The sequence below is a fragment of the Oncorhynchus tshawytscha genome, linkage group LG04, assembly GCF_018296145.1.
Source record: "Oncorhynchus tshawytscha isolate Ot180627B linkage group LG04, Otsh_v2.0, whole genome shotgun sequence".
Classification (NCBI taxonomy): Eukaryota; Metazoa; Chordata; class Actinopteri; order Salmoniformes; family Salmonidae; genus Oncorhynchus; species Oncorhynchus tshawytscha.
The window spans coordinates 8,788,255-9,061,144 of NC_056432.1; the positions used below are offsets into that span (position 1 = coordinate 8,788,255).

General features: G+C 43.2%; 7 protein-coding genes across 11 annotated transcripts; 6 read left to right on the forward strand and 1 right to left on the reverse strand.

Moving 5' to 3' along the window:
- Positions 1-3,924: 3,924 nt before the first annotated feature.
- On the forward strand, positions 3,925-26,820 carry lifra (LIF receptor subunit alpha a). The gene is made up of 18 exons (XM_024415165.2): positions 3,925-4,118; positions 9,279-9,432; positions 9,626-9,762; positions 9,995-10,148; positions 12,589-12,864; positions 13,037-13,166; positions 13,722-13,852; positions 13,997-14,142; positions 14,778-14,931; positions 15,529-15,593; positions 15,809-16,025; positions 16,324-16,509; positions 16,674-16,775; positions 20,190-20,339; positions 21,550-21,687; positions 21,979-22,072; positions 22,568-22,634; positions 22,760-26,820. Exons 2-18 carry the CDS (start codon positions 9,369-9,371, stop codon positions 23,408-23,410), a joined length of 2,862 nt encoding a protein of 953 aa, XP_024270933.1. The 5' UTR covers positions 3,925-4,118; positions 9,279-9,368; the 3' UTR covers positions 23,411-26,820.
- Positions 26,821-27,345: 525 nt separating this feature from the next.
- spef2 (sperm flagellar 2) lies at positions 27,346-75,176 on the forward strand. 2 transcript variants are annotated; one of them, XM_042320276.1, is made up of 38 exons: positions 27,346-27,587; positions 28,163-28,265; positions 28,354-28,606; positions 29,169-29,339; positions 32,397-32,537; positions 35,750-35,832; positions 36,058-36,265; positions 36,654-36,842; positions 39,367-39,554; positions 40,832-41,000; positions 41,744-41,963; positions 42,746-42,828; positions 43,037-43,127; positions 43,863-43,912; positions 46,767-46,870; positions 46,999-47,249; positions 55,792-55,909; positions 56,589-56,743; positions 56,898-57,071; positions 57,237-57,311; positions 57,542-57,684; positions 58,524-58,651; positions 62,561-62,699; positions 62,903-63,040; positions 65,290-65,453; positions 65,970-66,038; positions 66,284-66,413; positions 66,513-66,675; positions 67,104-67,229; positions 67,853-67,991; positions 68,145-68,374; positions 70,104-70,210; positions 71,437-71,619; positions 72,028-72,120; positions 72,424-72,594; positions 73,617-73,811; positions 74,462-74,584; positions 74,910-75,176. In XM_042320276.1, the coding sequence occupies exons 1-38, from the start codon at positions 27,530-27,532 to the stop codon at positions 74,967-74,969; spliced, it is 5,385 nt and encodes a 1,794-aa protein (XP_042176210.1). In that variant the 5' UTR covers positions 27,346-27,529; the 3' UTR covers positions 74,970-75,176. The 2 variants fall into 2 exon arrangements, with proteins under 2 accessions (XP_042176210.1, XP_042176211.1); XM_042320277.1 differs by lacking the exon at positions 57,237-57,311.
- Positions 75,177-80,982: 5,806 nt separating this feature from the next.
- Positions 80,983-94,498, reverse strand: lmbrd2a (LMBR1 domain containing 2a). Of its 3 annotated transcripts, XM_042320279.1 has the most exons (18): positions 94,300-94,495; positions 93,776-94,025; positions 93,418-93,518; positions 91,356-91,454; positions 91,076-91,243; positions 90,719-90,929; positions 89,978-90,052; positions 89,729-89,842; positions 89,392-89,575; positions 88,647-88,828; positions 88,212-88,345; positions 87,859-87,964; positions 84,471-84,568; positions 84,114-84,220; positions 83,817-83,863; positions 83,455-83,554; positions 83,128-83,224; positions 80,983-82,778 (listed from the first exon to the last, which is right to left on the reverse strand). In XM_042320279.1, exons 2-18 carry the CDS (start codon positions 93,947-93,949, stop codon positions 82,715-82,717), a joined length of 2,061 nt encoding a protein of 686 aa, XP_042176213.1. In that variant the 5' UTR covers positions 93,950-94,025; positions 94,300-94,495; the 3' UTR covers positions 80,983-82,714. The 3 variants fall into 3 exon arrangements, 2 of the variants coding, with proteins under 2 accessions (XP_042176213.1, XP_042176214.1); XR_006083188.1 differs by lacking the exon at positions 83,817-83,863 and having other exon boundaries at positions 94,300-94,498; XM_042320280.1 differs by lacking the exons at positions 93,418-93,518; positions 94,300-94,495 and having other exon boundaries at positions 93,776-94,019.
- An 11,040-nt stretch (positions 94,499-105,538) lies between these two features.
- slc1a3a (solute carrier family 1 member 3a) lies at positions 105,539-139,201 on the forward strand. The gene is made up of 10 exons (XM_024415174.2): positions 105,539-105,732; positions 107,160-107,455; positions 108,627-108,764; positions 121,925-122,129; positions 122,677-122,719; positions 127,334-127,608; positions 128,387-128,620; positions 128,718-128,912; positions 136,297-136,431; positions 138,409-139,201. Exons 2-10 carry the CDS (start codon positions 107,275-107,277, stop codon positions 138,614-138,616), a joined length of 1,614 nt encoding a protein of 537 aa, XP_024270942.1. The 5' UTR covers positions 105,539-105,732; positions 107,160-107,274; the 3' UTR covers positions 138,617-139,201.
- Positions 139,202-158,779: 19,578 nt separating this feature from the next.
- Positions 158,780-206,883, forward strand: LOC112246661 (nipped-B-like protein A). The gene is made up of 48 exons (XM_042320281.1): positions 158,780-159,115; positions 161,259-161,323; positions 161,463-161,614; positions 161,761-161,926; positions 162,048-162,148; positions 163,094-163,208; positions 163,439-163,593; positions 163,807-163,934; positions 164,119-164,209; positions 164,393-164,851; positions 165,222-166,205; positions 166,405-166,575; positions 166,887-167,069; positions 171,086-171,157; positions 171,256-171,345; positions 171,467-171,567; positions 171,671-171,757; positions 171,918-172,146; positions 172,406-172,557; positions 178,705-178,785; positions 179,145-179,245; positions 179,841-179,973; positions 181,864-181,946; positions 182,088-182,223; positions 186,085-186,228; positions 186,396-186,482; positions 186,626-186,852; positions 189,090-189,192; positions 191,610-191,708; positions 191,918-192,064; positions 192,358-192,492; positions 193,238-193,336; positions 193,464-193,517; positions 193,636-193,744; positions 194,173-194,303; positions 195,619-195,759; positions 196,030-196,123; positions 196,328-196,482; positions 196,671-196,761; positions 197,239-197,412; positions 197,790-197,980; positions 199,346-199,453; positions 199,728-199,928; positions 201,864-202,010; positions 203,196-203,572; positions 203,906-204,080; positions 204,303-204,488; positions 205,964-206,883. The coding sequence occupies exons 3-48, from the start codon at positions 161,551-161,553 to the stop codon at positions 206,315-206,317; spliced, it is 7,611 nt and encodes a 2,536-aa protein (XP_042176215.1). The 5' UTR covers positions 158,780-159,115; positions 161,259-161,323; positions 161,463-161,550; the 3' UTR covers positions 206,318-206,883.
- Positions 206,884-207,012: 129 nt separating this feature from the next.
- On the forward strand, positions 207,013-229,681 carry LOC112246653 (NDC80 kinetochore complex component). The gene is made up of 17 exons (XM_024415132.2): positions 207,013-207,152; positions 219,644-219,739; positions 219,826-219,906; positions 220,144-220,270; positions 220,497-220,669; positions 221,882-221,984; positions 222,402-222,491; positions 222,574-222,667; positions 222,785-222,885; positions 224,348-224,492; positions 224,740-224,945; positions 225,073-225,225; positions 225,316-225,405; positions 225,500-225,592; positions 227,096-227,226; positions 227,743-227,845; positions 228,024-229,681. Exons 1-17 carry the CDS (start codon positions 207,145-207,147, stop codon positions 228,150-228,152), a joined length of 1,923 nt encoding a protein of 640 aa, XP_024270900.1. The 5' UTR covers positions 207,013-207,144; the 3' UTR covers positions 228,153-229,681.
- A 9,696-nt stretch (positions 229,682-239,377) lies between these two features.
- LOC121846341 (kinetochore protein NDC80 homolog) lies at positions 239,378-259,246 on the forward strand. Of its 2 annotated transcripts, none has more exons than XM_042320283.1 (17): positions 239,378-239,518; positions 246,988-247,083; positions 247,170-247,249; positions 249,902-250,019; positions 250,191-250,363; positions 251,568-251,670; positions 252,089-252,178; positions 252,261-252,354; positions 252,472-252,572; positions 254,035-254,179; positions 254,428-254,633; positions 254,761-254,913; positions 255,004-255,093; positions 255,188-255,280; positions 257,641-257,771; positions 258,288-258,390; positions 258,569-259,246. In XM_042320283.1, exons 4-17 carry the CDS (start codon positions 249,918-249,920, stop codon positions 258,695-258,697), a joined length of 1,713 nt encoding a protein of 570 aa, XP_042176217.1. In that variant the 5' UTR covers positions 239,378-239,518; positions 246,988-247,083; positions 247,170-247,249; positions 249,902-249,917; the 3' UTR covers positions 258,698-259,246. The 2 variants fall into 2 exon arrangements, with proteins under 2 accessions (XP_042176217.1, XP_042176218.1); XM_042320284.1 differs by having other exon boundaries at positions 239,482-239,518; positions 247,170-247,253.
- Positions 259,247-272,890: the final 13,644 nt, after the last annotated feature.

The window sequence follows — 272,890 nt, forward strand, 5'->3', positions numbered from 1 at the left end:
CACCATAAATAGATTCTAGTGCTAGATCAATAGGGTCTGTAGAATATTATGTTCTTTACTTAAGCTCCAACCATTTCTCAATGTGCTCTACCGTATGTTCATATGGGATACAGTATGCCTACAATTCATTCATGGAATATATGCTGTCACTGCAGGTTCAGAATGGGTGGAAGCTTAATTGTCAATTTCATTGTTGTCCTGATATCACAACAGGTAGTTTTATCTTTTTGTAAACATTATAAGCACATTGTGAAGACTCTATCCATGGATTTGGAAGTCAGAGGTGCTCCTGAGAAGAATGTATCAGATCTCCTAAGCCTGTGTTAACCTCAGACCTTATTTTCAGGGTGTTTATCCCAAAAACCCTTTTCATTCCCCATGAATTTTTCACATAGGAATGGCTGAACGAACCAGAGGTAACTCATTTCCAGGTTTTAGGTCTACAAACTGGCGAGCTCTATTCTTTCTAGGTCTTGCTTATTCTTGCTGGCATAATGGAGGTCAGATTGGCACTATCGCTGCAATGCCAGCAAAATAATTAGGGACTTCTGAGTCACCGATTTTTGGAATCCTTCAGAATAAGAGTCCTGTCCCATGTTTTTTTTGTGTACCTGGGTCTATGACCTAGATCAGGGGGTATTCAACTCTTACCCTACGAGGTCCGGAGCATGCTGATTCTCTGTTCTAACCGGTAATTTATTGCACTCACCTGGTGTCCCAGGTCTAAATTAGAGGGGAACAATGAAAAAATGCAGTGGAACTGTCTTCGAGATCCAGAGTTGAGTTTGAGGGACCTAAATATTTGTTCAAAACTGGATACTGTGGACTCTAATGAGTAGACTGAACCTTGGATTTATAGACCCACAATCAATATATTTTCCTGTAGTGCAATATTTGTACCACATTTATATTTGTATTTATTTATTAGAGATCCCCATTAGCTGCTGCCAAGGCAACAGGGAAAATCATAGCTGGCTCACAGAATGGTAGAAATGATAGAATACATTGTAAGCTTTTTTGTTTACTGTTAAAATAGCATTGTATCTGTTAAAATAAAATGTTAGGGTTGGTAACAGGCTGGTTGGTTGGCTATTTGAGCCAGTAAAGGGGGCTTTACTATTCTTTGGTAGCGGAATGACTTTTGCTTCCCTCCAGGCCTGAGGACACACACTTTCTAGTAGGCTTAATTTGAAAATATGGCAAATAGGAGTGTCAATATCATCTGATATTATCCTCAGTAACTTTCCGTCCAAGTTGTCAGACCCCGGTGGCTTGTCATTGTTGATATACAACAATACTTTTTTCACCTCTTCCATACCCACTTTACAGAATTCAAAATTACAATGCTTGTCTTTCATAATTTGGTCAGATTTACTTGGATGTGTAGTGTCAGCATTATTTGCTGGCATGTCATGCCTAAGTTTGCTAATCTTGCCAATGAAAAAAATCATTAAAGTATTTGGCAACATCAGTCGGTTTTGTGATGAATGAGCCATCTGATTCAATGAAAGATGGAGCAGAGTTTGCCTTTTTTCACAATTTAATTTAAGGCGCTCCAAACTTTTTACTGTCATTCTTTATGTTATTTATCTTTGTTTCATAGTGTACTGTAGTTTCTTCTTCATTTTATTCCGTTTAGTCACATGATTTCTCAACTGACTTGCCTAGTTTAAATAAAGGTAACATTTTTTGTTTTTTGTTCTTAAATTTTAAAAAATGTTAGCTTATCAAGCTAGGTAAAATCTTATTGGTTGAAGAAAGCTAGGTAAAATCTTATTGGTTGAAGAATTGTTCCGCCCAAAAATAACATTTAACTGGGCAAGTCAGTTAAGAACTAATTCTTATTTACCACGATGGCCAACCCTGGCCAAACCCAGATGACGCCAATTGTGCTCCGCCCTATGCAACTCCCGATCACGACTGGATGTGATGCAGTCTGGATTTGAACCAAGGACTGCAGTGCCTTAGACCACTGCGCCACTCGGGAGCCAAACAAATGAAAAAAACGTTGTATTTCCGACATCACAACAAGGAAATAGAAAGCTCTGACAAGCAAGTGAAGCGTTTAGTTTTTGTACACGGGAAGCGTAATTCGGATATGTTGCCCAATTATAGTCAAAAGACCAATCAGTAGCAAACAAACAGAATTGTGCGGCGTTCAAATGCTAGTCGGAACTATGAAACTCTGACATTTCGACTTGCTATCTCGTTTTATAAAGATGATCCCGAGTTTACCACTTGGAAAGTATCAGAATCAACCAATATGAAGCTCTATGCAGATAATTTATGTTAATATTTACTCGGAGGTTCCGATAGCAAGTAAACATGGCATTGGACTGCCTGTGTAAACGAAGCGGAAGGTCTGAAGAATGCAAAAAATAACTTGCACTGTATTCATTTAACGAAAATTATCTCTGTAATTTGGTATGATAAAGCAGTGAAAACCCTATTCGCGCGGGACTAGTATTACAAGAGAACGTTGGTTATGTAATTATTACCATAGAATTCCCATTATTCCAGTCGGCGATTATTTAAAAAAAAATGTTTTAACTGCCTCCTGCAATAAGTAATTTTAAAAAAATGGACAGTTATGACTGAAGCCTGGACGTTTTTTTAAATCTAGGCGTGAAGATATTTCAACATGTCTACGTGATAACAGGAAACACTGATAACTCCAGTTTGGCTCCCAAGTTTCTAAACCATACCGAAGCATCCTCGGTATAGTGTCGCCATAATATCTGTATTGAGGAAGTGTAATTATAATAATTTGGATAGTTTCGCGATCCGCAGTAGAAGACGTCCTAAATGGCCCCAACTTGCAGATGTGAGCTAAAAAGCGCACTTGCATTTGAGATGCATTTTTAGGCTATGAATGAGAAAGTGCACTTGTCATTTCCAAACGTTTAGCTCAGTTGTAATACTGATTTGCAATGTATTAACAGCAAGGGTTGCATTACATAGGCGCAATGTTTTTACAACTGACGCATTTGGCGATGTCCAATTCATTGGCACACCTATAAGCAAAAGCATTCACTGAAAGTTGATACATAGGCTTTTCATATATTGGCTATGCGCAGCACTTCGTTTTAAGCATCAAATGATCGAATCAGTTACTGTTTTCTTGCTGAAACCGCGAGAAACACTTGAGAGAAATGTAAAGCTCAGACATTTCTCTCAAAACACATGGATGTCGATTTGCACGGGACTAGTATTATCAGAGGACCTCGGTGGAGTTAGTCAATAAACTGTTGTTATTTCCGGCTGAAATCATTTCTCTCCTGCTATGTAAAAAATGACCGATATTACAGATAAGGGCGAAATTTAAATTACAGATGTGGTGATTTGTGCTCGTGCACATAATTACATAACCAATATCCCCCAGTAATAACCAATCCCGTGCGACTCGTGCTTTCCTTGACCTGCATGGCACAGCAGGGGTTCTTGAGAGGGAGCTGTGTTTCTTTATACACTACCTTACATAAATCTCTCTGAATTCTTTCAAACATATAAACATATATTTGTACTTCTTTGCAAATATATTTATTGGCCACTGTGAAATACTACGGCAAAGGAAAATGATCTAACGTCAGCACTGTGGATGGTCAATAAAACTATTCAATATAGGCGAGACCGGAAATGCTCTCCAGTTGTGGCCAATTTGACGTTTTCAGGCCCAGTTCCATTTCAGTCTCTAGCCTCTTATTCTTCAATCCCTTTGATGCACTGAACTTGACAGCTCTTAATATATCAAATTAATTCGATGGCCAATCAAGATAATGTACGTACCCATCACCATATTGATCTTACGTTTCCCAAAAAAAAAACCTCAGATTTACAAACCAGCTAAGGAACAAACGAGTAGAGAAGGGAGGCTCGTCACCGAAATGGAATCGGACGTGTATCGTACGCCTTTTCCAGTAAATCCGACATTCTGGAATTCTGAAGTCTCTGTATTCACGGAGAAGCTTGACAAGACAGCTAGCTTGTTGAAACTCACATTTCAACTCTCTCGTTTACATTTGTTTTTTATATCTAATATCCACCGGTTGTTGATCATTTAAAAAGGTGAATTGTTATAGAAATAAACCAACTACTACGTGATCCCAGGTCGGTGTAAGGTAATGTCGGATATTTTTTTAATTATTATTGGGTTGACGCGCTCTCCATAACATGAAACAACGTCATGTCTGCGTGTAACGGAGTTAGCTAGAAAGCTAAATATAGCTTGCTGGCAAGTAGCCTAGTAGAATTGAGTTAAACTATAAACTAGTTAGCTAACGTTATAGTGAGGTTGTTTATTATTATGGTGTTGGTCTAGATACATTTTGTACATAATCATTGGTTTGTAGGTAGCATCAAGGCCTAACGTTAGCTACTGATCTAAAATCAGCCAAATTATAAACCGTTAACGTTAGCTAAAGTAAAGGCCATGGCATGTTTTAGAATAAAACGTGTTATTATAATCATAACTAACCTTACTGGCTATCATGAGTTTGCTAACCATTTACTTCTATTAATTTATGGTTCGCTATTTGAATATGAACATAGCTAACGTTAGTTTAGTAAAACAGGTATCAAAAACAGATTTAGCTCATTTTAATAGGCAGGTAACGTTAGATGGCTAGGTAGCTCCCCCCACCCTACAATTGCATTAATATCCTTAATACCTCATATTCAACCATTATTTACATTTTTAAAAAATCTCTAGAAATTACATTTATTTTAACTAAATTACGAAATACAATGTTAACAGTACCCACTGGTGTTTTGGATTGCTAAATGGAATGGCCCGTTACTACCTCTCTACATGAACACATGCTAGCTACCTCAAAGTGTGTTGATTTACAATAGGTATTTATCACTGAATTGTGTCAACTAACAAGCTAGTGCATGTAGGCTAGATGAAAATACTATTAAGTGGATCTAGAATGGGAGGAACGGATCACTTTACTCATAAACAATATTTTGGTATCTTGTTCAATGGTCAATTTTGAATTTTAGCACTGTTTTCAAGATGGAGTACTTTTAGTACAGAGTTTAAACTGTGATCATTAGGCTTTCCTCTAGCATCCCAGCTCTGACTCAACATGACTTAAAATGCATAAAAAGGATGCGGTGTGAATTGTTTGACTTATGTGTATTTAAAAATGCAATGACCATGTTAATTTTTTCTCACTCGGCTGATTATTTACACAAGTGGAAGAATAGTTCCGTGTTCAAGTGAGGTGCTGCTGCAAGCTTTTGAAATTATACCCCTTTTCGTTTAGGAAATGTGCTAGCCTTCATATTCTGTCTGATCGTGAGTTGTATTTTCCCCAGAAAGAGAACAGGAAGGAAGGAAGGGAGGAAGGAAGGAAACAAATTAGTTGGTCATGTTCCTAAGACTGCCAAGGACTTGATCTGCTCCTTCCATTAAAACAGAAGCATACTGTTTCACATCCTTGGTTCCACAGAAATGCATTACGGAACATGGTTCTTATCGAAAGCAATCAGTTGTGGGATGCAGGCTGTTGTGGTGTTTGTGGTCTCTAGGCATTTGATGCTGTAAGAGGAGTAGACATAGCAGCCAATATTGGTTCCTCTACTCTGCATTTGTACTTCCTTCTCTTTATGGGACTTTGTGCTTGTGTGTTTTATCACTTCGGTCTTCAGCATGTCATTTTCCACAGAATTCTGAGGTTGTTTGGATGTGAAGAGTCACTTTATTATACACCTGTAGACTAGAGAGACCTTGTTCATTTCTGGGGGATGTGTGGACCAAACCATGCAATGCATGGTTTTTATATTTTACCTTTATTTAACTATGCAAGTCATTTAAGAACAGATTCTTATTCTCAATGCCCTGCCTTGTTCAGGGGCATAACAACAGATTTTTACCTTGTCAGCTCGGGGATTTGAATTTGCAACCTTCCGGTTACTAGTCCAACACTCTAACCACTAGGCTACCTACTGCCCCATGTCTTTTTCATTGTTCAGAAGGGAGATCTGCTTTAGGGCTGGGCTCTATTTAACCTCACCTGTACAGTCTTATATTTTCTAATAATAGCAAACCCAGTTAACTGCCTACAATGTTCCTTTAATGGGTTTGGAAGAGATGGACACTCCTTTAAGTTACGGTTGTGTTATCATTGTAATGCAGGATGATAAGCCTGCTCAAGCTTGTCCCAGAGAACTGGACCAACTGGAGTGGAGTCATGACAACATCACAACACAATGTTGATTTAACCCCAAATCTCTGTCTCGAGCACCTAGATGCGTCGCACCTAAGGGCATTTTATAGCCCGCTCCCAGAACTGTTTCTGCTATCATGTCAACTCCTTGTATGTTTGGTATGACAGTGAATTGACATGATAGGACCAACAGATCTGGGACCAGGATACAGTTAACAGCTGTCTGATCTTAATTTGAGCCAGTTTGCTACAACATGAAAATATTCCTGGATCAACAGGAAATTTGAATTAATATGTGGATTATAATTAATGACCATTTGTTTGGGGGGGGTTGATAAATTTGATTTATTTGGGGTCATTCCACCTCATAGTACAAGAGCGATGATTCTGACACCATCTGATTGTTCTGAATTTGTTTCTCTTCTTAGAAACAGATAAGATTTAGTATTCCTGCAGCATTATTTGTGGATTCATATAATATTCAATAAAAAAAAGTGGAGCCTCCCAGGTGGTCTAAGGCACTGCATTGCATCTGTGACACCAGAGACTCGGGGTTCGAGCCCAGGCTCTGTCGCAGCCGGCCGTGACCGCAAGGCCCATGGGGTGGCGCACAATTGGACCACTGTCGTCCGGGTTAGGGAGGGCCTTGCAGAGATATCCTTGTCTCATTGTGCACTAGCAACTCATGTGGCGGGCTGTGCGCAGTGCACACCGTTTCCTCCGACACATTGGTGCAGCTGGCTTCCGGGTTGGATGCGCGCTGTTGTGTTTTGGAGGACGCATGGTTCGCCTCTCCCGAGTCCGTACGTGAGTTGCAGCGATAAGACAGTAACAATTGGATACCATGAATTTGGGGTAAAAATAAATAAAGTACCGATTTGGACCAAACCTTTTTATAACAACGAGTTAGACATGAGGAATCCAAAAAACTGGTAAAAAGCCACCCACGGACACAGCACACCAATTAGTCATTGAAACTGTTGGGTTTACAAGGCTTTCAGAAAGTATTCACACCCCTTTACTCAGGGTGTAACACATTTTGTTGTGTTACACCCTTGTGTTACACCCTGAATTGAATATGTATTAAATTGACCTGGCCTAAACAAAATACCCCATAATATGGAATTATGTTTTTAGAAATCTCTGGCCTTGAGTCAATAAGTATTCATCCCTTTGTTACAACAAGGCTAAATAAGTTCAGGAGTAAAAATGTGTTTAACAAGTCACATAATAAGTTGCATGGACTCTCTGTGTCAAATAATAGTCTTTAACGTGATTTTTTTTGAATGACTACCTCATCTCAGTACCCCACACATACATACATGCATACATACATGCATACATGCATACATGCATGCATACAGACAGACAGACAGACAGACAGACAGACAGACAGACAGACAGACAGACAGACAGACAGACAGACAGACAGACAGACAGACAGACAGACAGACAATTGTAAGGCCCCTCAGTCGAGCAATGAATTTCAAACACAGATTCAACCATAAAGATCAGGGAAGGGCACCTATTGGTAGATGGGTATATATTTTTTTATAAAGCAGACATTGGTTATTCCTTTGAGCATGGTGAAGTTATTAATTACACTTTGGATGGTGTATCAATACACCCAGTCACTACAAAGATACAGGCGTCCTTCCAAACTCTGTTGCCGGAGAGGAAAGAAACAGCTCAGGGATTTCACCATGAGGCCAATGGTGACTTTAAAACAGTTTAATGGCTCTGATAGGAGAACTGAGGATGGATCAACAACATTGTAGTTACTACACAATACTAACCTAATTGAGAGTGAAAAGAAGGAAACCTGTATAGAATAAAAAATATCCCAAAACATGCATCCTGTTTGCAAGGTTTTTTTCTCTGTTTATTTAGAACCGAACAATAGTATGAAGAAACGATACTACATGCCAGACATAGAGACCTGATACTAATTACTCATTGGCTTTTGACCATTTCTTTGTTTTCCCCATGTCTTACTCATTGTAAGAAAAAATCTTAGCCCAAATCAGATATTAGGTACTCTATCTATTGAATATTATATGAATTCTATAAATTAAAATGGCCAATTTGGGTGCAATCTATTAACACAAGTGATTGCTTTCTCAGAGATTCAAAGATTTGAATGCTAATCTTTTCTGTTTCTAACTACAGAAACGATTTCAGAACAATATGAGATTGCTGATGTGACATGGAACAATCCTTAGGGCAAATCAAGTCTTGACATTTTAAAGTTGAAATTGCAAATTTTATAAGCCTTTTTAAAGTTGTTTTAAACCTCGAATACACTATAAGTTTGCATTTCTTGTTGTGCAGGAACATTCTCAGCAACACAAGTCTGATCATGTTAAGATCCCACATATGTATCACTGCAGTAAACACATCTGGCTATGTTCATGTGTAATGGAATAATGAAGAATCTGATCTTCATAGGCCTATCACTGTCTACTAAAAGCTCACTTAAACTTATTCACATGCATGTATTTACAGTCTGATGTTTCTCAAAACAAATCTAGCAATTTAATGACATTTTAAGCAGAAGCAAGTCAAGTCATCCAAAATATTGTTCACACCTCTTTACTTCTTCCACATTTTGTTAGGTTAATCATAACAAGCTTGTATCTTGTTAATTATTAGGCTATAGTAAGAGCTTACGAGTTCCCTCTGCTCTCTTAGTAAAGGGATGTGTACTAAGGCATTGTGCCAGAGCTAGGCTACTGCATGCAAATCTACTGTAGGGGAAATGGGAACAATTTGTCCGTGACATTTTTTTTACTAGTGCAGCTGCTAGTTGTATATTTATGCTGGTCACAGCATTTTTTTGTAGACTTTAAAGAAAACATTACATTCTCTTGTACGTAATAGTCTAATATTTGTTGCTACTTTTTCTCGAAAATTGAAGTGGCTCTGCTGAATTCAAGTCAGATCAACCACGCTGACTTGTGCCACGTCATTACAGGGTGTCTGTAACTGGCATTGTAATTTTGGTGTCTCAGGTAAATCACATGATAAATTACGTGATGCAGAGACTAGGGCTCTTTTTATTCATATTTTAATTTGATTCTAATATTATCTTATTGTGTGTGTCGACAGGGAAGTGCTGTTGTCTCCCGTTGCCATGTCTCAACTGCTGTTGCAGTAAACCACAGACTGCATCACTTGGAAGGATCTAACTTAACCACCATGCCAAGTTTGTTCTTCTGCATTCTGCTCCTGGGCCTGGGGGTCACAGAGAGCCAGGCCAGTGGTAAGTCTATCCAGTGAGATGGGATTAGTGTTTATAACATATTATATAAGACTTTAGAAAGGTTACATGCACATAACAAGTCATAAAGCGCCATAACGTTTTATTATCAGATAATATTGATGCTCAGGACTTGATAGAGTCACAAACTGAAGCGTTCTGTATTTTGGTTTTCAAACTGTTGATGTGTCTGCAGGACTCGCACCTCCACAGCAAGTGAGGCTGGATGCAGACAAGGAAACACAAACGCTATCGGTCACATGGGAGGACGGCCACGCCTCTACCTTTGACGTGGAGATTCTACGCACTGAACTCATGGAGATGGTGCTGAATGTGAGTGAAGTATTATGTTTGATCAAGACTGTGTTTTAATTTTTTAAAGTATATTGTAACAGATCCTTACGCTTTCTTAGCGTCGGTAGACTACATGTTCACTTCTAGTGTCTTGCTCTTCAGTCGTGTCTCTTGACTGGAGCACGTGCTTTTGTCATGGGTGTGATCTGAACCCTGGTCTCCCGCTCAGGAAAGCCAACGTCTTAACAATTCGACTTATTTGTTTTGGTAGGAAACAGTGGGTGTAACAGAAGACCAGAGCACAGGGAAGCACCAATGGAACTGGACCTCTCCAGTACCTCTGGAGTGTACCTCTCTGTCGGTCAAAGTACGCTCCAGAGACGGCCAAGATGTCAGCGAATGGAGTTCTCAACAGATACTTCCAGGTTGGTCTCTCCCTGCACGGGGGGGTTTGAACAACTCCCTATATGTTGTTCCTCCTAGAGGAGGGTAAGATTCACGCAATATCAGACGGGAATGAGCACATATCCGGAATCCTCCAACCAGAATTTCTGGAAAACCTGGGGATTTTTGGGGAAAGTTCCTGGAATTTTGCATAAAACAGGAATATCATATTTTCACCAATAGCATTATGTACTCGGGAAAACAATAGGTGTGGTGAGCCGTACATGTCCTTTTTATGGACAGATTTGTTTTGATGCCTTTTTAGATGCCAGTAATGTCTGGTGGTTTAGGAGGATTTGATGACGATGGGTGTGGTATGGTGTCGTGGTTTTTGCAGATCTACTCAAACTAATTGCCCCTCTGGAATAAATAAAGTGTTTTTACAGTGGGGCAGGCCTCTGCTGCCATAATCAGGGTTTCTTCTGCATAGAAAAGTATTGGGCGGGTCTCCTAAGTGTTTTTTTGTGGCCGCCTATGTCCAAACAGTAAAAAAAAAACATTCAGTGTAAACTTAAAGTAATAATACCGTGTGTGTGTGTATGTATCCGATGTGAAATGGCTAGCTAGTTAGCGGGGTTCACGCTAATAGCGTTTCAATCGGTGACGTCACTCGCTCTTAGACCTTGAAGTAGTTGTTCCCACCCCGCGGCTTTTGTGGAGCGATGGGTAACGATTCTTCGTGGGTGTCAGTTGTTGATGTGTGCAGAGGGTCCCTGGTTTGATCCCAGGTCGGGGCGAGGAGAGGGGTGGAAGCTATACTGTTACATATGTGTATATATTTATATATTTATATATATATGTATGTATGTGTGTGTGTGTGTGTGTGTGTACAGTTGAAGACGGAAGTTTAGAATAATTTATTTCAGCTTTTATTTCTTTCATTACATTCCCAGTGGATCAGAAGTTTACATACATTCAATTAGTATTTGGTAGCATTGCCTTTAAATTGTTTAATTGCTTAAACAATTGCTTCCCACAATTGCTTCCCACAATAAGTTGGGTGAATTTTGGCCCAGCTGGTGTAACTGAGTCGGGTTTGTAGGCCTCCTTGCTCGCACAGTTCTTCCCACAAATTTTCTATGGGATTGAGGTCAGTGCTTTCTGATGGCCACTCCAATACCTTAACTTTATTGTCCTTAAGCCATTTTGCCACAACTTTGGAAGTATGCTTGGGGGCATTGTCCATTTGGAAGACCCATTTGTGACCAAGCTTTAACTTCCTGACTGATGTCTTGAGATGTTGCTTCAATATATCCACATAATTTTCCCGCCTCATGATGCCATCTATTTTGTGAAGTGCACTAGTCCCTCCTGCAGCAAAGCACCTCCACAACATGATGCTGCCACCCCTGTGCTTCACGGTTGGGATGGTGTTCTTTGGCTCGCAAGCCACCCCCTTTTCCTTCAAACATAACAATGGTCATTATGGCCAAACAGTTCTATTTTTGTTTCATCAGACAAGAGGACATTTCTCCAAAAAGTACGATCTTTGTCCCCATGTGCAGTTGCAAACCGTAGTCTGGCCTTTTGTATGGCAGTTTTGGAGCAGTGGCTTCTTCCTTGCTGAGCGGCCCTTCAGGTTATGTCGATATAGGACTTGTTTTACTGTGGCTATAGATACTTTTGTACCTGTTTCCTCCAGCATCTTCACAACGTCCTTTGCTGCTGTTCTGGGATTGATTTGCACTTTTCACACCAAAGTACGTTCATCTCTAGGAAACAGAACGCGTCTCCTTGCTGAGCGGTATGATGGCTGTGTGGTCCCATGGTGTTTATCCTGATGAACGTGGTACCTTCAGGCGTTTGGAAATTGCTCCCAAGGATGAACCAGACTTGTGGAGGTCTACAATTTTTGGGGCTGATTTCTTTTGATGTCAAGCAAAGACGCACTGAGTTTGACGGTAGACCTTGAAATAGATCCACAGGTGAACCTCTAAATGACTCAAATGATGTCGATTAGCCTATCAGAAGCTTCTAAAGCCATGACGTCATTTTCTGGAATTTTCCAAGCTGTTTAAAGGCACAGTCAACTTATTGTATGTAAACTTCTGACGCACTGGAATTGTGATACAGTGAATTATAAGTTAAATAATCTGTCTGTAAACAATTGTTGAAATGACTTGTCATGCACCAAGTAGATGTCCTAACCGATTTGCCAAAACTATAGTTTGTTCGTTTTCATGACTCCAACCTAAGTATATATATATATATATATATATATATATATATATATAACTAACTGTGTGTATAAAAACTAACTAAAAAGATAAAAGCTCGATTTTGTTATGTTCAAGTCGTGTATTGCAGGAAATTTGCATTAAAACAGCTAAATAAGAGGACCTCTTCAATGTTCAGTCAGTGACCGTACCATTGGTGATGTCCACCATTCCATTTGGATCTCCATTTTGTTTCTTCTCCCAGGGTTGGATCTCCCGGACAACACAGACTCACAAATGTACCCAGAGGGGAAAACGGTTCCTGTGGGCAGCAACATGACGTTCTGCTGCATCGTGGAAGAGGGTCAACAGTTTGGAAGCCTGTGGTACAAAGACACACTCGTGAAAGAGAACATGCTGAGTAGGCGGACCTACGCTACCACGATGACCAATCAGGGCCCGTCCAACCCCTCCGGGACCAATGTGGTCTGCAGCAACGAGAAGAAAATGATTATCGCCGGCGCTGTTGTCTTTGTGGGGTGTAAGTCCACTTTGTAGTGTTGCTTCTACTCTCTCATACTGTCATGTTCAATGTAGAATTGTGAATCAATCGCGGCTAATTTGCATTGTATGTCTTATCTATTGTATGTGAATACCTATTGGCTAAACATGTTGAGATTTTCCATGACCATATCTCCCCCCACCATCTCTAGACCCCCCTCTGCCCAGTGACTTGGTGTGTGAAACCCATGACCTGATCTCTGTGGACTGTCAGTGGTCAAAGGGCCGAGATACCTACCTGTTTGGAATGACCCGTCAGACGTACTACACCCTGAATGGAAGGTACAGTCTTGCAAACATTCACCTTTCATCCTCTATGTTTGCTGAAGGTGCAATAGGCAGAAATCACTCTGCCATTTCCTGGTTGCTAAAATTTGAATAATTCGCATAATTTCAGTTTATGTGAGAAAATAAGTACTCTGGAGTGTAGAGAATCATTGTACCATCCAAACCACTGTGAAATATATATTTTCAATAACCAAAATATTTTATTTTCAGCTGTTTGAAACTGGTGTACAAAACTGAAAGTAAAAGACGCAAAAATGAAACTTAAGCATGGGAAGCATAGAAATAGTGCACATAGATCTACCGCCTCTTAGACTTGTTTCCAATGTGAATGACAAATCTATAACTCGCATTTCTATGTGAATTTGGTTCGATCGCACAAACAAGTTACATATTGCAGCTTTAGATATGTCTGTGTTGCAAATGGCCTCTAGTCAAAAGTAGTGCACTCTATAGGAAATAGGATGTCATTCAGGACTCATCCCTATTGCATAACATAAGCTTCCAATAATGTCTACGTTCATCACTTTTCATTGCCATTGCAATGTTCAGGAACTGCCCCAAAGCCAGGAACAGCAACATGCGTTGTGGTTTGGAGCAGTGGGATGGGAACTGGACCCTAGTCGCACGCAACCTGCTGGGCGAGTTCAGGCTTACAGACGCAGCCGAGCTGGGTCACAGAGGTCAGTGCTGCTGTTCGATACAGTCTCATTATTACTAAATATGATTCATATTAGATGACTGTATGTAAACCTCAATACAACAAGTCCACAGCATCAGCAGAGCGAGGTCTTTACACACTCTTTTGAATGTAATGTTGTTGCCAGTCCGCCCAGTGGCCCCTGTGAATTTGACCACCCCAGAGGTCTATAGCTGGAATGCCAGTGTGGGTTGGCTGTGGAAGGATAAGGGTTTCGAGAGGCTGTCCCTTATCTGCCAGGTGCAACGGACCAGCCACTTGAACAGCAGCACGGTGAGTGGACTTTAAAGGGGATTATTTATCCAATATACATGTTTGGGTTACATTAAAGGACAAGTTTGTTTATTTTTCTGCGATTTCACTTGGTTTTGAGTAACTTACCCTACCAGCTAAGTGAAATCGCTAAACGGGTGTCTGTCTGGGCACGTTTATAACCTGCCATTTACATCAAATGGAGATTTGATTGAAAAAAGGCAAACGGGTCCTTTTAATCTTACCTTGAGTTGTCTCTGTAAACCAGTAGTGACAGCATCCACAATAATCTGTTGTTTACCTTTTGCTACAGGCAGTAGCTAGCATGATTTAGCATCATCCTCTAAAATGGATGTAATCCAATATCCCTGATGTTTCCAAACGTGTGTGTGATACATTTTTTGGAATGTTATTTAAATTATAAGAGAGTACAGAGAGTAAGGAAGTAAAGAGTTAGACATTTAAGGGGGAGATTGGAACATCTCAAAATATTCGACCACTACCACCTTTATTCAATTCTATTTCAACGAGGCAGTAACCATGAAAACATGTAGGAAAGGATCATGTGACTAGGTGTATGACATCAAAATAATTTATTGTATGCTTATGGCTTTGTGCTGTTTCATTTTTTGATTAAAAAAAAAAAACGAATCTAGCAAACCTACACTGGTTACGGACTGAACACAGTGGTACTGAAGGACCTGCAGCCCGACGAAAAGTACAGCGTTAAGGTTCGCTGTGGATCCCAGAAGAACTTCTGGAAATGGGGAGAGTGGAGTTTGCCGCTGAGTTTCCAAACCAAAATGGACCGTAAGCACACACCCCTGTCATTGGAGAATTTTTGTGAACATTATTTAATTTAAATATAAATAGTGGTATTGAGATTAAATGCTATACAGAGGTATACACCGACAGAGATTATATATATAAATCATACAAAACATCTAAAATAAATGCAAAAACAATCACAGTAACATTTAACTCTGAAATGAGACTTGACATTCCATTGACCTTTGACCTAGTCATGACTCCTTGATATGTTTTGTTACATGGCGTTGCTGTTTCCACACATACTGCTTTCATTAGACAATGAGGAAAACACTGAAATACAGAACTAAACACTTTTTAATTTATTTTTTAAGATGGAATTCTGCAGTAGGGGAAACGGCGCCACTACTGTTGTTACTGTTTTAGTTTAGTTGAGGAAGCAGCGCTGGGGAGCATGGTGCATCATGGTAAAACATGTTGCAGTACATAGGCTGTTGTTCTGTCACGCGTGTCAGTGGGGGAAAACAGTGTTCATTGTTTGCAGTAACATCTTTGTTATAATGTCACCAACGGCCGTGGCAGTTTCACCATTAAAGGATTCCCAGCTTTTAAGCTCTGTTTTTTTTTCTCCTGTGCCAGGCCCTGTTGCTCCTGACATATGGCTGTGGATGGACAGCGACAACCTAGGCCGTGTTTTGTGGAAAGTGAGTACTACCTAGCTGCTTATCATAATATTCTGGGTTTCTGTGTGTGTGAGTGGTCATGTGAGAAAGTAGCTACAATACTAGTCCTGGATTTAAAAGCACTTTCAATAGAAATACCCCATTAAGCATATTTTTTTGTCTAGCACGAGCCTTAATCTGTGTCTGCAAAACCGTTCCTAAATGTACTCCTCACCGGCTATCCATTTCTCCTCAAGCCTCTAACAAAGAGCGAGAGCCACGGCCAGATTAGTGGTTATGAGGTGATCCTGTGGAGCCCCGAGGAGAACAGCCAACAGACTCTCACCCTTCCCAGGAGTGTGTATAGTCTCCCCATCAACGTGACTGACCGCGGGAGTAAGGTCACGGTCACCGCTCGGAATCCTGCAGGAGTCTCCCTCCCAGCGAACATTGTCATCCCCAGATACTTGCCAGGTAAGAATGGGGGAAAACGGGTCGTCATCCCCAGACACTTGCCCGGTAAGAATGGGGGAAAACGGGTTGTCATCCCCAGACACTTGCCAGGTAAGAATGGGAGGGAAAGGGGGGCCGAATTCAGCGTCTCAGAATAGGACTCCGGATCTACGATCAGTTTTGAAATCAACGACAGGGCACTCCTTCTTTATGAATACTTGCCTTTGCACTCTCTCCTTTACACATGTAACTTTAAAAGTGATGCATGTTGGGAAAACTAGGTCTCTTGGAATGAGACTGAACTCCGACTATCTTTTAGACGCAGAGGACACCGCCATCTCCAAGGTCGCATTCAATGGCAGTGGGTTTCCCCTGTCCTGGGTGGCCCATGCTAACGCTAGCTGTGGCTACGTGGTGGACTGGTACAACACTAGCTGCACACAGGACTGCAATGTGGAGTGGATCAAGGTGGCAGCGGACAACACCAACACCATGGTTCAATCCGGTGAGTCTGGGAAGATAACTTTTTTATTTATTTTTTTTTTTTTTTTTTTTTCAAGTTTTTTTTTTACATAATCGATTTAGTGTGTGACTGGCCCGTCTGCATTTGCCAGAAAGCCAGTCTATCAAAGAGTGTGTCTCAATAAATGCTTTTGTTCTCCTTCGCAGGGAACTTTTTAGCAGGAGTGAGATACAAGTTTTCTTTGTATGCCTGTTCATCGGAGTCCACGGTGTTGCTAGAGAGGTGGCATGGGTACATGCAGGAACTGGGTAGGTTGGCTGGCAATTGAATGACTGCAATTGAATGACTGCAATTGAGCATATTGTAGTTGTCTTTTCTGGGATATTTTACTCCAAAAAAAAACACATTTGAGTATTTTGTTCGTTAATACACTACGCTTGTCTTAAATTATATTAAATTGCTTAGATCATAGGAATCACTGTGCTGCCATATTTATATACCTATCCAAGGCCTTAGATACTGTCGACCATCGCCCTACTCATTCAATGGTTGTCTGAAATGGGCCTCGACCAGTCGTCTTGCAAGTGGTTTGGGAACTATCTGTCAGACAGGAGACCATGTGTGCGTTGATGGTGTCAAGTTACCTCGATATTACTAAAGGTGTCCCGCATGGATCGATTTTGGGACCTGACCTCTTTACTATTTATATAAATAATATTGGACTATTTGCAAAGACCTGTAACATTCCTCAGTATGCAGATGACACTTGTGTACTCTATTGTCCCTACGGCTGACTAGGCTATGTTGGAGCTGCACTCGGATTTTGTCCCTTGATTTAAAATTGTTACTTAATGCGGGAAAAACGAAATGTTATGTTTTCCCATTGCAATATTTTAGATGGCTTACACATTTATGCATTGGATGGTTCTTTCATCGAGCATGTTCCAGCCTATAAATATTTGGGCTTTTGGAATGACAATACTTGACGTTTTAAAAAAACATACAGATGAGCTAGTTAAGAAGCTGAGATTTAAAGTGGACTTCTTTTTATAGAAATAGATCGTGCCTCTCCATAAACAGCAGGAAGCAGATTGTACAGTCAACTTTCCTGCCAGTTCTTGACTATATGGTGACACTATTTAATGGAATGCAGAAGCCACTACTCTTAAACCTCTGGATGCCATCTGCCATAGTGCCCTCCTCTTTATCACAGGAGACCGTTTTAATGTGTCAGTGCTTCCTGTATCAAAAGATTGACTGGTCGTCATTAATGTCCGTAGAGCATTCCATTACTCCATTTTTGTTTATAAAGCTCTACTACTTGAAGTTTCCAACCTACCTCACTTCACTGTTAAAATATAAAAACATGATATTTATTATTATTGATTTATTTTTTACCTTTATTTAACTAGGCAAGTCAGTTAGGAACAAATTCATATTTTCAATGACAGCCTAGGAACAGTGGGTTAACTGCCTGTTCAGGGGCAGAACGACAGATTTGTACCTGGTCAGCTTGGGGGTGAACTTGCAACCTTCCGGTTACTAGTCCAACGCTCTAACCACTAGGCTACCCTGCCGCCCCGATATACCAAACACAGGGATGGTTAACTCAAGGTTCCACTAGTAAGTACCGATCTACAGTGGCAAGAAAAAGTATGTGAACCTTTTGAAATTACCTGGATTACTGCATAAATTTGACCTGATCTTCATCTAAGTCACAACAATAGACAGACACAGTGTGCTTAAACTAATAAATTATTGTATTTTTCTATATTGAATACATCATTTAAACATTCACAGTGTAGGTTGGAAAAGTATGTGAACCCCAGGGCTAATGACTTCTCCAAAAGCTAATTGGAGTCAGGTGTCAACTAACCTGGAGTCAAATCAATGAGACGAGATTGGAGATGTTGGTTAGAGCTGCCTTCCCCATAAACGCTCACAAAATTGGAGTTTGTTATTCACGAGAAGCATTGCCTGAAGTGATCCATGCCTCGAACAAAAGAGATCTCAGAATGCCTAAGATTAAGAATTGTTAACTCTAAAAGTCAGTCCACGGTATGACAAATTGTCTATAAATAGAGACATTTCAGCCCTGTTGCTACTCTCCCTAGGAGTGGCCGTCCTGCAAAGATGACTGCAAGAGCACAGCGCAGAATGTTCAATGAGGTTAAGAAGAATCCTACAGTGTCAGCAAAAGATTTACAGAAATCTCTGGAACATGCTAACATCTCTGTTGACGAGTCTACGATATTTAATACACTAAACAAGAATGGTGTTCATGGGAGGACACTACGGAAGAAGCCACTGCTGTCCAAAAATAACTTTGCTGCACTTCTGAAGTTTGCAAAAGAGCACCTGGATGTTCCACAGCTCTACTGGCAAAATATTCTGCGGACAGATGAAACTAATGTGGAGTTGTTTGGAAGGAACACACAACACTATATGTGGAGATGTTTTTTTTTACAGCACACCAACATCAACCTCATCCCAACTGTAACGTATGGTGGAGGGAGCATCATGGTTGGGACTGCCTTAGGGCCTGGACAGTATGCGAAGTTTATCAAGACATTTTGCAGGAGAATGTAAGGCTCTGTCCGCCAATAGAAGCTTTGAATTGAACAGAAGTTGGGTGATGAAATAGGATAATGACCCAAAACACAGAAGTAAATCAACAACAGAATGGCTTGAACAGAAGAAAATATGCCTTCTGGAGTGGCCCAGTCAGAGTCCTGACCTTCTGGAGTGGCCCAGTCAGTCCTGACCTCAACCCCATTGAGATGCTGTGGTATGACCTCAAGAGAGCGGTTCACACCAGACATTCCAAGAATATTGTGGCACTGAAATAGTTTTGTAAAGAGGAATGGTCCAAAATTCCTCCTGACCGTTGTGCAGGTCTGATCCGCAACTACAGAAAACATTTGGTTGAGGTTATTGCTGCCAAAGGACGGTCAACCTGTTATTAAATCCAAGGGTTCACATACTTTTCCCACCCTGCACTGTGAATGTTTACACGGTGTGTTCAATAAAGACATGAACAATTATATTTGTTATTCGTTTAAGCAGACTGTTTGTCTATTGTTGTGACTTAGATTAAGATCCTAAAATGTTATGATAAATTTATGCAGAAATCCAGGTAATTATAAAGGGTTCATATACTATTTCTTCCCACTGTTGGTAAATCCTCCTTCAGTTTTAGTGCCCCTCATATTTGGAAAACTGGTCTCTCTGGGGCAGTTTAGGACTTCAATGTTGAGTGGATTTAAAGAGAATTGCAACTGTTTGGATTGAATATAATTAAATGTATTTGTGGTGTTTTGAAGTTGTAGTATTGATTCTGTTTGTCATTTTTATGGATCATTTAGAATTGGTTGTAATTGTTGTCCTCAGGGTAGCATTGTAAATGACTCCCTGGTCTCCAATGGGTTCCCCTGAATAAATAAAGTAAAAACAACATATGGTCTCAACAGTTGAAGATAAATCAAAGTATGCTGATGAAGCGTTTTGCGTCATATGATGCATTTTCTATTACCAGACTTTTCATTCTGTGTACTAAAAGTGCTCCATCTACAGTAGCAAACCTGACAGCTGACATGTACAATTCTATGGGACCGTATCAACAGTGGACTAATGAACAAAATACTAAAATGTGTTTTTAGTGCACTATCCCTTTTTAAATATCTCCTTGTCACATCTGACCCTCCCTCTCCCCTCCTTTGCAGTCCCGTCTCGGACCGTCCCCAGGCTGTCACCCAACCAGGAGGGCGCTGACGTCCAGCTGACCTGGGATCAGATTCCACTGGAGCATCAGAGAGGCTTCATCCTGGGATATACCGTCTACCTGACCAACGCATCCCACCTCACACTACTGGGTAACCCTTCACCCCTAACCCTACTGGGTAACCCTTCAGACTTTACCCTACTGGGTAATTCTTCAGACTTTACCCTACTGGGTAATTCTTCAGACTTTACCCTACTGGGTAATTCTTCAGACTTTACCCTACTGGGTAATTCTTCAGACTTTACCCTACTGGGTAATTCTTCAGACTTTACCCTACTGGGTAACCCTTCAGACTTTACCCTACTGGGTAATTCTTCAGACTTTACCCTACTGGGTAATTCTTCAGACTTTACCCTACTGGGTAATTCTTCAGACTTTACCCTACTGGGTAACCCTTCAGACTTTACCCTACTGGGTAACCCTTCAGACTTTACCCTACTGGGTAACCCTTCAGACTTTACCCTACTGGGTAATTCTTCGAAATAGCCCCTGGGCCTGGATTTATAAACATCTTAGAGTAGGAGTGCTGATCTAGGATCAGACCCCGTCCCCGTCTGTTATTCATTACGATATAAATCAAATAAATATAAAATGCTAAACTGACCTTAGATCAGCTCTCCTACTGTAGGACACTTTAGGAATTTTTGTCATTCAGTTAATCATTGACGGATTCACTGGTCTGCGCTAGCTAGAAAAACTCTGCCTCACACTGTGTATTATAGAGCTGGGCCATACGGACAAAATCGATATGGGGGGGGCTAGAGCTGGGCGATAAATGTAACTATTTTACTATTTTGCTCGATAACAACAAAACAATAAAAGGTTTTAATTGAGTTAGGCCTACTTTACATTAGCATCAGGGCTCTCAACGAGAAAAAAAAATCAGTGCCAAGCAAGACAACTGAGATGGTAGCCTATGATGATAAATTAAAAAGCTATTTCATCTAACATATCCAGGAAATGCATGCATACATACATAATCTATGCATACATATACTGTACATACATCAGTGGAGGCTGTTGAGGGGAGGACGGCTAATAATGGCTGGAATGGCGCAAATGGAATGGCATCAAACCATGTGTTTGATTTATTTGATACTATTCCGCTCTAGTCATTAACACGAGCCAATCCTCCCCAATTAAGGTGCCACCAACCTCCTGTGACATACATACATCCATCCATCAATCTATCCATCCATCAACAAGGACATATCAGTTGGCTGTGTTTAAGCCTCTCAACCTGAGGAACTCACCAGTGGTAACCATGGACAACATCTGTTTCCTCTCTCTCTGATTGACAGCCAACATCACAGATCCACAGCTCACCAACCACACAGTCAGGAACCTGGTCCTAGGTTCCTACAAGTTCACTGTCAAGGCCTACACTGCAGCAGGGGAGGACGGAGGCGCCACAGTGTCCATCTCACTGGAGCCCTACAGTATGTTCTGTCGACATTCTCTCACAGTTCTCACAGCTTTTTCTATGTCTCACTGTTCTACAGTATGTTCTCTCACATTTGTTTGTTGTACTCTTGGATTCGAATTGATCAGTGCTGGAAGTAATGTGTTAGTATTTGACTGCTAGTATGTGTAGCTGTCATTGTGTGAGTTTCATGGCAGTGGTTTTAGTCTGCTCCGATTGAACCAGGATGCAAAGATATGTAAGAAATCGTTTTATTTCTCCAACACAGCACCATGGCATCTCTAATATTTCCCTTTCTTTCCTGTAGCCTATTGGCTGATCATGGAGATCCTGGTTGCTCTGGGCACCATGACCTGTCTCCTCATCGTCATCACCATCGCTTGCTACAGGAAGAGGAAATGGTAGGCTCGTGTTTCTCACTGCTTTGGCAGAGTCAAAATGAATGAGTTGAAGTTGCCCATAGAGACACTGATTTTGGGTCACTTTTGCATTTGTTGGCCATTAATGGTTGTAAAGCCATCGGATTGGGGGAGGGGAAGCTGATCCCATATCTGAACCTAGAGGAAACTTCACCCCGGAGCCAGTAAACTAAATCACCAACACCAGATTGTCTATTATAATTAAGCAATAAGGCCTGAGGAGGTGTGGTATATGGTCAATATACCACGGCTAAGGGCTGTTCTTATGCACAGCGCAAAGCAGAGTGCCTGGATACCTCGCTTAGCTGTGGTATATTGGCCATATCACAAACCCCCGAGCAGTAAAAATAAATGTTTTGTCATACCCATGGTATACGGTCTGATATATCACGGCTTTCAGCCAATCAGCATTCAGGGCTCGATCCACCCAGTTTATAAACAGAGTATAATGTTCTGTTTTTTGTTCTTCTTGAAAAGGGTGAAGAAGGCCTTCTACCCTGAGATTCCAGAACCCAAGCTACCAGGAGATTGGGGGATAACACAGGTAAGCTCTCTGTTCTTATCCTATCAGTGGCCTAATCCCTTCTAGTCACTGGGTTCTCTTTCTCCATCTTCACCATCTTGTGGAAAACGATGCCAGGCACAGGACTAATATGTGTTTGTTTCCAGGGGACGTTGGACGTGAAGCCCTCTCCCCACAGCATGGTGCACATCGTGGAGGACTCTGTGTGGGACTCCAGCAAGGAGGCTCTAGTGACCGTTCCCGAGGAGGACGAGGAGGGTACCGGCGACGAGGCGGCCGACACCGACGAGCCCGCCTCGCTTCGCTACTACAACCAGGTGGTGGAGGAAGGCTCCTCCTCCCAGCGTCGTCCTCATGCTTCCGACTCCTCAGCCTCCTCCACCGGCTCCATGGACTCAGGACACACCGACGTTACCTACACCGGCATCCAGACCTCGGCCTGCTCCCTGGCCCCCATGGCCCACTTCCAGCCTCAGCCTGATGCATCCCAATGCGTTGGCGGTGGAGGTTACCGGCCCCAAATGCAGTCTGCATCATGCCCAGAGGAGCCCCAAACTGGCCCTGAGGAGCACCTTCAGCCCCCTGTGGGTTCTTTTGGAGGGTACCAGCCCCAGTGCTCCTGGAAACAGGACTCTCCCGAGGCTGATGGCGACGGCTTGGACCAAACCTGTCTGGGCAGCCCTACCTCGGTCACCTCCTCCCAGTTCCTGCTCCCTTATGACACCTCAGAGGAGGGCAAGGAGTACCCGTCATCAGCAAGCACCTGGTTCCATAATCTCCTGACAGGCAAACCCTGAGGCAGCCCAATGTCATGACGACGAGTCATGAGCTTCACATCCAATTCGCCACTGCCTTCTCTCACCTTCCCAACCGGCATTTGTTGACATTTCAATGTTATGTTTCGAAGCTCATGTTGGTGTGAATTTACAAATGGACACTCTTAAGAGAACACTAATTACACTAATCCTAGTTTTGCTGGACTGCATTTGTGGAGATTGAGCAGTTTGTGCTACTGAAAGAGTTGAAGGCATTCTAGTTCAAAGAAAGTTGACAGCATTTTCTTAAACATATGCCCTGAAAATCACCATGACGTCTGCTACACACACTAGCAGTTAGATTCTAACATTATTAATGAAAAAGTCTCTATTACTTATTGTTGTCCTCTGGAACTTTCTGGAAATAGCAAATATTCACTGAAATAAGCTAGTAGTATATGGAAAAATGTACTATCATGTTATATTTTGTTGTGTATTTTTGTGTTTTCGTTCCAAGCCAGGGGCATCAGAAGGTGCCCTTGCTAAATGTGGAAGATAAATTAGTCCCCATTATTTTAAGTATGCATTTGAAAAACACCACTTTTCACTTGCACATTCTAAGATATAACACCATTTTTTTCTGTGTTTTGCATGGTTGTATTGTTAGATATATTCCTGATCTGTTGGGCCTCCACTATTGAACTGTTGATTGTTCTACAGCCCTTTACCAAATCACGTCTTGACAGTTTAAACAAACATAAGTGTTGCCTTGAAAATGTTGTGCTTCCAATCATTTTGGCCTGTTTCGAACAAACCTTTTTTGCCTTGTAGATGGATATGGGGTATCAAAACAACTGAACACATTATGCAGATTTGCATCATGGGATCTGGAGTTTACCCTCCAATGCAGTGGGATATGGATATAGAGGTAATCCTCCATAATAGTGCAATGCAAGCTTGTGGTCAATTTCAATGTAGTCAATTCAGGAAGTAAACTCAAATTGAAATTAAACATTTCCTCAATGCTTTTTCAACAAAAAGGAATTGGACTTTTCTGTTTACTTCCAGAATTGAAGCGGAATTGACCCCAAGCCTAGCGCAGTTTAAAAATAGATTATTGGCCAACGGTTTTACTTTGAAATAGTAATTAACACTATTTTTGGCATTATTCAGACATACTACATACATATGCCTATGGAATTGTTACTGTGAAGTGAAGACACATGCACTACGTAAATACAGGCTTGGGAGGTATTGTTGGTGTTTGAGAACAGCTGTTCTAAGTTAGCCTGGATCGCTAGTTGAAGTGGTTGCAGTGAATTTGCTGTGAGTGCCTGTTGATGTGTTTCAGGGAGATCCAGATGAACGTGTGTATTATAAACTGGGTGGTTCGAGCACTGAATGCTGATTGGCTGAAAGCCGTGGCATATCAGGTTATGACAAAATATGACTTTTCACTGCTCTAATTACGTTGGTAACCAGTTTATAATAGCAATAAGGCAAGTTCGGAGGTTTGTGGTATATGGCCAATATACCACGGCTAAGGGCTGTGTCCAGGCACTCCGCGTTGCGTTGTGCAAGAACAGCCCTTAGCCGGGGTACATGAGCTATATAATACACCCCCTGGGGCCTTATTGCTTATAGCATAGTATTTCCTGGGTTGTTGTCAGAGAATACAGGACAATCTGGGAGCTGGTGTCAAACTTTACAGCGAACATTGATATCTTGTCATAGCCTGGTCCCAGATCTGTTTATGCACTTGTCAGCTCCATTGACAAGGAGCTTGGCATAATGTCGCTCTTCCATTTTCTGAGCACCTCCAGCAACAAAGCTTTGAGTACTACTGTGACATAGGTAGAAGGTTAATAGATTAACCATAATAAATGGTTTTAATAGACACGCTCCTCTGAAGTTGTCTTCAGGGTATTAGAGACTATCCTAATGCTATGCGTTAACATTTTGTTGATTTTTGTTTAACTCTGCACTTTTCCTCTTGCTCGGAAGTTAGTTATTTTTCTTTTTATATATCGTTAATTGTGTATTTCCTATCTTCTGTCTCACCACGACTCTGTTCTGGAGTTCTGGAAGTATATGTTTTTTTGGGGGGGTGGGGGGGGTCGTCAACAGACAATGTATCCATCTTGTTAAGTCTGTTACGTTGCAAGCCATATCACTCACTCTGATGCAAGATATGTATTTGTCCAAACAGTCCTTGTAATGGCATTACTGACAGCTTTAGCTTGCTTGGGTTGTGTTGTAGGGATTTATAGTGATAGGAATCGTGCTGTCTGCTAATGGCTCATGGCTTCTTGTTTTGCCTGTAAGTTTGTGCATGTTGTATAAGCTATTAACCATTTTAGAGTGGAATGTCCTTCAACATCAAAATAATGAAGATATATATATATATATACTATATACTACTTAATATGTAAACACTAATAATGGCATTGTGCTTGACTCATGTCTTTCAGAAAATGATGCAGCTCTTATTCTTAACACTGAAAATGCTTGGTTTGGTTATGCCCAAAATGGTACCCAATTCACTATATAGTGCACTGCTCTACATAGGGAATAGAGCCACACAGTGGAAGTTTCATTATACCTATAAAACCTAGCGGTCAAACAGGGAAATGGTTCCAATCGTTTTTCCACCATTCATTTTTCCCTTAGTGGATTTTTAGAAACAATTAAAACAAGGGCTGTGTTTAACGTAGGCTTACCATGGTGTGACGTTTTAATAACCATGCAAATCTCTGTCGGACAAGATGACCCATCAATATATTCGGCACTATTTACTCTCAGGTTTCGAAAATACTAATTAGCATCAATGTAGACATCATACAAAACTACAAATCCCTGCAAGCTCCTGCATGTCATCTCTATATAAAACTTGCGCAAGACAGTTCACAGAATTTACCATTTAAAGAAATGTATCCAATTTATTCATTACTACATTTAGATAACATTAGATTAATCCAGAGATTCTTACCTTTGCCTCGATTCGGCAGTCCCGTCCAGATCATCACGGCATTTGTAGTTAGCCACATTAGCATCTAATTAGCATTTCATTTTGAGTGGGTGAATATATTGATAAAAGTCACCTTGTCCTAAAGAGATTAACACAGTTACCAAAACGTCACACAAGGCTAAGCCTACATGAAACACAGCCCTTATTTTAAGTGTTTCTAAAAATCTACCATGGGGAAGAAATGAATGGTGTAAAAATGTTAGGAACCATTTCCCTGTTTTTTGACGGCTAGGTATGATGACTCAATGTGGTACTCTATAGGGTCCCATTTTGGGAAGCAGCCTTGGTTTATTGAAGAGAAACACTGAACATTTCTTCAGGAAGATTATCAACTGAACAAAATTAGAACACTACTTGTAAACACTGCTAAGTGCTAACACTGCAATGTAACCTGTTTTTAAGGCAATAAAGAATTTAAAACCTCTCTTACTGTCAACTATTTTACAAGAAACTCAGACATATATTAAGAAATTATTCGCCTACCTCCTCATGCCTTTTGCACACATTGTATATAGACTCCCCCTTTGTTTTCTACTGTGTTATTGACTTGTTAATTGTTTATTCCATGTGTAACTCTGTGTTGTCTGCTCACACTGCTATGCTTTATCTTGGCCAGGTCGCAGTTGCAAATGAGAACTTGTTCTCAACTAGCCTACCTGGTTAAATAAAGGTGAAATAAAAATATATAAATTGTATTTCATAAAGGTACAATTGGGTGAAATACTGAGGTATGTATCAAAAGTCACCGTTTCTACCTGTGAATTTATCAATTTTATTGGCTTCCTTTTGCAAATGTTTGCCTGTATGTTACATGCATGGCTACATATTGCTATTAGTGCAATCAATCACTACAGGGCAGCTTTAAACAGGCAAAAAAAAAAAAAAAATTGTGAACAAAACAATGATTACTCAAGGAGCTGCTGATTTCAGTGCCAAGCACAACCCACCAGAGAGGCAGGCCCTGCTTGCTTTCCCCAAACCACACTTTTAGTTGGTATATATCACTAAGGCAACGGCACACCTTGTGGTTGTTGTCAATTTCCCCCCCCTTAGCTAGCCAGAACCATTTAAGAGCTATCATGTAGTTTAATACTAATAATATTTAGTTTTACAACAATAACGAAAAGGTCAAAATGTCGGATATATTATGCAGGTGGCTTAACGTAGAGCTCCGGCTATCAAAAACTGTTGGTAAGTGTGAACAGCTAACGTTAGCTACTGTAGCTAGGTAATGTATTAACTGTAAACTAACAACTTATCAAGCCAGCCTGTAGACAATTATATTTTGATAACGATGAGTCCAACTTGTGGTTTTTATTGTGCGTTTTGTGTATTGTGTTGTGTCGTATTTATAGTTAGCAAACATTTTAAAAAGAATTAAAGCCATAACGTTAGTCTGCAATATTTCCTGCTGTTCAATAGTGATACATTAAAAGGGCAATCTGGGATAAACGTACTTTTAAATGAATTTTATATATATATATAAATATATATAGTCATTGATTCTTGAAGAATATAACGTTAAGAAATGCATCGTGAGCATAGTTCAACAGTCTTACCCCATCAAAAGAACAAATATAAGCTTATTTTACTCTTTTGTTTTAACGCAGGGTATTGACATTGCAATATGTGACTTTAATAAGCTAGTTTGTTTGTTAGCTTTTTTTCCTTCTCATCTCAAAATCAAGTGTAGCTATAGGAGTTCCAGTTGTTGGTAGCCTACTGCCTAGGGTGGCCCTAAATGTTACACTCTTGTCTTTTTGCAGACCCCAGGTCCATCTCTAAGGATTTTGCAAATGGCTATCTTATTGGAGAGGTCCTGCATAAATATCAACTGCAGGGGGATTTTGACCTGTTCTTAAAGAGCAAGTAAGTTCATCAGTTGATATTTCTTTAATCAACAATGTTCCAATATCTTATTATTTTGCCTAGGTTACAAAACAATTGTCTCTCCTAGCACTGCAAACTCAAAGCTGAATAACTTCACACTCATGGAACCCACATTGCAACTGCTCGGAGTTTCCTTGGACCTGAGCATGGCCCAAGCTGTGATGCGGGAGCAGCACGGTGCAGCCACACGGCTGCTTTATCAGCTCTTCATACTGCTGCAGAAGAAGAGAAAAGCCGGCCTGACAGGCACAGCTATGGAGGCTATGCAGCCAGCTGCCACAGCTTTTCTCCACCGTGTTGAGAATGACATCTACTCTGAGGTAAGTGGAATAAGGCTCCCTCACGTCTGCTTCATTCGTTTGTTGTCGCCTGGGTGGTTTAGCGTTGTAAGTTTATTTTTTATTAAACCTTTATTTTGACAGGTTTATATGAAGTTATACAGAGACTAGGGTCTCTTTTTCAGATTAGTCCTGCATCAATACATGAAACATACATACAAAATTACAAAACATTAAGAAAAACAGACACATTTATCAACATAGAGGTCTCTAATTGTTTTTCTGAACTGTCCAAGGATGAACAGAACATCTCATTTCAGAGATCTCTGTGAGTTGTTCCACATAAAGGGTGCAAAAAAATGTGATTTGATATGAAAACTAAGAGCAGCTTTATCCAATTCTGTGGAGACCGAAGGGGCCACCAGCGTTATCCAAACCTGTGACCAGGTTTGCCTACAGTACACGTTTGCCAGTGTCGACATGGCTTTGAATCTGACCCACTGCCTTTGTGACAGATACTGTCTATATTTTCCACAATCTCTCCTTTGACCAATAAGAATACGTTTTTTAATTTTTAAAATTTTATCTGTCTTTATTATCCCAGCGCCTGAGGACAGTCGTCAAGAGAGAGGCTGATCTGAAACTCCAAAAAATCGCTCTGAAGTACGAAATCAAAGGTCGAGAGATATATGACAAGTCTGTCATGGCCCACTTTGTGGAGGAGCAGAGACGGCAGAAAGTGCAGGAAGAGATGAGACTCCAGGACATTGAAAAGGTATCAGAAAGAATCCGTGTTCACACTACATTTAGTCCTGGGCTACCAGCCTCCTAACCCTAACCCTGGGCTAACAGCCTCCTAATCCTGGGCTAACAGCCTCCTAATCCTGGGCTAACAGCCTCCTAACCCTGGGCTAACAGCCTCCTAATCCTGACAGCCTCCTATCCCTAATCCTAACAGCCTCCTAACCCTAATCCTAACAGCCTCCTAACCCTAATCCTAACAGCCTCCTAACCCTAATCCTAACAGCCTCCTTAGCCCTGGGCTAACAGCCTCCTAACCTTAATCCTAACAGCCTCCTAACCCTAATCCTAACAGCCTCCTAACCCTAATCCTAACAGCCTCCTAACCTTAATCCTAACAGCCTCCTAACCCTGGGCTAACAGCCTCCTAACCCTAATCCTAACAGCCTCCTAACCCTGGGCTAACAGCCTCCTAACCTTAATCCTAACAGCCTCCTAACCCTGGGCTAACAGCCTCCTAACCCTGGGCTAACAGCCTCCTAACCCTAATCCTAACAGCCTCCTAACCCTGGGCTAACAGCCTCCTAACCCTGGGCTAACAGCCTCCTAACCTTAATCCTAACAGTCTCCTAACCCTGGGCTAACAGCCTCCTAACCAGTGATGTGTATAAACCCAGGATGACGGGGCGCTGTATTATAGCGCAGTCATCTTGGTACTCCTCCGTTTTTAAAAAAGATTTGGGAATCTATAGAAATGCATTTATTAATGTTTACATTTGTTTTTGACACTTGTATTCTATTACAGACACCTTAATGCATACTTTTACATTATATTATGTGAGCTAAACATAAAAATGAAAATATATATATATTTTTTAAATCCTTAAAGTATTTTTTTTTTAGAGCCTATTAATGTTACTACCCCACTAACAACAAAATACTCAAATATAACATATACAGTGCCTTGCAAAAGTATTCACCCCCCTTGGCATTTTTCCTATTTTGTTGCATTACAACCTGTAATTTAAATATATTTTTATTTGGATTTCATGTAATGGACATACACAAAATAGTCCAAATTAGTGAAGTGAAATGAAAAAAATTACTTAAAGTAACTTAAAAAATAAATAAATGGAAAAGTGGTGTGTGCATATGTATTCCCCCCTTTGCTATGAAGCCCCTAAATAAGATCTGGTGGAAACAATAACCTTCATAAGTTACATAATTAGTTCACCTGTGTTCAATCTAAGTGTCACATGACCTGTCACATGATCTCAGTAAATATACACCTGTTCTGAAAGGCCCCAGAGTCTGCAACACCACTAAGCGAGGGGCACTACGAAGACTAAGGAGCTCTCCAAACAGGTCAGGGACAAAGTTGTGGAGAAGTACAGATCAGGGTTGGGTTATAAAAAAATAACCAAAACTTTGAACATCCCACGGAGCACCATTAAATCCATTATTAAAAAATAGAAAGAATATGGCACCACAACAAACCTGCCAAGAGATGGCCGCCCACCAAAACTCACGGCCAGGCAAGGAGGGAGTTAATCTGAGAGGCAACAAAGAGACCAAAGATAACTCTGAAGGAGCTGCAAATCTCCACAGCGGAGATTGGAGTATCTGTCCATAGGACCATTTTAATCCGAACACTCCACAGAGCTGGGCTTTACGAAAGAGTGGCCAGAAAAAAAGCTATTGCTTAAAGAAAAAAATAAGCAAACACGCTTGGTGTTCGCCAAAAGGCATGTGGGAGACTCCCCAAACATATGGAAGAAGGTACTCTGGTCAGATGAGACTAAAATTGAGCTTTTTGGCCATCAAGGAAAACACTATGTCTGGCGCAAACGCAACACCTCTCATCAACCCGAGAACACCATCCCTACAGTGAAGCATGGTGGTGGCAGCACCATGCTGTGGGGATGTTTCACATCGGCAGGGACTGGGAAACTGGTCAGAATTGAAGGAATGGTGGATGGCGCTAAATACAGGGAAATTCTTGAGGGAAACCTGCTTCAGTCTGCCAGAGATTTAAGGCTGGGACGGAGGTTCACCTTCCAGCAGGCCAATGACCCTAAGCATACTGCTAAAGCAACACTTGAATGGTTTAAGGGGAAACATTTAAATGTATTGGAATGGCCTAGTCAAAGCCCAGACCTCAATCCAATTGAGAATCTGTGGTATGACTTAAAGATTGCTGTACACCAGCGGAACCCATCCAACTTGAAGGAGCTGGAGCAGTTTAGCCTTGAAGAATGGGCAAAAAATCCCAGTGGCTAGATATGCCAAACTTATAGAGACAAACCCCAAGAGACTTGCAGCTGTAATTGCTGCAACAGGTGGCTCTACAAAGTATTGACTTTGGAGGGGTGAATAGTTATGCACGCTCAAGTTTTCTTTTTTTTGTCTTATTTCTTGTTTGTTTCACAATAAAAAATATTTTGCATCTTCAAAGTGGTAGGCATGTTGTGTAAATCAAATGATACAACAAACCCCCCAAAAAACCTATTTTAATTCCAGGTTGTAAGGCGTTCGCAAGCCACTGTATAATAATACATATAATAATACTGAAACACTGTAGAATTACATTAATTTCTATGGAGGACTGCTCCTACTGGGGATTTCCAATATGGCCGACCGATGGCTTCAAAGCCTCTGAATGGACAATACATAGCATAAGCAATCCAGGGTTTATATACATTATTGCTCCTAACCCTAACAGCCTCCTTAGCCCTGGACTAAGAGAGATTGTAGCCCAGAGCTAAGCTAATGTTCACATTTGCACAGTGGGACAGCACAAAACTTAGGCCAGGGCTACCTGGCCCTGCTCCGGAGCAGGATTAGAGGCAACCTTTTTGGGCTAGCCAATCACAGACTTCCATTGTTGCATTGCGGGGCTTGTTGTGGACAATGAAAAGACTGAAGGAAAAGCTGCTCCTGTCCAATGTCTAACAGTGCTTACTGCATACTGAACTGCTCTGGTCACATACATATAGTGAAGTGAATGAATTATGTGAGACGTTTAGCTACTCAATGTGGATGCCTAGCTAGTATGCATATGAACTACATTGACATAATATTGTCGTTGCAGCACCGACACGCACGCAGAAAGCAGCATGAGATGATGACTCGAATTCAGACCGCCGTCATCCAAATTCCCAAACCCCCGCCCAACCGGACATTGAAGGCCCTGGAAAAACAACAACAGAACCGGAAGAAGCAGGAGGCTCAGGTGAAAGAAGAATGTCTATATTGTAAAGTGTCAGGCTATGTAAAAAGGGGTTGGAGTGTAAGGCAATGAGAGGATACAAGACAGTAGGTGGGACAGATAATATAATGTATTATACACGCCAGGGTGAGGTTTCCCCTAACTACAGATCTCGGATCAGCTTCCCCTCCCCAAACCATTAGTGGGGAAAATGCTAAACTGACCCAAGATTAGCGTCTAGGGGTAACTTCACCCTACCTCCACTATGTTTGGGCTTCAGTGGGGTAGCTTCAGCCCGTTCAGTAGACCGCACTAGGGCCAGGTGACGGGCCAGATCTGCGGAGCCGCGGGAACCCCATGTAATACTCTCCAAAGCCTTGTTGTTTCTGTCATTGTTTTAAGCAACAGTTGAGCTAGCTATCAAGAGACAACGGCCAAAAAAATAGAGAAAGTCGAGAATTGAAAATTACGGATTTAAAAATCAGCAATGTATCAACACAAAAGTCGAGCCCAAAAGAGGAAGGCCAAAAATGAGAAAGCAAAGGAGGTATCAACATTTGTTAAATTAGATTCCTTTTTCGATGCAGTTCAAGTGCAGCCATTGCTAGCACAAGCAATGTAGCGGGACCAGAAGAGGATGTAGGTTTATCATCGCCAGCAGCAGCTTTTAGCGGGTCAAGTGAGCCAAGGCCAGGCTGTTCCATCGTGCCAGAAGAAGCAACAGAGGAGGATGCATGCTGTCAAGTATCGGCGGATACGACCCAGACAATCCAGGCTGGACAAGCTATCCCCTGGGGAGGAAGAGGAACGGGGCGAGGCTAGAATCGTGGCGTCTTGTGTTATTATCTCAAGCTAGATTGCGCGTATTGTGAGCCTTGCTGCTATTTGTTCGGAGATCGGAGTTCCCTATTCTTATCTGATGTGTGAGTGAATGGGGTGAGAGATTGGCGCCATCTAACATCCAAAACAGCATGTTATGAGACATCCCAGAATCACATGGGTGACTGTTTGGTATATGAGCAATGGAAGCGCAATGGCACTATTGACGCAGAAATGAAAAGAGGCGTGCGTAACGCAGCACATTTCTGGCGACAGGTGTTGGAGCGCATAGTTAATGTTACTCTCATCATGTAATTTGGCGTTCAGAGGGCACCGTGAAAAGTTGGGGCAGGCCAACAGTGGGATTTTTCTCAGTATAATTGAACATTTTACGACCCAGTTCTTAAATAACTTTTGGGACTTCCCGCAGGATCCGTTAACTATCTCAGTCCTGAAATCCAAAATGAGCTGATTTATATTTTAGCCGAGCGAGTGAAGTGTGACATTCAGGGAGAGATGCAGGAAGCCCCATTTAATATATATATATATATGATTATGGACACCACACCGGATGTATCCACAGTAGACCAGTTAAGCCAAGTTAATTGCTATGTGAGAGTTATAAGCGATGCAAATAATGTCGCCACAGATCTGACCGACAGTCGTTTTGGGGATTTCTGGAGACTGCTGACACATCAGCAGCTGAGCTTCAACACAAAATCCTGGGCAGCATAGAGGATAATGGGCTGGATTTTTCAAAATGTCGTGGGCAGGGGTATGATGGAGCTGCTAACATGTGCGGGGTCTATTCGGGTGTGCAGGCCAGAATATCCGGAAAAAGAGCCGCTTGCTGTTTATATGCATTGCGCAGCGCACCATCTTAACCGGGCTCTCAACGACACTGTCAAAAATGTGCCAGAGATTAAACAGTTTTACAATACTGTTGAACTGTTATACACCTTCTTCGGGCATAGCATAAAGAGATGGTCAATGTCGAGTGGTATATTTTAATTTTGCATCAGAAAAAGAAAATGTAACTCTGAAACGACTGTGTCCCATTCGCTGGTCATCTAGATAGGAGTCCCTTGTCACCCTGAGATACAGATATGTGGACATAATGAAGGCCCTCACCAAGATTGTGCTTTTAAGTGATAAGGACGACGACGTGGATGATGCAGCAGCACGGAAAAATATAATATTATTATAATTTTTTAAAATCGTTCTGCAGACTTAGGTTTTAGAAAATGGGAACGTCGTCTCCAAAATGCTCCGTATCCCAACAGGATTTTGAGAAGGCCAAAGTCACTGCCGACAAAATGGGGAGGCACAGAACGCATTTGAAGACACTCGGAGAAGGAAGGCGAGGTGTCATTTTGACGAGCTATGCGAGGACGAGCGACTGTCTGATGGGGAGAGTAGTTTTAGAGTTAACATCTTTAATGCAAACCTTGACATCGTTATTCACCAGCTGTCAAACAGATTTAAAAGTCTGCGGGCAACATCGAGTCTGTTTGACTCCATCCATCCCACTACCCTGGCCAACGCAGATGATGATGCGCTCTGCGAGACCGCTAACCGGCTGACTGAACATTACAGCAAAGATATATCAGCTAGCTTTCCTGGCCAATTACTCTCTTTCAGGGCCTGTTTTAAGAAGGAAATAGCAAAGCACACTACAATGGGAGACCTGGCCAAGATGCTCATTGTGGATTACAATTCAGTCACTGCTACATTTGGGGAAGTAGTTACATACATGCTGATTTTTATGACGGCCTATAACTGTAGCCAGTGCCGAGCGTTGGAAATAATTTGCAAATAAATTCATTAAAAATCCTACAATGTGATTTTCTGGATTTTTTTCTCATTTTGTCTGTAATAGTTGAAGTGTACCTATGATGAAAATTACAGGCCTCTCTCATCTTTTTAAGTGGGAGAACTTGCACAATTGGTGGCTGACTAAATACTTTTTTTGCCCCACTGTATTTATGTTTTATAATATAGGCTATTGTCTATTATTTGAAGATAAAATATGGTGTTTTTTTGACCACTTTATGCTTTCCATGGTGCTGATGGACTTATACGGGTTAATTTCTGACCGCCATCCATGGTGCTGAATGTATTGGCTATATTGCTTCTCTGGTAACAGCTTCAAATTCGCCCTTAGATTAGGTTCTGCTCTGCTGTTACAATGCTTAGTCATATTAACACACAGTCTTACCAACAAAATTATTAAAATTGTAAGGGAAATATGGGTGGTGATAGGGGCCTGTCATTTTTTTGGGGCACTCGGGCCCATCATGATTAAGCTAGGCAACTGGTTTTGCTTCACATCATACCACTCCGCTGTGGATCATTTCCATAGAACGTCACAGGCCCTTTTTGACATGACCAATCTCTCCATTGTGGTTTCCTTACAGAAGGTTCACATGGAAATCGCCCAGTTTGAGAAGAACAGGAAGAAGTTGTCACCTGCTGGCGGCTTTGGCACCTCTTCTTTGAGGTACGTGTTGGAAAAATCCCAACCACAAATCTTCCCAAATATTTCCCCTAAAAAATGAGTATCAACTGTTTCAGAGTAGGGGTGCTGATCTAGGATCAGGCTCCTCCTTTCCATTTGCTTGTATTCATTATGATCTAAAAGGCAAAGCTGATCCTAGATCATCACTCCTACTCTAAGAAGCTTGATATATGCGGCCCTTGGACTTACCATCCATCCTCTCCACAGTGCCCAGCACATGTCCGCTTTCCACAGTGAGGCCCCCAGAAGCCATGGCTCCCAGTTGCAGAGGCCTGAGGAGCTGGCTCAGGCCAACAGCGAGTATATCCAGAAAATCCGCCAGAGGCTGGAGGAGGATGCAACAGCTCGTCAGCAGAGGGAGAAACGCCGCCGTCACGTCCTAGTGGAACAATTGAAAGCCCACGAGGCCCAAGAGGTGAGCAGCAACCCACAGACAGTGTATGACCTCTCATACTACATGACTATGATGTTATTAATGATGATCCATGTTCAGCACTAGTAACCAGTCACATAGTCATTTGTGAACAGGTGTAAAAACCTACACATGGCAATTCAGCTAAGACTTCGGTAGCTACTTCCACGATTATAAACAAATAAAAATGTCAATTTAGACCTGTTCAATCCTCCCGTTTTGTGTCGTTGTGTCGCTCCGTGGTGATGTTTACCCTAGGTACAGATCTAGGATCAGTTTCCCCTCCCCCCAATCCTAACCTTAACCACTAGTGGGGAAATTAAAAACAGACCCAAGATCAGCGTCTAGAGCCAACTTCACCCTACACAAATGGTGTCATTTTGTGGTGCAGGAGGCCCTTCGAGAGGAGCAGCTGGTGGAGCGTCTGACCCGTCAGTCCCAGCTGGAGAGACGCCTGGCCGTCCAGCTCATGCAGCTCCGCCAGCAGAAGGATGTTCTCCGACAGAACCGAGTGTTCCGCGAGAGACAGTACCAAGAGCAACGGCTGAGGGATTTCCAAGAGGCCTTGGAGAGGGAGGCGGTGAGATCCATGTAGTCCATCGCTCCATAGGATGGACCATAGATAGACTATAGACCATAGATATATGGACCATAGATAGACTATAGATGGACCATGGGTGGACCATAGATAGACTATAGACCATAGATAGACTATAGATGGACCATGGGTGGACCATAGATAGACTATAGACCATAGATATATAGACCATAGATAGACTATATACCATAGATATATAGACCATAGATATATAGACCATAGATAGACTATAGACCATAGATAGACTATAGATGGACCATGGGTGGACCATAGATAGACTATAGACCATAGATATATAGACCATAGATAGACTATAGATGGACCATGGGTGGACCATAGATAGACTATAGACCAGTGTTTCCCACACTTTGTCCTTGGGACCCCAAGGGGTGCAAGTTTCTTTTTTGCCCTAACATTACACATGATTAGTTGATTATTTGAATCAGCCGTGTATTGCTAGGACAGAAACTAAACCGTGCACGCCTTGGAGTCCAGAGGATAGACCATAGATAGACCATAGATAGACCATAGATAGACCATAGGTAGACCATGGATAGACCATAGATAGACTGTAGACCATAGATAGGCCATAGACCATAGATAAACCATAGATGGACCATAGATTGGCCATAGACCATATATCATAGACCATAGACAAACCATAGATAGGCCAAAGATGAATGGACCATAGACCATAGATAGACCATAGATAGACCATAGATAGACCATAGATAAACCATAGATAGACCATAGATAGGCCAGAGACCACAGATAGATCATAGACCATAGACAAACCATAGATAGACTATGAATGGACCATAGACCACAGATAGATCATAGACCACAGATAAACCACAGATAGACCATAGATCATAGACCATAGATAGGCCATAGACCACAGATGGAGCATAGTCCATACATGGACCGTAGACCATAGATGGACCATAGACCATAGATGGACCCTAGACCATAGATGGACCGTAGACCATAGATGGACCCTAGACCATAGATGGACCGTAGACCATAGATGGACCGTAGACCATAGATGGACCATAGACCATAGATGGACCGTAGACCATAGATGGACCATGGACAATAGATGGACCGTAAATACACCATAGATAGACCGTAGACGGACCATAGACCATAGATGGACTGTAAATACACCATAGATAGACCATAGACGGACCATAGACCATAGATGGACTGTAAATACACCATAGATGGACCATAGATGGACCGTAGACCATAGATGGACCGTAGACCATAGATGGATCATAGACCATAGATGGACCGTAGACCATAGATGGACCGTAGACCATAGATAGACCATAGACGGACCATAGACCATAGATGGACTGTAAATACACCATAGATAGACCATAGACGGACCATAGACCATAGATGGACTGTAAATACACCATAGATGGACCATAGATGGACCGTAGACCATAGATGGACCGTAGACCATAGATGGACCGTAGACCATAGATGGATCATAGACCATAGATGGACCGTAGACCATAGATGGACCGTAGACCATAGATGGACCGTAGACCATAGATGGACCATGGACCATAGACCATAGATGGACCATAAACCATAGATGGACCGTTAATACACCATAGATGGATCACAGACCATAGATGGATCACAGACCATAGATGGATCATAGACCATAGATGGATCATAGACCATAGATGGATCATAGACCATAGATGGACCGTAGACCATAGATGGACCATAGACCATAGATGGACCATAGACCATAGTGTGACCGTAAATAGACCATAGATGGATCATAGACCATAGATAAACCATAGATAGGCCATAGATAGACCATAGATAAACCATAGGCCATAGATAGACCATAGATAAACCATAGACCATAGATGGACCATAGACCATAGACCATAGATGGACTATAGACCACAGATGGACCATAGACAGACAAATAGACCATAGACGGTCTGCTTGAACAATGCCCTGCTTTAGTCAATCATCAGCAGCCAACATGTCAGAAGAAGTTGTGTGCAGGATTTCCCCTTCAGTGAGACCCTGCCCTCGGCAAGTACAGGAAGTATTGCACCTGCACATTGTACATATATACCTAGAATCAGCATGGAAAGTAATGCCTCATCTAGTTTAGCTACGTAGTTGTTCAAAATTGTAATGATGTTATTATTAACAAACAAAAGGTTTGCATTAGTTTCATGTACAGCCATGCTTCAAAAGAAATACAGTGTAAAGCCAAGTATAGTTTTGGGTGCCTTCAGGAGAATATGACTTTATTTTCGATTTCTTAGTGTAACTAACAATATGTTTTTGGAGTGGCTGGATTCTGGTCACCAGGGGGGGATTGAACTAAGGTCCTTACTATCCGATAACGGTAGGGGTTAAGGTTAGGGTTTAGGTTAGGACGTCCCAAGGATCCCGAAATAGCACTAACTATTAAACTAAAAGCTGATGTGAGGTTTGACCTTTGACCTGCCACTGGTGTAACCAGGCTCTAGCACGCCAGGCCAGTTTGGATCACGCCGAGGACACTCGGAAGGAGATTGAGGTACATGACAGGATAGCGACGGAGCGCGCCCAGGCTCGCTACAGGAAGCACTCTGACAGCTGCAGAGAAATACTGGAGCAGATAGTGGACCTGGCCACGAAAGCTGGAGAGTACCGCCTCCTCACTGGAAAGTAGGTGCCACCCTTTGAGAGTGTTATTCATTTCTACAAATTCAACGTTTTTTTTTTTTTTTGGTTTTTATGTCATTGACATTTCGAGCTATTGAAATGTTTGAATATTGTCCCATGTACATTATGTAATTTACTGATGTCCCAAACTAGCCCCGTACGGATAACCAAAGTCAAACGAAATTGACCATGGTCAGTGTGATGGGCGTTACAATCTGGTCACGTGCAACTGTGCTCCGAATTGATTATGGCTTGAGTGCTGCCAGATGTGGGCATGTGGGCAGGATTGAAATAAACCCAATCCAAGGAAAACTGTTACGTACTCTTCAATACGTGACATACCCTTTTGTCTTAATAATCTCGCAGATCTCGGTTCTGGACGAGACTGACTTAATGATCCAAAATTATCCTATTTACTCTTTGTAGACAATTTTGACTGTATAATAAATGTTTCTGACTCCCATCGATGCCACATGGGCTGTTTTCAACCAGATTCAGTCACTCTTTAGAGTTTCATGACGTTCTGTTCAAATGTTTGATAGAATCTGAAAGACAAGGGTGTTTGTCATTTGTTTGAATTATAAAATAATGAAAGTGAAAAGGCTGCTATATCCATTTAATATACTAAAAGCACTCACAATATCATAAGCCAGCTATAGATTTTGAGGAGCTAAGACAATCTAAGAGTGTTAACCCCCGTAGAAATGAACAATGTGTCAGAATGTGAGTATTTCACCACTCACTGGGCACACACTGGTTGAATCAACGTTGTTTCCACGTCATTTCAATGAAATGACGTGGAACCAACATGGAATAGACGTATATGCCAAGTGGGAAGTTGTGTTTACTCATACCGTTATAGCTTTGCTTGTGCAAAATCGTTAGGTTCGCACAAGGCACGACATGACGGAATCATGTATTTTTTTTGCTTCTCAAATGACTTGACCAACAAAATCAAATAAAGAAAACAACCTAAAATTCTGTCTCATTCTTCTCGTGAAAGTTTTAGTGTAACTTGTTCACTTGTAGTGGTTCGAACAACAACAATTAGAATGTACTTGGAGGGAAGAGAATTAGAAATGATATGTAAAGGCAAAGCAGTAGACAAGGGTGGGAGAGCAACCTTTCTGTTTTGGGACCCTTTTAAAAAAAAATGTATCTTCAAGACCTTAATCGTTAATTCAGTAGAGTGATACTCCAGCAGGACCGACACAGTATTCTGACGGCCTCATTCTAGATGCAACACAGCTGTGAGTGTACTTTGCTACTCTGTCCTGCAGTCTTATCCCTGGGAAGTTGATGCGGGAATGGAAGGAGCTCATGTTTTGCGGGAAGCCCCTGTATGACAGTGGCAGTCTGGAGGAGCTACCTGCCGACCCCACCCCAGAGCAGTTCATTGAGGTTGAGAAACAGGAGATCCTTAACAACCAGGACTATGATGAGTATATGGTGAGTCCATTAGTGTGAGGTCATGCCCAAGAAATTCTGTTTGGAATTGTCCAAGACATTCTGTTAGGAATTGTCCAAGACATTTTGTTAGGAATTGTCCAAGACATTCTGTTAGGAATTGTCCAAGACATTCTGTTAGGAATTGTCCAAGACATTCTGTTAGGAATTGTCCAAGACATTCTGTTAGGAATTGTCCAAGACATTCTGTTAGGAATTGTCCAAGACATTCTGTTAGGAATTGTCCAAGACATTCTGTTAGGAATTGTCCAAGACATTCTGTTAGGAATTGTCCAAGACATTCTGTTAGGAATTGTCCAAGACATTCTGTTAGGAATTGTCCAAGACATTCTGTTAGGAATTGTCCAAGACATTTTGTTAGGAATTGTCCAAGACATTTTGTTAGGAATTGTCCAAGACATTTTGTTAGGAATTGTCCAAGACATTCTGTTAGGAATTGTCCAAGACATTCTGTTAGGAATTGTCCAAGAAATTCTGTTCAGTGTGTAACTGGAATTCAGTGGTTCTCAAATTGTCTTGAAATGGTGTCGCAAGTCAAGAATAGGACTTCACTGATATGTTGAATTTCACAATGGTGCAGGTTTATAGCCTGGTCCCAGATCTGTTTGTGTTTTCATGATAATTCCTTGTATTCCTGGTACCCAGGCTAGCAGGTTCAGCGTTATTGTGTTGGCAGTAATCCCAGTGTCTTTAGGTGTGTTCTATGTGTTGATTCTATGTGTTAGAGCATGACTGGTGAGTGGACCTGGCCAGAGGAGGGGGAGACCAAGCCCCCCCCATCCAACAACAATATCCTGGGACATGTGGTGCTCCGCCTGCAGACTATTGTGAACCCCCCCAAACCAGACACCCTTCCTCCCTTCTTTCCTCGGTTCACACTGAAAGCCTGTGTGCTAGGGAAGCTTTTTTCCGGGAAGACCACATGCTTAACCAGGATTGCCAAAGGTATCCCTCCAACCATATGATGCAGTATCACTCAGTATCGTGCAGTATTGTGCATTACCATGCTACTTCATTTCTTGCAAAAGATTAGGTAACAGATTAGGTGTTGTCGTGTGTCTTGCCTCGTGAGAGTCGCCTATGTTCTTTGGCTAAAACAACCATAGAATAACATACAGGTAACTGCCAAAATCAAGCAAACACTAAATGAGGGATACAAACTGTATTGAAAGCTGGAGCTTCCACACAGGTTTCTGAGTTAATTAAGCAGATAACTTCCCATCATGCTAAAATACTGACCAGGTGAATCCAGGTGAAAGCTATGATCACTTATTGATGTCACTTGTTAAATCCACTTCAATCTGAATAGATGAAGAAGGGGAGACAGGTTCAAGAAGGAATTTTAAGCCTTGAGACAATTGAGAAATGGATTGTGTATGTGTGCCATTCAGAGGGTGAATGGGCTAGACAAAATATTTAAGTGCCTTTGAACAGGATATGGTAGTAGGTGCCAGGCGCACCGGTTTGTGTGAGGAACTGCAACGTTGCTGGGTTTTTCCACACTCAACAGTTTCACGCTTTCGACACCTTGTAGAGTCCATGCCCCGACAGACTGAGGCTGTTCCGAGGGCAAAAGGGGGGCTGTGCAACTCTATATTAGGAATTTGTTCTTATTAATGTTTTGTACAGTCAGTGTAGGTATACAGTATATATGAATAATATATATATATATATGAAAATAGGATCTCTCTGCAAACCACCATCTATTCTCTCATCTTCTAACCCAGTCCATCACATCCACATCCTGTCAGCTAATGTTCTGATCCAGGAGGCCCTGGCTGCACATCAGCTTGGAAAGCTTGGACGTGAGGTCAGAAAACCGTTTTTTTTTTTTTTATGTAAAAAAAATTATAATAATCTAAATCGTGTCTGAAAGGTTTTGAAGTGAAGTGAATTGGAATAACACCTATATAAAACGGTCATAAGAATGGATGAATGACAGCTGTATGCAGTTTTATATTCCATTTTTTAAATCTGTATTTAATTAAAAAACATGAACCTTTTTAATACTGTATAAGAGCCCAGAGAGCTGTGAAACATTGGCCACTAAAGACATCGACCAGGTGGAGATGGATACTCAGATGGAGGAGGAGTCGTCACAGGGTTCAGGTGAAGTTGCCCCTAGACGCTGATCTTGTGTCGGTTTTTAATTTTCCCCACTAATGGTTAAGGTGACGATTGGGCGAGGGCAAGCTGATTCTAGATCTGTACGTAGGGGAAACATCACGCCAGAGCGCAATATTAGGAGAATCAGCAGCACATGCTTAAGCCAATGAGAAATGTAACTTGTGATTTCCAGGTGGCGCAGTTGTCTAGGGCACTGCATCGCAGTGCCACCAGAGACTCAGTGTTCGCGCCCAGGCTCTGTCGCAGCCGGCCGCGACTGGGAGGTCCGTGGAGCGACGCACAATTGGCCTAGCGTCGTCCGGGTTAGGGAGGGTTTGGCCAGTAGGAATATCCTTGTCTCATCGCGCACCAGCGACTCCTGTGACGGGCCGGGCACAGTGCACGCTGACCAGGTCGCTAGGTGTACGGTGTTTCCTCCGACACATTGGTGCGGCTGGCTTCCGGGTTGGATGCGCGCTGTAAGAAGCAGTGCGGCTTGGTTGGGTTGTGTTTCGGAGGAGGCATGACTTTCGACCTTCGTCTCTCCCGAGCCCGTACGGGAGTTGTAGCGATGAGACAAGATAGCAACTAACAATTGGATCCCACGAAATTGGGGAGAAAAAGGGGGTAAAATAAAAAAATAAAGAAACTTGTGATTTCCAGGTGTTTTCTTACTTCATCCTGAATTACCTGTCTGTAAACAATCGTTTTGTCTGATTTGGTCTTATTGTTTGGTAGGCCCACTCGCTCAGGAGCCTCAGCAGCAAGGAGCCAAGAAAAAACCCAAGGCAAGTACAGAACGTATTTTAACATGACCATGTATCTCTTATACCTACACACTGACATACAGTGTATTCAGGAAGTATTCAGACCCCTTGACTTTTTCCACATTTTGTTATGTTACAGCCTTATTCTAAAATGGATAAACAAATCATCATCGCCATCAAGCTACATGCAATAACCCATAATGACAAAGTAAAAACAGTTTTATTTGAAAATGTTTTAAATAAAAAAATGAAATATAACATTTACATAAATATTCAGACCTTTTACGCAGTACTTTGTTGAAGCACCTTTGGCAGCGATTACAGACTCAAGTTTTCTTGGGTATGATGCTATAAGCTTGGCACACCTGTATTTGGGGAGTTTCTCCCATTCTTCTCTGCAGATCCTCTCAAGCTCTGTCAGGTTGGATGGGGAGAGTTGCTGCACAGCTATTTTCAGGTCTCTCCAGAGATGTTCGATCGGGTTCAAGTCCGGGCTCTGGCTGGGCCATTCAAGGACATTCAGAAACTTATCCCGAAGCCACTCCTGCGTTGTGTTGGCTCTTTGCTTAGGGTCGTTGTCCTGTTGGAAGGTGAACCTTCGCCCCAGTCTGAGGTCCTGAGCGCTCTGGAGCAGGTTTATCATCAAGGATCTGTCTGTACTTTGCTCCGTTCATCTTTCCCTCGATCCTGACTAGTCTCCCAGTCCCAGCCACTGCAAAACATCCCCACAGCATGATGCTGCCACCAAAATGCTTCACTGTAGGGATGGTGCCAGGTTTCCTCCAGTGACACTTGGCATTCAAGCCAAAGAGTTCAATCTTGGTTTCATCAGACCAGATCATTTTGCTCTGACATGCACTGTCAACTGTGGGATATTATAAAGACCGGTGTGTGCCTTTCCAAATCATGTCCAATCAATTGAATTTACCACAGGTGGACTCCAATCAAGTTGTAGAAACATCTCAAGGATCATCAATGGAAACAGGATGCAGCTGAGCTCAATTTCAAGTCCCATAATAAAGACTCTGAATACTTATGTAAATAAGGTATTTCTGTTTTTTATTTGTAATAACTTTGCAAACATTTCTAAACCTGTTTTTCTTTGTCATTATGGGTTATTGTGTGTAGATTGATTTTTTTTTTTTAAATTAAACATTTTTTTTAATCCATTTTAGAATACGGCTGTAAGGTAACAAAATGTGAAAAAAGTCAAGCGGTCTGAATACTTTTCACTGTAGGTGCATAGGTGTTCTATTTTAGCAGTACGGCCCGAGGAGGTTTGGTATATGGCCAATATACCACGGCTAAGGGCTGTTCTTAGGCACGATGCAACATAATCAGAACAGTAAAAATAAATGTTTTGTCAACCAGTTTATATTTATACCTAATACTGTATATACAGTACCAGTCAAAAGTTTGGACATACCTACTCATTCCAGGATTTTTCTTGTTTTTTTTACTGTTTTCTACGTAATAGAATAATAGTGAAGACATCAAACTCACAGTGCCATCCGTTTTGTCACCAAGCCCCATATACTACCCACCATTGCGACCTGTACGCTCTCGATGGGTGGCCCTCGCTTCATATTCGTTGCCAAACCCACTGGCTCCAGATCATCTTTAAGTCTTTGCTAGGTAAAGCCCTGCCTTATCTCAGCTCACTGGTCACCATAACAACACCCACCCGTAGCTACCACTCCAGCAGGTATATTTCACTGGTCATCCCCAAAGGCAATTCCTCCTTTGACTGCCTTTCCTTACAGCTCTCTGCTGCCAATGACTGGAATGAACTTCAAAAATCACTGAAGCTGGAGACTTATCTCCCTCACTAACTTTAAGCACCAGCTGTCAGAGCAGCTCACAGATCACTGCACCTGTACATAGCCCATCTGTAAATAGCCCATCCATCTATCTCATCCCCATACTGTTATTTATTTAATTTGCACCCCAGTATCTCTACCTGCACACTCCTCTTCTATCACTCCAGTGTTTAATTGCTATGTTGTAGTTATTTCACCACTGTGGCCTATTTATTGCCTTACCTCTCTTATCCTACCTCATTTGTACACACTGTATATAGACTTTTTCTATTGTATTATTGACTGCATGTTTGTTTAATCCGTTGGTGTACCTCTGTGTTGTTGTTTGTGTCGCACTGCTTTGCTTTATCTTGGCCAGGTCGCAGTTATGAAATGAGAACTTGTTCTCAACTAGCCTACCTGGTTAAATAAAGATGAAATAAAAATATATAAATAAAAAAACTATGAAATAACACATGTGGATTCATGTAGTAATCAAAAAAGTGTTAAACAAATCAAAATATATTTTATATTTCAGATTCTTCAAAGTAGCCACCCTTTGCCTTGATGACAGCTTTGCACACTCTTAAATATATTTTGATTTGTTTAACATTTTTTGGGTTACTACATGATTCCGTATGTGTTATTTAATTTTGATGTCTTCACTATTATTCTACAATGTAGAAAATAGTTTTAAAAAATAAAGAAAAATCCTTGAATGAGTAGGTGTGTCCAAACTTTTGACTGGTACTGGGGCGGCAGGGTAGCCTAGTGGTTAGAGCGTTGGACTAGTAACCGAAAGGTAACTGAAAGTAACTGAAATCCCTGAGCTGACAAGGTACAAATCTGTCGTTCTGCCCCTGAACAGGCAGTTAACCCACTGTTCCTAGACCAGTTAACCCACTGTTCCTAGACCAGTTAACCCACTGTTCCTAGACCAGTTAACCCACTGTTCCTAGACCAGTTAACCCACTGTTCCTAGACCAGTTAACCCACTGTTCCTAGGCCGTCATTGAAAATAAGAATTTGTAAGAATGAGAACTTGTATTCGGAATAACAAAGAACATCCTTCCCAGCTCTCTGTGAGGGCCCAGCATGGAGCAGCAGTGGAAAAGTTTCTCAGAAAAGGGAGATCCGTCCCAGACGAGCTCCTTGTGGACATTGCAGTCGAAGCTATCAGGTTTAAACACAAACAAAATCCTATTCTGTTCTTTAGAAGCAATAAATCGAATTGAATGCTACGTTTAAAGGAATAGCCCTTTCGTGTTGAATGTGTATTGACTGTAATCTCTTTACTCTTTACCCCAGGGCAATCCCAGCAGACTCCGGCTGGATTCTGGACGGCTTCCCGGTCGATCTGACCCAGGCCAAGCTTCTGGAGAAGGCCCTGGGGGGCTCGGACACTGGGAAGGAGAGGAAGAGAAGGAACAAGCGGTCCAACCTGTCTGTGGATAGCAACGCGCCTAAGGAGCCCCCTCCTCCCTCTCCTGTGCTGGACCTAGCTCTGCTGCTTGACGTGTCTGATGACCACGTTTTGGACAGGGCGGCCAAGCAGGCCTGTGAGTTTCATAGCCCCGGTCCCAGATCTGTTTGTGTTGTCTTACCAACTCCTATGGTCATTGTCACGCAGCGTTACCTCGACCATAGGGGTCAGCATGACAACACAAACAGTAGTAGGTATCCAGGCTGTATGTTTCAAGTTTTCACGTCTATTCACCACAACAGTACAGGATACAACAGGTGTATAAACAGTACAGGATACAACAGGTGTATAACAGTACAGGATACAACTGGAGTATAACAGTACAGGATACAACAGGATACAACAGGTGTATAACAGTACAGGATACAACAGGTGTATAACAGGTGTATAACAGTACAGGATACAACAGGATACAACAGGTGTATAACAGTACAGGATACAACAGGTGTATAACAGGTGTATAACAGTACAGGATAACAACAGGATACAACAGGTGTATAACAGTACAGGATACAACAGGTGTATAACAGTACAGGATACAACAGGTGTATAACAGTACAGGATACAACAGGTGTATAACAGTACAGGATACAACAGGTGTATAACAGTACAGGATACAACAGGTGTATAACAGTACAGGATACAACAGGTGTATAACAGTACAGGATACAACAGGTGTATAACAGTACAGGATACAACAGGTGTATAACAGTACAGGATACAACAGGTGTATAACAGTACAGGATACAACAGGTGTATAACAGTACAGGATACAACAGGTGTATAACAGTACAGGATACAACAGGTGTATAACAGTACAGGATACAACAGGTGTATAACAGTACAGGATACAACAGGTGTATAACAGTACAGGATACAACAGGTGTATAACAGTACAGGATACAACAGGTGTATAACAGTACAGGATACAACAGGTGTATAACAGGTGTATAACAGTACAGGATACAACAGGTGTATAACAGTACAGGATACAACAGGTGTATAACAGGTGTCTAACAGTACAGGATACAACAGGTGTATAACAGTACAGGATACAACAGGTGTATAACAGTACAGGATACAACAGGTGTATAACAGTACAGGATACAACAGGTGTATAACAGTACAGGATACAACAGGTGTAGAACAGGTGTATAACAGTACAGGATACAACAGGTGTAGAACAGTACAGGATACAACAGGTGTAGAACAGGTGTATAACAGTACAGGATACAACAGGTGTATAACAGTACAGGATACAACAGGTGTATAACAGTACAGGATACAACAGGTGTATAACAGGTGTATAACAGTACAGGATACAACAGGTGTATAACAGTACAGGATACAACAGGTGTATAACAGTACAGGATACAACAGGATACAACAGGTGTATAACAGTACAGGATACAACAGGTGTATAACAGTACAGGATACAACAGGTGTATAACAGTACAGGATACAACAGGATACAACAGGTGTATAACAGTACAGGATACAACAGGTGTATAACAGTACAGGATACAACAGGTGTATAACAGTACAGGATACAACAGGTGTCTAACAGTACAGGATACAACAGGTGTATAACAGTACAGGATACAACAGGTGTCTAACAGTACAGGATACAACAGGTGTATAACAGTACAGGATACAACAGGTGTATAACAGTACAGGATACAACAGGTGTATAACAGTACAGTTAAATGTTTACCTTGGGATCTCTTTCCCAACAATACAGTGATAATAATACAATAATAATAATACAGATAATAATAATATAGATAATAGTAATATAGATAGTAATAATATAGATAATAGTAATAATATAGATAATAGTAATAATATAGATAATAGTAATAATATAGATAATAGTAATATAGATAGTAATAATATAGATAATAGTAATATAGATAGTAATAATATAGATAATAGTAATATAGATAGTAATAATATAGATAATAGTAATATAGATAGTAATAATATAGATAATAGTAATATAGATAGTAATAATATAGATAATAGTAATATAGATAGTAATAATATAGATAATAGTAATAATATAGATAATAGTAATAATATAGACAATAATATATTTTTTATAAAGTCAGAACACACTGAACAAAAATCTAAACGCATGTGTTTGTCCCATGTTTCATGAGCTGAAAAAAAAAGTCACAGCCATTTTCCATACGCACAAAAAGCTTATTAAAATGTTGTATACAAATTTGTTTACATCCTTGTCATTTTTCCTTTTCTAAGCTAATGAATCCACCTGACAGGTGTGGCATATCAAGCAGCTGATTAAACAGCAGGATCATTACACAGGTGCACCTTGTGCTGGGGATAATAAAGGCCAATCTAAAATGTTCAGCCCAGGACCTCCACATATGACTTCTTCATCTGCAGGATCGTCTGAGACCAGCCACCCGGACAGCTGATGAAATTGTGGGTTTGCACAACCAAAACATTTCTGCAATAGCGGTCAGAAACCGTCTCAGGGAAGCTCATTTGCGTGCTCATCGTCCTCACCAGCGTCTTGACCTGAATGCAGTTGGGCGTCGTAACCGACTTCAGCGGTTTCATCTGTACCGGGCAGATTGCAGACAGCGTGTATGGTGTCTTGTGGGCGAGCGGTTTGCTGATGTCAGTGTTGTGAACAGAGTGCCCCATGGTGGCGATGGGGTTATGGTATGAGCAGGCATAAACTAAGAACAATGAACACAATTGCATTTTATCGATGGAAATTTGAATGCACAGAGATTCCATGACGAGATCCTGAGGCCCATTGTCATGCCATTCATCCACCGCCATCACCTCATGTTTCAGCATGATAATGAATGGCCCCATGTCGCAAGGATCTGTACACAATTCCTGGAAGCAGAAAATGGCCCAGTTCTTCCATGGTCTGCATACTCACCAGACATGTCACCCATTGAGCATGTTTGGGATGCTCTGAATCGACATGTATGACAGCGTGTTCCAGTTCGTGCCAATATCCAGCAACTTCGCACAGCCAAGAGGGGTTTGACAACATTCCACAGGCCACAATCAACAGCTTGATCAACTCTATGCGAAGATGTGTCACACGCATGAAGAAAATGGTGGTCACACCAGATACTGACTGGTTTTCTGATACACGCCCCTACCTTTTTTTAAGGTATCTGTGACCAACAGATGCATATCTGTATTCCCAGTCATGTGAAACCCATAGATTAGGGCCTCATTTATTTATTTCAATTGATTGATTTGCTTATATGAACTGTAACTCAGTAAAATCTTTGAAATTGTTGCATGTTGCGTTTATATTTTTGTTCAGTGTCCATCTAAACATGAGTAATAGTGACCAGTAGCAGGATAAGTAGATAGATACTAATGGTAATAAATACATGTAAACAGGAGCAATCGAAACTAGTAGCAGGATAAATAGATTAATGGTAATGGCAATCAATAATCAATGGACAGCAGTTTAAAGGAGTAACACATTGAATCAATAATCATTTTAGCAGCAGCGTAGGTTGTGTCTGAGTGGGTAGAGACCTGGGGATGGACATAGGGTCAGTATGGGAGAGGTCTGTGGGAGAGGGAGAGCACTAGTTGTTAGCCATTTAACATTCTTATGTTCAGGGCATTGAAGCTGTTGAGGAGTCTGTTTTGCTGTTTGGGAGTCTGTTGGTCTGAGCCTTGATGCACCGGTACCGCCTGCTGGACGTGAGCATGGAGAACAGTCCATGTCTTGGGTGGCTGTAGTCCTTGGCCTTTTTTCAGTCCTTTCTCAGACACCGCCTGGCATGTATTCAGACCACCTTTGGCTTTTTACACATTTTGTTGCTTTACAGCTTTGTTCTAAAATTGATTAAAAAGAATCCCTTATAAATCTACACACAATACCCCATAATGACATCACAATACCCCATAATGACATCACAATACCATATAATGACTCACAATACCCAATCATGACAAAGCGAACAAACAGGTTATTAGGAAAAAAATAGCACAAAAAAACAGATATCTTTACACAAGTATTCAGACCCTTTGCTATGAGACTCGATATTGAACTCAGGTGAAACCTGTTTCCATTGATCATCCTTGAGCTGTTTCTACAACTTGATTGGAGTCCACCTCTGGTAAACTCAATTGATTGGACATAAATTGGAAAGGCACACACCTGTCTATTTAAGGTCCCACAGTTGACAGTGTATGTCAAAGCAAAAACCAAGCCATGAGGTCAAAGGAATTGCCCGTAGCGCTCCGGGACACAATTGGGTTTGAGGCACAGATCTGGGGAAGGGTACCAAAATGTTTCTGCAGCATTGAAGGTCCCCAAGAACACAGTGGCGTCCATCATTCTTAAATGGAAGAAGTTTGGAACCACCATAACTCTTCCTAGAGCTGGCCGTCCGACCAAACTGAGTAATCAGGGGAGAAGGCCCTTCGTCAGGGAGTTGACCAAGAACCCAATGGTCACTCAGACAGAGCTCCAGAGTTCCTCTGGAGATAGGAGAACCTTAGAAGGACAACCACATCTGCAGCACTTAGGCCTTTATGGTAGAGTGGCCAAACGGAAGCCACTCCTCAGTAAAAGGCACATAACAGCCCGCTTGTAGTTTTCCAAAAGGCACCTGAAGGACTCTCAGACCATGAGAAACAAGATTATCTGGTCTGATGAAACCAAGATTGAACTCTTTGGCCTGAATGCCAAGCATCATGTCTGGAGGAAACCTGGCACCATCCCTACAGTGAAACATGGTGGTGGAAGCATCATGCTGTGGGGATGTTTTTCAGAGGCGGGGACTGGGATGCTAGTTAGGATTGAGGGTAAGATGAACGGAGCAAAGTACAGAGAGATCCTTGATGAACACCTGCTCCAGAGCGCACAGGACATCAGACTGGGGCGAAGGTTCACTTTCCAACAGGACAATGACCCTAAGCAGAATGACAAAACTCCCCAAATATACAGTGCCTTGCGAAAGTATTCGGCCCCCTTGAACTTTGCGACCTTTTGCCACATTTCAGGCTTCAAACATAAAGATATAAAACTGTATGTTTTTGTGAAGAATCAACAACAAGTGGGACACAATCATGAAGTGGAACGACATTTATTGGATATTTCAAACTTTTTTAACAAATCAAAAACTGAAAAATTGGGCGTGCAAAATTATTCAGCCCCTTCACTTTCAGTGCAGAAAACTCTCTCCAGAAGTTCAGTGAGGATCTCTGAATGATCCAATGTTGACCTAAATGACTAATGATGATAAATACAATCCACCTGTGTGTAATCAAGTCTCCCTATAAATGCACCTGCACTGTGATAGTCTCAGAGGTCCGTTAAAAGCGCAGAGAGCATCATGAAGAACAAAGAACACACCAGGCAGGTCCGAGATACTGTTGTGAAGAAGTTTAAAGCCGGATTTGGATACAAAAAGATTTCCCAAGCTTTAAACATCCCAAGGAGCACTGTGCAAGCGATAGTATTGAAATGGAAGGAGTATCAGACCACTGCAAATCTACCAAGACCTGGCCGTCCCTCTAAACTTTCAGCTCATACAAGGAGAAGACTGATCAGAGATGCAACCAAGAGGCCCATGATCACTCTGGATGAACTGCAGAGATCTACAGCTGAGGTGGGAGACTCTGTCCATAGGGCAACAATCAGTCGTATATTGCACAAATCTGGCCTTTATGGAAGAGTGGCAAGAAGAAAGACATTTCTTAAAGATATCCATAAAAAGTGTCGTTTAAAGTTTGCCACAAGCCACCTGGGAGACACACCAAACATGTGGAAGATGGTGCTCTGGTCAGATGAAACCAAAACTGAACTTTTTGGCAACAATGCAAAACGTTATGTTTGGCGTAAAAGCAACACAGCACATCACCCTGAACACACCATCCCCACTGTCAAACACGGTGGTGGCAGCATCATGGTTTGGGCCTGCTTTTCTTCAGCAGGGACAGGGAAGATGGTTAAAATTGATGGGAAGATGGATGGAGCCAAATACAGGACCATTCTGGAAGAGAACCTGATGGAGTCTGCAAAAGACCTGAGACTGGGATGGAGATTTGTCTTCCAACAAGACAATGATCCAAAACATAAAGCAAAATCTACAATGGAATGGTTCAAAAATAAACATATCCAGGTGTTAGAATGGCCAAGTCAAAGTCCAGACCTGAATCCAATCGAGAATCTGTGGAAAGAACTGACAACTGCTGTTCACAAATGCTCTCCATCCAACCTCACTGAGCTCGAGCTGTTTTGCAAGGAGGAATGGGAAAAAATGTCAGTCTCTCGATGTGCAAAACTGATAGAGACATACCAAGCGACTTACAGCTGTAATCGCAGCAAAAGGTGGCGCTACAAAGTATTAACTTAAGGGGGCTGAATGATTTTGCACGCCCAATTGTTCAGTTTTTGATTTGTTAAAAAAGTTTGAAATATCCAATAAATGTCGTTCCACTTCATGATTGTGTCCCACTTGTTGTTGATTCTTCACAAAAAAATACAGTTTTATATCTTTATGTTTGAAGCCTGAAATGTGGCAAAAGGTCGCAAAGTTCAAGGGGGCCGAATACTTTCGCAAGGCACTGTAGGTGTGCCAATCTTGTAGCGTCACAGCCGAGAAGACTTGTGGCTATAATCGCGGCTAAAGGTGCTTCAACAAAGTATCAAATCAAATCAAATCAAATTTTATTTGTCACATACACATGGTTAGCAGATGTTAATGCGAGTGTAGCGAAATGCTTGTGCTTCTAGTTCCGACAATGCAGTAATAACGAGCAAGTAATCTAACTAACAATTCCAAACAAACTACTGTCTTATACACAGTGTAAGGGGATAAAGAATATGTACATAAGGATATATGAATGAGTGATGGTACAGAGCAGCATAGGCAAGATACAGTAGATGATATCGAGTACAGTATATACATATGAGATAAGTATGTAAACCAAGTGGCATAGTTAAAGTGGCTAGTGATACATGTATTACATAAGGATGCAGTCGATGATATAGAGTACAGTATCAACGTATGCATATGAGATGAACAATGTAGGGTAAGTAACATTATATAAGGTAGCATTGTTTAAAGTGGCTAGTGATATATTTACATCATTTCCCATCAATTCCCATGATTAAAGTGGCTGGAGTAGAGTCAGTGTCATTGACAGTGTGTTGGCAGTAGCCACTCAATGTTAGTGGTGGCTGTTTAACAGTCTGATGGCCTTGAGATAGAAGCTGTTTTTCAGTCTCTCGGTCCCAGCTTTGATGCACCTGTACTGACCTCGCCTTCTGGATGACAGCGGGGTGAACAGGCAGTGGCTCGGGTGGTTGATGTCCTTGATGATCTTTATGGCCTTCCTGTAGCATCGGGTGGTGTAGGTGTCCTGGAGGGCAGGTAGTTTGCAGGTAGTTTAATCGTTGCTATGGGAACGACATCTTCAACGCACGTTCTAATGAACTCGCACACCGTATCAGCGTATTCGTCAATGTTGTTGTCTGACGCAATACGAAACATCTCCCAGTCCACGTGATGGAAGCAGTCTTGGAGTGTGGAGTCAGCTTGGTCGGACCAGCGTTGGACAGACCTCAGCGTGGGAGCTTCTTGTTTTAGTTTCTGTCTGTAGGCAGGGATCAACAAAATGGAGTCGTGGTCAGCTTTTCCGAAAGGGGGCGGGGCAGGGCCTTATATGCGTCGCGGAAGTTAGAGTAACAATGATCCAGGGCCTTTCCACCCCTGGTTGCGCAATCGATATGCTGATCAAATTTAGGGAGTCTTGTTTTCAGATTAGCCTTGTTAAAATCCCCAGCTACAATGAATGCAGCCTCCGGATAAATCGTTTCCAGTTTGCAGAGAGTTAAATAAAGTTTGTTCAGAGCCATCAATGTGTCTGCTTGGGGGGATATATACGGCTGTGATTATAATCGAAGAGAATTCTCTTGGTAGATAATGCGGTCTACATTTGATTGTGAGGAATTCTAAATCAGGTGAACAGAAGGATTTGAGTTCCTGTATGTTTCTTTCATCACACCATGTCACGTTGGCCATAAGGCATACGCCCCCACCCCTCTTCTTACCAGAAAGATGTTTGTTTCTGTCGGCGCGATGCGTGGAGAAACCCGCTGGCTGCACCTTTACTGAGTAAAGGGTCTTGAATAAATTTGTACCAATGTCTAAACCTGTTTTTGCTTCGTCATTATGGGGTATTGTGTGTCGATTGATGAGGGGAATAAACTGTTTAGAACAATGCTGTAACGTAACAAAATGTGGAAAAAGTCAAGGGTGTAGTGTACCTTCCGAATACACTGTATGTCCTGGATGGCAGGGAGCTCGCCCCAAGTGATGCGCTGGGTGGGCGATTCCAGTCCTCGGGGCTTGATTGGTGTCACAGTTTTGTCCCAGCCCCAGATAACACCCCTGACTCCCAATATTCACCTAATCATGGTGTTCAGTTTAGAATGACATTTGATTAATCAGCTGTGTTTGCTGGGGATGGAGAAAACGTGTGACACCAATCAGGCCCCCGAGGACTGGAGTTGCCCACCCCTGCTCTCGACATTCTCCACATGTCATATGAGTTGCATGTGTGTAATGAATGACACAGACGGACTGTGTTTGTAGATGAGGAGGAGAGCTCTGACCTGGTCGGGGCTGGTGAGGAGAGCTGTGCCCCTGCTAGAGAGCACAATGTTGTCATCGCCAGGGACAAGAGCCTGGAGAAGAGACAGATCCAGCACAGGTACAGTTAGTACGATGACCACAAGACGCAGGTCTGGGTTCAAATAGTGTTTGTTTTCCTTCCAATAATTTGAGCCTTTGATCGAGACTGCCTTAGGTGACAAAGTGGGTGGGCATTACACTGTTGGGACTACTCCATTGGTGACATTGTGCCAGTCAAGATCAATCGAGTAGAACTAAATGGTTTGAAAGAAAAATAAATACTATTTGAACCCAGGTCTGATTATTGAGTACATCATCTCTAACATTGTTGTAAGTGATTTTCAGGGCTCTGAGTGTCTTTGAACTTTTAAACTAGCCCACTAACACACCATTGTGGGCGGCAGGGTAGCCTAGTGGTTAGAGCGTTGGACTAACCGGAAGGTAACAAGTTCAAACCCCCGAGCTGACAAAGGTACAAATCTGTCGTTCTGCCCCTGAACAGGCAGTTAACCCACTGTTCCTAGGCCGTCATTGAGAATTTGTTCTTAACTGACTTGCCTGGTTAAATAAAGATAAAATAAATAAATTGTTCTTCACACATTGAGTGTATTCACTAGGAACCAAACATAAGCAAAACAGGCCAAAACAGGGAGGGGACCCACCTTAATTTGTCCAATAACAAAAACAGTTTTTTCCATTGCAAAACATTTAGCTATGGTGTGCGCTAATGAATACAGCCTTTGTTATTATCACTGCAGGATCACAGCCTTCCAGGATACCTGGCCCAAGCTGGAGAAGTGGTTCTCTGGTAAACAGAGCATTCTGATGAGATTGAATGCTGAGATGTCGGAGGACATGCTCTTTAGAAAAGTGGAATCTATCCTGTACCAGGCCATGATGCAGTCGGAAAAAGGTACAGGGCACTAAGGGAATGGTTGATTTTAAGATAAGATATTAATTCCCCAAAATGGGAGATTTGACTTAATGCTACTTTGACTCTAAAATTGCCCAGTGAGATGCCTACTGTTCCTAAAGTTGTTCTATGTGTAATTATTTTGACCCACCAGGTGAGGGAGTTGTTTTGGACAGTGGGAAGGCACCAGCGGTCTCAACTGCTCTCGTCCAGGTAACTCCGGTTGCGGTCCCAGCTCCCACTGAGTCCACCTCCACCCTCACCCAGGAGGGCCTGACTCCACCTGTGAAATGCTCCAGCTCCAAGTCCAACTCTCGCTCCCCCAAAGGTTGGCTAACAACCACGCAGTGTATCAAATGGCACCCTATTCCCTACATACTGCACTACTTTTGACCATAGTTGTTCACTATATAAGGCATAGGGTACCATTTGGGACAGATAGTTTCAAAGACAAGAGAACCATGTGGTCAAACAGTTCTGTTCCATTCTGTAGGTTCACAGAGCAACATTGAGAAGAACACATCCGAAGGGAAAGATGTCCATCTTAAGCTGTCCAAGTCAGGATCAGGTCCATTACTGATATCAGCCTAGCTATTAGTAACATTCTACAACAAACAACAGTTGCTCTCACACTGTTTTTAAACCACATTAAAAAAAGAGGTATGGTGGCCTAGGGTCTTTGGAAAGACACTCAATTTCCTTTCTATATCCGATCCAATAAACAATGAATATGAGAGGAGTGGGACTGCCCCGTTCCTTTAAAAAAATAAAATATCCCTTTTTCCCCATTGCTTCCAGGAGGAGCCGTGGGGCATTCTAGAACGTTGTCCATAGCCTCCTCCTTTGAGAATTCCCATGGTGTGACCACCAGCCCTACAGAGCCCCTAGCTCCCACCCCTGGTACTACACACTGGGTGTATGTGGACGAGCCCCTTCCCAAGGTACAGTAGGAGTAGGGTGTTGTTTCCCATAGATGCTAATCTTGGATCAGTTTTGCATTTCCCCCACTAGTGGTTAAGGTTAGGATGGGGAAAAACAGAAGCTGATCCTAGATCTGTACCTAGGGGGAACTTTACCCTGTACTGGTGGAAGACAAGAGAACCATTATAGGTTTGCATGGGCTTTTTCTCTTCCCATGAGCTCTCAGTCAGAATGCATAGTCTCATTAGCTCTCAGTTAGAAATCATAGTCTCATTAGCTCTGTCAGAATGCATAGTCTCATTAGCTCTGTCAGAATGCATAGTCACATTAGCTCTCTGTCAGAATGCATAGTCTCATGAGCTCTCAGTCAGAATGCATAATCTCATTAGCTCTCAGTCAGAATGCATAGTCTCATTAGCTCTCAGTCAGAATGCATAATCTCATTAGCTCTCAGTCAGAATGCATGGATGTGTTCAGCATAAAGGTTCAGGCAAATTACGAATCAATTAACAAAGAGAACCAGGCATTGGTCCTTCTGCCCTCATTCTTGAAATCAAGGAGGTCGAGAACGATAAAGGTTGAGTTGAGTCATTTGCGATAGCCATGGATGGCCACGAGGGACCTCCCAAACTTCTATTTACACTCATTGGCCTGGTCTCTGTCTATGTTTGAGCCTGCATTTCCCCATTCAACTTTCTTTTGTGGAGTAGGGTGAAGTTGCCCCTAGACGCTGATCTTGAGTCAGTTTTGCATTTCTCCCACTAATGGTTAAGGTTAGGATTGGGGAAAAGAAAGCTGATCTTAGATCTGTAACTATGGGAAACTTCACCCCAGAGCATCTTTTGTCTCTCTTCCCCAGGAGATACCAGAGTACCTGGTTCCATACTGGGAGAATGTGTGTAACTCCTATGTGACTAACGTCAAGGCTGTGATGCAGAACCTCCGCACAGAACGCATCTTGATCATTCACCATCTGTTTAACATCAGGTAAGGATAAAGGATCGGTGTCCCGCTAGCGGGACAACTTCCGGTGAAACTGGAGGGTGCGCAATTCAAATAAATTAGCATAAATATTATGGATTTTAAACATTTAGGTACATATAAGTGTCTTGTCAGCTGAAAGCTTAAATTCCTAATTGCGCTGTCCGATTTACAGTAGCAATTACAGTGCAAACATGCCATGCGATTGTTTGAGGACGGCGCCCCACATCAAAATATTTTTCCACTCGTACAGGTTTCATACATTCACATATAATGATTAAATATTCACTTTTTGAAAGTCTTCCTCTGATTTGTCATCCAAATGGTCCCAGCTATAACCTGTAGTGTCGTTTTGTTAGATAAAATCCTTCTTTATATCCAAAAAAGTCTGTTTAATTTGGGCCATCGAGGAAGGAGGAATCCGAAAATCTACCCCTAAACTTTGTTTCAACAAGTCAGAAAACATTTCTATTTACTCACCCTAGATTCCAAGAACACAGGATGAGATGTTACTATCCTTTGTGCAAGCACTTCCAAGAGTTAATGAACAGTGAGCCTGGTGAAATTTGGGGAGCGCATCGTCAGTAGTGTACCTTTGGTTCCTAGGGTGTTTCGGCCTTTCACACTATACACCCTCCCCAAAGGCGGCCAGCGACAGGGTGATCAATCCTACGCTTGCGTCCCATTCCCAATTAGTCATGGGAGTTGCCTTGTTGTTGATAGCCAACATCCCATGGGACTATGCTTGGCAGGGGCGTCATCCTCCCTGAGTCAAGCATTGTTGACCGCATACCTCCTGGCCCTCTCACTTCGGGGCCCAGCTGGGGTCTTTCCTCTTCATCCAGAGCCACTGACTGCTGCCTTCTGCCGCCTCCGATACAGCTTTGATTGCCGAACGCTGGCTCTGGCCCTTAATTCCCAGGTCTCTAAGCAGTCTGGTTGTAGATGTTGCCACAAAACCTCTGCAGCCCACCTCCACTGGTCGGACTTCTGTGTTCCAGCCATGATGCCGTGCTTCGGCAGCTAGATCGGCATAGCGCAGATTTTTTCGCTCATAAGCCTCATCTACTGAGTCCTCCCAGGGTACTGTGAGCTCAATGATGAAGACCTTCTTGAGCGAACGGGACCAGAGCACCATGTCAGGTCTTAGGGTGGTGGTTGCGATCTCCGGAGGAAACACAAGTTGCCGGCCAATGTCAGCTAGCATTTTCCAGTCGCGGGCCAAGCGCAGCTGGTCTCGCTCTAATGGTGTAGAGCCGCTCTTCGGTGGTTTAAAATGTAATCAAACTATAATATTTTTTTCGGAAAGAAGTATGTTCAATAGGAAACTGATTTTAGCAGGTGCATAATGTCTTCATGGCGCGCGCAAACACGAATTTCCAAGACTGTCCTACTAAAACTGTTATTTCTTATTTGTTTTTTGAAGTTTTCAAGCCTGGAAGTTTGAACATAGACTGCTGACACCCTGTGGAAGCCATAGGAATTGCATCCAGGGAGCTAATTTTCAATATGACCTATCTCTTGCATTTCTAAGAGGATGGTCTCTCTCAACAACAACAAAAATATGGTTAGTTTTTCTTTGGATTTTCTCCTACCATATCTATTGTGTTATATTCTCCTACATTATTTTAACATTTCTACAAACTTAAAAGTGTTTTATTTTCAATGGTACCAATTATATGCATATCCTGGCTTCAGGGCCTGAGCAACAGGCAGTTTACTTTGGGCAGGTCATTCAGGCAGGAATTGGAGAAAAAAATGGGCCTAGCGCTAAGAAGTTTTAACAATGGCGCCGGAGAAGAAGACTGACGTTTTACATAACCGATTGTGTTTTTTGTTTGTTTATTTGCTTTTTTATTTTGTACATTATGTTGCCGCTACCGTCTCTTATGACCGAAAATAACTTCTGGACATCAGGACTGAGATTACTCACCACGGACTGGCAGAATACCATTTTTTCCTTTAAAACCTCTTTGGGCTAGGTGGGGCGCTACTGACCCACCTCGACAACATCCGGTGAAATCTGAGGACAACGCCCCTCATACACCAGCATTAAAAACATTTTCCAAACCAGTAGAGGCGTCACAAAAATCAGAAATAGCGATAAAATAAATCACTTACCTTTGAAGATCTTCCTCTGTTTGCAATCGCAAGGGTCGTAGCTACACAACAAATGGTCATTTTGTTCGATAAAGTCCTTTATATACCAAAAAAGTCAGTTTAGTTGGTGCGTTTGATTCAGTAATCCACCCGTTCCACGGGCAGACAAAGGAATCCGAAAGTTACCAATAAACTGTCCAAACAAGTCAAACAACGTTTCTAATCAATCCCCAGGTACCCTAATATGTAAATAAATGATACAATTTAAGACAGAATGTAGTATGTTCAATACCGGAGATAAATAACGAGGTGCGCACCCTCATCCACGCGCACCACAAGACTACAGTCAAAATGAGAGCCACCTTGAAAAACTACAACTACTAATTAATTTTTCAGAAAACAAGCCTGAAAAATTAAATTTGACATCGTTTAGTGCACAATGGACGTAAGAGAAAAGGGAATACCTAGTCAGTTGTACAACTGAAATGGATCTTCCGAATTTAACCCAACTCTGACAAACCCATATTATTTCTCCTGGTCCCAGATCTGTAAACTCCTATATCACAAACAGATCTGGGACCAGGCTACGGTATTGTTACCTCCTTTCTTAGAACAGTGATGTCTGTTAAATGCACTTAAAATTTATTTCACTTCACATGCCATTTCACAACATTTAATCTGTGCTGATCTCTAACCAAATTGTATTGGTCACATACACGTGCTTAACAGATGTTATTGGTCACATACACGTGCTTAACAGATGTTATTGCGGGTGTAGCAAAATGCTTATGTTTCTAGCACCAACAGTGCAGTAACATCTAACAACTTCACAACTATACACACAAATCTAAAGCAAAGGAATGGAATTAAGAATATAGAAATATTTGGACAATCAATGTCAGAGCGGCATAGACTAAGATACAGTAGGATAGAATACAGTATATACATATGAGATGAGTAATGCATAGACTAAGATACAGTAGGAATACAATAGAATACAGTATATACATATGAGATGAGTAATGCATAGACTAAGATACAGTGGAATACAATAGAATACAGTATATACATATGAGATGAGTAATGCATAGACTAAGATACAGTAGAATACAATAGAATACAGTATATACATATGAGATGAGTAATGCAAAAAATATGTAAACATTATTAAAGTGGCCAGGGATTTCAAGTCATGTCTGTTGTTTTTTGATCTGATCTCGCATCAGTGAGGATGACTTGGATCTATACTCCTGCTGTAAAAAGATCAAGGGTGTGGGGTTTCCATGTCACCAAGTTCAATAACAAAACCAGTAGCACAAATAGAACACAAAGGGGAAGTTTATTAGGGATTTTGGTACACGGAGAATTCACCAATCACCTCACAATCCACAAGCTGTTCCCTTTGTCCATTCTGTTTTCCAAGGGTTATCCTCACACTCGGGTCCTCAGCCAATCCAGCACATAAGGGGGGCAATCCAACATTCCAGGTCACAACAGGCAATCACACAGATTTTTTTTGTTGCTCTTGTTTCTCTCACCCTTCATACCTCTCTTGTCTCTCACGTCCAATGCCTCTTTGTGAAGGCTGCTTCCTCCTTTATCCCCAAGCACTCCCTGGCTTAACGATTTACAGTCTTGCCTCGTTGGAGCAGGAAGTCCATATAAGGCTTTGGGGTGGAGCCAGCGACCTGCAAGATATCTCTCCTCGATGACCACTCCCCTCACCTCTTCCTGCCGTCTGCCACACTGCATTTGGGATATGTACAGTGTGAACAGAGAGAAGTAACTCTGACTCTTATCTTGTGACGCTTGCAGAGAGGAGTTTAAGCAGTACCTCCGACGGCCCGACCTGAAGCAAGAGTTTGTGTCCCAGTGGCAGCAGAACTATAACAGCATCCCCAAGGACATGAGAGATGACGAGGAGACCAAGGCAGAGCTGCACCAGCGTCTGGATGTAGGCTACAGTAACACAAGCGCCATCAAATCCGTGTCTGTTATGACATTTGCTCATGTCTGTTGTTTTTCCCATTGCCTGTCAATACTGATAGTCTGTCTGTCGCTATGTTGGTCTATCCGTCCGTCCGTCCTTCTGTCTCGTCGGTCTGTCCTTCTGTCTGTGTTTGTCTATCTGTCTCGTCTGGTGTCGTGACACTGCAGGACCTGCGCGAGCGTCTGTGGGACATCTGTGATAAGCGTAAGGAAGAAGCGGGGCAGGAGCGGGCGGCGATCATGTGCGACGGCTGGCTGGAAGACCACACGGCGGTGCTCATCAACCATTTCTCCACACTAATACAGGTGATGCTCCTCCCATCCTGTCCATGAACATGTTATCTCAGCATCACCCAGAACCAAATATCACATGTGCTTGCCAGCTGACAATAAAAAGCAAGTTGAAATGAGTTGAAATACTATGGCTGACCCTTTAAAACAACATGTATCACTAGTGTATGTGACAATAAAACTTCTTTTTTTTTAAATATATATATATATATATATAAATATATACAGTACCAGTCAAAAGTTTGGAGACACCTACTCATTCCAGGATTTTTCTTTATTTTTACTATTTTCTACATTGTAGAATAATAGTGAAGACATCAAAACTATGAAATAACATATGGAATCATGTAGTAACCAAAAAGGTTTAAAACAAATCAAAATATATGTTATATTTGAGATTCTTCAAAGTAGCCACCCTTTGCCTTGATGACAGCATTGCACACTCTTGGCATTCTCTCAACCAGCTTCATAAGGTAGTCACCTGGAATGCATTTCAATTAACAGGTGTGCCTTGTTAAAAGTTAATTTGAGGAATTAATTTTTTTCTTAATGCGTTAGAGACAATCAGTTTTGTTGTGACATGGTAGTGGAGGTAAACAGAAGACAGCCCTATTTGGTAAAAGACCAAGTCCATATTATGGCAAGAACAGCTAAAATAAGCAAAGAGAAGCGACAGTCCATCATTACTTTAAGACATGAAGGTCAATCAATGTTTTAAAATTTCAGGAACTTTTAAAGTTTCTTCAAGTCTAGTCACAATCCCATCAAGCGCGATGATGAAACTGTCTCTCATGAGGACCGCCACAGGAAAGGAAGACCCAGAGTTACCTCTGCTGCAGAGGATAAGTTCATTAGAGTTAACTGCACCTCCGCTTGCAGCCCAAATGCTTCACAGATTTCAAGTACAGACACATCTCAACATTAACTGTTCCAAGGAGACTGCGTGAATCTGGCCTTCAGGGTCGAATTGCTGCAAAGAAACCACTACTAAAGGACACAAATAAGAAGAAGAGACTTGCTTTGGCCAAGAAACATGATCAATGGACATTAGACCGGTGGAAATCTGTCCTTTGGTCTGATGACTCCAAATTTGAGGTTTTTGGTTCCAACCACCATGTGTTTATCGACATAACTTGAAAGGCTGCTCAGCAAGAAAGAAGCCACTGCTCCAAAACCGCCATAAAAAGCCAGACTATGGTTTGCAACTGCACATGGGGACAAAGATCATACTTTTTGGAGAAATGTCCTCTGGTCTGATGAAACAAAAATAGAACTGTTTGGCCATAATGACCATCGTTATGCTTGGAGGAAAAAGGGGGAGGCTTACAAGCCAAAGAACACCATCCCAACCGTGAAGCACGGGGGTGGCAGCATCATGTTGTGGGGGTGCTTTGCAGCAGGAGGGACTGGTGCATTTCACAAACTAGATGGCATCATGAGGGAGGAAAATGATGTGGATATATTGAAGCAACGTCTCAAGACATTAGTCAGGAAGCTAAAGCTTGGTCGTAAATGGGTCTTCCAAATGGACAATGACTCCAAGCATACTTCCAAAGTGTTAACAAAATGACTTAAGACAACAAAGTCAAGGTATTGGAGTGGCCATCACAAAGCCCTGACCTTAATCCCATAGAAAATTTGTGGCCAGAACTTAAAAAGCTTGTGTGAGCAAGGATGCCTACAAACCTGACTCAGTTACACCAGCTCTGTCAGGAGGAATGGGCCAAAATTCACCCAACTTATTGTGGGAAGCTTGTGGAAGGCTACCCAAAACGTTTGACCCAAGTTAAACAATTTAAAGGCAATGCTACCAAATACTAATTGAGTGTATGTAAACTTCTGACCCACTGGGAATGTGATGAAAGAAATAAAAGCTGAAATAAATAATTCTCTCTTCTATTATTCTGACATTTCACATTCTTAAAATAAAGTGGTGATCCTAACTGACCTAAGACAGGGACTTTTTACGAGGTTTAAATGTCAGGAATTGTGAAAAAAACTGAGTTTAAATGTATTTGGCTCAGGTGTATGTAAACTTCCGACTTCAACTGTGTATATATTTTTTTTTTTAAATCCAGGACTAGGCTTAATATGTGTCTGGGAAACCGTCCCTAATTGTTTAATCTGTCATGAGCGACTGTGCAATTGCTTACGTGTATTAGTGAAAACGGGAATGTTTCAGGTTTGGATTTTATCTCCATTTCGAGGTTGGTTAGCTCCTTGGCTGAAACGTACACTGATGTACTAATGTTGTCCTCCTCCAGGTGGAAGTGGACCGATTCCAGGACTCTCTACGTCTCCTGCGGGATTACTACACAGGCATGTACAAACAGGTGCTGTCTGAGGCGGCGCCAGAATTCACCTGTATTCCACTGCTAGACATCGTGGCGCTGGAGGAGCCAGGAAACCAGACTGACAAATCCAAGAGGCAAGCAGAAGGCTGCTGCTCAGGGGAAGGGATTCGTCCAGATTCATCCAAAATACCTAGGGTGTATTCACTAGAAACTATTTTGAACCAAATGGAAGCAAACAGGGAGGGACCAATCTACATTTGTCCAATAATATAACTCCTGTTTTGGTTGCAAAACAGTTTTTTTCCATTGAAAAATGTTTTGCTACGGTGTGCCCTAATGAATACACACCTGCTTTTCTGACAGTTATTCTCCATTGATGTATAATAGAAACTGACCTAGCTAGCTGCTCTCCCCTAGCCCAAATCCAGATTTTCTGTCAGTTATTATCCATTTATGCCGAGCATAATGAAGTGGCGTTTTGCGCAGCCAATCACAGCACGGACCCATTTGATCTGGTATGCCAATGCCAGTCAGGGAGAGTCACAGCTATTTCAATAGTTAATACCTTTGCTTATTTAGGGGAATTTACAGTATAAGGTTTTCATCAATTGTTACTGTCGTCTCATCATCAAACACTCCTGTCCCTCCAGTTCTGAAAGAGTCACCAAGAGTGCTGGTAAAAGAGACTGTGAAGGAGACGAGAAGAAGAAAACCAAAGTGTAAGAGAAAGCACTGCCCAATTTACCTCTCACCTTGGTCAAATATGGACACGTCAAAGGGATATTTCCTACAAAAACATTATTGTAGAATTTTGTTTCACATAAGTCCACTGTTAATGCAATCCCATTTTTTGTTTTGCATGTCAGCAGTCAGGTTTTCAAGATAAGGCACTTTCAGCACAGAGCAAGAACTACCATTGATGATGCGTTTTGCATCGTGTAATTTTGTTCGTCTGTTATTGCAGTGTTCCACTGATTCCCCGCAGACCTCCCTCTACCGAAGTGGCCTCTATGAAACAGAAAGGCTTCCAGGACCCCGACGAGAAGCTGCTGCATGACATCTATCAGACTGCTCTGACAGCCATCAACAACATGGTGAAGAAGTGTGTGTGCAGTGTGTGTGTGTGTGTGTGTGTGTGTGCAGTGTGTGTGAGCGTATGTATGTGTTTCTCATGGGTAGTTGTGTGTGTCCAGGTGTCAGTGGAGGCGGCTCAACGCGAGGCAGAGGAGAATGAGGAGGCTCAGCAGCAGATGGATAGAGAACGGCTACAGAGAATGTCCCAAGCCTCCGCCTCCGCTGCAGCCGCCGCAGCCAACTCTGGCAAGGACAAGAAGAAAGCTGGCACCAAGAAGAAAGGTTGGACTTATTCGACCCCAGTGGTTTTCAAATCCGAGCCTGGAGGTCCGGAGTACTGCTGGTTTTCTGTTCTACCTGAAAATAATTGTACCCAACTGGTGTCCCAGGTCTAAATCAGTCCTTTATTAGAGGAGAACAATGATAATCACTAGCTTCAAGGTCCAGATTTGGATTTGCCCCGTACTCTCTCTCACTCCACAATCGTCTCCTCTCACCGTTCATAAGAAGTGTCCCTCTTTAAATTGAGTACATGATCTACTGTCACAAGCTACTATGATCAGCATTGTTTGTTTGATGGGACTGGGATCCCTGCACATCAGTATGTGTCAAGCATATTTATTTTTGTGTCAACAGTTTTGAGGATTTTCTCTTGAAAATGACGCCAGGCCTTATTTTGATGTGTAATTTTGGGTGACTTTCTTTTTTAGGCCCCCCCTCCCCTGCTCAGGAGCCCAGCCCACCCCCTGCCCCAGAGGAAGATTCAGAGGAGGTCTGCAAGAGGGCCATACGGAACAAAATCAGACAGGAGTATGCTGCAGCTCTCGACCATGAAGGTACCAAACTACAGCATTGGCTGTAGAGCCCAAATACCACCCTATTCCCTATATAGTGCACTACTGTTGACCAGAGTCCTGTGGGTCCTTATCACATTAGTGCCCTATATAGGTAATAGGGTGCCTTTTGGGATGCAGCCTTCACCAGCGGAGACACTCATGCATACCCCGCAAGACATGCCATCAGAGGTCTTTTCACAGTCCCCAAGTCCAGAGCAGACTATGGGAAATGTACAGTACTACATAGAGCCATGACTACATGAATCTCCGCATCAGGTAACTGATGCAAGCAGTAGAATCAGATTTTTTTTTTTAACAGGTAAAAATACACCTTATGGACCAGCGGGGACTGTGAAGTAACACAAACATAGGCACAGACACATGAATACACACACATGATAACATATGCGCTATACACACACACGTACACATGGATTTTGTGTTGTAGATACGTGGTAGTGAAGTATGGGCCTGAGGGCACACACTTAGTGTGTTGTGAATTCTGTAATGAATGTATTGTAATGTTTTTAAAATTGTATAACTGAAGAGTAGCTGGCAGCAGCTAATGGGGATCCATAACAAATATAAAGGCTTTTACGTGCCCCTCCACCCCACCCTCCCAGACAGTGCAGTGAAGGTGCGTGTGGAGCTGGTCAAGGCCTGTGCTCTGTGCATGGTGAGGGTCCTGCACAGACAGGCAGAGCAGGCCTTCAGGACCATGGAGGAGTGGCTGGGAGCCCGATTCCTGTCTGAGATGAACAGGTATACTCCGGCGATGAAGTTCCCCCTAGGTACAGGTCCAGGATCAGCTTCCCCTCCCCAATCCTAACCTTAACCATTAGTGGGGATAAAATGCTAAACTGACCCAAGATCAGCATCTAGGGTCAACTTCACCCTACTTCTCTGTCCCCCCAGCATTGACCAGCTGGCTGAGGTGGTGCGTCACCACATCGAGTCGGCTGCCAAGCTCCAGAGTGAGCTGATGCTGGTATGCACAGACTTCTTCCTGAACGGGGACGTGCGGGTTGTTGTCAGTCCCCCTAACCCTCCCCGCCCCGCCCCTTTGGAGCTTCCCACAGACAGCACTCTCACCATCCTTCAGTTGGAGGCCTTCTACCGCCAGCTACGCAAGGTGGCGCCCACAGGTCTGCAACATTAATATATGTACACAGTATTACCCAAGTATATGTACTAATCTATGTCATTATCAGTGGTGGAACAAGTACTCAATTGTCATACTTGCATAAAAGTAAAGTTACCTTAATAGAAAATGCTTACTTGAGTAAAAGTAAAGTTACCTTAATAGAAAATGCTTACTTGGGTAAAAGTAAAGTTACCTTAATAGAAAATGCTTACTTGAGTAAAAGTAAAGTTACCTTAATAGAAAATGACTCAAGTAAAAGTCACCCAGTAAAATGCTTACATGAGTAAAAATCTAAAAGTATTTGGTTTTAAAAATACTTAAGCATTAAAAGTAAATGGAATTGCTCAAATGTACTTAAGTATCAAAAGTAAAAGTATAAATAATTAAAAATTCCTTATATTAAGCAAACCAGTAGGGATGAACAGGGATGTTTTCTTGATAAGTGTGTGAATTGGACAATTTTACTGTCAAAATGTTACGAGTACTTTTGGGTGTCAGGGAAAATGTATGGAGCAAAATAAAAGTAAATGTTGCCAAAAATATAAATAGTAAAGTACAGATACCAACAAAAAATACTTAAGTAGTACTGTAAAGTATTTTCACTAAAGTACTTTACGCCACTGGTAATTATATATTTATAGTAACATTAAATAGTACCCGCAAAACACCAGTCTCAACGTCAACAGTGAAGAGGCGAATCTGGGATGCTGTCCTTCTAGTTCAGAGTTCCTCTGTCCAGTGTCTGTGTTCTTTTGTCCATCTTAATATTTTATTTTTATTGGCCAGTCTGAGATATGGCTTTTTCTTTGCTACTCTGCCTAGAAGGCCAGCATCCCAGAGTCGCCTCTTCACTGTTGACGTTGAGACTGGTGTTTTGCGGGTACAATTTAATGAAGCTGCCAGTTGAGGACTTGTGAGGCGTAAATACTCATGTACTTGTACTCTTGCTCAGTTGTGCACCGGGGCCTCCCACTCCTCTTTCTATGCTGGTTCTGGTTAGAAGCAGTTTGCGCTGTTCTGTGAAGGGAGTAGTACACAGAATTGTACGAGATCTTAAGTTTCCTGAAAATTTTTGCATGGAATAAGCCTTCATTTCTCAGAAGAAAGTCTTTGTTTCTGGCCATTTTGAGCCTGTAATCAAACCCACAAATGCTGATGTTCCAGATACTCAACTAGTCTAAAGAAGGACAGTTTTATTGCTTCTTTAATCAAGACAACAGTTGTCAGCTGTGCTAACATAATTGCAAAAGGGTTTTCTAATGAACAATTAGTCTTTTAAAATGATAAACTTGGATTAGCTAACACAACGTGCCATTGGAACACAGGAGTGATGGTTGCTGATAATGGGCCTCTGTACGCCTATGTAGATATTCCATAAAAAATCTGCCGTTTCCAGCAACAATAGTAATTTACAACATTAACAATGTCTACACTGTATTTCTGATACATTTTATGTTATTTTAATGGACAAAAAAATTGCTTTTCTTTAAAAAACAAGGACATTGGATTCCCCTGATTTATGTGAATCTCAATTGTATTTCTTTGATTCCTCATGTCCTTTTTTCTCGCTTCCTTCTCAAAACGCATTGGAGGAGGAGATCCGAGGTTCCTCTCCTCTGACCTCCTCCAATGCATTTTGATAAGGAGGTGAGGAGAAAGGATGCGAGGAATCAAGGATTTATCAACTGATACGCTTGAGATTCACCCATCGACTCTGTGTCTCCCGTCAGGTGTGCAGTGCAGTACTGACTTCTGGGAGATCCTGCAGGAGATCACCTCTCTGAACATGGGGACCAACGCACTGCCAGACCCCTGGATGCACATCTCAGAGTCTCAGGTACACTCACTAGCTGGCTGTCTGGTTGGCTGACTGACTGACTGACTCACTGGCTGGCTGGCTGACTGACTGGCTGGCTGGCTGACTGACTGACTGACTCACTGGCTGACTCACTGACTGACTGGCCGACTCACAGACTGACTGACTGGCCGACTCACTGACTGACTCACTCACTGACCCGCTGACTCACTCACTGCACTCACTGACCCGCTGACTGACTGACCCACTGACTGACTGGCTTGACTCACTGACTGACTCACTGGCTGGCTGACTGACCCAGTGGCTGGCTGGCTGACACCGCTGACTGACTCACTCACTGGCTGACTCACTGGCTGACTCACTGGCTGACTGACTGACCAACTCACTGACTGACTCGCTGGTTGACTGACCCACTGGCTCACTGACCCGCTGGCTGACTGACCCCCTGGCTGACTGACCCATTGGCTGACTAACTCACTGACTGACTGGCTTGACTTACTGACTGACTCGCTGGTTGACTGACCCACTGGCTCACTGACCCGCTGGCTGACTGACTGACTCACTGACCCACTGTCTGTCTGACTGACTGACTGACCCACTGACTGACCCATTGGCTGACTGGCTGACTGACCCATTGGCTGACTGACTAACTGACTGGCTGACTAACTCACTGACTGGCTGACTGACTCACTCACTGACTGACTCACTGACTGATTCACTGACTGGCTGACTAACTGACTGGCTGACTGACTCACTGACTAACTGACCTGCTGACTGACTGACCCATGGGCTGACTTACTGACTGACCCATGGGCTGGCTGGCTGGCTGACTGGCTGGCTGGCTGACTGACTGGCTGACTGACCCATTGGCTGGCTGACTGACTGACTGACTGGCTGGCTGACTGGCTGGCTGACTGACCCATTGGCTTGACTGATTGACTGACCCATTGGCTGGCTGACTGACTGACTGACTGGCTGGCTGACTGGCTGGCTGACTGACCCATTGGCTTGACTGATTGACTGACCCATTGGCTGGCTGACTGACTGGCTGGCTGACTGGCTGGCTGACTGACCCATTGGCTTGACTGATTGACTGACCCATTGGCTGGCTGACTGACTGACTGACTGGCTGGCTGACTCACAACATGGCTACTAGGGTGTCATCACGGCCACAAACAGTCATGTTCTCATGAACAGACATGGAGTGTGTGTGTGTTTGTGTTTGTGTGAAATGTGTGTGTGTGTAGCTGGTGGAGCTGGTGTCAATGCTAACCCAGAACACAGAGATGCTGGACTGGCGTCAGTTCCTGCTGAGTGCCGCCCTCCCCTGGCCCACCCCTACTCTGCCTCAGCTGCTGCAAGTGTTGGCCCGCTTCAAGATGGAGGACACTGGGGCCACAGGGTCTTTGACTGAGGAGCAGTACTTAAAGGTACCTTCCTGCGCTATGGGGTGAAGTTTCCCCCTAGGTACAGATCTAGGTTTAGCTTCCCCATCCCCAATCCTAACCTTAACCATCAGTGGGGGAAATGCTAAACTGACCCATGAACAGCATCAAGGGGAAACTTCACCATATACCACCTACCTACAGTACACTACCAGCTCTTCAACAAACTCTACTATCACCATCACGTTTCCCATTAAACACAGTGATATTAGCACTTTTTAAACATATGGCAGTCAAATCTTTATGTCTTGGTTAGCATCAAATGATGGCTGCCAAAATTCATGAATTACATCATCATTACAGGTGGTAGGTGAAGACGTGACATTGCCGCTCATACTGTGATACCTGGTTGACATGTATGGAATGAATCATATTTTCTTGCTTCATTATTAGGTTGAGTTGTGGTTCCCCAGTGAGCGGGCACTGCCCATTCCCGAAGACCTGTCTGAGCCACTTCCTTACGATCGCTTGGCTAATCTACGGAAGGTACACATAGCAACAACACCCAGACCTGGATTCAAATACTATTCGAAATCTTTTAAATACTTTTAGTGCTGAGTTAAGCCTGCCTGGAGTGTCAGATGGGCGGGGTTTGCAGTTTTGCGACTACTCTATTGGTTCCATTGTGCCAGGCAAGCTCAATCAAGCCCAAATAAGGTATTTGAAATTATTTTAAATAGTATTTGAACCCAGGTCTCACAACAACCAACTGCTTGAATTTATAAATGGAATAATACAAATCATCACACAATGTTGCATTGATAACTCATCTGCAAATATTTCTTGCAGTTTTTCTTCCTGCTTTTCGCCGACCCCGATTGCTCGCCAGCTCGTGTCGACTACGTGACCATGCTGCTGTACTTCGCCGCCCACCCTGACCCTACGCAGGGCTTTGTCCGAGCTCTCAGTGTCGTCATGGGACAGCCGCTTCGACATCAGTCTAGCAGTAGACTTCTCAAGGTTGGCTTCGTCACTCTGCATCCAAGGCTGCATGTGAAGCAGCATCCTATTCCCTTACATAGTGTCCCGACTCTAGTCAAAAGGAGTGTACTATATAGTGTCCCGACTCTAGTCAAAAGGACTGTACTATATAGTGTCCCGACTCTAGTCAAAAGGAGTGTACTATATAGTGTCCCGACTCTAGTCAAAAGGACTGTACTATATAGTGTCCCGACTCTAGTCAAAAGGAGTGTACTATATAGTGTGTCTAGTCAAAAGGACTCTAGTCAACAGGAGTGTAGTATATAGTGTCCCGACTCTAGTCAAAAGGAGTGTGTACTATATAGTGTCCCGACTCTAGTCAAAAGCAGTGTACTATATAGTGTCCCGACTCTAGTCAACAGGAGTCAAAAGGACTGTACTATATAGTGTCCTGACTCTAGTCAAAAGGACTGTACTATATAGTGTCCCGACTCTAGTCAAAAGGAGTGTACTATATAGTGTCCTGACTCTAGTCAAAAGGACTGTACTATAGCCTAGTACTATATAGTGTCCCGACTCTAGTCAACAGGAGTGTAGTATATAGTGTCCCGACTCTAGTCAAAAGGAGTGTACTATATAGTGTCCCGACTCTAGCCAAAAGGAGTGTACTATATAGTGTCCCGACTCTAGTCAAAAGGAGTGTACTGTATAGGGGAATATGGTACCGTTTTGTCCTTAACTACACCTCATAGTCCCTATTAGATGTATCATGTGCATATGTTTCAAGTCCAGTTTCATCAACATACTGTGGTATGTTGATAACTAAGTAGCAGTAGTAGTAGTAATAGCAGAAGCACTAATAGTCGTAGTAGCAGTAATAGTATCAGTAGTAGCAATAGCAGTAGTAGTAGCAGCAGTAGTAGTTGTTGTATTAGTGTCAGTAGTTGCAGTAGTAGTTGTAGTAGTAGTACCATTAGTAGTAGTAGCTTGGCCTTGGTGGGATAGCTCAGAGCATCTGCTAATTTCTATCCATTGTTTGATGACTAACTGTGAATTTGTAGTCGGTGCCTTACATGGAGGAGGGGCTGAGTGAGTCGACCGAGCTAGAGGAGGAGGTGGAGCCTCAGGGGGGGCCAAGAGGGGAGGAGGGGGTGTCCATCCCTGCCCTCCTCCGAGCTATCTGTCACGGGGGAGCCTGGGGGGCATGCCAGAACCGCTTTCATCCCAACTGGAAGACTCCTGATGAATATAAAGAGGTACAGGACAGGAGTTTCACTCCCTTCTGTAAGATATATATATAAATATAAATATAACCTGGTCCCAGATCTGTTTGTGTTGTCATGACAACTCCCTGTCATGACAAGGAGTTAGCAAAAACAGATCTGGGACCAGGCTAAGAGACATATGAAACACTACTTCCCACTTAATCATATTGCTTATGTTGCTGTTTTTTGCCAAATGGTATTGCCACTCTTACCCACTCCTACCTAACACTTCACAGTGATTGGCAGCATTTTGAAAATGCATTTGCACAAAAAAAACGTATTTTTATTGACTGGGATGAACTGAACTACCTGGCTGATTGATGAACGATTTCAACAATCAATCCATCAATCAAATGTATTAATAAAGCCCTTTTTTACATCAGCCGATGTCACAAAGTGCTGTACAGAAACCCAGCCTAAAACCCCAAACAGCAAGCAATGCAGATGGAGAAGCACGGTGGCTAGGAACAACTCCCTAGAAAGGCCAGAACCTAGGAAGAAACCTAGAGAGGAACCGGGCTCTGAGGGGTGGCCAGTCCTCTTCTGGCTATGCCGGGACATCAATCTGTCTTTTGAACGAAAATGTGTACATGTTTGTTTTGGAGCTGCTTTTTAAGTCTAGGATTGTTCTTTACCCACAGGACTTTGTGAAGGTCTACAGGGAACTGGGGTACAAGGTTGAGGACAAGATTCCATTCTCCATCCTATCCCAGCATCCGGTCATACAAGATCTGATCGAGGGCTCCGCTCAATACCAACTCATTGTTAGTATGGACCAATAGAAAACTTCACACTCAAAAGATAAACACACTGTATAGTATTCACAACACAATACCTAGGTTCAAATAGCATTGGCTTTCTTTCACATACTTTGAATGTTTGTTTGAGTCTGCCGAATGGGTGAGATCTGTGTGCTTTTGGGACTGTTTCATTGGTCCCCAAGATTGATCAAGCACAGCTCAAATATTTGAAAGAAAACGACTACTATTTGAATCCCAGTCCAAGCCCATAAAGAAAGACAGTCCCTCTTCACGTTCCTATTGAACAGTGATCAAGCTAACCTCTCTATGCTCTCCCTCTCATTCCCAGGATATTCACCGAGCTCTGCAGGTCCAACAGAGCGAAGGGGAGCCTTTGATGGTGTCTTAAGATAAACATACCTAATATATCACACAGTTAACTCTCACAAGCCAACCTGAGATTCCCATCCACTTAGAATTGCAGTTGATTTCAAATTAATTCTGCAAATTATACAGTGCATTATAAAGTAAAAGAATTAGAATTAATTATTTCAAAATGTTAACCTTCAGTTTATGAATGACATGCCTCTTTCTTGAAGTAAAGTGTTTCATTAAAATCACAAAAATGAAGACTTTGTTGTTCTTCTTATGCAGATAATGATTGTGGCTTTAACATATCCTCAACAAACATTGTCCCCAATATCAAATCAAATGTCACATACACATGGTTAGCAGATGTTAATGCGAGTGTAGCGACATGTTTGTGCTTCTTGTTCCGACCATGCAGTAATATCTAACAAGTAATCTAACAATTTCACAACAACTACCTTATACACACAAGTGTAAAGGAATGAATAAGAATATCTTGTGGCAGACCAGGGGGTTGGGTCAAGACGTTTACACAGATCAGACACGGACAGAGCTAGCTTAGCAGATTAGCAGGTTAGCTCGGTTTCAAGGGTGTTTATTTAACAATACATCAAAAGGAAAGGATAGGTCTCCCCCATGACACCCTCTCTATGATACCGTCTTCTGGGCTCCGGGTCTTGCTGTATCCTGTCGGGCACACAAACTCCCTTGTCTTCGCTCGGGCACCGTCTCCAACTACACGGAAGTCACCTTACTTCCCCCTGTTTGCTGCCCTTCTGGCAGCGTTATGGGGCTTGAACAGCTGGTGGAGCAATCAGCCCTTGATTAATCACCAACTCTCCAATCAGCCCCAATTAGTCCTGGGCGGCGAGCCCGTCGAGACCTGGCACGTCCAGCAGATGGAGCCATTGCCTCGTGATGTATACTCCTTCTCTCACCAGGCCTCGACGAGTCTCCCCCTGGTGGCTGACCTGCTGTAGACCACAATGTACATAGAAATATATGGATGAGCAATGGCCGAACGGCATAGGCAAGATGCAGTAGATGGCATAGAGTACAGTATATACATATGAGATGATTAATGTAGGGTATGTAAACATTATATAAAGTGGCATTGTTTAAAGTGACTAGTGATACATTTATTACATCCAATAATTATTAAAGTGGCTAGAGATTTGAGTCAGTATGTTGGCAGCAGCCACTCAATGTTAGTGATGGCTGTTTAACAGTCTGCTGGCCTTGAGATAGAAGCTGTTTTTCAGTCTCTCGGTCCCAGCTTTGATGCACCTGTACTGACCTCGCCTTCTGGATGATAGCGGGGTGAACAGGCAGTGGCTCGGGTGGTTGTTGTCCTTGATGATCTTTTTGGCCTTCCTGTGACATCAGGTGGTGTAGGTCTCCTGGAGGGCAGGTAGTTTGCCCCCGGTGATGCGTTGTGCAGACCTCACTACCCTCTGAGCCTTACGGTTGTGGGTGGAGCAGTTGCCGTACCAGGTGGTGATACAGCCCGACAGGATGCTCTCGATTGTGCATCTGTAAAAGTTTGTCAGTGTTTTTGGTGACAAGCCAAATTTCTTCAGCCCCTGTTGCGCTTTCTTCACCACGCTGTCTGTGTGGGTGGATCATTTCAAATTGTCCGTGATGTTTACGCCGAGGAACTTAAAACTTACTACCCTCTCCACTACTGTCCCGTCGATGTGGATAGGGGGTGCTCCCTCTGCTGTTTCCTGAAGTTCATGATCATCTCCTTTGTTTTGTTGACATTGAGTGTGAGTTTATTTTCCTGACACCACACTCCGAGGGCCCTCACTTCCTCCCTGTAGGCCGTCTCGTCGTTATTGGTAATCAAGCCTGCCACTGTAGTGTCATCTGCAATCTTGATGATTGAGTTGGGAGGCGTGCATGGCCATGCAGTCATGGGTGAACAGGGAGTACAGGAGAGGGCTGAGAACGCACCCTTGTGGGGCCCCAGTGTTGAGGATCAGCGGGGTGGAGATGTTGTTTCCTACCCTCACCACCTGGGGACGGGCCGTCAGAAAGTCCAGGACCCAGTTGCACAGGGCCGGGTTGAGACCCAGGGCCTGAAGCTTAATGATGAGCTTGGTGGGTACTATGGTGTTGAATGCTGAGCTGTAATCGATGAACAGCATTCTTACATAGGTATTCCTCTTGTCCAGATGGGTTAGGGCAGTGTGCAGTGTGATTGCTTCGTCTTTGGACCTATTTTGGCGGTAAGCAAATTGAAGTGGGTCTAGGGTGTCAGGTAGGGTGGAGGTGATATGATCCTTGACTAGTCTCTCAAAGCACTTCATGATGACGGAAGTGAGTGCTACGGGGCGATAGTCATTTAGTTCAGTTACCTTAGCTTTCTTGGGAACAGGAACAATGCTGGCCCTCTTGAAGCATGTGAGAACAGCTGACTGGGATAGGGATTGATTGAATATGTCCGTAAACACACCAGCCAGCTGGTCTACACATGCTCTGATAGATGGTTAATAGATGTTCAATTCATTGTCAACAAACTATTCAACTGTCAACCATTAGATTTAAATATATGGCTCTGCCTAAACCTAACCCTAGCAGCCTAAGTTAACCCTAAACCTAACCCTAGCATCCTAACTTAACCCTAAACCTAACCCTAGCAGCCTAAGTTAACCCTAGCAGCCTAAGTTAACCCTAACCCTAGCATCCTAAGTTAACCCTAGCATCCTAAGTTAACCCTAAACCTAGCAGCCTAAGTTAACCCTAACAGCCTAAGTTAACCCTAAACCTAACCCTAACAGCCTAAGTTAACCCTAACCCTAGCATCCTAAGTTAACCCTAACAGCCTAAGTTAACCCTAGTATCCTAAGTTAACCCTAAACCTAACCATAACAGCCTAAGTTAACCCTAGTATCCTAAGTTAACCCTAAACCTAACCCTAACAGCCTAAGTTAACCCTAGTATCCTAAGTTAACCCTAGTATCCTAAGTTAACCCTAGTATCCTAAGTTAACCCTAGCAGCCTAAGTTAACCCTAGTATCCTAAGTTAACCCCCTAACAGCCTAGTAGCCTAGCAGTTAACCCTAGTATCCTAAGTTAACCCTAGTATCCTAAGTTAACCCTAGTATCCTAAGTTAACCCTAGTATCCTAAGTTAACCCTAACAGCCTAAGTTAACCCTAGTATCCTAAGTTAACCCTAACAGCCTAAGTTAACCCTAGTATCCTAAGTTAACCCTAGTATCCTAAGTTAACCCTAGTATCCTAAGTTAACCCTAGTATCCTAAGTTAACCCTAGCAGCCTAAGTTAACCCTAGTATCCTAAGTTAACCCTAGTATCCTAAGTTAACCCTAGTATCCTAAGTTAACCCTAGTATCCTAAGTTAACCCTAGTATCCTAAGTTAACCCTAGTATCCTAAGTTAACCCTAGTATCCTAAGTTAACCCTAGTATCCTAAGTTAACCCTAGCAGCCTAAGTTAACCCTAGTATCCTAAGTTAACCCTAGTATCCTAAGTTAACCCTAGCAGCCTAAGTTAACCCTAGCAGCCTAAGTTAACCCTAGCAGCCTAAGTTAACCCTAGCAGCCTAAGTTAACCCTAGCAGCCTAAGTTAACCCTAACAGCCTAAGTTAACCCTAGTATCCTAAGTTAACCCTAGTATCCTAAGTTAACCCTAGTATCCTAAGTTAACCCTAGTATCCTAAGTTAACCCTAGTATCCTAAGTTAACCCTAGTATCCTAAGTGAACCCTAGTATCCTAAGTTAACCCTAAACCTAGTAGCCTAAGTTAACCCTAGTATCCTAAGTTAACCCTAATCCTAAGTTAACCCTAGCAGCCTAAGTTAACCCTAGCAGCCTAAGTTAACCCTAGTATCCTAAGTTAACTAACCCTAGTCCTAAGTTAACCCTAAAGTTAACCCTAGCAGCCTAAGTTAACCCTAGTATCCTAAGTTAACCCTAGTATCCTAAGTTAACCCTAGTATCCTAAGTTAACCCTAGTATCCTAAGTTAACCCTAACAGCCTAAGTTAACCCTAACAGCCTAAGTTAACCCTAGTATCCTAAGTTAACCCTAGTATCCTAAGTTAACCCTAGTATCCCCTAACCCAGCCTAAGTTAACCCTAACAGCCTAAGTTAACCCTAACAGCCTAAGTTAACCCTAACAGCCTAAGTTAACCCTAGTATCCTAAGTTAACCCTAAGTATCCTAAGTTAACCCTAGTATCCTAAGTTAACCCTAGTATCCTAAGTTAACCCTAGTATCCTAAGTTAACCCTAACAGCCTAAGTTAACCCTAGTATCCTAAGTTAACCCTAGTATCCTAAGATAACCCTAGTATCCTAAGTTAACCCTAGTATCCTAAGTTAACCCTAACTAGCCTAAGTTAACCCTAGTATCCTAAGTTAACCCCCTAAGTTAACCCTATCCTAAGTTAACCCTAGTATCCTAAGTTAACCCTAGTATCCTAAGTTAACCCTAGTATCCTAAGTTAACCCTAGTATCCTAAGTTAACCCTAAACCTAACCCTAGTATCCTAAGTTAACCCTAGTATCCTAAGTTAACCCTAGTATCCTAAGTTAACCCTAAACCTAACCCTAGTATCCTAAGTTAACCCTAGTATCCTAAGTTAACCCTAGTATCCTAAGTTAACCCTAGCAGCCTAAGTTAACCCTAGTATCCTAAGTTAACCCTAGTATCCTAAGTTAACCCTAGTATCCTAAGTTAACCCTAGTATCCTAAGTTAACCCTAGTATCCTAAGTTAACCCTAGTATCCTCAGTTAACCCTAGTATCCTAAGTTAACCCTAGCAGCCTCAGTTAACCCTAGTATCCTCAGTTAACCTCAGTTAACCCTAGTATCCTCAGTTAACCCTAGTATCCTCAGTTAACCCTAGTATCCTCAGTTAACCCTAGTATCCTCAGTTAACCCTAGTATCCTCAGTTAACCCTAGTATCCTCAGTTAACCCTAGTATCCTCAGTTAACCCTAGTATCCTCAGTTAACCCTAAACCTAACTGTAACTTTAGCAAGTTCTTGCACATCAACAGAGTTGCAGCAGTTTAAGCATTTTCAAATCATCTATTGGGGACTGTCCAAATCAAGCGTGGCCCGATCGGCCAACCATGGAACTTATTTGAACCTGGATGTGGGATGGAGTGATATAGGGAGGGGAAGAGGGTGGGAGGGAAGAACGCAGTAGGGGAGGAATAGGTGGCGAGGACCATTAGTCATGTTTCCTGCCTTCCCAACATAACTCTATGGTTGTGTCCCAAATGGCACCCTATTCCCTATATAGTGCACTACCTTAGACCTCACTTTCTCCTCATCCCTCCAACCCCCAAGAGACAAAAGCAACACTCCCCATCCTTTAGATCAGCATGGTCACTGCCCCTCCCCATCCTCTAGTACCTCCCCATCCTTGAGATCAGTGTGGTCACTGCCCCTCCCCATTCTCTAGCCCCTCCCCATCTTTTAGATAAGTGTGGTCACTGCCCGGCCTCAGTCCCCGTAAGAACCAGAGTGGGACTTGGCCCCTCCCAACCTACTTTGAAGAATCTCAAATATGAAATATATTTTGTTTAACACTCTTTTGGTTACTACATGATTCCATATGTGTTGTTTTGATGTCTTCTAGTATTGTACAATGCAGAAAATAGTCAAAAATAAATAAAAACCCTTGAATGAGTAGGTGTCGCCAAACTTTTGACTGGTCCTGTAGATTAGGGGAAATAATAAGCGATTAGAGAGGGCTGTCAGGCAGATGAAGGTGCTGGCGAGTCTTCTCTCCTCAGACAGGCCCGTCTCGCACGAGAACATGGCGAAGAAGGGAACAGACTGTACAGAGAGAGTGGCCGGTCAGGATCGGCTGAAGCCATTGAAGTTTGTTATGAATTTCAATAGAGAATACAGAATGGGCTTCTCTGGGTCAGTTCCCGTGAAACATGGGTAATCCCTGCCTCAGGGCTACATTTAACCCCTACAGAGAAGAACACTGGAGCCAAAGGACATCCACTGTTGGGGTAGGTTCCTTGTCAATCATTTTGCTTATTGGTGAAATCAGCAATATCTTTAAGTAAATAAATCAAAAACCTTTATTAATGCAATTGCAGACAAGTTGACAACGGGAACATGGCACGCATGTTTCCGAGTAAGTTCTGCACCCCACCTAAGGGCACAGCTGATTTTATACATGTGATCACTCCCTAGTGGTGTCATCCCCTACGTCAACGTATGTGTGTATCAATAAGCTGAGGTTACCGTATAAGGCAACCTAGTACAGTAGCTTCTCTGAATTTATTAGCATTGTCTACTGTCACTCAAGATCAACATGTCAAAACCAGACAGTGGTTACTTCTCTTTATCTAGTTTTAGTCTGACTCAGACCCAGTCTGCAAGCACACTCTCACAACAGCCAGGGCTTAACCACAAAGACTAATATAGATAGTATACGCTGCACAAGCTTAGAGTTTTTAGACACATAACAAAACATGAATCTTCACGTCCCCTTAATAATGAGGAGGGTCTTTGGGATCCACCCCCTACACCACAGTATGGGATCCACCAGTCCACACATATAGGCTGTGTGCCAAATGGCTCCCTATACAGTGCACTACTTATGACCTGAGCCCCTTGGAATGCAGTCATAGAACCATAGTAGCCTCCACACATACTGCACGGCCCACAAGACCTGCAGTCTCCCAGTAGCAGGTATGAGGTCAAATCATCCCTTCATCACCATAAACCATCACTAATAATATAGATCAACGTTAATTTACAAATACATACCTTTAATTGAATTGAAATTTGACTAAATAGTTTCAAAAAAAAAAATTTTTTTGGGGGGGGTGATTTATTGAAACTGGATCTGAGATATAATGGGGGATTTTACATAATCAAACCTTTACTCACACAGTTCTTACTGGTTAACATGGTTCACACCATCCTCACCCTTAAGTTCCAAGCATCAAACACCACTGAGCTCAGTTATTATTCATAAAAAACGACAGTGCAGTCAGTACTTGTTGATTAAAAAATGACAGTACATCTATAAAAGGACATTGATATTTAAATCTACAGCATTTATGGAAATAAAACCATTTAAAATGGAGCAAAACTAGGGTCTATTATGACTTCAGAAAAATCAAGGCACAGGAAAATCTCCTAGAAAGAAGACATGTATTATCATTGTACCCTAAAAACTCATACATACCCTGGCAAAGAAGAGGCATTGTGAGATGGGTGGCAGCGTAGCCTAATGGTTAGAGCGTTGGACTAGTAACTGAAAGGTTGCAAGATCAAATCCCCAAGCTGACAAGGTAAAAATCTGTTGTTCTGCCCTTGAACAAGGCAGTTAACCCACTGTTCTTAGGCCGTCATTGAAAATAAGAATTTGTTCTTTACTAACTTGCCTAGTTAAATAAAGGTAAAATAAAATGACTGAGTAGTAATTACAGAATGAATGGGTTCTAAAAACAAACGGGGAGAAAAGGTAAGCACTTGGTCAGGGGCCCTAATGCATCCCTTGTTCCTAAGGTTAAAAGTCACAGTTGTTCCTGAGATCAGACAATGTTTTGTTCTTGGGGCACTACTGGAACCACAGTTGGAGTGCTGATCTCAGATCAGGACCCCCTGGGTCCATGTTATCTTATTCATTATGATCCCAATGTGCATTAAATAAATATCTATCTCCAGACAAACAGGCTAAAGGACAAAAGAGAAGAAGAAAATATCCATGGAACTCTAGCAGCCGTGTGGGCAATGAGGAAAGGTCAGTTCAGTCCCACAGCCTCTGAGCAGGGGTTCCTCTCAGACATTGTTGAAAATGTGTGTCCGAGAGGACGCCAGGGAGAGGTAACGTCCTCCTGCGTACCTAGAGAGGGACAGACCAAGGAAATTAATATCAGATCAATCATTCCCCTTTCTCTTCTACTGCCATTATAATAAAACAATGTTTTCCCACCATGCACTAGCCTGGGCGCCAGTCTGTCATCCACTGTCCACGAGGTACTATGACTAGGGCCTAGTACCTCTGGGTCGGAGAATGACTAGGGCCTAGTACCTCTGGGTCGGAGAATGACTAGGGCCTAGTACCTCTGGGTCGGAGAATGACTAGGGCCTAGTACCTCTGGGTCGGAGAATGACTAGGGCCTAGTACCTCTGGGTCGGAGAATGACTAGGGCCTAGTACCTCTGGGTCGGAGAATGACTAGGGCCTAGTACCTCTGGGTTGGAGAATCACTAGGATCTAGGCTTGTGGTGTCCACGTCCTGAAGTAGCCCAGTGTGATCCCCGCTCTCTCTCCTGGTCAACTGGGCAGCTGAAGAGAACACACATTTAAGTTTGAGTCCCAAATGGCAACATATTCCCAATGTAGTGCACTACTTTTGACCAGGGCCTATAGAGAAAGTAGTGCACTACATAGGGAACAGTGTTCATTTGGGATGCAAAATAACATTTGATTGACGGCTATAATGCATTAGACATTATGCCATAAGCATTCAATATTTTAAGTCTGTTGAAAATGATCATCATAAACGTCATACTCACTGTCACTGTTGTCTGAGGGAGAGTCGTTGTCCTTTAACTCGGAATAACCATTTCTGCTCCTCCTCACATTTCGCTGTTCTCCATAGCGCTCTCTCCATCCCTGAAAAATAGTTACTTTACATGGTGTAGGGTTAAGTTGACCCTAGACGCCCGTTCTTGAGTCAGTTTTTGCATCCAGGATTAGGGAAGCTGATCCTAGATCTGTACCTAAGGGAAACTTCATGCCGGAGCATTTTACATAGACAGTGAACCCAATGAGCTGGCGAGTGGTTCATAGTTTGGGAATGCAGTGGTGTGAACACTGATATGGGGTCTTCTCCAGTGTCCAGAGAAGACTCCAAATAAGAAAGGACCGTGCTCACTCGTTTCCGACTCTCCGCATCCTCGCTTCTCTGTCGGCTTCTTCTTTCTGCAACAACAACAACAACAAGCAGAGATAGTGGCAACATTGTCCCAGACTTGGTCTTATCCACACTGGACTCCAAAAGGAGAGCTTCTCAAATGGCATCCAGGCTGAGTGTACAACTGTTGCTCTGGGGTGAAGTTTCCCTTATAGTGACAGATCTAGGATCAGCTGCCCCTCCCACAATATTAACCTCAACCAATGCAAAACTGATCCAAGATCGGAGTCTAGAGGCAACTTCACCCTACAATAGTACCTCTTCTGATAAGCTCTTTGCCCTCTTCCACCAGCTCAGAGGTCAAGTCATCGCTCTGACTAATATACTGTGGGAACCCCAGGAGGTTGAGACATCGGGTACCCAGGCTGAAAATACACAGGGAGGGGAGGAAGAAAAACACACGACCATGTGTTAGGTAAAGGAGACAATCTGGGGTTCCATTTCCAGACTTTTAAATGAATATAGCCATTGATTGTTAAAGCATATAACTTCCAAACTGATCCTAGATCACCACTATGAGACAAATGTCAATACAGACCCTGTTGTCTTATGATGGGAATCCCCTGGAGAGGATGTCAAATGCAGATGCAGATGTCAAATGCAGACAAGACATACCTGCAGTAGGTGGCGATGCAGAGGAGGACTATGAGCATGGGGTAATAGATGTAGAAACCATCTGCTATGAAGGAGAGGAGACGCATAGAGCCCATGATCTGGTAGACAAGAAAAAAAAAAAGGAGTTGAGAAAATGGTGGCTTCGATACCTAGAACGTCTAGCTGATTAAATAAATCCCAGTAGGGTGATGTTCATTGTTCAGTAACATGCCAAGTGGGTTCCTCACAACTTGACTAGTTTTCCTTTACAAAGAGAGAGCCCCGAGGCTACGTCCCAAATGGCACTGTATTCCCTATATAGGAAATAGGGCTCTGGTCTAGAGTAGTGCACTATAGACTACCACAGTATGAGTCATAATACTCATAAAACCTAACGGTCAAATTCAATCAATTTTCCCACAACCAATATTTTAAGTGTTTCTAAAATGCACTACGGGAAAAATGAATGGTGGAAAAACGATTGTAACCATTTCCCTGTTTGACCGCTAGGTTTAATGGGTATTGTGAAACCTCCACTGTGGGGTGTATACTGCCCTACAAAAGGCAATACACATTTTGTTGCATTAACAGCCTGAATTTAAAATGGATTCAATTGAAATGTCGTGCCACTGGCCTACACACAATACCACATAATGTCAAAGTGGAATGATGTTTACAAACTAATAAAAAATGAAAAGCTGAAATGTCTTGAGTCAATAAGTATTCAACCCCTTTGTTATGACATGCCTAAATAAGTTCAGGACAAAGAAATGCTTAACAAATCACAATAAGTTGCATGGGCTTACTCTGAGGGCAATAATAGTGTTTAACATGCATTTTTAATGACTACTTCATCTCTGGACCCCACACATACAGACAATTGTAAGGTCCCTCAGTCGAGCAGTGAATTTCAAACAAAGATTAAACAAAAAAGACCAGGGACGTTTTCCAAAGTATCGCAAAGAAGGGCACCTATTAGTAGATGGGTAAAAAAAAAGCAGATATTGAATATCCCTTTGAGCATGGTGAAGTTATTAATTACACCCAGCCACTACACACCCAGCCACTACAAATATACAGGCATCATTCTTAACTCAGTTGCCAAAGAGGAAGGAAACCGCTCATGGATTTCGCCATGAGGCCAATGGTGAATTTAAAACAGTTACAGAGTTTAATAGCTGTGATAGGAGAACAGAGGATAGATCAATAACATTGTAGTTACTCCACAATACTAACCTAAATTACAGAGTGAAAAGAAGGAAGCCTGTACAGAATTAAACATATGCATCCTGTTTGCAATAAGGCACTAGAGTAAAACTGCAACAACAAAAAACAGCAAAGAAATTAACTTTATGTGCTGAATACAAAGTGTTATGTTTGGGGAAAATCCAACACAACACATTACCGAGTACCACTTCTTTTTTCTTTCTTTTTTTAAACAATTTTTCTCCCTAATTTCGTGGTATCAAATTGGTAGTTGCAGTCTTGTCTCATCGCTGCAAATCCCGTACAGACTCGGGAGAGGCGAAGGTCGAAAGACGTGCGTCCTCCGAAACACAACCCAACTGCTTCTTGACACAATGCCCACTTAACCCGGAAACCAGCTGCATCAATGTGTCGGAGGAAACACCATACACCTGGCGACCATGTCAGTGTGCACTGCGCCCGGCCCGCCACAGGAGTCACTAGTGCATGATGGGACGAGGACATCCCTGCCGGCCAAGCTCTCTCCTAACCCGGACGACGCTGGCCAATTGTGTGCCGCCCCATGGGTCTCGGTCGAGGCCGGCTGCGACAGAGCCTGGAGTCAAACACAGAATCTCTAGTGGCACAGGTAGCACTGTGATGCAGTGCCTTAGACCACTGCACCACTCGGGAGGTCTGTTCATATGTTCAAGCATGGTGTTGGCTGCATCCCGTTATGGGTATGCTTATCATCTTCAAGGACTAAGGAGAAAATCAGGTTCATTCTGCTTTCCAACAGACACTGAGTGACAAATTCACCTTTCAGAAGGGCAATAACCTAAAAGCACAAGGCCAAATATATACTGGAGTTGCTGAAGATGTGGATGTAAATTAAGGCAGCCCCCAGCTCCTCTCTGATTCAGAGGGGTTGGGTTAAGGCAGCCTCCCGCTCCTCTCTGATTCAGAGTGGTTGGGTTAAGGCAGCCCCCCTGCTCCTCTCTGATTCAGAGGGGTTGGGTTAAGGCAGCCCCCTGCTCCTCTCTGATTCAGAGTGGTTGGGTTAAGGCAGCCCCCCTGCTCCTCTCTGATTCAGAGGGGTTGGGTTAAGGCAGCCCCCTGCTCCTCTCTGATTCAGAGGGGTTGGGTTAAGGCAGCCTCCTGCTCCTCTCTGATTCAGAGTGGTTGGGTTAAGGCAGCCTCCTGCTCCTCTCTGATTCAGAGTGGTTGGGTTAAGGCAGCCTCCTGCTCCTCTCTGATTCAGAGGGGTTGGGTTAAGGCAGCCCCCTGCTCCTCTCTGATTCAGAGGGGTTGGGTTAAGTCAGCCTCCTGCTCCTCTCTGATTCAGAGGGGTTGGGTTAAGGCAGCCCCCTGCTCCTCTCTGATTCAGAGGGGTTGGGTTAAGGCAGCCCCTGCTCCTCTCTGATTCAGAGGGGTTGGGTTAAGGCAGCCCCCTGCTCCTCTCTGATTCAGAGGGGTTGGGTTAAGGCAGCCCCCCGCTCCTCTCTGATTCAGAGGGGTTGGGTTAAGGCAGCCTCCTGCTCCTCTCTGATTCAGAGTGGTTGGGTTAAGGCAGCCCCCCGCTCCTCTCTGATTCAGAGGGGTTGGGTTAAATGTGGAAGACACATTTCAGTTGAAGGCATTCCGTTGTACAACTGACTAGGTATCCCCCCTTCCCTTACCAAGACGATTTAGAATGTTCCTGAGTGGCCTAGTTAGTTTGACTTAAATCGTCTTGAAAATTTTTGGCAAGACTTGAAATGTCTGTCTAGCAATGATCAACAACCAACTTGGCAGAGCTTGAATAATTTAAAAAATAATCATGTGCAAATATTGTACAATCCAGGTGTGGAAAGCTCTTAGAGACTTACCCAGAAAGACTCACATCTGTAATCACTGCCAAAGGTAATTCTAACATGTATTGACTCAGGGGTGTGAATATGTATATAAATTATATATCTATCTGTCTTTCATTTGCAAAAAAAACATTTTTTTTTATCATTTGAGGGGTCATAGGTCAAATCAGTGGTGATAGTTTATATGCATAAAAATGACTTCATATTAATATGATACATCAGTTAATCTACCTACACCCTATTTGGCTGGTTAGCAAAAAATATATATATATTTTAATTTTGACTGTTGCCGTAGTTACTGCCTTTTGTGTTTGTAGGGCAGTGTATGTTGAACAGGGTGCCATTTGGGATGCACACCGGGTGTGACTCACTGTGGTGTATGCTGTCTCTATTCTCTGCTGGTGAGAAATGGAGGCGTCCATGTGGATGAGACCCAGGAAGTTGAGACACAGCGGAGGAGTCAGTCGACAGAACAACCTGCGTTTTAAAGGTATACACACAGTACTCAAAGTGATAGTCAGACAAACATGTAGACTGAAATGTTGTAGAGTTCTAAAGCTCTAGAACCAAGCTCAAATAGTGACATCTACGGTGTCCATATTAGGACAGCCGCAGTCTCAGCTTCTTTCAGTCTCAGCAAGACTTCTTTTCGAGGCGGTCCTAAAATGGACACCATAGACACACCTTCACAAAACACGGTATATTGTAGCGGTGAGAGACGTACATTCCGCTGAACAGTAGGCTGTAGGCATCTGTCTGATGATGAGGTACCAGGTAGTAGTAGTTGAAGACTCGGATGCGGAACACGGTGGAGTAGACACAAACGCACAGGAACAAAATAGTGAGGAAGCACGCCATCTGGTGGTGGACAGAACATCACAACGATCATTTGGCTCGTTGGTACTCAACGGAAAAACCTTTCTCCATATTTCCTGTTATACTTCTACATTTTCATGTATGTAATTTATCCACACTGTGTTTGCAACTATGCTATCCTAAACATCTAGTAGTAGTAATAGTATTAGTTACTTTATTGTTGCAGGTAAGACATTTTTCAGATCAACATGACAATAAACTAGCCAGGTCCCAAATCAGCTTGTGTTCTGCAGACTTGCACCCAGGCTAACAATACACACAGAATCCCCAAAATAATATCTACCTCTATGTACAAGTAGTTGTAGTCACTCTCTGCTAACTGGATGAAGATGGCGAAGAGAGAGAGGACAGGATGTGTGCTGAAGAATGTGCATTCAGACCACACCACAGCCACAGAGAGTAGAGACAGCAGTAGTGCCAGCAGCCGGTAGCACCACTGTCGCAGCACACACTCCCAGTACCACTCTGTAGAAAAACATCACACCAAATGTTGCTAAATAGATCCATTCAATTGTTGGACGCATTAAGATTACTGGGTGTGAGGAGTTTTGCTTCTTTTTAAATAAGTGTACTTTTTGCTCCATGCACCAGGTAAATTAAAGTGTGTGAGTTTACTCTTTTGAAAAGTTCCCATTTCAGTCAGATATTGGCATGAGTATTGGGGCAGGGAGGGACACGCATGAGGATAGATAATAATACATTCATACATACACACACAATTGATGAATATCAAGAGCCAGTCTGTTGAAGATACCGAATAAAGTCATTCTCTGTGTACATTTGATAAGTGGATTTTCTAAAGGGCCTGATACAGCTTCCACAACACAGTCCTTTTCACGACAGCCAGAGTTCAACGTGTTCACAGGTAAGCTGACCGTGGCTAGACAGTAGGCATACAGTAAATTGTATCCCAAATAGCATCCCATTCCTTATAGGCCCTGGTCAAAAGCAGTGCACTACATAGGGAATAGGCTGCCGTTTGGAACACAGCCTATTGAAGGATTCCATTGTCCCCTACTTGAACTCACCTATGGTAGGAGTGTACAGGTATTTGCCGAGCCAGCCGGGTGGCTGGGAGGAGAGGAAACTATGGACAAACTGATGGGAGGTACTGGTCTCATTCTTACACACGTCCTCTAAATGGAAGGCCTCCTCCAGAAGGATCGCCCACTGGACCTGGGTTTGACTGTGTCTCTGGCCAGCACAGATCACCTGGCCAACACACAATACCAGGATCACCCTACTCCTAGACACTATGTACATCATGGGTTACTTTCACAACAACGTGAGTCGAATTCAATCACCGTCTGACCATGTAAAGGAACATTTCAGAACGTTTCATTAGGGGGTTCAAACCATAATTACTTGCTTATGAAGCTTCACTAGGCTCCTTTTGGAAGGATACGTCCTCTGTGTGCTTTCATCCTCACTGTCCTCCGTGTTCAGTCTCACCATTTTCTCCTGGATTTCCATGGGACACTAAAATGGATGTGCTTATTTTAGATTTTGGACTTAGTCGTTCATATTAACAGTTAACATGATTCATTATCATCATTGTAGACTGTACCACTGATTTACACACGGACGTATTCAACTTTGTGCTGACATTCTTACCTTTCTCAAAATAATGTCAATGCTGATCCTTAGGGGGTGACCGTACCCAATTGATTCGTTGACATTTGCCACCTCCTGTCAAAGAGAAATTCATTCAATGGCCTAAAACAATGCATTGATTTGTCCTACTTCTACTCAGCGATATGACCGTCTCTATAAAGAGTAGTGTAAACACCAGAGATTGCAAAGCGAGAGACTGATCTGTTATGAACTGCCTCACCGATAACGGTGGGGGTCAGTCATCTATGAACTCTTGGCCATGTTCTGTTATGATCTCCACCAGGCACAGCCAGAAGAGGACTGGCCACCCCACATAGCCTGGTTCCTCTCTAGGTTTCTTCCTAGGTTTTGGCCTTTCTAGGGAGTTTTTCCTAGCCACCGTGCTTCTACACCTGCATTGCTTGCGTTTTGGGGTTTTAGGCTGGGTTTCTGTACAGCACTTTGAGATATCAGCTGATGTACGAAGGGCTATATAAATAAATTTGATATGATTTGATGGTCACCCCATTCTATAAATTTAACCAGGGCCCACAGGGAGCCACAATATCTACCATCTGCACGGGAGTGCGCTCCTCTCTCGTACAACGTGAGAACAAATGATGCCAAGATTAGCCCCTTGCGTCGTACTGTCTTTGTTTGTGTTGGAGGTCTGCCCCGCTATACTTACGGACACGTCGCTGAGTGGACCTTTGAAAACCATCATACTTTACGACTTCCTTTAGTTCTTCTCATCCATCTCACCTCCATGGCGTCATCCATGTTTTCCTCGGCGTCTGACTTTTCCTTCGCCAGCTTGGCCGCCTTGAAGTAGGTCTTGGCCAACAGGTAACCGTGGCGAGAGGAGTTCCAGTACAAGCACGGGATCTCCACCAGGCCATAACCTAGCAACAGCACCAAGAGGAAAAGCCCCCAGGTGTTTGCTGCTGCGATGCTAATGGTTTGCAGACCCTGCCTGGAAGAGAAGACAGAGACGCTTACATGCTGATCTAGGGTCAGATTTGCATTTTCCCTACGAATGGCTAATGTTTAGATTGGGTTGGATTGATTCAGGAGGGGGGACGGGACAGAGATGCAGAAGGGGTGATGGGGTTTGCTCACCAGGTTAGCTGCCACTGGGGATGGACAGCCAAGTAGATAAGCAAGGAGCAAAAGATGACCAGGTAGGTGCCATAGTAGATGGCGTTCTCGATAAGGGCCGTCTTAATCTTACCGGGGATAGAAAAGCCCCCAGAGCTTGCATAGGACTGCATGAAGGGGAGCAACAGCCTGAGTAGACAAATAAAAAACAACAAAAACAACATTAGCCAAAAATAGAGTGGAAAAATCCACTGGTAAATGGTTGCTATTGCAGTCAGGGTGGGTGGACAGTAGAGCTCACCAGGTCAGACACTGAGAGGTCCAGTAGACCACGCGCCAGAACACTGGCAGAATTCCATCAGGAATATAGCTCCATGGCTTGTGACATACTTTAGGTGTGCTGTAATTAAAAGAGACAGCAGCACAGGTCATCCTCCTAAGAGACAACACTATGTACACATTGTAAAGGAAACCACATGAATACAGGACAACCGTTGCATAAATACAAGTCATAAAGCTGTCAGCAGACAGTCCAGTGGGGACTCACAGTTGAAGTGGGAAGTTTACATACACCTTAGCCAAATACATTTAAATAACGTTTCACACAATTCCTGACATTTAATCCGAGTAACAATTCCCTGTCCTAGGTCAGTTAGGATCACCACTTTATTTTAAGAATGTGAAATGTCAGAATAATAGTAGAGATAATTATTTATTTCAGCTTTTATTTCTTTCATCACATTCCCAGTGGGTCAGAAGTTTACATACACTCAATTAGTAGTTGGTAGCAATGGCTTTAAATTGTTTAACGTGGGTCAAACTTTTCAGGTAGCCTTCCACAAGCTTCCCACAATAAGTTGGGTGAAATTTGGCCCATTCCTCCTGACAGAGCTGGTGTAACTGAGTCAGGTTTGTAGGCCTCCTTGCTCACACAAGCTTTTTCAGTTCTACCCATAAATGTTCTATAGGGTTGAGGTCAGGGCTTTGTGATGGCCACTCCAATACCTTGACTTTATTGTCCTTAAGTCATTTTGTTAACACTTTGGAAGTATGCTTGGAGTCATTGTCCATTTGGAAGACCCATTTGTGACCAAGCTTTAACTTCCTGACTGATGTCTTGAGATGTTGCTTCAAAATATCCACATAATTATCCTCCCTCGTGATGCCATCTATTTTGTGAAGTGCATCAGTCCCTCCTGCAGCAAAGCACCCCCACAACATAATGCTGCCACCCCCGTGCTTCACAGTTGGGATGGTGTTCTTCGGCTTGCAAGCCACCCCCTTTTTCCTCCAAACATAACGATGGTCATTATGGCCAAACAGTTCTATTTTTGTTTCATCAGACCAGAGGACATTTCTCCAAAGAGTACGATCTTTGTCCCCATGTACAGTTGCAAACCGTAGTCTGGCTTTTTATGGCGGTTTTGGAGCAGTGGCTTCTTCCTTGCTGAGCGGCCTTTCAGGTTATGTCGATATAGGACTTGTTTTACTGTGGCTATAGATACTTTTGTACCTGTTTCCTCCAGCATCTTCACAAGGTCCTTTGCTGTTGTTCTGGGATTGATTTGCACTTTTCGTACCAAAGTACGTTCATCTCTCGGAGACAGAGCGTGTCTCCTTCCTGAGCGTTATGACGGCTGCGTGGTCCCATGGTGTTTATACTTGCGTACTATTGTTTGTACAGATGAACGTGGTACCTCAGGCGTTTGGAAATTGCTCCCAGCGATGAACCAGACTTGTGGAGGTCTACAATTGTTTTTCTGTGGTCTTGGCTGATTTCTTTTGATTTTCCCATGATGTCAAGCAAAGAGGCACTGAGTTTGAAGGTAGGCCTTGAAATACATCCACAGGTACACCTCCAATTGACTCAAATGATGTCAATTAGCCATTCAGAAGCTTCTAAAGCCATGACATAATTTTCTGGAATATTCCAAGCTGTTTAAAGGCACAGTCAACTTAGTGTATGTAAACTTCTGACCCACTGGAATTGTGATACAGTGAATTATAAGTGAAATAATCTGTCTGTAAACAATTGTTGGAAAAATGACTTGTGTCATGCAAAGTAGATGTCCTAACCAACTTGTAAAAACTATAGTTTGTTAACAAGACATTTGTGGAGTGGTTGAAAAACGAGTTTTAATGACTCCAACCTAAGTGTATGTAAACTTCCGAATTCAACTATATCTCTGGTCCAGGTACATAGTTAGGGAGTTCCTCTACTAGAGCCCTCTTATGCTACATTGAAGCCAGTCACTACAGAAATTGGTCATGAATTTAGTCAATGGCGTTCAGTGCATAACGTAACAGGGTGTTTAGTTGAGGAAATGCGGTACCGTCCTGAACCAGATGTGTTGGTACTGTACCTTGTAGGGAAGACAGAGGAGTTGGATGTCTGATTAGAGGGGTCTGAACTGGTCAGAGCCCTGGGTTTCTCCTTGTCAATCTTACACTGGTTATATATGGTCTGAAATAAGAATGTGTGAGTACGCAAACACACGCGCACGCACACACACGCACAATTTAATGTCCTACTATTTTACATGACAGAGTAACAGTTATTCATCACTTTAACACCCCTACTGTACAGCTTCCTACATGAGCAGATTTCAATACACTCTGGGGTGAAGTTTCCTCTCAGTACAGATGTAGGATCAGCTTCCCTTAACCAATAGTGGGGGAAATACTAAACTGACTCACGATCGGCGGGTAGGAACAACATACCGTGCTGACATCCAGGGGAAGGATGAAGACGATGAGGAAGCAGAGATACCAGGACAGGAGGGTCCCGAACAGCACCAGTGGGTGCTGCTTGCGGAAGTGTCCATAGCGATGCAGGAGAAATAGTGGCAGGAAGAAGACCAGCACAATCTCGATACCCAGGGCTCCACCGCTCATCCTGTTGCTGCTATACCCACATACTGTGCCATCACCTTCACACACTGTCTGTCTGTCTGTGTGAACCCTGCACAGACTGTGGGGGCGGGTACATAGGTAGCAATACAAACACATTGACAATGCTACGGAACAAATCCAAAGGGCTGTGTAGGCTAAATGCAAATATGACTCATCTGTTTTACCCGTTATATAACGTTGTCCTAATAGGTTGAAAACGTAATGTTGTAATCTAGCCTATAAGGACTAGTAGCCAATAAATTAACGTTAGCGATATTTTTTGGTTGATTTAATGAATTACGGTTAACAGTATTGTTAATATCAAGCCACAAATAAAAGTATATTAAGTTTACCTCGATCCTGGAACCCCAGCTGAAATTCTTCGAGCCGGTCTCTTCTCTCACGTATAATAACCTGACAATAACATTGTGTTCCCGAAAAGTGGAATCCGCGTACACAACCTTTGAAACAGTTAAGCAACAGTACGCGTGTCTGGACCAACTTGGCATGTCGGGAAATGTAGGCTATGTGCGTACACCCTCTAGCTCACAGAGGTGTCAAACTCATTCCACCGAGGGCTGAGTGTCTGCGGGTTTTTTTGTTTTTTCCTTTCAATTAAGACCTAGACAACCAGTTGAGGGGTGTTCTTTACTAATTAGTGACCATAATTCGTCGATCCAGTGCAAGGGAGGAGCAAAAACTCGCAGACACTCGGCCCTCAGTGAAATGTGTTTGACACGTGTGTGCTAGCATCATATTATGTTTTTGAATGGGACATTCATTTTTTGAATGGGTATGCCTCATCTACATTTCAAACAAAAACACAGTGGACACTCCGCCATTGTTTTGGAAAAACAGCTTGAGGGATGGGCTGGAGAAATGTACTGTACCTTCTCTCAAATGAATGGACAGAGCCAAGGATGCATGTAGGCTTACTGACCAATCCTGAGATCAACATGTTATAGTTTTAACCATCTTTTGAGGCTGTATACAATTTGTTCTTTACAAACAATGTAGTAAAACAAGCTTATGTTTTGGGATCTGATGGTCTACTCAGTTGAACTAAACACATGAGACATTTATATGTTTTAGCCTATTCCCCAAGAATTGATGGATATACAGTATATTAATAATATCAAAGTCCACTAATGTATTATTATTATTATTAATAAAACCAATCGGAGATTGCCCCTTAAACTCCAAGGGGTCAAAAAAACGAGGTGTTTTTTTATCTTTCTGAAATTGTAGGACTTTGTCAAGCTGCTAGTTACCGACATAAAAACAAAAGAATTTAAGATGATTTCTGTGTTAATATGGAGGAATGAAAAATAATCTATGTTTTGTACACTAGTGGTGTGCTGTTAAACTGAAAATGTGGACTCAAAGTTTGTGATAAAATCACAAAATCTGGGACAGCGGTAGATGTATGTACCCTGAAAATATATAGATATGGAGCCACCCCAGATTTGGCCCCTGGGGGTGTGGCAGCCACTATATATTGTAAATTCCAGTCAATGTCTCTATACCAAGTTGAGAGTCTCATCTTTCAGATACATTTGGAACTAAGTTGAAAGCTCAAGTCTGATGTTACTGGTGGCCAAATCGCCTGTAAGGCATATCAGTGGTTATTTTAGATCGTACTGGTACATAAAATAAGCTCAATCGCAAATTGCTGAGCCTCTGAGTATCACAGAAACACAACACTTTAAATGAATAACAGCAACATGCCTATGACAAGTTGCTCTGGATTGATCGAAATAACTGTTAAAAACATGCAAAAACGTATATTTTTAAACATTGAATTTGGCCAAATATATGCTCATTGTCTCACAAAAGGTTATAAAAAGTAAATGTGTTAATGTTTGACAGGAAGCGTAATTTTGCCATCATTTCCAATTTGGGGTAAAAAAAAAAAAGACACCTTTAGTGCTTTTATAGAGAGGACTGTCTTCATGAATTTCAATGGACAATCTGAAACCACAACAAAGCAGTGAGACTGACACTTTTTAGGGGATAAACAATTGAGGCTAATATTGTAGTCCAATTCAACTATGTAGGCTATCTAATATTGTAGGCTAATTAAATTATGTAGACTATCTAATATTGTAGGCTAATTAAACTATGTAGGCGATCTAATATTGTAGGCTAATTAAACTATGTAGGCTATCTAATATTGTAGGCTAATTAAACTATGTAGGCTATCTAATATTGTACGCTAATTAAACTATGTAGGCTATCTAATATTGTACGCTAATTAAACTATGTAGGCTATCTAATATTGTAGGCTAATTCAACTATGTAGGCTATCTAATATTGTAGGCTAATTAAAATATGTAGGCTGTCTAATATTCTGTAGGCTAATTAAACTATGTAGGCTATCTAATGTTCTGTAGGCTAATTAAACTATGTAGGCTATCTAATATTGTAGGCTAATTAAACTATGTAGGCTATCTAAAATTGTAGGCTAATTGAACTATGTAGGCTATCTAATATTGTAGGCTAATTAAACTATGTAGGCTATCTAATGTTCTGTAGGCTAATTAAACTATGTAGGCTGTCTAATATTCTGTAGGCTAATTAAACTATGTAGGCTGTCTAATATTCTGTAGGCTATTTAAATTATGTTGACTAATATTCTGTAGGCTAATTAAACTATGTAGAATAATATTATGTAGGCTAATTAAACTATGTAGGCTATCTAATATTCTGTAGGCTATTTAAATTATGTTGACTAATATTCTGTAGGCTAATTCAATTATGTAGACTAATATTCTGAAGGCTAATTAAACTATGTAGGCTATCTAATATTCTGTAGGCTATTTAAATTATGTTGACTAATATTCTGTAGGCTAATTCAATTATGTAGACTAATATTCTGTAGGCTAATTCAATTATGTAGGCTAACTAATATTCTGTAGGCTAATTAAACTATGTAGGCTATCTAATATTCTGTAGGCTAATTAAACTATGTAGGCTATCTAATATTCTGTAGGCTAATTAAACTATGTAGGCTATCTAATATTCTGTAGGCTAATTAAACTATGTAGGCTATCTAATATTCTGTAGGCTAATTAAACTATGTAGGCTATCTAATATTCTGTAGGCTAATTAAACTATGTAGGCTATCTAATATTCTGTAGGCTAATTAAACTATGTAGGCTATCTAATATTCTGTAGGCTAATTAAACTATGTAGGCTATCTAATATTCTGTAGGCTAATTCAATTATGTAGGCTATCTAATATTCTGTAGGCTAATTAAACTATGTAGGCTATCTAATATTCTGTAGGCTAATTAAACTATGTAGGCTATCTAATATTCTGTAGGCTAATTAAACTATGTAGGCTATCTAATATTCTGTAGGCTAATTAAACTATGTAGGCTATCTAATATTCTGTAGGCTAATTAAACTATGTAGGCTATCTAATATTCTGTAGGCTAATTCAATTATGTTTTTTTTTGTTTTTTTCACCTTTATTTAACCAGGTAGGCCAGTTGAGAACACCTTTATTTAACCAGGTAGGCCAGTTGAGAACACCTTTATTTAACCAGGTAGGCCAGTTGAGAACACCTTTATTTAACCAGGTAGGCCAGTTGAGAACACCTTTATTTAACCAGGTAGGCCAGTTGAGAACACCTTTATTTAACCAGGTAGGCCAGTTGAGAACACCTTTATTTAACCAGGTAGGCTAGTTGAGAACAAGTTCTCATTTACAACTGCGACCTGGCCAAGATAAAGCATAGCAGTGTGAACAAAAACAACAGCACAGAGTTACACATAAACAAACGTACAGTCAATAACAATAGAACAATCTATATACAGTGGGTCTAAGGCTGGGATAAATTGATACATAGGCCATAGTAGGGAAGTAATTACAATTTAGCAAATTAACACCAGAGTGATAGATGTGCAGATGATGATGTGCATGTAGAAATACTGGTGTGCAAAAGAGCAAAAAAGTCAATAAAAACAATATGGGCATGAGGTAGGTAGTTGGATGGGCTATGTACAGCTGCAGCGATCAGTAAGCTGCTCAGATAGCTGTAGGCTATCTAATATTCTGTAGGCTATTTAAATGATGTAGGCTATTTAAATGATGTAGGCTACATAATATGCCATCAATGTAAATAACAATTTGTTCTTAACTGACTTGCCTAGTTAAATAAAGGTTACATTAAATAAATACAATATTATGCCCACACGAACTAATGGGGCATGGAGCTGGAAAAATGGAACCACTCTCAAATTCGGATATGGACCTATGGATGCAAGGCCTGACCATTCAGATCAAAATGATGTGTTTAACAAACAATGGAGAAATATATATATATATATATATATATACACTGATTATATTTTGGGTTCTGAGGCATGGGGTAAGACAGCCTTTAAAAGTTATATTCTTCAACGATCAATGGCTATAGACCAAATCTGAAGGCCTAACTGTAAAGTAGGCATCCTAAAACCATGTAAACAGGTTTCTACAGGATGTGTCCATTTATCCCAGCCTCAGACACTTGCATTGGGATACAGACCTACTGAGAGTTATGTAAGCTGAGACTACATCTCTACATGAGACACTCATTGTGACAGTGCAAGGGGTTTACACTGTCTATGGGGGTCAGGCACAGGAAATGACTCAAAGGTAAAGACACAGGTGTGCTGTGTAAACAAATGGGTTTTTATTAAGAAAAACACTCATTTAATCCTGGCTCTTCCAGAGCTCTACAGGGTCACAAAAATACATCTCCAAGAAAATGATCAGGTGGTTGAGGAACTCATTTCTATGTAGTCACCTACATTGAGATACTATTTGAGTCTCTATTCCACCTGAGACAGCCTTGTTTCTTTGATCCGATTTCAATTTCAATCTGTTCATTCCTTCCTGTTTCTCATCACCTTCCCATTTGATGTTAAATTCAGGTGGAATGTCATTTTGTATACATTTAATCAAGGAACTTGGAAGATTATATGAACGCTTACACGACTGGTTGTTTTAAGGTCTTCTGGGACCTTTTCAAGTATACACCTGTGTATACAGGCGCAGGCCTGCTCTCATGACACATAACATTCAAGTCAGCAATGTGAAAACATCCAAACATAGGCATCCTCAGAGCCCAGAGGCCCTAGAAAGTTAAAACACACCATTCTGTCCTCCAGGAGGAAGTCTAGTTGTCCAATGAGGTCCAAGCTGAGATGTTCCAGCAGACACAGACAGACGCTCCAGTCATCCACGCTCTCTGGACCTCCGAGTAAATTCAACCATAATGATCCAAAAATGTCCAGAGATTGTGGCCAATCTTCAAGTAGGTCATCCATTGCTTGTGTCCTGTTTGTTCATGTGGTCCATACTGCCAATGATGGTGTGTGGCAAAGTGCTCTCTCTCTCTCTCTCTCTCTCTCTCTCTCTCTCTCTCTCTCGCTCTCTGTCTCTCTCTGTTTCTCTCTCTCTCTCTGTCTGTCTCTCTCTGTCTCTCTCTCTCTCTCTCTCTCTCTCTGTCTGTTTCTCTCTCTCTCTGTCTCTCTCTCTGTCTCTCTCTCTCTCTATCTCTCTGTCTCTATTGCTCTCTCTCTCTGTATCTCTCTATCTCTCTCTCAGGAGCTTAGTGAAGCCATCTGTCTATATCCTGAATTTAACCCCCTTCCCCAGTAACACACACACAGGGCAAAGGAGCCTGTCAGACTACAAGGGATTAGTCCTTATATAGAAGAACCTCATTGGCCAGACTGGCACTGCCAGTAAGCATCTCTCACTTGTCTCCTAATCAATTTGTGAGGTGTAAACATCCTTTGATGACGGTGGAGAACCATCTTTTTACATGTCACATCTTTTTACATGTCTTCGCTTACAATCATATCACGAATAACATACTTCAGTGAACACACGTAACTCCAAATGGTCCTAAGTAAACAAGTGTTTTCCATACTTATCTGTGCTTCACAGGACAGAGGCCTCAACTCAATCTGACCCTGAACTGGCTCAAGCTGCTGAACACTGTCTGTACCCGAAGTAGTAAATGTTTCACTGTTCTCATTGTTCAACTGAAAGCTGTATCAGTTTCGTATCAACCAACATTTATAATGGCACATGTAAATAGCATTCAGATTTGCTATAGAATCTCAAGACTAATTTGCTCTCTGCCTTTAAGCTATTTGCCTTTTAGACCCCAGGGTTCAGATTAGTATTATACCATGCTATTCTGATTACCATATTTAGTACTATGCCCTTGCATGTAAGATTGAACCTCCTCTCGCAATTCGTTATTAGATGTATTATTTCTACCACCTCCATGGCCTCGAGTCTTCTCTCTCTCCAGCCAAGTCAACGTATCATTACTTGAGGGTCTAGCACTTCCTATTCAATCACATATTCATGTAGGGAAGTTGATGCAAACATTTTCCATGAGTGGTCAAAGACCTTGGAAAAAGTAGGGAAATGTTCGCAAATGCATTTTTGTTTTAAATTTCCTAAGGATAACCACCAGGTGGCACTGATGTCAACATTGTGACGCTGATCTCTGTGGAGGATTGTTTACAAACCGATCTGTCACATAAACCCCGCAATGTCTTATTAACTCAAACGTCGTTACACGTAAAGGTTTCACTTACAAAGGAGAATCCCAGTAGCTTCGAGGTAAAGTCATCCGTGGGACTGGCTACAGACCTTCCTGCAATAAGTGTTTCATTGTTAGTAGAATAAGACACGTGTGAGTTTCGGCAGCTATATGAACGACATTAAAAACATATGTAATGGGGAGTAGATCACACTCTTGTCTCTGGGTTCACAACCAGGCTGACGTGGATACTTTAATTACATTATCTTCACCACGATATACTATTAACTACTAACTATGTATTACTTTCTACAGAGAAATGTGAAACTGTTATGATAGGTATATTTCTTTCTTCACAAATTACATTTCACAAATACTACAGTAATGCAGTTTACATGACATGTCTAACTGAGTCGCAGTTCACTTGAACACGTTCAATGACTATAATTAAAACAATATAATCAGATAAGAACAATTCTAAGCTGTTATTCTCCAATAAAGGATATCTACTATCATCCTCTTTCTATTGTATTTCAATCACAAGGCCATGCCCACATCTTTTAGAATGTTAAAGGGATAGTCCACTCAAATTACAAAACTACATTTTGGTTTCTTTGCCCTGTAAGCCATCTATGGACAAGGTGTGATTGGTTTTGTTGACCTGTTCACTGTGTCATTTTGTAATTTGGGTGAACTGTCCCTTTAAACAGGCTGGGCTAGGAAAGCAGTAGGAATTCTCACAGAGCAACCTATTCTCTGATTTAGGGTTTGTTTTTATCCAGAATGTCATGCCTTGATATTTTATGATATTGATGGCTTCTCATGTCAATTGTTTTTATCAAACAATACAAGTTTAATATGGGGGATAAAAGATCAGCAGTATTTTCCTCCTTTCTAAAGAAAGGTAACTTTAAACAGGGAACTAAACAAAGGCTGGTACTGGGTTTCTGATAACTCCCCTTGGCACCATAAGAATTACACCATGGGCTTGTGAAAGAGGAACTCTTCAGCCCTTGTTGCCAATGAAACTGAAAATGGACTCCTCTTGAGCAGATTACGAAATACACTGGATATTTCTGGTGATGTACAGGAAGATGTGAGTGTGTTTCTCAGACAGACAAGTAACCAGCCGTGGGCAGATGAAGTAGGGTCCATTCAGATATGAGAACAACCCACTTGCCTTGTCCTGGACTCTTCTAAACAACAGACTACAGCTACGTTGAGACCTTTGTTTGAAGTTTGATCCATGGGAAACCTTGGGCACAAAGATGCTGTGGGACAAAGCGGGCACAGTGCTGCTGGTCCCTAGAGTGGCACCGTAGAGCACGGATCCCATAACCTGCCCCCGATTCAGCACCCCCTGGGAGGGGCCACTCCCCAGCCCACCTATGGTAGCTTCAGCCGAGGATATCTCCACAAAGAGGTATACGTTTACACACTGAAATCGAGGGCAGTGTACAAGCTAGTTTGGGACGCTTTGTGACGGTGTCCATTACAGCCTATTTCTTGGGGCATTATGTGGTCAGTGACATAAAGTGGGTTTGAGTTGTAGTGAACATGCAACCATGGAGGGAATGCTAACTCCCAGGTAGCCAAGTAAATAAGCACACCTATTTCACACCCTCAAACAAGTTCCCTCCCTCAAACAAGCTGGAAGTGTTAGAAAATGAAATGAGGTGTGGAAATGATTTACAGAACTGAAATACTAATGTGAAACAAGAACAAGCTTGAACTTTGATTTCATCTTGAGAGAGCCATGCCTTAAGGAAATGTTAAATATTATTTCGTCTACTTCACTCTGCTTGCTCACCCAGGCCTAGAATGAATCACTTTCCACCCTTGACATCTTAGTAATTGAACCGTTTTCATCTAAAAGAATGAGTGAATTTTTGTAAAAGTGTTTTCACTAAATATCATTTTTCATGCAAAAGATGTTGATTTGTCAGTCAATCACAGGGATAACACCCTTCAAATTCACATGACGTGCGATGACAATGGCCATTATACGCCCCTACTGTCACCCCATGACCAAATGGGACAGAAATACCAGAATTTGTTGTGTTCTGCATTTCAGACAGAATCTATTCACCAGACTCCACAGCATTACAGCATGAAGAGTCTTCCTCCAGGCAGAACCTCACTGACGCTTAAGATAATGTACTTAGGCATCTCAATGACAAAACGTTTGTGTTTACGACTTATTCTTTTACATTTGTAAAAAGCCACTGGGATGAGAAACATTTACAGTAAGGCTGACAAATGAACATCAAAGGAAACACCCTACTGTACATCAAGTAACACGATACTGAGCATCAAGGAAACATCATACTGAACATCAAGTAACACGATACTGAACATTAAGAAAACATCATACTGAACATCAAGGAAACATCACACTGAACATCAAGGAAACATCATACTGAACATCAAGTAACACGATACTGAACATTAAGAAAACATCATACTGTACATCAAGTAACACGATACTGTACATCAAGGAAACATCATAGAATATTAAGTAACACGATACTGAACATCAAGGAAACATCATACTGAACATCAAGGAAACATCATACTGAACATTAAGGAAACACCATAGAATATTAAGTAACACGATACTGAACATTAAGAAAACATCATACTGAACATCAAGAAACATCATACTGAACATCAAGGAAACATCATACTGAACATCAAGGAAACATCATACTGAACATCAAGGAAACACCATACTGAACATCAAGTAACACGATACTGAACATCAAGGAAACATCATACTGAACATCAAGGAAACATCATACTGAACATCAAGGAAACATCATACTGAACATCAAGGAAACATCATACTGAACATCAAGGAAACATCATACTGAACATCAAGGAAACATCATACTGAACATCAAGGAAACTTGGACATTTTCAGCTTCCAGGGAATGTGTGCAGATCCTTGCGACATGGGGCTGTGCATTATCATGTTGAAACATGAGGATGGCGGCGAATGAATGGGACAACAACGGACCTCAGGATCTGATCACGGTATCTCTGTGCATTTAAATTGCCATCGATAAAATGCAATTGTGTTTGTTGTCGGTAGCTTATGCCTGCCCATACCATAACCCCACTGCCACCATGGGGCACTCTGTTCACAACGTTGACATCAGCAAAGTGTTCACCCACAAGAGGCCATACACCTGATCTGCAGTTGTGAGGCCAGTTGCCAAATTCTCTAAAATCATGTTGGAAGTGGCTTATGGTAGAAAAATGAACATTCAATTCTCTGGCAACAGCTCTGGTGGACAATCCTGCAGTCTGCATGCCAATTGCACGGTCCCTCAATACTTCAGACATGTGTGGCATTTTGTTGTGTGACAAAATTACACATTTTAGAGTGGCCTTTTATTGTCCCCAGCACAAGGTGCACCTGTGTAATGATCATGTCATGCCTGGGTTCAGTCACAGCCTGGGTTCGAACCCGGGTCTGTAGTGGTAGATCGCTGCGCCACTCGGGAGGCAGGAACAGCAGTGTTCTAATCATTAGAATGCCTATGTCATAACTTCCATATCTGTATGTTAATTGGTTTGATGGTTCCTTCCTTTCACCCACAACTTGATCACTCATCAACTGAATCAATAACCTGATCCCAGATCAGTCTGAGTTTGCTATACAGATATGGGATCAGACTACTGAATCGACTCCGTATCGATTGCTTACATATAAATGTGGTGAAAATCTTACATGTGACATACAACTGATTCATATTCTATTATCCATCAGTAGTCCTGTATTTATTTTTCTCTCATAAACTTTGCCCTCGTTTTCCTGTAATGCAGAAAGCTTTCCATAGCCGTGCTCTTCCCTGAGAGGCCCCTGAGTGTGGTCCCTAGTACAGCCAGTGTAGTTTAATAAGCCAGGCGCTGGCCAGTCCAGTATACTATAGGTGATGAGAATCATCCAGACGTTCTCAAGCCCCAGGGAGAGACCGCAGCACAGTGGGGATTCTCACCGAAATTTGGCACTCAGGAGCTGTTTGTCCACTGACAAATGATCTTGTGCTCAGATGTACTGTATTGTTCCTGACAGCTTGACTGAGGGCTTCTTTGTACTGGTTCTCCACTGAGACGACGAGGGTCCGGGGACATCAGGAGAAATGTTAAATAGAACAGATTAGCTGTTCAACGCTGCCAATGTTGTTATGTCACTGCCTTGACTTACTGTGTATTTGTTCCGTAGGCATGTGTACGTTTGGAGATGCAGTATCCAGTAGTCTAGAAAGAGCATATGTATTGTATTGTATTGTACCGTCACAGCCAATTATTTTCCCTCTTACCAATGTTTTTTTATTTTTTATTCATTTGCAAGGTTGTAAGTCATATGGGGACGGCAAGTAGCCTAGTGGTTTGAGCTTTGGCCCTCAAGTCCGTCGCAATGATTATTTTACTATCTGACTGTATATTTTAGGCCTGTGTTTCTTTCAGTGTAAAGTTGCATAAAACCACAGCAACACAGTCAATATTTGCTTGGACTCTTACACTTGATTCTGAGTTTTCTAGCATACGGTCAAACTGGATATCAAATATCAACACAACTACACATGACTGAGGGAGTCATCTTCTTGGAATTTGGGAGGAAGATGTGTAGCGACAATGTGTAGCGCCACTCGGGAGGCAGGAACAGCAGCATTCTAATCATTACAATGCCTATGTCATAACTGTCATATGTCATAACGGTTTGATGGTTCCTTCTGGAATTTGGGAGGAAGCGACAAAAGGAAGCTCCGTCCATATTTTAGATGGCTATAGCACAGCTGTTGGTCTCGTGTCTGATTCTGCTTTTTCATGTCTAATCAAGCTGAACAGACGAAGCTTGAAAAGCATGTGAAAGAAGAAAATTAAGAAGGCCTCTTTTTCCCTGCTGTGGCAAAACCTCATTATTCCCTCAAGCCCCTCTGTCTGAAAGGGAGGTGTTCCTTGGAGAAGATTAAAATCTCCTCCCTCTTCAGTGAGCCTCCAGCGTGTGAGAGAGTTTTCTGCACCTCCTCCCTCCATTTGCTCACTGGCCCTTTCATTCCCTCTCTCCCTCATTCCCTCTCTCCCTCCTCTCCCGCACTGGTTGTACCAGATCCGACTTAAAGAGCTACACTTCTCTGTTGTTTATTGACTGAGATTTACCCCAAATAACCCTGCAAAGGCCAAGAAATGACTCCCTAAAGGAAGGTATCCCAAAGTTTAAAGGTACAGTAGCAACTCTCTTCACACTTTTTAAAATGTGTTTATCTGACTGAACCACTGGCTGTGTGCTACTGTTTACTCATACCTCACTATTGGTTAGTCACTATGTGGCAGTTCACTATTGGTTGCTTTCTATTGGTTACTCACTATCTGGCAGTTCACTATTGGTTGCTTTCTATTGATTACTCACTATCTGGCAGCTCAGACTGAACAAAAACATTCTGTGATTCCACATGTGGCATTACTAAGGCAGTGGAGTTTTGCTTCCTTCAGTTCTATGTTGTTTCATTGTAGCCCTGAGCAATGTAGCCAACCTGGACTCAGGGGTAGACGTAACATAGTAAAAGTAAATCAAGAAAACTCCAATTTGCATGATATGTTACGTTTACTATGGTATGTCTTAATTTTTGAATGTCCATCATCCATTTCTTATATCATGTTGCGAATCACAATTTGTACAATATATTACGAATTTGTAAAACGTATGAAATGCCACGAATTTCAAATAGTTGTGACTAATGTTAGCTGGGTAGCTAACGTTAGCTAGGCTAGGGCTAAGGTTAGGGTTCGAAACATGCAACCTTTGCATTGCTAGACGTTCGTTACATGTAACCGTCTGTCTTATGTAACCATACCAAAGATAACATATTATGCTAATTTCAGCATCTCGGATTTAAATTTACTCTGTTACGTCTAGTCTATGAGACCAGGCTGGCTCCTACACTACAACAGCTACTGCATAAAGAACTTGTCTGTATTCCTTATATTTTCAGTTCAGATATATTCATCTTTATTTTATATATTTTGTATACGTACATACAGTATATATCACAGATGTTCACCTAAACCTGAAATCTAAAAGTCAATTATTGGCAATCAGATCGATGGCAATAGATAGATGACTTTCTTTAGGTTATATGACTTACTTTCTGTGAAAATATTATCCAATCCATGTCATTTGATGTTTTTTTGGGAAAGTTCCCCTTTTCTTTCTGTTCATTCCCACTTGCCCCTTGAGAGTTTAACTTGTGATTATCATTGGAACGTGTAGGTCTACACACTGTACAGTTTGGGGGTTTTAGTTGTCTGATACTTAATAGGGATTTTTCAATGGATCATTATGGTACATTTCCACTGGTGGGCTTTGCACCAGGTTTTGGTCCAGAGATTGTGGTTGGTAAGTGTGATGATTTGAGGTGGCAGTAACTGAAAGTTGCTGGTTTGATTACCCGAACTGACAAGATGAAAAATCTGTGGATGTGCCTTGAGCAAAGCACTTAACCCTAATTTGCTCCAGGGGTGGCTGAACCAGTAAAACAATGCATTTCACTGCACCTATCTGGCGTATGTGACAATAAAACATGAATTAAACAAATACATATTATAGCCCTCTTCTTCTCTTACATTTTCCACCCTCCTTCCCTCCCCAGATTGTCTCATCTCAGCTCTAAGACCAGTGTGGGGAGCCGGACACAGCATCAGGATCTATAGGTCCTCACAGGTGTTGGGAATATAGTGGTACCAGCAACAGCACTACCAGCAACTATGACCAAGAGCAATGGGGAGAACCCGCAGGCCCGAAGCCGAGTCAGACAGATCCGCGATGGCCTCCAGTCCCGTTCCCTGAAGGCTGTGCAGAGGGTGGAGAGTGTCACTAAGGATGACATCAAGGGTTTCTTCCGCAGAAACGCCTTTGTGATCTTCACTGTCGCTGCGGTCATCATCGGCAAGTGTTGTGTCTTTAAGCCTTTTAGTTTGAGAAATGAGAAATGGCCAGGATGAACAGAGTTGGTATTAATTTCTTCATATTCCTCATCTCTTTCTCTTTCTCTCTCTTTCTCTTTCTCTCTCTCTCTCTTACACATGCACTCACAAATACACACACACACACACACACACACACACACACACAAACACATTATTAGATTTCGTTTAACAAAATTTGAAAATGCATTGTGTTGAAGGTTGGTATCCACTTAGAATCAATGTTTTCATATTCTCCTTCTCACATCATACAAAATGGGAGAATTTGGTCACGATTGATAATCTGCTGTGACATCAAGGCATCTGATAGCAGTGTAACTTCCCACCATGCCTTCATGCTCCCAGGGAAGAATAATGGCGAGTCAGATGAAGTGAGTGGAGGAACCCTTCACTAACCTCTAACCTCTAACCTCTACCCATTAACCCCTTAGCCTATCCCAGCAGGATCATAGCCGGGAAAAGCTCTGTGATAGAATTCCACACACAGCCCCCCAGAGAAAGGGTCAATTGAAGTGCCTGCTCCTCCTTTCCTGAACCTTAACCCTGCCACCTGGAGTCATGTTGAAATTCAGGATCACACTAATAGAGTGGTCCAAATCACACCCTATACCTTATATTGTGCACTACGACCGTAGGCTCTGGTCAAAAGTAGTGCACTATATAGGCGAAATAGGGTGTCATTTGGGACATATCCTCAACTTGTGTTAGGAGTTTTCGTACAAACGGAAGCCTTTTTTCAATCACATATACACTGAGTGGACAAAACATGTTCTCTCCATGATATAGACTGACCAGGTGAATCCAAGTGAAAGCTATGATCCCTTATTGATGTTAAATCCACTTTAATCAGTGTAAATGAAGAGGAGGAGACAGGTTAAAGAAGAATTTTTAAGCCTTGAAACATTTGAGACATGGATTGTGTATGTGTGCCATCCAGAGGGTGAATGGGCTAGACAAAACATATAAGTGCCTTTGAACAGGGTATGGTAGTAGGTGTTCCTAATGTTTTGTCCACTCAGTGTAGATCTCTTTAACGAGATATACATCTGTGGGATTATTGTGGATGGATAATTGCATGCATCTGTTCCAGTCAGACTATTATATAGATGAGGGTTGTTTATTTTATTTGACAGGTATAGGGCTGGGATTTGCACTGCGGCCGTACAAGATGACCTACCGCGAGGTGAAGTATTTCTCATTTCCTGGAGAGCTGCTGATGAGGATGCTGCAGATGCTGGTGCTTCCCTTGCTGGTGTCCAGTCTCATCACAGGTTAGATGAGGAACCGCCTGTTCCACCACACCACACTGGAGTTGGGTGAAGTTGCCCCTAGATGCTGATCTTGGGTCAGTTTAGGGGAAGAGGAAGCTGATCCTAGATCTGTACTTCATCCAGGAGCCCACTGCTCATACCATGGCTTTAACTCTAATCAAATCAAATCAAATCAAATCAAATCAAATTTTATTTGTCACATACACATGGTTAGCAGATGTTAATGCGAGTGTAGCGAAATGCTTGTGCTTCTAGTTCCGACAATGCAGTAATAACGAGCAAGTAATCTAACTAACAATTCCAAAAAAAACTACTGTCATACACAGTGTAAGGGGATAAAGAATATGTACATAAGGATATATGAATGAGTGATGGTACAGAGCAGCATAGGCAAGATACAGTAGATGATATCGAGTACAGTATATACATATGAGATAAGTATGTAAACCAAGTGGCATAGTTAAAGTGGCTAGTGATACATGTATTACATAAGGATGCAGTCGATGATATAGAGTACAGTATCAACGTATGCATATGAGATGAACAATGTAGGGTAAGTAACATTATATAAGGTAGCATTGTTTAAAGTGGCTAGTGATATATTTACATCATTTCCCATCAATTCCCATGATTAAAGTGGCTGGAGTAGAGTCAGTGTCATTGACAGTGTGTTGGCAGTAGCCACTCAATGTTAGTGGTGGCTGTTTAACAGTCTGATGGCCTTGAGATAGAAGCTGTTTTTCAGTCTCTCGGTCCCAGCTTTGATGCACCTGTACTGACCTCGCCTTCTGGATGGCAGCGGGGTGAACAGGCAGTGGCTCGGGTGATTGATGTCCTTGATGATCTTTATGGCCTTCCTGTAGCATCGGGTGGTGTAGGTGTCCTTGAGGGCAGGTAGTTTGCCCCCGGTGATGCGTTGTGCAGACCTCACTACCCTCTGGAGAGCCTTCCGGTTGAGGGCGGTGCAGTTGCCATACCAGGCGGTGATACAGCCCGCCAGGATGCTCTCGATTGTGCATCTGTAGAAGTTTGTGAGTGCTTTTGGTGACAAGCCGAATTTCTTCAGCCTCCTGAGGTTGAAGAGGCGCTGCTGCGCCTTCCTCACGATGCTGTCTGTGTGAGTGGACCAATTCAGTTTGTCTGTGATGTGTATGCCGAGGAACTTAAAACTTGCTACCCTCTCCACTACTGTTCCATCGATGTGGATGGGGGGGTGTTCCCTCTGCTGTTTCCTGAAGTCCACAATCATCTCCTTAGTTTTGTTGACGTTGAGTGTGAGGTTATTTTCCTGACACCACACTCCGAGGGCCCTCACCTCCTCCCTGTAGGCCGTCTCGTCGTTGTTGGTAATCAAGCCTACCACTGTTGTGTCGTCCGCAAATTTGATGATTGAGTTGGAGGCGTGCATGGCCACGCAGTCGTGGGTGAACAGGGAGTACAGGAGAGGGCTCAGAACGCACCCTTGTGGGGCCCCAGTGTTGAGGATCAGCGGGGAGGAGATGTTGTTGCCTACCCTCACCACCTGGGGGCGGCCCGTCAGGAAGTCAAGTATCCAGTTGCACAGGGCGGGGTCGAGACCCAGGGTCTCGAGCTTGATGACGAGCTTGGAGGGTACTATGGTGTTGAATGCCGAGCTGTAGTCGATGAATAGCATTCTCACATAGGTATTCCTCTTGTCCAGATGGGTTAGGGCAGTGTGCAGTGTGGTTGAGATTGCATCGTCTGTGGACCTATTTGGGCGGTAAGCAAATTGGAGTGGGTCAAGGGTGTCAGGTAGGGTGGAGGTGATATGGTCCTACCAACATCGTCTATACTGTTGCAATATTACTGCTGAGAAAACATGAATGGTTTAGCTGGACAAGCAGCTATAATAAATGAACTGCTACTACTGCCCTAAAAACACAGATGAAAAGTTTCCTCATCAATCTACACATAATACATTCATTATGACATCACAAAACCCCATCATGACAAAGCAAAAACATTCTATAAATTGTGTTAATTTATTCAAAATTAAAAACAGACCTTTTACTCGGGACTTTGTTGAAGCACCTTTGGCAGTGATTATAACCTAGAGTTTTCTTGGGCATGGCGTTACAAGCTTAGCACACCTGTATTTGGGGAGTTTCTCCCATTCTTCTCTGCAGATCTCCTCAAGATCTGTCAGGTTGTACAGGGAGCGTTGCTGCACAGCTATTTTCAGGTCTCTCCTGAGATGTTCGTTCTGGTTCAAGTCCGGATCTGTCTGGGCAACTCAAGGACATTCAGAGACTAGTTCTGAAGCCACTCCTTTGTTGTCTTGGCTATGTGCTTAGAGTCATTGTCCTGGTAGAAGATTAACCTTCGCCCCAGTCTCAGGTCCTGAATGCTCCGGAGCAGGTTTTCATCAAGGATCTCCCTGTACTTTGCTCAGTTAATCTTTCCCTCAGTCCTGACTAGTCTCCCAGTCCCTGCTTCACCGTAGCGATGGTGCCAGGTTTCCTGCAGACGTGATGTTTGGCATTCAGGCCAAGGAGTTCAATCTTGGTTTCATCGGACAAGATAATCTTGTTTCTTATGGTCTAAGCATCCTTTAGGTGCCTTTTGGTAAACTCCAAGCAGGCTGTCATGTTCCTTTTACTGAGGAGCGGCTTCCGCCTGACCACTCTACCATAAAGGCCTGATTTGGTGGAATGCTGCATAGATGGTTGCCCTTCTAAGGTTCTCCCATCTCCACAGAGGAACTCTGGTGCTCTGTCTGAGTGACCATTGAGTTCTTGGGCACCTCTCTGACCAAGGCCCTTCTCCCCGATTGCTCAGTTTGGCCGGGCGGCCAGCTCTAGGAAGAGTCTTGGTGGTTCCAAACTTCTTCCATTTAAGAATGATGGAGGCCACTGTGTTCGTGGGGACCTTCAATGCTGAAGAAATGTTTTGGTACCCTTCCCCAGATCTGTGCCTCGGCACAATCCTGTCTCTGAGCTTTACGGACAATTCCTTCAACCTCATGGCTTGGTCTTTGCTCTGACATTCACTGTCAACTGTGGGACCGTATATAGACAGGTGAGTGCATTTCCAAATAATGTTCAATCAATTGAATTTACCACAGGTGGACTCCAATCAAGTTGTAGAAACACCTCAAGGATGATCAATGGGAACGGGGTGCACCTGAGCACAATTTCAAGTCTCATAGCAAAGGGTCTGAATGCTCCATTTTAGAATAAGGCTGTAATGTAACTAAAGGTGGAAAAAGGGAAGGGGTCTGAATACTTTCTGAATGCACTGTAGCCTTTAGATGAGACCACTTTTCCAACTCTTAACTAATACAATGTTACACTGAACAAAAATATATATGCATCATGTAAATTGTTGGTCCCATGTTTCAGGAGCTGAAATCCAAAAATCGCAGAAATATTCCATAGGCACAAAAAGCTTATTTCTCTAATTTTGTGCACAACTTGTTTACATCCCTGTTAGTGAACATTTCTCCTTTGTCAAGATAATCCATCCACCTGACAGATGTGGCATATCAAGAAGCTGATTAAACAGCATGATCATTACACAGGTGCACCTTGTGCTGGGGTCAATTAAGGGCCACTCTAAAATGTGCAGTTTTGTCAATGCCACATACTGTATGTGTCAAGATATGAGGGAGTGTGCAATTGGCATGCTGACAGCAGGAATGTCCACCAGAGCTGATGCCAGAGAATTGAATGTTCATTTCTCTACCATAAGCTGCCTACAATGTCGTTATAGAGAATTTGGCAGCATGTCCAACCGGCCTCACGCCAGCCGTGGGCCTCCACATCCGGCTTCTTCACCTGCGGAATCGTCATTGGGTGGGTGCTGAGGAGTATTTCTGTCTGTAGTAAAGCCCTTTTGTCCAGAAAAACATATTCTGATTGGCTAGTTCTGGCTCCCCAGTGGGTAAGCCTATTCCTCCAAGGACCACTCTTGGCTGCACCCCTGCCCAGTCATGTGAAATCTATAGATTAGGATTTTCCTCATATGAACTTTATCTCAGTAAAATCTTTGAAATTGTTGTTTTTATATTTGTGTTCAGTATATATTGATAGATATTGCTATGTGATTTAGGTGAACACTTTGTTGGTTGATTCTTGACTTTACCATGTACCTCTGAGGTCACGTCCTAATGGCACCCTATTCCCTATATAGTGAACTTCTTTTCTTCAGGCCAAGTACACTATTTAGGGGAATAAGGTGGTATTTAGGACCTAACCTGAGAGCAAACACTATTCCATGTTTACCAGTGCATGTTTTTTTGGGGTCGAGATGTGCTTCTAAATTACCTTAGGTCATGTTCCAAAGACAGATATTTGTATTTCTTTGTCCCAATTCTTAGCCAATGTACAAAGTCAAACCAAAACATCAGTGATTCCGGACGGGCTCGTACCTGGTCGTGTCTGCTTGTTTGTATTTGACAGGAAGTGGGCGTTATGCATGTGGCTTCTAAGTGGTTGCTCACAGTGAGTGAGACAGAGGGCTGGCCCAGTTCCCTTGAAGTCTTCTTGGCCTATAATAACACGCTTTGTACCGTGCAGCTCTTCATTAACATATCCTCTGAGCTAATGTCACATGATACATGATAGTAAACAAAGCTCTGTGTTTTCAGACCAAAGCTCTTCAAGAAATCCCTGTAGTACAGTGGTGTAAAGTACTTAAAAACCTTTTAAGGATCAGACTGTTTTTTTCAATTTTCGCCTAAAATGACATACCCAAGTCTAACTGCCTGTAGCTCAGGCCCTGAAGCAAGGATATGCATATTCTTGGTACCATTTGAAAGGAAATGCTTTGAAGGTTGTGGAAATGTGAAAGGAATGTAGGAGAATCATACAATCATACAAAGATAATACAAAGAAAAAACAACCGTTCTTTTGTAATTTTTTGTACCATCATCTTTGAAATGCAAGAGAAAGGCCATCATGTATTACTCCAGCCCAGGTGCAATTTAGATTTTGGCCACTAGACGGCAGCAGTGTATGTGAAGTTTTAGACTGATCCAATGAACCATTGTATTTCTGTTAAACATTTTTAATTAAGTCTACCCAAATGTGCCTAATTGGTTTATTGATACATTTTCAAGTTCATAACTGTGCACTCTTCTCAAACAATATCATGGTACTATTTCACTGTAATAGCTACTGTAAATTGGACAGTGCAGTTAGATTAACAAGAATTTAAGCTTTCTGCCCATATCAGATATGTCTATGTCCTGGGAAATGTTCTTGTTACTTACAACGTCATGCTAATCACATTAGCCTACGTTAGCTCAACCGTCCTGGGGTAGTGTCACCGATGCCGTAGAGGTTAAGTAAAAAATACTATAAAGTACCACTTTTACTTCACTACATTCCTGAAGAGAATAATGTAATTTCTACTCCATACATTTCCCCGGACACCCAAAAGTACTCATTATATTTAGAAAATTGCCTAATTCACGCACTTATCAAGAGAATATCCCTGGTCATCCCTACTGCCCCTGATCTGGTGGACTAACAAAACACATGCTTCATTTGAAAATGTACTTACTATGAAGGTGATATGTGGCTGTCCCACCTAGCTATCTTAAAATGCATTATCTGTCAGTCACTCTGGATAAGAGCATCTGCTAAATGAATAAAATGTCAAATAGAATAATAGTGTGAAGTTGTGAAAATGATGATAATTCCCTTTTAGTGTAAGAGCTGTTTGAAAAGACTGGTGGGATGGACTTTTGGCCTTCCTGGTGACATCACCAAGCAGTCAATTAGTTTATAGACCAATAAGAAAGAGAGTTTCAAACCACTCAGCCAATAACAACTAGTTTTCAGTTTTCCCCTCCCCAATCAGACCACGCCTAGTCAGTCCTTGCTAAAAGCTATTTTTGTTTATTTTTTAACATTTGAAGTGAAAGCAATCACGCTAAGGTACTTAATTGTTACCCAGAAATGATTGGATATTGAGATAATAACAGCTGCATTGGATCTTTAATCAATGCATTTGTAGGTACATCTGCACAGTATGTTTGTTAGCTAGCCAGCCAGACTGTAATTTAATAGGATCTGTGTTCAGACTGAGCTCTGGGAAGTTGTGGTATCGAGCATAAACCTTCAGATCTGTTTTGGGGGAGTAAAGATAGGTGATTGAGTGTTGAGTTACAGATGAACAGATGGAATGGAGAGAGAGTAATGAAGGGGAAGAGTGAACTGAACAGGGGTTGTTGTGAGACTAGGTGGTGCTGCTCCTGTGTGGTCGCCGGTCTCTTCACCCAACAGGAGCTTCCGACTCGGGTCGAGTAGGGTCAAGGGTCGAGTAGGGTCAAGGGTCACGGTGGCCATGCAGAGACAGCCTGGAGAGACAAAGCAGCCTTTCTCTCACCTCATGAAAAGAGACTCTTCCAGTAAGATATGTTGCGCCTATGTTTCCCAAAAAAAGCATTTCACACTTTAAAAACGTGAGGGGGAGGTTTTTTTCCCCATTTTTACTGGTTGCAATTTAATCTATAATTCAGAATTTGACAATGGAGGAAAAATCCATTGAAAGTGAAAGGAAATGTTTGGGTCTCTTTGATACTGTGAACTTTGTGTAGACTAAAGTAAACCCCCCAAAAACAGTGAAGAAGAGAATAACTTTATTAAGGAGCATATTGGGCAATTATTTTCTGGAAATATATCATCTTATCAGTATTTCATCATCTAGCATACTGTGTTAAACAGCTGTAGGAAACATTACGTTGGTCATTGGCTCATAAAACCGCCGCAGGGTTTGATTTACACTATGAAATGGGAAACTCTTGTTGCCTGACAACATTGGAGTCTATGGTTAGAGAATGACATCGATGTTAACACTGGGTGGCTGCCACCTTGAGACTTGAAATAAACACTTTGATTCAGACTACGACATATATAGAATATAGGGAAACTTTTTGGGATCCCATCAAATGCAAACATGGACGTGATAAAATGGATGGATATTGGTTGAGCTTGGCTAATATGACTTCTGATGGTACAAAATATGTTACGTACAACTTCGGAATTGCAAAATTGTAAGAAGAGTGAAATATTTAAATATATTGTGCCATACAACAGTTAAAGGGGTTGACACTTTTATACTGAACAAAAACATAAACGCAACAAGTGTTGATCCCATTTTTCACGAGCTGAAATATTCTCAGAAATGTTCCATATGCACAAAAAGCTCATTTCTCTCATATTTTGTGGACAATTTTTTTATTTTTTTCATCTTTGTTAGTGAGCAGTTCTCCTAATATAATCCATCCACCTGACAGGTGTGGTTTATAAAGAAGCTGATTAAACAGCTTCTCCACCTTGTGCTGGGGGACAATAAGGCCACTCTAAAAATGTGCAGTTTTGTCACACAACACAATGCCAGAAATGTGTCAAGTTTTGAGAGAGTGTGCAATTGGCATGCGGACTGCAGGAATGTCCACCAGAGTTGTTGCCAGAGAATGTAATGTTAATTTTCCTACAATAAGCCGCCTCCAATGTTGTTTTAGAGAATTTGGCAGTATGTCCAACTGGCCTCACAACCGCAGACCACATGTAACCATGCCAGCCCAGGACCTCCACATCCGGCTTCTTCACCTGCGGGATCGTCTGAGACCAACTACCCAGACAGCTGATGAAACTGTGGGATTGCACAACCAAAACATTTCTGCACAAACTGTCAGAAACCGTCTCAGGGAAGCTCATCTGCGTGCTCGTCGTCCTCACCAGGGTCTTGACCTGACTGCAGTTTGGCGTCGTAACCGACTTCAGTGGGCAAATGCTCACCTTCGATGGCCACTGGCATGCTGGAGTTGTGTGCTCTTCACGGTTGAATCCTGGTTTCAACTGTCCCGGACAGATAGCAGACAGCATGTATGGTGTCGGGTGGAGAGCGGTTTGCTGATGTCAATGTTGTGAACAGAGTGCCTCATGATGGCAGTGCGGTTATGTTATGAGCAGGCATGAGCTACGGACAATGAACACAATTGCTTTTTATCAATGGAAATTTGAATGCACAGAGATACTGTGACGAGATCCTGAGGCCCATTGTCATGCCATTCATCCACCGCCATCACCTCATGTTTCAGCATGATAATGAATGGCCCCATGTCGCAATGGTCTGTACACAATTCCTGGAAGCTGAAAATGGCCCAGTTCTTCCATGGTCTGTATACTCACCAGACATGTCACCCTTTGAGCATGTTTGGAAAGATCTCGATCGACATGTACAACAGCGTTTTCCATTTCCTGTCAATATCCATGTTGTTTAGTGTATACCCCAATATGTGTAGTTTACCCCAATATGTTACTGATAAATTGTACCATAATATCTAGATAATTTCTGACATTGCCTGTCCAAATTATGTTGGCTGTTAGATGGGAGAGGGAGAGAGACGGAGGTAGAGAGAGAGAGAGACGGAGGTAGAGAGAGAGAGAGATGGAGGTAGAGAGAGAGAGAAAGGGTCTGGGGTCCACTCACCAACCAAGAATTCACAAACACCAAACTGAGACTGCATGCAGAATTCTGCAAAAAATATCCTCAGTGTACAACGTAAAACACCAAATAATGCATGCAGAGCGGAATTAGACCGATACCCGCTAATTATCAAAATCCAGAACAGAGCCATTAAATTATACAATCACCTAAAAGGAAGCGATTCCCAAACCTTCCATAACAAAGCCATCACCTACAGAAAGATGAACCTGGAGAAGAGTCCCCTTAGCAAGCTGGTCCTGGGGCTCTGTTCACAAACCCAAACAGACCCCACAGTGCCCCAGGACAGCAACACAATTAGACACAACCAAATTATGAGAAAACTAAAAGATAATTACTTGACACATGGAAAGAATTAACAAAAAAACTGAGCAAACTAGAATGCTATTTGGCCCCAAACAGTGGCAGAATACCTGACTACTGTGACTGACCCAAACTTAAGGAAAGCTTTGACTATGTACAGACTCAGTGAACATTGCTATTGAGAAAGTAGGCAGACCTGGCACTCAAGAGAAGACAGGCTATGTGCACACTGCCCACAAAACGGGGTGGAAACTGAGCTGCACTTCCTAACCTCCTGCCAAATGTATGACCATATTAGAGACATATTTTCCTCAGATTACACAGATCCACGAAGAATTCAAAAACAAATCCAATTTTGACAAACTCCAATATCTATTGGGTGAAATACCACAGTGTGCCATCACAGCTACAAGATTTGTGACCTTTTGCCACCAGAAAAGAGCAACCAGGGAAGAACAAACACCTTTGTAAATTCAACCCATATTTATGTTTATTTATTTTCCCTTTTGTACTTTAACCATTTGCACATCAACAGATGTGACTCAACAGCCTTGGTTTCTCAAATGATTGCCTCACCTGGTTCACCAACTACTTCTGCGACAGAGTTCAGTGTGTCAAATCTGAGGGCCTGTTGTCCGGGCCTCTGGCAGTCTCTATGGGGGTGCCACAGGGTTCAATTCTTGGGCCGACTCTCTTCTCTGTATATATCAATGATGTCGCTCTTGCTGCTGGTGAGTCTCTGATCCACCTCTACACAGACGACACCATTCTGTATACTTCTGGCCCTTCTTTGGACACTGTGTTAACAACCCTCCAGACAAGCTTCAATGTCATACAACTCTCCTTCCGTGGCTTCCAACTGCTCTTAAATACAAGTAAAACTAAATGCATGCTCTTCAACCGATCGCTGCCTGCACCTGCCTGCCAGTCCAGCATCACTACTCTGGACGGTTCTGACTTAGAATATGTGGACAACTACAAATACCTAGGTGTCTGGTTAGACTGTAAACTCTCCTTCCAGACTCACATAAAACATCTCCAATCCAAAGTCAAATCTAGAATTAGCTTCCTATTTCGCAACAAAGCATCCTTCACTCATGCTGCCAAACATACCCTCGTAAAACTGACCATCCTACCGATCCTTGACTTCAGCGATGTCATTTACAAAATAGCCTCCAACACCCTACTCAACAAATAGGATGCAGTCTATCACAGTGCCATCCGTTTTGTCACCAAAGCCCCATATACTACCCACCACTGCGACCTGTACGCTCTCGTTGGCTGGCCCTTGCTTCATACTCGTCGCCAAACCCACTGGCTCCAGGTCATCCTCAGGTCTCTGCTAGGTAAAGCCCTGCCTTATCTCTGCTTGCTGGTCACCATAGCACCCACCTGTAGCACGCACTCCAGCAGGTATATCTCTCTGGTCACCCCCAAAGCCAATTCCTCCTTTGGCCGCCTCTCCTTCCAGTTCTCTGCTGCCAATGACTGGAACGAACTACAAAAATCTCTGAAACTGGAAACACTTATCTCCCTCACTAGCTTTAAACACCAGCTGTCAGAGCAGCTCACAGATCAATGCACCCGTACATAGCCCATCTATAAATAGCCCAAACAACTACCTCTTCCCCTACTGTATTTAGTTATTTATTTTGCTCATTTACATCCCAGTATTTCTACTTTGCACACTCACCTACTGTCAAATCAACCATTCCAGTGTTTTAGTTGCTATATTGTATTTACTTCGCCACCATGGCCTATGTATTGCCTTTACCTCCCTTATCTCACCTCATTTGCTCACATTGTATATAGACTTATTTTTCTACTGTATTATTGACTGTATGTTTGTTTTACTCCATGTACTCCATTTACTCCAACAACTCTGTGTTGTTATATGTGTCGAACTGCTTTGCTTTATCTTGGCCAGGTCGCAGTTGTAAATGAGAACTTGTTCTCGACTAGCCTACCTGGTCAAATAAAGGTGTTCAACTAGCCCACCTGGTTAAATAAAGGTGTTCTCGACTAGCCTACCTGGTCAAATAAAGGTGAAATAATAATAATACATCTTTACGACACTGTATATAGACATAATATGACATTTGAAATGTCTTTCTTCTTTTGGAACTTCTGTGAGTGTAATGTTTACTGTACATTTTTATTGTTTATTTCACTTTTGTTTATTATCTACCTCACTTGCTTTGGCAATGTTAACATATGTTTCCCATGCCAATAAAGCCCTTAAATTTAAATTTAAATTGAATTGAGAGAGGGAGAGAGAGAGAGGGGCCTCTGTCATTTTCTCCCTCTTTGCGTCAGCTGCTCTAATTACTGCTATGTGTGGTCTGCTTGTGACAAGGGCCCTCATGGCTCTCCCTCCTTGTCCTCTTACTACACATAAAACACTGCATTTCCTTCCGCTGCTTTCTAGAAGAGAAAAAGAAAACATATTGTGGCCAGGCATTTCATGACCCCTCATAAGAGGGAAGTGCAGAGGTTTAAAGGGTGGGTGGGTGGGTGAATTGGGAGACAGGGGGTGGGGCCGTGGAGGTTATACAAGGGGTGTGTGGTGGGGCCTCTGCTCACATCAACCCACTCGTTACTTCTAGCCCATGGCTAAATCAGGCTAATACGTTTTTTTTTTTACACTAACTCGGTGTATTCAGAAAGTATTCAGACCCTTTGACTTTTTCCACATTTTGTTACGTTAACAGCCGTATTCTAAAATGTATGAAATAGTTTTATTTCCCCCATCAATCTACATACAATACCACATAATGACAAAGGAAAAGACAGGTTTTTGAAAAATGTTTATAAATGTATTCAAAATAAAAACTTTGTCATTGATGGGGTATTGATGAGGGGGGAAAAACAATTGATCGATGTTATAATAAGGCTGTAATGTAACTATATGTGGAAAAAGTCAAGGGGTCTGAAATACTTTCTGAATGCACTGTGCCTCTGTTTTGCTCATCTGGATGTATGTATAATCTCTCATTTTAAAGTTAACACCACACTGTTGATGCACAGTTGGCAATGTAGACCTAAAACAGTGTCTTGATTGGCACGATCAGTTGTCTTCAAGATGTTTTTGCCATAAAAAAAATTGTCCTAAAAATCACTGTTCATAAAAGGTCTAAGTCAATATAGAACATCAGACAGACTATCTGCATTTGCATCAGTTCAATAAATGAAGGAACCCTGCAGGGAACTTCTACTTCTGACAGGCTTCAAATAAATAGTTCACTTTTGTCTGTTGTGCTAATGCCAGAGATCTGGGTTTGTGTCCCAAAAGGCACCCTATTCCCCATATAGTGCACTACTTTTAAGTGAATAGAGTACCATTTAGGATAGAACCTATACAGAGTTAATGGCCTCATGCTCATTGTCCGGGACCTAAAGGAACTGAATAGGTATTGTGCTGGATGGCTGTGAATTTTAGTTGGCATAGCTCTAACATCACAATGTCTCCTCTACTCTCCTCTCCTCTAGAACTCTTTGAATAACCCTTCTGGTTTCATTTATAACCCTTTTGAGTTCCATGTAGAACCCTTTACACAGAGGGTTCTACATGGAACCCAAAAGCGTTCTACCTGGAACCACAAAGTATTCTACCTGCAACCAAAAAGGTTCTTCCTATGGGGACAGTTGAAGAACCCTGTTGGAACCCTTTTCCTAAGGGTGTACAGCACTTTGGTTTAATGAACATTCTCTGAATGAGAAAGTAATTATTTCACTCTAAAGGATGAAAATGCGGTGGCTGCATTTCTTGTTGCCAAAGAGATGGGGGAGAATCAATGTAGCTGTGCAAGCTGGACTAAGTCAACAAGTTTTCCCAGGGTTGTCCGAAAGGGAAAGGGGGGGGAGTAAAGAAAGAGATTGCAGGCAATAAGATTAGTGTGTAAAGGGGAGAGCAGAGGAGAGAGACTGGGGGCCATGTAGGGGTCACACAGTGCACCTCTGAAAAGAACACATACATCACATCTCATTCACACAAAAGGCTGAACTGGGGGGAATACCCCATAAGAACAGCTGACACTGAAAATATGTCGCTAACTTACGTCATTGCTATTGAAGCAAGCTTATTGTCCCAGTATGTTATCCTCCCCAGAATAACAATTTTAAAAAATGTCTCACTTTAACATCCTTTACATCCCGTCAAAGAGATTCAAACTCAGGTACAGCGACTCAGCTGAAGCAGTCCAGCCTGGAAGTCACAGCTAGTTTCAATTCCTGTGTCCTAAATAGCACCCTAATCATTATAGAGGGAATGGGGAGCCATTTGGGACACATACTTGGTGAGCATGGCAGGTCTGGGATTGTCATCAAGTGTTTTCTCTATTTTCAGACTGACTCACCAGGCTGTCTTTTTGTCCCACCAGGCATTGCAGCATTGGACAGCCGTGCCTCTGGGAAGATGGGTATGCGGGCAGTGGTGTACTACATGACCACCACAGTCATCGCAGTCTTCATCGGCATCGTCATGGTGCTCATCATCCACCCTGGGAAGGGCTCCAAGGACGAATTCAAAAATCAGCAGAAGATCGAGCAGGTCAGCCCTGCTGACGCTTTCCTGGACCTCATCAGGTAGGCCATAATTATTGTTGTGTATTCAGGGTGGTGCCCTGACCGGGACTCAAACCCAGGTCCAGCGATTGTCAACCCAACACCTTAACCGTTACGCCAAGAGATCCGAAACTTGTGATGAGGTCACTTGGTGTTGAGTTAGAGTTGCAACTGTAATTTATACTGCTTCCTGTTGCTGTTCTGTTGTAGTTTCCTGTTGCTGTTCTGTTGTAGTTTCCTGTTGTCGTTCTGTTGTTGCTTCCTTATGCTGTTCTGTTGTTGTTTCCTGTTGCTATTCTGCTGTTGTTTCCTGTTGAAGTTCTGTTGTTGCTTCCTGTTGCTGTTCAGTCGTTGCTTCCTGTTGCTGTTCTGTTGTTGATATTCTGTTGTTGCTTCCTGTTGCTGTTGCTGTTCTGTTGTTGTTTTCTAATTTTCTCTTACATTCACATGAATGATCAGTTTGAATGATCAGTTTGAATGATCAGTTTGTCACTGTAAAGGAAAATAAAAAGCAAGTAAAATACCTTTTTCAGTAGTGAGATTTGATTGGTTTGTTTCTCTCTTCTAGAAATATGTTCCCTCCAAACATTGTGCAAGCTTGCACACAGCAGGTAAGTCCTTTTCTGTTTCAAAATGTAAACCTGGACCGTACATCGATCTCACTGACATATTTGTACAAAGGGAACAATGTGAAACCCGGATCAGTGCCGTTTCCAGATGGTATTAACGAAGCCTAGTAATATAACCCACAGGGAAATATCAAAGTCCACTGCTTATCGTGAATACACCAAACATTAGGAACACCTTCCTCAAAACAGACTGAATTCGTCGGGGCATGGACTCCACAAGGTGTCGAAAGCATTCCCCAGGGATGCTGGTCCATGTTGACTCCAATGCTTCCCACTGTTTTGTCAACTTGGCTGGATGTCCTTTGGGTGGTGGGCCATTGTTGATATACTGGTGAGTGTCAAAAACCCAGCAGTGTTGCAGTTCTTGACACAAACCGGTGCACCTGGCACATACCCGTTTCAAAGGCACTTAAATAATTGTGTCTTGCCCATTCACCCCCTGAATGGCACACATACACAATCCATGTCTCACGGCTTAGAAATCCTTCTTTAACCCATCTCCTCTCCTTCATCTACACTGTTTTGTAACGGGGTTCTTCCTGGGAAGGAGAGACGGACCAAAATGCAGCGTGGTTGAGGTTCATGTTTTTTAATAAGACAACTAAACATGAACATAATACAAAACAATAAACGTGGAAAAACTGAAACAGTCCTATCTGGTGCAACAAACACAAAGACAGGAAACAACCACCCACAAAACCCAACACAAAACAGGCTACCTAAATATGGTTCCCAATCAGAGACAATGACTAACACCTGTCTCTGATTGAGAACCATATCAGGCCAAACATAGAAATAGACAAACTAGACATATAACATAGAATGCCCACTCAGATCACACCCTGACCAAACAAAACATAGAAACATACAAAGCAAACTATGGTCAGGGTGTGACATGTTTGAAGTGGATTTAACAAGTGACATCAGGAAGGGATCATAGCCTTCACCTGGTCAGTCTGTCATGGAAATAGCAGGTGTTCCTAATGTTTTCTACTCTCAGTGTACATGACATATTATACAATAATATATACCATTTAGCAGATGTTTTTATCCATAGAGACTTAGAGTCATGTGTGCATACATTTATCATATCGGTGGTCCCAGGAATCAAACCCACTATCCTGGCATTACAGGTGCCATGCCCCAACCCACTGAGCTACAGAGGACCAGGTTTTTTATGTAATAAAGTGTGTTGGTTTTTTTCATTGTTAATTTGTTCATAGAAATCTACCTACCCGTATACAGTGGATTTGGAAAGTATTCAGACCCCTTGACTTTCCACATTTTGTTACGTTACAGCAAAAATAATAATCCTAATCCAGCTACACACAATACCCCATATTGACAAAGCAAAAACGTGTTTTTAGACATTTTTGCTAATTTATTAAAAAATAAAAACTGAAATACCTTATTTACATCAGTACTCAGACCCTTTGCTATTAGACTCGAAATTGAGCTCAGGTGCATCCTGTTTCCATTGATCATCCTTGAGCTGTTTCTTCAACTTGATTCGATTCCAGCTGTGGTAAATTCAATTGATTGGACATGATTTGGAAAGGCACACACCTGTCTATATAAGGTCCCACTGTTGACAGTGCATGTCAGAGCAAAAACCAAGTTGTGAGGTCGAAGGAATTGTCCGTAGAGCTCTGAGACAGGATTGTGACGAGGCACAGATCTGGGGAAGGTAACCAACATTTTTTAGCAGCATTGAAGGTCCCCAAGAACACAGTGGCCTTCATCATTCTTAAATGGAAGAAGTTTGGAACCACCAAGATTCTTCCTAGACCTGGCCACCCGGCCAAACAGAGCAATCGAGTAGAAGGGTCTTGGTCAGGGAGGTGACCGAGAATCCGATGGTCACTCTGACAGAGCTCTGGAGTTCCTCTGTGGAGATGGGAGAACCTTCTATGCAGTACTCCAGCAATCAGCCCTTTATGGTAGAATGTCTAGATGGAAGCCACTCCTCAGTAAAAGGCACATGACAGCCCGCTTGGAGTTTGCCAAAAGGCACCTAAAGGACTCTCAGACTTTGAGAAACAAGATTCTCTGGTCTGATGAAACTAAGGCTGAACTCTTTGGTTTGAATGCCAAGCATCAAGTCTGGAGAAAACGAGTCACCATCCCTACGGTGAAGCATGGTGGTGGCAGCATCATGCTGTGGGGATGTTTTTCAGTGGCAGGGACTGGGAGACTAGTCAGGATCGAGGGAAAGATGAACTGAGCAAAGTACAGAGAGATCCTTGATGAAAACCTGCTCCAGAGCGCTCAGGACCTCAGACTGGGGCAAAGGTTAATCTTCCAACAGGACAATGACTATAAGCACACAACCACAAGACAATGCAGGAGTGGCTTCGGGACATGTCTCTGAATGTCCTTGAGTGGCCCAGTCAGAGCCCGGACTTGAACCCGATCGAACATCTCTGAAGAGACCTGAAATTATATGTGCAACGACGCTCCCCATCTAACTTGACAGAGCTTGAGGAGATCTGAAGAGAAGAATGGTAGAAACTCTCCAAATACAGTTGTGCCAAATGTCATGACATGCTCTTGGGGGAAGGATCATAGGCACCCCCCTCTCTCTCTCCACAGTTTTATGATGGTCATAAATACCTGCAGGAAAACTCTCTCTCCCACTCTCAGCAATGGAAGTGAAATCCCTTTGTTACCATAGGGAGAGACGTTGCAGTTCAGTAAACAGTATTTCTGTATTCCAAACATTTTGAATGGTCCATGGGTATTTAAAGAACAATCCTGTCGAATTCGGTAATAATTTGTGATGTAACTAAAGTCGGTAGAACAACATACACTGTATCTCTGACTATATATTTACCCGTTATCAGACTCACATCCAAATGTGGAGGAACGTATATTATTAAATGTGAAACTATTTGTGAGAAGATGTAATGGGGTGGCAGGGTAGCCTTGTAGTTAAGAGCATTGGACTAGTAACCCGAAGGTTGCAAGTTCAAATCCCTGAGCTGACAAGGTACAAATCTGTCGTTCTGCCCCTGAACAGGCAGTTAACCCACTGTTCCTAGGCCGTCATTGAATAAAATAATTTGTTCTTAACTGACTTGCCTGGTTAAATAAAGGTTAAAAAAAATGAGAGAATTGTTTTTCATTTGAAGTCTTAACCAAGTCAGTGGCCACGCCCACAAATTACATCGGCGTCCCAGAGTGAATAAAACCCACTTCCAACAAAATGTACATTAGGCCAACGAGACCAACAGCTTGAGCTGAGAGGCACGTAATGGCTAGAACTCTGGAACTTTTAACAGAGAAGAAGAACATCTCTACAAAACCGAAGACTACACATTCACAGTCTGCAGCTGTATATGTAAAAGAGTCTAGGAAACTCGACCGAAGACGAGAGGAGAACATTTCCCTATCAAACGACCATTGGTACGACTCACATATCCATTGCAACAGACAGACGCTACAACTACAAAGGATCTGGGGGACAAACCAGAGACTATCTGTCAACTGACTCTCCAGCAGACGGACTGGCGATTTCAACAGAGACAACAAAGGCATACAATCGTAAATGTGTAAATTGCAATTATTTTCGAATGAGCGTCCATTCATGTGCAAGGTATTAGCATTTCCATGAGCATAGTTATCAGCTGTGTGTACGATAGTGGAGTCGTTTTGTCTTTTCTCCCGCTCTTTCTCACCTGCCCCTCCCTTTTCATTTGGTGTAACAAGCCGTCATATTGGTTTAGTCCACTAGGGACTTTTCATTGTATCATGTATAATGTATAACCTATCCTGTGTGTATTTATGTACTTCTGTGTGATTATTTAGTTAGTTAGTAAATAAATAATTAAGCAATTGGTATATCACTGATTCATCATTTATACTAGGGTTCGTGCTGATATCCAAGAGTTTGCGACCTTCAGAATATGACTGATGATGTGATAATACATTAATAAGTGAATGTAATCGATAAGATATGAAAATATCTGAGAGAGTTAAATTCTGGAAATAGTAACTCTTTCAACAACATTTTCCCAAGGTGTTAGTTTAATCATGTAATAATTACACATAGACAATTGATTATTTTTATTTTTTTACCTTACTATAGGTAAGTCACTTAAGAACCATTTCTTATTTTCAATGACGGCCTAGGAACAGTGGGTTAACTGCCTGTTCAGGGGCAGAACGGCAGATTTTGTACCTTGTCAGCTCGGGGATTTGAACTTGCAACCTTTCGGTTACTAGTCCAATGCTCTAACCACTAGGCTACCCTGCCGCCCCAATCATTTAAGTCTTCACATTAATGATAGTCCAAGACACACTTGTAGCATCATACCCAAAAAGACTCAAGGCTGTAAATCGCTGCCAAAGGTGCTTCAACAAAGTACTGAGAAAAAAGTCTGAATGTGATATTTCAGGGTTTAAAAACATGTTTTTGCTTTGTCATTATGTGGTATTGTGTGTAATTTGATAAGGGGGAAAAAACTAGTTCATCCATTTTAGAATAAGTTTGTAACGTAACAAAATGTGGAAAAGTCAAGGGGTCTGAATACTTTCCGAATACACTGTATATACACTGAACAAAAATCAATAAAGCTTTGCACCTTTGCCCTACAGTTTAAAACGCAGTACGGAAAGAGAGTGGTCCATGTGAAGATGACGGTGAACGATACCCTCTTCGTCTTGAACGGGACCCAGGGGCAGCATATCATGCGGGAGGAGGTGATCCCCATCCCGGGGCAGGTGAACGGGGTCAATGCCCTGGGTCTGGTCGTGTTCTCCATATGCTTCGGTCTCATCATTGGCAGCATGAAGGAGCAGGGAAAGCCCCTCAAGGACTTCTTTGTCTGTCTCAACGAGGCTATCATGAGACTGGTGGCCATTATCATGTGGTGCGTGGTGTAGTGTTAGGCATGGTTTGAATTCGGTTTAGGGCGAAGTTGCCCCTAGACATTGATCTTGGTTCAGTTTTAGGATTGTGGGACTGGAAGCTGATCCTAAATCTGTACCTAGAGGAAACCTCACCCCGGAGAGTTCAAATTACAAGGTAGCTGGGAATTACAAGGTGTCTGGGAATTACAAGGTGGCTGGGAATTACAGGCTGGTTGGGAATTACAGTCTGGTTTGGAATTACAGGATGGCTGGGAATTACAGGCTGGTTGGGAATTACAGGCTGGTTGGGAATTACAGGCTGGTTAGGAATTACATGGTGGCTGGGAATTACAGGCTGGTTGGGAATTACATGGTGGCTGGGAATTACAGGCTGGTTGGGAATTACAGGCTGGTTGGGAATTACAGGCTGGTTGGGAATTACATGGTGGCTGGGAATTACAGGCTGGTTAGGAATTACAAGGTGGTTGGGAATTACAGGCTGGTTGGGAATTACAGGCTGGTTGGGAATTACAGGCTGGTTGGGAGTTACAGACTGGTTAGGAATTACAGGGTGGCTGGGAATTTAAATCTCAATGTATCGGCCTCTCACCCTTTTAATTAACATCTATATCTATCCAATAAAGAGAAAATACTTCAAAAAATAAGAAAAGTAGAACTTGGTATTGTGTACTATGTGATGGTGGAAATGTGTTGATCTTGACGGTACCACAATAACGTGATGTAGCACTCGCTTGGTATTGTGAGCCTAAATTTGACGTGGGATTTGTTTTGCATCAGGTATGCACCCGTTGGTATCCTGTTTCTCATCGCTGGGAAGATAGTGGAGATGGATGACATCACAGAAACGGGCGGCCAGTTGGGCATGTACACTATAACAGTCATCATTGGCCTGTCTATCCATGCCTTCCTGGTACTGCCCACACTCTACTTTGTGATCACACGGAAGAATCCCTTTGTCTTCATCTGTGGACTCCTGCAGGCTCTCATCACCGCGTTGGGGACCTCATCTAGGTGAGTTGTCATGGTGATAGACAGTAGATCTGACTTTTACTGACTCCTAATGTCTCGTCTGTCTCTCTCTCTCTCCTTTCCTCCTGTTCACCATCAGCTCAGCCACGTTGCCCATCACCTTTAAGTGTCTGGAGGAGAACAATGGGATAGATAAGAGAGTGACACGCTTCGTGCTGCCAGTGGGCGCCACCATCAACATGGACGGCACCGCCTTGTACGAAGCTATCGCGGCTCTCTTCATAGCCCAGGTCAACAACATGGACATGAACTTTGGACAGATCCTCACTATAAGGTATGCCCATCCAGTCCATTAACCAAGCTCTTTGGGATGAATCATGACTTACTCTTTGTCTCCCACTAACATCAATGCAAATTCATGGAAGTTAAAATATATTTTTCTGGGATTTAGTAAGCTTCTGGGAAAAGGAGGAGCTGCAGAGGTTGGTTTCCTTGAAACTGAATGAGTCAAGGGGTTGTTAAGGATCGGTGTCCCTTCCATGGGTCGGTTGAGCTAACGTAGGCTAATGCGATTAGCATGAGGTTGTAAATATGTCACGTAGAGTAGGCCAGATGGCTAAACTGGCTAACCTAACCTCTATAAAAATAAAAAGATGGCGGAACCGCAAAAGTTCTTCTGTGCAAAGGTGTTTATTTACAAGTGATTCCGGAACAGAAAACAACAGTACTGCCATCAACGTCTACCTTATGGGACAGCTTAACAACAATGCTGCCCCATCCACAGCTCAATCCAAAAAAATCCCCCTTAGAGACTGGAGAGAGGCTCCTTTTGTAGGGCTAGCCCCTCCCCTCAGAACAATTAACCCTAATTAATTAATCAATTAACAATACAAACCTACATTTTCCATGAACTAAACATACTAAAGGATATACATTGCAACACGGTTTTAAACAATATCACAACATAACATTTACAACATTACATCATCACTGACAATATCTTTCAATATGCCCATATGCATTAATGAGCCATTTGGGACAGGCACTATAAAGCCAACCCAATTCCCTTAGCTCGGGTCCTTTTCCAGCATACCCAGAAGCTACAGAGATGGAGAGAGAGGAACAGAACAAACAAACAATGCGCTCATCCACAACATTGATAAGTATAATAATTATTGTATCTCTCAAATATGAACATTGACAAGTGTGAAATGCATGCACCAAGACAGAAGTTAAATTGTGTGTCGACCCACATTATTAACTTATGGTATAATGGCGCAGGGAGGAGTGATGAATATGTGTGTGCGTTAAAGAACCAAATGCTGCCCGCGGCCAGTGACGGACTTCTACGTCACATTACCTTCCTCCTCTCCTGAAGCGACCATGTTCGGGAGCCTTGATAGGTAGTCCGCAGTAACGTTCTCTTTTCCTGCCTTGTGACGGACACAGAACCTGAAGGGCTGGAGCTCCAGATACCACCTGGTCACACGAGAATTCCGGTCCTTCATGGTCTGGATCCAGGTCAGTGCTCTGTGGTCCGTGTGCAGGTCAAATTCCCTCCCAAGAAGGTAGTAACGGAGGCTATCTAGGGCCCACTTTATAGCCAGGCACTCCTTTTCGATTGTAGAATACCTGGTTTCCCTGGGCAACAGCTTCCGACTCAGGTACAGCACAGGAAGCTCTTCTCTTGGCTCCCCTTGGGCCAGTACAGCTCCAATTCCTACAGCCGAAGCGTCCACCTGCACGAGAAATCTCTTCTTAAAATCAGGGGTCTGGAGAACAGGGAATGAGCACAGTCGTTTTTTCAGTGTCATGAAGGCTTCCTCACACTCCTCAGTCCACTTCACAGGGTTGCTGGCCCCCTTCGAAGTGAGGTTGGTCAGAGGGACAGCGATGGTCGAAAACTGTGGAATGAATCTCCGGTACCACCCTGCCAGACCTAGGAAGGACTTCACCTGTGTCTTGGTTCTGGGTTGAGGGCTATTCCTGATGGACTCCACTTTCTCCACCTGAGGCCAAACTTCACCCTTACCCAGCTGGTAACCCAGGTACTTTGTCTCCTGTTTCGCCCACTCACACTTCAGGAGGTTAAGCGTGAGGCCTGCTTCATGGATCTTCCCCAGGACGCTGCTAAGATGCTGTATGTGCTCCTCCCAGGAGTGGCTGTAGATCACCACGTCGTCCAAGTAAGCAGCACAGTAATCGTCACAGTCCTGGAGGACCTTGTCCATCAGCCTCTGGAAAGTCGCAGGGGCCCCATGAAGGCCAAACGGCATGACCTTGAACTGGAACAGGCCCATTGGCGTCCGGAATGCAGTGTAGGCCTTGGATTGTTCATCCAGGGGCACATGCCAGTACCCTTTGCAGAGATCCAATGTGGTGATGTAATGAGCTCTACCTATTCTCTCCAGTAAGTCGTCAATGCGGGGCATGGGATAGGCATCAAACTGGGAGATGGCATTCACCTTACGGAAGTCCATGCAGACGCGCAAAGAGCCATCCTTCTTTGGGACAATGACAATAGGGCTGCTCCATTCACTTGAAGATGGCTCGACAACATCCATCTCTATCATGGTGTGGACCTCTTTCTTGAGGGCTACCACCAGCCTCTCAGGCACACGGTAAGGATGCTGGCGGACAGGGTTCTGGCCAGGTTTCAAACGAATGACGTGTTCCAGGACTTTGGTTCTTCCTGGTCTCTGACTGAAGAGGGCCGGATACTTGCCAAACAGCTGCTTCAGCTCATCTTGCTTGTCTTCTTCCAGGTGAGCCAGTATGACTTCTGCTTGTTCTTTCCATGCCTCTGTGACTCCATCCGACTCATCCTCTTCTACTCTGCAGACCAGAAAGGACTTTCCTTTGGAGAGTTCCTCTTTCTCCTCCCAGGCCTTGAGAAGGTTCACATGGTAGGTTTGCTTCTTCTTACCCTTGTCCGGGTGCAGCACCTCGTAGGTCACTGGGCCCATCTTCCTCCCGATTAGGTACGGTCCTTGCCATTGCGCAAGGAGCTTGCTGGTAGACGAGGGAAGGAGGAGCAGGACTTTCTGTCCTGGCTCAAACTCTCTGTGGCAAGCGTGCTGGTCATAGCCTCTCTTCTGGGCCTTCTGGGCTTGCTGAAGGTTTGCTCTAGCTTCCTCTCGGTACCGTTCCAACCTGTCTCGCATCTGGAGGACATACTGGACAATCCCCTGTCCTGAGGTAGCTACTGGGGAACCTTCCCAGCACTTCTTCAGCAGGTCCAGTGGTCCTTGCACTGGCCATCCATAGAGGAGTTTGAATGGCGAGAAACCTGTCGATGCCTGAGGCACCTCCCTGTAAGCAAAAAGCAGAAAGGGTAACCACTTATCCCAGTCTTTACCAGTGTCAGCCACAAACTTCCTCAGCATGTTCTTGAGCGTTTGATTGAATCGCTCTACGAGCCCATCCGTTTGGGGATGGTAGGGAGTAGTCCTCAAGCCTTTAATGCCCAGCTGTCGGTGGAGTTGAACCTTCAGTCGCGAGGTGAAGTTTGTCCCTTGGTCCGTCAGGATTTCATCTGGGATTCCTACACAAGAGAAGAGCTGAACAAGAGCACTGATTATCTTTGGAGTGGTTATGGAACGGAGTGGGAAGGCTTCTGGGAACCGGGTGGCATAGTCACAGATCACCAATATATACTTGTAACCTGCACTACTCTTCTCCAAAGGTCCAACAATGTCCATTGCAATTCTCTTGAATGGGGTAGAGATAACTGGCAGTGAACATAGAGGAGCCCGTTCAGACCTACGGACAGCACTGGTTTTCTGGCACGTGGGGCGTGATTTGCAGTATTTTTGTGCATCAGTATACATGGAGGGCCAAAAGAAACGGGAGCCTAGCCTAAGATAGGTCTTATGTTGCCCTAGATGGCCTGCCCATGGAACTGTATGTGCAAGGTTGAGAACAAGTGGTCTACAGGTAGATGGCACCACCAACTTCCTGCTATCTGCCTCTGACCCAAGGTAGAGTATGTGGTTGTCGACTGTGTAAATCCCCCACATAAAGATTGACTGTCCCCAGCTAAGGCCTTGTCAAACAAACATTTCAAGGTTGCGTCAGACTTCTGCAGTGTAGCAAAATTTTGTGGAACATCCCATTGCACCTCTAACCCAGACACATCAGCAACAGGTACAGGGGTTCCCACATACTTCTCAAGACGCCGCTGGCGGCGTGACTTTCTGGGCCCTTTGGTTCCCCCCTCGCACAGACTATCACACAAGTCAGGCAGAGGTTGTAAACCAGCTTTGGCCTGGGCACGAGTGACAACTGAACATGCCATCTGAACATCAGACTGGCAAACTGACTGCTCATATAGCTGACCCCCACACTTCCCAACAGATCAGAGAGTACAGGCACATCCCTCCCCAAAATCATCTCAAAAGGTAGCTTCTCCATTACCCCAACTTTGAGGAGGTATTTCTGACCCTGAATCTCAACTGTGAGCTCAGCTGTGGGCTGCTGTGACCCCTGGTCACCATGGACACATTGGATCAGTGTCTGATGACCATAATCAATGTCATTAACAGGTACATTACCTTTTCTGATCAATGACAGGGAACTGCCGGTGTCAATCATTGCAGTAAGACTTTTACCATTCACTTTTACAGGTACCAAGCATGACCCTTCCCGAGTCTGTCTATTCTGAACACCATCCCCCTCTCTGGGTACATAACAGTAACCGGACACATTGAAGCGGACACATTGAAGCTTTGTGCCCCCGCTGCCGGCAGTAAAAACAGGTCAGACCCCTCCCATCAGAGCGAACTGCATGATCCCTTACCTCCCTCCCAGACACATAACCCCCAGAGTTACCTCCACCATCTCTGGCGTTTCTGATGTCCCTTGTGTCTCTGAGACTCCTTGGAGCGGGTGCTGCAGGTTGTGGTGGGCCCCCTTTACGTGCATTAAGATACTGCAGTGCAAGCTTGGCCGCCATAAGCCCGTCCTTGGGCTCGTGCTCTCGGACCCAGGTTCGAATGTCGTGTGGTAGAACTTGTAGAAGTTGCTCGAGGATGATGACCTCCCCGATTTCGTCCTGTGTCTTCTCCCCCGGTCGAACCCATCGTCGGTAGAGACCCTTGAGGCGGTGGTACGTCTCTGTCGGCGACTCACCTGATGGCGTTGATGCAGCTCTGAAGCGTTGATGGTAGGTTTCCGGTGAGATGTCAAACTTCACCAGCAGCACTTCCTTCAAGCCCCCGTAGACATTGGCCAGCCCCTCATCCATTGCTGTGTAAGCCTCTAAGGCCTTGCCCGTGAGCAATGGGACAAGCCTGCAGGCCCACTCTACCTCAGGCCACTGCCACGTCTTAGCCATGCGCTCAAACCTCAGCAGGTAGTTTTCAATGTCCTCCCCCTGCTGGTATGAGGGCATCTTTGGCTCCTTCCTCAGGAATGCTGGAAGATGGACGTTAACACTGCTGGACTGGTCTCCTGGTGCTGGCCTCATTACTGCTTGGGGTGCCTGCTGTGGAGTTGAAGTCCCTGCTGCATCGAGCCTTTGTCGTCCTGGTGTTGGAAGACCCAATCTTGGGCTCTCACTGACGAGTTCCGCCTGGTGGGGAGCTGTGAGGATAGATTGGCGTAGGCCACGTAACTCCTGCTTGAGGTCTTCGTCCCTCCTCTCAAGGCAGGTGAAAAGTTGCTGAAAAAGGGTTACCATGGTTGGGTGTGGTTCTGGTCCCCCAACTGCTCCTTCAGTCAGCAGCTCACCCAGTTCTGGTTGTCTTTGGCCCCGCGGTCGGGCTCCTAGTTTCTCATACTTGACCTCTTCTTCACCAGACGATTCCATGGTATTCCACCCCAGTTCAACTTCAGGTACCTTTTCTGACAGTTGATGCTGTTGCTGAGAACGCAATCCTGTACGCATTCCTTTACCTCTCTTGTTGGAATTCACTGATTTGCGGTACGCCATCCCACCACTGCCACCATATGTCACGTAGAGTAGGCCAGATGGCTAAACTGGATAACCTAACCTCTATAAAAATAAAAAGATGGCGGAACCGCAAAAGTTCTTCTGTGCAAAGGTGTTTATTTACAAGTGATTCCGGAACAGAAAACAACAGTACTGCCATCAACGTCTACCTTATGGGACAGCTTAACAACAATGCTGCCCCATCCACAGCTCAATCCAAAAAAATCCCCCTTAGAGACTGGAGAGAGGCTCCTTTTGTAGGGCTAGCCCCTCCCCTCAGAACAATTAACCCTAATTAATTAATCAATTAACAATACAAACCTACATTTTCCATGAACTAAACATACTAAAGGATATACATTGCAACACGGTTTTAAACAATATCACAACATAACATTTACAACATTACATCATCACTGACAATATCTTTCAATATGCCCATATGCATTAATGAGCCATTTGGGACAGGCACTATAAAGCCAACCCAATTCCCTTAGCTCGGGTCCTTTTCCAGCATACCCAGAAGCTACAGAGATGGAGAGAGGAACAGAACAAACAAACAATGCGCTCATCCACAACATTGATAAGTATAATAATTATTGTATCTCTCAAATATGAACATTGACAAGTGTGAAATGCATGCACCAAGACAGAAGTTAAATTGTGTGTCGACCCACATTATTAACTTATGGTATAATGGCGCAGGGAGGAGTGATGAATATGTGTGTGCGTTAAAGAACCAAATGCTGCCCAAAATAACAAGAACATTTCCGAGGACATAGACATATCTGATATGGGCAGAAAGATAAAATTCTTGTTAATCTAACTGCACTGTCCAATTTACAGTAGCTATTACAATGAAAGAATGCCATGCTATTGTTTGAGGAGAGTGCACAATTTTGAACATTGAAAAGTTATTAATAAACAAATTAGGCACATTTGGGCAATCTTGACACAACATTTTGAACAGAAATGCAATGGTTCCTTTGATCAGTCTAAAACGTTGCGCATACACTACTGCCATCTAGTGGCCAAAATCTAAATTGCACCTGGGCTGGAATAATACATTATGGCCTTTCTCTTGCATTTCAAAGATTATGCTACAAAAAAAATACAAAATAACGTTGTTTTTTTTCTATGTATTATCTTTTACCAGATCTATTGTGTTATATTCTACTACATTTATTTCACATTTCCATAAACAACAAAGTGTTTCCTTTCAAATGGTACCAAGAATATGCATATCCTTGCTTCAGGGCCTGAGCTCCATGCAGTTAGATTTGGGTATTTCATTTAAATTCCAAATTGAAGGAAAAAAAAGGCTAATCCTTTTAAGCGAAAAGTGTCTTACAGAAGTGATGTGTCCACAGAACTAGAATGGCATAACAGGTGGGACTGGCAGCTAGTGTGTTCATCTAATCCAATGTTTCCCAAACTCTGTCCTCAGGACCCCAAACAGTACATGTTAAAGTCGTTTTTTTAACTAGGTGAGTCAGTTAATAACAAATTCTTATTTTCAATGACTGCCGGTTCAGTGGCAGAACGACTGATTTTTTTTACCTTGTCAGCTCGGGATTTGATCTTGCAACCTTTTGGGTTACTAGTCCAACACTCTAACACTCTAACCACTAGGCTACCTGCCACCCCACTAGATTAGTCTATTATTTGAATCAGCTGTGTAGTGCTAGGGCAAAAAACAACATGCACCCTTTGAGGACTGAGTTTGGCAAACCCTGATCTAATCTAATCTATTTCTTTGGTTGTGTCTCTCTGTCCTGTGGAATAGCATCACGGCCACCGCAGCAAGTATCGGTGCAGCTGGGATACCACAGGCGGGACTGGTCACCATGGTGATTGTGCTGACCTCTGTTGGACTGCCCACTGATGACATCACCCTCATCATTGCAGTGGATTGGTTCCTGTGAGTACAGTCTATTTTCTGTAACAATTATTTACAGTTTGACTGATATGATCATCTTCTAAAGAAGTTTGGATATTTTCTGTGTGGACAGTGTCAGACATAGGGATGAAATTTTAGGATTTGGGGTCCTGACTAGCTGGACTAATAGACTGCAGTTTCTACCAGCCCATGTGTTGTTCCACTAGCCAAGGGTCCAAAATCTATGCCATGACATATTTAAGAAGACAGATTTCTGGCTATATTTTGGTATATGTTATACTAGCCTGGTCTGAAAACTAGCCAGTGACTAACGGGTTAGCTTAATTTCCATCTCTGGACAGAAACCAAAGCCTTAGGGAAGACTCAGTCAGTATAGGTAGTGAGAGACTCCCTTCACATTCCATTCTCCCCAATCCATCTGTTTCTGATTCTATTGACATGTGATTCCTCTAAAGATCTCATGCATGGGATCGAGTGGCTGAGCGTTTCCACTTTTCTTTTCTGAGGTTATTTAAACATAACCATTGTGTTCAACGATAATCATAATATTGTTGTATTATATATTTTGTATTGTAGATATGTAGTGGTGTAATAATTTTACATGATGTAGTGTTTTATATTTTGTTTTATATGTAATGTAAGTGCTTTAATATATTTCGACCCCAGGAAGTGTAGCTGCTGCCTTGGCAGGAACTAATGGACATCCCTAATAAACCACAGGTAGAATAGCTGCTGCCTTGGCAGGAACTAATGGACATCCCTAATAAACCACAGGTAGAATAGCTGCTGCCTTGGCAGGACGTAATGGGCATCCCTAATAAACCCCAGGTAGAATAGCTGCTGCATTGGCAGGAACTAATGGACATCCCTAATAAACCACAGGTAGGATAGCTGCTGCCTTGGCAGGAACTAATGGACATCCCTAATAAACCACAGGTAGAATAGCTGCTTCCTTGGCAGGACGTAATGGGCATCCCTAATAAACCCCAGGTAGAATAGCTGCTGCCTTGGCAGGAACTAATGGACATCCCTAATAAACCCCAGGTAGAATAGCTGCTGCCTTGGCAGGAACTAATGGACATCCTTAATAAACCACAGGTAGAATAGCTGCTGCCTTGGCAGGAACTAATGGACATCCCTAATAAACCCCAGGTATAATAGCTGCTGCCTTGGCAGGAACTAATGGACATCCCTAATAAACCCCAGGTAGAATAGCTGCTGCCTTGGCAGGACGTAATGGGCATCCCTAATAAACCCCAGGTAGAATAGCTGCTGCCTTGGCAGGAACTAATGGACATCCCTAATAAACCCCAGGTAGAATAGCTGCTGCCTTGGCAGGAACTAATGGACATCCCTAATAAACCACAGGTAGAATAGCTGCTGCCTTGGCAGGAACTAATGGACATCCCTAATAAACCCCAGGTAGAATAGCTGCTGCCTTGGCAGGACGTAATGGGCATCCCTAATAAACCCCAGGTAGAATAGCTGCTGCCTTGGCAGGAACTAATGAACATCCCTAATAAACCACAGGTAGAATAGCTGCTGCCTTGACAGGAACTAATGGACATCCCTAATAAACCCCAGGTAGAATAGCTGCTGCCTTGGCAGGACGTAATGGGCATCCCTAATAAACCCCAGGTAGAATAGCTGCTGCCTTGGCAGGACGTAATGGGCATCCCTAATAAATCCTATTAAATACAAATTATGTCCACAAGTATGTGAAATGATACACCTGGTTTTAGTTTGCCAAACCTCCAATGGAAAATGAACTGTTTTTTTCTCTCTCTAAGAAATAGGCTGGGTAGTGCATGCATGCCTTTGCCAAATTTCACACCAAAGTGTTGCCTCTGTGCAAACCTTGCCTTTTCTTTGGGGAGAAAAATATTTTAGAAAATGAGTCCCTCGTGGGAAAGCTGAAAGAGTAATATTCTGAGTGATGCATTCCCCTTCTGTACGGTATATTATCTCTAACAACTGGACTCCCTCCATTTTATACAGAGACAGGTTGCGTACCACCACTAACGTGCTGGGAGACTCGATTGGCACAGGTATTGTTGAGTATCTGTCTCGTCATGAGTTACAATCCAAGGATGCGGAGATGGGGAACTCTGTGGTGGAGGAGAAAGACAAGAAATCATACCAGCTCATCGCCCACGAGAACGAGCATGAAAACGAGAAGCCTCCAGTCAGTGAGACCAAGATGTAGCACCAACAGTTTGACCACTGTGGTGTTTTTAATCCCATGGTAAAGGAAAGCAACCCATATCAATCCTCAAAACACAACAAAAAAAATGATAGTGTTTGTTTAGACCAAGAAGCTGAACCAAGAGTATGTACAGGATGTATTTGATTTGATCAAGAGTTCTGCAGCCGTTCGTGCTGATTAGATTTCATTGAATAATAATAATCTGGAAAGATTCTGTATGGAGGAATGGTCGAAGATCCCAATGTGTTCTCCAATCTTATAACACATTTTAGAAAAAGGCTCAGTGTCATTATTTTCGCAAGGGGAGGTAATTTTTTATGTATATATATATATCACTCGTTAAACAATATCAATTTCTCTGAGCAATTGTATTAGTACAAAATAATATAATTTAAAAAATAAATGGAGCATACAACATAGCTCAGTATTTTAATTATTTTAAACAGTATTTTTGCTCATCTTTAACAGTGGTGGATAAAGTACTCACTTGTCATACTTGAGTAAAAGTAAAGATACCTTCGTAGAAAATGACTCAAGTAAAAGTGAAAGTCACCCAGTAAAATAATACTTCAGTAAAAGTCTACAAGTATTTGGTTTATAATATACTTAAGTATCGAAAGTAAAAGGAATTGCTCAAATATAGTTAAGTATCAAAAGTAAAAGTATAGCTCGAATCCCCGAGCTGACAAGGTACAAATCTGTCGTTCTGCCCCTGAACAGGCAGTTAACCCACTGTTCCTAGGCCGTCATTGAAAATAAGAATTTGTTCTTAACTGACTTGCCTAGTTAAATAAAGGTAAAAACATTTCACATTCCTTACATTAAGAAATCCAAACGGCACAATTTAAACCATTTTTTAAAATTGACGGATAGCCAGGGGCACACTCAGACGTAATTTACAAACGAAGCGCTTGTGTTTAGTGAGTCCGCCAGATCAGAGGCTTTAGGGATCACCAGGGATATTCTCTTGATAAGTGTGTGAATTGGACCATTTTCCTGTCAAAATGTAACGAGTACTTTTGGGTGTCAGGGAAATGTATGGAGTAAAAAGTACATTATTTTCTTTAGCAATGTAGTGAAGTAAAAGGAGGCAAAAATATAAATAGTAATGTACAGATTCCCCCCAAAAACGACTTAAATAGTACTTTAAAGTATTTTTACTTAAGTACTTTACACCACTGATCTTTATGGGTGTCAACCATTTCGGACCCTACTGTAAATCAATGGTTTTAAGTGCCTAGTATGAATTACATACATAAAATGTTGAACTTCTGAATTAGATACCCAGCAAACAATAATGAGTCCTTAGGACATCCCCAGGATGTCACAAAATGGTCGCCTAAAGTTGTCAGGACGTTGTGTCATGGTCCCTCCTGGAGGTTTTTGTCTAGTTTCCTGTTCGTCCCCTAAAGGTCACAAAGAAATGTTTCATTAGTTTCATTACACATCATCCCCTGATCAGCATATCCTAAATCCAGAGGTTGTGAGTTAGAAATGAAGTTGGGGTCATATTGAAAAGTCAGTACGAAGTGATCATGTCAAATGTAATCATTGATTATAGATTTTTACACTATTTTAGATGAACAGCCTACCACTTACCTGAAAACCGCTATATCATTATATTACTTATAACGGTTTAGGACACATGGGATCATCACGTGACAAAAACTTCCAGGGGACCATGACACAACATCCCAAGAATGTTCAGGGGACCTTCAGGCTACCATGACACAACGTCCTAAAAACGTCCTCAGGACAAACTAGGAACTATAAAAAGGTCCCCCAGAGAATGTTCCCTTGGGACCATCCCAAACCCTTAAGGAACCTAACTAGGAACAGAGCTGATTGTCCTCAGGACATCCCCTGTTTTCTGGGTAGGGAATAACTAAGAGTCCCTGCCACTCTTCTATAAGATGCCTTTACCCTTTGATGGTGTTTAAAGTTCAACAGTTTGACATAGATGATTTATTTTTGATAAATCAGATGTGAAATTATGTGGTCTTTCATTCTTGCTTTTGTTATTTTTTTTTTTACAGCTGACAAACCAGAATAGGTTGCCAAACCCTTTGCATCAGAGCTTTTTAGATTGAGGTTTTTCTTTGTAAAACTGCCAAAATATTAGTTTCAACTTGAGGTGGGAGTTGAACAGTATGACATTTTCACATAATCATAATCGTACCAAAAATATAAACAATTTCTGTATGTTACAATTTTGGTCATGCCTTTTTGTGTAAAGACATTACAGGGATCCCTATTACAGTTGAACAAGTTTCATGATTTGATACTGAAACCCTTGATGTCTAAGGGCTCTATTTTAACAAACGTAATGCAATGAGCCCAATAGCTGGCGGTGACATGAAAGGGCTGGGTTAAGATGAATGATCCAGTTGTGGTGTGTCGAGACTTGGCCCCTCACTGGCCAATCAGAACATGCTCCATGGTTGCTTCAAGTTGTGCATTTACCGTCTTTTATGTATTGTGTTGTCGTCAACTCGAATTCGAATGTTAGTCCCATTATAACCTAGTTCCTTAAATAGCCTGCCCCCATATTAGCTAAATATGTTGAACATGTTTGCAGTCCACATTGATATAGTTGCATTTCTTCAATATGGAAATACATTGTTAACATAGGCTGTAGCGTCCTCACTAAAATAGGGGCTAGGCGTACTGTTTATTTCATGCTGGACATGGACATGCAAAACGTAGTCAATAAGTAATATTACATTCCCTAGGCTATTGATATAGCCAAAGAAGACAGTATATCATTCTAATCAAATTCTAATACGAATGGAACCATAACTTGTTTTAAATAGGCTATGTTTAAATACAGTTACAGGCACCGCAATTGCTGCGTTGGGCGTATAATACAGACAAGGCAATTTAGAGTATGGAGGGTTTTACGCGCATCCAAACGGGACAAAGATCCATTATGAAGAGAAAAGGGTCATGTCCGCTCACCGTTATACTGCTCGCAAACGTAATGTTCTGTAAACATTATGGAACCATCTCACAGATCATATTTGCACTTCTCCAGAAATAGCAGATTAAATTGCATTGCATTTGAGCCTTAAACCAGCCTCACTATAAACACATGGAAGGGGAATCTCAATAATACGTTAATCAAGTTCATCAAACGTTAAACAACACGTTAAACAACGTTAAACGTTAAACAACACGTTTTTCAAACAACAATATTTCTAAATATGATCGGGTCAGAAGCATGATATCATAAATCGCTTCTTTCGTTCCATGGTACTGTGTGCACACGCAGGCCTAAATGTCTTCACGCATAACATTTGCACATCTACAGTAAACGAAATACTAGATTCCTGTCAATTGTATCGTTCCCTATGTGCCAGGTAGATTCTCAAAAAATCGTCCATTAACATAGCATTATAGGAGGACTGAATCATTTGGAGGAGCGCATCTTCGGTAATAGGAGAAGGGATGGATAGCCTACTTGAACAAGCGAAATTCAGGTAGACCATTTCAAGCACCTTTTTAATCATAAGCTACTTGGATAATGTCCAGGATAAAAAACAGCACCAATGTGATCCTGCTAAACCAGCCTTGATTAAAGGGAGGATAGGTTGTGCTTGGTTTTCTAGCAAATTAAACGAAATTGGGTGGGAACCAATCGTTTTTTTATGTTTATAAATATGAGATTCACCAGCACAAAAGGCACAGCTTTCCTTCTATGGGCACTGTGCGTCATGGCAGGATAGGCTGCACTTGCTCTCTCAACATCCATTCCATTATCAACTCTGTTACATGTTAAGACCTGCTTTTTGTGGGTCTTAAAACATCCATTTACAACTGTTAAAATTGTCACTTGCGCTCGTTTTTAAGGACACACATCAAATATTGCCCCCCACCACCACCACCTCAGCGCCATCGAGCTGATGTTAAACAGCTAAATTGCCAAACCTGGCATGAGGCCTGGAAAATGCCAGTGCGCCAGTTTTTACACGAGGAAATTGCAAACTAACGTGCCTTTGACACTCGCGCCTCCTTAGAGCCAGCTGTAAATAGAGCACTAAAGGTAATTGGTACTTTTCTGCTTTTAAACTTTTCAGTCTATTATTCTAATCGAGAGCCTATTAAATTGTACTTCCCAGTTCTATGGTTATACTGTCGTAATGATTGGGCAGAAGAAAATCTAGAATGTAGAATTGAGTGTGGTTGTTATGTGACATACCCAAAAGGTGCAACAAATACAACTTGAATTAACATGAAAATTGAATTAACTAATAGAACATGTAATCACGCTCTAAAACTCATATAGTGAGAATTTTATATTTCTTCTCAATGTCTTTGATATAAATTGTTTTGTATAGAAAAAAAGGTTTTGATATATGTATATATAGAATTTGAAGAGTATGACTTTAGGTGTATGATAGCTGTGAAGTTTCTCTAAAGACATTCATTTGAGAACTAGAAGAACCCCCTAGCTATTAAGAACCACCCTAGCTATTAAGAACCTCCTTAGCTATTAAGAACCCCCCTAGCTATTAAGAACCTCCTTAGCTATTAAGAACCCCCTAGCTATTAAGAACCCCCTAGCTATTAAGAACCCCCTAGCTATTAAGAACCTCCTTAGCTATTAAGAACCCCCTAGCTATTAAGAACCTCCTTAGCTATTAAGAACCTCCTTAGCTATTAAGAACCCCCTAGCTATTAAGAACCTCCTTAGCTATTAAGAAACCCCCTAGCTAATAAATACCCCCCCTAGCTATGAAGAATTTCCCTAGCTATTAAGAGCCTCCCTAACTATTAAGAACCTCTCTAGCTATTAAACAACTCCCGAGTGTGTCCCAAATGGCACCCCAGTCCCTATATACGTAGTAACCTATTTATATTACACTATTTTTGGCCAGAGCCCAATGGGCCCTGGTCAAAAGTAGTGCACTACATAGGGAATAGTGTGTCATTTAGGAACCATTCCCAAATCCCAGATCTATCTACACCGGCTAATAAGTGGAAGCTATGTGAAACAAACTTTTGAAAAGATTGAACGAGTTCCATTTGTTTACAATTGATTTTGGTGTCATGTTTGATATGTTTGTTTGTTAGCGCCTCAAATAATTAACGACAAACATAAACCCCCCCCCCAAAAAAACTGACAGGAAATGTAGATTTTTATTTGTATAGTTTTTAATAAAACATGGACCTTAAAAGACCTGTGTCATTTTGTGTGTCCTCGTGTTATCACCTGTCCTTTTCTCTACTTTTACCTTCTTTTTTTTTTAAACAACCATGTGATCTGATATTCTTGAAATTGATGATTACGCACGTTGGCATAGAAATACAGGTTTTAAATGTAGCGAGAGGAGTGTATATACAGTACTGTGCAAAAGATTTAGGCAGGTGTGAAGAAAGGCTGTAAAGTAAGAATGCTTTCAAAAATAGACATGTTAATAGATTATATTTATCAATTAACTAAATGCAAAGTGAGTGAATAGAAGAAAAATCTCAATCATATCCATATTTGGTGTGACCAGCCTTTGCCTCCAAAACATGTCTATTTTTGAAAGCATTCTTACTTTACAGCCTTTTTTTCACAACTTCCATAAAACTTTTGCACAGTACTGTATATATACAGTGCCTTGCGAAAGTATTCGGCCCCCTTGAACTTTGCAACCTTTTGCCACATTTCAAGCTTCAAACATAAAGATATAAAACTGTATTTTTTTGTGAAGAATCAACAACAAGTGGGACACAATCATGAAGTGGAACAACATTTATTGGATATTTCAAACCTTTTTAACAAATCAAAAACTGAAAAATTGGGCGTGCAAAATTATTCAGCCCCCTTAAGTTAATACTTTGTAGCGCCACCTTTTGCTGCGATTACAGCTGTAAGTCGCTTGGTATGTCTCTATCAGTTTTGCACATCGAGAGACTGACATTTTTTACCATTCCTCCTTGCAAAACAGCTCGAGCTCAGTGAGGTTGGATGGAGAGCATTTGTGAACAGCAGTTTTCAGTTCTTTCCACAGATTCTCGATTGGATTCAGGTCTGGACTTTGACTTGGCCATTCTAACACCTGGATATGTTTATTTTTGAACCATTCCATTGTAGATTTTGCTTTATGTTTTGGATCATTGTCTTGTTGGAAGACAAATCTCCGTCCCAGTCTCAGGTCTTTTGCAGACTCCATCAGGTTTTCTTCCAGAATGGTCCTGTATTTGGCTCCATCCATCTTCCCATCAATTTTAACCATCTTCCCTGTCCCTGCTGAAGAAAAGCAGGCCCAAACCATGATGCTGCCACCACCATGTTTGACAGTGGGAATGGTGTGTTCAGGGTGATGAGCTGTGTTGCTTTTACGCCAAACATAACGTTTTGCATTGTTGCCAAAAAGTTCAATTTTGGTTTCATCTGACCAGAGCACCTTCTTCCACATGTTTGGTGTGTCTCCCAGGTGGCTTGTGGCAAACTTTAAACAACACTTTTTATGGATATCTTTAAGAAATGGCTTTCTTCTTGCCACTCTTCCATAAAGGCCAGATTTGTGCAATATACGACTGATTGTTGTCCTATGGACAGAGTCTCCCACCTCAGCTGTAGATCTCTGCAGTTCATCCAGATTGATCATGGGCCTCTTGGCCGCATCTCTGATCAGTCTTCTCCTTGTATGAGTTGAAAGTTTAGAGGGACGGCCAGGTCTTGGTAGATTTGCAGTGGTCTGATGCTCCTTCCATTTCAATATTATCGCTTGCACAGTGCTCCTTGGGATGTTTAAAGCTTGGGAAATCTTTTTGTATCCAAATCCGGCTTTAAACTTCTTCACAACAGTATCTCGGACCTGCCTGGTGTGTTCCTTGTTCTTCATGATGCTCTCTGCGCTTTTAACGGACCTCTGAGACTATCACAGTGCAGGTGCATTTATACGGAGACTTGATTACACACAGGTGGATTGTATTTATCATCATTAGTCATTTAGCTCAACATTGGATCATTCAGAGATCCTCACTGAACTTCTGGAGAGAGTTTGCTGCACTGAAAGTAAAGGGGTTGAATAATTTTGCACGCCCAATTTTTCAGTTTTTGATTTGTTAAAAGAGTTTGAAATATCCAATAAATGTCGTTCCACTTCATGATTGTGTCCCACTTGTTGTTGATTCTTCACAAAAAAATACAGTTTTATATATTTATGTTTGAAGCCTGAAATGTGGCAAAAGGTTGGAAAGTTCAAGAGGGCCGAATACTTTCGCAAGGCACTGTATATATATATATATATATATATATAAAAAAGTGTATATTTTTTATATATATATATATATATATAAAAACGTGTATATTTTTTGTTTTTGTTCAATCTGAGCTTGGCAGGGCCTGGCTCGCCAGTGGGTGGGCCTGTGTCCACCCAGGCCCACCCATGCCTACGCCCCTGGATGCTACCATGATTATGGATAGTCTTGAAGGAATCATGAATAATGATGAGTGAGAATATTAGACCCACAAATATCATCATACCCTGCCAAATACTAACCTCCCCTGTTATTGTAATGGTTAGAGGTTAGCCTGTCTTGGGGTATGATATTTGTGTGTCTGTAACTTTCTCACTCATCATTATTCACGATTGTACAACAAGTGCTGTAATGTCTAAATGGTTCACCCGATATGGATGAAAATACCCTCAACTTAAAGCTGACAGTCTGTACTTTAACCACATAGTCATTGTATCATTTCAAATCCAAAGTGTGGAGTAGAGAGCCAAAACAACAGCAAAATGTGTCACACTCCCAATACTCTTGGAGCTCACTGTATATGTTTGTGTAGTGTGAGGCAGCTTGATGTACAAGTACTCCCCCTGGACAGCACTATGTAAGATGCAGCAGGTTAAAATTCACAATTTTGAAGAAAAAAATGGACATTCACCCTCTATGGGCACAGGGTAAAATACTCATCACCAATCACAAAGTGTAATTCATGCAGCTACAGAATGAAATTGATATGAACATAAGCCTGTAACAGAGTGTGGTTTCTAATATCAGAGTGTAGATTCCCACTCAACACGTATCCCAAATGTACAATATATGACATATGGTCATGTGAAGGGGAGAAACTGGAGGTGCCACATCACAATGTGGTTCTGTTGGAGTGTGTAAGTAAGGCCCAAATTAATCAGGAACTGATTAGACCGTTGCTTTGACACATGTGAATAAATTGGGGTTTTGCTGACATCTTGAGGACATGTTTATAACTGCTTCTTCACTTGATTTTCAAACGCTCCTCAGTAAACCTCAATATTCTAAAGCGATTCAGTGTATTTGATTCAGCCTAAAAAACAGCAGCTTGTTGTCAGTGTGAACTCCCATACAAAAAAATGATTTCAAATATATATTTGGGTGCATTTTAAGGATACATGCAATATTTAAAATTGGCCTAACATATTTTTCTAAAATATATTTAAAGGTCAAATGCAGCCGTTTTAATTATTTTTATTTTTTTTCATATCAAATTATTTCTGGGTAACAATTAAGTACCTTACTGTGATTGTTTTCAATTAGCAAAGAGCAATTTCTCAAGCTATAACTTTGCTGGGACTGTCTGGGAGTGGTCTGAGTAAGGAGGGGAAAACTCAAAACTAGGTATTATTGGCAGAGAGGTTTGGAACTATTTATTTTTGGTCTATTAACTAATTTGGTCTATTTGGTGATGTCACCAGGCAGGTCAAAGCTCCATCCCACCCAAAAAGGCTGACATTTCAGGCAGACTTTTCAAACAGCTTTGGCAACACCCACCCGTAGCACGCGCTCCAGCAGGTGTATCTCACTGATCAACCCTAAAGCCAACACCTCATTTGGCCGCCTTTCCTTCCAGTTCTCTGCTGCCTGTGACTGGAACGAATTGCAAAAATCGCTGAAGTTGGAGACTTTTATCTCCCTCACCAACTTTAAACATCTGCTATCTGAGCAGCTAACCGTCGGTAAATAGCCCACCCAATTTACCTACCTCATCCCCATACTGTTTATATTTATTTACTTTTCTGCTCTTTTCACACTAGTATCTCTACCTGCACATGACCATCTGATCATTTATCACTCCAGTGTTAGTCTGCTAAATTGTAATTATTCGGCTACCTCCTCGTGCCTTTTGCACACAATGTATATAGACTCTTTTTTTCTTTTTTTCTACTGTGTTATTGACTTGTTTATTGTTTACTCCATGTGTAACTCTGTGTTGTTGTCTGTTGACACTGCTATGCTTTATCTTGGCCAGGTCGCAGTTGTAAATGAGAACTTGTTCTCAACTAGCCTCCCTGGTTAAATAAAGGTGAAATAAAAAATAAAAATGAGACAGATCTCTACTGCCGCTGCCCACTGGGCCTGTCAGGCAGAACTCTACAGCCGCTGCCCACTGGGCCTATCAGGCAGAACTCTACAGCCGCTGCCCACTGGGCCTATCAGGCAGAACTCTACAGCCGCTGCCCACTGGGCCTGTCAGGCAGAACTCTACAGCCGCTGCCCACAGCCGAACTCTACAGCCGCTGCCCACTGGGCCTGTCAGGCAGAACTCTACAGCCGCTGCCCACTGGGCCCACTGGGCCTGTCACTGGGCCTGTCAGGCAGAACTCTACAGCCGCTGCCCACTGGGCCTGTCAGGCAGAACTCTACAGCCGCTGCCCACTGGGCCTGTCAGGCAGAACTCTACAGCCGCTGCCCACTGGGCCAGCTGCCCACTGGGCCTGTCAGGCAGAACTCTACAGCCGCTGCCCACTGGGCCTGTCAGGCAGAACTCTACAGCCGCTGCCCACTGGGCCTGTCAGGCAGAACTCTACAGCCGCTGCCCACTGGGCCTGTCAGGCAGAACTCTACAGCCGCTGTCCACTGGGCCTGTCAGCCTATCACAGAACTCTACAGCCGCTGCCCACTGGGCCTGTCAGGCAGAACTCTACAGCCGCTGCCCACTGGGCCTGTCAGGCAGAACTCTACAGCCGCTGCCCACTGGGCCTGTCAGGCAGAACTCTACAGCCGCTGCCCACTGGGCCTGTCAGGCAGAACTCTACAGCCGCTGCCCACTGGGCCTGTCAGGCAGAACTCTACAGCCGCTGCCCACTGGGCCTGTCAGGCAGAACTCTACTGCCGCTGCCCACTGGGCCTGTCAGGCAGAACTCTACAGCCGCTGCCCACTGGGCTGCAGGCCACTGGGCCTGTCAGACAGAACTCTACAGCCGCTGCCCACTGGGCCTATCAGGCAGAACTCTACAGCCGCTGCCCACTGGGCCTATCAGGCAGAGCCGCTGCCCACTGGGCCTGTCAGGCAGAACTCTACAGCCGCTGCCCACTGGGCCTGTCAGGCAGAACTCTACAGCCGCTGCCCACTGGGCCTGCCCACTCAGGCAGAACTCTACAGCCGCTGCCCACTGGGCCTGTCAGGCAGAACTCTGCCCACTGGGCCTGTCAGGCAGCCGCTGCCCACTGGGCCTGTCAGGCAGAACTGCCCACTGGGCCTACAGCCGCTGCCCACTGGGCCTGTCAGCAGAACTCTACAGCCGCTGCCCACTGGGCCTATCAGGCAGAAGCCGCTGCCCACTGGGCCTCACAGCCGCTGCCCACTGGGCCTGTCAGGCAGAACTCTACAGCCGCTGCCCACTGGGCCTGTCAGACAGAACTCTACAGCCGCTGCCCACTGGGCCTGTCAGGCAGAACTCTACAGCCGCTGCCCACTGGGCCTATCAGGCAGAACTCTACAGCCGCTGCCCACTGGGCCTGTCAGACAGAAATTCTGATATTCCACTGGGTTTTTCATTTTCCACATCTGTCAATTCTAGTAACTAGCTTACCTGGTTAAATAAAGGTGAAATAAAAATAATAACAATTAAACACGAAAAGGGCATTATCATAATTTTCACAATTTCACAGTATTATACCAACCTCATAGTGTGGAAGTATATATTTTCACATCACATTTTTGACATATATATTTCATATATACATGTCCCTCCTTCCAGGATGCTACTCCTTCCTCCTTGAATATGCGTCTTCCTCCTCCTCCCAGTGGGAGTCTCGATAGAGGTGTTAAGAACCCAGCATGTAGGGGGAATGAAGAAAAAACAAGAAAAAACATTCTAAAAGGCACACAGCACATGCCAGTGGTTTCATGAGCTAGGTTTCCATCCAATTGGTGACAGACGTTAACGTGAATATTCACAAATCTCATTAAAAACAGGCTGCACACTTTCCCACCAGAGATGTGTTTCCATCAAACTGTCTTTTTGCCGATATAAGGCTGTGCATGATGACATGCACATAAAAATCACTTTTGGGGACCGAGTGGCGCAGCGGTCTAAGGCACTGCATCGCAAGCCAAGAGGCATCACTACAGACCCGGGTTCGATCCAGAGCTGTATCACAACCAGCTGTGATCGGGAGTCCCATAGGGCGGCACATAATTGGCCCAGCGTGGTTAAGGTTTGGCCGTCATTGTGAATAAGAATTTGTTCTTAACTGACTTGCCTAGTTAAATAAAGGTTAAATAAAATAAACAAATAGAAAATGTACCTGTTAAAAAAATATGTGAAATGGGTTTCCATCATATTTTCAGCTGATGGTGTTGTCGCACAAAAAAGGAAGTGTTTTAAGCTGTAGCGAATGTTCCCACTTTGGTATGACACGTACCTTAGCTATCAGCTAACAGATACAGTGCAGGTATAGCCTACAGCACGTGTCAATCTCATTCCACGGAGGGCCGGTTGTCTGTTTTCTCTCCTCCCTTGTACTTGATTGATGAATTAAGGTCACTAATTAGTAAGGAATTCCCCTCACCTGGTTGTTTAGGTCTTAATTGAAAGGAAAAACCTAAATCCAGCAGGATTGTAGGCAGATTGATGTATTATCTGGGACATAGGGGTATATTAAGTCCACACCAGAGTGGATTCAGAAAATGAAGAACCAGCCTTGATGCATTCGTTAAAGTTAGTACTGAGAGGACCAAAGCTTTGCCAATGAAGGAAGTGATGTCAATAGTATAGGATGCAAGCGAGTGCATTCAGGATGTGCGGTGGTGCATTTAAAACTATACCGGTTGAGGCTTCACACGTAGATACTGGGTAAATGCCACTATCCCTTAGAAGAGTTAAGCCAGCCCTGGCATACTGGATTGAAGGGTAGTATGGTAGACCATCATATACTGACAGTACTGGAAGGGTGCTGGGAATATGAACAATATCAAAAGAGAGGTTTTGGCCCGGAGATTGGAAAAAGGGTTGATGAATATGGACTCAGAGATGTTATTATAAGGCCATCTGTGGCAATAGGAAATGTGCCTCTGTGGTTTTATACAAGTTTTATACAAGACCACATGTTGATCTGAGCCTGACAGAAGAAAAGAAACAGTGGTGTGAAGAAGATAATGTAGGAACAATAGTGGGTCATTATAGTAGTAATACGTTTTATTCTTGTCTTGCAGTGTATACAGATGGTTCAAATGATCTCATGATTGGGAAGACAGGAGCAGGTGTATTCATTCCTGATTTCTATATTAATCTATGCAAGAGACTAACAAATGATTTATCTGTATATTCACCATAAACGGTTGCTATAATTGTTGGAGTCCAATGGATAGAGGAGGCACAATCAAGAAGACTAGTAATATGTTGGGACTCTGCATCAGTTTAGTGTAGTTTAAGATCAGGAACGTCAGAACGTGAGGATTTATGGGTAGAAATAATGATGCTGTTGTTTGGGTTACAAAGACATGGTATTGAAATTCAGTTCTATTGGATTCCGGCTCATACAGGAGAATGGAAATGATACGGTTGATATAATAGCAGAAAGAGCAGTGAGAAAGAATATTGTGGATATAAGGGTGCAGTTGGGTAGAGAGGAAATGAAAACATTGACTCTGGAAAATGGGTTAGATTGCTGGCAGAGACAATGGGATGAAAGTAGTAAGGGCAGACATTTTATTGTACAATGAAATCTGCACGGGAGATGGTGTCATGTAATGGGAACAGAAGGGAGGAGGATATGTTGTATAGGATGATATCAGGAATATGAGATTGAATTCATCTATGAAATTGATAGGGAAACATGGTCCTGGAATGTGTAATGGATGTATGGTAGAGGAAATGGTTGATCATGTATTTTTATATTGTGAAATGTATGATGTAGAAAGGGAGAGGTTGTTTGATAGGGTCAGAGAGGTTGGACGGGAAAGGGGAGAGGGTGGTAATTTTGGGTGGGAGTGATGTCGTAGTGAGATTTGTAGGGAATTATTTTATTTTATTAGAAATTCAGGGTTAGTTAAGAGAATATGTGGGTATAGATAGGTCGTGACCAGCCTCACACTCCAGTACAGTAGGTGGCGGTGTACACACCTGCCAGTTGGTTGCGATTTGCCAAATGAAGAAGGAGGAGAAGAAAAAGAAGAAGAAGGAGGAGAAGATGAACCAGCAACCCTCCATGGAATGACTTGGCCTACGTGATGAGATTATTATGGACAAAATAGTAAGATTATTTATATTTGCTGAACGGCAGCCAAGGATTGATGATCATGTCACCAGAATAAACCCTCCATATTTATTGGAAAGGAGCATCGAGCTTATCCTCTTTCACTTTCACCACCCTGGGAGGTTCATCATAACTTTCATCTGTAGCCTAATAAACTTCGGTTCGAGACGTAGTGGGAGAACCACACAACATGTCATCCTGTGACTCCAAGCCTACTTCCATATGATGGTTATTATGTCAATATTTGCTCATAAAAGCGTTTCCACGGACATTTCTCGCATAATTAGTTTTACCAACACAAAAAGATCCCACCTTGTCTAGCATATTTTGTTTTGGAAAGTTTACCGACAAATTAGCTTTTTCCATCAGGCAGGAAGTTATTTAATCGGACGTACTTTATTTGCATAAAAAGGTTGGATGGAAACCTGTTTAGTGGAGGGGAAGTGGATGGAAACCTGGTTAGTGGAGGGAAAGTGGATGGAAACCTGGTTAGTGGAGGGAAAGTGGATGGAAATGCGCTTGTATGAAATGACTCTCCTCCAATCACACGTCATCAGGCAAATGGAGTCAAGAGTGGAATCTCAAAATGAATGTATAAAGTGATGAAACTAATTTAGCTAGTTGTGCTAGACATTTTATAGATAAAGGGATAAGTAGCATATCATTTCAAATCATAAGTAGCATATCATTTCATATCATAAGTAGCATATTTCATATCATATAAGTAGCATATCATTTCAAATCATAAGTAGCATATCATTTCATATCATAGGTAGCATTTAATTTCATATCATAGGTAGCATATCATTTCAAATCATAAGTAGCATATCATTTCATATCATAGGTAGCATTTAATTTCATATCATAGGTAGCATATCATTTCATATCATATAAGTAGCATATCATTTCATATCATAGGTAGCATTTAATTTCATATCATAGGTAGCATATCATTTCAAATCATAAGTAGCATATCATTTCATATCATAGGTAGCATTTAATTTCATATCATAGGTAGCATATCATTTCATATCATATAAGTAGCATATCATAAGTAGTATATGGTTTCATATATCATAAGTAGCATATGGTTTTTAAATGTTTGCATGCTTTTCTCCTTTGAGAAACCAATAGCTGATTCAAAGGGGGTATGGCAGATTTCAAAACTCTTCCATGAAGGACTCAGTTAGGATACATTTGTGCTTCCTCGCCAAAAGGACGCTATTGAGGAGGGATGGACCGTCTTCCGTTTCCCTACTGAAATTAATTAACACACTCCTCGACTACCTATCGGTTTCTGGGTAACGGATGAGAGAGCACGGATTTTTGCCCAAATTAGAAAACCCCAGGGAAGGAAGGTTCCGAGATGCTGCTCTTTTTCCCCTGCATCTTCTTCTTCTTCCTTTTCTTCTTCTATGGTATTATGGCGATCCGCAAACAAGCGTAAGAGGTGCATGCCGCCACCTACTGTACAATCAATTATACTTGGTAATACAAAAACTATTAGCCGTCGTAAAAAAACACCACCCCATTCCACTATTTATCCCTATCTAATCCTCATTAAAACACCACCCCATTCCACTATTTATCCCTATCTAATCCTCATTAAAACACCACTCCATTCCACTATTTATCCCTATCTAATCCTCATTAAAACACCACCCCATTCCACTATTTATCCCTATCTAATCCTCATTAAAACACCACCCCATTCCACTATTTATCCCTATCTAATCCTCATTAAAACACCACTCCTTTCAACTATTTATCCCTATCTAATCCTCATCAAAACACCACCCCATTCAACTATTTATCCCTATCTAATCCTCATTAAAACACCACCCCATTCCACTATTTAACCCTATCTAATGCTTATGAAAACCCCACTCCATTCCACTATTTAACCCTATCTAATCCTCATTAAAACACCACTCCTTTCAACTATGTATCCCTATCTAATCCTCATTTAAACCCCACTCCATTCCACTATTTAACCCTATCTAATCCTCATACAAACACCACTCCTTTCAACTATTTATCCCTATCTAATCCTCATTAAAACACCACTCCTTTCAACTATTTATCCCTATCTAATCCTCATTAAAACACCACCCCATTCCACTATTTACCCTATCTTTATCCTTTCCTATCTAATCCTCATTAAAACACCACCCCATTCCCACTATTTATCCCTATCTAATCCTCATTAAAAACCAATTTTCCCTATCACCATCTAATCCTCATTCCATTCCACTATTTATCCCTATCTAATGCTTATAAAAACACCACTCCCATTCCACTATTAAAACCCTATCTAATCCTCATTAAAACACCACTCCAACTATTTATCCCTATCTAATCCTCCACTATTTATCCCTATCTATCTAATCCTCATCTAAATCAAAACACCACACCACTATTTATCCCATTCCACTAAAACCCCACTCCATTTATTTATCCCTATCTAATCCTCATTAAAACACCACTCCATTCCACTATTTAGCCCTATCTAATCCTCATTAAAACACCACTCCATTCCACTATTTATCCCTATCTAATCCTCATACAAACACCACTCCTTTCAACTATTTATCCCTATCTAATGCTTATAAAAACACCACTCCATTCCACTTTTTAATCATATCTAATCCTCATTAAAACACCACTCCATTCCACTATTTAACCCTATCTAATCCTACATCAGGCCAACAGCCTGGGAGGACAGAACACTACCACTACCCCCTGTAACTCTTCTGCAGTAAAATCTGGTAATCTCAAGTATTTCTCTGCAGCAGCCACCACAACATCTATATTCGATTACATTTCTGTGGTACAGTTAATAACCATGGCTATGACGTTAAGAAACCAAACTTACTGAAGACATTATTCCTATCACTCGCTATTGGCCTCGGCCAACTCACAGGGATCCTCTCAGAATCCCTCACCCTGGAACCATCTTCCTCTACTACTCTCTTCACTGCCTCAGCATACGACACCTTCTGTACTTCTCTGATCTTGGCAACCTCAACCTGCCCTTCTCTCACTGCACACCTCTGATCTCCAGCACCATGGGTACCCCTACAGTTTACACACACAACTTTTTCCACCAATACTACACATTCCTTTGTCTCATGCCCTCCTGCACACTTCTCACATCTAGGAATCTCCCTCCTACACACTGCTGCTACATGACCATAAACTTGGCACCTAAAACACCGTAATGGGTTCGGGACAACAGCTCTCACAGGATAATTGACACATCCTTGACTTGGTTGGGTAAAGACTCTGGATCATCAGCCGAACAGACAGTGTCTTCTCTGTTACAGCACGCTCTCCACCTGGTCTGCGTCGCACCAAACGGTGGAAGTCACATACACCGGGAATCTTCCATTTCAGTTGATCCTCCTCAACACTTAACGCCACTCCAGTTAACATTCCTTTAAATGGCGCCCTGCTCCGGAGAGCAAAGCAAGTCACAGTTCTTGTCCCTAGTTGTGTGGTTTGGAGCGCCCGCTCCCTCTGCACAGAAGACACAAGAAATCATCATGAGTCCACTTCGAGTTACTTTCCCTGACTCAACAGTCCACAACCTCTTCTCAACCCAACCTGACATCACATATGGATCCGCCAGAAGGCAAGGATCCATTCTCTCCAAAAAACTTCACTCCCACTGGGCCAGAATCCTCTTCATCATCATTGGGAAGAGGCTCAACCTAGGCCATCTTCACCACACCTCCCACCGCAGCCAATTCATCCTCACTCTTGTCAAATTAAGTTTTGTCCGCCACCAAAGTGTTGTAATTTATCCAACATCTTCTCTTTGACTGAGAGGTTCCCTCTCCAAGTGGTACACAAAAACCTGTGCCATAAAATAACTTGTCTTGTTGGCAACTAACTCCCTCCTCCTACCTCCATGCGCACAGCTCCTCTGCTGCTGCTTCTTCTCCTTCTGTGGTTTTATCGGCGGTTGGCATTCAACGTTATGGTGCATTACTGCTACAAACTGTACTAGAGTGTGGGCCAGAGACCGGTTGGGGGGGGTGATCCAGGGGTCTCTGAGGTACTGGAACACATTGAGAGACCAGAGACAGGGAGGGGCTAAAGCCTACCTGCAAGCCCCATTTTAATTATTATTATATATATTTTTACGATGTTCTCCTTAAATTCCTGTAGCCACTTCTCCCTCATACTGGATCTCAGTCTCTTTCTTTCCCTCTCATACTGCCCACACTGTATCAATCTCTCTCTTTCCCTCTAATACTGACTACACCGTATCTGTCTCTCTCTTTCCCTCTCATGCTGCCCACACTTTTTTCGTTACGATGTTCTACTCAGTATGCCCTTTAAACTTAATTCCTGTATCCCCACCCTCAAACAGGATCTCAGTCTCTCTCTTTCCCTCTCATATTGGGCCCCACACTGTATCAGCACATGTTCCACTGTCTCTGTTTCCTTGCAGTAATCACACCTTCCGATTGGATACTTTCCTATCACCATAAGGCTCCTCCTTCCTCCTTGCATGACTTAAGTGAAGTCAATGCAGCTGACCAGCCACTAAGGGCACAAGTATTTACAACACATCAACACAGGGAAGGAAGGCTCCAAAATGCTTCCCCCTCCTGAAACCAATGTAGCCCAGCCAGTCAGGGTATAAGTTGCTCACAAGTAGCTTCTCCTCATAAAGAATGATAGAGGCCTCTAGTGGCCAAAAGGCCATGTTAGCATGGGCAGCGCCAATAAGCGTTTCCACCATTTTAATGTAGTCAACAGGGTGGGACTTCCAACTTCATTGGCAGAAAAGGAGGGATCAGCCAATCTTGAAGAAGATAATTGACTACTTCAAAATGGAGATAGCCTCAATGGCGCTGCCCACTGACGCCGACGCTATAATGGCATGGATGCAAAGATGTGTCCTCTATCTATCTCTATGCTTCTCCTTCATCTCTGCGCGCTTCCTCCTTCTACTTCCTCCCCGTGTGAGCTGAGTGAAACCAATGCAGGCGCTATGTGAGCCAGCAACTCACTACACATCAACACAGGGAAGGAAGGCTCCAAGATGCTGCTATTCCCTCCCTGCGCCAGCATTTCCTCTTATGACATTCTAATTCAATATTTGATTGCTCAATTAATTCAATTGAGAGACTGTCAAATACACAGAAATACAAAAACCTTTACATAGAGATTGACAGATTCATAGTTAAAAAAAATAAAGGACATAGAATCCTGACAAAAATGTTAAGGGAGATAGACTAACATAACCAAGTTGACCAACGCAATCAGTGACAGCACAACAATCAGCACCACCTTTAGTGGACAGCGGCCACATTACATAATTTATTTTGATCATATTAGGATGGGGAATTAAGCACATACTGGCTACATTTAGTAAAATAAAAATACATTATATTACTGCTAAATAAAAGCTGCCCTCTGCTGAAATTCCGTTAGTTAATACAAGAATGCACTCTACTGGCCAAAAAGCTAACAGCACCTGGTATTCACAGGCGGTCTCCAATCAAAGCAGGCCCGACTAACCAGGCTCGACCCTGCTGCTTAGCCTCCAATATCGGGCATATTCAGCCTGGTATGGCCGTAAACAAAGGGGAAACTCTTGGCACACTATAGAAAGTCAATGTGTTATCACCACTTTGTAACACAGTTAGACACTGCTTACATTTCCAGGGCATATGCCTTTAAATTTGAATCTTTTGAAAATAGAAAGAGCATATGGAGGGTCGGCCAATGATGGATGTGTGGGCCTAGTAACAGAAGCCTATAAGTGCATCCTGAGACCTAGAAGTAGGCCTGCTGTTGCCCCGGATCCAGAAATGCCTTGTTTTTTCTGGGTCAGTGGTAGACCTATTGATGATGCCTCTTGAGTGGGCCTATGCTGAGGGTTATGAGTTTGCGCCTCAGTCGTTGAAGAACTTCCACTTTATCACAGATGGAATAATGTTTGTGCACACTGCACTGTCAGGCCTCATGCGATGACATTGTTTTCATAGGCCTATTATAACAAATATAAACAATTATGCAAACATTCTTCATGTAGGCCTAGCTAGTGTTCTTCAAGCCTGCCCTGAGAAATTGGCATGCGGGCTTTTGTCACAGCCTAAAGTTAACACACCAGATTCAACAAAACAATACAACTGATTCCCAACAAGAACAAAAGGTCCTTCATTCCACTATCACCCATAACCAGGGGTGGAAATGGAAACAGGGATATGGGAGTGAAAACCCCCTGGGAAATCATTCAAAGAATGAAATTGAGTGAAATCATTTTAACATAAAAAAAATGCGCCGAATTCAAAGATTTTACATTGGAGGATTCCCAGAGAGTTTTAAATCCCTGCCCATAACGTTATCTTTTCTTGTCTCATGTATCTTGCGACCTATGATCTGAAATGACACATTCCAGGATGTTTAGTAGATGACTGCCAGGGGCATGCTGTCAAACAGTGCTATAGTCATCTATAAACACTTACGTTCAATTATTTAAAATAGATTGTGGGTTTGTTTCAGGTTTGTTTATCGTGCGCCACACACTGGTGATTCCTTCAAACTTGGCATCTCGTTTTGGCGCCGATGGAGGTCACTCCGACGGCGGCACTTCCGGTCGGCATTTTGTTCTAAGAGAGAAGTCTCACCGCAACAATCGTCATATTTTTGGATTTTTTTTTATTTTTTTTTTTAAACCCCCCTCCCCACACACATATAACAAGCGAAATTGGCCACAGATTTATTCATGTCGGTTTAGACGGACAGAAACTCAAACCGAACGAATGTGTCCCCAATATACTTCCGTTCAAACATTCAACCTCGCCGTATGACGGAAGAAGAAAGAATCTGCCCAACCCAGATTATTGTTGACTGCTAGTTTAGCTGGACGGCTAACGTTAGCTGGCAAGTCAAGAACGGAGGTCCGTTGGAGGAGCAGCAAGAGAGAGAAGAAAGGGGGAGCTAGAGAGACACACAGACCAGGACAACCTAGCGTAGCAACAAACAGAAAAAAAAACACAAAAAAAAAAAAATCACAAGGTAAATGGTGATGTAAACTATCAATAAATGTTTGATGTTCATATACCAATTCTCAAAACTAAAGTCGCGTTGTTTATTAAGCTTAACCGACGTAGCCAGTTAACGTTAGCTAGTTTCTCTCCTCGTCATGTTTATCATCGTTGCCACTTGCTAACGTTACTACTGTACGTTTTGCTCGCTTAGTAGGTAGGCCCCGAGCCCGAGTATTAGGTAGTTAACTAGCTTGCTAACGTTATATACCCGAATTATCAAATCGCTTGTCTGGTAAAAATAGTGAACTATGTCGAGATATTAGGCCAGCGCTTGTTAGCTAACTAGCTAGTTAGCTAGCAAGGGCTTTACTGATGTTTATGTTTAACTAGATACGTTAGCTAAAGTTAGCGTAGTTGATCAACGTAGCTAGTAACTAACTGCTAATCAAAATAGCAACGACTATTGTTTGCTAACTAGCTAGCTGACGAACGTTAATCCGACCTGCCACAAGTAAAGATAAATAGCTAACTAGTTAGCTAGGCTAACGTAATCTAACCCGATTATTTAATTGATTACAGTAACTAGCTAGACAGTTGGCTAACGATATATCAACAACATTGAGTTGGATAATATTGTGTAGGTTGGTTCGCGTGAGAACATAACGTTAATTTAGCTAGCTAACGTAAAATATGTTAATAAATACTGAGGATTTTATTTAGCCACCTCATGTGTTTTCAATACGTAACGTTACTCCTTTATAAAGTTCACCTCTGAAATGTGGGGCAATTAGCTAGCTACTATTAAATTAGTTTGGTGAACATCAGCTAACGCGGTACTGTTAGCTAGTTATCTATCGTTCATAAACATGACAAATTGAGGAAAAACATTTAGTTGTTGTTTAAATGCATAACAAACAAAAACAATCCCCTTAAGTTTTCAAGCACTATTGCGTTGATCTCGTAATATTATTGATGATGACCCCCCCCAAGTCATCACTGCATCTGTTCCTTTGTGCTCTGGCCTGTCAGTCTCCCAGCTGTCAGTAGTATGGCAGGCTACTGACGACTGTCACTGTATGTGTGTATAGGGAAGCTAGGGTCAAATTGTTTATTTTGTGTGTGTGATTTCAATATTACACAAATTATATTTGTTTCTGTCAAATCATCGGTCAGTATCTTCTGAGGCTACACCAAACATTATTTTCTTTGAATAAATACTTAAAGTTTAGAATTTGAAGACAATCTTTCTAAGTCCAAAATCCCTGTAGAAAGTGTTGGACCAAATAAATCATATTTTGAATTAAACCGAGGAGCCCGGAGAGATTCCTACTGTTATAGTTGATGAATCATGACATTTATTGTTTGTTTGGTAGTTCAGCACAATCCTGGACTCAAGTAGATCAAATGTTATTTGTCACATGTGCCGGATATAACCTTATCGTGAAATGCTTACTTACAAGCTCTTAACCAACAATGCAGTTTAAGAAATATAGTTAAGAAAATATTGACTTAATAAACTACAGTAAAAAAAAAAATCAAAATAAAGTAACAATAAAATGACATAACATCGAGGCTATATACAGGGGGTACCTTCGAGTCAGTGTGCGGCGATACAGTGTAGTCGAGGTAATTTGTACATGTAGCTATGGATAAAGTGACCATTCATAAATAATAAACGGCCAGTAGCAGCAGTGTACAATGCTTTTACTTCAGTTATAGATCTACTTTTCTAAGTATGCAAAAGCTTAATAGATTTAGCATGGTCTGTTTGTAAGAGACAAATCAGTGACATATGTTGTGTTGCATTTGTTTTGGGCCATTATTTTGGTCTGTTTTTTTTTAAGCTCTGGGCTGTGAATGCTTTGATGAGTGGGTGGCAGTATGACTCAACACCTGGGCTAACATTGGGCCATTCATTGAGCTGTTCTGTTGATAATGAGAAGGCAATGTGTTGTGATTAGAGTGTAGCTTCTGACTCCAGTTTATTAGAGAACATAGCCAAATGTCCCACCAACACCACACTTATATGTTTTTCCACTATTAGTTTTAATGTGAACTGCAACATCAAGCCAAGTAGGAGTTTTGGAGCTAGTTGACACTTTTACATTTAAATCACTATAATTTTTTAGCTGAATTTTTCAATTAAATGTTATGCCATTTTTTTCCCTCAGATTTGTGGACTTATTCCTGAAATGTCCTTGGTTTCAATCCATACAGAACAGTGCCCTACAGAAAGGTATTTCAAATGGACTGCAATGATACGGTTTAGGAGTCACACGTATGGTCTATTTCTCGTATTGAGTTTAGCATTATGTTTTTCAGCCCCTCCTGTGTTTTGAAGTAGCCTACAGTGAATCCGTCTTTTTCTCTTCCAGAACAAAGGAGATGTGAGTACTGGTCTGGCGGCTGTGACGCTGAGCAACCTGTGTATCGCCACACTGCCCCGCCCCCCCCACCTTCAGCATGAATGGGGATATGCCTCATGTTCCCATCACCACTCTTGCTGGGATTGCTAGCCTTACAGACTGTAAGTCCTCCTGTTCTATTTCACTTCCACACAGAATGAACCACGAGATTAGTCATTTCCAGCTGTAACATCATGTGATGAACTGTCGCAATAAAACACATATGTGTGTCTGTTGTACCGGCGTCCCTCTTCTTTCTCTGTTGCAGTGTTGAATCAGCTACCCCTGCCCTCTCCTCTCCCAGCCACCACCACCAAAAGCCTGCTCTACAATGGGAGGATCGCAGAGGAGGTCAACTGCCTGCTGGCCTGCCGGGACGAGAACCTGGTCTCCCAGCTGGCCCACGGTCTTAACCAGGTTTCCACAGAGCACATGTGAGTATTCAACCCCGAGTCATTAATTGTTCAACGATGCAGATATTTTGCGTCAATGGCCGTGTCTGTCTGTCTTTCTGTGAGCACATGTTTGACACGACCTGCTGCCTTTCCCCCACAGAGAGCTGAAGGACAACCTGGGCAGTGATGAGCCAGAGGGCGACGTGCCGGCGCTGCTGCAGACGGTGCTGTCCAGGAACCCCGGCATCTTCAGGGAGAAAAGTACACTCACTTTGAAGGCCACTTTGTTTTGTAAACAATTGTTACTCTAAACAAACTGAAGACAGATATGGATTTGATTTTTTTTTTTCACCTTTATTTAACCAGGTAGGCCAGTTGAGAACAAGTTCTCATTTACAACTGTGACCTGGAGTGAGCAATGAAAGAAGACAAATCCTTGCCCTCAACCTTAAAGTGAAAGGCTAATTTGGTGCTTTTTACTGTTAGGGGGGAAGCTGTCATTTTAAGATCTTTATTTTCTTAAACAAATCAATTTCCTTTTTCTAAGTCTTTATGGACGCTGTCGATTGGCTAATGGATTAAAGCTGCAATATGTCACTTTCTTTGGGCAGTCTGACCAAATTCACAGAAATGTGAATTATAGATCTGTCATTCTCGTTGAAAGCAAGTCTAAGAAGTAGTAAATCTGTTCTATGTGCGCTCTTTCTGTTCTTTGCTTTTTTACATTTCAGTTTTACCTCTTAGTTTGTTTTGTACACCAGCTTCAAATAGCACAATATTTTTGTTTATGGAAAATATATTTTAGTGGTTTAGATGATACAGTGATTCTCTACACTATACTTGATAGTTTGGTCACATTAACTGAAATTAGGTGAACTATTTTGAATTTTAGGAACAAGGAAAAGGCAGAGTGATTTCTGCTTAGTGCACCTTTTTTGATTTACTATACAAACTCACCCTTAGTAGCTGCTGGTTGTCGACGCTGCATTTACCAATTTGTAATAGGAACTGAGTGTAGAAATGTTCCTTTTAGTATATCTAATCAAGACCCTATCTTCACCACCAATTTGTGTTTTATACCCAAAACTGGACCATTGAACTATTAGTTCAAGTTACTTGGGTACTTAGAATTCAATCGTATTGTCTCAAATTAACTAGTATCTTAACAATTTATTTGGGTTTATTTTTTGTCCTTTTTGTTTGCAGATGTCATGCAGCAGCCGATGGTGCAACAGTACAAACCAATACAGAATTCCATGCATGGCAGCCCAGCCCAGTCAGCAAACTTTCAGCAGGCTTCAATGTCTCCTAATCCATCCAGGTGAGTGATGTCTCTATACATTGGTGATTGTAATCTTGGACCCTATTCCATGGTTTCCCCCCATCATGTCACAGACCTCTGATATATCCTAGCAAATTACATTCAATAGAATCTGATGTTTGACATGTTTTAGGTTGTCTTCACATAGGTAGTGAATTTCACATAGCTAGTGAAAAAACACTGGCACACCATCTGATCCTGGTCTCCTGATCTTCTGTCTCCCATGGCAGCCGGGGATTTGTCTCCCCACAGTCGAGCTCAGGGGGTCGGTTCATCCCCCAGCAGAACAGCCCTGTGCCCAGCCCATACACTCCCCAGAGCCCAGCTGGGTTCATGCAGTACCCTCACCCCCCCAGCTACAATCAGCACCAACAGATACAGCAAGGTAAGCCTCGTGTGTGTGTGTTGGTGGGGTGATAATACACCATTGTTCAGACATTTGATTGTGTACTGTTAGTAAATGTGACTGTAAGCCACAATAAATGCACCGATAATTGATACACGAGCAAAGAAGACTCAAAAAGTGTTAATTTGAACTTAATTCCATCATAGCGACACGATTGAGTGATCTGAACTGTCACTTGTGTACTGTCTGTAGCCAGCCCCATGGTCCCTGGAGGCATGAGGAACATCCATGAGAGCAAGGGACCGATGACCAACGCTGCCCACCATCACCCAGACAGACAGGAGGACTACATGAGTATAGTTCACAGACTGGGGAACGAGGTACCGCCCACACGTCCAAACCATGACTTAGATCCTGAATCAATAGTAATGGGTTCATTATGTTACCCTGTATTTCTGACTAAATGTTAGAGGGAACTTTTATAGCCCACAAAACAAAAAACGTTCATACAGAGTTTCTCACTAAGCCATGCCTTGTCACTCACTCTGCCGTCTCCATCTGCAGGAGAGTGACCCCTCCATGAGAAACGCCTCGTTCCCTCTGAGGTCGCCTCAGCCTGGGTGCTCACCTGTGGGAAACGAAGGAACACCCAAAGGTACACAGGGACAGACTCCAGCTCCTTCATTGGCGGCCCAACTCCCTTTTCATGCTATTTTTACCACACCTCCAGATTCTCGGTTGCAATGACTGATGCCTTTTCTGTTTCTTATAATTGTGGCGACCTTCATTTCCAACTTAATTACATAAATGTGAGCATCACTTTTGACTGTCTTTTCAGCTGGCTCAAGGCCGCCACTCATCCTTCAGTCTCCTCCGTATATGTCTCCCCGGGAAGGCCCCCCGGACCTGCTACTGGAGTCTCCCGACCAGAGGAAGAAACAGCAGAAGAAGAAGCTGGTGGGCAAAGAGGACAAGGATGCGTACGACATCGTCACCTCGCCCTCCAAGGACACCACCAAGCTGACGCTGTCGCTGTCACGGGTGAAGTCGGAGGAGGTGGAGGACCCCTCTGGTGAGCTGCTGCCAGTCATGATGGATCAGAACTCTGACCTAGAGGGCGAGCTTGGGTGCCAGCAGGTCCCTGTGCTGCAGAACGTGGGGGTTATTAAAGGGCAGGAGGGCCCTCTCTCGTCACCTTTTGATGAGGCGGAGCTGGACGCCCTGGCGGAGATTGAGAGGATAGAGCGTGAGTCGGCCAGTGAGAGGGAGCGCTGCTCCAAAGAGGTGCAGGATAAAGGTGTGTATACTACCAGTAACCCCCTCTGTATTTAGGCCCTGTTTGGCTGGTGCTCAGTCTCTAAAGTAATGAACATCTGCATTTTCTTTACTTCTATAGAGTAATTGTACATCTTATAGCTTTCAGAGAGCTCTAAAAGGAGCTCTCGCACCTTAAAATGCATGGGAGTGTATTTGTCCGTTTGAGTGTTTTCAAATGCATTCCAACATCATCTTTTCAAAGGATTTGTTCTTGTTGACTTCATCTCGTAGATTTGCTTCAGTGCTATTCATCTGATTTCATGCTCATTTCTCCATTTATTTCTGACTGTTGTACTTCTGGGACTTTTGTAGTTTAATGGAGTTGTGTGCCTGTGATTGTTCCTTTCCAGACAAGCCCCTGAAGAAGCGAAAGCAAGACTCGTTTCCACTGGAGCCTGGAGCAGGGGGCACAGCAGGCACCACCGGTGCGCCAGGCAGCGGAGGAGGGGGCAATGCAGGCAAACTGATCCCCCAGGAGGCTACAGCGGCAGGAAACGGAGCTAGCAGACCAGCCCTCATGGTCAGCATCGACCTGCAACAGGCGGGCCGGGCCGACGGCCAGCTTGACCCTTGCATGGCTGCGCCCATCCCGGCCCTGGAGGCACAACGCTGGCCCGAGGAGCCTGCCGAGGGCCCTGCAGCCGAAGGATCCGACACGGCCGGGGTGCTCCGGCTCAAAGCCGACAATCGACCCGAGGTCATCAAGAACAGCATGGACAAACACGACAACCACCGTGAGCCATCCAGGCACCGGCATGACGGAAAGCAAGACCGGCGCCCTGACACACCTAAGTCATCGAGCAGAGAGCACGGGCGGGACCGGGAGAGGCGGCACAGGAATGAAGACAGGCGCTCGCCAGAGGAGCGCTACCGGCCGGACAGCCCCAGGGTCAAACAGGAGGGCCGTGGAGGTGGCTTTGACCCCAGTGGGCGGCCTCGGGGCGACAGACCCGGCTTCAGGTCCCCCAGCGGAGGAGAGACGGTCAGAAACCGCCCAGATGGACTCAAACAACTACAGCCTGAGAGAAAGTCAGGAGACTTCCCTGCTTACCTGCTGGGGGGGCAAGGGTCTGGGGGTCTGAAGAACTTTGTGATCCCCAAGATGAAGCGGGACGGCGGAGCTGTGGACGTGGCAGAAGGCTGGGGCCAGCCCCGGGTCAAGCTGGAGCGGCTGGGGGTTCGGGGGCTAGTGGACCACATAAGTAAGAGACCCAAGCCTGTCGTGGTGCTGCAGAAGCTCTCTTTTGATGAGGTGCAGAGGATCATCAGGGTTAAGGACCGTCACGGCTCCAAGTCTGGCAAGAACAGGTTCCTCTCAGGAAAGTCAGACAAAGGTAAGAAGGCTGCAGTTCATTCTCAATGGAATCACCATATTGTGAATATTTGGTGAATAATAATCTGTAGTCATCCCATCTACCTTATAAAGGAATTCAGACTTTGTTTTGAGGTTATTCAATGAATTACTCACATGTCGACGGGCTATAGCTTGTCCTCTGCCAGCCTCTTCTTCAATAAGACACCGTCTTCCTGTAGGTGGACTAGACCAGTCTGTGCTGGAAGAGCTTCCTCCTGAACTGTTGGCGGAGATGGAGTCCACCATGCCACTGTGCGAGAGGGTGAAGATGAACAAGCGTAAGCGGAGTTCGGTCAAAGAGAAGCCCAAGTACACCGAGGTCGACTCAGACGACGATTCCAACGGGGAATGTGAGTAAACTATAGACAATATGCAGTCCAGTCTGTCAGGGTTCTCAGTCAACAACACCATGTATAGAATAGTCTGTAGTTTTTATTTATTTTACCTTTTATTTAACTAGGCAAGTCAGTTAAGAACAAATTCTTATTTTCCATGACGGCCTAGGAACAGTGGGTTAACTGCCTGTTCAGGGGCAGAATGACAGATTTGTACCTTGTCAGCTCGGGGGTTTGAACTTGCAACCTTCCGGTTACTAGTCCAACGCTCTAACCACTAGGCTACCCTGCCGCCCCAGGTAGTGACTCTGTGTGTCTTTCCACAGCTGCCAGGAAGCGCCAGAGGAAGAACCGGGGGGACAAGGCCTGGGAGTATGAGCCGGAGCGGGAGAGGAGGGGCTCTGGAGACCATAGGCGGAGTAAGGGCTTCCAAGAGGGATGCAGAGGCTCAAACAGCTGCTACCGGGACTCTTCTGATGAGGAGTCGCCCCCACCCAGCATGAGTGACAGTGAGTTTCCCTCCCTCTGACCTGCATTGACTGACTTATGACTGCCAGTTTAGCTATTTGTAATTCTTAAATGCACTGTCCCATACGCTTGTGGAATACAGTAGGAGCTGTATTCTCCCATCATGCACTGCGAAGTTGCTTATGATGACACGCTGCGAACGGAGTGAGCTGGGGCAGAGAGACAAAGCTTCACCTATTCCTATCTAGCTAGCTGGATTCACTGTAGCTAGGTAGCTAATACAATCCCCAGCTACCTGCTTCGGATGGCAAACTAGCTAGCGACGATGCAATCACCAGCCAAGCACTTTTAGCAAGTTGGACTGTGTTACACACAGCCAGTAGATGGCATAATATCTTTGTTAGAAGTAGCTATCTGCAGGGGTGGAAAAATTACCCAATTGTCATAATTGAGTAAAAGGAAAGATAGGTGAGTAGAAAATAACTTCCGTGAAAGTTACCCAGTAAAATACTAAAGTAAATGTCTAAAAGTATTTGTTTTTAAATATACTTAAGTATCAAAAGTAAAAGTATAAATCATTTCACATTCCTTATATTAAGTAAACCAAACGGCACGATTGGCTTTAAAAAAAAAAAAAAAAGTATTTACAGATAGCCAGTGACGCACTCCAAAACTCAGACACCATCTACAAATGAAGCGCCTTGTGTTTTAGTGAGTCCGCCAGATCAGAGGCAGTAGGGATGACCAGGGACTTTCTCTGTGTGTGTATTGGGCCATTTTCCTGTTCTGTTAAGCATTCGAAATGTAAGAAGTGCTTGTGGGTGTCAGGGAAAATGTATGGAGTAAAAAGTACATGATTTTCTTTTGAAATGTAGTGGTGTCAAAAATATAAATAGCCAAGTATAAATATCCTAAACTACTTAACTTTCTTTTTTAGATTTTTTTTTCCTCCCCTTTTTCTCCCCAATTTCATTAATATCCAATTGGTAGTTAGTCCTGTCCCGTCGCTGCAACTCCCCTACGGAGATGCAGTGCCTGAGACCACTGCGTCACTCGGGAGGCTTAAGTAGTACTTTTAAAGTATTTTTACTTACGTACTCTACACCACATAGAGTTAGGGGTATGTCTGTTAGGGGTATGTCGATCTCGGCATTCTCGTCTTGTCGAAATTGTATCCGATTTATCTCACTTGATACTCGGAATCGGATTTACTAGTGATCGGAAAACCCAGAAGTGTGCTTTAAATGTCGTTAAAGCCAGTAACTCAAGTGCACATTACTGCTCTATCACTCAGAGTGCATCGTTATGTTCCTTCATTACTGCTCTATCACTGAGTGCATCGTTATGTTCCTTCATTACTGATCTATCACTGAGTGCATCGTTATGTTCCTTCATTACTGCTCTATCACTGAGTGCATCGTTATGTTCCTTCATTACTGCTCTATCACTGAGTGCATCGTTATGTTCCTTCATTACTGCTCTATCACTGAGTGCATCGTTATGTTCCTTCATTACTGCTCTATCACTGAGTGCATCTCAGAGTGCATCGTTATGTTCCTTCATTACTGATCTATCACTGAGTGCATCTCAGAGTGCATCGTTATGTTCCTTCATTACTGCTCTATCACTGAGTGCATCGTTATGTTCCTTCATTACTGCTCTATCACTGAGTGCATCGTTATGTTCCTTCATTACTGCTCTATCACTGAGTGCATCGTTATGTTCCTTCATTACTGCTCTATTACTGAGTGCATCGTTATGTTCCTTCATTACTGCTCTATCACTGAGTGCATCGTTATGTTCCTTCATTACTGCTCTATCACTGAGTGCATCTCAGAGCGCATCGTTATGTTCCTTCATTACTGCTCTATCACTGAGTGCATCGTTATGTTCCTTCATTACTGCTCTATCACTGAGTGCATCGTTATGTTCCTTCATTACTGCTCTATCACTGAGTGCATCGTTATGTTCCTTCATTACTGCTCTATCACTGAGTGCATCGTTATGTTCCTTCATTACTGCTCTATCACTGAGTGCATCTGAGCGCATCGTTATGTTCCTTCATTACTGCTCTATCACTGAGTGCATCGTTATGTTCCTTCATTACTGCTCTATCACTGAGTGCATCGTTATGTTCCTTCATTACTGATCTATCACTGAGTGCATCGTTATGTTCCTTCATTACTGCTCTATCACTGAGTGCATCGTTATGTTCCTTCATTACTGCTCTATCACTGAGTGCATCGTTATGTTCCTTCATTACTGCTCTATCACTGAGTGCATCGTTATGTTCCTTCATTACTGCTCTATCACTGAGTGCATCGTTATGTTCCTTCATTACTGCTCTATCACTGAGTGCATCGTTATGTTCCTTCATTACTGCTCTATCACTGAGTGCATCGTTATGTTCCTTCATTACTGCTCTATCACTGAGTGCATCGTTATGTTCCTTCATTACTGCTCTATCACTGAGTGCATCGTTATGTTCCTTCACTCATTCACACATTGTTCAAAGGTAAACCACCCTGAAAGATGACAATGCGTACGATTTATTGACTTAGTCCTATTCCATTATCAGTGATTTAATAAAGACTAAAGGCTAATAAATAGCCTAATGCTGGCTATTACAGCCTGCATTTATTCCAGACACATTGAGATAGGTAGGCTAATTCTCTTGCCCTATATATATATATATATATATATATATATAATATACACACTTTTTTTTTTTTTTAAACTTTCGATATAGGAGCCTAACTTTTCTCTCCTGACATTTATGCCACAACATTTGTACAATTCAAATAATCAATCTACATTAGTCATTTTCTTTTCTATTGAAAAGTAAACTTGCCTGGCTGAGAATAAATAATAAAGGCAAACAAGCATGGGCTTGGATCACAACATAACAGACGTCGCCAGCAATGGAATCATTTTACGGACAAAGTAGCCTAGGGGCCCACTAAACAACACCAAGTAGACCAAAACAACCATATGGCCTCAGCAAAGTCGACAGGAAATAACTTGTTGATCAACAATAACAAGCCACGGATTCTGATTCGTACACGATGTTTGGAGAAAGGGAAACTTGTGATCTGAGACGAGTGAGTGTGATCAGAGGGAGAGCGGCTTGTTCTAATTCAATCGTCGCAGCAGGCTCAACCGATGCCCCCGCCTGTTTCATGACAGACGGAAGAACTAGCCAATAGCTGTTTGGCGCACACAGCGTTTCACATTGAGGGAAAGAGATGTGCCCTGGCAGCTGAACATTTATTTTTTCCAGTGACAGATAATGAAAAAAAACATGTCATAATCGTATTTGGAAAATGTTCCTTATAATACTAGTTTTGAGTACTTGGCACACTCCTATTTATGTTCCTCGTTCTCCAGACAGGCAGCTGTTTAGTACAGTGCTTGGCTAGTGCTAATTTGCCACATAGTCGCTAGCAAGCCACATAGTGCAACCGTAGGTAGCTATCTACTACCTATAGCCGCCCGCAACTTAATTGAAACGTGCGCTAACTGTCCTCCTAGCGCCGAACTGATTACACATTCACTACATTTTAATAGCTTATAGGCATTTCATGCTTACGTTAGGTTGATCAAGGGACATAACTTGCTAGCTACTGTAGCTAGCTAGATCTATTTTCTAAGCTTAAACTTGTAGGTGTGTTCTTCAGTGAACATCATTCAACAACAAAATAATAGTTCAACATTTGGACGTTGACAATGACGTTACCTAGGTATCAGCAAGCTGCAGTCTAGGCACTCGTGGCCCTGTCCAGAGAGAGAGAGCATTGCATTGTGGGTTTGTGATTTTTACTTGTGGTCCACAGTGAATTTCACACATTGCTTCCTGTCTTATGATAATGACGAAATGCAACCGTTTTTCACAAATATTGTTTTGCACATATTTGCATTATTTAACATTGGTTAATCATAGGAATTGGTTGTTTCTGCATGATTCTGTTGATGTGGTCTGAGCATTAACATGGTTAAGGGACTTTTGATTAATGTAATATTGTTTGAAATTAAATGATGCTCTTTCTATCTCTTTCAGTCGCCAGGCAGATGAAGAAAAAAGAGAACCAGAAAAAGAGAAAAGCCTATGAGCCCAAGCTCACTCACCAGGGTAGCTGTTCATTGGTTTACCATTTTGATTGCAAATTATCATGTTGCTATACAACGATGAATTATGATGACTGATGACGTTGACTTTCTGCCTCTTAGAACTGATGGACTCGTCCACATTCAAAAGATTCTCCTCCAGTGTTGACAACATCCTAGAGAATCTGGAGGATGTGGACTTTACGCAGATGGGTAAGTTAGATCTCTCTACGGTTTCTCTGTTGTTAATCTAACTTAATGTCCTCTAGCCACTTCCCTGAGTGTAGAGCCCAGTATATTTGAAACCCTCCTCTCTCTGATCCTTCATTAATAGACGACGATGAGATCCCACAGGAGCTGCTGCTGGGTAAACAGCAGTTGAACGAGCTGGGCAGCGAGTCGGCCAAGATCAAGGCCATGGGCATCACCTGCAGGGTAGGCCTTTTCCACTTGTTCTTGATGTCATGGCCCTGTTCGAATACCTTTCAAATGTATCTCACTTCCTTGGACGTCTTCCTTGAAATCGATTGGTTCACAGATACCGTCGGATAAGCTGGTGAAGGTACTGAATATCCTGGAGAAAAACATCCAGGATGGGGCCAGGCTCTCGACACTCATGAGCCACGTGAGTGTCTTCTTCCCACACTAGTACACTACAACTTCGGGGATCATTTGTTCTCCACTACTGATAAGCCTATACTCCTTAAGCATTTTGTTTGATCGTCTGAACTCTGCTCCTGTCTCCCACCCCTTCTTTGCTGACACACACACACACACACACGCAGGACAACGACGAAGATGAGGAGAAGCTGTGGCGAGACCTCATTATGGAGCGTGTGACCAAGTCGGCCGACGCCTGTCTGACGGCCCTCAACATCATGACGTCCGCCCACATGCCCAAGGCGGTATACATGGAGGACGTGATCGAGAGGGTTCTCCAGTACACCAAGTTCCACCTGCAGAACACCCTCTACCCCCAGTACGACCCTGTCTATAGGGTGGACCCTCACGGAGGTCAGCTAGCTTTATAACCCCACACACACACACACACACACACACACGTTCTTCTGAAACGCCCTCACCAATTTCCTCAGCCATTATTCCCATCTTGTTTACAAACAGACCGCGGGTCACATTGAATGGAAATGTTTTCCATTTGATTTTCGAACACCAGAAGATGAACACATGAAAAAACGTATTTCCAGAGTGGTCTATTATTGAGATGCAATTTGTTCAAGACGGCAGCGCATCACTCTCTCGTCCCCTGCAACAGGTGGCCTGCTGAGCTCCAAGGCCAAGCGGGCCAAGTGCTCCACCCACAAGCAGCGGGTCATTGTCATGCTGTACAACAAGGTGTGTGACATGGTCAGCAACATCTCTGAGCTGCTGGAGATTCAGCTGCTCACCGACACCACCATCCTCCAGGTAGCCAGCTCTCCCTCTTTCCTCAAACCAGCCTCTGATGTTTGGATCATTGCATTAATCAGTAATCCACATTAAGACAGGACCTCAGCAATAATGGTATTTTCTTTTTGTTTCTCTCTCCGCTGTCGTCTTTCTCTCTCCGCTGTCTCCTCTCTCCTCGCTCTCTCCCCGCTCTCTCCCCGCTCTCTCCCCGCTCTCTCCCCGCTGTCTCTCGCTCCCCGCTGTCTCCTCGCTCCTCGCTCTCTCCCCCTCTCTCCCCGCTCTCTCCCCGCTCTCTCTCCCGCTCTCTCCCCGCTCTCTCCTCGCTCTCTCCCCGCTCTCTCCTCGCTCACTCCCCGCTGTCTCCTCGCTCACTCCCCGCTGTCTCCTCGCTCACTCCCCGCTGTCTCCTCGCTCACTCCCCGCTGTCTCCTCGCTCACTCCCCGCTGTCTCCTCGCTCCTCCCCGCTGTCTCCTCGCTCACTCCCCGCTGTCTCCTCGCTCACTCCCCGCTGTCTCCTCGCTCCTCCCCGCTGTCTCCTCGCTCACTCCCCGCTGTCTCCTCGCTCACTCCCCGCTGTCTCCTCGCTCACTCCCCGCTGTCTCCTCGCTCTCTCCCCCGCTGTCTCTCTCTCTCTCTCCCCGCTGTCTCTCTCTCTCCCCCGCTGTCTCTCTCTCTCTCCCCCGCTCTCTCTCTCCCCCGCTGTCTCTCCTCTCTCTCTCTCCCCCGCTGTCTCTCCTCTCTCTCTCCCCCGCTGTCTCTCTCTCTCCCCCGCTGCTCTCTCTCCCCCCGCTGTCTCTCTCTCTCTCCCCCGCTGTCTCTCCTCTCTCTCTCCCCCGCTGTCTCTCCCTCTCTCTCTCCCCCGCTGTCTCTCTCTCTCTCTCCCCGCTGTCTCTCCTCTCTCTCTCTCCCCGCTGTCTCTCTCTCTCTCTCCCCGCTGTCTCTCTCTCTCTCTCCCCCGCTGTCTCTCCTCTCTCTCCCCCGCTGTCTCTCCTCTCTCTCCCCCCGCTGTCTCTCCTCTCTCTCTCCCCCGCTGTCTCTCCTCTCTCTCTCCCCCGCTGTCTCTCCTCTCTCTCTCCCCCGCTGTCTCTCCTCTCTCTCCCCCGCTGTCTCTCCTCTCTCTCTCTCCCCGCTGTCTCTCCTCTCTCTCTCTCCCCGCTGTCTCTCTCTCTCTCTCTCTCTCTCCCCGCTGTCTCTCCTCTCTCTCTCTCCCCGCTGTCTCTCTCTCTCTCTCTCTCTCTCTCTTGTCTCTCTCTCTCTCTCTCTCTCTCCCCGCTGTCTCTCTCTCTCTCTCTCTCCCCGCTGTCTCTCTCTCTCTCTCCCCGCTGTCTCTCTCTCTCTCTCTCTCTCCCCGCTGTCTCTCTCTCTCTCCCCGCTGTCTCTCTCTCTCTCTCTCCCCGCTGTCTCTCCTCTCTCTCTCTCCCCGCTGTCTCCCCTCTCTCTCTCTCCCCGCTGTCTCCCCTCTCTCTCTCTCCCCGCTGTCTCTCCCTCTCTCTCTCTCCCCGCTGTCTCCTCTCTCTCTCTCTCCCGCTGTCTCTCCTCTCTCTCTCTCTCCCCGCTGTCTCTCTCTCTCTCGCTGCTGTCTCTCTCTCTCCCCGCTCTCCCCTCTCTCTCCCCCGCTGTCTCTCCTCTCTCTCTCCCCGCTGTCTCTCCTCTCTCTCTCTCCCCGCTGTCTCTCCTCTCTCTCTCCCCGCTGTCTCTCCTCTCTCTCTCTCCCCGCTGTCTCTCCTCTCTCTCTCCCCGCTGTCTCTCCTCTCTCTCTCTCCCCGCTGTCTCTCCTCTCTCTCTCCCCCGCTGTCTCTCCTCTCTCTCTCCCCGCTGTCTCTCCTCTCTCTCTCTCCCCGCTGTCTCTCCTCTCTCTCTCTCCCCGCTGTCTCTCCTCTCTCTCTCCCCCGCTGTCTCTCCTCTCTCTCTCTCCCCGCTGTCTCTCCTCTCTCTCTCTCCCCGCTGTCTCTCCTCTCTCTCTCTCCCCGCTGTCTCTCCTCTCTCTCTCTCCCCGCTGTCTCTCCTCTCTCTCTCTCCCCGCTGTCTCTCTCTCTCTCTCTCTCCCCGCTGTCTCTCCTCTCTCTCTCTCCCCGCTGTCTCTCCTCTCTCTCTCTCCCCGCTGTCTCTCCTCTCTCTCTCTCCCCGCTGTCTCTCCTCTCTCTCTCTCTCCCCGCTGTCTCTCTCTCTCTCTCTCCCCGCTGTCTCTCCTCTCTCTCTCTCTCCCCGCTGTCTCTCTCTCTCTCTCTCTCTCCCCGCTGTCTCTCTCTCTCTCTCTCTCTCCCCGCTGTCTCTCTCTCTCTCTCTCTCTCTCTCTCTCCCCGCTGTCTCTCTCTCTCTCTCTCTCTCCCCGCTGTCTCTCTCTCTCTCTCACTCCCCGCTGTCTCTCTCTCTCCCGCTGTCTCTCCTCTCTCTCTCCCCGCTGTCTCTCCTCTCTCTCTCCCGCTGTCTCTCCTCTCTCTCTCTCCCCGCTCTCTCTCTCTCTCTCTCTCTCCCCTGTCTCTCTCTCTCTCTCTCTCTCTCTCTCTCTCTCTCTCTCCCCGCTGTCTCTCTCTCTCTCTCTCTCTCTCTCTCTCTCCCCGCTGTCTCTCTCTCTCTCTCTCTCTCTCTCTCCCGCTGTCTCTCTCTCTCTCTCTCCCCCCGCTGTCTCTCTCTCTCTCCGCTGTCTCTCTCTCTCTCTCTCTCGCTGTCTTCTCTGCTCTCGCTGTCTTCTCTCGCTCTCGCTGTCTCCTCTCGCTCTCGCTGTCTCCGCTCTCTCTCTCTCTCGCTCTCCCCGCTCTCTCTCTCGCTGTCTCCTCGCTCTCTCCTCTCGCTCTCTCCTCTCTCTCTCGCTCTCTCGCTCTCTCTCGCTCTCTCGCTCTCTCTCTCGCTCTCGCTGTCTCCTCTCGCTCTCGCTGTCTCCTCTCGCTCTCGCTGTCTCCTCTCGCTGTCTCCTCTCGCTCTCGCTGTCTCTCTCTCGCTGTCTCCTCTCGCTCTCGCTGTCTCCGCTCTCTCGCTCTCGCTGCTATCTCCTCTCGCTCTCGCTGTCTCCTCTCTCTCGCTCTCGCTCTCTCCTCTCGCTCTCGCTGTCTCCTCTCTCTCGCTCTCTCCTCTCTCTCTCGCTCTCTCGCTCTCTCGCTCTCTCTCTCGCTCTCTCGCTCTCGCTCTCGCTGTCTTCTCTCGCTCTCGCTGTCTCCGCTCTCTCGCTCTCGCTGTCTCCACTCGCTCTCGCTCTCCCCGCTCTCTCTCTCTCTCTCGCTCTCCCCGCTCTCTCTCTCTCTCGCTGTCTCCTCGCTCTCGCTCTCTCCTCTCGCTCTCGCTGTCTCCTCTCTCTCGCTCTCTCCTCTCTCTCTCTCCTCTCTCTCTCGCTCTCTCCCTCTCTCTCTCGCTCGCTCTCTCCTCTCTCGCTCGCTCTCTCCTCTCTCTCTCGCTCTCTCCTCTCTCTCTCGCTCTCTCCTCTCTCTCTCGCTCTCTCCTCTCGCTCTCTCCTCTCGCTCTCTCCTCTCGCTCTCTCCTCTCTCTCCTCTCTCTCTCCTCTCTCTCTCGCTCTCTCCTCTCTCTCTCTCTCTCGCTCTCTCCTCTCTCTCTCGCTCTCGCTCTCTCCTCTCTCTCTCGCTCTCGCTCTCGCTCTCTCCTCTCGCTCTCGCTCTCTCCTCTCTCTCTCGCTGTCTCCTCTCGCTCTCGCTGTCTCCTCTCGCTCTCGCTGTCTCCTCTCTCTCTCGCTCTCGCTGTCTCCTCTCTCTCTCGCTCTCGCTGCCTCCTCTCGCTCTCCCCGCTGTCTCCTCTCGCTGTCTCCTCTCGCTCTCGCTGTCTCCTCTCGCTGTCTCCTCTCGCTGTCTGCTCTCGCTCTCTCCTCTCGCTCTCGCTGTCTCCTCTCGCTCTCGCTGTCTCCTCTCGCTCTCGCTGTCTCCTCTCGCTCTCGCTGTCTCCTCTCGCTCTCGCTGTCTCCTCTCGCTCTCGCTGTCTCCTCTCGCTCTCGCTGTCTCCTCTCGCTCTCGCTGTCTCCTCTCGCTGTCTGCTCTCGCTCTCTCCTCTCGCTCTCTCGCTCTCTCCTCTCGCTCTCGCTCTCTCCTCTCGCTCTCGCTCTCTCCTCTCGCTCTCTCCTCTCGCTCTCTCCTCTCGATCTCGCTCTCTCCTCTCGCTCTCGCTGTCTCCTCTCGCTGTCTCCTCTCGCTCTCGCTGTCTGTCTCCTCTCGCTGCTCTCGCTGTCTCCTCTCGCTCTCGCTGTCTCCTCTCGCTCTCGCTGTCTCCTCTCGCTGTCTCCTCTCGCTCTCGCTGTCTCCTCTCTCTCGCTCTCGCTGTCTCCTCTCTCTCTCTCGCTCTCGCTGTCTCCTCTCTCTCTCTCGCTCTCGCTGTCTCCTCTCGCTCTCGCTCTCGCTGTCTCCTCTCGCTCTCGCTGTCTCCTCTCGCTGTCTCCTCTCGCTCTCGCTGTCTCCTCTCGCTCTCGCTGTCTCCTCTCGCTGTCTCCTCTCGCTCTCGCTGTCTCCTCTCGCTCTCGCTGTCTCCTCTCGCTCTCGCTGTCTCCTCTCGCTGTCTCCTCTCGCTCTCGCTCTCTCCTCTCGCTCTCGCTGTCTCCTCTCGCTGTCTCCTCTCGCTCTCGCTCTCTCCTCTCGCTCTCGCTGTCTCCTCTCGCTGTCTCCTCTCGCTCTCGCTCTCTCCTCTCGCTCTCGCTGTCTCCTCTCGCTGTCTCCTCTCGCTCTCGCTGTCTCCTCTCGCTCTCGCTGTCTCCTCTCGCTCTCGCTGTCTGCTCTCGCTCTCGCTGTCTCCTCTCGCTCTCACTGTCTCCTCTCTCTCTCTCGCTCTCACTGTCTCCTTTCTCTCTCGCTGTCTCCTCTCGCTCTCGCTGTCTCCTCTCGCTCTCGCTGTCTCCTCTCGCTCTCGCTGTCTCCTCTCGCTGTCTCCTCTCGCTGTCTCCTCTCGCTGTCTCCTCTCGCTGTCTCCTCTCGCTCTCGCTGTCTCCTCTCGCTCTCGCTGTCTCCTCTCGCTCTCGCTGTCTCCTCTCGCTCTCGCTGTCTCCTCTCGCTCTCGCTGTCTCCTCTCGCTCTCGCTGTCTCCTCTCGCTCTCGCTGTCTCCTCTCGCTCTCGCTGTCTCCTCTCGCTCTCGCTGTCTGCTCTCGCTCTCGCTGTCTCCTCTCGCTCTCGCTGTCTCCGCTCTCGCTGTCTCCGCTCTCTCGCTCTCGCTGTCTCCGCTCTCTCGCTCTCGCTGTCTCCGCTCTCTCGCTCTCGCTGTCTCCGCTCTCTCGCTGTCTCCGCTCTCTCCGCTCTCTCGCTCTCGCTGTCTCCGCTCTCTCGCTCTCGCTGTCTCCGCTCTCTCGCTCTCGCTGTCTCCGCTCTCTCGCTCTCGCTGTCTCCGCTCTCTCGCTCTCGCTGTCTCCGCTCTCTCGCTCTCGCTGTCTCCGCTCTCTCGCTCTCGCTGTCTCCGCTCTCTCGCTGTCTCCGCTCTCTCGCTCTCGCTGTCTCCGCTCTCTCGCTCTCGCTCTCGCTCTCTCCTCTCGCTCTCGCTCTCTCTCTCGCTCTCGCTCTCTCCTCTCGCTCTCGCTCTCTCCTCTCGCTCTCGCTCTCTCCTCTCGCTCTCGCTCTCTCCTCTCTCTCTCGCTCTCGCTCTCGCTGTCTCCTCTCTCTCTCGCTCTCGCTGTCTCCTCGCTCTCGCTGTCTCCTCTCGCTCTCGCTCTCGCTCTCTCTCTCTCTCTCGCTCTCTCCTCTCTCTCTCGCTCTCGCTCTCGCTCTCTCCTCTCTCTCTCGCTCTCGCTCTCTCCTCTCTCTCTCGCTCTCGCTCTCTCCTCTCTCTCTCGCTCTCTCCTCTCGCTCTCGCTCTCTCCTCTCGCTCTCGCTCTCTCCTCTCTCTCTCGCTCTCGCTCTCACCTCTCTCTCTCTCGCTCTCTCCTCTCTCTCTCGCTCTCGCTGTCTCCTCGCTCTCGCTGTCTCCTCTCTCTCTCGCTCTCGCTGTCTCCTCGCTCTCGCTGTCTCCTCGCTCTCGCTGTCTCCTCTCGCTCTCGCTGTCTCCTCTCGCTCTCGCTGTCTCCGCTCTCTCGCTCTCGCTCTCCCGCTCTCTCTCGCTCTCCCCGCTGTCTCCTCTCTCTCGCTCTCCCCGCTGTCTCCCCTCTCCGCTCTCTCCCGCTGTCTCCTCTCTCGCTCTCTCCCCGCTGTCTCCTCTCTCGCTCTCTCCCCGCTGTCTCCCCTCTCGCTCTCTCCCCGCTGTCTCGTAGATCTCCTCAATGGGCATCACCCCATTCTTTGTGGAGAGTGTCAGTGAGCTGCAGCTGTGTGCCATCAAGCTGGTGACGGCGGTAAGTGTTCCCTTCCAAGGCTCCAGAGTGAGAATTTTATATTTTTTTTATTGGTCGCATGGGTGTGAGCTGTAAATTCTAGCAGGTCATTTTGTAGGCGGCTAAAAGCATGATTTATTCTAACAGTGTCAGATCAGGGTTTCCTAAACTCTGTCCTCAGGACTCCAAGGGGTGCACTTTGAGTTTTTTGGCCCTAGAACTACACAGCTGATTCAAATCAACTAATCATCAAGCTTTGATCATTTGACTCAGCTGTGTAGTGTTTGGGCAAAAACCAAAACGTGCAATCCTTGGAATCCAGAGTACAGAGTTTGGGTTACGCTGTGTCAGATTGACCTTAACCTTGTGTCCGTGGCTAGGTGTTCTCCCGCTATGAGAAGCACAGGCAGCTGATTCTGGAAGAGATCTTCACATCTCTGGCCAGACTGCCCACCAGCAAACGCAGTCTCCGCAACTTCAGGTAAATAGAACCATAACCAAGCCCATATAACATAGGAAGGAAAGGTGCTACAAAATCATGTCATTTATACATTTCCCCACTGTGTCAAATCTCACCGTTGCAGTTAAAGGGAATTTGTCTTGAAAGACTTGGGGTGTATTCACTAGGAAACAAACAGGACAAAACTGGGTGGGACATACCTGAACTTATAAGAAACGCTAAAAATGTTTTCGTTGCTAAGTGTTTTGCTACGGTGTGCACAAACGAATACACCCTCTGGTTAAATAAAGGGAGGAGTGCACTAAAGAATACACCCCCTGGTTAAATAAAGGGAGGAGTGCACTAATGAATACACCCTCTGGTTAAATAAAGGGAGTTGTTCACTAATGAATACACCCCCTGGTTAAATAAAGGGAGGAGTGGACTAATGAATACACCCTCTGGTTAAATAAAGGGAGGAGTGCACTAATGAATACACCCTCTTGTTAAATAAAGGGAGTTGTTCACTAATGAATACACCCCCTGGTTAAATAAAGGGAGGAGTGCACTAAAGAATACACCCCCTGGGAAAATAAATAAACAAATAACTCTGAAACGCTGTTGGTTGTTTGGGCAGGCTGAACAGCAGCGACAGGGACGGCGAGCCCATGTACATCCAAATGGTTACAGCCCTGGTGCTACAGCTCATTCAGTGTGTGGTACACCTCCCAAACGACCGCGACGGCATGGAGGACGAGTACGACAGCAAGGTACGCAGAGAAATGGTGTGATCGTGACCACTGTAAACTCGGGATAAAACAAGCTCACACAGTGATCTTTATTTAGGTCAGAGAAGTTGAAGCTCTAGGATGATGCTCGAGTTTCCGACTTGGGATTTCCGAGTTGTTTGACGTTTTTTTGTTGTTCCGGGGTTGTCTTGAATGCATCAAAACACACAGCCGCCACCAAATGTAACGCCATAGAGTTAGGAAGAGGGCCCAATTCAATGGCGCCACCAATGTCCAACTAGGCTTTGTGGAAGGTGTACAGTTGTGGCCAAAAGTTTTGAGAATGACAAATATTAATTTTGCATTTACTCCAGAATGTTATGAAGAGTGATCAGATGAATTGCAAAGTCCCTCTTTGCCATGCAAATAAACTGAATCCCCCCCCAAATATTTCCACTGCATTTCAGCCCTGCCACAAAAGGGCCAGCTGACATCATGTCAGTCATTCTCTCGTTAACACAGGTGTGAGTGTTGACGAGGACAAGGCTGGAGATCACTCTGTCATGATAATTGAGTTTGAATAAAAGACTGGAAGCTTCAAAAGTAGGGTGGTACTTGGAATCATAGTTCTTCCTCTGTCAACCATGGTTACCTGCAAGGAAACACGTGCTGTCATCATTGCTTTGCACAAAAAGGGCTTCACAGGCAAGGATATTGCTGCCAGTAAGATTGCACCTAAATTAACCATTTATCGGATTATCAAGAACTTCAAGAAGAGCGCTTCAATTGTTGTGAAGAAGGCTTCAGGGCACCCAAGAAAGTCCAGCAAGCGCCAAGACCGTCTCCTAAAGTTGATTCAGCTGCGGGATCGGGGCACCACCAGTACAGAGCTTGCTCAGGAATGGCAGCAGGCAGGTGTGAGTGCATCTGCACGCACAGTGAGGCGAAGACTTTTGTAGGATGGCCTGGTGTCAAGAAGGACAGCAAAGAAGCCACTTCTCTCCAGGAAAAACATCAGGGACAGACTGATATTCTGCAAAAGGTACAGGGATTGGACTGCTGAGGACTGGGGTAAAGTCATTTGCTCTGATGAATCCAAATTTTCAGATTGTTTGGGGCATCGGAAAAAAGCTTGTTCGGAAAAGACAAGGTGAGCGCTACCATCAGTCCTGTGTCATGCCAACAATAAAGCATCCTGAGACCATTCATGTGTGGGGTTGCTTCTCAGCCAAGGGAGGGGGCTCACTCACAATTTTGCCTAAGAACACAGCCATGAATAAAGAATAGTACCAACACATCCTCCGAGAGCTACTTCTCCCAACCATCCAGTAACAGTTTGGTGACGAACAATGCCTTTTCCAGCATGATGGAGCACCTTGCTATAAGGCATAACTAAGTGGCTCAGATAACAGAACATCGATATTTTGGGTCCATGGCCAGGAAACTCCCCAGACCTTAATCCCATTGAGAACTTGTCAATCCTCAAGAGGCGGGTGGACAAACAAAAACCCATTCTGACAAACTCCAAGCATTGATTATGCAAGAATGGGCTGCCATCAGTCAGGATGTGGCCCAGAAGTTAATTGACAGCATGCCAGGGCGGATTGCAGAGGTCTTGAAAAAGAAGGGTCAACACTGCACATATTGACTCTTTGCACCATCATCAATAAAATCTTTTGACATTTATGAAATGCTTGTAATTATACTTCAGTATTCCATAGTCAAATCTGACAAAAATATCTAAAAGACACTGAAGCAGCAAACTTTGGAAATTAGTATTTGTGTCATTCTCAAAACTTTTGACCACGACTGTACCCTCTCTAACACTATGGTCACAGATATATTTTTGAAACTGAGATTCTCAAAACTGAGTTTCCTAGTGAAGAGCATCCTTATTTTAACAATCTTCTGTAAATGTTTGATTTGTTCTAGGTAGATCAGGACTTGCTGATCACCAACAACTACGAGACGGCCATGAGGACGGCCCAGAACTTCCTCTCGGTGTTCCTCAAAAAGTAAGATTGTCTTTCATCTCCAGATAGTTTGTCCTCTCTTTGTTTGTATCTCCTCATGACCCCATCGGCTGTGTTTAGTGTAATGTCCACCTAACAGCCTCTCTCCCTCTTCTTTCTCTTTCTGTGTTTTGTCGTGGCCAGGTGTGGCAGTAAGCAGGGGAGCGAGGAGGACTACAGGCCTCTGTTTGAGAACTTTGTCCAGGACCTGCTCTCCACGGTCAACAAGCCAGAGTGGCCCGCTGCCGAGCTACTGTTGAGCCTGTTAGGCAGACTGCTGGTAAGTCCTGACTGGCTGCCTGTCTACTGTTAACTCAAAATGACATGACAAGGTTCCAGTTGAACAACGTTAACCTCTCTAGGGTATGGGGCAGCATTCGGAATTTTGGATGAAAAGCATGCCCAAATTAAACGGCCTGCTACTCGGGCCCAGAAGATATGATATGCATATAACTGGTAGATTTGGAATAGAAAACACTCTAAAGTTTCCAAAACTGTTAAAATAGTGTCTGTATAACAGAACTGATTTAGCAGGCGAACACCTGAGAAAAATCCATTCAGGAAGTAGTTTTTTTGGGGTTTTTGTAGTTTTCTATTCAATGCCATTACAGTATCCATTGACTTAGGACTCCATTTGCAGTTCCTATGCCTTCCACTAGATGTCAACAGTCTTTAGAAATCGTTTCAGGCTTGTATTCGTATAAATGAGGGAGTAAGACCAGTCTGAACGAGTGGACCCTAATGTGACACAGTTTTTTTCAGGCGCATGTGCATTTCTTGTTTACCTTTTATACTGACAACGTTATTTTCCGGTTGAAATAATATAGATAATTTAGGCTAAAAACAACCTAAGGATTGAATATAAACATCGTTTGACATGTTTCTATGAACTATACGGATACAATTTGGATTTTTTTGTCTGATTGTTTTGACTGAGTTTGAGCCTGTGGATTACTGAAGAAAACGCGCTAACAAAACGGAGGTTTTTGGATATAAAGAGACTTCATCGAACAAAAGGAACATTTATTGAGTAAATGAATGTCTTCTGATTGCCACCATATGAAGATCATCAAAGGTAAGGGATTAATTTTATCTCTATTTCTGAGTTTTGTAACGCTTCTGCTTGGCTGGTTACTGTTTGTAATAATTTGTCAACTGGGCTATGTTCTGGGCTAGGTATGTTCTGGGCTAGGTATGCTTTCGCCGAAAAGCATTTTATAAATATGACACTGTGGTTGGTTTAACAAGAAGTTAATCTTTAAACCTGTGTAAAATATGGTTTGTTTTCTGAATTTTTATAATGAGCATTTCTGTAATTGAATTTGGCGCTCTACAACCTCACTGGATGTTGGCCAGATGGGACGCTAGCGTCCCACATACCCTAGAGAGGTGAACTCCACCGTATTAGCGCAATACATGGTTGCCATTGCACTCAGGCCAGGTTCACCTACAACGAGAGACTTGCGCAGGCGCACTAATAAGCGTGATAGCACCGTAATAACAAATATAGTGATAGTTAAAACATGAACTTAACAACCTCCCACTTTAAAGACAAAATAAACATCAGCAAAGTATTTAAAGGTTTCAAGTATTATTTACATTACCAATTACAGATGGGTTGTGTGACAGTTTTTATTTGTATTTTTCAAGCTAACTGAGAGAATTTGTCAATAATAGCCACAGCGGTTTATATCCCCCGATACCACGACGGCCCTCAAAGATCTTCACTGGACTTTATGCACACTGGAAACCACATATCCTGAGGCTGCATTCATTGTAGCTGGGGATTTTAACAAAGCAAATTTGAGGAAAACTTATTTATTGTTGTACTCGCCCTGCTAAAACGCTCAACCATTCCTATACTACCTTCCAGACTGCATATCAGACCCTTCCCCGCCCTCCATTCGTCAAATCGGACCACGATTCTATCTTGCTCCTCCCCTCCTATTGGCAGAAACTCAAACAGGAAGCACCCGTGGTAAGGACGAATCAACGCTGGTCTGAACAATCGGAATCCACAATTCAAGATCGTTTTGGTCACACTGACTGGGATAAGTTCAGAGTAACTTCAGGAAATATCGACACAAACTAATTCACCGTATTGGTATATCAGGAAGTGCATAGGAGATGTTGTACCCACTGTGACTATTAAAACCTACCCCAACCAGAAACCGTGGATAGATGGGAGCCTTCACACACAACTGAAAGCGCGAACCACCGCATTTAACCAGGGCTAGAAGACTGGGAGTATAGAAGAATACAAACAGTGTAGTTATTCCCTCCGCAAAGCAATCAAGCATCGGTATAGGCACAAAGATGAGTCCCAGTTCAACGGCTCAGACACCAGACGTATGTGGCAGGGTCAACAGACAATCGGATTAGAAAATGAAATCCAGCCACGTCGCGGACTGTAAGGTGCATGTATTCAGTGCTTGTGACTAATACAATTTGATTTAGATTTTAATGGTAATTAATATTAATTCACATATATTCCCGTTAATTCCCACGGAAAGTTTCCACCTCCTGAATACTCCCTAAAATGTGCAACCCTACTTAATAGCAAGGGGATATCTGTAGGGACCACATCTGTTTCAATGTGACTCTTAGTCTGACACATTGTTGCTGGTATCTTGACTCTCTTGGTAGAATGGACGATTCTCTCATCTCCAAATTTGAAAACTCTTTTGCTTGGCGTGTCAATCATATTGTGTACGTCTTTCATATTTAGTTTACTGACATGGCTGTCAAGCCATTTCGCAGCACAAACTGTGCAGTACATGCAGTATAAATCACAGCTGATCCTAACGATTCAACTATAAAGATCTCAGTATCAGAAGCAGATTGGTTTGAAAACAGTGTAATGTTACACTGCTCAATCTCTGTGTTTACATTTTCCTCTGTTAGTTTAACTTCATTTTTACGAGGACAGTCTTCAACACAAACGGTAAGTGCTTTGACAAATAGCACTTTTTGATCTCCGTTCATATCTGTCCAGTGGATTTGTGCCTGGCAATGGCGCCCTCGTCTGGTTGTCTTGAGAACATGACTTGTTGGAGCCTTTTCTCTGCTGCTCAGTGTCATGCTGCGTCACTCACTTCCATTCCATCTGTTATCGGTGCGACAGACGTCTTATTCAACAGAAATTATTTTTTTAGTGCCCGACTAAATTGACGCAAAAGTCAGGAGAGTACAAGCAGTCAAAGCCAACTGTTTCTCCCTACCATCCAGACATGCAGTATCTAGCAACTTGAAAGCTAACACTGCATCCGGGAGAACCATCTCTTAACTTACATGAGCATCCGATTGTACCTCTGTTCGAGATCAATTATGTAGCCCGTCAACACAACCGAAATGTCTTTAGTAACACTGTCAAAAGTTTGAATATGTCTCGTAGGCACCGTCTTTCTCTTTTTAAGACCCACAGAATCCAGTGTCCTCATCAAAGTTCCCATACCGTCGTCCTTGTTCCAATCCTCAACGGATTTTCCCAGTGCTGTATCTCGCTCTTCCTTCGAGCGATAATAATACCACCACCACAATACCACTTGCCTTTTCTTGTCCAGATTCCAAGTTAATTTTCTAAACTTTTTTTAGAACCTCTTCTCGTCAAAGCGAGGTGCCACATTGGTACACAGAGGATGGTTAATAACTACAAAGTTATCTCAAAATGACACCACGACGAGGTTCCAGTTTAACAACGTTAACTCCACCTCATTAACACTATCCATGGTTGCCATTGCACTCAAGCCAGGTTCATCTACACCGACACTTTTTGCGCAGGCGCACTAATAAAAGTGATAGCTCTGTAATAACAGAAATACAGTGATACTTTAAACATTAACTTTACATCTACCGTAGATCATTCCATATGTACAATGTTGCTGGATTCGTTAGGCAGAATCCTATTGGTTGGTCTTGGAGTATTCACTCTACTTTCCCTGTCAAAAGGCAGTAACCACAAACGCAGTAATACTACTATGCTAGTCCAACTGTCTACTGTTCTGCTTGGTGCATCTACCTCATCAGAGTGGAGGCCCTGACCCATCACCTCTCTCTCCCGCCATCCCTTCTGCTCCTCACCCCCTTCTCTCTCTCCCTCCCTGCCTCCCTCTCTGTACCTCACTCACTCATTCACTCACAGGTGCACCAGTTCAGTAACAAGCAGACGGAGATGACCCTGAGGGTTGCCTCCCTGGACTATCTAGGCACGGTGGCCGCTCGCCTGCGCAAAGATGCCGTCACCAGCAAGATGGACCAGCGATCCATTGACCGCATCCTGAAAGAGGTAGGGATCAACATGACTGCTGTTTCTCAGCTCCTGCATTCAGAGGTGGACACGACTTGAAGGCGGCCAACCAATTAGGTTGGCGGGGGGGGGGGACAGAGGCGCGGGGGGAACAAACGCACAGAAGGGTTGGAACATTTGACATTTTTTTTCCTTTTCCCACACAGACCCAAGGTGACGACGAGACCCAGCAACTGCAGAAAGCCCTTCTGGACTACATGGAGGAGAACACAGAGACCGACCCTTCACTATTGGTCAGTTTGTGTCACACCACTACGTTCAATATTTTTTATTTTGATCAACTTTGAGATTATTTTTTTGGAAGGAATAGATGCTTAACAAATAATATATTAATGAGATATTTCCTTCTACTAACTGTGTACTTTGCTTTTGCCAGTTTGCCAGGAAGTTCTACATAGCGCAGTGGTTCCGCGACACCACCATAGAGACCGAGAAGACCATGAAGAGCCAGAAACGGGACCGGGAAGAGGACTCGTCGGACGGCCCTGGCCACCACGCCAAGGACATCGAGACCATTGGGGAGGTCATGCAGCGGGCCGAGGCACGCAAGAAGTTCCTCCGCAAGATCATAAAGACGGTCCCCTCCCATTTCACCACCCTGAGGTACTGCACGTCTGTGTGTCTGTCTGTCCCGAGGTATTTGGAAATAGTTTTTTAATACCCTCAGTACCGTTGAAACTGTTTCTAGCTCAATACATTTGACTATTTGTAGCTGCTTTTTAGATTAACCTGCAGTCAACTAGTGAAATATGTTAGGAGATAAATCAGATCCGTTCTTCAGTTCTCCTGTCACATTATCTTACATTCAGAGTATTTGAGCAGAGTTGTGTGGTTGGAAATCCCAGTCATCGCGTGCCACATCCTTTCCAACCCCTCCACTAACAACGCTCACAAGAAAATAAACTGCTGCTCCAAATTCACTCCATTCATTAAAATCCCAATTTAACCAACATCCATCTATTGTTGTGACTACCTGGATCTACCATTTTGGTTTAGAAGTATTGAAACCAAACCATATGATTTGAATGAAAAGTATTTGAATAAACAACATGAAAAGATGAATGTAAGAAGTGCACATCATTTCAAATAGGCTACATGTCATATTAAACAGCATATAAACACTGTAAATAGGTCAGGAGCCAGACAGGGAGCCTGAATGATTTAGGCTATATTATTTCAAGGCTATAACATACAAAGAAATACATTGAAGCATTTGCCAGTGACACAATATTCTGGTAGGGACATAAAGCATGCTGCATTAAAACATTTTGTTGTAGTCAATCATTATAGTAAATTATGCATTTAGGCTCTGAATTCATCTTTAGAAGCAGGAGTCTGGCCAGTCTGTGTCTTCAGGCTCGTGATGGTGCCTGGAGAGCCGGCCAGCAGTGGAGAGTATCCTCTCCACACTTGCAGAGCCACTGGGGATGATTAACACCCTTTGGGCCACTCTTGCCAGGCTGGGCAGGGATGTAGAGTTTATTTTTTTATTTTTTTATTTTTTTAATAAATAAGGTTTTTAGGCAAAATAACCCAATCAAACCGGAAAGCTCCTTGAACGTTGGAAAATGCGAGGCCTTTTGGGCCAAAGTCAGTTATGGCCTATAGTATTGATAATAGCATCAAAATTTTAGTTTAGAAATTCTTTGCTAGAATGACAATGCATGCTTTGTCAGGCATGTCCTGAGTTTGTGAATTGAGCGCTGCGGACGAGAATGCCGACGCTCCGGCCTTTGGGATCTCTCTCCAGCTCTGCTCCGCTCACATACTCTGTTTACATTGTAAATCTTACCGTAGTACAATCACAACAGTTGAGCCAGTCACGTGTTTGTTTGTAAATACAACAGGAGGAAGTAGAAGCAGGTGAGACCAGCTGTTTTGTGTGGTTTAATTGGCTAGTCATCTCAGCGTAGCGCCTGTTCTGCTGTTCCATCAGAAAAAAGCATGCATCATACGTTTGGTGTTCATTTGCACAATGTCTCTCGTTCACAAACTTGTAAATATCCAAACATGGGAGAAGGATGGTAATTATGATATGAACATCTGTATTCCTGCACAACCCTAGGTCAGACCACCCAGTGGAATAGTGTTAGTCATTGTAATTATATATGTATTATATTTGTAGAATATCTATTCATTTATGGATATAATTATATTCCGATGCTGAACCATCTCCGTAACAAGGCTGTTGTATAGCCTGATGTGAAGGATCAGCTGTCTGTAAATACTATTACTTACCCTCTTGCTCTTTTGCACCCCAGTATCTCTACTTGCACATCATCATCTGCACAACTATTACTCCAGTATTAATAATTGTCATTATTTTAGCCTCTATGGCCTATTTATTGCCTTTACCTCCCTACTCTTCTACATTTGCACACACTGTACATAAATAGAAAAATATTTTATTTTGTCTTATTGCCTGTACGTTTGTGTAACTCTGATTTTTGTCGCACTTTGCTTTATCTTGGCCAGGTCGCAATTGTAAATGAGAACTTGTTCTCAACTGGCCTACCTGGTTAAATAAAGATGTTCTCAACTGGCCTACCTGGTTAAATAAATATGTTCTCAACTGGCCTACCTGGTTAAATAAAGATGTTCTCAACTGGCCTACCTGGTTAAATAAAGATGTTCTCAACTGGCCTACCTGGTTAAATAAAGATGTTCTCAACTGGCCTACCTGGTTAAATAAAGATGTTCTCAACTGGCCTACCTGGTTAAATAAAGATGTTCTCAACTGGCCTACCTGGTTAAATAAAGGTGGAATAAAAAAGGAGATGGCCCCCAGCGGTTGATGTAAATCCTAAAACTGTTTTCCCCAACCGGTTCTGTGTTGGCAGAATGAACTCTGACACGGTGGACTACGACGACTCCTGTCTCATCGTCCGCTACTTAGCCTCCATGAGGCCGTTCGCCCAGAGCTTTGATATTTACTTAACCCAGGCAAGAAACCCACAAGCATGTTCTTTTTATTCATCTGCTTTGTTGCTTTCTGTTAATTTATTTACTTTATTTTGTGTTTGTTTTACTTGTATAGTGTTGTGGTTTTAAATAATGTTTGATTTGAAGCTGTTAAATGAACTCGGGGCCCATAATCAAAATGCGTCTCAGAGTTGGAGTATAGATCTAGTTTCCATCAGTTTCACCTTCTAGATCATAATGAATACCATTGTATGGGACAGAGGGTCGTACCTGATACCAGATTAGCTCTCCTTCTTGACGTTGCTCTGTCCTGCTAGGCAGTGAGTAACAATGAGCAACACCATGGCTTTTCTCTGACTCTCTTTCTCCATCTCCCTTTTTCTTTCTCTTCGCTCTCTCTTTCCATTACCCCACTCTCTCCATTACCCCCTCTCTCTCTTTCCATTACCCCACTCTCTCCATTACCCCCCTCTCTCTTTCCATTACCCCACTCTCTCCATTACCCCCCCCTCTCTTTCCATTACCCCCTCTCTCCATTACCCCCCTCTCTCTCTCCATTACCCCCCCCTCTCTCTTTCCATTACCCCACTCTCTCCATTACCCCCCCCCTCTCTCTCTTTCCATTACCCCACTCTCTCCATTACCCCCTCACTCTCTCCATTACCCCCTCTCACTTTCTCCATTACCCCCCTCTCTTTCCATTACCCCACTCCCTCCATTACCCCCTCTCTTTCCATTACCCCCTCTCTTTCCATTACCCCACTCTCTCCATTACCCCCTCTCTCTTTCCATTACCCCACTCTCCATTACCCCTCTCTCTTTCATTACCCCACTCTCTCCATTACCCCCTCTCTCTCTTTCCATTACCCCCTCTCTCTTTCCATTACCCCACTCTCTCCATTACCCCACTCTCTCCATTACCCCCTCTCTCTCTTTCCATTACCCCCCTCTCTCTCTTTCCATTACCCCTCTCTTTCCATTACCCCCCTCTCTCTCTCCATTACCCCACTCTCTCCATTACCCCCTCTCTCTTTCATTACCCCTCTCTCTTTCATTACCCCACTCTCTCCATTACCCCCCCTCTCTCTTTCCATTACCCCACTCTCTCCATTACCCCACTCTCTCTCTTTCCATTACCCCACTCTCTCCATTACCCCCCCTCTCTTTCCATTACCCCACTCTCTCCATTACCCCCCTCTCTCTTTCCATTACCCCACTCTCTCCATTACCCCCTCTCTCTCTTTCCATTACCCCACTCTCTCTCTTTCCATTACCCCTCTCTCTTTCATTACCCCACTCTCTCCATTACCCCCCTCTCTCTCTTTCCATTACCCCACTCTCTCCATTACCCCACTCTCTCTTTCCATTACCCCACTCTCTCCATTACCCCCTCTCTCTCTTTCCATTACCCCCCTCTCTCTCTTTCCATTACCCCACTCTCTCTCTTTCCATTACCCCCCCTCTCTCTCTTTCCATTACCCCACTCTCTCTCTTTCCATTACCCCCCTCTCTCTCTTTCCATTACCCCCTCTCTCTCTTTCCATTACCCCACTCTCTCTCTTTCCATTACCCCACTCGCTCCATTACCCCCCTCTCTCGCTCCATTACCCCCCTCTCTCTTTCCATTACCCCACTCTCTCCATTACCCCCCTCTCTTTCCATTACCCCACTCTCTCCATTACCCCCCCCTCTCTTTCCATTACCCCACTCTCTCCATTACCCCCTCTCTTTCCATTACCCCACTCTCTCCATTACCCCCCTCTCTCTTTCCATTACCCCACTCTCTCCATTACCCCCCCTCTCTCTCTTTCCATTACCCCACTCTTTCCATTACCCCCTCTCTCTCTTTCCATTACCCCACTCTTTCCATTACCCCCTCTCTCTCTTTCCATTACCTTCTCTCTCTCTTTTCATTACCCCTTCTCTCTCTCTTTTCATTACCCCCTCTCTCTCTTTTCATTACCCCCTCTCTCTCTTTCCATTACCCCCTCTCTCCATTACCCCCACTCTCTCTCTTTCCATTACCCTCTCTCTCTTTCCATTACCCCCTCTCTCTCTTTCCATTACCCCCCCTCTCTCTTTCCATTACCCCCTCTCTCTCTTTCCATTACCCCACTCTCTCCATTACCCCCTCTCTCTCTTTCCATTACCCTCTCTCTCTTTCCATTACCCCCTCTCTCTTTCCATTACCCCCCTCTCTCTCTTTCCATTACCCCACTCTCTCCATTACCCCCCCTCTCTCTCTTTCCATTACCCCACTCTCTCCATTACCCCCTCTCTCTCTTTCCATTACCCCCCTCTCTCTTTCCATTACCCCACTCTCTCCATTACCCCCCTCTCTCTCTCTCCATTACCCCCCCCTCTCTCTCTTTCCATTACCCCACTCTCTCCATTACCCCCCTCTCTCTCTTTCCATTACCCTCTTTCTCTCTCTCTAGATCTTGCGAGTCCTGGGGGAGAGTGCAATCGCTGTCCGGACAAAAGCCATGAAATGTCTGTCTGAGGTGGTTTCTGTGGATCCTAGCATTCTTTCCAGGGTAAGAGTGTATAATGTGTGACCAGTCTTGTCCTGTGGCAGTGTGAAAGCAACATCATATGTTTTTTTTGCTTTGTTTGTGTTCTATTTTTAAAACTTGACGGATGACATGGTGCGTTAACAATGGACGGGAATTAACAAAATACAAAAACATGTTTTTTTTTGTGTTGTGTTCCCTTTAACCTCGTTCTCCCCTGTCTGTGTGTGCAGTTGGACATGCAGCGCGGAGTGCATGGCCGTCTGATGGACAACTCCACCAGCGTGCGCGAGGCGGCCGTGGAGCTTCTGGGCCGCTTCGTGCTGAGCCGACCCCAGCTCACTGAGCAGTACTACGACATGCTTATCGAGAGGATTCTGGTGAGCCCCGAGCAACGCACACACCGCAACGCACAAGCCCCAAGTGTTTGAAAAAGCGATCTCAGCTGATGAGTGTTGCACTGGATTCCATCAATCCATTTGAGACTTTATGGATAGTTCACCTCATGTTCATGCACATTTGTTGTCTTCCACTGCCACCTATTGGCTAAATAAAAGCATTGCACCCACCACTGGCGCTCAGTTAAAAATGTACAGCCTTTTACTTTTTGAAGTTGTATACTTGAGATACGAGACGGTCAAGTAAGTTTCTGCATGCTCTATCTCTTCCTCAGGACACGGGCATCAGCGTGAGGAAGAGGGTGATTAAGATCCTGAGAGACATCTGTCTGGAGCAGCCCACCTTCAACAAGATTACAGAGATGTGTGTGAGGATGATCCGTCGAGTCAACGACGAGGAGGGCATTAAGGTACTGTTCTTATCATTAGGACCCAGAGTTGATCCTGACCAGGATCAAAACAACTACAGACCCTATTGTTTCTAGGCTTAAAGGTGCAAATGTGTAGAAATATATAAAACATTTTCACGTTTGTCTAATTTCAGTTTGTGACACAACAAGCGACGTGTTGTGTAGAGAATCATTATACCATCTAAACTGCTGTGAAATAAAAACATTTACACAGGATATGTATATTTTCTATAACCCAAAAAATATCGGGTTTTTTTTTCAGCTGTTTGAAGCTGATGTATATAAACAAAAGTAAAAAGAATCAAAAAATTGACTTACGGAGGGGAAGCATAGAAATATGGCACATAGAATGGATCTACCGCTTATCGGACTTACATTCAATGAGAATGACAGTTCTATGACTAACATTCCTATCTGGAATCAGTCATACACAAAACGCTATAATGGACCTTTTTTAAACTGCTGTATTGTCTGCTAGTTGAGTAGTTGTGTATTCTGAGAAGAAGCTGTCTACACAGTAGATTAGATTAGTTTATTAATCACATGCACAGCATAAGAATGTCACTGTTACCCTATGATGTATATCTGCGTCGGGGGAACAGTGAAGTTCTTATGCTCCCAACAGTGCAGGTAAAAAAGTCAATGAGACAATAATATACACACTTACCTCCTGTAAGAACTTGAAGCCTCATTGTCTCCATGTGTGACGTATTGACTCACCTGTGATTACTTGTCCCTATGACAGAAACTAGTCAACGAAACATTCCAGAAGCTGTGGTTCACCCCGACCCCGGCCCACGACAAAGACACTATGACCAGGAAGATTCTCAACATAACAGACGTGGTGAGTGCATCAAGTTAAACTCTAATCATTTCATGTGTTATTTACATTCGAGTCATCTGGTTTATTGTCCTCCATCCGACTGCATCTTGGATTGTGCGATCGTTAACATGCTCAATGTGTTTTGCAGGTCACGGCATGCAAAGACACGGGCTACGATTGGTTCGAGCAACTCCTTCAAAATGTAAGTCTTTTTTTCGACAAGTGCTGCCGCCTTGTCGTATTCACCAGAATGCATCTCTTCGAGTGCCGTTGGGGCTACAAACCTCCTTGTCTTTCTGCTCACTTCTCTCCTCTGTCAGCTGTTGAAAGTGGAGGAAGACGCTGCCTACAAACCGGCCCAGAAGGCTTGTGTGCAGCTCGTGGACAATCTTGTGGAGCACATCCTCAAATACGAGGAGTCTCTTACAGGTAACTTGCCTCAGTTTTGTTTTGACTTGTTTTCCCCCGCCAATTCCAGAGGACACTTTTTAAAAGGATAGATCACTGAAACTATCTAATCACTCATAAACAAATCTGTCAAAAAACCCATCACAGTTTTTGCTTTGTCCTGAAAGTGCTCTCCATCTTGAGAACTTGATTGCTGACGTGCACACTTTTTTTGGGTGATTGACCTCTGACATGCACACTTTTTTGGGTGATTGACCTCTGACATGCACACTTTGGGGGATATACCTCTGACATGCACCCTTTTTGAGGGGTTGTAATTAACAGTGGACTTACGAACAAAATACTAATATCTAGTTTTTGCGTGAACTATCCCTTTAACCCAGGGCTCTTAAACTGGCGGGCCCGTGAGTGGATTTCTTTAATGTAACGTGATTCTTGTCCCCTTTCAGAAAGTAAAGGGGTGAACTCCACCCGCCTGGTGTCCTGCATCACCACTCTCTTCCTGTTCAGCAAGATCCGGGCTCAGCTCATCGTCAAACACGCCATGACCATGCAACCCTACCTGACCACCAAGTGCAATGTGAGATTATCCCAAAGAGCCCTCGCCCCCCTATCAACCTATCAAATCAGAATCGCCTTTATTTGCCAAGTACGTTTGCATTTACCAATAATTTGACCTGGTAAAATGGTGCAGACCTCCAACATTTTATTTTTATTTAACTTGGCAAGTCAGTTAAGAACAAATTCTTATTTACAATGACTGCCTACACCGGCCAAACCCTAACCCAGACGACACTGGGCCAATCGTGATGGGACTCCCAATCACGGCCGGTTGTGATACAGCCTGGAATCGAATCGGGGTCTGTAGTGACGCCTCTAGCACTGAGATGCAGTGCCTTAGACCGCTGCACCACTTGGGAGGTAGAATAGGTCTATACAGAATATATATACAAAATAATGAACAAGTAATTTACATACAGTATATACTATAGAACAATTCCACATAATGGTACTGGTTGAAATGTTTGGATGGCTCTGTGGTGTTTATTGTAAAATGCACATTTCAGACCACAGTGTGAAGAAAGTCACCTCTAGTGTTGTGATTGCATCACAAGCTAGGTTTCCATCCAGTTGGCCACACATTTCCATGAATATATTCAAAAATATGCATAAAAATAACATGTTAATTTCCCCACCAGAGATGTTATGCGATGATGTGCGCGATTATGTAGGGCACATAAAAATAACCTGCGGTTAAATTCCCACATACCGATTTTAAATAAAAAAATACACACGTTAAATGGGGTTCGATAACATTTTCAACTCTACTGATGGTTTTGTCACTAAACATTTTGCGTTTAAATAGTGAATGTGCCCACTGTGGTATTGGCAGCTTCTCTCTAGCAAACAGCGTGCAGATACAGTGCAGGTATAGCCTACATGATGAGCAAGATTATTTTAACCAGAACGAGACCCTCGATATTAATTGAATGGAGCATCAAGCTCATCTTTCACCACCCTGTGAAGTTCATCAACTTATTTCATCAGTAGTAGTTTATTAAACTGCATGTTTTCCTGAGTCGTAGTGGGAGGACCACACAACATATAATCGCGTGACTCCCAAGTTTCACTTTGATATGATGGTTATTGTATCAATATTTGCACATAAAGGTGTTTCCACTGACATTTCTCTCATAATTAATTTTACTGACACGAAGATCCCGCCTTGTCTAGTGTGTTTTTGTTTTGTCGACATTTGGAAAGTTTACCGTTCAAATTTGCTGTTTCCATCAGGCCTGTCGTGACTTACATTTAAAAAAAACATCTGACGTGTACTTTATGCACATATAAAGATTGTATGGAAACCTGAGTATTAATGCTGTGTTGTGGTGCAGAATGCCAGCGACTTCATGGTGATCTGTAACGTGGCCAAGATCCTGGAGCTGGTGATCCCTCTGTTAGAGCACCCCTCTGAGACCTTCCTCACCACCATAGAGGAAGACCTGATGAAACTCATCATCAAATACGGCATGACGGTGCGTAGTGTTCTGGATATATAGGGTTTCAAAACTCCAGGAACTTTCCCAGAATTCCTAGCTTTTCCAGAAATATTGGTTGAACGATTTCTTGATTTGCCTGCTTCATCCCCAACCGGGATTTCTGGGAATTTTGAGGAAATTACTCGAATGTTGGATCGCATGCCCTGCACATTTAAAATGAGCTCATGCTTTTTACTAGGCTAGATGGTAGTGTTGTTGTTGCTAAACAACTGAACATATCTCCCCCCCCCTTCCGGCCTCTGCCAGGTTGTCCAACACTGTGTCAGCTGCCTCGGTGCCGTGGTCAACAAGGTGACCCACAACTATAAGTTTGTGTGGTCTTGCTTTAACAGATACTACGGTGAGTTCACACCCACACACACACACCATCTCCTCAGCTTACTCCTGGTGTGTTCAAGCTCTGTCTGTGTTATGACTGACACACAACACGCAGGCGTTTTTGGATTTGATTTGACAATTCAGCCACACACGTTGTGGATACAATGCATTTCAAATCCATCTAGAGAATATCTAGTATAACCCAGCCGTGTTGTGGTTTTCGAAGGTGCTCTGACCAAGTTGAAGACGCAGCACCAGGAAGATCCCAACAGTACAGCTCTGGCTGCCAACAAGCCGGCCCTCCTGCGCTCCCTCTTCACCGTGGGAGCCTTGTGTCGACACTTTGAGTTCGACATGGAGGAGTTCAAGGGCATCACCAAGGTAAAGGACTCCTTTATAATTCAAACCGAACTCCAGTCATATGGATGTATGTAAAATAACTGGGAATAAGAAGTCACTTTTTTAAGCTTCCAACCTTGGTTCCAACCTTCCAACCTGGGCTGACCTGGGCTTCCAACCTGGTACATCAATCATAATCTCTTCTTCTCCCTATGGGCTGTTTTGTCCAGGTGGTAATCAAAGAGAAGGTGCTGGAGCTGCTGCTCTACTTTACCAAACATGAGGACGAGGAGGTGAAGACCAAGGCTATCATCGGCTTAGGTAAAATATCACGCACACCTGCCTCCCCCTCCCCGCCCCATGGCCTGCTGGGTTCACCTTCTGATTCCTCCTCACCTCTTCTAAAATTGGACTGGGGCCAACATTCAGTAGGCCAACTTTGTAGAATGTTATGAGTAGAGCTGAGTTGATCCCTTATTCTACACATTTGAATATTATGTTACATTATGCCAAACCAACATGTCTATCTATGTCTATTTGAACATTCTACAACGTTGTTCCTTTCTGAACGCAGTCCTGCCTTTTTTGTTCAGGGTCGCTATGAATTCCAGGGGTATATTCATTAGAAAGCAAACGGCATGAAATGGGGATGGACCTACCTGAAGTTGTTCAATAAGAACTGCTTGTTTTTCTGTTTTGTTGCAAAATGTTTTGAACTACTGAATTCACCCGTGGTCTTCCATCCTGTGTTCCATCCTGTGTTCCATCCTGTGTTCCATCCTGGATGTTCCATCACAGGCTTCCTGGTGATCATGCACCCTAGCCAGATGTTTTCCCCGGAGGTGAAGACCCTGTACAACGGAATCCTGGCCGACAGGAGCACCTCGGTCAACTTGAAGATCCAGGTGTTGAAGAACCTGCAGACCTATCTGCAGGAGGAGGACTCGCGCATGCAGGAGGCTGACCAGCAGTGTGAGTAACCACCGCCTGCTCCGAAGCCAAACCAACCCACTCGCACACCCTCTTACAGCCTCACAGCTTTTGCATAGCTTGATCTGTTCAAACAACAACAGACACCCCGCCACTGTTTTGGAAAACAGTTTAGGGATGGGGCTGGATAAATATAACCACTCAAATGCATAGGCGGAGTTATGGAAGCAAGGACTCAACCATACATGAGATCAAAATGTTGTTTCAGATTGCCCCGCTTAACGTGACAAACAAATATTCCCAATCCTATGCCGTACGTGTCAAACTGAGCCTTAACGGTTTGGTAGCAGTCTTCTCTTAACCATGTGTGCTGCTCTGTCTTCAGCCGTTGGTGACTCTGTCTGTGTCTCGTCATGCAGGGAAGAAGCTGTCCAAGCAGGAGGACCTGAAGGAGATGGGGGATATCTCATCGGGCATGAGCAGTTCCATCATGCAGCTGTACCTCAAGCAGGTGCTGGAAGCTTTCTTCCACACCCAGTCCAGCGTGCGTCACTTTGCCCTCAACGTCATCGCACTCACCCTCAACCAGGGCCTCATCCACCCCGTGCAGGTAAACAATGCTTATTTGGGGGGGGAAAAATGAAGCTTTTTGGCAGTCTATAACCCTGTCTGTGACACTCTTTCTTTACTGGGAGAATATTGGAATGAAGTGCCCATTCCATAGGATGTTTTCCTCGTACCAGTGTGTGTTAGCACAGGGGGTCTGAAACCTTTTCTTGCCCGAGGACCCCCTCCCAGGCAAACCGGTGTCCCAGGGACCCCCTCCCAGGCAAACCGGCGTCCCAGGGACCCACTCCTAGACTCCATCATACGCTAGCTAAACTTTTTGATGATGGCAAGGAGAAGCAATCAACATATTTAAAATGAAAAGATTTGGTAGATAATTGGAAGAGGAATTATTAGCCAGTAAGTTAACTCCAAAAACAGCTGCTAAGAGCAGCTGTTTAGCTTGTTAAACAAAGGTTAGCTTAACCAATAGCCAGCGGCACGGGTAGCCTATTCACGGGTAGCCTATTCACGGGTAGCCTATTCACGGGTAGCCTAGTCACGGGTGCTTTTTCAGTGTAATCTGCTCAATATTAGTTGAAGTTGACATTTAGAAAGAGTATATCCTATTTTCTGCTGTAGATATGTAATTCAAACTTTGTTTATTCTGTTGCAAGCGATATTCCTAAAAAACTATTTTTTTTTAATAATTCAGTTTTTGTATATATTTTTCTCTGACCTCTTGCAGTACCTAGGGATCTGCAGACACACGGTTCAATACCCCTGTGCTCGGATGTTTTTGAAAAATATGTTTTATACAATTTGCAATTGTTTATACCGATCTAAAACTACGCATAAGTCAGCAATGCTTTAGGCAAAAAAAAAGCTGTAAAATGACAGAGGAAGACGCGACTCTGATACACATGGGAATATATTTGGTTTCTCTCTGACATTCAGAAGCAGAGCTATGACCTAAAGTCGAGGAGTCAAAGAAATTGGACTTTGCTTGGGAAGTAATTTCATGCAATGTGTGACTCGCTATCAATTGATTGAATCACTTTCTGTAAAATATTATGTATAATTAAGTGTGTTCATATAAATTATCATAAAACATTTGTTAGCTAAATAGTATTTGGGGAAATCGGGTCTTTATTTCCCTTATCTATTATCGTCAAATAGCCTACGTAGAATTTCAGGAAATTAGGTTCAAAACAACATGCTCCAAGGTCCCTCAAATTAAACAAAATCAAGCTGGTGCTTTATTTACTATGGGCTATCACAATAAAAAAAAAAGTTTTTTTTAAAAGAGGGGAGTTTTTATTCGAATATAAAAAGAGGACCCTGTTTTTCCCTCAGACCCCTGTTAGGATGTTTTTCCCTCAGACCCCTGTTAGGATGTTTTCCCCTCAGACCAGTGTCTTTTCTCCAGTGTGTACCGTATCTCATCGCCATGGGAACGGACCCCGAGCCCAGTATGAGAAACAAAGCGGACCAGCAGTTGGTGGAGATCGACAAGAAGTACACCGGATTCATTCACGTGAGTCCATACTCTAAATGGTAGCACACCTCCAAACGTTTAACCATTTATCCTCAAACTCCTCCCATACAGTTCAAAGATGGTTAACGCCACGTCTTGAACCCTTCACCGGGTGACCAAAGGATGCGTCATAAATGGCTCCCTATATAGTGCACGACTTTTGACCAAGAGCCCTATTGTCCTTGGTTTAAAGTTGTGCACTATATAGGGGATAAGGTGCCATTTGGGCCTGGTGTTATCAGCTTTAGCTGACGACGCGTCTCCCCTCCTACAGATGAAGGCAGTGGCTGGGATGAAGATGTCCTACCAGGTGCAGCAGGCCATCATGGCGTCCCGCAAGAGCATCATCCGAGGCTTCCGGCATGACGAGACCACCTCGGCCCTCTGCGCCCACCTCTTCTCCATGGTCCGAGGGAACCGGCAGCACCGGCGAGCCTTCCTCATCTCCCTGCTCAACCTGTTTGACGACAGCTCCGTGAGTCTCCTCATCCAAACCCCACCTCTTTTATCAATCCACTATTTGCTTGCTAGTTAGATTTGTTGTTTTCTTACGGCGTCGGCCTCTTGGCCAGGTCTCCTTTCCTGATAGGCTTCCTGTGTAAATAAAGGTCAAGAAAACGTAATATTGTTTTAAGTCGAATGTTATTTGTCACGTGCAGAATACAACGGGTGTAGACATGACGGAGAAATTCTTGCTTTACAAGCCCTTAACCAACGATGCCGAGTTAGATTTGAATTTAAATTGGAACACGAAGAATAAAATACGCAAGAATGGAGCTTCATACAGGGAGTACCAGATCAATGTGCAGCTATATACAGGGAGTACCAGATCAATGTGGAGCTATATACAGGGAGTACCGGATCAATGTGCAGCTATATACAGGGAGTACCGGATCAATGTGGAGCTATATACAGGGAGTACCGGATCAATGTGGAGCTATATACAGGGAGTACCGGATCAATGTGGAGCTATATACAGGGAGTACCGGATCAATGTGCAGCTATATACAGGGAGTACCGGATCAATGTGGAGCTATATACAGGGAGTACCAGATCAATGTGCAGCTATATACAGGGAGTACCGGATCAATGTGGAGCTATATACAGGGAGTACCAGATCAATGTGCAGCTATATACAGGGAGTACCAGATCAATGTAGAGCTATATACAGGGAGTACCGGATCAATGTGGAGCTATATACAGGGAGTACCGGATCAATGTGGAGCTATATACAGGGAGTACCGGATCAATGTGGAGCTATATACAGGGAGTACCGGATCAATGTGGAGCTATATACAGGGAGTACCGGATCAATGTGGAGCTATATACAGGGAGTACCGGATCAATGTGGAGCTATATACAGGGAGTACCGGATCAATGTGGAGCTATATACAGGGAGTACCGGATCAATGTGGAGCTATATACAGGAGTACCGGATCAATGTGGAGCTATATACAGGGAGTACCGGATCAATGTGGAGCTATATACAGGGAGTACCGGATCAATGTGGAGCTATATACAGGAGTACCGGATCAATGTGGAGCTATATACAGGGAGTACCGGATCAATGTGGAGCTATATACAGGGAGTACCGGATCAATGTGGAGCTATATACAGGAGTACCGGATCAATGTGGAGCTATATACAGGAGTACCGGATCAATGTGGAGCTATATACAGGAGTACCGGATCAATGTGGAGCTATATACAGGGAGTACCGGATCAATGTGGAGCTATATACAGGAGTACCGGATCAATGTGGAGCTATATACACCGGATCAATGTGGAGCTATATACAGGGAGTACCGGATCAATGTGGATATATACATGATCAATGTGGACAGGGTAATCAATGTGAGCTATATACAGGGAGTACCGGATCAATGTGGAGCTATATACAGGGAGTACCGGATCAATGTGGAGCTATATACAGGGAGTACCGGATCAATGTGGAGCTATATACAGGGAGTACCGGATCAATGTGGAGCTATATACAGGGAGTACCGGATCAATGTGGAGCTATACAGGGTATTTGCGGTAGATATATACATGAAGACAGGGTAAAGTGACTAGACACCAGGATAGATAATAATAATAATAATAATGTATTTGAGGTAGATATGTATATGAATAGACATCAGGATAGATAATAATAATGATGTATTTGAGGTAGATATGTACATGAAGGCAGGGTAAAGTGACTAGACATCAGGATAGATAATAATAATAATGTATTTGAGGTAGATATGTAAATGAAGGCAGGGTAAAGTGACTAGGCATCAGGATAGATAAGAGTAGGATTAAAGGAAAGAGTAGCGGCAGCATATGAGTGTGACAGTGTGTTGTTGGTATGCGCGTGTGTATGAATGTGCGCGTTTGACTGATGGCTTGTGTCTCTTGTGCCTCTACAGAAGACTGAAGTGAACATGCTGCTGTTCATAGCCGACAACCTGGCCTGTTTCCCCTACCAGAGCCAGGAGGAGCCCCTCTTCATTATGCACCACATAGACATCACACTGTCTGTGTCCGGCAGCAACCTGCTGCAGACCTTCAAAGAGGTCAGGAGCACACACACACAAGCCTTGTACTCTTAACTAGGCTGGACAGTAGAATGAGTCAAAATTCAGCCAAGGCTGAAAATGTCGAAAGAACGTTGGTTAAGCTGGAACACTAGCGCGAGCCCATAGCAAATGCATGGCAGAGCCTGTTTTGACTGGAGTGATGCTTAAAATTCCATTTCACCTAAATGGTACCAAAAAATATATCCCTTTTTATTTTACCACTAAAATCTTTCTTAGGACAAAACTGAAAAATAACTTGTGTAGAAAGTTAACTTCCGCACCTCGATGGTGTCAAGTGTGCTTATGTCTGCATAACGAGGAAGTAGGGAAAAAATGGCAACTTCTGATTGTTTCTGGTCTAGCGTTTGATGACAACGGAATACACTGCCCAGCCTTGCATAATTAGAAAGAGGAGATTATCATAATTAAAAATGGTTTCTGACTTGAAAAAAATCGAAATATACACATTGTGAGATATTTGGCAAAATATACCAGCATGCCTCTCCATAGGAAAACAATGGGAGGAGCTCAGCGTTCCAAGGGCTAAAGGTGTTTCTGGTCTAGCGTTTGATGACAACGGAATACACTTCCCAGCCTTACATAATTAGAAAGCGGAGATTCTCATGATTTAAAATGCTATCAAATGTTTTTTTTTTTTTTAAATCTATACACATTGTGAGATATTTGGCAAAATACAAACATGCCTATATTTCTCTATAGGAAACAATGGGACAACCTCAGAGTTCCACAAGTAGTTTTTTTTATCGTTTACATTTTAACCACAAAAAACGTGGGCAGGTCTCATTTCCAACAATAGCAAAGCAGGCATTGTGATGTAGAACAATAAGCTGGAAATAGAATGTTTGGAAGGCAAGTTGGTGCCACGCTGCTCAATAGAACTAATGGGAGCTGGCAGGGTGAAAAATGCCCTAAAATAGACCTATTTTTTCAGATTACTTAAACTACGGCAGGCAGCTGGGACATATGGTAATATTATGAAACTGGGCTCCACGGCAGATGCAATTAACTAGTTATCAGAAAAAAACATTTAAAAATGTAATGTGTCCAGCATATCTTAACATGATCAAATATACTTGTGAAGACATAAACACAGTACCCATTTTAGAATTCACACAAATAGACTATTTGCTGACAGATTCCCCACTCTCATTCTCTCCCCAGTCTCTGTTGAAGGAGCCGCGGCGCCGCGAGCCCAAAGTTAGAAAGGAGCGCCTGTCAAAGAACGGCTCTGGTGGGGAGGAGGATGAGGACAAGGAGATCTGTGACTCACCCAGGAGCGATGAAAACTCAAACCCTGATGATGACGATGAGGTGGTGCGGCGGCCTAAGAAGTCCAAGAGGCCGGTGGCCGTGGAGGAACCCAGCTCGGAGTCGGATTTAGACCTGGAAGACCTGGACGTGGAAGATGTGGACCGGGTGATGCGGCGACTGCCTGAGAACGCCACGTCGCTCCTGGACTTTGCCAACGCCTCGCAGGGCATCCTGCTGCTCCTCGTGCTCAAACAGCACCTCAAGAACCTTTACAGCTTCTCAGACAGGTGTATATAACGTGACATACAATACCAATTACAGGTGCCTCACACATGACATCCCTACTAAGGTTTACAGGCAGACGTGGGTTCAAATACTATTCTAAATCTTTTCAAATACTCCTGTTAGGCTAAAGCAAACAATTTTGAGTAGTATTTGAATCCAGGTTCAAATACTCAATCTCTGAGGGCAAAATCTCTTAAAAAAAGAATTGATTGTCTGGCTATGACAAACCCCTTTTGAACTCCCCTTGATCACTCATTTGATTGGTTTGATGTGGCTATGGACTTCAGATAATTAATGCACAATGAACAACTCACTCACTTTCTCCTTGTCTGCAGCAAAATCCAGAAGTACTCGCCGACTGAGTCAGCCAAAGTGTACGACAAGGCGGTGAACAGAAAGACAAACATCCACTTCAAGCCCCGACAGACCATCGACTTCCTGTCCAACAACTGGGCCAACGTGGTGTTCACTCACGATATCAAGACGAGGATAGTCAAGCAGTACCTGGATGTGAGTGTTAGGCTTTGGCACCACCTGCATGTCCCAAACACGGACAGAGTTACACTGCCTCTACTTTCTAGCTAGTCATTTTTAGGTCCCTTTTCAACATTTTCAAGTCTTCACTACTTTTGTAGCATGATTTTATGAATCGGAAGAAAATGTGGATGGATGTTACAAAAAAACGTGCACATGGAATGACCCGATAATCCTCTGCCTCTCTTGTCCCACTAGTTCAAAACCCTGATGGAACACTTGGACCCAGACGAGGAGGACGAGGAGGGCGAGGCGGCACAGGCCAGCGCCAACATCCGGAACAAAGCCATAAACGCACTGCTTGGAGGGGCCGGCCACGGGCATCTTGCACCAGTAGAGTATGATGAGGATGACGAGAGTGAAGAAGATGAGAGAAACCCTGGGGTGAGACACACAACCATGCTTTTCCTTTACCAGCCTTTACCACTAAATACACACAGCACCTTCAGAAAGGATTCACACCACTTGACTTATTCCACATTTGGTTGTTACTGCTTGAATTTAAAATGGAGTAAATTGAGATTTATTTATTTTTGTCACTGGCCTTCACACAATACCCCATAATGTCAAAGTGATATGTTTACAAATTAAAAGCGAAAAGCTGAAATGTCTTTTTAGTCGATAAATATTCAACCCCTTTGTTAAGGCAAGTCTAAATAATACACCTTTTGAGCATAGTGAAGTTATTAATTACACTACAAAGGTACAGGCGTCCTTCCAAACTCAGTTGCCGGAGAGGAAAGAAACCGCTCAAATGTTTCACCATGAGTTTAGAACAGTTAGTGTAAATGGCTGCGATAGGACTGGGAGTGGATCAACAACGTTGTAATTACTCCACAATACAAACCTAATTGAGAGTGAAAAGATAGAAGCCTGTACACAATGACACATTTTTCATCCTGTTTGCACCAAGGAACGAAAGTAATACTGCAAAAAATGTGGCAAAGATATTAACTTTATGTGCTGAATACAAAGTGTTATGTTTGGGGCAAATCCAATACAACACATTACTGAGGACCACTCTCCATATTTTCAAGGATGGTGGTGGCTGCATCATGTTATGGTTATTCTTGTAATTGTTAAGGCCATGGAGTTTTTCAGGATAAATTAACTGAATGGAGCTACTAGCACAGGCAAAACCCTAGAGGAAAACCTGGTTGTCTACTTTCCACCAGACACTGGGAGATGAATTCACCTTTCAGCAGGGCAATAACCTAAAACACAAGGCCAAATATACACTGGAGTTGCTTACCAAGAAGACAGTGAATGTTCCTGAGTGGCCGAGTTACAATTTTTACTTAAATATGCTTGAAAATGGCAAGACCTGAAAATGGTTGTCTAACAATGATCGACAACCAATTTGACAGAGGTTGAAGAATTCTGAAAAGAATAATGGGTAAATGTTGCACAATCCAGGTGTGGAAATCTCTTAGAGACTTACCCCAAAAGACTCAGCTATAATCGCTGCCAGAGGTGATTTTAACATGTATTGACTCTGGGTTGAATACTTATCTAATCAAGATATATTAGTGTTATTTTTATGAATGTTTTACAAAAGTTACAATTTTTCTTCTATAACAGGGTATTTGGTTTATATCGTTGACAAGACTGTTAAATTCATTTTAATCTCACTTTGTAACAACAAAATGTGTAAAAGGTCAAGGGGTGTGAATGCTTTCTGAAGGCACTGTAAAGCATCCAAGATGCACTAAAGCATACTGTTTAGTAGCCTAATCTTGGGATTTGGTATCTTTATTCCCTAGATGAATATTTATAGCTCTGCAACCCAGCCCGAATAAACTCCTGTGTGTACCCAGGATAGAGCTTGAATGTAACCGCCTATTCTCTTCTCTCCTCAGTCCTCTCGGCGGGCGAGACGTTCGGGGGACCCCGGGAACCTCAACGAGAGCTTGGACTCTATGGACGTCATCGCCATCCATTGCCCCAAGCACAAGGACCGTCCGCAGCTCGCCCGGGTCATCCAGAAGATCAGCACAGGCTACAGCGTGCACTGGATGTCCGGCTCCTACTCTGGCCCCTGGGCCGACGCCAAGAAACGGGACGGACGCAAAACGGTGCCTTGGGTGGACACTATTAAGGAGTCTGACATCATTTACAAAAAAATCGCCTTGACCAGTAACCACAAACTGAGTAACAAAATGGCGCAGACTTTACGGTCACTGTACGCTGCCAAGGAGGGGACTTCCAGTTAATGAACCCTGCATTGAACCAACACCCCCTATTTCTACGATCACATCCACCCACCGCCAAACCAGAGGGAAATGTTACTCAAACATTGTTGGAGGCTCCTTCGCTGTTGTGCAGCAGAACCTAGTTGTTTCATTTCTACTCCCACTGTATTATAGGTTTAACACAGAAAACTACAAATGTTTATATCTCAGAAAAAAAAAAAACATCTGTAAAGAAAAAAAAATAGAATAAAATCTTACGTGAATGTTGGAAATTAGTCCTTTTGATGGTCTTATTAAAGTGTTTTTTGAATTTAAACTAGTACCCGGTGGCTTTCTTTAGCTTAGATATTCTCTGAGATCTGATTTTGTTTACTTTTAATTGTCCATGCTGTTAAATGGCAGAGTCTTCTGGGTATAATTTATTCTATTTCAAGCCACGCATGCAGTATCTGTGGGCTACTTGCAGGATGATATTTTGTAAAGGTAGATTTTGTTGTATAAGGTCACCCTAGTTGTAAGAGAACAATGGGATCCTAGTCCTTATGGTGGAACAAATACTGCAATAAATTTTCTACTTCTCTTTGTCACTTGTCTTGTTAGTGTTAAATACTTATTTAATTGTTTGAAAAATAAACTTATGCTCATTATTGTTTGCCGCTTGGAACCCTTAAAAGTAAGCAAATTGCTTTGAATTTGAACGCACGTCCCATCTGACCCATTGCGCTTTCCGTCGAAACTCATGTCGTCACTAGCGTCCGTTGTGCTTAAAGTTTTTGGCGGATTTTTTGACTCTAGCTACCTACGTAAAAGCAACATTTTCTGAACGGATTATTTTACATTTATAGAAAATGGAAAGGTACGTATTTATTTGAAAGACGTCTCAATAGGTTGTTGCATCTAATTTATAGCTAGCAAAAATTATTTGTAATGCCTCAGGCGAATTCTAACCTTCACCTAGCTAACGTTAGCTAGTTTGCTAAATTAGCTTATGCTTTACAAGTGTAGTAAGTACGTTAATTGTATATTTCCCCAGTGGAATGTCATTCGTTGAACAATATAGCCAGCTAACGTTATATCACAGGAAATAAGTTAAGTATATGCATGTGAAAGTGTCATGATGGTGTACATTTGCCCCACGAATGTCGACTGATGTTGCTTGTGGTCGTTACCCCTAACGTTCTCATTAAAAATACCCAAATGCGAGACAACAGGAAGATTTTACAGGACCGTGTAGTTATAATGTCACATGCACAAGTACAATGAAATGCTTTTATTATAAGCTCTAACCCCCAACAATGCAGTAATAAATATGTAATACACCAAGTTGTCTTAAACACGGATATTGTTAGGCATAAGTTATCTAATAAACAAACAAAAAATAGGCCACGGTATCACTGTCAAGCGTGAATTATGATTATTCACGCTTTAGCAGCGGAATGTCCAAACTGCTGTCTGCATGCTCATTTGATCTCCGTTTCATGAGAATTTGTATTTACTTGAATTACTGTTTCTTGAGCAGATAAGTGTTCAACTATACTGAACAAAAATATAAACGCAACTTGCAAAGATTTAACTGAGTTACAGTTAATATCTAACCTTTAACTAGGCAAAAAGGAAATCAGTAAATTTACATTATTGAGTTGTTAGGACGGTTGGATGTACTGCCAAATTCTCTAAAACGTTGTTGACATTCCTGCAGACAGTATTCATTTGCATTCTCCCTCAAAACTTGATATCTGTGGCATTGTGTTGTGTGACAAAACGGCACATTTTTTAGTGGCCTTTTATTGTCCCCAGCACAAGGTGCACCTGTGTAATGATCATGCTGTTTAATCCGCTTTTTGATATGCCACACCTGTCAGGTGGATGGATTATCTTGGCAAAGGAGAAAGCTTTATGTCCGTATGGAACATTTCTGCTATTTTATTTCAGCTCATGAAAATAATGGGACCAACACTACATGTTGCGTTTATATTTTTGTTCACTAAATATAACCTTCCTGTATTTTGTTTTAATCTAAGCACATTCTTCCCAGTTGAGCATTTGGCCACATGATATGTATATCTTTTTTTTTTACTCTTCAGCTAATGTCCTATGAGGTGGTGTTTTTGGTGTAACAGTAATGCTATGCTATTATACTTGGTTATGTTATTTAGAATACAAATGAATCATTGTGATCTTCCAAGGCATTGATTCAGCTTTGATCTAAACTAGGGATTGTCAACTTCGATGGGGGTGAGGTCCTTTAATGTGAGGTCTAATGCTTTTATATTTAATTCTGCCCTCCGAATTCATATTCATCATATTCATTATAATAAATAGGCCCATTTAATTTGGTCTGGGTTGCCGTTACAATGAAATGTTTTTTTTTTGCTCATATAACAATAAAAAAAACACGTTGCTAGGTATAGGCAAGGACATAAGCAAAAAGGTACACTGGGATATGACTAAAGAGTTAATCAGGGTGATTTCTGCACAAATAGACATTTAATTTTGGATTGGAGATGCTTAATTTCCCTTCCATGGTAATAAGATCTTATCAAAAATAACTTTCTATTAGCATTTATTGTGGTGAGATCATTTTCTTTAAGGATATATTTGTATTTATTTAATCAGGTTGGCTAGTTGAGAACAAGTTCTCATTTACAGCTGCAACCTGGCTAAGATAAGGCAAAGCCATGTGACACAAACAACACAAAGTTACACATGGAATAAACTAACAGTCAATAATACTATAGAAAAAGTCTATATACAGTGTGTGCAAATAAGGGAGGTAAGGCAATAAATAGGCCATAGTGGCGAAATAGTTACAATTTAGCCGTTAAACACGGAGTGATAGATGTGCAGAAGATGTGTGCAAGTAGAGATACTGGGGTGCAAAGGAGCAAAATAAATAACAGTATGGGGATGAGATAGTTGGATGGGCTATTTACAGAAGGGCTATGTACAGGTGCAGAGATCTGTGAGCTGGTGCTTAAAGTTAGTGAGGAAGATAAGTCTCCAGCTTCAGTGATTTTTGCAGTTCGTTCCAGTCATTAGCAGCAGAGACTGTAAGGAAAGGCGGAAAGGAGGAATTGGCTTTGGGGGTAACCAGTGAAATATACCTGCTGGAGCGCGTGCTATGGGTGGGTGCTGCTATGGTGACCAATGAGCTGAGATAAGGCGGGGATTTACCTTATAGATGACCTAGAGCCAGTGGGTTTGGCGACGAATATGAAGCGAGAGCCAGCCAACGAGAGCATACGGGTCGCAGTGGTGGGTAGTATATGGGGCTTTGGGACAAAATGGATGGCATTGTGATAGACTGCATCCAATTTGCTGAGTAGTGTTGGAGGCTATTTTGTCAATGACATCGCCGAAGTCGAGGATCAGTGGTATGGTCAGTTTTACGAGGGTATGTTTGGCAGCATGAGTGAAGGATGCTTTGTTGCGAAATTGGAAGCCGATTCTAGATTTAATTTTGGATTGGAGGTGCTTAATGTGATTCTGGAAGGAGAGTTTACAGTCTAACCAGACACCTAGGTATTTGTAGTTGTCCACATATTCTAAGTTAGAACCGTCCAGAGTAGTGATGCTGGACGGGCGGGCAGGTGTGGGCAACGATCGGAAGATCATGCATGTAGTTTTACTTGTATTTAAGAGCAGTTGGAGGCCACAGAAGGAGAGTTGTATGGAATTGAAGCTCGTCTGGAGGTTAGTTAACACAATGTTCAAAGAAGGGCCAGGAGTATACAGAATAGAGGTCGACCGATTATGATTTTTCAACGCCGGTACCGATTATTGGAGGACCCAAAAAAACTGATACCGATTAAATCGGCCAATTTTTATAAATATATATGCACACATTTTTGTAATAATGACAATTGCAAAAATACTGAATGAAAAATGAACACTTATTTTAACTTAATATAATACATAAATAAAATCTATTTAGTCTCAAATAACATGAGAACGTATGTTAAAACGAACCACCAGCTTTCATGGGTCTTCAATATTCCCAGTTAAGAAGTTTTAGGTTGTAGTGCAGAAAGCAGAGCATGTCTGCATGGTCCCCTATCAGTCTGCTCCTCCGCTTATCATAAATGATTCCCACCTCACTAAACACTCGCTTGGGAACGAAGAAGGTGGGGGACAGAGAAACTTCTTTGCCAGTGGAGCGAGTGATTGAAGTCTGTCCTCATTCTGCTTCCACCACTCCAAAGGCAAGCCGCTCTTTCTGTCAATGACAGGCTCTGTGAGGTAACGCTCCAACTCAATTTCAAAACTGCCCTAGACTTCAGCCCTGCCCTCTTGGCTTCCAAGGATTCTAGTGTAGAGGCTGTCCACCAGACTGGGTGGTTGATCTACCTGGTCGTCAGCCCTGCCCTCTTGGCTTCCAAGGATTCTAGTGTAGAGGCTGTCCACCAGACTGGGTGGTTGATCTACCTGGTCGTTAGCCCTGCCCTCTTGGCTTCCAAGGATTCTAGTGTAGAGGCTGTCCACCAGACTGGGTGGCTGATCTACCTGGTCTTCAGCCCTGCCCTCTTGGCTTCCAAGGATTCTAGCGTAGAGGCTGTCCACCAGACTGGGTGGCTGATCTACCTGGTCTTCAGCCCTGCCCTCTTGGCTTCCAAGGATTCTAGTGTAGAGGCTGTCCACCAGACTGGGTGGCTGATCTACCTGGTCTTCAGCCCTGCCCTCTTGGCTTCCAAGGATTCTAGTGTAGAGGCTGTCCACCAGACTGGGTGGCTGATCTACCTGGCCTCTTTGCTTTTTTGCACCTGGATCTGGGTCCTCCTCTTCACTCGTCCCATCTGCTGTGGCTCTGGGATTTTGTTTCTGTAGTCGGTCAGACTCCTCCTTCAGCCACTATTTTGCTTTCTCTAGTGCTGTCCCTGAGGTGAAGGCATAGCTCTTGTAATGTGGATCCAGGACAGTTGCCAGCACCAGGCACTTTGTCTCCTCGGCCTTGGAGAACCTCCTTGTCAGACTGTCCAACATGGTCTTCTGTAAGGTTTTGATGCGTTGAGTAGAAGAACCCTCCTGCTGTAGCATCAGCTTCAGCACCGACACACTGGGGATGATGCATGCTGCTGTAGAGTTGGGAGTGGCTCATCTCCAGTGTCACCTCCTCCATAGGTGCCAGAGTCTCAATTAGGTTAGAGACAATGTCCCACTGTGCAGCAGACAAACTGCTGATGTGTCCGTATTCACCTGCATACACATTCAGTGCACGCCTCTGTTCAAACATCCTCTGTAACATGTGTAGTGTTGAGTTCCAGTGAGTTTGAACTGTTTGGATGATGCTGTGTTTTGGAAGGCCCAAGCTCTTCCTGATTGGCCCTCCGCCTCTGTTTGGCCAGTACAGAATGGTCAAAGTGAGTTGCACAGCTCTTCAACATGACAATAATGTCTAGCACGGCTCTCTGACTGGATAGGCCATCCTTGATTACAAGCTGTAGGGTGTGTGCACTGCAGCTGAAGTCTGGAAGCTCTGCCAGTCTCGTACCTTTCACCATGTTTGGCCCACTGTCCCTGAGGACCAGCACTACACATCCCTGTGTGGATTTCCTAGTATTCCAACATGGTCAAAAACATCTCTCTGATGTAGTTTCCTATGTGTGATCCATTCATAGTCTTGACATTCAGCACAACCTGCTTTCTTGTCCAAACATGGTCAATGAAATGTCCAGTAAGGCTCATCGGGGATTCTGTAGTGCCTGACCAGCAGTCAGTTGTGAATGCCATGTGTGGAGTGTTCCCTGGTGCCAGCAGATTCTTCACTTTCATCACAACTCTTTCATGTGTTTTTATCTAGCATTTCTGTGCGAAATATTTTTTTAAATCTTTGATCCTGTACCGGGGTTCAGCGAGAGTTATCAGCCGCTGAAAACCAACGTCAGACACCACTGTGAATGGCTGGTTGTTTTTTTATTTCTTTTTTATTTCACCTTTATTTAACCAGGTAGGTTAGTTGAGAACAAGTTCTCATTTGCAACTGCGACCTGGCCAAGATAAAGCATAGCAGTGTGAACAGACAACACAGAGTTACACATGGAGTAAACAATTAACAAGTCAATAACACAGTAGGAAAAAAAAGGGAGTCTATATACATTGTGTGCAAAAGGCATGAGGAGGTAGGCGAATAATTACAATTTTGCAGATTAACACTGGAGTGATAAATGATCAGATGGTCATGTACAGGTAGAGATATTGGTGTGCAAAAGAGCAGAAAAGTAAATAAATAAAAACAGTATGGGGATGAGGTAGGTAAAAATGGGTGGGCTATTTACCGATAGACTATGTACAGCTGCAGCGATCGGTTAGCTGCTCAGATAGCAGATGTTTGAAGTTGGTGAGGGAGATAAAAGTCTCCAACTTCAGCGAGTTTTGCAATTCGTTCCAGTCACAGGCAGCAGAGAACTGGAACGAGAGGCGGCCAAATGAGGTGTTGGCTTTAGGGATGATCAGTGAGATACACCTGCTGGAGCGCGTGCTACGGGTGGGTGTTGCCATCGTGACCAGTGAACTGAGATAAGGCGGAGCTTTACCTAGCATGGACTTGTAGATGGCCTGGAGCCAGTGGGTCTGGCGACGAATATGTAGCGAGGGCCAGCCGACTAGAGCATACCGGTCGCAGTGGTGGGTGGTATAAGGTGCTTTAGTGACCAAACGGATGGCACTGTGATAAACTGCATCCAGTTTGCTGAGTAGAGTGTTGGAAGCAATTTTGTAGATGACATCGCCGAAGTCGAGGATCGGTAGGATAGTCAGTTTTACTAGGGTAAGTTTGGCGGCGTGAGTGAAGGAGGCTTTGTTGCGGAATAGAAAGCCGACTCTAGATTTGATTTTCAATTGGAGATGTTTGATATGAGTCTGGAAGGAGAGTTTACAGTCTAGCCAGACACCTAGGTACTTATAGATGTCCACATATTCAAGTCGGAACCATCCAGGGTGGTGATGCTAGTCAGGCGTGCGGGTGCGGGCAGCGAACGGTTGAAAAGCATGCATTTGGTTTTTACTAGCGTTTAAGAGCAGTTGGAGGCCACGGAAGGAGTGTTGTATGGCATTGAAGCTCATTTGGAAGTTAGATAGCACAGTGTCCAAGGACGGACCGGAAGTATATAGAATGGTGTCGTCTGCGTAGAGGTGGATCAGGGAATCGCCCGCAGCAAGAGCAACATCATTGATATATACAGAGAAAAGAGTCGGCCCGAGAATTGAACCCTGTGGCACCCCCATAGAGACTGCCAGAGAGCTGTTGGCCGAGGTTGGAGTAGCCAGGCGGAAGGCATGGCCAGTCGTTGAAATGCTTGTTGAAGTTTTCGATAATCATGGATTTATCGGTGGTGACCGTGTTACCTAACCTCAGTGCAGTGGGCACTGTGGCAGTGCTCTTGTTCTCCATGGACTTCACAGTGTCCCAGAACTTTTTGGAGTTGGAGCTACAGGATGCAAATTTCTGCCTGAAGAAGCTGGCCTTAGCTGCGTGTATTGGTTCCTGACTTCCCTGAACAGTTGCATATCGCGGGGACTATTCGATGCTATTGCAGTCCGCCACAGGATGTTTTTGTGCTGGTCGAGGGCAGTCAGGTCTGGAGTGAACCAAGGGCTATATCTGTCACACCACTGTGAATGGCTGGTTGTCACACCACTGTGAATGGCTGGTTGTCAGTGGCAATCATCTCAATAATTGCTACATCCATCTTCTTGGCCCTTGGGTCTTTGTCCTGCCATTTTGCTTGTTTATTAAAATGTTGTAAGATTGTAGCCTGCGATGTGTCTGTATCACTTTTTCCTTGTGAAGAATTTGCATTTGCTTTTTTCATCATTGCTTCCTTTTGGGCTTTTGGGTGGGTGTTCTTAAGGTGATTCCACAGGTTGGTGGTATTTTTGATTTAGCCGTTGCTGACCCCATGCTTACATCTTTTATCACAAGTAAGACACCTTGCTTTTCCTGGTGCCAATTCCATGTAATAGTCCCACACTGGTGCTCTGCTTTTCTCTGCCATCTGTAAAACACACACACAGCTCTGAAGTGACAACGATACTGAAGATTCTGCTTAGGAGACAAATACTCTCAACTGTTTGAATAAAACTAGAGTTTAAGTTACCTGTGATGAATGTTGAAAACAAAAACTGTAATTTCTATATGCAGGAAATCCTATTTTAATTATGGGCATGGTAAGAATTGACTACCGAAGTGCGAGTCATAATTCCCATGTCACCTCCTAGAAAAATCTGAAAAGCGGCTCCTTCATTCATTTATTCCATAGGATATTTTTAGATTCACTTAAAATAAGGTCTGTGTTTCGTGTAGGCTTACACCACCTTGCCAATTTTATAACTGTGTAGATATCCATAGTAGAGTTTGACCGATTATGATTTTTCAACGCGGATACCGATTATTGGAGGACCGAAAAGGCCGATACCGATTAATTGGATGATTAATTATTTTTTTTGTTTGTAATAATGACAATTACAACAATACTGATTGAACACTTATTTTAACTTAATATAAATAAATTTAGCCTCAAGTACATAATGAAACATTTTCAATTTGGTTTAAATAATGCAAAAACAAAGTGTTGGAGAAGAAAGTAAAAGTGCAATATGTGTTATGTAAGAAAGCTAACGTTTCAGTTCCTTGCTCAGAACATGAGAACATATGAAAGCTGGTGGTTCCTTCAATATTCCCAGGTAAGAAGTTTTAGGTTGTAGTTATTATAGGAATTATATGACTATTTCCCTCTATACCAATTGTATTTCATTAACCTTTGACTATTGGATGTTCTTAAAGGCACTTTAGTATTGCCAGTGTAACAGTATAGCTTCCGTCTCGCTCCTCGCTGGGCTCGAACCAGCAACACAATGACAATTAGCGCGCGCTGACTAGCTAGCCATTTCACTTCGGTTACACGAGCCTCATCTCGGGAGTTGATAAGCTTGAAGTCATCAACAGAGCAATGCTTGACGCACAATGAAGAGCTGCTGTCAAAACGCACAAAAGTGCTGTTTGAATGATTGTTTACGCGCCTGCTTCTGCCTACCACTGCTCAGTCAGATACGTAGATACTTGTATGCTCAGTCAGATTATATGCAATGCAGGACACGCTAGATAATATCTAGTAATATCATCAACCATGTGTAGTTAACTAGTGATTATGATTGATTGTTTTTTATAAGATAAGTTTAATGCTAGCTAGCAACTTACATTGGCTTACTGCATTCGCGTAACAGGCAGTCTCCTTGTGGAGTGCAACGAGAGAGAGGCAGGTTGTTATTGCGTTGGACTCGTTAACTGTATGGTTGCAAGGTTGGATCCCCTGAGCTGACAAGGTGAAAATCTGTGGTTCTGCCCCTGAACAAGGCAGTTAACCCACCATTCCTAGGCCGTCATTGAAAATAAGAATGTGTTCTTAACTGACTTGCCTAGTTAAATAAAGGTATAAAAAAATATATATACAGTGCCTTGCGAAAGTATTCGGCCCCCGTAAACTTTGCAACCTTTTGCCACATTTCAGGCTTCAAACATAAAGATATAAAACTGTATTTTTTTGTGAAGAATCAACAACAAGTGGGACACAATCATGAAGTGGAACGACATTTATTGGATATTTCAAACTTTTTTAACAAATCAAAAACTGAAAAATTGGGCGTGCAAAATTATTCAGCCCCTTTACTTTCAGTGCAGCAAACTCTCTCCAGAAGTTCAGTGAGGATCTCTGAATGATCCAATGTTGACCTACATGACTAATGATGATAAATACAATCCACCTGTGTGTAATCAAGTCTCCATATAAATGCACCTGCACTGTGATAGTCTCAGGTCCGTTAAAAGCGCAGAGAGCATCATGAAGAACAAGGAACACACCAGGCAGGTCCGAGATACTGTTGTGAAGAAGTTTAAAGCCGGATTTGGATACAAAAAGATTTCCCAAGCTTTAAACATCCCAAGGAGCACTCTGCAAGCGATAATATTGAAATGGAAGGAGTATCAGACCACTGCAAATCTACCAAGACCTGGCCATCCCTCTAAACTTTCAGCTCATACAAGGAGAAGACTGATCAGAGATGCAGCCAAGAGGCCCATGATCACTCTGGATGAACTGCAGAGATCTACAGCTGAGGTGGGAGACTCTGTCCATAGGACAACAATCAGTCGTATATTGCACAAATCTGGCCTTTATGGAAGAGTGGCAAGAAGAAAGCCATTTCTTAAAGATATCCATAAAAAGTGTCGTTTAAAGTTTGCCACAAGCCACCTGGGAGACACACCAAACATGTGGAAGAAGGTGCTCTGGTCAGATGAAACCAAAATTGAACTTTTTGGCAACAATGCAAAACGTTATGTTTGGCGTAAAAGCAACACAGCTCATCACCCTGAACACACAATCCCCACTGTCAAACATGGTGGTGGCAGCATCATGGTTTGGGCCTGCTTTTCTTCAGCAGGGACAGGGAAGATGGTTAAAATTGATGGGAAGATGGATGGAGCCAAATACAGGACCATTCTGGAAGAAAACCTGATGGAGTCTGCAAAAGACCTGAGACTGGGACGGAGATTTGTCTTCCAACAAGACAATGATCCAAAACATAAAGCAAAATCTACAATGGAATGGTTCAAAAATAAACATATCCAGGTGTTAGAATGGCCAAGTCAAAGTCCAGACCTGAATCCAATCGAGAATCTGTGGAAAGAACTGAAAACTGCTGTTCACAAATGCTCTCCATCCAACCTCACTGAGCTCGAGCTGTTTTGCAAGGAGGAATGGGAAAAAATTTCAGTCTCTCGATGTGCAAAACTGATAGAGACATACCCCAAGCGACTTACAGCTGTAATCGCAGCAAAAGGTGGCGTACAAAGTATTAACTTAAGGGGGCTGAATAATTTGCACGCCCAATTTTTCAGTTTTGGATTTGTTAAAAAAGTTTGAAATATCCAATAAATGTCGTTCCACTTCATGATTGTGTCCCACTTGTTGTTGATTCTTCACAAAAAAATACAGTTTTATATCTTTATGTTTGAAGCCTGAAATGTGAAAAAAGGTCGCAAAGTTCAAAGGGGGCCGAATACTTTCGCAAGGCACTGTATATATCGGCACCCAAAAATACCGATTTCCGATTGTTATGAAAACTTGAAATCGGCCCTAATTAATCGGCCATTCTGATTAATTGGTCGACCTCTAATCCATAGGACAAGGTAACTCTGATCAATATTGGCTAAATACAAGCGAAGATTTAAAAAAATTGTAGAGTGGATTTATGAAAATATGTTGACAAACGTTACCTTATCCTAGTGAGATTTACACGAGTATCAAAACGCAGAGGCGGTTTAAGCCTGCACGAAACAGACCTTATTGGAAGTAGATCAAGACATTCTCTATGGAAGACATGAACAGAGGCGGTTTAAGCCTGCACGAAACAGACCTTATTGGAAGTAGATCAAGACATTATCTATGGAAGACATGAACGGTAAAATAACGAAGGAACCCCTTTCAAGTTCAGCCGCAAGTTATTACAGGAATTATAACACGTCGACTATTTCTCTCTAAACCATATACCTTTGACTATTACGAGCCTGCTGCTGCCTACCACCGCTCAGTCAGACTGCTCTATCAAATATCCAATCATAGACTTAACTATAATATAATAAACACACAGAAATACGAGCCTAGGTCAAATCCGGAAACTATAATCTCGAAACAAAACGTTTATTCTGTTCCGTATTTTATCTAACGGGTGGCATCCATAAGTCTAAATATTCCTGTTACATTGCACAACCTTCAATGTTATGTCATAATTACGTAAAATTCTGGCAAATTAGTTCGCAACGAGCCAGGCTGCCCAAACTGTTGCATATACCCTGACTCTGCGTGCAATGAACACAAGAGAAGTGACACAATTTCACCTGGTTAATATTGCCTGCTAACCTGGATTTCTTTTAGCTAAATATGCAGGTTTAAAAAATATATACTTCTGTGTATTGATTTTAAGAAAGGCATTGATGTTTATGGTTTGGTACAGTCGTGCAACAATTGTGCTTTTTTTTGCAAATGCGTTTTTTAAAAATCATCCCGTTTGGCGTAGTTGGCTGTCTTTGTTAGGAAGAAATAGTCTTCACACAGTTTGCAATGAGCTAGGCGGCCCAAACGGCTGCATATATCCTGACTCTGTTGCGAGAGAAGTGACACCATTTATCCTAGTTAAAAGACATTCGTGTTAGCAGGCAATATTAACAAAATATGCAGGTTTAAAAATATATACTTGTGTATTGATTTTAAGAAAGGCATTGATGTTTATGGTCAGTTACACATTGGAGCAACGACAGTTCTTTTTCGCGAATGCCACCACATCGATTATATGCAACGCAGGACACGCTAGATACACTAGTAATATCATCAACCATGTGTAGTTAACTAGTGATTATGATTGATTTATTGATTGATTGTTTTTTATAAGATACGTTTAATGCTAGCTAGCAACTTACCGTGGCTTCTTACTGCATTCGCGTAACAGGCAGGCTCCTCGTGGAGTGCAATGTAATCAGGTGGTTAGAGCGTTGGACTAGTTTACTGTAAGTCTGCAAGATTGAATCTCCGAGCTGACAAGGTAAAAATCTGTCGTTCTGCCCCAGAACAGTTGAAACTGGAGCAGCAGCACGGCCAAGTGGACTGGGGACAGCAAGGAGTCATCAGGCCAGGCGGTCTTGAGGCATGGTCGTAGGGCTCAGGTCCTCTGAGAGAGAGAGAAAGAAAGAATTACAGAGAGCATACTTAAATTCACACAGGACACCAGATAAGACAGGAGAAGTACTCCAGATATAACAGACTGACCCTAGCCCCCGACACATAAACTACTGCAGCATAAATACTGGAGGCTGAGACAGGAGGGGTCAGGAGACACTGGCCCCATCCGATGATACCCCCAGACAGGGCCAAAACAGGCCCTCTCTTACCGATGGCGGATATGATAACAGTTAGGCCTTGTGCAGGGGGGGTGCAGGGCTGTTGACCGGGGTAGGGTTATCCAGGTGGAAAGCATGGCCAGCTGTAGAAAAATCCTTATTGAAATTCTCAATTATCGTGGATTTGATATGAACAGGACATGAATGTTTGGTTGTGGGACAAAGGGACAAAATGCGGGACTGTCCAGCACAATCCGGGACAATGTCACCCTGGTAAGTGGGTGAACCCTCCCACTTCCTGCTAGTGTGCCCATCTTTCATTGTTCATATGAAGGCATTTGCAGTTAGTTGACTGGTTTGGGAAACATTTGCTATCCTATTTAAACATTAACTGGCCTGGCTATCCATGTATAGCCTACATGTATTTTTCTGCCTATGTCTTTTCTTCATTCTTTCACCAGATCCAGGATGAACCGAGCATCCAGCAGTAGGCTCTCTGAGCTCCCTCAAAGAGTTGAAAGCAACAGAATGAGCATGGTTTATGCAACACCCCAGAGGTTAGTGTTCAGACAAACGCCAATGGAAGTTGCTTTATGGGATATGTATTTGCTAATACAGTGAGCATATCAATATTTGTTCACAGCAAACAATCCTTCGGAAAGTTGAACATTCCTAAACCCCAGTCTGTCACATCCGAGAGAAGAACCAGCTTTTTTGGTAGTCGGTAAGTCCCTACACTGAAGAAACTACCATGATACACCTAGTTCTCTATCACTGTCACCATGCGAGACAAAGACTCTTCCTGTTAGTGAATCCATATGATTGGGAGCCATTTCACACTGCCAAGTTCAGTGGTTCCCAACTCCAGTCCTCGAGTCCCTCAGACAGTACAGGTTTTTATTATAGGTCTGGACATGTTCACACTGCAGGCCTTACTGCTAAAAATCTGAACTCTTTTCAGGACCAGTGGGGCTGGCATGGCTCGCAACAGCGCCTTTGGAGCCTTTGGAGGTGCAGAGAAGATGAAGGATCCCCGGCCCTTACACGATAAGGCCTATGTTCAGCAGTGCATCAGACAGTTGTGTGAGGTATGGATTCCTAATATACGCAGATTTTTTAAACATAATTTCACTGAACTTTTAAGTGTTTCAAGACCGGCCCGAATATTTATAAAGTATCTCAGAGTAAGAGTGCTGCTCTAGGATCAGTTGTCACTTTTACATCCTCATGAATAAGTTTCTATGACCTGGGGGGGTCTGGTCCTAGATCAGCACTCTTTCACAAAGACACATTATTTCCCTCGTTCTCCTCTAGTTTCTGTCAGAGAAGGGCTTTCCGGGTTCAATGTCAGTCAAGTCTCTCCAGTCGCCCTCCACCAAGGAGTTCCTAAAGATCTTTGAGTTCATCTACTGCCTCCTGGACCCCACCTTCCAGATGCCCACCTCCAAAGTGGAGGAAGAGGTCCCCAGGATTCTCAAAGACTTGGGGTAAATAGTGGTTAGAGTGTTGTTCCAGTAATCGAAAGGTTGCTGCATCGAATCCCTGAGCCGACAAGGTAAAAAAATATATCTGTCGTTCTGCCCCTGAACAAGGCAGTTAACCCACTGTTCCCAGGTAGGCTGTCGTTGTAAATAATAATTTGACGGTAGCACCTCCGTAAACAAAGAGAAAGCATATTTCAACCGCAGGCACGACAAAACGCAGAAATAAAAATATAAATCATGCCTTACCTTTGACGAGCTTCTTTTGTTGCCACTCCAATATGTCCCATAAACATCACAAATGGTCCTTTTGTCTGATTAATTCCGTCGATATATCTCCAAAATGTCCATTTATTTGGCGCGTTTGATCCAGAAAAATACAGGTTCCAACTTGCACAACGTGACTACAAAATATCTCAAAAGTTACCTGTATACTTTGCCAAAACATTTCAAACTACTTTTGTAATACAACTTTAGGTATTTTTTAACGTAAATAATCGATCAAATTGAAGACGGGATGATCTGTGTTCAATACAGGAGTAAAAAACAAACTGTAGCTTTCTGGTCACGCGCCTTATTTTAACAGGACACTTGAAGTGACCCTCGTTTTGAACAGGGCTACTTCTTCATTCCACAAAGGAAAAACCTCAACCAATTTCTAAAGACTGGTGACATCCAGTGGAAGCGGTAGGAACTGCAAGAAGGTCCCTTAGAAATCTGGATTCCCAATGAAAACTTATTGAAAAGAGTGACCTCAAAAACAACAAAAAATCGGAATAGTTTGTCCTCTGGGTTTCGCCTGCTAAATAAGTTCTGTTATACTCACAGACATGATTCAAACAGAGTGTTTTCTATCTAAATCTACTAATAATATGCATATATTATCTTCTGGGGATGATTAGCAGGCAGTTGAATTTGGGCATGCATTTCATCCGGACATGAAAATACTGCCCCCTGTCACCAACAAGTTAACTGACTTGCCTAGATAAATAAAGGTTACATTAAAACATTTTTTAAATGAGCTCATTCTGCCGTACATGTTAAAAATGGTCTGTGTCCCAAATGGCATCCCCATAGGCCCTGGCCAAAGGTAGCGCCCTATATAGAGAATATGGTGCTATTTGGGACTCAGATGTGATCATTTGCTGTTTGCATCTGGTTTTTGTACGCTAGCCCATTCCTCATTCTATGATACTGACTGTATATTTCTGATGGCAGGTATCCATTTGTTCTCTCCAAAAGTTCCATGTACTCTGTGGGGGCACCACATACATGGCCACAGGTCTTGGGGGCTGTTGTCTGGCTCATCGATACTGTGAAGGTGGGTATTAGTACAGCAGAATACTACCTAATCTCTAAACTCATTAATAACATTAACTGTCTAAATGAAGGTTTGAATAATGAGAGATGTTTCTAAAAACATTTTTATCAGGATCCCCATTAGCCGACGCCAATGGCGACCACTAGTCTTACTGGGCTTCGACATAACGAAATCCTTTACAATTGACATATTTAAAAAGATTAACATGGATTGTGTGTGCATCTATTAGTTACACTTGTCAATACATGAACAACAAAGTTAGGTCACATGGGGCAGAGGCCCTGTGCAGTGAACGGGTACTTTAATTTTGAAACCAGGTTTGTTGTTCACTTGCGCCATGTAAGATGGGAGTTCCATGCAGTCGGGGCTCTGTATAATACTGTATGTTTCCTTGAATTTGTTCTGGTTGTTTTGTAGGTCTTTTGCTGTATGAGTGATCAGGACCTGCTCTTTGCTGATTTCTCTGACGGAAGCACTGAGATTGAGGACGGGGTGGAGTTCAACAAGGTACAGAGCCAATTTACTCACAACAAAACCATTTAGGATGTTAGGTCTCTATTTGACCCTGCACGATCCCTTCTGTTTCTAGCTCTTTCTGGACTACACCGCTGAAACATACAACAAGTTCATGCAAGGAGCGGATACGTTTGATGAAGAGGATGCAGATTATCTTGCTAAACTAAGTAAGCAGTGATGAGAAAGTCATTGTTTTTAATTGTGATTTGTGCCTTTTCCTTCCAAATGAACATATAAAAAATAACCAGCAACAAGCGCATAAAACGTCAACTTTATATTTACAGAGAGACTTTACAACGTTGACGAAGGGCTTCTCGCATCCATGGAGGAGAAGTACAGGATTCTGAGTGGTGAGGTTGAACGACTGGAGAAAGAAAGTCAAACGGTTCGTCCTTTTAATCTAAGGTCTGTATATACAGTGCATTCGGAAAATATTCCACATTTTGTTATGTTACAGCCTAATTATCAAATGTATAAAATATTTTCCCTCATCAACTTACACACAAATACCCCATAGTGACAAAGATTTTAAAAAATTACGTGTTAACTTGGACTCCAAGTTGTGGTAAATTCAATTGATTGGACATGATTTGGAAAGGCACACACCTGTCTATATAAGGTCCCACAGTTGACAGATCAAAAATCAAGCCATGAGGTCGACGGAATTGTCCGTAGAGCTCCGAGACAGGATTGTGTCAAGGCACAGATCTGGAGAAGCGTACCAAAACATTCACAGTGGCCTCCATAATTCTTAAATGGAAGACACAAAGACTCTTCCTAGAGCTGGCTGCCCCGCCAAAATGAGCAATCGGGGGAGAAGGGCCTTGGTCAAGAGTTCCTCTTTGGAGATGGGTGAACCTTCCAGAAGAACACTCATCTCTGCAGCACTCCACCATTCAGGCCTTTATGGTAGAGTGGCCAGATGGAAGCCACTCGTCAGTAAAAGGCACATGACAGCCCGCTTGGAGTTTGCTAAAAGGCACCTAAAGGACTCTGACCATGAGATTCTCTGGTCTGATGAAACCAAGATCAGAAATCTTTGACCTGAATGCCAAGCGTCATGCCTGGAGGAAACCTGGCACTATCACTACGGTGAAGCATGGTTATGGCAGCATCATGCTGTGGGGATGTGTTTCAGGGACTGGGAGACTAGTCAGGATTGAGGGAAAGATGAACGGATAAAAGTACAGAGAGATCCTTGCTGAAAACCTGCTCAGGACCTCAGACGAAGATTCACCTTCCAAACAGGACAACAAGCACACAGCCAAGGCAACGCAGGACTGGCTTTGGGCAACACATCTCTGAATATTCTTGAGTTGCCCTGACAGAGCCCGGACTTGAACCCGATAGAACATCTCTGGAGAGACCTGAAAATAGCTGTGAAGTGATGCTCCCCATCCAACCTAATAGAGCTTGAGATGATCTGCAGAGAAGAATAGGAGAAACTCCCCAAATAGAGGTGTGCCAAGCTTGTAGTGTCATACCCAAAAGACTCAAGGCTGTAATCGCTGCCAAAGGTGCTTCAACTTCAGATTTTTATTTTGCAAAACATTTGCTACAATTGATAATTGTTTTTGCTTTGTCATTACGGGGTGTTGTGTGTAGATTAATGAGGGGGAAAAAACACAGATTAAATTATTTTAGAATGTAACAAATATGGCAAAAGTCAAGTGGTCTGAATACTTTCCGAATGCACTGTATTTATAGATTTTTCCAAGTTCTGCGACTGAATTTTGTACACATCTCACCTAGTTTAAGCAGTCGATGAGCTGTAAACGTGCCAGTTACGTTTGAACAGAGCCATTTGATTCACTATATTTCTAACCATTTTATTCACTTTGGAGCAGGACCGATTGATGGTCAAAAGAACGGAGAAAGTCAAACTTCAGACAGACCTGCAGAAGCTGCAGAGTTATCGCAGTAACCTGGAGTCTTTCAAAGCCAACCTGGAGAACAAAGCCTCTGGATTGGCCGAGGAGCTGGAAGCATCGGGTAAAAAACCATGACCAAACATTGCTACTCTCGTGGCTTAGCTGGTCTTGCAGTATCGATGCAGCCTCCAGGACACTTTTCTCTTTCTAAAGTGTCTGTATATGTGGTCTACTGCCCTTTGACACATCTCTCTATCTGTCCCCACTTCCTCTCATTCCCTGTTTTAAACTAAATGTGAAAATCCATTAAAATATACCTTTTTTAAATTGCTACTCTCCTGGAAATCCTGAAATGTTGTCCTGTGTAGGACTGCAAGTGGAGACCCTAAAACAGGAGGAGTCCCGGCTCCAACACATCTTGTCCACCCAGAAGTTCACTCCCGCAGACATTGAGAGGATCAACTGGGAGAAGAGGGAGCTGCAGCAGACCATCAACAGCCTGAGCAAGAGCCTGGAGCAGGCCGAGCAGCACATGTGGAACGAGGAGATCGCTCTGGCCAAGGCCAAGGAGACGGTAAGGAATAGGATGCTGGCCTGATACGACTGCATTCTATACTCATCTGTCTGGTAAATAAATGACTAGCTAGCTATGAGCCAGTGCTGAACAGTCTTCTCAGTCTTAACCACTGCTAATGATTTAGGCCGAAGTGAAGCTGGCCGAGTACCACAAGCTTGCCCGCAAACTGAAGCTCATCCCTGTGTCTGCCGAGAACGCATGCGGCCACGACTTTGAGATCAGGACCTCCACAGAATACGGACCGTCCACCATGGTTCAATGCAGAACACAGATTCAAGTATGGCGATTTAGTTCTCATCGAACAATCGCTTTATTACAACAGGTGTGTGTTGTATCTGGACCTAATTCTGTGGCTTATTCTCTACAGCAACTACTGAGGAAACTGATCACTGATGTGGACGAGGAGTGTAGTCGACTGACAGACATGAAACTAAGCCTGGAGGAGTCGATAGAACAGGTACCGAGACATTTCACTGTGTTTCTTAGAAGTCCAAAGGTTTTGTCCCATTTTTTGGGGTGTTTTTTTCTTAACATGTCTTTTTCTCTTTCAGGTGAATTCCAATATTTCAGATAAAGCGAATGACTTGAAACAACTGAGAGAGCAAATCCGTAGGCTCGACGAGCAGCTCGAACAAGACATGCAGGTGGGTTATATTTTCAATATTACAAATGTTTGAATATTGTATACAGGAACCCATCTGAAAATATTGCTTCACAGGCCAGTCATTTATTGATCTACCTACTCTTACTTGAAGCTCTCAACCTGCTCCACTGCAGCCCTGTCGAGGAGAATATGGGTGTGCTCGGTCCTCTTTTTCCTGTAGTCCACAATCATCTCCTTTATCTTGATCACGTTGAGGGAGAGGTTGTTGTCCTGGCACCACACGGCCAGGTCTCTGACCTCCTCCCTATAGACTGTCTCGTTGTTGTCGGTGATCAGGCCTACCACTGTTGTGTTATCGGCAAATGTAATGATGGTGTTGGACTCGTGCCTGGCCGTGCAGTCATGAGTGTACAGGAGGGGGCCGAGCACGCACCCCTGAGGGGCCCCTGTGTTGAGGATCAGCGTGGGGGATGTGTTGTTACCTACCCGTACCACCTGGGGGCGGCCAGTCAGGAAGTCCAGGATCCAGTTGCAGAGGGAGGTTATTAGTCCCAGAGTCCTTAGCTTTTGAGGGCACTATGGTATTGAATGCTGAGCTGTCCTCAATGAATAGCATTCTCACATAGGTGTTCCTTTTGTCCAAGTGGGAAAGGGCAGTGTGGAGTGCAATAGGGACTGCATTATCTGTGGCTCTGTTGGGGCCGTATGCAATTTGGAGTGGGTCTAGGGTTTCTGGGATGTTGATTTTGACTTCAGCCATGACCAACCTTTCAAAGCACTTCATGGCTACAGACGAGAGTGCTACGGGTCGGTAGTCATTTAGCCAGGTTTACCATAGTGTTCTTGGGTACAGGCACTATGGTTGTCTGCTTAAAACATGTTGGTATTATAGACTCGGACAGGGAGAGGTTGAACATGTCAGTGAAGACACTCGCTAGTTGGTCAGCGGATGCTCGCAGTACACGTCCTGGTAATCCGTCTGGCCCTGCGGCCTTGTGAATGTTGACCTAAGAGTCTTACTCACAGTGGCTGCAGAGTGTGATCACACAGTCTTCTGGTACAGCTGGTGCTCTGATGCATGTTTCAGAGTTATTTGCCTCGAAGCGAGCATAGAAGTAGTTTAGCTCGTCTGGTAGGCTCGAGTCACTGGGCAGCTCTCGGCTGTGCTTCCCTTTGTAGTCTGTAATGGTTTGCAAGCCCTGCCACATCCGACGAGCGTCAGAGCCGGTGTAGTAAGACTCAATCTTGTATTGCCGCTTTGCCTGTTTGATGGTTCGTCGGAGGGCATAGCGGGATTTCTTATGTTTCCAGGTTAGAGTCCCGCTCCTTGAAAGTAGCAGCTCTAGCCGTTAGCTCAGTGCGGATGCTGCCTGTAATCCATGGTTTCTGGTTGGGGTATGTACGTACGGTCACTGTGGGGACGACATCATCGATGCACTTATTGATGAAGCCATTTATTTTAAATGTATTGTTTCCACATCTGTGGTTAAATTGTGTTTTTTATCATTTAGAAAAATGACATCCCTCTCTCTGTGGTGTGTAGGACATTGCCCATGAGGAGCAGAAGTGGTCTGCTGAGATGGAGTCTGTGGAGACCCACCGCAAGCTGCTGGAGAAGAAGGTGACCCTGGGCTATGATGAGTCTGTGGAGCAGCTGAAAGCTGCACAACAACAGTGAGTAGTGCTCCTTCTACCAATTATTTTGGACCAAATCACAATGGTGAGGGCTACAGGGCTTAGTTTCAAGTTTTATTGTCACGGGCACAACTACAGTGAAATGCCTTTCTTTTCTGACTGACATTGCAGTAATCAATATCAGTAGTAATAATACTAATGTAAAGTAGGAAAAAAACACACGAGAAATAGAAACATGAATAACATGAGACAGTAAATAAGCTACTGTTTATATACAGGATCAGTTCCAATACCATATTTACAATGTGCAGAGATACAAGGGTTAAACTAGCGTCCTGTCCAGGGGGTGTGCTTGTACATCAAGCTGCCCTCACACAACAAAAACAGGAGATATGCTCCTGCCCTATGAGCCGTTCTGGCCCGGACAATGATACTTTATTTGCGTACGGTATGTTTAGGGCTTTACAATTATTTCACAACCACATGAAGTTTGTTTTCCTTGTTCATATCTAAAAATAGACCCCCCACCACAGTATTTGTCTTTCTACTCCACAGGTACCATCTTGTCCTGCAAGAAACCAATGAGGAGCGGCGGACTGTGGTTAACAACCTTGCCAGTGTGTTAACCACGGCTGCCAACCACCTGTCCATTGTAGAGGTCAGTCTCCATCTTGCCCCTAACCTGTTGTTCACAAAGTCACTGACCCTGTGCACATCTCGCCTTTTATTTAAATATGTATTTTATTCCTCGTCTTGATATTCTTTTTTACAATAACAACTTGATTTGACAATGACTGTCTTTCTGAGCCTGAAATTCACATTGTGATCATTTCCAGAAATTCTTAGAGGATCAACACAAGCGAGTAGACAGGGTGTACGTGGAAGCTTTCCGGGAGGACGAGGTGGACATTCAGAAGATGAAGGACATTATGGAGAGCTTCATCGCTAAAGTAAATAGCATGTAGTTCCATGCTTTACTATAAAAGCTGACATGAGCTCTTACACTTTACTTGGTTATTCCATTGGAACCATCCCAGCGGGCAAAACATGGTTCAGTGATGTTGTGACAACAGAAACTAGTTGAAATGACATCATTGACAACCAGTTTTGCCTGTTGGGATGAGTGCAGCTTTTCTTCTCTTCTAAGTGACGTCTTTACTCACCACGGTGAGCAGAACATCAGTTCCAAAGGGCCGCACCATCTTCTGCAGTTTCCCAGGTCACTGCTCTAAAGCATTGGGAACTTGTGAGACCAGATGGGAAGACTGTATTGGGTGCTGGTAGAAAACATGTTTCAATAGGAGTTTTACTTTGTTCAAGTACCCCTGGGTTAGATCATGGGTGTACTGTTAAACCCTTTTTGTAAAGTATTTTATTGTTGTCTTGTGTTTCTCATCTGTCTAGCCACTAGAGGGCAGTGTAAGGCTACATTTACATTACAGCAGTTTCTGGTCGGCTGGAATTTTTTTAATTTAACCTTAATTTAACTTGGAAAGTCAGTTAAGAACAAATTTTTATTTTCCAATGACAGCCTACCGGAGAACAGTGGCTGAACTGACTTTTTCAGGGCAGAACAACAGATTTGTACCTTGTCAGCTCGTGGATTCGTTCCAGCAACCTTTTGTTTACTGGCCCAACTCTCTAACCACTAAGCTACCTGCCGCCAAATATACACTACCGTTCAAAAGTTTGGGGTCACTTAGAAATGTATTTGATTTGAAAGGAAAGCAACAAAAAAGTCAATTTAAAATAATATAAAATGTATCAGAAATCCAGTGTAGACATTGTTAATGTTGTAAATTACTTTTGTCACTGGAAACAGTTGGTATTTTATGGAATATCTACATAGGCGTACAAGAGGCCCATTATCATGACTCTGGGATGCTGGCCTTCTCGGCAATGTTCCTCTGTCCATAGTCTGGGTTCTTTTGCCCGTCTTAATCTTTTCTTTTTATTGGCCAGTCTGAGATATGGCTTTTTCTTTGCTACTCTGCCTAGAAGGCCAGCATCCCGGAGTCACCTCTTCACAGTTGACGTTGAGACTGGTGTTTTGTGGGTACGATTTAATGAAGCTGCCAGTTGAGGACTTGTAAGGCGTCTGTTTCTCAAACTAGACACTAATGTACTTGTCCTCTTGCTCAGTTGTGCACCGGGGCCTCCCACTCCTCTTTCTATTCTGGTTACAGGCAGTTTGCGCTGTTCTGTGAAGGGAGTAGTACACAGCGTTGTACCAGATTTTTAGTTTCTTGGCAATTTTTCGCACGCCTGTGTAGATATTCCATAAAAAATTTGCTGTTTCCAGCTACAAGTCATTAACCATGTCTACACTGTATTTCTGATCAATGTATGTTATTTTAATGGACCAAAAACGTGCTTTTCTTTCAAAAACAAGGACATTTCTAAGTGACCCCAAACTTTTGAATGGTAGTGAATATTATGGTTATTTGTTTTTCGCTGCAGTTTGTGATGCTTTAAATAAAGATACGTATCCCCATGTCGTGTCTTTACTATCAATTAAATTGAAGACTTTGTTTTTTTATCAAAGCATTTATCTCTGTAATTAGTATTAAGCGATCAAACTGATTAATCATGTAACTGTAATTAACTAGGAAGTCGGGGCACCAAGGAAAATGTTCAGATTAAAGTGATCATTTTCTAAAATAACTTTTTAGATATTTTCATATCTGAGCCATCGTCTTCTGGTTAATGAATTATTTACTTTACCTCATGTCTCATTCCAAACGTTGTAAATTGTTGGTTTATTTGCACAAACCCAGTCTTCACTATGAGTCATCCAAACATCAATTGTCTTAAATCATTTATTTATTACTAAGTAATTCACAGAAATGCTTAAACAAACAGTAAATATTGTTACAAGAAATGATAGGAGAATGTGCCCTAGTGGGCTAAACCGGTATGGCGGCTTGTTAGACAAAAGGGAAGTGGTGGTCGACCAAGAAGTCACTACAAAGTGATCATTATAACAATACAAATGCTAATCCTTTGCACATGAACACTCACTCATTCGGGAACGATTGCAATCAATACATATATTTACTCTGTGTGTCGTCTTGATCGCTGGTGAAAAGTTTGTTTCTTTTGTAAGCATTGTCCATCTCTCCTGCTCTCTGTTGTTGTTAGAGTGGATTGTTCAGAGTGACATTCTTTGCAATAGGATGGATGTTTCGGAGGTTGTTGTTCTTCGCGTTCAATGATACCGAATTCCTAGCTGCAGACTAGTAATTAATATCAAAGACTTGTTCTTATTCTGTCGGTATCGATAGTCTAAGAGTTTAACCACGTGGTATGGTTAAAAGATTCAGCAATGGTCTGCAACCTTTGTACTCCCGTGAATGAGAGAAACATGGTCTGACTGAGAATTTCTCAAAGTTGGGTTTTATTCGGAATTGCAGAAAAGGGGCTGACCCTAACTGAGCTCATGGGCGGTCCTCTGATTTAGTTCAATTCAAAAGGGAATTGGAGTTTCCTTCATTAAACAGTCCAAAATCACATTAGACAATTTTACAAACAGTATCATACTCACTCATTCATCTTATACAACAATTAGATGTAAACCTCATATGAGGCTATTATATAAACAGCGTTATGGTAATGTGGCCACACCGTCTCCCATGAGCTTCCCCAAGTTGTAACAAACGGACCAGCTCGTAGCTGGATTCTTCACCAATCTTTTATACCTTCTCCGGAACATGAAATTTGTTCAGACCTCAAGTTCTGTGAGGTGGAAGAAATTCCTTTGTTCTCTCTGAAAATTCACTCTGTCTCTTATACTGTGTGGCCATGAGGCAGGGTCTTCTCCTCAGGAATTTACGACCGCTCTGACTACAGCAGTCTGGTTGTAGAAGCAGAGAGCGGGGGATGGTGCTCACTGTATCCAAAGAGGGCAATGTCATGACACCTAATATTTCCATGTTTGTTTTTTTGCCAGTCATGCTTATTCAGATATAGACACATTACCCACTCATAACAACAGTGTCTAGTCCATGCCATGTAAACTACAGCCTAAATAGTTTGTTGGTTTGTACCTACATTTACTTCTTCCTTTTAGACTCACATACTCAGTCATAGACATACTCTAGGCTGCACCACATAATGAAATGGAACAGGACTATTATTTTGGGTCGATGTGGTGTATTCCCTAGAAATCAACATTTGTATTTTTCTAAAACGTTTTGCTACGGTGTGCACTAATGAAACAACCCTGCTCTCTGATCCCTTTGCATGTGGTAAGTTCATTGTCTGCAGACATCTCAAGAAGACCATGCCACTGCTGAGTCAATTGTTAAACCCCCATTACGACAGTTAGCTATGCCTCTGAGCAGAGCACTCTTTAAAAACACACACACACATATATATATACACACACAGTATACAGTCCTCTGTGTTAGCAATGCCAAAGCCAATTTCTGGTTCCAGTCCATCCCTGGCTGTAGTCTTCATTAAACTACAGTAAGGACCAATGCCCTCCAACTCCACTTAACTGTGGGTTGTAGTAAATTCAGATTCCATTGTTGGTGACACTAATATCACTCCATAGCCAACTTTCTGCTGGAGAGTTTCTGATGTTACAAATTTGATCAAGAACTGTCCTGTGTGTACAATCCTTTACGTCTGCAGTGTTAAAAGTTGTAACGGCTGATCGAAGAAGAGGACCACGGTGCAGCGTGGTACATGTTCATGATTTTTAATAAAACAACACTCGAACAAAAAAATGACAAAGCGGCACAAACGAAACAGTTCTGTCTGGCGCAGACACACAAACAGGAAATAACTACCCACAAAACACAGGTGGGAAAAGGCTACCTAAGTATGGTTCTCAATCAGAGACAACGATCGACAGCTGCCTCTGATTGACAACCACACAGAAATAGAAAACAAAGAATGCCCACCCCAACTCACGCCCTGACCAAACCAAAATAGAGACATAAAAAGGATCTCTAAGGTCAGGGTGTGACAAAATAACTGCTTATGTTGTTTTTGGGGGTATGTGTACTTTACTATTTATATTTTTGACAACTTTTACTTCGCTTCATTCCTTAAGAAAATAATGTACTTTTTACTCCATACATTTTCCCTGACTAAGTTCTCGTTACAGTTTGAATGGTTAGCAGGAAAGGAAAATGGTCCAATTCACACACTTATCAAGAGAACATCCCTACAGCCTCTGATCTGGCGGACTCACTAGCACTCACATCCGTCATCATGAAGTGCTTTGAGAGACTAGTCAAGGACCATATCACCTCCACCCTACCTGACACCCTAGACCCACTCCAATTTGCTTAACCACCCAAATAGGTCCACAGACGATGCAATCTCAACCACACTGCACACTGCCCTAACCCATCTGGACAAGAGGAATACCTATGTGAGAATGCTGTTCATCGACTACAGCTCGGCATTCAACACCATAGTACCCTCCAAGCTCGTCATCAAGCTCGAGACCCTGGGTCTCGACCCCGCCCTGTGCAACTGGGTACTGGACTTCCTGACGGGCCGCCCCCAGGTGGTGAGGGTAGGCAACAACATCTCCTCCCCGCTGATCCTCAACACTGGGGCCCCACAAGGGTGCGTTCTGAGCCCTCTCCTGTACTCCCTGTTCACCCACGACTGCGTGGCCACGCACGCCTCCAACTCAATCATCAAGTTTGCGGACGACACAACAGTGGTAGGCTTGATTACCAACAACGACGAGACGGCCTACAGGGAGGAGGTGAGGGCCCTCGGAGTGTGGTGTCAGGAAAATAACCTCACACTCAACGTCAACAAAACTAAGGAGATGATTGTGGACTTCAGGAAACAGCAGAGGGAACACCCCCATCCACATCGATGGAACAGTAGTGGAGAGGGTAGCAAGTTTTAAGTTCCTCGGCATACACATCACAGACAAACTGAATTGGTCCACTCACACAGACAGCATCGTGAGGAAGGCGCAGCAGCGCCTCTTCAACCTCAGGAGGCTGAAGAAATTTGGCTTGTCACCAAAAGCACTCACAAACTTCTACAGATGCACAATCGAGAGCATCCTGGCGGGCTGTATCACCGCCTGGTATGGCAACTGCACCGCCCTCAACCGTAAGGCTCTCCAGAGGGTAGTGAGGTCTGCACAACGCATCACCGGGGGCAAACTACCTGCCCTCCAGGACACCTACACCACCCGATGCTACAGGAAGGCCATAAAGATCATCAAGGACATCAACCACCCGAGCCACTGCCTGTTCACCCCGCTGTCATCCAGAAGGCGAGGTCAGTACAGGTGCATCAAAGCTGGGACCGAGAGACTGAAAAACAGCTTCTATCTCAAGGCCATCAGACTGTTAAACAGCCACCACTAACATTGAGTGGCTACTGCCAACACACTGACAATGACACTGACTCTACTCCAGCCACTTTAATAATGGGAATTGATGGGAAATGATGTAAATATATCACTAGCCACTTTAAACAATGCTACCTTATATAATGTTACTTACCCTACATTATTCATCTCATATGCATACGTAGATACTGTACTCTATATCATCGACTGCATCCTTATGTAATACATGTATCACTAGCCACTTTAACTATGCCACTTGGTTTACATACTCATCTCATATGTATATACTGTACTCGATATCATCTACTGTATCTTGCCTATGCTGCTCTGTACCATCACTCATTTATATATCCTTATGTACATATTCTTTATCCCCTTACACTGTGTATAAGACAGTAGTTTTTTGGAATTGTTAGTTAGATTACTTGTTTGTTATTACTGCATTGTCGGAACTAGAAGCACAAGCATTTCGCTACACTCGCATTAACATCTGCTAACCATGTGTATGTGACAAATAAAATTTGATTTGATTTGATTTGACTAAACACACATGCTTGGTTTGTAAATGATGTCTGTGTTGGAGTATGACCCAAGCTAAAAAAACAACAAGAAAATGGTGCAGTCTGGTATGCTTTATGTAAGGAATTTAAAATAATTTTTTACTTTTGATACTTAAGTATATTTTAGCAATTCATTTACTTTTGATACTTACTTTTGATAGTATATTTCCAACCAATTACTTTAACTCAAGTAGTATTTTACTGGGTGACACACTTTACTTGAGTAAATTCTATTAAGTTATCTTCACTTTTACTCAAGGTTGACAATTGGGCAGTTTTTCCACCACTGCCACTCTGGTTAACGACGTGAAGCTCATCAAAACACCAGGGATCTCAGTGAGTCATCCCACACGGCAGGCTGTTTCAGCTGCTGTATCTGGTGCCCATTGAGAAAGATAATGACACGTGCATGACTCACTCCTGCATTCACACTTCAGCCAACATAACATACAGCCCAGGTCAGTGTCGTTGTCTGAACAACATGGGGTTGGGTTTCTAATCTGTTACCTACTGTTACCTGCCTGGGATGTGGTTCAGCGGGAGTAGCTTAATGTGAGGCTGTACAGAAATGGGACCGGCTATATAGCAGACGATCCTGTCCATCTGTAGACTGGTCTAAATCAGGCATTTTGCACTAAAATGATAATTGTTTGGCTAATAATGGGGTCTTCAAGGCCCATTTCTGGTCCCAGTCCGTCTCTGACTGTATAGCTATCTCTGAATGTTAATATTACAGCCTATGTTGTCGTCAGTATAGGCCCGTTGTACTGAGCGTTATACTAAATATGTAGTATTACCCAAGATATGATATTTCTTCTTTATATATGTATAGATATTTATTCTAATACATTTCATAGTATTGGAGGTTGAATAGATGCTTTGCATAAGGTGCTGTTGGTTGGTAAACAATGCCATGTGCTGTTACAACTGTAGCCAACATACCTCATCCTGTAGAAAGGAGAGATACTCTGGGATACACCCCTTGTTGTGTTCTTCCTGTAGGAAGGAGAGATGCTCTGGGATACACCCTTGTTGTGTTCCTCCTGCAGGAAGGAGAGATGCTCTGGGATACACCCCTTGTTGTGTTTTCCTGTAGGAAGGAGAGATGCTCTGGGATACACCCCTTGTTGTGTTCTTCCTAGGAAGGAGAGATGCTCTGGGATACACCCCTTGTTGTGTTCTTCCTGTAGGAAGGAGAGATGCTCTGGGATACACCCCTTGTTGTGTTCTTCCTGCAGGAAGGAGAGATGCTCTGGGATACACCCCTTGTTGTGTTCTTCCTGTAGGAAGGAGAGATGCTCTGGGATACACCCCTTGTTGTGTTCTTCCTGTAGGAAGGAGAGATGCTCTGGGATACACCCCTTGTTGTGTTCTTCCTGTAGGAAGGAGAGATGCTCTGGGATACACCCCTTGTTGTGTTCTTCCTGTAGGAAGGAGAGATGCTCTGGGATACACCCCTTGTTGTGTTCTTCCTGTAGGAAGGAGAGATGCTCTGGGATACACCCCTTGTGTTCTTCCTGTAGGAAGGAGAGATGCTCTGGGATACACCCCTTGTGTTCTTCCTGTAGGAAGGAGAGATACTCTGGGATACACCCCTTGTTGTGTTCTTCCTGCAGGAAGGAGAGATGCTCTGGGATACACCCCTTGTGTTCTTCCTGTAGGAAGGAGAGATGCTCTGGGATACACCCCTTGTTGTGTTCTTCCTGTAGGAAGGAGAGATGCTCTGGGATACACCCCTTGTTGTGTTCTTCCTGCAGGAAGGAGAGATGCTCTGGGATACTTGTTGTGTTCTTCCTGCAGGAAGGAGAGATGCTCTGGGATACACCACTTGTTGTGTTCTTCCTGTAGGAAGGAGAGATGCTCTGGGATACACCCCTTGTTGTGTTCTTCCTGTAGGAAGGAGAGATGCTCTGGGATACACCCCTTGTTGTGTTCTTCCTGTAGGAAGGAGAGATGCTCTGGGATACACCCCTTGTTGTGTTCTTCCTGTAGGAAGGAGAGATGCTCTGGGATACACCCCTTGTTGTGTTCTTCCTGCAGGAAGGAGAGATGCTCTGGGATACACCCCTTGTTGTGTACACCCCTTGTTGTGTTCTTCCTGTAGGAAGGAGAGATGCTCTGGGATACACCCCTTGTTGTGTTCTTCCTGTAGGAAGGAGAGATGCTCTGGGATACACCACTTGTTGTGTTCTTCCTGTAGGAAGGAGAGATGCTCTGGGATACACCCCTTGTTGTGTTCTTCCTGTAGGAAGGAGAGATGCTCTGGGATACACCCCTTGTTGTGTTCTTCCTGTAGGAAGGAGAGATGCTCTGGGATACACCACTTGTTGTGTTCTTCCTGTAGGAAGGAGAGATGCTCTGGGATACACCCCTTGTTGTGTTCTTCCTGTAGGAAGGAGAGATGCTCTGGGATACACCACTTGTTGTGTTCTTCCTGTAGGAAGGAGAGATGCTCTGGGATACACCACTTGTTGTGTTCTTCCTGTAGGAAGGAGAGATGCTCTGGGATACACCCCTTGTTGTGTTCTTCCTGCAGGAAGGAGAGATTCTGGGATACACCACTTGTGTTCTGGCGTGGTCTTCTTGAGATGTCTGCAGACAATGAACTTACCACATGCAAAGGTATCAGAGAGCAGGGTTGTATTCATTGGTGCACACCGTAGCAAAACGTTTTGGAAAAAATACAAATGTTGACTTCTTGGGAATACACCACATGTATAGGTCATAGAGACCCAAAATAATAGTCCTGTTCAATTTCATTATGTGGTGCAGCCTAGAGTATGTCTATGACTGAGTATGTGAGTCTAAAAGGAAGAAGTAAATGTAGGTACAAACCAACAAACTATTTAGGCCGTAGTTTACATTGCATGGACTAGACACTGTTGTTATGAGTGGGTAACGTGTCGATATCTGAATAAGCATGACTGGCAAAAAACATGGAAATATTGGGGATACGTATCTTTATTTAAAGCATCACAAACTGCAGCGAAAAACAAAATAACAGTATATTTCAGCTAAGCAGAAACTGCTGTAATGTAAATGTAGCCTTACACTGCCCTCTAGTGGCTAGACAGATGAGAAACACAAGACAACAATAAAATACTTTACAAAAAAGGGTTTAACAGTACACCCATGATCTAACCCAGGGGTACTTGAACAAAGTAAAACTCCTATTGAAACATGTTTTCTACCAGCACCCAATACAGTCTTCCCATCTGGTCTCACAAGTTCCCAATGCTTTAGAGCAGTGACCTGGGAAACCGCAGAAGATGGTGCGGCCCTTTGGAACTGATGTTCTGCTCACCGTGGTCAGTAAAGACGTCACTTAGAAGAGAAGAAAAGCTGCACTCATCCCAACAGGAAAAACTGGTTGTCAATGATGTCACTTCAACTAGTTTCTGTTGTCACAACGTCACTAAACCAAGTTTTGCCCGCTGGGATGGTTCCAATGGAATGAATGGAATAACCAAGTAAAGAGTTAGAGCTCATGTCAGCTTTTATAGTAAAGAGCCGCACAGTCTAGGAGCTCAGATGCAAAAATGTAATTACCAACGTTTCGACAGCCAAGCTGTCTTCATCAGGGTATAATCACAAACACTGCGGGATGACTCGTTTATGTAGTGTCAAAAGACACAGGTGTCTGTAATCATGGCCACGAGTGGCCTAATATCATTGGTTAATTATCAAATATTAAAATGTCATACAAAGAACAGCATACAAACAACAGATGGATAGCATACGATCATAAATTCATTTGACTACACAAGCTTACAAACAATTACAATGGCAAAGTCACAATAATGGCTTCAGATCAAAGTCTATGTTGAGACCGAAGGGCACAAGAGTCTTTAAGTTAAAGATCCAGGCAGCCTCTCGTTTTAACAATAAATGATCAATAAATGAAAAGAGCTGTGCAGCGATATTCCCTATCCAACAGGATCCGGCACCTCTCAGGTTTGACTTTGTTTGTTTCCCGGCACCTACAACAACCACCCGAGCCACTTCCTGTTCACTCCGCTAGCATCCAGAAGACGAGGTCAGTACAGGTGCATCAAAGCTGGGACCGAGAGACTGAAAAACAGCTTCTATCTCAAGGCCATCAGACTGTTAAACAGCCACCACTAACACAGAGAGGCTGCTGCCTACATACAGACTTGAAATCATTGGCCACTTTAATAAATGGATCACCAGTCACTTTAATAATGCCACTTTAATAATGTTTACATATCTTGCATTACTCATCTCATATGTATATACAGTATTTTATACCATCTATTGCATCTTGCCTATGCCGCTCTGTTGTTTCTCATCCACATATGTATATATTCTTATTCCATTCCTTTACTTAGATTTGTGTGTATTAAGTAGTTGTTGTTGAATTGTTAGATATTGTTAGATATTGCTGCACTGTCAGAACTAGAAGCACAAGCATTTTGCTACACTCACACTAACATCTGCTAACCATTACCTCTCGTGACATGATTTATGAATTAGTTCACTGTTTGCACTGTAGACATTCTAATAAACGCGATCAGAATTACATCAAGTTGCCTCCCAGAAAGACCATCACGTAAAAGCTTAGTGATCTTTCTATGTTGTCATCCTATCCTGCCACACTGATTCCAGACCTGCTCTCTTATTTGTACATAGAGGTTATGGGGAGGGCCAGTGGGGTATGTAACTGATCTTGACACAGGTCTTGGTAGTGGTGGTCAGCTAGTGAAGAGGTCCCTACATAATCACGTCACTTAGCCTAGTCTAGTCCTTTCGTTACTGAATTTGAATAGTGGGAAAGCCAAATAAACAAATGATAAGAAAATGTAGCCTACATGGATTTATTTAATTTGAAGTTATATTTAGATATTGTGATATTCATTCTGCTGCTACATTGATGTCTTGTAAATGATATGATATTCGGGTCTTGTAAGCCCCACAACTGAGTATGTGTGCATATGGAGGGTGTTCTACAGTGTCTTCTTAAAATGTTGCTGTACCTTGATGTCTAGAAAATGAGGCTATAAGAAATTCAGACTTGTGTTAGCCCTGCAGCTATACTCAAGTATGTGGGCATACTGCAGTAATGTCTAAAATGCTTTGAATGAATTAGCACCTTGTGGAGAGTGCTGTCCGTTTTACCACCATAGATTGTAGGCTATTTGGCTGCTACTTTGTGTTTGACACTATTTTTCTCAATCTGTTTTGGTATCCCAGAGCCCCTGGACAACCCCCTCAACCTGTCTCTGGCCCACACTCCAGTACAGTAGGTGGCGGAAATGCACCATAACTTTGGATGCCAACCGCCGATAAATCCTTCCGAAGAAGAAGACCGTCCGTTTTGTTTAAATTAGCAGGCTGATTTTTTTAACTCTTTAGTTATTTATGTAGAAACAAAAGTTTCTAAACGGATTTTTTCAAAATTATCGAAAGTGGAAAGGTACGTATTTGTTTGAAAGACGTTTCAATGGGTTGTTGCATTTAATTTATATCTAGAAATATTTAGTTGTAATACCCTGGCAAATTCTAAGAGACTAAGTAAATTAACTTTAGTTAGTTGGCTAAATGAGTTGTAATTTAGCCTATGTTTTTAAAGTCTAACAGTAGTTTTTAATTGTATGTTGCCCCAGTGGAATGTTATTCGTTAAACAATATAACTTGCCAACGTTATCACAAGAAATAAAGTAGAAAGTATTTGCATGGGAAAGGGTCATGGTGTACATTTGCCCCACTGATGTTGCGTTTTTGAGAAGGTTACTGGTAGGGTGACCACATTTAAAATACCCAAATGCGAGACAACTGGAGGATTTTACAGGACCGTGTAGTTTCAAGTTTTAATGTCACAAGTACAGTGAAATGCTTTTCTTGTAAACCCCAACAATGCTGTCATTGATAACAATGTAATACAAAAAAATAACAAAACTATATCTACGCTGTTTAAAATCTTAGGGATGGATACTGGCTCGTTAGAGGTAGATATGTTAACGTGATTTATGCATCAGGATATATAGTACCAGTCAGGTTTGGACACACCTTCTCATTCAAGGGTTTTTCTTTATTTTTACTATTTTTGACATTATAGAATAATAGTGAAGACATCAACTATGAAATAACACATTGAATCTTCTTCGAAGTACCCACCCTTTGCCTTGACAGCTTTGCACACTCTTGGCGTTCTCTCAATCAGCTTTATGAGGTAGTCACCTGGGATGCATTTCAATTAACAGGTGTCTTTTTAAGTTAATTTGTGGAATTTCTTTGCTCCTTAATGCGTTTTAGCCAATCAGTTGTGTTGTGACAAGATAGGGGTGATTTACCAAGTAGGGTCATCTTCTGTATAAGACCAAGTCCATATTATGGCAAGAACCGCTCAAATAAGCAAGAGAAACAACAGTCCATAACTTTAAGACATGAAGGTCAGTCAATCAGGAACATTTCAAGAACTTTTAAATTTTTTTCAAGTGCAGTTGCAAAAACCATCAAGCGCTATCATGACACTGGCTCTCATGAGGACCGGCACAGGACTGGAAGACCCAGAGTTACCTCTGCTACAGAGGATAAGTTCATTAGTTTCCAGACTCAGAAATTGCAGCTCAAATAAATGCTTCATAGAGTTCAAGTAAGACACTTAACATCAACTGCTCAGAGGAGACTGTGTAAATCAGGCCTTCATGGTCGAATTGCCGCAGAGAAACCAATACTAAAGGACACCAATTATAAGACATTTGCTTTGGCCAAGAAATACAAGCAATGGACATTAGACGGGTGGAAATTTGTCCTTTGGTCTGATTTGTCAAAATGGGAGATTTTTGGATACAACCGCCTTGTCTTGTCGTTCATATCCCCGAGCTGACAAGGTACAAATCTGTCCTTCTGCCCCTGAACAGGCAGTTAACCCAGTGTTCCTAGGCCGTCATTGAAAATAAGCATTTTTCTTAACTGACTTGCCTAGTTAAATAAAGGTTAAAAAAAAAACATGTGGGAACTCCTTCAAGACTGGAAAAGCATTCCAGGTGAAGCTGGTTGAGAATGTCAAGAGTGTGGAAAGCTGTCATCAAGGCAAAGGGTGGCTACTTTGAAGAATCTAAAATATATTTTGATTTAACACTTTTTTTTGGTTACTACATGATTCCATGTGTTATTTCATAGTGTTGATGTCTTCACTAGTATTCTACAATGTAGGAAATATAAAGAAACCCGTGTCAACTTTTGACTGGTACTGTCTGTAATATATAAATAAAATACACACACAACATAATAGTAGCAGTTGGTGTGTAGAATCTGTATAAGTGTAGCTATGTGTGTGTGTGTGTGAGCAAATGATTTGAGTGACATGTTGGAGTGTGTGTGTGTAGGGCCCTGTGACTGCATAGGTGGTGCAAAAATAATAATAAAGTAGAGGTCAACTCCAATAGTAAGTGCATCTATTTAGCAGTCATGGCCTGTAACCTACAGTGTAACCCTCTCCGCTTACACACAAATACCTGTTATGGTGTAGTAGCAATGTTTTAGGTGCCGGAGAGCAATACAAATGTAAATGGCGTCATCGCTTCACGGCTGCCTATGCCCACACAAAGTCGCAAGACACCAAGTTGCCTCAAACACGTATATTAGGCATATCTAATTTAAAAATAGGGCCATGGCATCATCACTGTGAATCGTGAATGATAATTCTTCACGTTTTACCAGCGACATGTCCAAACTGATCATTTGATCTCATTCAGTTTCATGGGAATATGCATTTAAATCTTCCTGAATGACTGTTATCACCTTCTGCTCACAAAAACAAACCACACTGAACTTAAATATATAAATGCAACAATTTAAACGATTATTCTGCTTTACAGTTCATAGAAGGACATCAGTAAATATACATAACTTCATTAGGCCCTAATCTATGGCTTTCACATGACTGGACAGGGGAGCAGCCATGGGAGGGCAAAGGCCCACCCACTGGGGAGCCAAGCCCTGCCAATCAGAATGAGTTGTCCCACACAGACAGAAATACTCCTCACCACCCTCCTGAGACAATCATGCATGTGAAGAAGCTGGATGTGGAGGTTCTGGACTGGCGTGGTTACACACATTGTGAGGCCGGTTGGATGTACTGCCAAATTCTCTAAAATGACGTTGGAGGTGGCTTTTGATAGAGAAATTAACCTGAAATTCTCTGGCAACGACTCTGTTGGACATTCCTGCAGACAGTATGCCAATTGCACGCTCCATCAAAAACTAAACATCTGTGGCATTGTGTTGTGACAACCACATTTTTAGTGGCCTTTTATTGTCCCCAGCACAAGGTGCACCGGTGTAATGATCATGCTGTTTAATCCGCTTCTTGATATGCCACACCTGTCAGGTGGATGGATTATCTTGGTAAAGGAGAAATGCTCACTAACAGGGATGTAAATCAAAGCACATTCTTTCCAGTTGCTCACGCTGTTGAGCTTTGGCCGCATTATATATATTTTTTAAATGTACTCTTCAGCTAGTGTCCTAAAACCCCAAAACACAAATTCTCATGAGATATGTTATTTGGAATACTAATTAAACATTGTGATCTTCCAAGACATTGATTCAGCTTTGATCTAAACCAGGGATGGGCAACTTCAATGTGGGTGGGGGCCAAAAAAAAAAGAAACTCATGAGTGGCATTATTGGCTTGTGGGTCTATGTACCCACATTGCAAGCAAAACATTTTTAGCAGCCCCCATTGTGACAGTGAAGAGTTCTAATGTTAATCTCCTTCAATTCTACACATTTTGCCATGGGGCGGAGGCAAATGTTTGCAGTTTCTGATAATTGATGATCAATGGACCCCACCAGGGTTGGTAATTGGACCACGCTTACTACCAGTTTGGTAAATTAGCTGGCTGCTAGATTAGATCATCTAAGACATTTTGCTGACATGGACTCGCGCTCGTGCGCGATGTCTAATATTTAAAAAGTATTGTGGTATTGCTCGCCTGAGGTATTCTATCTATCGAGAGTTCTCATCTATATTATTTGTAGCCGTCTATTTACCGCCACAAACCGATGCTGGCACTAAGACCGCACTCAACCAACTATAAGGCCATAAGCAAACAAGAAGATGCTCATCCAAACGCGGCGCTCCTAGTGGCCGGGGGCTTCAATGCAGGCATACTTAAATCCGTTTTTACTTCATTTATACCAGCATGTCACATTTGCAACCAGAGGGGAAAAAACTCTAGACCACCTTTACTCCACACACGGAGATGCATACAAAGCTCTCCCACACCCTCCATTTGGCAAATCTGACCGTTATTCTATCCTCCTGATTGCTGCTTACAAGCAAAAACTAAAGCAGGAAGCACCAGTGACTTGCTCAACACGGAAGTGGTCAGATGACGCTGATGCTACGCTACAGCACTGTTTTGCTAACACAGACTGGAATATGTTCCGGGATTCATCCAATGGCATTGTGGAGTATACCACCTCAGTCATCAGCTTCATCAATAAGTGCATCGACGACGTCGTCGAACCATCAAACAAGCATAGTGTCAATACAGGATTAAGATTGAATCCTACTACATCGGCTCTGACACTTGTTGGATGTGACAGGGTTTGAAAACTATTACGGACTACAAAAACAAACCCAGCTACGAGTTGCCCAGTTGACGTGAGTCCACCAGACGAGCTAAATGCCTTTTTATGCTCACTTCGTGGCAAGCAACACTGACGCATGCACGAGAGCACCAGCTGTTCGGGAAGACTGTGTGATAATGCTCTCGGTAGCCGATGTGAGCAAGACCTTTTAAACAGGTCAACGTTCACAAAGCCTGATGGGGCCTGATGGATTACCAGGACGTGTACTCAAAGCATGGCAGACCAACTGTCAAGTGTCTACACTGACATTTTCATCCTCACTGAGTCTCTGTAATACCTACATGTTTCAAGCAGACCGCCATAGTGCATGTGCCAAAAGAAGCGAAGGTAGCCTAGCTAAATGATTACCGCCCCGTAGCACTCACGTCGGTAGCCATGAAGCTTTAAAGGCTGGTCATTGCTCACTCGGGTTCTCCTGAGTAGCGCACCGGTCTAAGGCACTGCTTCTCAGTGCTAGAGGCGTCACTATAGACACCCTGGTTCGAATCCAGGCTGTATCACAACCGGCCGTGATTGGGAGTCCCATACGGCGGCACACAATTGGCCCAGCGTCATCCGGGTTTTGCCGGTGTAGGCCGTCAGTGTAAATAAGTATTTGTTCTTAACGGACTTGCCTAGTTAAATTAAAACATCAACAGCATTCTCCCAGATACCCTAGACCCACTCCAATTTGCATACCGCCCCAACAGAGCCACAGATGCAACCTCAATCGCGCTCCATACTGCCCTTTCCCACCTGGACAAAAGGAACACCCATGTGAGAATGTTTTTCATTGACTACAGCTCAGTGTTCAATACCATAGTGCCCTCAAAGCTCATCACTAAGCTAAGGACCCGGGGACTAAACACCTCCCTCTGCAACTGGATGCTTGACTTCCTGACGGGCTGCCCTCGGGTGGTAAGGGTAGGCAACAACACGTCTGCTATGCTGATGCTCAACACTGGAGATCAGTCCCCTCCTGTACTCCCTGTTCACCCACGACTGCGTGGTCAAATACGACTCCAACACCCTCATTTTCCTGACGACACAAGTGTGTCTGATCACCAACAACGATGAGACAGCCTATAGGGAAGAGGTCTGGGACCTGGCAGTGTGGCACAAGACGACAATCTCTCCCTCAATGTGAGCAAGACAAAGGAGCTGATCGTGAACTACAGGAGACAGTGGACCGATCGGGCCCCTGTTAACGTCGACTGGGCTGTAGTGGAGCAGGTTGAGAACTTCAAGCTCCTTGGTGTCCACATCACCAACAAACTATCATGGTCCAACCACACCAAGACGGTCGTCAAGAGGGCACGACAACCTACTTTTGAATGGCCTGTCTGCAATAAACTTGAGACATTGTATCAACTATTAACTTGGGTCCAGCTTGAAGCTGGTGTTTAAACTGTTCCAGAGTCAGTGCTCTCCAGACAGACACACAGCTTTAGGCTATTTCCTCAAGGGGTAAGTAATCCTGCAGGCCTTTTTGGACATTTCTACCAGATCAGAGCTTTTTTATGTTGAGTGGTTATTGAAAGGGAGAGTGCTGGAAAGATTTTTCCAATAGGCCACATTGAGGACCTATTGTCATTCTCAATGGATGTAAAAACATACTTATTTTACGTTCTTTTTGAGGTGAAGAAAAATGATTTTGGAAAGCCCTGAAACAGCCCTGAAACATGCTATATACATTTTACAGACACTGTGTGTTTTACATTTAGTTATTTTTAGTCCCACCTTCAGCTACCCTCAACCCTTCCCATCGTTCTCTGAATACCATCCAATTTATTTGTGCCTTGTATTTTTAAACTGCTGTGATGTTTCACAGAAGTTCTGAACCTTTCTATTCTCAGTGTTTTACAGATTGTAAATTAAATAAACATTTTTGCTAACAGTATTATATTATTGACTTTTTTTTTTGACTGACTTTTCAAATCAAATCATCCAACAGAGTTGGCTCCACTTAAATGTTGCAATTCATTAGCCATGCCTGAATCTGTGACCAAAAACAAGCTACATATGGACAGTACCAAAACAAATGATTTGAATATTCTGTCTTTTCGCAGCAAAATCTGCTGGGATGGTTGTATTCCTAATATCCAACATTCTATTGGTTGCAGGACTTTTGTATAATTAAAATTGAAAACCTAAAGTTTTGAATCTGGTGTTTTTGTATCAGTTCATAAACCATGTGGCATGGTGTTGGTACATCTATGTCTTCACAACTATTTTGCAATTATGGCGCAGCTGTACTTTTTTTTTTTTGGTCTTTAAATGAAATTTGCTACTAGTTTTATTCAGAATTTTCTTTTAACCAGTTTTTGTATTTAGTGGAGGACTAACAAACAAGTTCCTTCCTTTCTCCCTTCATTTTTACATTAATGCTGGTTGTAATTTGGGGTATAGGAGACATTTCCATATTTATGTTAGCTGCATGTGTGACAACTCCACCAGTCCTATTTATGATATATATTATAAAAATCCCCCCCCAAAAAAAAATGTTACATTTATCAGTTAGTATATTTGAGTTTAACAATTTGTTGCAACCAACTTTAAATGGCTTGTTTTAAAAATAGTCACTATTTTGGGGATTATTTCATTTTCAAATAACAAAGTGAGAAGTTGTAATCTGAATAAAGGGGAGAACCAGTTTGGATTTAAGTGTAACTTTTGTATGACAAACCTTTAGTGAGAGGTCTCATGCTATAATATTTAATTTCTGTCTTCTGAATTCATATTCATTTATAATAAATAGACCCAGTTAATTTTGTTTGGCTTGCAGTTTTTTTTTCATTTTTGCCGTTCCAAATCAAATATAATTAAATAAAAAAAACACATTGCTAGGTGTAGGCAAGGCCATAAGTAGAAAGGTAAACTGGGATATGACTAAAGAGTTCATCAGGGTGATTTCTCCACAAATACACAGGTATTTTCCTTTCTGTGGTAACAAGATCTTATAAAAAAATATTTTTATTTGCATTTATTTTTATTTGCATTTATTGTAGAGATCATTTTCTTTCAGGATATGAATAGGACATACATTTTTGGTTGCGGGGACAAAGGGACAAAATGCGGGACTGTCCAGCACAATCTGGGACAATGTCACCCTGGTAAGTGGGTGACCCCTCCCACTTCCTGCTAGTGTGCCCATCTTTTTCATTGTTCATATGAAGGCATTTGCAGTTAGTTGACTGGTTTGGGAAACATTTGCTATCCTATTTAAACATTAACTGGCCTGGCTATCCATGTATAGCCTACATGTATTTTTATGCCTATGTCTTTTCTTCATTCTTTCACCAGATCCAGGATGAACCGAGCATCCAGCAGTAGGCTCTCTGAGCTCCCTCAAAGAGTTGAAAGCAACAGAATGAGCATGGTTTATGCAACACCCCAGAGGTTAGTGTTCAGACAAACGCCAATGGAAGTTGCTTTATGGGATATGTATTTGCTAATACAGTGAGCATATCAATATTTGTTCACAGCAAACAATCCTTTGGAAAGTTGAACATTCCTAAACCCCAGTCTGTCACATCCGAGAGAAGAACCAGCTTTTTGGTAGTCGGTAAGTCCCTACACTGAAGAAACTACCATGATACACCTAGTTCTCTATCACTGTCACCATGCGAGACAAAGACTCTTCCTGTTAGTGAATCCATATGATTGGGAGCCATTTCACACTGCCAAGTTCAGTGGTTCCCAACTCCAGTCCTCGAGTCCCTCAGACAGTACAGGTTTTTATTGTAGCTCTGGACATGTTCACACTGCAGGCCTTTCTGCTCCAATCAGTTTTGTTTTTCAATTATTTTTTCTAATAGTGACTGTCCAAACAGCAAGTTAAAAGTGAACAAATTGGATTTGTGTGTTCTGACAGCCTTCATTTGCTGACATGGCTATGCTAGTTGTCATAGTAACGGTGGTTGTGCACAGTGGTGTAAGCTGATTGGTGGTGGCGCTTGTGCTTCCTATCACTTAGAAGTTATGTATGGAATCAATATCATGCCAAATGTAAATCACTATCCACAAACGCCTTTTGATTTGTATTTGTAAATCGATAAATTGCATTAGAATTATTTAATGACTGTAGATATGCAGGTCATTTCCAAGGGCCTTAATAAAAATGACTGCCATAAAGATTTGCACATAGGAGAGATATGCGCAAACATGACAGATATGGCATAAGAAAAATAAGTTCTCACACATAGAAAGTGATTTGTATTCATAGAAAAAGGTTTGTACCCATAGAAAGCGATTTCTATACATCGTTGGCAGCCTCTCGTTTGGCATTGTTGATGTCTGCCTTTCAAGGATGCAGAAATTATAGTATGTTACCCATAGTATGTTAACTCAAATCAAATTTATATAGCCCTTCGTACATCAGCTGATATCTCAAAGTGCTGTACAGAAACCCAGCCTAAAACACCAAACAGCAAGCAATGCAGGTGTAGAAGCACGGTGGCTAGAAAAACTCCCTAGAAAGGCCAAAACCTAGGAAGAAACCAAGAGGAACCAGGATATGAGGGGTGGCCAGTCCTCTTCTGGCTGTGCCTGGTGGAGATTATAACAGAACATGGCCAAGATGTTCAAATGTTCATAAATGACCAGCATGGTCCAATAATAATAAGGCAGAAGAGTTGAAACTGGAGCAGCAGCACGGCCAGGTGGACTGGGGACAGCAAGGAGTCATCATGTCAGGTTGTCCTGATGCATGGTCCTAGGGCTCAGGTCCTCCGAGAGAGTAAGAAAGAGAGAATTAGAGAGAGCACACTTAAATTCACACAGGACACCGAATAGGACAGGAGAAGTACTCCAGATATAACAAACTGACCCTAGCCCCCGACACAAACTACTGCAGCATAAATACTGGAGGCTGAGACATGTTAACCATAGTATGTTACCCATAGTATGTCCAACGTAAATAATCGAAGCCCTAGATTACTCTATTTGCAAAACTATTGCTGTGGACACCCATTTATCACCAATATAGTTGAATTAGCAGGCCAGTGTGATAGCACCACTAAATGTGAAGGATATGTCATCTATTGTAAATGATTATAATCGATCCGCTCTCTCATGCTGCACAGACGATGAGCATCAAGGAGACATAAGTGTTCCTGAGGCCTCCAACCATTTCTCCAGTAGAGGCATGCGAAAGGTAGAGGGGAGGTGTAGGATATGGGATCAGACTTTATAACAATAGTGCTTCCTTCCCCTTCCTCGCCTCAATCTGGGCTTGAACAAGGGACGCCCTGCACACATCGACAACAGTCACCCTCTTAGCATCGTCCAATAAAATCGCGGTCCTTTGCAGAGTAAGTGAAACAACCACTTCAAGGTCTCAGAGCGAGTGACGTCACGGATTAACACGCTATTAGCGCGTACCTCTAACTAGCTAGCCATTTCACACCGGTTACACTCACCCCCTTCACGGGCTCCTTTTCCGCATCAACCAGTGATCTGTGTCAACAGCATCAATGGGATCGACTTTTTTCAACGACTACATCGCTTTCTACGCGTGAGAACTTTTTGTCGTTATGGCGTTTTACTGAAGGCCCTTGGAAATGTCCTGCATAATCTGCAGTTATATTAATAAAAAATCTAATGCAATGTATAGATTTACAAATCAAAAGGTGTTTGTTTGTGGAATGGTGATTTGTATTTGGCATGGTATTGATCCCACAGTTATGTAGCAAAATCTACGGTGAAAAGAAAGCCTGCCAGGGTTGTTTCACAGTTGCTTTGAATGTTCAAAATCATACTGTCAGAACACCTTTTTTAAAGCCTCAAAAGACAAGGTGATCCATCTTTCAGAACAAGTCCTTTTTGGCTAGCCACATAATTCAACTAACTAGTTAGGTAGATGATTAGCGCTATAGCACATTCACTAATTTGTTCGTAAACAATTAAAAAGCTAGTTATCTACCACATGTTCTTGTCAAAACTGTCAACAGACTAAATAGCAAATAACAAGATATGCCAAACAACAGTTGTAAAACCACGAGGGCAAATCAATCAGATTTGACCATTCAGACACATGGTCAGGAATCAGATTTGTGACTTGAAATGTCTGCTACCGTGTGCTGTTTGACTGTTCAGACTGCAGGAAAAATAACATATATTTGAATCAGATGTGCAAAAAAAATGGATTTGAGTCACTTCAATGTGAACCAGGCTTATGTGGTACCATGAATGCTAAAAAGCTGATCACTCTTTTCAGGACCAGTGGGACTGGCATGGCTCGCAACAGCGCCTTTGGTGGTACAGAGAAGATGAAGGATCCCCGGCCCTTACACGATAAGGCCTATGTTCAGCAGTGCATCAGACAGTTGTGTGAGGTATGGATTCCTAATATACGCACATTATAAAGTATCTCAGAGTAAGAGTGCTGCTCTAGGATCAGTTGTCACTTTTACATCCTCATGAATAAGTTTCTATGACCTGGGGGGGTCTGGTCCTAGATCAGCACTCTTTCACAAAGACACATTATTTCCCTCGTTCTCCTCTAGTTTCTGTCAGAGAAGGGCTTTCCGGGTTCAATGTCAGTCAAGTCTCTCCAGTCGCCCTCCACCAAGGAGTTCCTAAAGATCTTTGAGTTCATCTACTGCCTCCTGGACCCCACCTTCCAGATGCCCACCTCCAAAGTGGAGGAAGAGGTCCCCAGGATTCTCAAAGACTTGGGGTAAATAGTGGTTAGAGTGTTGTTCCAGTAATCGAAAGGTTGCTGCATCGAATCCCTGAGCCGACAAGGTAAAAAAATATATCTGTCGTTCTGCCCCTGAACAAGGCAGTTAACCCACTGTTCCCAGGTAGGCTGTCGTTGTAAATAATAATTTGACGGTAGCACCTCCGTAAACAAAGAGAAAGCATATTTCAACCGCAGGCACGACAAAACGCAGAAATAAAAATATAAATCATGCCTTACCTTTGACGAGCTTCTTTTGTTGCCACTCCAATATGTCCCATAAACATCACAAATGGTCCTTTTGTCTGATTAATTCCGTCGATATATCTCCAAAATGTCCATTTATTTGGCGCGTTTGATCCAGAAAAATACAGGTTCCAACTTGCACAACGTGACTACAAAATATCTCAAAAGTTACCTGTATACTTTGCCAAAACATTTCAAACTACTTTTGTAATACAACTTTAGGTATTTTTTAACGTAAATAATCGATCAAATTGAAGACGGGATGATCTGTGTTCAATACAGGAGGAAAACAAACTGTAGCTTTCTGGTCACGTGCCTCTAACAGTACACTTGAAGTGACCCTCGTTTTGAACAGGGCTACTTCTTCATTCCACAAAGGAAAAACCTCAACCAATTTCTAAAGACTGGTGACATCCAGTGGAAGCGGTAGGAACTGCAAGAAGGTCCCTTAGAAATCTGGATTCCCAATGAAAACTTATTGAAAAGAGTGACCTCAAAAACAACAAAAAATCGGAATAGTTTGTCCTCTGGGTTTCGCCTGCTAAATAAGTTCTGTTATACTCACAGACATGATTCAAACAGTGTTTTCTATCTAAATCTACTAATAATATGCATATATTATCTTCTGGGGATGATTAGCAGGCAGTTGAATTTGGGCATGCATTTCATCCGGACATGAAAATACTGCCCCCTGTCACCAACAAGTTAACTGACTTGCCTAGATAAATAAAGGTTACATTAAAACATTTTTTAAATGAGCTCATTCTGCCGTACATGTTAAAAATGGTCTGTGTCCCAAATGGCATCCCCATAGGCCCTGGCCAAAGGTAGCGCCCTATATAGAGAATATGGTGCTATTTGGGACTCAGATGTGATCATTTGCTGTTTGCATCTGGTTTTTGTACGCTAGCCCATTCCTCATTCTATGATACTGACTGTATATTTCTGATGGCAGGTATCCATTTGTTCTCTCCAAAAGTTCCATGTACTCTGTGGGGGCACCACATACATGGCCACAGGTCTTGGGGGCTGTTGTCTGGCTCATCGATACTGTGAAGGTGGGTATTAGTACAGCAGAATACTACCTAATCTCTAAACTCATTAATAACATTAACTGTCTAAATGAAGGTTTGAATAATGAGAGATGTTTCTTAAAACATTTTTTATCAGGATCCCCATTAGCCGACGCCAATGGCGACCACTAGTCTTACTGGGCTTCGACATAACGAAATCCTTTACAATTGACATATTTAAAAAGATTAACATGGATTGTGTGTGCATCTATTAGTTACACTTGTCAATACATGAACAACAAAGTTAGGTCACATGGGGCAGAGGCCCTGTGCAGTGAACGGGTACTTTAATTTTGAAACCAGGTTTGTTGTTCACTTGCGCCATGTAAGATGGGAGTTCCATGCAGTCGGGGCTCTGTATAATACTGTATGTTTCCTTGAATTTGTTCTGGTTGTTTTGTAGGTCTTTTGCTGTATGAGTGATCAGGACCTGCTCTTTGCTGATTTCTCTGACGGAAGCACTGAGATTGAGGACGGGGTGGAGTTCAACAAGGTACAGAGCCAATTTACTCACAACAAAACCATTTAGGATGTTAGGTCTCTATTTGACCCTGCACGATCCCTTCTGTTTCTAGCTCTTTCTGGACTACACCGCTGAAACATACAACAAGTTCATGCAAGGAGCGGATACGTTTGATGAAGAGGATGCAGATTATCTTGCTAAACTAAGTAAGCAGTGATGACAAAGTCATTGTTTTTAATTGTGATTTGTGCCTTTTCCTTCCAAATGAACATATAAAAAATAACCAGCAACAAGCGCATAAAACGTCAACTTTATATTTACAGAGAGACTTTACAACGTTGACGAAGGGCTTCTCGCATCCATGGAGGAGAAGTACAGGATTCTGAGTGGTGAGGTTGAACGACTGGAGAAAGAAAGTCAAACGGTTCGTCCTTTTAATCTAAGGTCTGTATATACAGTGCATTCGGAAAATATTCCACATTTTGTTATGTTACAGCCTAATTATCAAATGTATAAAATATTTTCCCTCATCAACTTACACACAAATACCCCATAGTGACAAAGATTTAAAAAATTACGTGTTAACTTGGACTCCAAGTTGTGGTAAATTCAATTGATTGGACATGATTTGGAAAGGCACACACCTGTCTATATAAGGTCCCACAGTTGACAGATCAAAAATCAAGCCATGAGGTCGACGGAATTGTCCGTAGAGCTCCGAGACAGGATTGTGTCAAGGCACAGATCTGGAGAAGCGTACCAAAACATTCACAGTGGCCTCCATAATTCTTAAATGGAAGACACAAAGACTCTTCCTAGAGCTGGCTGCCCCGCCAAAATGAGCAATCGGGGGAGAAGGGCCTTGGTCCAGAGTTCCTCTTTGGAGATGGGTGAACCTTCCAGAAGAACACTCATCTCTGCAGCACTCCACCATTCAGGCCTTTATGGTAGAGTGGCCAGATGGAAGCCACTCGTCAGTAAAAGGCACATGACAGCCCGCTTGGAGTTTGCTAAAAGGCACCTAAAGGACTCTGACCATGAGATTCTCTGGTCTGATGAAACCAAGATCAGAAATCTTTGACCTGAATGCCAAGCGTCATGCCTGGAGGAAACCTGGCACTATCACTACGGTGAAGCATGGTTATGGCAGCATCATGCTGTGGGGATGTGTTTCAGGGACTGGGAGACTAGTCAGGATTGAGGGAAAGATGAACGGATAAAAGTACAGAGAGATCCTTGCTGAAAACCTGCTCAGGACCTCAGACGAAGATTCACCTTCCAAACAGGACAACAAGCACACAGCCAAGGCAACGCAGGACTGGCTTTGGGCAACACATCTCTGAATATTCTTGAGTTGCCCTGACAGAGCCCGGACTTGAACCCGATAGAACATCTCTGGAGAGACCTGAAAATAGCTGTGAAGTGATGCTCCCCATCCAACCTAATAGAGCTTGAGATGATCTGCAGAGAAGAATAGGAGAAACTCCCCAAATAGAGGTGTGCCAAGCTTGTAGTGTCATACCCAAAAAGACTCAAGGCTGTAATCGCTGCCAAAGGTGCTTCAACTTCAGATTTTTATTTTGCAAAACATTTGCTACAATTGATAATTGTTTTTGCTTTGTCATTACGGGGTGTTGTGTGTAGATTAATGAGGGGGAAAAAACACAGATTAAATTATTTTAGAATGTAACAAATATGGCAAAAGTCAAGTGGTCTGAATACTTTCCGAATGCACTGTATTTATAGATTTTTCCAAGTTCTGCGACTGAATTTTGTACACATCTCACCTAGTTTAAGCAGTCGATGAGCTGTAAACGTGCCAGTTACGTTTGAACAGAGCCATTTGATTCACTATATTTCTAACCATTTTATTCACTTTGGAGCAGGACCGATTGATGGTCAAAAGAACGGAGAAAGTCAAACTTCAGACAGACCTGCAGAAGCTGCAGAGTTATCGCAGTAACCTGGAGTCTTTCAAAGCCAACCTGGAGAACAAAGCCTCTGGATTGGCCGAGGAGCTGGAAGCATCGGGTAAAAAACCATGACCAAACATTGCTACTCTCGTGGCTTAGCTGGTCTTGCAGTATCGATGCAGCCTCCAGGACACTTTTCTCTTTCTAAAGTGTCTGTATATGTGGTCTACTGCCCTTTGACACATCTCTCTATCTGTCCCCACTTCCTCTCATTCCCTGTTTTAAACTAAATGTGAAAATCCATTAAAATATACCTTTTTTTAAATTGCTACTCTCCTGGAAATCCTGAAATGTTGTCCTGTGTAGGACTGCAAGTGGAGACCCTAAAACAGGAGGAGTCCCGGCTCCAACACATCTTGTCCACCCAGAAGTTCACTCCCGCAGACATTGAGAGGATCAACTGGGAGAAGAGGGAGCTGCAGCAGACCATCAACAGCCTGAGCAAGAGCCTGGAGCAGGCCGAGCAGCACATGTGGAACGAGGAGATCGCTCTGGCCAAGGCCAAGGAGACGGTAAGGAATAGGATGCTGGCCTGATACGACTGCATTCTATACTCATCTGTCTGGTAAATAAATGACTAGCTAGCTATGAGCCAGTGCTGAACAGTCTTCTCAGTCTTAACCACTGCTAATGATTTAGGCCGAAGTGAAGCTGGCCGAGTACCACAAGCTTGCCCGCAAACTGAAGCTCATCCCTGTGTCTGCCGAGAACGCATGCGGCCACGACTTTGAGATCAGGACCTCCACAGAATACGGACCGTCCACCATGGTTCAATGCAGAACACAGATTCAAGTATGGCGATTTAGTTCTCATCGAACAATCGCTTTATTACAACAGGTGTGTGTTGTATCTGGACCTAATTCTGTGGCTTATTCTCTACAGCAACTACTGAGGAAACTGATCACTGATGTGGACGAGGAGTGTAGTCGACTGACAGACATGAAACTAAGCCTGGAGGAGTCGATAGAACAGGTACCGAGACATTTCACTGTGTTTCTTAGAAGTCCAAAGGTTTTGTCCCATTTTTTGGGGTGTTTTTTTCTTAACATGTCTTTTTCTCTTTCAGGTGAATTCTAATATTTCAGATAAAGCGAATGACTTGAAACAACTGAGAGAGCAAATCCGTAGGCTCGACGAGCAGCTCGAACAAGACATGCAGGTGGGTTATATTTTCAATATTACAAATGTTTGAATATTGTATACAGGAACCCATCTGAAATATTGCTTCACAGGCCAGTCATTTATTGATCAGGAAGTGGTGTCAAAGTGAATCATTGGTCCATCCAAGGTTTTCCTTATACAGCTCATTGTCTAATAAGGACCATAATGGAAACAGCTTTTCTTGTTCTCCTCAAATCAAATTGTATTAGTCAGATGCGCCGAATACAACCGGTGTAGGCCTTACAGTGAAATGCTTATTTTACGAGCCCCTAACCGACAGTGCAGTTTAAAAAAAAATCCAGATAAGAATAAGAGATAAAAGTAACAAGTAAAAAATATCAATATATACAGGGGGTGCCAGTACAGAGTCAATGTCGGGGCACCGGTTAGTTGAGGTAGTATGTACATGTAGGTAGAGTTATTTAAAGTGACTATGCATAAATGACAATAGAGAGTGGGAGGGGGCAATGTCAATAGTATGTGTAGCCATTTGACTAGATGTTCAGGAGTCTTATGACTTGGGGGTAGAAGCTTTTTAGAATCCTCTTGGACCTAGACTTGGCACTCCGGTACTGCTTGCCGTGTGGTAGCAGAGAGAACAGTCTGACTAGGGTGGCTGGAGTCTTTGACAATTTTCAGGGCCTTCCTCTGACACCGCCTGGTATAGAGGTCCTGGATGGCAGGAAGCTTGGCCCCAGGTATGTACTGGGCCGTTCGCACTACCCTCTGAAGTGCCTTGTGGTCAGATGCCGAGCAGTTGCCATACCAGGCAGTGATGCAACCAGTGGTGCAGCTGTAGAACCTTTTGAGGATCTGAGTACCCATGCCAAATCTTTTAGTCTCCTGAAGGGGAATAGGTTTTGTCGTGCCTGCTTCACTAATGGTGTGGTTGGACCATGTTAGTTTGTTGGTGAAGTGGACACTAAGGTGTGTGTGTTGTTACCTACTCTTACTTGAAGCTCTCAACCTGCTCCACTGCAGCCCCGTCGATGAGAATATGGATGTGCTCGGTCCTCTTTTTCCTGTAGTCCACAATCATCTCCTTTATCTTGATCACGTTGAGGGAGAGGTTGTTGTCCTGGCACCACACGGCCAAGTCTCTGACCTCCTCCCTATAGACTGTCTCGTTGTTGTCGGTGATCAGGCCTACCACTGTTGTGTTATCGGCAAATGTAATGATGGTGTTGGACTCGTGCCTGGCCGTGCAGTCATGAGCGAACAGGAAGTACAGGAGGGGGCCGAGCTCGCACCCCTGAGGGGCCCCTGTGTTGAGGATCAGCAGATGTGCTGTTACCTACCCTTACTACCTGGGGGCGGCCCGTCAGGAAGTCCAGGATCCAGTTGCAGAGGGAGGTTATTAGTCCCGAGTCCTTAGTTTATTGATGAGCTTTTGAGGGCACTATGGTATTGAATGCTGAGCTGTCCTCAATGAATAGCATTCTCACATAGGTGTTCCTTTTGTCCAAGTGGGAAAGGGCAGTGTGGAGTGCAATAGGGACTGCATTATCTGTGGCTCTGTTGGGGCCGTATGCAATTTGGAGTGGGTCTAGGGTTTCTGGGATGTTGATTTTGACTTCAGCCATGACCAACTTTTCAAAGCACTTCATGGCTACAGACGAGAGTGCTACGGGTCGGTAGTCATTTAGCCAGGTTTACCATAGTGTTCTTGGGTACAGGCACTATGGTGGTCTGCTTAAAACATGTTGGTATTACAGACTCGGACAGGGAGAGGTTGAACATGTCAGTGAAGACACTCGCTAGTTGGTCAGCGCATGCTCGCAGTACACGTCCTGGTAATCCGTCTGGCCCTGCGGCCTTGTGAATGTTGACCTAAGGGTCTTACTCACATGGCTGCGGAGAGTGTGATCACACAGTCTTCTGGTGCTCTGATGCATGTGTCAGTGTTATTTGCCTCGAAGCGAGCATAGAAGTAGTTTAGCTCACCTGGTAGGCTCATGTCACTGGGCAGCTCTCGGCTGTGCTTCCCTTTGTAGTCTGTAATGGTTTGCAAGCCCTGCAATATCTGACGAGCGTCAGAGCCGGTGTAGTAAGACTCAATCTTGTATTGCCGCTTTGCCTGTTTGATGGTTCGTCGGAGGGCATAGCGGGATTTCTTATGTTTCCAGGTTAGAGTCCCGCTCCTTGAAAGTAGCAGCTCTAGCCGTTAGCTCAGTGCGGATGCTGCCTGTAATCCATGGTTTCTGGTTGGGGTATGTACGTACGGTCACTGTGGGGACGACATCATCGATGCACTTATTGATGAAGCCATTTATTTTAAATGTATTGTTTCCACATCTGTGGTTAAATTGTGTTTTTTATCATTTAGAAAAATGACATCCCTCTCTCTGTGGTGTGTAGGACATTGCCCATGAGGAGCAGAAGTGGTCTGCTGAGATGGAGTCTGTGGAGACCCACCGCAAGCTGCTGGAGAAGAAGGTGACCCTGGGCTATGATGAGTCTGTGGAGCAGCTGAAAGCTGCACAACAACAGTGAGTAGTGCTCCTTCTACCAATTATTTTGGACCAAATCACAATGGTGAGGGCTACAGGGCTTAGTTTCAAGTTTTATTGTCACGGGCACAACTACAGTGAAATGCCTTTCTTTTCTGACTGACATTGCAGTAATCAATATCAGTAGTAATAATACTAATGTAAAGTAGGAAAAAACACACGAGAAATAGAAACATGAATAACATGAGACAGTAAATAAGCTACTGTTTATATACAGGATCAGTTCCAATACCATATTTACAATGTGCAGAGATACAAGGGTTAAACTAGCGTCCTGTCCAGGGGGTGTGCTTGTACATCAAGCTGCCCTCACACAACAAAAACAGGAGATATGCTCCTGCCCTATGAGCCGTTCTGGCCCGGACAATGATACTTTATTTGCGTACGGTATGTTTAGGGCTTTACAATTATTTCACAACCACATGAAGTTTGTTTTCCTTGTTCATATCTAAAAATAGACCCCCCCACCACAGTATTTGTCTTTCTACTCCACAGGTACCATCTTGTCCTGCAAGAAACCAATGAGGAGCGGCGGACTGTGGTTAACAACCTTGCCAGTGTGTTAACCACGGCTGCCAACCACCTGTCCATTGTAGAGGTCAGTCTCCATCTTGCCCCTAACCTGTTGTTCACAAAGTCACTGACCCTGTGCACATCTCGCCTTTTATTTAAATATGTATTTTATTCCTCGTCTTGATATTCTTTTTTACAATAACAACTTGATTTGACAATGACTGTCTTTCTGAGCCTGAAATTCACATTGTGATCATTTCCAGAAATTCTTAGAGGATCAACACAAGCGAGTAGACAGGGTGTACGTGGAAGCTTTCCGGGAGGACGAGGTGGACATTCAGAAGATGAAGGACATTATGGAGAGCTTCATCGCTAAAGTAAATAGCATGTAGTTCCATGCTTTACTATAAAAGCTGACATGAGCTCTAACTCTTTACTTGGTTATTCCATTCAGTCCATTGGAACCATCCCAGCGGGCAAAACTTGGTTTAGTGACATTGTGACAACAGAAACTAGTTGAAATGACATCATTGACAACCAGTTTTTCCTGTTGGGATGAGTGCAGCTTTTCTTCTCTTCTAAGTGACCTCTTTACTGACCACGGTGAGCAGAACATCAGTTCCAAACGGCCGCACCATCTTCTGCAGTTTCCCTGGTCACTGCTCTAAAGCATTGGGAACTTGTGAGACCAGATGGGAAGACAACATGTTTCAATAGGAGTTTTACTTTGTTCAAGTACCCCTGGGTTAGATAATGGGTGTTCAACCTCTTTGTAAAGTATTTTAATGTTGTCTTGTGGTGGTTCTCATATCAGCCACTAGAGGGCAGTGTAAAGCTAGATTTAAAATACAACAGTTTCTGGTCGTGTGAAATTTATATTATGGTTATTTGTTTTTCGCTGCAGTTTGTGATGCTTTAAATAAAGATACGTATCCCCAATATTTCCATGTTTGTTTTTTGCCAGTCATGCTTATTCAGATATTGACACGTTACCCACTCATAACAACAGTGTCTAGTCCATGCAATGTAAACTACAGCCTAGATAGTTTGTTGGTTTGTACCTACGTTTACTTCTTTCTTTTAGACTCACATACTCAGTCATAGACATACTCTAGGCTGCACCACATAATGAAATGGAACAGGACTATTATTTTGGGTCTCTATGACCTATACATGTGGTGTATTCACATGAAACCAAACGGTTGTTGCTATGCTATGGTTTGGTTTGCACTAATGAATACAACTCTGCTCTCTGATACCACCATTTTTTTTAAAGGTATCCAATTGCTAGTTTGTCTTGCAACTCCCTTACGGACTCGAGAGGCAAAGGTCGAGAGCCGTGCATCCCTTGAAACGCAACCCGAACCAAGCCACACTGTTTCTTGACACAATGCCCGCTTAACCCGGAAGCCAGCTGTGTCAGAGGAAACACCGTACACCTGGCGACTGTGTCGGCGTACACTGTGCCCGGCCGCCCCAGGAGTCGCTAGTGCGTGATAGGACAAGAACATCCATGCCGGCCAAAACCTCCCCTGACAGCTGACTCTAAGCATCAGCTGTCGGAGCAGCTTACCGATCATTGCACCTGAACACAGCCCATCTGTAAATAGCCCACCCAATTAACTCATCCCTATATTATTACTTTTTTTTGCTCCTTTGCACCCCAGTATCTCTAATTGCACATTCATCTTATGCACATCTATCACTCCAGTGTTTAATTTCTAAATTGTAAATATTTTGCCACTGCGCCACTCGGGAGGCACTATCTGATACCTTTGCATGTGGTAAGTTCATCATTGTCTGCAGACGTCTCAAGAAGACCATGCCACTGATAAGTCAATTCTGTTAAGCCCCCATTACAACGGTTAGCTATGCCTCTGAGCAGAGCACTCCTAAACAAATAGTTAAATGCCGAAGGCCATTTTAATTTATTATTTTTTAAATGTGGGGCGGTGGTTATTCTAGTGGGTTGTAGTTAGAATTGAAATGTGGGGGGCGGGGGGAAATGTGGGGCGGGGGTTATTCTAGTGGGTTGTAGTTAGAATTGAAATGTGGGGCGGGGGTTATTCTAGTGGGTTGTAGGGTTATTCTATTCTAGTGGGTTGTAGTTAGAATTGAAATGTGGGGCGGGGGTTATTCTAGTGGGTTGTAGTTAGAATTGAAATTTGGGGCGGGGGTTATTCTAGTGGGTTGTAGTTAGAATTGTAGTAAATTCAGAATCCATTTTTTGGTGACACTTTAACTCCATAGCCATCTTTCTGCTTGAGAGTTTCTGATGTTACATATTTGATTAAGAACTGTCCTGTGCACCTTCCTTTACATCTCTGCAGTGGTATAAAGTACTTAAAGAAAAATACTTTAAAGTACTACTGAAGTAGTTTTGTGGTATTTGTACTTTACTCTTCATATTTGTGACAACTTTTACTACTTCATGCCTAAAGAAAATAATGTACTTTTTACTCCATACATTTTCCCTGACAAAGTTCTCATTACATTTTGATTGGTTAGCAAGAAAGGAAAATGGTCCAATTCATGCACTTATCAAGAGAACATCCCTGGTCATCTCTATTGCATCTGATCTGGCAGATTCACTACACACACGCTTTGTAAACAGTGAGGATATTATTATGTAAATCTTGGTGGGGCAAAACAAACATGGGATGCGTGCCAGCAAGCCACTACACAACACTAAACAATGCGATAGTTGTACTATAACGGTGACAAACGGTGCACACAAATGGCCTACATAAAGCTTTCCCAACCTCTTACCACCACTACACCTGGCTATCAGCAGAGCCTTGTCTGGCAGCGAAACACTTCATTCAGACTCATTTACTGTCTTTTAAAAACATAGCTGATTTGACTGACTTGCTTAACAAATGTGGTTTCTAAATGACAATTGAGATGTACGAACTATGACATAAGGGGATGACGAGAGGATAAGAAACAGAACATGGGCTGTTCTCAGTGTTATCCCTGTACACCAAGTCATAGTCGTAGGATAATTTAAGGGGGCATATAAGCAGACAATGACCGCTCTTACAATATTCAATGATTATGTTTCTCTAGAACATGTTATAGGCTACATGTGCACCACCAAGTCAGAACAGCAGGTGAAATTAAGAAGGGTAAATATACCAAATTATTAGGGCGAGGCACATGGGCTACTAACATCTTACTACACAACATACACATAGTATTACTTTCTTAGCTACAGTATACACATCTCCCTCGCATATGACATTTTATGCAGCAGCATACAATACATTTTTGGATCTTGTGCTGTGCTCACTTGAACAGGAAGGTGGCACAGTGGTTCCTTCGTGGGAAGATTTTGTCATCAAAGTCTGACATTCTCAAAATGTTATGGTGCTTTCAAAACAACTGGGAACTCGGAGGGGACAAGGTCGAGTCATGATGATGTCAGTGATCTTCAGTTCGTAGCTCTAGAAAGAAGCCGGATTTACAATTCCAAATTGGATGACTGTTCAAAGTATGTTTTCACAGTCGGGGCTCGTTTATTCCAGACTCAGGTTTTCGCAGTTCCGAGTTAAGTTGTTTTGAGCGCGGCACAAATCATGCTTAATTGACAGCATGGCCAATGTTGAATTTTGATAATTTTAAACTTGGAAAAGAGTTCCTTTATCCCAGACTTGGGACCACACAGCCACTCCACTGAAAAGCAGGCTAGTGATTGCTTTGCAATGCTTGAAGTTAATGTTAGCCACTGTCACTGATTCCTTCTAAACCACTCATTGTTGAATTTGCGATTTCCAACTTGTGTAATGTTTGTCCAATAGCCGATGAGCACTGATACATTTTAGCTATAATTTTTCTTCATTATTTCTCTTCATATGACAAGGATTGAAAAGGACTTGCCAGTAGATTGTCTAATTGATTCATGATGATGACTGCTAGCTAAGATTTTGAAAGTATGTTGACATGATCACTCCAATCAAAACTACTCTACATATAACATAATTTGACATCATTTTATCTGTGGCCAATGACATTGAGCCTTCTTGGATGCCTCCTTGAGCCTGCTCTCACCTTAGATTTTGCGGTGACGTAGTGTTCCCACGAGTGACAGAACCCCGAGCCAATCACGGCGCAACACTCTGTATCTTCTGCTGTCTTGCCCCACCACCACCACAGAAAGCACTGAGCTAGGCTGAAACACCTGCATTTTGGAGCTGACTTACTCAAGAAAAGAAAAAAAGAGACAATTTTTGTATGCAGCTTTATTACATTTTTTACATTGTTTACAAACTGATATGTGACACGTATTAATGCCAAAATAACATGCAAAACAGGCAACCCATATAAAGTGTTACCGTCCCTAATCACAAGCCTTTTCTAGTTATATAGGACTGGAGCTGTCCAGACTAATGCTGTCCTCACCTTATTAGTGGATGTAAGACAGTTTATGTCCGTTGTCAGTGGAAAAACGAATCACTTAAAGAATACCTCTGAAGTGTTTGCACTATGCTGCCTGTTTGTCTGTGGTCGTAGAAGGTGTCAGGGAAGATGTTAGGTGTACGGTCAGGACAACGTAGGTGTGAAAGACTTCTTCCCAGTCACCCACTAACAATGTTGTTTAAGGCATGCAAAAGGTCAGGGGTGAGATTGGATTCAGCGGCACCGTTGCCCCGTTCAGTGAAATATTGGTAAAGGCTTCACTCACACTCCAGTAAATGAGTGTATTTAAAAGATTTAGACAGTGCCACAATGCCTAGTTAGCCTCTATTTGACACGGGTACAAAAGCTCTTCATCCTTGTTTTACCCCCTAAAAAGATACAGATCCACCTGGAAGACCACCGCTATGGTTGAGTTAGAGAGGAAAGAGGAAACACTGAACCCTCATGGGGCTGTGGCCAACAGCACAGCACTCACTGCATGATGCATTAGCCCCTCTTCCCTGGGTCATTGGAGCCAAAGACATGGAACATGAATTAATAATATGCTCTGTTGCTGACCTCGACCAGGGAAGTCAATAGCACAGCTACGGTGAATGCTCTTTCATGTAGCATTTTTCTCTAGAGACACAGAGAGCAGCCAGGGATCTGTCCCTTCCTCTTAAGCAACATGAACACAGAGACACTCTCAGGAAGCATGATGACGTCATCCATTTGCTATTTTGGCATGAGGTATCTGTGGTTTTCAACAGGTACTATGTCATGTTCATTAGAGGCATCCCAGTACGTGTTAATGTTGAATGTTATTAGGGTTAATCGTCTCTCCCATCTGTCCCCTGACAGACAGAAGTGATGTTCTACAGATGGAGAGAGGAAAACACTCTGAATTCTTCTTAACCTGTCTCTGTGTGGCCACAACCCTGAGCGATTGTCACTCTCTTTTTTTGCCCCCTTGTCAAAAGCCCTTAAGTAACATTTTGTCTTGCTGAAATTTGTCTTTGATTATGAACCACTCTGACATTTTTATATCTATTTCAGTATCTATCTATACTTGTCTGAGGAGATACTCCGTTGTTTCACTATGTAGTTCAATTCTATGGTTTGGTATCCTGTTCTTCTGAACTCTATGTCCAGATTTCTTGGAAACTCTCTCAAATGTCTGTGTGAATAGAAGTGTTAATTTTATGCCTGTCTTCAACATGTTTCCTTTGTGTTGTAGAAAGCGTTTCCTTTTATGTCTCGGTGAATGTGTGTGATTAGGTTCTGAGCCTGACCCTGTCTGGAACAAAACAAGTGATGAATGACACCTCTGTGGAGTTTTCCATTCATTTTAATTACAAGTTGGTGTAAGGTTAGAGGAAGATAACATTACAGTAGTTGTCGCTTGCTGACTAGATGTACAAACTGGAGCGCAAAGTCTAGGTCCTAAAGACTCCTTAACAGCTTCTACCCCCAAGCCAAATGTCCACTCGGACTATTTACATTGACACCTCTCTTCCCTTTGTTTTTACACTGCTGCTACTCGCTGTTGATTGTCTATGCATAGTCACTTTACCCATACCTACATGTACAAATTACCTTGACTAACCTGTACCCCCGCACATTGACTTGGTGCCAATACCCCTGTATATAGCCTTGTCATTGTTATATAAAATAACAATAATACTTTTTATTCCATTTTTTTAAACTTTAGTTTATTTAGTTAGTCCCTCAGGAGGCTGAAGAAATTTGGCTTGTCACCTAAAACCCTCACAAATTTTTACAAATGCACAATTGAGAGCATCCTGTCGGGCTGTATCACCGCCTAGTACGGAAACTGCACCACCTTCAACCACAAGGCTCTCCAGAGGGTGGTGTGGTCTGCACAACGCATCACCGGGGGCAAACTACCTGCCCTCCAGGACACCTACAGCACCCGATGTCACAGGAAGGCCAAAAAGATCATCAAGGACAACAACCACCTGAGCCACTGCCTGTTCACCCTGCTACCATCCAGAAGGCAAGGTCAGTACAGGTGCATCAAAGCTGGGACCGAGAGATTGAAAAACAGCTTCTATCTCAAGACCATCAGACTATTAAACTGACTACACTAACACAGAGAGGCTGCTGCCTACATACAAACTCAAATCATTGGCCACTTTAATAAATGGATCACTAGTCACTTTAAATAATGCCTCTTTAATGTTTACATATCTTACATTACTCATCTCATATGTATATACTGTGTTTTATACCATCTATTGCATCTTGCCTATGCCGCTCGGTCATCGCTCATCCATATATTTACTGTTGGAACTAGAAGCACAAGCATTTCGCTATACTCGCATTAACATGTGTATGCGACCAATAACATTTGATTTGATACATTTTTTCTTCACTGTATTTCTTGAACTGCATTGTTGATTAAGGGCTTGTAAGTAAGCATTTCACTGTATTTGTTGCATGTGACAAATACAATTTGATTTGATTTGAATCAGACAAAATTAAACTTGACCCCATTTTAAATGTCAAGTAGTGATATTTTATCTGTATTCTGTATTCTGAACAACTCGGTGTCAGGGTGTATGCTGTACTATGCTGCTGTAGATGAGACTATGAAAATGGTATTTATTGATTAATCGATTTTGTTTCATTCCATGTCAAATGAACACAGAGATTTTGACACTATACCATCACCATGAGATGAAAATATACACTTGATCACAAAAAAAACATGCAATAGTGGGATACTATGGCTTGTTGATTTGACGTGGAATGACTCCATCTGTTAGGCAGAAGCCAGTGTATGTTAGTGTCTGTTGGTTAAAGACCCATATTAGTGTATGTTGTTTGTTGGTTAAAGACCCATATTAGTGTATGTTGTTTGTTGGTTAAAGACCCATATTAGAGTATGTTGTTTGTTGGTTAAAGACCCATATTAGAGTATGTTGTCTGTGTCTTTGTGTTAAATACTTGATTTGTCTTACCACTGCAGCCTTGGCATGACAGGATAGAATGGTACTCTAATAGTCTCCCTTCTCACAGGCTAAATACTTCCTCCAGCATGCTACTGGTGCCAGGCTAAATATTTCCCCCAGCATGCCACTGGTGACAGGCTAAATACTTCCTCCAGCATGCTACTGGTGCCAGGCTAAATATTTCCCCCAGCATGCCACTGGTGACAGGCTAAATATTTCCCCCAGCATGCCACTGGTTTGACAGGCTAAATACTTCCTCCAGCATGCTACTGGTGACAGGCTAAATATTTCCCCCAGCATGCCACTGGTGACAGGCTAAAGACTTCCTCCAGCATGCTACTGGTGCCAGGCTAAATATTTCCCCCAGCATGCCACTGGTGACAGGCTAAAGACCCCAGCATGCCACTGGTGACAGGTTAAAGACTTCCTCCAGCATGCTACTGGTGGCAGGCTAAATATTTCCCCAGCATGCCACTGGTGACAGGCTAAATACTTCCCCCAGCATGCCACTGGTGACAGGCTAAATATTTCCCCCAGCATGCCACTGGTGACAGGCTAAATATTTCCCCCAGCATGCCACTGGTGACAGGTTAAATACTTCCTCCAGCATGCTACTGGTGACAGGCTAAATACCCCTGCATGCTACTGGTGCCAGGCTAAATATTTCCCCCAGCATGCCACTGGTGACAGGCTAAATATTTCCCCCAGCATGCCACTGGTGACAGGCTAAATATTTCCCCCTGCATGCCACTGGTGACAGGCTAAATATTTCCCCCAGCATGCCACTGGTGACAGGCTAAATATTTCCCCCAGCATGCCACTGGTGACAGGCTAAATATTTCCCCCAGCATGCTACTGGTGCCAGGCTAAATATTTCCCCCAGCATGCCACTGGTGACAGGCTAAATATTTCCCCCTGCATGCCACTGGTGACAGGCTAAATATTTCCCCCAGCATGCTACTGGTGATAGGCTAAATATTTCCCCAGCGTGCCACTGGTGACAGGCTAAATATTTCCCCAGCATGCCACTGGTGCCAGGCTAAATATTTCTCCCAGCATGCTACTGGTGACAGGCTAAATATTTCCCCCAGCATGCCACTGGTGACAGGCTAAATATTTCCCCCAGCATGCTACTGGTGACAGGCTAAATATTTCCCCCAGCATGCCACTGGTGCCAGGCTAAATATTTCCCCCAGTATACTCCTGGGAGCCAGGCTAAATATTTCCCCCAGGATGCTCCTGGGAGCCAGGCAAAATATTTCCCCCAGGATGCTACTGGTGCCAGTGGCCAGGGTGCATCTGTCAAGGAGCATCCCATGTCTCAGGGCTCAGCTACACCCCCTGGGGCCGTTTGGGGTTGCAGACAGCTCTCCATGTAGCAGGGGTGTTTGATGCTTTGGGAGAGCCAATATCCTGGCACAAGAACAGAGTCATATTGAGTTCCCTGGCCTACCTATCCTGCTGATCCAGTTCACTGGCTTCCTTACCCTGCTGATTCAGTTCACTGGCCTCCCTATCCTGCTGGTCCAGTTTTCACACCTACCTATCCTGCTGGTCCAGTTTTCTCACCTCCCTATCCTGCTGGTCCAGTTTTCTCACCTCCCTATCCTGCTGGCCCAGTTCACTGGCCTCCCTATCCTGCTGGTCCAGTTCAATGGCCTCCCTATCCTGCTGATCCAGTTCACTGGCCTCCCTATCCTGCTGGTCCAGTCCCCTGGCCTCCCTATCCAGCCGGTCCAGTTCCCTGGCCTCCCTATCCTTCTGGTCCAGTCCTCTGGCCTCCCTATCATTCTGGTCCAGTCCTCTGGCCTCCCTATCCTGCCGGTCTAGTTCCCTGGCCTCCCTATCCTTCTGGTCCAGTCCTCTGGCCTCCCTATCCTGCCGGTCCAGTTCCCTGGCCTCCCTATCCTGCTGGTCCAGTTCCCTGGCCTCCCTACCCTGCTGGTCCAGTCCCTCGCCTGCCTATCCTGCCGGTCCAGTTCCCTGGCCTCCCTATCCTTCTGGTCCAGTCCTCTGGCCTCCCTATCCTTCTGGTCCAGTTCACTGGCCTCCCTATCCTGCTGGTCCAGTCCCCTGGCCTCCCTATCCTGCTGGTCCAGACGCCTGGCCTCCCTATCCTGCTGGTCCAGTTCACTGGCCTCCCTATCCTGCTGGTCCAGTCCCCTGGCCTCCCTATCCTGCTTGTCCAGTCCCCTGGCCTCCGTATCCTGCTGGTCCAGTCCCCTGGCCTCCCTATCCTGCTGGTCCAGTCCCCTGGCCTCCCTATCCTGCTGGTCCAGTCCCCTCGACTGCCTATCCTGCCGGTCCAGTTCCCTGGCCTCCCTATCCTGCTGGTCCAGTCCTCTGGCCTCCCTATCCTTCTGGTCCAGTTCACTGGCCTCCCTATCCTGCTGGTCCAGTCCCCTGTCCTCCCTATCCTGCTGGTCCAGTCCCCTTGCCTCCCTATCCTGCTGGTCCAGTCCCCTGTCCTGCCTATCCTGCTGGTCTAGTCCTCTGGCCTCCCTATCCTTCTGGTCCAGTTCACTGGCCTCCCTATCCTGCTGGTCCAGTCCCCTGTCCTCCCTATCCTGCTGGTCCAGTCCCCTGTCCTCCCTATCCTGCTGGTCCAGTTCCCTGGCCTCCCTATCCTGCTGGTCCAGTTCACTGGCCTCCCTATCCTGCCGGTCCAGTTCACTGGCCTCCCTATCCTGCTGGTCCAGTCCCCTGTCCTCCCTATCCTGCTGGTCCAGTTCCCTGGCCTCCCTATCCTGCTGGTCCAGTTCCCTGGCCTCCCTATCCTGCTAGTCCAGTTCTGTGTAAAGTGGGCTATGAGTCACAGTTTGAACTCTGGTGATCACTGCCACTTGTTTTCTGGATTAGTTAGTTCCATTCCAGGGACCATACCATTCACCCCTGACCCTTACCCATTAACCCGAGGGGGAAACAGATGTGACCTTGATTGTATTTCCTTTATCCCTGAACCTGATTTAGCATTTAGCCTCTTTGCGGATTCATCCCTGAACCTGATTTAGCATTTAGCCTCTTTGCGGATCTCTTTAATACTAATGTGGATAATTAAGGGTTAAATGTAGATGGAATGCCTGGTACACTCCGGAATTATCAGAAGTAATTCATAAAAGAGAGGATTCTTGGGTCAAGGCCAGGAACACAGGCTTAGGCCCGGACTGGCAATCATTGTGTAAAACAAATCATGAAGGCTAAATCTGATTATTATGTAACCGCTCTTTCAGATTGTAATGGGAACCCGGCTAAATTCAGGAAAGCTGTCAAATCCCTGAAGGTTTCTGCATTATTTCTGCCACAACAAATTAATTCAGACACTGGCCTCATTATAGGAAAAAAAAATCAGTTATTAATGCATTTAAACACCAATTTATTTCTGCGGGCTCTGGAATAACTTCTAAGCTTATTCACAATGATACTAGGCTGGATGCTGATAGGGAGAAACTTTCTGAATGATCAGATAAATGATAGTCAACGCTTTTCTTTTAGGATATTTACAGAAAAAGAAGTCCTGGATGCTTTGCTAGCATTACACAACAAGAAATCTACAGAGGGCCGACCAATTGGATCCTGGTCTTCTTAAGTGTGCAGAGCCCATCATTGTTGGCTCAATAACCCACATGAGTTATTTATCATTGTTATCAGGAAATATTCCTAAAGTATGTAAATCAGCTCTTGTGCTGCCACTTCATAAGGACGGGGATAGTAGAGATCTTAATCATTATCGCCCCATTTCAAGGCTTCTTTGTCTAGCTAAGATTCTAGAATCCTTGGTAAATGTACAACTCTTTTTTTTATCTGAGAAATGTATTTAGAATGTAAACCAATCAGGGTTTAGTCCTGGACATAGCACTATTACAGCCACCACTTTAGTAGTTAATGATCTTGTCAAAGCTTTACACACTAAAATGAAATGTGCTGCTTTGTTTGTGGACCAGTCAAATCTCTTGAAACTCACGCTATTTTATTGACTAAGTTGTCCTCGATAGGCTTGAGCTCTGACGCCTGTTCATGGTTTCATGATTATCTTAGTGACAGAACTCAGACCAGCGTGATTGATGAGGTTAAGTCTGAATTTCTTGACGTGCATAAAGATGTACCACAGGGGCCGATTTTGGAATCTGTTCTCTTCACTATTTATATAAACACCATTGGTCACTCTGTTAGAAACTGTAAACTTCACCTATATGCAGAAGATACTGTTATGTACAGTGGGGCAAAAAAAAAACATAATTTGCAAATAAATTCATTAAAAATCCTACAATGTGATTTTCTGGATTTTTTTTCTCATTTTGTCTGTCATAGTTGAAGTGTACATATGATGAAAATTACAGGCCTCTCTCATCTTTTTAAGTGGGAGAACTTGCACAATTGGTGGCTGACTAAATACTTTTTTGCCCCACTGTATGCTATTGCCACGGCTGGTGATTTAAAACTTGTGCTTTTAATACGGGTCAAATTAAATACATGTTGTATTTAAACACTTGTAAGAATGTTTTAGAATAGATGAACTACATGTTAACTCATCTAGATGGTTCTCCAATCGAACGTGTTCCCACATATAAATACCTAGGCATTTGGATTGATATGGATTTGACATTTAAAAACATATAGATGAGCTGGTTAAGAAGCTGTCACGACTTCCGCCGAAGTCTGTCCCTCTCCTTGTCTGTCCCTCTCCTTGTCTGTCCCTCTCCTTGTTCGATCCACTTTTCATTTTCCATTTGTTTTGTCCTTGTCTTACACACCTGGTTTCTATCCCCCAATTACTTGTTCATTATTTAACCCTGTGTTCTCCCATGGTTCTTTGTGAGTGAGTGATTGTTTGTAATACGGTCCGTTATTGTGGGCTCGATGTATTGTGTTGTATTTGTGAATATTTGAGTAAATTACGTTTATTACTCATATCTGCTGTCCTGCGCCTGACTCCTCTACACCAGCTACACACAGGCACTATTACAGAAACTAAGATGTAAAGTCGTTTTTTTCTCCAGAAACAGATCATGTCTGGAAGTAGATTGACTGAATAATCTTTTGATCTGTTCTTGAATATGGTGATATTATTTATCAAAGTGCAGCTGCTACTAATCTTTAACCTTTGGATGCTATCTACCATAATGCCCCTAGTTTTGATACAGGTGACAGTTTTGAAACTCATCACTGTATCCTGTATCAAAAGGTTGGCTGGACCTCGCTAAAGACCCTAGATCTCTACATTACTCCCTTTTTGTTTACAAGGCCCTAATTCATAAACTTCCCTCTTATCTAACTTTGCTGTTGAAGTATAGACACTCAGTGGCCTAACCCGTCCATTCACAGGATTGGTTAACTGTTCCCCACCGAGCTAGGTAAATCTGTTTTTACTTTTAATGCACCGTATTGCTGGAACAAAATTCATTTCACCTTTATGTTCTGGTGCCGTTTGGGCAATTGAAAGTATTTTTTATTTCTTTATTTATCTTTAAGGGGTGGATCAGCTTAATATTGAGGAAAGGATGTTGCTTCCATCAATGTAATTGTCTGCATCATTTCCAATCCCCCATATTTTTTTGGTAAATATATATATATATCCAGACACGCATGCATACATATACACATATATACATACACATACCTATATAGACATACATATACACATATATACATACACATACATATACACATATATACATACACATACCTATATAGACATACATATACACATATATACATACATATACACAGATATACATACACACACCTATATAGACATACATATACACATACCTATATAGACATACATATACACACATATGCATACACATACATATACACATATATACATACACATACCTATATAGACATACATATACACATATATACATACACATACCTATATAGACATACATATATACATACCTATATAGACATACATACTTTTTTAAAGAATATACCTTTATTATTATTCCCCGCAAACCCTTCCGCCGATCCCCCAACTGGAGTAAACTAATATAAACACTTTGGCTTTTACCTTCAATTTATACATCTATACACATTCTACAGACACAGTCTACTTTACAATAGTTCTCTCTTGTTTGTTCTTAGTCCTTCCTCTATTTCTGATGTCCATCCAGTTTGATTTCTATTTGTAATCCAGTTTGATTTCTACTTGTGCTATTTCACAAAAGGTCTGAACCTTTATACATTTTACAGACCCTGTATGTTTTACATTGTTTATCTTGTTATTAGTCCCACCCTTCAGCTCCATTCAACCCCTCCCATCTGTCTCTCAACACCATCCAGTCCCACCCTTCAGCTCCATTCAACCCCTCCCATCTGTCTCTCAACACCATCCAGTCCCACCCTTCAGCTCCATTCAACCCCTCCCATCTATCTCTCAACACCATCCAGTCCCACCCTTCAGCTCCATTCAACCTCTCCCATCTGTCTCTCAACACCATCCAGTCCCACCCTTCAGCTCCATTCAACCCCTCCCATCTATCTCTCAACACCATCCAGTCCCACCCTTCAGCCCCATTCAACCCCTCCCATCTATCTCTCAACACCATCCAGTCCCACCCTTCAGCTCCATTCAACCCCTCCCATCTGTCTCTCAACACCATCCAGTCCCACCCTTCAGCTCCATTCAACCCCTCCCATCTGTCTCTCAACACCATCCAGTCCCACCCTTCAGCTCCATTCAACCCCTCCCATCTGTCTCTCAACACCATCCAGTCCCACCCTTCAGCTCCATTCAACCCCTCCCATCTATCTCTCAACACCATCCAGTCCCTTCAGCTCCATTCAACCCCTCCCATCTGTCTCTCAACACCATCCAGTCCCACCCTTCAGCTCCATTCAACCCCTCCCATCTATCTCTCAACACCATCCAGTCCCACCCTTCAGCTCCACTCAACCCCTCCCATCTATCTCTCAACACCATCCAGTCCCACCCTTCAGCTCCACTCAACCCCTCCCATCTATCTCTCAACACCATCCAGTCCCACCCTTCAGCTCCATTCAACCTCTCCCATCTGTCTCTCAACACCATCCAGTCCCTTCAGCTCCATTCAACCTCTCCCATCTGTCTCTCAACATCATCCATTTCGGATTTCTATTTGCCATATATTTTTCAACTGTGCTGTTTATTTAAAGTATTGATTGGGGAATTATTTGTGGATGAATGTGTCTGTTTTTCTGGGTGATTTGTGATGCTTTATTTGTGCTTCC

Excerpts from the sequence above, each read along its gene's own strand:
- lifra (XM_024415165.2), top strand. The coding sequence starts at position 9,369 with ATGCCAAGTTTGTTCTTCTGCATTCTGCTCCTGGGCCTGGGGGTCACA. Across the intron at positions 15,594-15,808 it reads TAGGCCGTGTTTTGTGGAAA|CCTCTAACAAAGAGCGAGAG; the intron begins GTGAGTACTACC and ends TTTCTCCTCAAG. Across the intron at positions 16,776-20,189 it reads TGGGTACATGCAGGAACTGG|TCCCGTCTCGGACCGTCCCC; the intron begins GTAGGTTGGCTG and ends CCTCCTTTGCAG.
- spef2 (XM_042320276.1), top strand. The coding sequence starts at position 27,530 with ATGTCGGATATATTATGCAGGTGGCTTAACGTAGAGCTCCGGCTATCA. Across the intron at positions 56,744-56,897 it reads CATGATGCAGTCGGAAAAAG|GTGAGGGAGTTGTTTTGGAC; the intron begins GTACAGGGCACT and ends TTGACCCACCAG. Across the intron at positions 66,414-66,512 it reads TGACAGCCATCAACAACATG|GTGTCAGTGGAGGCGGCTCA; the intron begins GTGAAGAAGTGT and ends GTGTGTGTCCAG.
- lmbrd2a (XM_042320279.1), bottom strand. The coding sequence starts at position 93,949 with ATGAGCGGTGGAGCCCTGGGTATCGAGATTGTGCTGGTCTTCTTCCTG. Across the intron at positions 91,455-93,417 it reads TCCTCTGTCTTCCCTACAAG|CACACCTAAAGTATGTCACA; the intron begins GTACAGTACCAA and ends TTTTAATTACAG. Across the intron at positions 90,930-91,075 it reads CCCCAGTGGCAGCTAACCTG|GCAGGGTCTGCAAACCATTA; the intron begins GTGAGCAAACCC and ends CTTCTCTTCCAG.
- slc1a3a (XM_024415174.2), top strand. The coding sequence starts at position 107,275 with ATGACCAAGAGCAATGGGGAGAACCCGCAGGCCCGAAGCCGAGTCAGA. Across the intron at positions 122,720-127,333 it reads TGCAAGCTTGCACACAGCAG|TTTAAAACGCAGTACGGAAA; the intron begins GTAAGTCCTTTT and ends TTTGCCCTACAG. Across the intron at positions 128,913-136,296 it reads GGACAGATCCTCACTATAAG|CATCACGGCCACCGCAGCAA; the intron begins GTATGCCCATCC and ends CCTGTGGAATAG.
- LOC112246661 (XM_042320281.1), top strand. The coding sequence starts at position 161,551 with ATGAATGGGGATATGCCTCATGTTCCCATCACCACTCTTGCTGGGATT. Across the intron at positions 164,852-165,221 it reads CAAAGAGGTGCAGGATAAAG|ACAAGCCCCTGAAGAAGCGA; the intron begins GTGTGTATACTA and ends GTTCCTTTCCAG. Across the intron at positions 172,558-178,704 it reads CCGACACCACCATCCTCCAG|ATCTCCTCAATGGGCATCAC; the intron begins GTAGCCAGCTCT and ends GCTGTCTCGTAG.
- LOC112246653 (XM_024415132.2), top strand. Across the intron at positions 220,271-220,496 it reads GCATCAGACAGTTGTGTGAG|TTTCTGTCAGAGAAGGGCTT; the intron begins GTATGGATTCCT and ends GTTCTCCTCTAG. Across the intron at positions 227,846-228,023 it reads ACCACCTGTCCATTGTAGAG|AAATTCTTAGAGGATCAACA; the intron begins GTCAGTCTCCAT and ends GATCATTTCCAG.
- LOC121846341 (XM_042320284.1), top strand. The coding sequence starts at position 246,995 with ATGAACCGAGCATCCAGCAGTAGGCTCTCTGAGCTCCCTCAAAGAGTT. Across the intron at positions 247,084-247,169 it reads GTTTATGCAACACCCCAGAG|CAAACAATCCTTTGGAAAGT; the intron begins GTTAGTGTTCAG and ends ATTTGTTCACAG. Across the intron at positions 254,180-254,427 it reads CGAGGAGCTGGAAGCATCGG|GACTGCAAGTGGAGACCCTA; the intron begins GTAAAAAACCAT and ends TGTCCTGTGTAG.